The sequence below is a fragment of the Pygocentrus nattereri genome, chromosome 30 (assembly GCF_015220715.1).
Source record: "Pygocentrus nattereri isolate fPygNat1 chromosome 30, fPygNat1.pri, whole genome shotgun sequence".
Classification (NCBI taxonomy): Eukaryota; Metazoa; Chordata; class Actinopteri; order Characiformes; family Serrasalmidae; genus Pygocentrus; species Pygocentrus nattereri.
This window is the reverse complement of record NC_051240.1, coordinates 15,978,633-16,266,990: the sequence shown is the minus strand read 5'-3', so window position 1 is coordinate 16,266,990 and position 288,358 is coordinate 15,978,633. Positions and strand designations below refer to the sequence as shown.

Below are 288,358 nucleotides of genomic sequence, written 5' to 3'. Positions count from 1 at the left end.
ATCATGCAGTTGTCATCAAGTACAGCATGGATTAGTCCATTATAACCACAAACAAGGGGGTGGGGCTGCATTTCCATTCTTGAAAATAATCACCACAATTTTAGTTAAGGCTTGGGTCATGGGAGCAGACCTGAACTGGGAAAATCTGCTCTTAGCTGCACCAGTGAACTGGAATTTATTACAGGAATCTCTAAAACTCCACTTTGCTGGTGTCACTTGGCCACTTTAACCCCTTAAAATCTCAGGCTTATTAGATATAACTTGCTATCCAGTAACTACATGGACTACAGTGCAAACTGGCATAGTGAATAATCCCTAAGTTCTTAAGTCATAGAGGTGTGAGGTAAAGCTTTGGACATGTCGGTGAGTCCTGGCCATTTAAGGGGTTAAACATTTAATCCACCTCCACTCAGAGTGCAACTGTTTCAGGTGAGGCAGTTTCTTTTAGTTTATTTTAGTTGTTTTCTTGATTGATGTAATATTTTGTACACAAAGGTTCATGGCTGGGCAGATGGGCGCACCCCCCCCCCACACACACACACATACAGGTACGCTGAACAAATAGCCCACCCGCAGCTATCAACAGAGCAGTTAACCATGTCCTCGCCCCAGAGAAGTGTCTGCTCACCAATGACGTAGAGAGTATGGTAGAGCTCACCTATGGAGAGTTTGTGACATTGAAAAAACTCTGGACTTTTTCAGGGAAAGATTTGAAAATGTCAGCGGTGGACGAAGAACAGAATCATGCCAAAACATCATTAATTAGTAACGCTGACGTCTATTAAAATGATCAGAAGCACAAAACACTGAAGGTAAACAGTTTCCATCAGGGAGAACCGAGTGGCTCTGAAATCACTTTTTACACACAAGCAAAGTTTCAGTTTCAGATTTATTTACAACTTAGTTCCAAGTTTAAGTTGAATAAAAACTGGCTTTAAACTCAGGATCACAGATGAGCTCCTTCACTATGTTGATCTGTAGGCGTCTGTTCATAAACATAAACCAGCCCAAACTCATTTACTATAAAATGAAATGGTGTTTGTAGAAATTCAGAAAAAAGCCGCGTCAGTCTCGACTGCATATGTGGACATATTTCTATATTGAGCTCTATTTACACAAAGTTAGGTTAGTTCATCATTTATGTTGAACAGACTCTCCCAAAGTTTTACGCTGCTGCGCTGACGTTGAACCGCGTGCTGCACTGGGTCGGTATGACCAACAGGTCAAAACCAGCTCTAAACAAAGTGACCGCTGGGCCCTGATTGGTGCTCTGGCTTTGCGCTTCTTTCGTTTTGACATGTTACGTTTTTATACACACAGAAACCAAAAGGAACGACAGATTTCTCAGAATGTAGGAGGAAAAAGTCGGATATTAGACTCTGAAATGTAGTGGAGTGAAAGGAAAAAGACGCCCAGAACGGAGAAACTTCAGTACAGATACACCAAAAATACTAAAGTACAGAAACTAATTACATTTACTCAGTTACTCAGTTACTGTCCACCACTGGAAAATGGTTAAACTAATACACTAACACACAGTACAGTCACAACTTCATGTCTTTTTGTGTTTGTTTTTCTTTTGACCACCTGTACTGTTACAGCATAATAGTTGTAGTGTTGAGTGTGTTTTATATAGTCATTTATAATAAACATTAACTCAGGGAATCCAGAGACTGCTCAGTCTATTATACACTGTGTGCACAATTATTAGGCAAGTCTTATTTTTGAGGATTATCTTTATTAATCACCAGCTACAGTGCTCTGGGTTAATCCAAAATGTTAATAAACCTCAAACATGAATGTTTAAGAAAAATAAAGTGAAGTTTTGTTTTTCTTAGGAGAATATCCATATGTGCACATTGATTGGGCAACTATAATAGTGCAGAATTATTACGCAACTAAATGAAAAATATGTTTTCCCATCTCACTTTATTTTCATCTGTTCAAGTGAGAATTATAAACAAACTCAAATCTTTACAATGAACATTTCTGAGAAATAAAAAAAAAAAAAATAGTGACCAATACAGCTGCCCTTCTTTTCAATGACAGTGATAAGCCTTCCATTCATGGAGTCGGTCAGTTTCTTGATCTGTTGACGATCAACTTTTTGTGCAGCAGCAGCCGCAGCCTCCCAGATCCTGTTCAGAGAGGTGTCCTGTTTTCCTTCACTGTAAATCTCCCGTTAAAGAACTGCCCACAAGTTCTCAGTTAGGTTCAGGTCAGGTGAGGAAGGGGGCCACGTCATAAGTTGTTCATCTTTAATGCCTTTACTGGCGAGCCATGCAGAGGAGTACCTGGATGCGTGTGATGGAGCATCGTCCTGCATAAAAATCATCGTCTTTTTGAAAGATGCAGATTCTTGCTGGACCACTGCTTAAAGAAAGTGTCTTCTAAAAACTGGCAGTAGGCTTGGGAGTTGATTTTGAGCCCATCTTCAACCCGAAAAGGTCCAACCAGCTCATCTTTAATAATACCAGCCCATACCAGTAGCCCACCTCCACCTTGCTGGCGTCTGACTCGAAGTGGAGCTCTGTCCCGTTACTGATCGAGCCACGGGTCCATCCATCTGGTCCATCAAGAGTCACTCTCGTTTAATCAGTCCATAAAACCTTTGAAAAATCTGTCTTCAGATTCTTCTTGGACCAGTTTAGACGCTTCAGTCTTTGTGTCTTGTTCAGTGGTGGTCATGGCCTTCCTTACCTTGGCCACGTCTCTGAACACTGAACATCTTGTACTTCTTGATACTCCAGCTAGGTTGCAGTTCTGGAATATGACAGAACTGGTAGATAATGGGTTCCTGGTAGCTTCACGCTTGATTCTTTTCAAATCCTGTTGACTATTTGCAACAAAACGTTTGATGGTTCTGTGATCACGCCCCAATATCTTAGCAATTTCAAGAGTTTTTTGGCCCATTTTGCCTGAAGAAAAAAGCTGCCTAATAATTATGCACGCCTTGATATAGGGTGTTGACCTCCTTAGGCCACACCCTCCCTCATTACACAGATACACATCACCTGCTATGTTTAAATCCATTAAGCATTCAAGTTTATCCAGCTTGGAGTTAGAAAATATGCCTAAAAATGATAATATGGTCAAAATACTCACTTGCCTAATAATTGTGCACACAGTGTAAGTGAGAGTAGCAAGTCGTCAGGTTTTGACTTCTTTTTTAAGTACAAGTAAATGTGGAAATTATTGTCGGTGGTAATCAAAGGTAAAATACAGATGCAGGAGGTGCATTTTGGGCCCAAAGTCACCAGGTCATTCTAGTTCCTCTCAGCCTCTGCCCAGACACAGTAATAGGCAGTTGGTGGCTAGAAGTTACTTGATGATTGGGGATGATGACTGTGAGCTGACGCGTGATGCAAATTAAATGTTTTATTCCCCTTTACTGCATGTCTGTACATCTTGTGTTTGTAATCCACACACACACACACATACATATACACACACACACACAGATTTGTTTTTATGCATTTTCAGGGTGTGGGGTCATACACACGTCCCATACACTACAGCAAACCAACAGAATTCTGGATAATTTGGGACATTTTTGTCCTTAAAATGTATGACAACACACACACACACACACACACACACACACACACACACACACACACACACACACAGATAAACAGGTGATTGCAGTCATGTGCTCATCACATGCAACATTATTGAGAGGCATGCTCAGGAAATGCAATTACACTGCAACCATAAATGCCAGTAACACACACACACACACCCACACACACACACACACACACACACACACACAATCACACACGCACACCAGCCCACAGTATTTATGTACAAAGAAGACCACGGAAACACCACACAGACATACACAGTCTTCTGTGTCAGTGTGTGTAAATGCTGCTCTGCTTGCTGCTGTGTATTAGAGTGTGTGTGTGTGTGTGTGTGTGCGTGTGTGAGCTCCACCATACCCAACACTAGTCTGGTAAGCCACACTTCTGCCTATATTCACAGAGTCTGGCGCATTTTGTTGGCTAAGAACCACTTTGGAAAGTTCGTCTGACATTATTGGCCTCGGGGCACAAATTTTGGGCAAGCCTCTGCTGGGCTACCTCTTTTGGTGGTCAGGAATTTTTTATGATATCACAGGAGGTTACATGAGGGCTCAGGACCACAATAGCAGCATACTAACCGCAGTGTTGGACACGTCACCGCTATAAATATTACGCTATAAAATTAGTTTGAATACATTTTTTTGCACAAAGGTTTTTAAATATTCTGTACAAACTGCATTGTCTACGCCTTGCAGTACACAAGCTAAGTAAATGACTCTAAAAGCAAACATTTTGAGTTCTGTATTCCTGATTAGTATGATAGCCTGACATAAAGTTGCCATTCATTACACTTCCACATTCCCTGCTATGGCATGATAGGAGGCATATTCCTCTGCATATTCCGGGACACTAAAGCGGTAATAACAATACAGTAACAAGACCATACACGCATTAACAAGAGCACAGGTGAACATAAACCCAACAGCACGACGGCGTTTAGGGCCGCTGTTATAAAACATTAAAATAGTAGAATAAGGCGAAGAAGCTGTAATATTTCAAGACAAAAAGTCATACATTATGATATATATATATATATATATATATATATATATATATGTGTGTATATATATATATATATATGATATATATAATATTTGTGTGGTTTTATGAGTCAAAACATTTCAAATTCTTAAATAATTCTTACTATGTAAATGACCTCTGTTATGATTGCATGTCCTGGATTGTGCCTTGTTCAAAATCCGTGTATTTTTAAAAGGAATGGGCGGAGCATAACTACTGTAGGCTGAACAGGTAGAACCCACTGAATTCAAAACAGACCTTTTCTGCAGCTTAGTTTCCATGTATAGACTGTATGGACTGGGAAGGTAACAGTGCATTTTAGATTTACATACCACGTCAATATGGGCCGCTTAAATGAAAATGAACTAAAACACATGCATTTTTTTATTTCACAGAAATCATTGGGCCTAGACGGCCTGGTTGGGTTTCCAAAAATTATAGTATTTATCTTGTGGAGAGAAGAGAAATGTCCCACACCCACAAAAGGTTAATGTTTTTTAATCACACTGGAGGGTAAAGTCCTTACAATTGTATAAACACACACACACAGACACACACAAACCGAATGTGTCCTAAATAGTACACACAGACACAGATAATTCACTCTGGATCACATTTCTCTCCGATAATGAGTGTAATGAGCAGTCTTGGTCGTGCTAAATAGTCGTGAGTGTGTGTGAGTGATGATGTTTAGGCCACAGCTGCAGTGGGTTTAGAGAACTGTTTTGCTGTCCTTTTCCCAGCATGCCCTGCTTTCTCAGCTGCTCAGGTTAAACAGCATGTAGCCTCGGCTCTGGCGTGATATCAAGGTTTCACTGTCCCTAAACACAGCTCTGTGTGCTTAGCGGTCACATGGCAACTTCCAGCCTGAGGGAAACTCTCCATTAGCCAGAGTGCGTCTTTAAGCAGCCCAGTGACGTGAAACAACAGAGACAACAACAACTAACAATATCCTTCACTTATCCTTGCTGCCGTGAGAAAACCTTCTCTGAAATGGGACTTTTACAAAGGAATAAGCTTCATTTTAATGTATGTTAATGTAAAAAGACTTTGGGCCGTTTCTATTGATCCGTTTACCATGAAATGTTCATCATGAATGTGCAGGGATGAAAAAAGCTTAAAGGGGAATTTTACAGGTTTTTCTAAATTCCTGCATAATTGAATGGTTACGATGTCTACAAAGCCGTTTCCACTGTTTTGCTGTGAAATGCTTCATTTTAAAGAAACTTAAGAGGCAGAGTTGTTCACAGTGGTGCTGATAGGAACCAGACGTCCACCTGTAAAGGCTCCCTCACTGAAAGTTACTACATGAAATGGTTGCAAATATCCTGTCTGGTGGTTTAGATGGAGTTTTACGATGGTTTTTGGCCTAAAACATATTGTCTGAACATTTATTCATGGCTAAGAGGTTTAAGTGGAGCATTATCAGGCAAAATAGTCCCCAAAGACTTAACACTATTTAGAAAACTGACCCATTCACTCCCAGTTTAGCTCGTCATAACTCAGATATTTTCTTTTCAATACACACGACATTATAGCAAAATAATCCTCAAGGGGTCTCGTCTCACGCCATCTATCCGGTTAAGCGATAGAGTGAACATTTCCCGAGGTATGACTGTTTGTTCAGAGGGTGCAAATTGGACTCAAACAAGGCTTCTCCACTAAGAGCTGCATAATAACAGAGTGATAGTTAATCTGAATGACCCCCCCCAAACACATATATCTTTCCCTCTCACACACACATACACACACACACACTCTTGCTGTTCCTTCAGGAAATGCACATCTAGTTATTAATATTACATATAAAAACTCAAAGTATGACAAAGATGACAAAGTAGTATCGCTGGGGGTTTTGGATGTTGGAAAATTGCTTTATTTGCATTATAGCATCGCAACCCCTGGTTCCTATAACCACTATCGCAAAGAGGTTGAGTTGGTAAATGTTTCTCTACAATTAAACATTTTACATAAAATGTAATGTTTATATAAATCTATATAACAGATTTCAGAGCTCTATATAACAACTTTGGTTACATTTTACTGTGGGGTCCTGTTAATAAGGCTACAAGACACCTACATAAGCTTGTCATTACAACTGACATAACCCTAAATAACTGTTTATTAATGCTTATTACAACAGGTGTCATCTGTCATAAAGGCAACTGTAGCTGACTTTGATCAAAATTGGCAAATGCCCCTTATAACTTCACTGAAACACTCCTCAAAGCACTGTAGGGTGCTGTTCATAAGGCTACAAGACACCTACATAAGCTTGTCATTACAACTCACATAACTCTTTATTAATGCTTATTACAACAGGTGTCATCTGTCATAAAGGCAACTTTAGCTGACTTTGATCAAAATTGTGAAATGTAACCTTTATAAAGAATGATGCTTATTGGAATAAGCATTTATAAACAGTTATGTAAGGTTATGTCAGTTGTCATGACAAGCTTATGTAGGTGTCATTTTGCCTTATGAACAGCTCCCTATAGTAAAGTGTTACCACAAATTTTAACAGATGTTGTGAATTCGGGAAGAAAACCTTGTATCTCCACAATGACACCTTTGAAGGAGAACGAAAAAAAATATATATTTGATATAACTTTAATGTAAGTCAATGGAACCCGATTTATTTCCAAGTCATTTTGGGCCGTTTCTTTTGGTCCTTTCATCATGAAATTTACACAGAATGTACAGAAAAACAGGCATTTTCAAATGATTTCAAAAACTGAAAAATGACAGGAATGGAGAAACAAAGTTTTCTTCCAACAACAATACATGCCACAGAGGTGGCAAATAGAAATAAGGTTGACAAATTCTAAAGTATATAATGACTTTATTTGCCATTGACCAAACCATACCATTAACCTTATTTGAAAAGAAGATGAATATTCTGGTAAAATTCTATTTAAAGGCTATCTGCTTACAGACATTATTACACATACATTACCATGGAACAACATATTATTAAAGCAATACTTGAGCATTTATGAACAGCTGCTCATGTCATGTCTTAAGAGAAATTGTACTTTTGCACCTGCCTAATACGCTGTTGGCACCAGAATACCTCAGCTCCACTAAGGTGTGGACTCTACAAGACCTCTGAAGATGCTCTCTGGGACCTGGCACCAAGACGTTAGCAGTAGATCCCTTTAAGTCCTATAAGTTTTGAGGTGGAGCCACTGTGGATTGGACTTATTGTTCCAGAACATCCGACAGATGCTTGATCGGAGTGAAATCTGGGGAATCTGGAGGCCTGGGCAACATCTTGAACTCTTCATCATGATTTTCAAACCATTCCTGAACAATGTGTGCAGTGTGGCTGGGAATACTGTCTTGACAAAAGATGCCACTGCCATCAGGAAATACTGTTACTATGAAGGGGTGTACAGAGTCCTCAACAACATTTAGGTAGTGGCAGGTTTCAAACTGAGGTCCACATAAATGCACAGACACAGGATTTCCCAGCAAAACATTGCCAAAGCATCACACTCTCTCCACCAGCATGTCACCTTCCCTCAGTGCATCCTAGTGCCATCACCAAGAAAATGGGACTCGTCAGATCGGGAGAGCTTGTTCCACTGCTCCAAGGTCCAATCCTGATGCTCGAATAGATGTTGTAGGTGCTTTTGACAGTGAAAAAGGGGTTTGCATGGGCACTCTGACCACTATACCACCACAGGGTGCGTTGGTGTTGATTTGGAACCAGATTGATAACCTTCATTGCTCTTGCATATCAATGAACCTGGAGTAATCAAAACCCTGTTGCAGGTGTCTTCAGAACACTGTCGGCAGGTCCTCACCAACAATGATGTGGAGCACAAACTATGCCGTGTTGGGGACGCCCTGACCCAGTCATCTGGCCATAACAATGTTTCCAAATCTCTCTGGGCTTCATGCCTGCTTCAGGTCATCCGTGAGTGGTCCTAATGTTTTGGCTCTTTAATGTTGATTTATGGTGTTTTAACTCGGCCTCTACTTTATAAGTTAATTATCATCTCTTGTTTTCTTCAAATGACAGACAAAAGCTGTTCACAAAAGCTAAAGCATGGATTTATAAACATGTTATTCAATTCTTAGGCACGTCTATGAATGTCTGTTGCTGTTATTCCTCAGTTGCCTGAGTGCAATTTCACTGGGATAGTCAGTTACAGGCCGATAAAAATTATATTCTGATAAATATTCAAAAAGAAAAGTGTCTTACAGCACATGAGCTATAGCTGTACATTCTTTGTGTGTTCTGTTTTCATGTTATATATTATATATTATATGTCTTTGTGTATTCTGTTTGTATTCTGTATTGTCTGTAAGCACTAATTTTAGATTTCTCGTAAATGCAAGCGTACTTGTCCAATTAAAAGAAGTGATACTCGATCTCCTGAGCTAAACTAGCATGACAACATCTTCCAGGGTTCAGCCAATCAGCCAATCAAATTTTCAGCAAAAGCTCATATGTTTGACCCATACTAGTTACATAACAGCCAGCCTTCACCCTTCCCCCCCTTCACAGCACAACATACACATTGTCTGGGTATCCCCGCCAGTTGCCATGGTAACCCAGCAACTGCTGCCTTCCCTTAAGCCAACCACCCCCACCCCTATGTTTTCCCACCATGCATTATCTCCTGAAGCCCTCCTTTTCCTGCTCTCAAGATGCTGATGTGCGAGTGTGTGCATGTGTGTTGTTGGGAATCAAAGTGCCGTGTGTTTCTTTGTAATGAAATTGTGTCTTTCTGAGGACACACTCCGGATCAGATGACTGCAGATGACTTCGGCCAGTTGGCAAGCAGAAGAGATGGAAAAGAGGACAGGTGGGAAGAGGGGACACCAGGCATGATCACGATTCAGTAAACACATAACGCACAATAAGCCCCCTCAGAAATAAACCGTCTACTACAAACACACCCACCTCTACACAAACGGCCCTCCTTAGTAAACTCTTTCTTGGTGGTCAGAAGATGAATACAGAGAATTTGAGCCCTGATTCCAAAAAGAAGCACTGAAATGCCCTTTATAATAATACTGATACACTCCTCCAGCACTGAAATGCCCCTTATAATAACACTGATACACTCCTCAAGCACTGAAATGCCCCTTATAATAATACTGATACACTCCTCCAGCACTGAAATGCCCCTTATAATAACACTGATACACTCCTCAAGCACTGAAATGCCCCTTATAACTTCACTGAAACACTCCTCAAGCACTGAAATGCCCCTTATAATAACACTGAAACACTCCTCAAGCAATGAAACGCCCCTTATAACTTCACTGAAACACTCCTCAAGCAATGAAACGCCCCTTATAACTTCACTGAAACACTCCTCAAGCAATGAAACACCCCTTATAACTTCACTGAAACACTCCTCAAGCAATGAAACGCCCCTTATAACTTCACTGAAACACTCCTCAAGCAATGAAACGCCCCTTATAACTTCACTGAAACACTCCTCAAGCAATGAAACGCCCCTTATAACTTCACTGAAACACTCCTCAAGCACTGAAATGCCCCTTATAATAACACTGATACACTCCTCCAGCACTGAAACACTTCTTAGAACTTAGAACTTTAGTAGTGAGGAAATTTCACAACTGGACTTGCTGCACAGGTGGCGTCCGATCACGGTACCACGCTGGAATTCTCTGAGCTCCTGAGAGCGACCCATTCTTTCACTAATGTCTGTAGAAGCAGTCTGCAGGCCTAGGGGCTCGGCTTTACACACCTGTGGCCATGGAATTGAATGGAACACCTGAATTCAGTGATTTGGATGGGGGAGTGAAAACCTTTGGCAATATAATGTATATGCAGTCATTGTGTAACTATATAATAAATAATCTAACATTGTACTTACATTGGACTAAAATAATACAACAATAATAACTCTTCTAAAGGTTTAAATGGCTTACAATCAGAATTATTCAGGTTGTTTATTCTGAAAAGCCTACATGCTCCCCAAACTCAGAAGGTCAGGGGTCAGGTCAGCTTAGAGGGCACTGAAGTATTTATTTAAGGCTACATCACTTTAACTGTACAGGTTGTCAATAAAGCAGAAGAAACGCAATGCACCTGGTTTCTCTCAGAAACCTGCTTTTTAAGAACCCATCGGTGAGACTTTAAACTCCACCTCTGAGGACCCTGTAATTAGCACCTACTTTAACAACACACCCTTTAAAGAAAACAGAACATGTTGTTCCTTGCAACCTCTTGGCTGCAGTCCTCCACGACAGGATGAACAGCCTTTGGACTAAAAAGCTAAAATTAGGACAAACATTTCAGCTCTTTAATTTTTTAAAGCAAATTTTGCAACAAAAAACAAGAATTTTCATTTTTCTACATCACCTTGAACTCGTTGCCCTTTACGCTAAGTGAAGATTTCCTGATAAATCGACCAGTAGAAATGCTCCAAAATTACTATACTACACTGTTAGAAATAAAAGCTCGATTTTTCGTTCATCAAGGTACAAACAGTGTAGATGTTCCCTCAAAGGTTCTACAGTGATTTTAAGGTCTGATTGTGGAGCTTAAATCAGGTTCTCCAGGTGAAAAGTTGGTATTTGTACCTTTTCATAACTGAATGTTTTAAAACAGAGCAGTAGAATAAAAGCCTGGAGGCGAGGCGAGGCAGGGTGTGTGGAGTCAGTCCAGCTTAGAACAGATCATTTCAGTGGATTATGGTTCAGTTATGTTCCCTGAATAAAGGTACTGAGATGAAGCCTTGAGGGGGCCACCCCAGTGACAAGAGAGCCACTGACCCAGTGACAGATTAGTACCTCTTTACATTAACTTGCATTAAAAGTTAGGTAGCTCTGTTACCCTGTTCTTCAGTGGTCAGGACCCCCATGGACCCTCACAGAGCAGGTACTATTTGGGTGGTGGGTCATTCTCAGCACTGCTGTAACACTAACGTGGTGCTGGGGTGTTAGTGTGTGTTGTGCTGGTTTGAGTGGATCAGACACAGCAGTGCTGCTGGAGTTTTTAAACACTGTGTCCACTGACTGTCCACTCTATTAGATGCTCCTACCACGTCAGTCAACCTTGTAGATGTAATGTCAGAGACGACAGCTCATCTGCTGCTGCACAGTTTGTGCTGGTCATCCTCTAGTCCTTCATCAGTGGTCACAGGACGCTGTTGGCTAGATGTTCTCAGTCCAGCAGTGACACTGAGGTGTTTAAAAACTCCAGCAGCACTGCCTTGTCTGATCCACTCAGACCAGCACAACACACACCAACACACCACCACCACATCATGCTGAGAATGACCCACCACCCATATAGTACCTGCTCTGTGAGGGTCCATGGGGGTCCTGACCACTGAAGAACAGGGTAACAGAGCTACCTAACTTTTAATGCAAGTTAATGTAAAGAGGTACTAATCTGTCACTGGGTCAGTGGCTCTCTTGTCACTGGGGTGGCCCCCTCAAGGCTTCATCTCAGTACCGGACCCCCATCGGAGAAACAGATGGACTACAGTCTGTAACTGTAGAACTACAAAGTGCAGCTATACAGTAAGTTATATGTAGTAAGTATGTTATAAATCATTATTAGATGTTTATATCAGTTGTGTGTAGTTCTACATGAATTAAAATACAAAACACCAAGGTCAATACATCAATTACTACTGCTTATGGTGTCTTGTGATTACTGGAATAAGCATCTCTCAAGTATAAATACTCAAGTATTGCTTTATAGATACCTTAATTAATGCATGCTTATGTACGTGTTATGACATCCTTATGTATGTAGCCTTCAAATAAAGTGTTACTGAAGATTCTACACATCACAGCTATTGCAGAATTACACGTTCACCCCATCGACATTGTAATCACAGCTGCTTGGGCCTACAGCCATGCCAGTCTGAGTGCTGTACATGTGCCTCAGCCACGACTGCTTTCATTAGAGAGATTAAAAAAACACACTGTTGCCTTTTAAAGGCAGGCTGTTATATCAAGTCATCTACGAAATCAGGTTTCAAAACAAGTTCCAAGTTTGGGTTGGACTGATTGAGTGCTGGCTCTGTGGCTGCATTGCTGCTGAAAACTGTCTGGCAAGTGCCCATCTGTGTGGTCGGGTGACAGCTTAGCGCGAAAGAAAACAGATGTTGTGAAAAGCGCTCTAAAACAGACGGATCGAATCACGAGCCGAACGTGTGCTCCTCTTACGTACTGCTTGCATCCTAACAAGTCTGTGGAGGACAGAGTGCTCCAAAATAAGCCCTCACGGTTGACGAGTCACCATTCAGAAAAATCCCAGCCAGCACTTCAACCCAATCTCAGTTCTCCCTCTTTTTGCCACATTCCAGAAAGCCAAACCCTGCATATCCTTCCCAGCATAAACTTGTTTCAAACCCCCCCCCCACTCCTCCCCACTCCTACACCATATTTTAATCAGCCTGTTTAGGAATTTTCCACAGAACCCCAAACAAGGCAGAGGAGAGGTTTTACAAAGGCTCTTTTAGCAGGCCCAGGAGGTAAACAATCGGGATTACAGTACACACAGTTCCTCTACGCAACAAAGCTCCTTCAAGACAGTCTGGCTTTCACACAGTGGCCGCCAAAAAAAACTATTGGCTGCGGTGTCCAGACACTGAGATCAACTCTTCTATACACGAATATGCCCTCCATGGAAAAGCCCATATTACTGCAAATGCGGCCGCACTTACTAACTGACTAATGGGTCATTCCCCACCAGCTCACCGTCGTCCTGCCCAGTCACATCACGGATTTCAAACAAATCTTCAATTTAACCCTTGCGTGGTGTTCAGGTCTGTGGGGCCCATTTGTTGTTTCAATCCTCAGATTCTTGGCCTTCATTTTCTGTTAAGAACATATAAAATAACTAATTTTCAGAGCTTCACTCTGTTCACCCCCCACATTTATATGACCGTGTGTGTGTGTGTGTGTGTGAGGGTGGACAACATGGACAGAATGCTGATTGGCTGCTGAAGGAGAACCCTACGCTGGACACTTGTGATATTTTAATCTAGCATATTTACATAAATTGTTATGGTTGCATTGATTTAAAACAACAATAATGCGGTGGGCCCACCAGACCACCGAGTAACACACACACCAGCACCACACACAGGTTAATTCCTGCAATTTAAAATCAGAAAGCTGTGCACCAAATATTTTTTTTTATGAGTGTGTAAATAAGGTTCTAAATGGAATCTTAATCATTGCAATCTTAAATATTGCTTTATTTCTTTCATGGAAATGGATCTGGGCACACAGGACCTAAGGGAGCTGATGATAAGCTTTATCATATTTGATTATAACATATTATCGTATTTGATTACCAGAAATGAAAAAGTGATTACACATTGCTTAAATATGCTTATTTCCACAAATCATAATGCTTAATCTGTGGATGTATTCCTTAATTCCTGGAATTAAGTGGGCCAGAGTTAAGCTCCTGTTTGCCTACATCGTGGAAATCTTTGTCCAGGTGTGTCTGGACCGTCTACCAGATGAATAAAGAGTCGCCGTTCACTGTATAAATGAAACAGACAAAAAGGAAAAAGCAACTTTCCAAGTAAAAACAGCCCATTTGAGAAAATGATTGGTTTCCTATATGAAAGAAATGACACATGAGCAGGTATCAACAAACTTTTGTGTATTTACTTCTTTCTGGAAGATTTTACGCAAGATGTGTATGCAAAAGAACAAAGAGGGAGTGTGTTATCCTGAAATTACATCCGGGCTGTGATTTGGTGGCCGTAGATCATGACAGCCGTGATGTTATTGGTGATAACTCCCTCCTCCAGTGCTCTACTGCTTTAATACAACAGTTAAATAAATACAGTAAGAAATGAATAAACTGGCCGTGAACGCGGCGTTTAATATGTTTTAATGTTCAGTTCCTTCCTTCTAATTATAGCTCCTTAACGAGCAGCTCGTTGCTACGTCAGAGTAAAAAGGCTCCGCCTACTCGCTGCTCAGCCGGCAGTTCGTTCTCCAGCTCCTTACACTAAATTCCCAAAACTGTCGTCTCCACTGAGCAGCTTTTCAGTTTTTTACTGGGTCAGTTTTATGGCTCAGTCTGATTTGGTCCGACTCAGAAGATCAGACACGTCTGGCGAATGGTGTCGGGTTCATTTCTGGCTGATTCCAGGTTGTTCAGCTGTTCTTCTGTCACAGCTGCCGACTGAAAAGCTGCTCAGTGGTGACGACAGTTTGGGAATTTAGTGTTGTCTCATCTTCAGAGTCGGACCAAATCGGCTGTCAGTCAAATGTGATGTTAAAAGTGTCCGTTTTCTGTTTGTGGCAAAGTAAGAAGTAAAAACCTTCTAATGGCTTGAGCGTCTCCTACAGCTGTCAGTGTCGTTGCTTAGCATTTTTTTTCATGATTTAATTGTAGAAAATTTTGCAACATACTCTGAGAAATGAGACACACAGCTGCATCTTCAGAAGGAATGGAAATGTATAGCTGGGTGTCGTCAGCATGGCTATGAAAATGCATACTATGCTTCGTAATGACATTGCCTAAAGGCAGCACGTACAAAGAGAAAAGCAAAGGCCCTAAGACTGAACCCTGATGGACTCCACAAGGAATGGCACATCTTTTTGATGAATGATTTCCAAGTGAAACTATGAACTGCCTATTGCTTAACTATGATTTGAACCATTCTAAATCTGTGTCCTAGAGGGTGACCCAGTATTCAAGATGCTAGATTAAAATCTTGTGGTCAACAGTATCAAAGGCTGCACTAAGGTCTAATAAATTACTTTCAAGATACAGCTTCAAAAACATCTTCACTTTGCATTAAACTGTAGAAAACATCAGCCTAGCCAAACAAAGGCACATATACACAGGTGTGGCCAAAACTATGTGTACATACATTGCACATAATGTTCATAGCTATTGTTGTCTCTGCATTTGCAAAAACCTGTCAACTGGCAGATGGTGAAGCGTGAGTTCAACGGCAGTGTGCTTTATACCACTCCAGCTGACGCTAGGCATTATGCATAGTGATCTTAGGCTTGTGTACCTAGGCTTGTGTACGGCAGCTCGGCTGACGTGGTCACCATGGAAAAACAATCTATGAAGCTTCTGCTGAACACTTGTGCTGAAGTAGCTTCCAGAGTCAGACTAGAACTCTAGTTAGTTAGTGTTGGAACTGAGGACAGTTTTATATGTGATGCATTTCTAAATCCAGCAGTCTTATTCTGTGTTGCTTACACTTTATACCTAAGCTGCTTTTTTCCTTAACAGCAGTTACAGTTGACCTCGTTGGAAGCTCCACAGATCAACCCAGTGCTTGTCTCTGGAAATAGTCTACAAGCTGTATTTTATCCATTTTTCCTTCATCAAGGTACAAACAGTGTAAATGTTCCCTCAAAGGTTCTACGGTGGGTTTAAGGTCTGATTGTGGAGCTGAAATCAGTTTCTCCAGGTGAAAAGTTGGTATTTGTACCTTTTAATAACAGAATGTTTTAAAACAGAGCAGTAGAATAAAAGCCTGGAGGCGAGGCGGGGTGTGTGGAGTCAGTACAGCTCATGTAAAGGAGCACATGTACACTCCAATCTTGGATGTACAGCAAGATGTGCTCTCTATTCACTTCTCAAACCACAATCGGTTCAATTCAGATCCAGTCAGTACCCTGTAAATAATAAGGAACTGGAGTAATATGGGAGCTTCGTTATGAGGAAACCTAAGTTTAACCAGGTCTACAGAAAAGAAAGAAAGCAGCCAGTCCTGTTCCTCCAGCACAAAACTGCACTGCACTGCAGTAACACTGACGTGGTGGTGGTGTGTTAGTGTGTGTTGCGCTGGTCTGAGTGGATCAGACACAGCAGTGCTGCTGGAGTTTTTAAACACCTCAGTGTTGCTGCTGGACTGAGAATAGTCCACCAACCACAGACATCCAGCCAACAGCGTCCTGTGGGCAGCATCCTGTGACCACTGATGAAGGACTAGAGGACGACCAGCACAAACTGTGCAGCAGCAGATGAGCTGTCGTCTCTGACTTTACATCTACAAGGTGGACTGAAAAGGTAGTAGTGTCTAATAAAGTGGACAGTGACTGGACACAGTGTTTAAAAACTCCAGCAGCACTGCTCTGAGCATAGAAATAAGGAGGTGGTCATGATGTTATGCCTGATGGGAGTATAATACACATAGGTACGATGTACTGTCAGAGCAGCTTATCGCTGTTGTCAGAAAAACAAAAACTTGTATCTCCAAAATGGTAAATTTATATCAGAAGCAAAACACCTGCTTTCATTTTAATGTAATTCAATGGAACCAGAATTTTTTCCAAGCCATTTTGGGCATTTTTGTTTTCATCCATTTGAGGTTATGTCAAAAACTGAACGACATAATTGGAGATAGGAGGTTTTGTTCTGACAGCAGTGATGTGTAAAAAGATAAATAAGCAGAGTAAAGAAAATATGCAGCAACTGTCTGTACAAATATGAATAGTGCAGTAAAGGACTGTACAAATACGAATAGTCCAATAGTGCTAGGACATAAAGTACAATAGCAGTGTGGAGTTCAGCAGGGTCTCAGGGCAGGAGCCCTTCCAACAAGACACTTTATTCTTTCCTAATTTAATATGACTTAGTATTAGCTTGATTTATTTCTACACTATATTGACAAAAGTCGCTCGTCTGCCTTCACACGCATATGAACTTGAGTGACATCCCATTCTTAATCCATAGGGTTTAATATGACGTCACAAACCCTTTGCAGCTATAACAGCTTCAACTCTTCTGGGAAGGCTTTCCACAAGGGTTAGGAGTGTTTATGGGAATATTTCACCGTTCTTCCAGAAGCACATTTGTGAGGTCAGACACTGATGTTGGACGAGAAGGCCTGGCTCACAGTCTCCACTCTAATTCATCCCAAAGGTGTTCTATGGGGTTGAGGTCAGGACTCTGTGCAGGCCAGTCAAGTTCTTCCACACCAAACTGGCTCATCCACGTCTTTATGGACCTGCTTTGTGCATTGGAGCGCAGTCATGTTAGAACAGGAAGGGGCCGTCCCCAAACTGTTCCCACAAAGTTGGGAGCATGAAATTGTCCAAAATCTCTTGGTGCTGAAGCTTTAAGAGTTCCTTTCACTGGAACTAAGGGCCCGAGCCCAACTCCTGAAAAACAACCCCACACCATGATCCCCCCTCCACCAAACTTTACACTCGGCACAATGGAGTCAGACAAGTACCGTCTCCTGGCAACCGCCAAACCCAGACTCGTCCATGGGATTTCCAGACGGAGAAGCGTGATTGGTCACTCCAGAGAACACGTCTCCACTGCTCTAGAGTCCAGAGTGGCGTCCGATCAGGGTACCACGCTGGAATTCTCTGAGCTCCTGAGAGTGACCCATTCTTTCACTAATGTCTGTAGAAGCAGTCTGCAGGCCTAGGGGCTCGGCTTTATACACCTGTGGCCATGGAAGTGACTGGAACACCTGAACTCAGTGATTTGGATTGAAACTTTTGGAAATATAGTGTATCTATAGATGAAGAGCATTCAGGTCAGAGCACAAGTAAGTGAGAGGAGTACAGACAAACCTGCTCAATATTACTATCATTTTGGTTGAGCATGAGAACATGTCTATGGCTGATTGTTAAATTGCTCCTCCTTCCCTAAATAGTGTGTTGTTTAGGTATTTAAACCCAAATAGTGCAAGAAACTTTGGCTGGCATCTTATTCCACTTAGACTGAAAATACATGGCTTTCATTTAGACATATAAGGCACTGTTTGTGTGTAGAGGCTGTTATGTAATGACTCATGTCATGCACTCTACTTAAGACTAGGAAGCCATTTGAGACTGAGCCTGTATTTAGCTCAGCTTTGCTCATGCTATTGTTATTGTAGTGCCTATAGAGGCTAACAATGCGGAGGCATAACCAAAGCGAAATCACTCAGGTAGGTAATCACACTTTACAGCTCTGTGTTTTCCTTCAGAAGTAGGATAACTTGCCAGCTGAGCAGGGAAGGCAGCCAAACACACAAATATGTGCTACAGGCCCTATTCACACTCCTGCATTCGGTGCAGTAGACATCATCACAATCGGGAAAACAGGTCCCACTTCATATTGTCTCTCTAATAACTGTGTAGTTACATGTGATCAACATATGCAACAACAATGTAACTACTAATGATTTAGTCACTGTTACAGATGGATTACCAAAGTACCATCCATCCATCCACTTTCTAAGCCGCTTCTCCGTCAGGGTCGCGGATTACCAAAGTACACCGTATGTAATTACACATGTGTATCTTAATAGTTGTAACAGCCAATTCTCTGTCATGTAATTACATAAAGGTAATAACATAAATGTAATTACATCGTTATTACTGGAACAGCATTTTTTTCCAGCAGTAAAAGGAATCATGTAATAACTTAAATTAAGACATTATTTACACTGTATCTGCCAGCTTTCCTAACATTTAGCTGGTGTTTGTTGCCAGTGCTGAGACACTGTAACCAGTTTCAGCTTTAAACCAGTCTGTATGGATATGTGACGGAACAGATAGACGGCCCCTTATATTAATATGTCACTTTAATACCGTTATTTAAATGTGTTGCATAACAGAAGAACAGCTGAACAACCTGGAATCAGCCAGAAATGAACCCAACACCATTCGCCAGACGTGTCTGATCTTCAGAGTCGGACCAAATCAGACTGAGCCATAAAACTGACCCAATATCAGGTTCAGCTCAGTTTGGTCAGTTTCTCCAGATCAGTATTAATGTTGTTTTGTTCCAGCCGGTCTTTAAAGCTTCTTACAGCCCGTTTAGTTTGGCGAATGGTGTTGGGTTCATTTCTGGCTGATTCCAGGTTGTTCAGCTGTTCTTCTGTCACAGCTGCCGACTGAAAAGCTGCTCAGTGGTGACGACAGTTTGGGAATTTAGTGTCGTCTCGTCTTTAGAGTCGGACCAAATCGGCTGTCAGTAAAATGTGATCTTAACAGTGTCCAATTTCTATTTCTGTGTAAAGTAAGAAGTAAACGTGATGTTATGGTGAAATATCATCACGGTTGGAACGCTTCTCAATCGATCAGCTTGCTTTGCTGGAGTTAACTGTTGAATAATGAAAGTTAACAGCTGGGGAAAATAATTGTGATTGGCTTAAATAACTACAATCAATTCAAACTGTTTTGATCAAGCGATTGCGTAATAATTGTTGGAGGACTAAATGTCAACAAGTGCTTAAAATGAAGGTGTCTGGCAGCAAAGATAGCAAAAGCAAAACAAATCAAACCGCCTATGTATTCAGACCTTTGAATAACTATTCAGACGCTTACTGTAAACTGCAGGGCATGACGCAAATAAGGAAGGCGGGTATGTGGAAGAGAATAGAGATAATTATTCCTGCTGGATGTGTCAGTAAATCCTTGTGGAACCAGTCTGACCAGCCTGACCCACAGCTAATAGCTCACATACAGCAAATACTGATTTGGAAAAATAACATTGTAAAAAGATAAACACACTCATTATTGTCTTTTCCCTCCCTCGTTGGCTCCTTTTTGTCCTTGACTCCTACCGTCTACGTTTAAGTATGATTTTTTTTATCATGCCCATATCGACACGTCCAGACCATTCAGACCTGACGTATTACCTTTTTCAAACCTGAAAGTAGGTGGGGGTGTCTACGAACCGGAGCTATAAACTACCTACGTCATATTTCAGAACTATCACTTTGAATTGCTTTGTTCAAACTAGAGCACATTAAAAACAGCACTGAAATGCACGTCTACAATCTACCTATGTTTGTTCTGCAAGGGTGTGGGGGTGGTTTGGCCGTCTAAGTCAGTGATCCATTGTTTTTCAGGTACAACATCAATCACATCTAGTGGATGCATGGCTTTTTATCATTACTGATATTGCCAATCCATTAGATTAATCTCCACTGCAAAGAAACAACATCTTTTTACAGTGAATATCCTGTAAATATTGGGTGGATAGATAGATGGATGGATGGATGGATCTTGAAGGAAACTTAGCAAAAAACTACACAAATAACAGAGCTACTGGAAAGGCTGCCACTCACAGCGGCACTGTGCTTTGTTTTGATCCGTGATGCTGCAGTATGAAACCAACCCAAGACAAACTGTGTCACTGTCGGGTGATTTAAGGACTGCAGGATATGACGCAGAAGCGGAGGTGATCTGTCCTGCTTGATGGCTGTGTAGATCCTTGTGGAACTAGTCTGACCAGCCGCTTGGAAGTCAAACTAATAACACAGCAAAACTCACCTAACACGAAATATTTAGAGAAAACACTCTGTTCTCAGTGAAATAACATAAAACCTTAAAAAGACACTTGAGACGCTGATTCTTAGGCAGAGACAACTCTTCATTTGTTTAATTTCCAGAGTGGCCAAAGTGGCCATGAAATACAAGTTATTCCTTTTTCTGAAGATAGTTCTGAGGAAATAAGATATATGATGATAACATAAGAGAGGAAACAAGAGTGTCCAAAGCTGGAAGCTGGAGTTCAACTGGAACTTAATTACTAAAAGCAATAGAGAAAATTGGGCCTCTAACAACTGTGCAGGGCCTGATAGACACTGATAGTCTCCATCAGATAAACAGTGCTTAAAGCTCTCAGTAGACGATCAAGCTCAATCTTGCTTCATATGTAAAAATACATGAGTTTCTGTCCATCCATCCACTCTGAGAAGACAACGCAACTCTAAGACCCAATCCCATTTCACCCCTCGCCCCTACCACTTAGCCCTTAACGATACCCCTCTGTTTTGCGTGTTCACGTCTGGGGGTGGGGTGTCCCTATTCTTGTTGAGATAGAGGGGTGGGGCGAAGTGTTGGGGCTACATGATCCTCCAAACGGAGGTTTTTCATAGACTCCAAACAGAGAGGTATGAGAGAGAAAGAAAAACCAGCAAGATGGAGAACAAGAGACCAGAAAAACCCACAAATATGAAAATTTTCTCTATTTAAGAATTCCAATAACCATTTTATTACACTGTAAAAAAATAAAGCATTGGGTCAACAAAAAAACTAAGGCAATGTTTTGCATTAGTGTTTTTGAGTTATATTAGTTATATACAGTTATATTGAGTAATATTACACTGATGCAACACAATATTTTAAGTTTGGTGGATTCGTATTTCAGTCACAGTAGAAAGCAGTTTAAGCAACATGTAATTAGTAATTGTCAACATGAACATGATACAATGATATTAAGTTGAATGAATACAAAAAATGAAGTTATGAGTGTAAAAAATATGTCTATTAAAATTATATTTTATTATATGATATAAATAAAATGATAATTCTTTTAAAACACAATTGCAGCTTAATATTACTAAAGATCCATTTAAATGTTTGTTGACTAGATTTAAGTGCATGTATTATCCCTAATCAGTAAAGCACAGGATCTGGTGACATCAAACCCTCCAGGATTTTGGTTCCCTCAACCACAATGACAACAATCTTCATTACATCTTTTGCAGCACAAACATTGCGGGGTAGACAAGACAAGACAGAAAACATCTGTCTTCCCACGCATATGAACTTTATTGACATCCCATTCTTAATCCAGGGTTAGGAGTGTTTATGGGAATTTCTGACCGTTCTTCCAGAAGAGCATTTGTGAGGTCAGACACTGATGTTGGACGAGAAGGCCTGACTCACAGTCTCCACTCTAATTCATCCCAAAGGTGTTCTATGGGGTTGAGGTCAGGACTCTGTGCAGGCCAGTCAAGTTCTTCCACATCAAAATGGCTCATCCACGTCTTTATGGACTGCTTTGTGCACTGGTGTGCAGTCATGTTGGAACAGGAAGGGGCCGTCCCCAAACTGTTCCCACAAAGCTGGGAGCATTAAATTGTCCAAAATCTCTTGGTGCTGAAGCTTTAAGAGTTCCTTTCACTGGAACTAAGGGGCCAAGCCAACTCCTGAAAAACAGCCCCACACCATGATCCCCCCTCCACCAAACTTTACAGCACAATGCAGACAGACAAGTACCGTCTCCTGGTAATCGCCAAACCCAGACTCGTCCGTCGGATTTCTAGACGGAGAAGCGTGATTGGTCACTCCAGAAAACATGTCTCCACTGCTCTATAGTCCAGTGGCGGCACTTTACACCACTGCATTCCACGCTTTGCATTGCGCTTTTTTGATGTAAGGCTTGGATGCAGCTGCTCGGCCATGGAAACCCATTCCATGAAGCTCTCTACGCTGTTCTTTAGCTGATCTGAAGGCCACATGAAGTTTGGAGGTCTGTAGCTCTAGATTGACTCTGCAGAAAGTTGGTGACCTCTGCGCACTATGCCCCTCAGCATCCGCTGACCCCGCTCTGTCGTTTTACGTGGCCGACCACTTCGTGGCTGAGTTGCTGTCGTTCCCAGTCGCTTCCACTTTGTTATAATCCCACTGACAGTTGACTGTGGAATATTTAGTAGTGAGGAAATTTCACGACTGGACTTGCTGCACAGGTGGCGCCCGATCACCACAAGCAGTCTGCAGGCCTAGGGGCTCAGCTTTATACACCTGAGCCATGGAAGTGACTGGAACACCTGAATGATTTGGATGGGTGCCTGAAAACTTTTGACTGTAAAGATATACTGTAGGTTTTGCCTTGACATTAGGTTTAGGGTTAGGGATAGATTTAATAAACTCTGCCAGAATTAACTTAAATTTTATTAGTATACTGAGTATCTGCAAAGGTAGTTAAAATATTTTTAAAATCTATTAATTTGATTATTATATACAATAGAATATTTAAATGTGTAACTATGCAATTAAGTATACATTTTCTTATGTCTTTTTATGTATATTTCCTCCATCCACCCATCCATCCATTATCTTCTGCTTCTCCGGGGTTTGGGTCATGGTGGCAGCATCCTAAGCAATGAGGCCCAGACCTCCCTTTCCCCAGCCACTTCCACTAGCTCCCTGGGGGGGATTCTGAGGCGCTCCCAGGCCAGCTGGGCAATATAGTCACGCCAGCGTGTCCTGGGTCTTCCCCCGGGGTCTCCTCTCGGGTGGACTTGCCTGTGATACCTCCTGAGGGAGGCGTCCAGGAGGCATCCTAACCAGATGCCCGAACCACCTCAGCTGGCTCCTCTCAATGTGGAGAAGCAGCGGCTCTACTCCGAGTCCCTCCCGGATGACCGAACGTCTCACCCTATCTCTAAGGGAGAGTCCAGACACCCTGCGGAGGAAACTCATTTCGGCTGCTTGTATTCGCGATCTCGTTCTTTCGGTCATTACCCAAAGCTCATGACCATAGGTGAGGGTGGGAACGTAGGTCGACCGGTAAATCGAGAGCCTTGCCTTATGGCTCAGCTCTTTCTTTACCACAACAGACCAGTAAAGAGCCCGCATCACTGCTGACCCAGCACCAATCTCCCGCTCCCTTTTACCATCACTCGTGAACAAGACCCCAAGATACTTCAACTCCTCCACTTGAGGCAAGAGCTTTTCCCCGACCCAGAGAGGGCTCTCCACCCTTTTCCGCCTGAGAACCATGGTCTTGGATTTGGAGGTACTGATTCTCATCCCGGCCGCTTCACAATCGGCTGCAAACCGATCCAGCAAAAGCTGAAGTTCACGGCCTGATGTCCCCAATAGGATCACATCATCTGCAAACAGCAGTGATGTGACCTTGAGTTCACCAAACCGGACACTCTCCGTCCCCTGACTGCGCCTAGAAATTCTATCCATGAAAATTATGAATAGAATCGGTGACAAAGTGAGAGTCCAACTCTCACTGGGAACGAGTCTGACTTACTGCCCGCCATGCGAACCAAGCTCCTGCTTTGTTTGTACAGGGCCTGAATGGCTCGTAGCAAAGCTTGTGGCAAATATTTCCCCCATTTGCATTTTAATTCTGTCTTTAATTAAATAAAATACTGTTCATCCTCCATGTGAAAATCCTTGTGCAGCAGTTCTGACCTGTTATGGCTCATCTGTAATGAATCCTGATCCCCAGCAGGGCACATGAAGTGAGCAATTAGAGGCCGAGGCATTTCAGGTATTTACATGTTTCTATGGCACGCATCCACACCTTAAGTAACACTGAATTGCTTAACAATTTAATCAATGCTTGGAATTAGAGTCTCTATTATACAATAGAGTTCCATGTCGTGTGTGTCATTCTCAGCTGGGTGTTTTTGTTTAAGCCAGCCTTCTTGAATCATGTGAGAAATGCAGGTGGTTGGAATAACCCAGTGTCTTCCTTTCAGTCTTATCAGTGGCGTAAAAATGGCAGATAAAAGTTAACAGATGTGGCAGCTTAAACTGGAATGGGGAAACTGAGACGTGCTGCCACTTCACTGTAACACATTTAATTAATGAGATTCAAATGAACAAAAATGAATTAACACCAAAGCTCATAATCACTGACACACAAAGCAGAAACAATATTTGTAAATGAAAACGCCTTATAAATATTCATCAGACCGCATATTTTCCATTGTAGCAGTATCATGAAGAGGACACAGGGTGATTAACATGCATAAGCAAGGCACAAATGGTCTAAAGTTAGTAGACATGTGGACCAGCTTAGCTGTTTCATGTAGTCATATGGGATATCTGTCAGTGATGGAAAGAAACTTTAACCTTTCCCATGCAAACTAATGGTGTTTGTACACGCACAGTAAATCATATACAGGCATAAAAGTGGCCTTTAAGTACAAATCGCAGAGAAAATGAGCCTCCTAATAACCACCTGGAAGAGCTGGTAGACACCAAAACTGCCCCCATTAGATAAACAGAAAGCTCTTGCCTTTGAGAGAGAGGGGGAAATCAAGCTGCTTCAGATCTGAAAACATCCACAGGTGTTTCTGTCTATCCTTCCACTGGGAGAAGACCGCTCAGCACTGTGGGTCTGAAGGGATGTGTAGATGAGCAAGAAGAACCTCACTGAGAAAAGGAGACAAAAAAGGAGAAAATGTACAAAGTAAAGAAGCTGCTGGTGTTTTCAGTAGAAAGGAATAACCACCCACATCAAATGAAGTCACATCATCACATCAAATGAAATCACATCAAATCATGTTTGTCACATCACATTTACTTGTAGTACTTAATTACACAAACATATACAAGAAAAGAAATTCACACACATATATATATATATATATATGTGTGTGTGTGTGTGTGTGTGTGTGTGTGTGTGTGTGTGTGTGAAATCACTCACATATCCAAAATGGTAACTTTACAGGAGAAGGGAAAAACATAATCTATTTTTAATCTAAGTCAATGGAGCCAGAGTTTTTTCCAAGTCATTTTGGAATATTGTGGCCCATTCATCATGAAATTTACACACAGCGTAAAGATTAACAGGTATTTTCAAATTATGTCAAAACTGAGAAATGACCAAAAAAAAAAATACATACATACATATATATATCATTCTGAGTACCACAATTTACTCCATATTATCTCTTATTCTTAAGAGCCTATACACTATATATATTACATATTAGGTGATATAATGTGTATCTTGCATTTTCAGTGATGTGATACATTTAGCAAATAAACAGCCCGTGTGCATTACAATGTGCAGAAGTGTGTGTAAACTGTAGAGGATGTTCACTTATTTTCACTTAAAAAAATCAACAAAACATGTCATTTGGCTGGGCCTCCACACTTTTGACTGCAGGTGTACAATTACAGAGATTTGCTGTGCACATCACCGTGTTACTCATCCTCTACAAGTGCTGCAGTCTAGTCTGAAGTGGAGAGGTTGCGACTATACTGAGACTAAATACTAGCAAGACTTGCCAGGACAGAGCAGCATAACTAAAACAATCAGCTACATAACATACATACGCTTCACCCATCAGCATCGTATTCATGGAGTCAGTCCACTTCAAATATCATCCTGAACCCTCTTTAGATTTAAAGTATTTTCCCACTATTAATCATTATGGCACTGACAGTCAGGAACTCCATGACTCCCTCTTTCAATTGGATTGTGATTGGTTCCTCGGCGCCCCACGGTTGTAAAAATATGGTGCTTTGAAATCGGATGAATATTTTTGAACCACCCTGAATGTCCAGTATCTAGAACCCATATGTCACCCACTACTGCAGGAATACATTTCTAAGAATTCTTTCTCTCTAACAAAATAAAGAATCAATTGAAAATATGATTGATTGGCATATCACATGACATCCATAGCCATTTAGAATCTTTATATCCCCCACTTGACCGCAGCAGTGAGGTCTTAACAATACCCTCATGTTCTCATGCCTGTGTGGTCTATCGTGGATCTTCATGAGCATCTGTTGTATGTGTAGCATTCCTTGTAGTCAAACTCATCCCATGCTGGATTGAGCGTGTCGGGCATCGCTGCACTCACAACACTTTCAGTGGGATTTCGGAGATCATCCAGTGCTGTGGAACCAGCGACGAACGCTCTGAGCTGCTGGAGGTTCACTGCTGATGAAAATCACACCGCACAGTTATGATGGATTCACTCTTATTGACGTGGTGAACGCAGAACACTCTGCTCAGGGGTCTCAGCTCCTCTCAGACTGAAGGAGCCAGTCAGAAACTCTATGACCCCCTCTTACAGTTGGATTGTGATTGGTTCCTCTGTGACTCACAGGTGTAAAAATATGTCGCTTTGAAATCAGATGAATCGTTTTGAATCACCCTGTATACTTAGCAGGCAATTTTTCTCAGTACCTACATGAGATGGAACTAGAAAGCCTGTAATCAAGGTCCCTCGCAACTGAGCTACTGTCCATCATTGATATACATTACTGACACCCAGTTTGGCTCAAGCAAAGTAAACGTTCACAAACTAAACAGTGCAATATCATGCTTTTCTTTCCATGTCTCTAAAAAGATCTGCATCTTCTGTGTGTATCATATGGAAACATGGACTGAATGAGCAACCCAACCTGATACCTCCAGCACTACAATGTTATTTGCCTCATCACATATGGCATTATATATGTACGTATCTCAATATGTATTCTAGTTCTAATGTACTGCCAGCGTAGGCACATTCACCATTAACTCCAGGCCTTTGTGGAAGGCGAAGGTTAAATATTTGACACCTATATGAGCGTCACCAGTCCGGGTCACACCCCACTCGCGTCCTCCAGCTGCGTCACTCATATCACGACTGGATGGTTTTTTCCGCCTTGTTCTTACAGAGACTGGCTTTGTTTACTACTGCAGAGTAAATCTTTTTATCTCCAGCTTTAGTGAACTGATCTGCCTTATATAAGAACTCCTACTCAGACACGTCTGTAACTGTAGAACTGTTATCGACTAGGAGGGGTGATGTTGCATAAGTCGGCCTACAGCCAGTTATTCTCTACATTCTATAACACGCCAGCAGAAAGGAAATTCCAGCATTATGGATGGTCTCAATTAAGCCAGTCACAATGGGTGTAAGAGCACGAGAGATTAGAGGCTAGACTGCACAAAGATAGACTTGTACCACACAGTCCCTGTAACTGCTGAAAGGCAAGGTAATTTAACTTCTATACACACACACACACACACACACACACACACACACAGTTGCCAAAGAAAATTAAGAAGAACCAGATTCGATGCATACAGTGTGACTCACACACAGACACAAGTTTGTTTACATACACTGTAAGGACATTCGTCTGATATTGGTATTATCAGGACCATTCTAAACAAATGAGTTCAAACTATTAGTTCAGACACATTTAAAAGAACAATTAAGTATTCTGATATTTACAGGGAAGGTGTTGTGACCTGTTTAAACCCAAGTCATAATTAGAGGCAGCAATAAGCGAAATACAGTGTATCACTGCTGTCAGACCAAAACCTTGCATCTCCAAACTGGTAACTTTACAGGAGAAGGAAAAAACACACTTTACTTTTAATGTAAGTCAATGGAACCAGACTTTTTTCCATCTAATTTCGGGCCTTTACTTTTGGTCCATTCATTTTCAAATAATGTCAAAAACTGAAAAACTGTTGAGCTACAAGATTTTGGTCCGACAGCAGTGACCTGTAAAATCACCGTTTATAGAGTGCTTTCTATTGGTAGGTGTCTGTTCCAAGCACTAACCCCTAAATCTCACCTTGTGAAAATATTACCGGAAATTTTTCCTTTTAATGTTTTTCTTTAAGGTCTTTTTCATTTCTTTGAAATTGAATTTGAAAGATGTAGATTGATGTAAATTAGTCAGTTTCATTTTTCATTTATATACACAAAAAACTTCTCTCTACTTTCATCTCACTACCAAAACACAAAGACTTCTAGTTCATGGGCGGAGCCTTATTTTAGCCACACCCCTACATTGCAATGCAGGAAGGAGGCTGCATCCATTTCTTATTCATCAAGGTCCAATCAGTGTAAATGTTCCCTCAAAAGTTCTACAGTGGTTCTAAGGTCTGATTGTGGAGCTTAAAACAGGTTCTCCAGGTGAAAAGTTGTTCCTTTTCATAATCAAATGATTTAAAACAGAGCAGTAGAATAAAAGCCTGGAGGCGAGGCAGGGTGTGTGGAGTCAGTCCAGCTTAGAACAGATCATTTCAGTGGATGTTTTATGGTTCAGTTATGTTCCCTGACTAAAGGCACTGAGATGGAGCCTTGAGGGTCCCACCCCAGTGATAAGGGGGGAACTGACCCAGAGACAGTCTAGTACCTTTATTTCTGGGAGTGTAGTAATCAAAAAATGCTTTAAGTTGTAAAATGAAACAGAGATTTTGGAAAACACACACACACACGCACACACACACACACACACACACACACACACACACACACGCACACACACACACGCGCACAGCTGCAGAGGGTAGTGGAAACTTACACAGACATTATAAACTTCAACCATCACAAAACTGCATTCCAGTCACAAGACATCAGACATAGACATACATGAATACAAACACACAGACACTCATATTCCACACAATATCAAAGCAAAGATTATTAAGATTATAAATCATACATCATGCATTTAGTATGCATTCAAATAAAAAAAAACAATGACAACTTTACTTGGAGAAGTCCTTTTAAGATCACATACACACCTGACATTCTCTCAGTAACTTCAACATATTCGCCATTTAGCAGCAGTGAACACATGCAGTAGATTTTCTAGAGACTTTTAATAAACTGTAAATTTTATTTTTACGTTTTATGTTTATAATCTGCTGATTTCAGCTGTTTTTCACTTCATTTGGAGTCCAAATGAAGATGGGCTGAGGTTGAGATTAGGATTAGGGCCAGGCCGAGGGTTAGGATTAGGTTTTGATTTGACTTTAGGATTAGATGTAGGGCCAGGGTGAGGGTTAGGATTAGGTTTTGGATTCAGGTTAAGGTTAGGATTAGGATTAGGGACAGGGTGAGGGTCAGGATTAGGATTAGATTTTGGGTTGAGGTTAAGGTTAGGATTAGGATTAGAGCCAGGGTGAAGGTTAGGATTATGTTTTGGATGGAGGTTAGGGCCATGGTGAGGGTCAGGATTAGGATTCATTTTACTAGTGAACATTAATTTTTTTCAAGTAAAAAAAAAATCATTTTTTACCAGCTGACAATTAATATTTGTTTAATGATTAATTCATATTACATAATTTGGCTGCCAACTTTCAGGCATTGACCCTGGGACTCACACATTTAGGTCTAATCTCATGCTTTCATGCCACACTTGACATTTCTCAGGCCTGTTTACGTTTCTCAAGTCAAGTCGAGTCAAAGTTTATTTATAAAGCGCTTTTTATAGCAGGTGTTGTCGCAAATCAGCTTTACGGAAAAATCCGGGTTCAAGCCCCGATGAGCGTCGTCAAAGGGGACAGGGGCAAGGAAAAACTCCCTAAGAGCAAGAGAGAGAAACCCTGATAGGAACCAAGACACAGAAGAGGAGCTCATCCTCCTCTGGCCGACACTGGACAGCAAACATCGTTAGTATAAAATATTTGAATATAACAGGGGGGAAAAGGCGGAGCCACGGTTAATTAGATCGTTTTGAGTTTATGCAGCAGCAGCAGGAGGGTCAGTTCACGTGGGTGCGATTTGCACAGCGTTGTACAGCAAGAAGCTCAATGATGGTCTAATGGGTCCCGAAGGCTGGTGAGCAAAACGACCTCCCAAAGTACCTGAACATTCATGAAGTTTCTACTCCTGCTCAGCGCTCCAGCTTCAGTGATCAGAAGCACTCAGGACCAGCGGTGGTTCATTTGAATGCCGGCAAAGGAGAACGTGCTGTGACTTTGTTTCATTTGAAAAGTTTCATTTGTATGTAGTATATTTTGCTTAAAAGTAATGGTTTTAGTTTAAATTGATGCATTTAGTGATAATGTGAAAACTATGGTAAAGATCTGACGCTGATACAACATTTGATACAAAATCTGAGACAGAATTTCAGGCTGAAAAATGAATGTAAAATAAATGTCTGTGCTATGGCAACAAAATGTTGCACATAGAACCGACAGTAGTAATCAAAAACATAACGCGATTGTGCAGATATGATCTGCTACTAGGACAAAAATAATGAACTAAATTACTTGATGAAAATAAAATGAATAATTCAATGTAAAAAATTACTAAGAAAACAAAAGAAATACTAAGAAAAAAAAAACCCAACTCAACACTCCCACCCCCCAACACCCACCAAACTCTGGTGAGGTCGAGCCTGCCGGAACCTCACTGTAACAGAAATGTCAGCCCTGCGATACTATGTGGTAAGCACCTGATACTATCAGGTGAGCACCAGATTATATATAAAATATATTTATATTTGGTGCTCACCACATAGTACGTGGTGCTCATCACATAGTATTTAGAGTTCACCTGATAGTATCAGGTGACCGCCACGTAACAACAGGTGCTTAAATGATCATATCAGGTGCTCACCACTTAGTATCTAGTGTTCATTACATTGTATCTGGTGTTCACCTGATAATATTGATCCCTCATCTGAGAGTATCTGGTGCTCCCCCAATAGCACATAGTATATGGTGCTTACCTGGTAGTTTCTGGTGCTCACACCATAGTACTGAGTGATCAGCTAATAGTATTGTGTGCTAATCTAATAGTATAAGGTGCTCACCACATAGTATCAGGTGCTCATCACTTAGTATCTAGTGCTCACTAAATAGTAAAATAACGAGTGCACATCTGAGAGTATCTGGTGCTCGCCTAAAAGCATTGGGTGCTCACCACATAGTACCTGTTGCTCACCTGGTAGTATCTGGTGCTAACAATGTAGTACAGAGTGCTCAGCTAATAGTACTGGGTGCTCAACTAATAGTATCAGGTGCTCACCATATAGTATCAAGTGCTCATCTAATAGTATTCGGTACTTACAAGATTTTTACCTAAAATACACCACATATCCCTTCAAAACAAAAAGCTTGTGACACTCCGACTGCTGTGGACTGCTCAGTTCTCAGGTATGTGTAAGTACCACAATCACATACGCTTAAAATGTTAAATGCTAGCTGCTTTAATCTGGCAACATCATGCAGCAGAGCCTGTTTCGAGTTATCGACTAGGAGGGGTGATGTTGCATAAGTCGGCCTACAGCCAGTTATTCTCTACATTCTATAACACGCCAGCAGAAAGGAAATTCCAGCATTATGGATGGTCTCAATTAAGCCACAGTCTCATTCACCGCAAACTCTTTACAGACTAGTTCTGGAACGACTTTTGCATTTTTGCTGCAGCTCTCGGCGCCAAAGCCCGGCTGCTTCGGGTAAAGGACTTCTGCTTTTCTATCTAGAAGTACCTTTATCGCAAGATCATTTACAGCGGATGTGGAGCAGGTAGCAGAGCAGCACGTCTCAATGTCAACTTTCACACTCAGCAAACGTTAATGCTCTGAAATGAGCTATTCCAGGTCAAAGACTCCGAACTTTATTCACAGCCGTTATGTTAAAGCCACAGTCCTGTGTAGAAGTCTCACACAGCCGTGAAAATGGTTTACAATGATTTATCTCACCAGTAAAATGTGTAGCCATATAGTGTTTTACGTGGCAACTGTAAATGCCTGTGCTTTTGAAGGAAGTTTGGAAGGTTAAGGGGGCAAATGGAAACAAAAAGCAACCATCGCTTCATGTGTTGTAAACATGTCTACTCGCCTCCTACTGTGGTGCTACAACAGACTGTACAGCAAGATTTTCCAGTTTAAAACTTCTGATGAAGTACAATAAAGGTGGGAGGAGCATTGGAAAAACTAATAAATTAATGAAAAAAATGAGACAATACTGTAAATCCTGTCACACCAATGAGGCTCATACATGCAATGCTGCACTAAAGACTATTACCTAATATGACATATGAAATGCTAGTTTTAGGTCAAAAGCCCCTGATTATTTTCATTATTATATCCAGCAATATACATAAATTCTAACATGCTGCTGCTGTGCTGCTCTTAAATGGACCCAATGAAGTGCCAGTGCATTAGAAGAGGCCTAACACTGGACACCTTTTAATCAAGGCTAAAAACATTCCTATTTCAGCAGCTTTCAGCGCAGTTTGAACACTGCCAGCTCTATTTCATGCCTCTCCTGTAATTACACTCTGTAATTCTAATTTCATTTTTATTGTAATTTAAAATTTTGTGGATTTTGCTCACTTAAAATCAGTTGTTTTAATTGTGTTGTAATTATGCTTTTTAATTTTATTTTGCTTTAACGATTAAATTATAATTTGGATTTTGATTGAAAGGTTCTATATACATTGTAACACGGAGCAAGGAGGCGGACGAATTCACTGAGGTAAGCGAGATTTATTAGGGGCAAATCCAGGGTCGTGGTCAAGACGGTCCAGGGTCATAGAACCAATATGTACAAAGCATTTTGCAGACATGACAAGAAACACAAAACCCAAACAGTTCTAACAGACCAACACATCAAACAGAGACCAACACATCAAACAACGACTGATACAAAGACCAGCAAACGCACTGTGCAAACGCAGGGCTTAAGTAACAAAGCATAAATGAGGGACAGGTAGAAAACATGTGGAGACAATCATGGGTGGAGACACGAAACGAGGGGGCTGGACTAGAAAAACCAAAACAAAAACGCACATGGACAAGACTGGGAGGGGCCAATCGTGACATACATAAACTTGCCTTGCCTTTCATACAAATAGTAAGGAACAACAAACATTGATATATATATATATATATATATATATATATATATATATATATATATATATATATATATATATATATATATATATATTTTTTTTTTTTTTTTTTTTTTTTTTTTTTTTTTTGGAGATATGAGGTTTTGTTCAGACAACAGCGATATATATATATATATATATATATATATATATATATATATATATATATATATATATTCCCTTAACCACTTCCAAACTTCTTTAAAAAGTACAGGCATTTACAGTTACCACACAATATGCAATATGGCAAGATTTGAATCCAGTAATCCAGTGTCTCGGCTGGGTATCCAGATTTTAATCCAGCTGGGTTAGTCTCGCTGGCACAGTTTTAGAATGGTTTAAATCATATTTAGGTAAAACGCAGTTTATGGTTTCACTTGGAAATCATTCATCAAAAGATTTGGCATTTCTTCTGAAGTCCCTCAAGGTTCAGTTTTAGGGCCTTTGCTTCTTTTCTCTTCTCTTGTACATGCTCTAGGTGATGTCATTAGGAAATATAATATAATTTTTCATAGCTATGCTGACGACACACCTGTATACATATCCATTCCTTTTGATGATCAAGACTTTGTAGACAGACTAACCAGCTGCGTGTCAGATGTTTCTTAGTGGACGCAAAATTTTCTACAATAAAAAAACTGAAATACTGATCATTGGTACAAGAACTCGGAGAAAAATGTTTTATGAGAAACTTGCTTCTTTAGCTTCATTTACCAAATCTGAAGTAGTAAACCTGGGTGTGATCTTAGACTTAGTTTTATCTGCCTGTAAACACAGTCATTAAAGTAGCTTCAATCATTTGAGAAATATCAATAAAGTCCGGCCTTTTCTCTCTCAGAGCGATGCAGAGAAACGTGTTCATGTATTTGTTACAAGCAGAGTTGATCACTGTAATGGTCTTCTTACTGGACTTCCTAAGAAATCAATACATCCTGCTACTAGTTTTTAAAGCTGTAAAAGACCTTAAAGCACAAAGTGTCTGTGATCTTAGATCTGCAGATACTGCAGATACTGACCTTCTACAAACACCTTCAGTAAAACACAGAAAACAGAGAGACTCATTCAGTTATTCTGCTTCTAAACTGTGGAGCTCAGTTTACCTTCTATTAGACAGTCAAGCTCAGAGCTCACTTTTAAGAAGCATCTAAAAACTCAGCACTTCATTAAAACTCTATGTCTCTTGGTATTTATCTTTTAATCTGGTCTGTCATTTTCTTATGTGGTTCTAAATGGATACTTATAATTTCTTGTATTACTGTTAAGCTTTATCACCTGTCTGAAAAGCACTCTGAGCTGGCACTGGCATGAAAAGTGCTATATAAATAAAAATATTATTATATTATTATAAACAAGTGAACATTTTCATTCCAAAATGCTGTATGTCCATTTGTACCAATGTTGGATATAACATGCTTTTTAAAAGAATATCAGGCTGGTTTCAATGGAAAGCACATTTTTATTTCTCTAATAAAGCAATAAAGGTGGATTTAATCATAGTAAAGCTTTGATATTGTTGTATGTGTAAAGCCATCTCTCATCAATTATGGTCCATAAAGCATTTGGCAAAGAAACCCTTCATATATTCACTTCACATACATGATTTACATGGATTTCACACTGCTTTTTAAATAGTTTAAAATTTTGCAAAGCTGCCTTGTGATACTTGTAAAACACAAAACTGCAATATAAACCGAACCCAGCTGAGTTCAGTCTCCCGCTTTAGGCACCTGTCCCAGTTATCTGGGAGGAGAAATCTGAGAGGCCAACTCTGCAAACCAGTCACAGGGCTGATAGTTTAGGTGGCTCTAAACTAATAAGCATCTATGGGAGATAAACATGAAGGACGATAAACATTAAGGCATCTGATGACCTATCTCAGCCTTGGTGGGAGTGCAGATTGCTGCCCTTTCTGTTGGATCAGCTTGATCAGCTTGCTGAGGCGGACCTGTCCAGCTGAGCGCAGTGGTCAGCCCGTCGAGCTGCTGCATTCTCAGCTTTTCCTGAACACGTCATTGTCCTCAGGATGGAATCATCTGACCTTTTCTGACAAGTTCTGACTCCCAAAGAAAATCTCTCAGAGTCCAAACAAAACAGGAAAAGAGAAAAAGCTCACAGGGTTCACACACAGCTCCAGCTCTTAAGACGAGAAGATATGAATGTGTGTATCAATGTGTGTGTTCTCCACCTGCTCATCCAACATTTATTCTAAAGTCAAAGGTTCCACAGCTCCACAGCCCAGTGCTGGGGGTCTTTATACCCCTCTAGCCAGCACTTTACATTGGTCTTGGTGATCTTAGACATCCTTTTCTATTAGCAATGTTTTTCTATGGGGATTATAAAAGTTTGTCACCTATTAGCACCTTAAAGTAGCTGCATTCACTAATTAGAAGGGGTGTCTGGATACTTTTGGACATATTCTGAATATGTGACCTACTATTGAACATGTAGACATAGTTTGCATAATAAGTTACTCATATTTCAAAGGATATTTCTGAGATATATCTAATCCGAAGCATTCACTCTTACATTAGATCCGAAAAAATCCACAGGTGTTTCTGTCCACCCTTCCACTGTGATATAAATATATATATATATATATATATATATATATATATATATATATATATATATATATTTATATATAGCTGTTGTTGGAAGAAAACCTTGTATCTCCAAAATAGTAACTTTACAGGAGAAGCAAAGAATGACTTTTAGTGTAAGTCAATGGAACCAGAATTTTTTCCAAGTCATTTTGGGTCATTTCTGACATACACATATACACACACACACACACACACACACACACACACACATATATATATATATATATACTTTAACCATGAGGTTGTGTGTGGCTACATATTCTTCCACTTGGATGGGAAACTTTTAGATTCATGTGTTTAAAGGTTATTATTTCTAGAACAAAGTCAACTGGATTCAATCAACTATTTATATATTTTTTATTCAGGATTACAATTTCCATGAAAAGTTCCTGGAAGTGTCTATGGTTCCAGGAAAACTGAATACTGTGTTACGTTGAAGGAAATAGCACAAAGGAAGCTTATAAACAGGCCCAGAACATTAGAAGGGCTCAAAAAACTATCGTGTTATGTAACGCATGTATGTTTTCAATTAGACCGGCACCGTAGCCTACATCCCTACATCTTCACATCGGTTAGACATACACCAAATCAAGTTAGCTATGCATTCTGCATTCAGTATGAGCCATGCTTTCTGCTGCTCACTTTTACACTTGTGACATCTGAGTAAAATACATTGCATTGACACAATTATTGGCTAAAAGTACTTTTCCAGTAATGGTCATGGGCACACTGTCAAGCTGAAAGAGAACAATGCCGTCCGTATCCTGTTGCCATGAAGCTGGAAACACAGAGATCTCAATAATGACATTGTAAACTGTAGTATTAAGATTTACCTTTACAGGAAATAAGGGACTCAAAGCAAATGATGAACAGCTCAAATAATTATTTTATTTGACTATGCACTCATTTTCCAGCATCTGCTGGACCTAGATTCATCCATCAGGTGGCATAGAAAGACTCACTGCTGGGCAGAATGCTTTTCCCCTACACTGCCAGTGAACTTTACACTACTCCAGCTGATGCTTGGCAATGCGTACAGTCATCTTAGGCTTGTACATTGCTGTTTGACTGCTGTGGTAATTCAATCCATGCAGCTCCTGATATTAGTTCTTGTGCTTAAGTTACTCGTAAATGGAATTTTTAACTTCACAGTAAGTGTTACAGTTGAGGCCAGACAATTGTTACATGTCCTGTGCACTTGACACAACAACAGCACTTACAGTTGACCAGGGCAGCTCTAACCAGGCAGAAATTTCACAATCTGATTTATTGAAAAGATGGCACCCTACAGCCACATTTACATGCAGCCTAATAATCCGTTAATAATCCAACTAACAGCTCAATCAGAATATAATATGTTCATGTAAACTCCTCAATCAGGATAGCCTAGTCTGATTAATGCCATTGGGAATACAGTTTCTATCCGATTGAACGAGGAGGGTAATCCGATAAATAATCTGTTAAATAGAATAATATCCATGTAAACGCCTGTAACTGATTACGTTCCCTATCGGAAATTTTCAGTCCGTTCTGCATGTGCGTCGCGTCACAGTGAGAGTTTATACCATTCGACGCAGTGGAGCAGAAACTGGTCTGCAGAAGAGACAAAGTTCATGCTCTGATCTTTAAAAGACGGCGGTGGGACGGACGTCCAGCTTATGCGTCTCGGCCTTCTTTAACAAGAACATGTGAAGGACGTTTTCCTGAGTCTGACAAAGTTTTAAAGAGATTACAAACAGAAGCACTGCTCACTGCTGCTCATCTCACTCTGACTGGACTCATGTGATGCTGGTTGTCATGGTAACGTCTACACCAAGTGGTACTCCACACGTGTGTAATTTTGGACCTGATTACTTGGAGTGAGCATATAAACTGAGATTTTCCATCAGATTGTTGAGTAGAGTGAGATAAACACCTCAGTCTTAATCTGTAATTGGAATGTATTAAATTGCAAAAATCTTTGAATGTAAACACAGCCTGTGACAGTGAACCTTTTACCGTCCAGTGAAAAGTATGCGGTCTAATAAACACGGATATATATGTGTCCCCTTTTGGACTGTTGAATATGAGGTCACCCTACTGAAGGCCTCAAGGTAGAGTCCTCTAGAGCTGCTAGATTACATCACAGGCTTTGAGCACTGTGATTACATGCATGTGTGCAGCGATATGGTTTCTTTAGATTAGATTAGAGTACAAAAGGGGCTCTAATCTAAATAGACGGAGTGAGGACATTAAGGCGTTTTGCATACAAAGGGCCTGCACAGCAGTTCAGCTTGTTCCCAATTAAATTGATGCAGAAACACTATAGCACTGCATGAAAAGTGTGCACTTGAGAGCCTTGAGGCCACCTTTGGAAACGCCTTTCATATCTTCTGATTTAATAAGCACTGGCATTATTGCGCTTTTCTAACTGTTTTTCAGTCTAAAGTCTTTTTGTCATTTTGCGTAATGTTCAATTTACATTACATAATTATTTAGATGTAATTACATAATCGCATTACTAGTTGTGTAGTTGCATAAGAACTGACATCTACATTCACTTTACATTCGGTAAAGACAGATTTGAGTCACATGCAGAGACCACCCTTCATATATTTAACCTTTGAGTGGTATTCAGGTCTGTGGGACCCGTTTTCAATGTTTACCAAAAGAAAAAATGAAGAGATTTATTATTATTTCATCCTCAGATTCTCATTTTCTGTGAAGAAAATATAAAATAATCCATTTTCAGTGCTTTCACTCTGATCGACCCCCACACATTTATAATACACTCTGTTATCCTCCTGTGTCTCCTGTCTATGTGTGTATGTGTTTGTGTGTGTGTGTGTGTGTGTGTGTGTGTGTGTGTGTGTGTGTGTGTGTGTGTGTGTGTGTGTGTGAGAGAGAGAGAGAGAGAGAGTGGATAACATGGACAGGCTGCTGACTGGCTACAGCTGCTAAAGGAGAACTCTACACTGGACACTCGTGATATTTTAAACATCTGGTGTTTTTAGATAAACAGTTATGGCTGTATTGATTTAAAACACCAATAATGTGGTGGGTCCACCAGACCACTGAGTAACAAACACACCAACAACACACACACGTTAATTTATCAGATACAAGTTATTTATTTTCTGTGAGATTTTTCAGAGGACATTACATATAATGGGGAAAGGGACTACACTGAGTAAGGGGCAAGTCAAAGGCAGATATGTGGGGAAAAAAAAAGAATTTCCAAAACTTCAGTTTAAAAAATTATTTAAAAATATACAAAATACAGCTCTCATAACAACTTTATTATTTTATAAATGTAATTTAAAAACAGGAGTTTACAAAACTGAAGTACAAAATATAACTGTAATAAGATTTTTAGTCTCACAGCGGGGAAATTTCACCTCCGCATTTGACCCATCTGTGCAGTGAAACACCACATACACACTAGTGAACACACACTAGGGGGCGGTGAGCAAACTTGCCTGGAGAGGTGGGCAGCCCTCTCCACAGCGCCCGGGGAGCAGTTAGGGGTTAGGTGTCTTGCTCAAGGGCACTTCAGTCACGTACTGTCAGCTCAGGGAATCGAACCAGCGACCTTCCGGTCGCAAGGCTGGTTCCCTGACCTCCAGGTGAATCTTGCAGAAAAACCACAACCCTATAAATATAAGTTGGTCTACAAAAGTGTGTCAGCTGTGAAACATGGTGGTGGCAGTATAACGGTTTGGGGCTGTTTTGCTGCTATTGGACCAGGTCCGGTCAAAGGGCCGGTTCTCTAACCTGCAGCCCATGACTGCCCCAGACAGAGGGCTTCCCTAACCGGGAATCGAACCCAGGCCATGGTGGTGAGAGCGCCGAATCCTCTAAAGCAAGAAAATCAAGCTACGTCAGATCTGAAAACATCCACAGGTGTTTCTGTCCATCCTTCCACTGTGAGAAGACCAATCAGTGCTAAGGGTCTGAAAGGATGTGTTGCTGTCAAGAAGCCTTTACTTAGAAAAGAAGCCGGACAAAAAACAAGTAAACCTACAAATCAAAGAAGCTGCTTGCATTCTCAGAACAATGGACTGACCACCCCAGAGTCCAGACCTCAACATCACTGAATAAGAATGGAAGCTGTTCCAAAGAGTTATGAATAAAATGAATAAATATAATCTAAGAAGAAGGTTTGATGGTAAACAGGCAGGGGGCGAGGGCAAAACAGGACAACGGGAAAGAGTGAAAGTGTGAGAGGCAAGAAAACAACAGCCTATTGTCTCATCATGTACTTTCCCAGTGGTTAGATAACTCTTCTTGGAGCAGCTTGTCTAGAAAGAGTAACCCGAGCCTGTGTACAGCAAAAGCTGCTTTGCTCTATAGGAGCAATCAGATTGCGTGACTGGACAAGTTCCTACACTTAAAAGGGATTTAGACATCAGAGCCGTAAGCACAGACGGTTTAGGGGAATAGGCGGTGGCGAATGAGGTTCATCAAGTTTAGAGTGCACTTTCTGAACCAGGAACATTTAAAGGATCAGCGTAAATAGACCTTAACATTAAAATGAATTTGACTGTTTGGACAGCTCACTCCTCCTCTGACTAGACGTCAGTACAGCAAAGAAACTGAAATGTGAAGCATTGAGGAGGTGTGTTTTTATCACTTATAAATAGAGACAGAGAGAAATCAAACATCTGTGTTTGTCCAAAGCCTCAAAGTCCATAATTTGACTCAAAGTCTAGAGTTTCTTTCATTATTTTTTTTTCACCCAGAGGAATAACGCGAGGAGGAGAAGAGTGGACATGTAAAGTGAAAGTGAAACAGCTTTCTATGTGCTGAAAACTGTGAAATACTGTCAAAGCAAGACTGCAATGATGCACACAGCATAAGATAACTGCGGATATACACTCTATTTCCAAAAGTCTTCACTCACCCATCCAAATCATTGAATTCAGGTGTTCCAATCACTTCCATGGCCACAGGTGTATAAAGCCGAGCCCATAGGCCTGCAGACTGCTTCTACAGACATTAGTGAAAGAATGGGTCGCTCTCAGGAGCTCAGCAACTTTCTGCAGAGTCAATCGCTACAGACCTCCAAACTTCATGTGGCCTTCAGATCAGCTCAAGAACAGCGTAGAGAGCTTCATGGAATGGGTTTCCATGGCCGAGCAGCTGCATCCAAGCCTTACATCACCAAGCGCAATGCAAAGCATGGAATGCAGTGGAGTAAAGCGCCGCCACTGGACTCTAGAGCAGTGGAGACGTGTTCTCTGGAGTGACCAATCACGGTTGTTTCAACATGACTGCGCTCCAGTGCATAAAGCGGGTCCATAAAGACACGGATGAGCCAGTTTGGTGTGGAAGAACTTGACTGGCCTGCACAGAGTCCTGACCTCAACCCAGTAGATCACCTTTGGGATGAATTAGAGTGGAGACTGTGAGCCAGGCCTTCTCATCCAACATCAGTGTCTGACCTCACAAATGCGCTTCTGGACAAATGGTCAAAAATTCCCATAAACACTCCTAACCCTTGTGGAAAGCCTTCCCAGAAGAGCCGAAGCTGTTATAGCTGCAAAGGGTGGGCCTACATCATATTAAACCCCATGGATTAAGAATGGGATGTCACTCAAGTTCATATGCGTGTGAAGACAAGCGACCGAATACTTTTGGCTATATAGTTTATGTCATATTTAGACATACTGCACCTTAATCGTGGCAGGCTGTATATTATCATCTTGTTTCTTCTACAAGAAATGAACAAGCACTACCAGAGGAAACATTGCTACTACAAGATCTCATTGTCCTCCACGGACCTGGATGGTGAAGTCAGTGGGATCCTGTCTGAGCCAGTTGTGCCCGTCTCCGTCAGTCTCAGTCTGAGCCCCCTCTGGCTGTGTTAGATAACACTGCGACAGGCTCGGCGTAGCTGTTCCCACTCATCCTGTCACTGCAACTCATCTCCCCACAAACTATAGGAATAATATTTACTTATTAACCTTTAAATGATGCCTTGGTTAAGTTTACACTTTTTTCTCCCCACTTAACCTGCCTGACTGGCTCTGGTTGAGGTTTCTCCTTTCTGTTTGCACTGGAGCTATGAGAGTAATGTAGATAGCAAAGGCGTATAGTTTAACTTATAAGTTGTCTGACCAGTGGTAGGATGGTCCCCCCTTTAGATGTGAGTCTTGGTCCTCCCGAGGTTTCTTCCTCCTCCAGCTCTGAGGGAGTTTTTCCTTGCCTCAGCGCTCACGGGGGTTCTGTATATTCTGTATATTATGTTCAGTGTTTTGTCTGATTCTCTGTGCTGTGATTCCCATTTTTGTAAAGCTGCTTTGTGACAACATCAGTTGTAAAAAGCGCTATATAAATAAATTTGATTTGAAGTATAATGTACCAACTAGCACTGATGCTTCATTCAGACCTCTACTGTTTTTAGCAATGTGATGTTTTTTCACACTTTTACAGACAACCATATGTCATAAAGTGTCAGAGACCACATGAGCAAGTCCGTTTGAGATTATTTAACGCAGTTTGCAGGAGCTGTGTGACAATTTAGACATGCAGCTTGCACAGTGGGAAGTGATGACTGAGCTTCCAGTACTTACTGCATTAGCCTCGCAGCTCCAAAAATGCCTATGTGGACATCTGATATATGGCAATATATGGATTTTAAATATGTGACATATATTGACATACATGGAGTTCCCTTATATCCACCTTGCCATTTCAAATATGGGACATACTCTATATTTTAGTCATATATCAACATTTTTACACATATATGTGATATTTTTAACAATATATGATAGAAAGCATTAACCATATATGGATGGCATATATTACTACTCCCTTTAGGGGTCACCACAGCGGATCATCTGCCTCCATCTTGCCCTATCCACTGCCTCCTCTACTTTCACACCAACCTTCTCCATGTCCACCTTCACTACATCCATAAACCTTCTCTGAGGTCTACCTCTTCTCCTTCTACCCAGCAGCTCCATCTCCAACATTCTTTGACCAATATATCCACTATTCCTCCTCAACACATGTCCAAACCATCTTAACCTGGCCTCTCTGGCTTTATCTCCAAACTGCTCCACCTTCACCGTCCCTCTGATCTGCTCATTTCTAATCTTGTCCATCCTTGTCACTCCCAACGAAAATCTCAGCATCTTCATCTCCACCACCTCCAGCTCAGCCTCCTGTCTTTTAGACAGAGCCACAGTCTCCAAACCAAACATCATAGCAGGATGCACTACTGTCTTGTAAACCTTCCCTTTCACTCTTGCTGCTATCCTTCTGTCACACATCAGCCCTGACATCCGTCTCCACCCACTAAAAATACAATATACACATATGTACACAGTTTTAAATCAGTTACCACTAACCACTGGCACAACAGTCTGCACTGCAAACACTGATATACTTTAGCAAGTGAACTCATTGAGATTACTTTATCAAGAAAGTAATATGTAATTTAACCCCATTACATTTAATGAGAAGTAATTAGTGACTTGAATGGATTACTTTCTCGAGTAACTACCCCAACACTGGAGCCATCTAGACTAACATTAATGCTAACATTGTGACGAGGCTGAGCAGCAACCTGTCTTGACTAAAAAACCATTAGCTTTGGGACTGTAACAGCAAACGTTTTGCTTTCCTGTGTCTTTTTGAGATTTTCTGCCACATTTGGATAAATTTATTTGATTTTTCCTCCTCCAAACCTAGAAAATCACACCAACCTCCTGTCTGCAATGTAGGTCAGTTATCATAATAATATAGATATATAACCATGACCGAGGATTTGGAGCTGCACTGAAATTAGTCAAAATAATTTTGACAGCTATTTTTATACTGGATATATATTTCAGGATTGGTTATTTAACTTGAGCATATCGCCGTTGTCAGGACAAAACCTTGTATCTCTAAAATGGTAACTTTACAGGAGAAGGAAAAAGCCTACTTTATGTTTAGTGTAAGTCAATGGAACAAGTGTATCTGTACTGAAGTTTCTCCGTTCTGGGCGACTTTTTCCTTTCACTCCACTACATTTCAGAGTCTAATATCCGACTTTTTCCTCCTACATTTTGAGAAATCTGTCGTTCCTTTTGGTTTCTGTGTGTATAAAAACGTAACGTCAAAGCGAAAGAAGCGCAAAGCCAGAGCACCAATCAGGGCCCAGCGGTCACTTTGTTTAGAGCTGGTTTTGACCTGTTGGTCATACCGACCCAGTGCAGCACACGGTTCAACGTCAGCGCAGCAGCGTAAAACTTTGGGAGAGTCTGTTCAACATAAATGATGAACTAACCTAACTTTGTGTAAATAGAGCACAATATAGAAATATGTCCACATATGCAGTCGAGACTGACGCGGCTTTTTTCTGAATTTCTACAAACACCATTTCATTTTATAGTAAATGAGTTTGGGCTGGTTTATGTTTATGAACAGACGCCTACAGATCAACATAGTAAAGGAGCTCATCTGTGATCCTGAGTTTAAAGCCAGTTTTTATTCAACTTAAACTTGGAACTAAGTTGTAAATAAATCTGAAACTGAAACTTTGCTTGTGTGTAAAAAGTGATTTCAGAGCCACTCGGTTCTCCCTGATGGAAACTGTTTACCTTCAGTGTTTTGTGCTTCTGATCATTTTAATAGACGTCAGCGTCACTAATTAATGACGTTCTATTAAAAGACTGGTTTACCAAGAGAGACGCTGGAGGACTTTCACCTGAAATGAGTTCATGAAGCCAGTCTGGTTATAAAAATGATAACAGGACATCAGAGCCAGAATTACTCTTTTAGTACTTTTACTTTATACTTAAGTACATTTGAAGGGAAATACTTCAGTACTTTTACTCAAGTGGAGGTCTAAAGGGAGGAACTTTTACTGGAGGAATATTTTACCTTGGGGGTCTCGACTTTAACTCAAGTACCTGGTTTGTCTACTTCATCCACCACTGCTTCTACATGATCAACTGATTTAGGACAAGAAACTTCACTTTCAGCCGTACTTTTACCTTTTAACCTTGACCCCAACCTAACCTTAACCTCTCTCTTTCGCTCTTTAATCAGATCATTTAATACAAATTCCGGCTTTAAAAAAAAAAAAAAAAAAGAACACAAACAAATCACACCTTCTTTTTTCTTCCTTGTGGCTGAGTTGCTCCACATCCTTCAGCGCTGCCAATGAATTGCATCAGCCAGGCCTCAGAGCGGAAGTGGCAGTGCCACAGGGCTTGTCCTGATTCAGAGCCTCTTTCCTAACCACAAGAGCTCTCAAAACACACCAGCGCATTCACACAGGAGAGAAACCGTATCACTGTTCAGAGTGTGGACAGAGTTTCAAACATTTTAATACTGTAAAGACCCACAAGTGTACTAAGGGCAGTTTTAGAAATGACCAGTAATGGCCAGTAACCATAACACAACACCATTATCATAGCACATCTCAAGAATTAGTGGTAGTGGTTGGTGTAGTGTAGTGGTTAACACCTCTTAAGCACCCTATACTATACCAATAAGAGTCCTTGGGCAAGACTCCTAACACCACCTTCGCCTACCTGTGTAAAATGATCAAATTGTAAGTCGCTCTGGATAAGAGCGTCAGCCAAATGTTGTAAATGTAAAGTCACAGGACAGCCTGGTACGCCCTGTAATACAAACACCATAAGGTAAAAGACGCTCAAAACCTGGCTCTGAGTCAAGCACTGACTTTGCCCAAGGCTCCAAACTGACTGCTTTCAGTTCTAAAGGGGAGAAATTGAAGCAGAATAAAAGACACGTGTTCATCTGAATTTGCATTTCCATTAAATCTAGATGATGTAAAGATATTGAGGCCCGCGAGATCATTCACAGCAGGCTAAAATCCTCCTCTTGCACTGGAAGTGGCTGTGGGTTCTGATCTCACAGCGGGCACGGGCTCTATGGGATTCCTATGGAGCTGAAGTGTAACACATAACTGGAATTACATGTCCACCGTATGATGTAATCTGCTTCCCGTATTTCTCGCTTACAGCAGCACAAGTCATTTCAAAACCTCCAGCCTTTAGGAAATGAAGTAAACTTTCCAGTGTGTTATAACATCACCATTTTAATCATACTGAGAAACTGCGGTGAGGGGAAGGACGTTGAACTCTCCTCCTCCTCCTCCTCCTCCTCCTCCTCCTCCTCTTCCTCCTCCTCCTCATCCTCCACAAAGAGAACACGGTAAGCATTTCCACTGCCAGAGGACTGAGAAATATGAGGAAACACCGCCCCCAGCGGGCCACAAGTAGTACTGCATGTTGTTTACGGCCCCTTGGCCACATGGTGATTCAGACAAAAGGTCCAACGATGGCTGAGAGGAGGAGAACGAACAGAATGTTCTGATCCACTGAGGAAGCACACAGGCACACTTCGGAGAACTGCAGCTACTACAGACAGGGACTTTACTCAAAAACTTCCCCCGTTTCAGCCAAACAGACGTGCAGTCCTAAAGCTAGGTTCACCCAAAACACACATAAATAACAAAAGGTCATATATGTATATATGTATATACCCATATATATATATATATATATATATGCGTGTGCTGCTATAGGACCATGGTCATCATTTGATGGAGCTATAAATTCTGGATTGTATCAGGAACTTTTACAAGAGGACATCAGGGCTTCCATCTGTGAACTAAACGTTAACAGAAGATTAAGTGATCCTTAATAGTCCCTCAAGGGGGAGATTTCACCTCCGCATTTTAACCCATACATGCATGAATCACCACATACACACTAGTGAACACACACACACACTAGGGGGCAGTGAGCACACTTGCCCGGAGCGGTGGGCAGCCCAATCCGCAGCACCCAGGGAGCAGTTGGGGGGTTAGGTGTCTTGCTCAATGACGCCTCAGTCACGTACTGTCGGCTCAGAGGATTGAACCAGGGACCTTCCGGTCGCAAGGTTGTTTCCCTGACCTCCAGGTGAATCTTGCAGAAAAACCACAACCCTATAAACATAAGTTGGTCTACAAAAGTGTGCCAGCTGTGAAACATGGTGGTGGCAGTATAACAGTTTGGGGCTGTTTTGCTGCTATTGGACCAGGACAGCCTGTCGTCATTTTGATGGAGCTATTAATTCTGGATCGTATCATTAAAAGAGAACGTTAGGGCTTCCATCTGGACTAACGACCCTATAAAATGACTGAATACCCTACAAAAATGGCTGAAGCAGAATAAAATGTTAGATTTTGAAGTGGCTCAGTCAAAGTCCAGACGTTAATCAAGTAGAAGCATTGAGGCAAATCCTAAGGCGTGGCATTTGTGCAAGAATGCCAACCAACATGAGACAGTTGAAGCAGAACTGTAAGGAGAAATGGGCCAAGATTCCTCCAAGTAAGTGTGCAGGGCTGATCAACAGTGACAGCAACCATTTGACTGAAGTCAATGCTGCTCATGGGGGTTACACCAGTTCCTGAGAGCAGAGCTTCACGTACTTTTGCCAACAAAGACATTTAACATTAGACCGCTTTGTTCAAATCAAAGAAAATGTATGTAGTTGTTTGCGTTATTTGTTTTAGTTGGGTGTATTTATTTATGATTATTATGAGCTAAATGAAGATCTGTTGACATTTTAGGTCACATTTATGTAGAAATTCACAAAGTGGTTTACAAACCTTCAAGCTGGACTGTATGTATTAAAGACATATTTCATATTAATGTTGTGTGACAAAAAGCACGGCGAGTTTAGGGACAAACTTACTTTGTGCTCTTATAAAAATGAATTGAGCTTTATTTTTGTTCAGTTCTTACGTAGCCTACAAAAGAATGGTGTGGGTGGGTGGGCTGTGGGGTCCTGCAAGTAAGATGTCGCTCAGTGACCTCAAAATTTCACAAAGAGCCCTGTGTATGATTATATAGGACGTGGTTGAAAAGTGGAAGTTTGTGCACATTTTAATGTATCGAAAATGAACCTGACCCAAAGAAAATAAATCCTAAATGCAAAACTTGATCCTTTTGACTTAAATGAGAGATGTTATATTGCAAAAATGCAAAAACGAACACTGCATTTTAACATAAGAACCAACTGTGAAACATAGTGGTGGTAGTATCAGGAAGTCCCAGCAGCGACTGTACTTTCTGAGAAGACTGAGGAAATTTGGCATGCCAGCCAAAATTCTCTGCACCTTCTACAGGAGTACGATCGAGAGTGTTCTTTCCAGCTCCATCAAGGTCTGGTATGGAAACTGCACTGCTCAGGACAGGAAGGCTCTCCAGCTTGTGATCAAAACTGCACAATCCATCTCAGGAGCAGCCTTCCCCTCACTACAGGACATTTATCACGCCAGGGTCATCAGAAGGGCACAAAACATCATAAGGGACAGTGCACACCCCCAGCACAGACTCTTCACACTCCTACCTTCAGGCAGATGCTACAGGAGTGTGAAGTCCAGGACGACAAGACTGACCAACAGTTTCTATTCACAGGCCATCAGGCTGGTGAACACCTCACTCACTGCCTCTTCCCCTCTGCCATTCTGAACTGGTTTAACCTCACACTCCATAACTGCACCTTACTTACACTGTACTGCTGCTGTTAGAACAACACTGTTTACATCTATTACTGCACAGAACAACATTGTTTACTGTTTACATCTATTACTGCACAGAACAACATTGTTTACTGTTTACATCTATTACTGCACAGAACAACATTGTTTACTGTTTACTGTTTACATCTATTACTGCAAAGAACAGTATTGTTTACTGTTTACTGTTTACATCTATTACTGCACAGAACAATATCATTTACTGTTTACATCTGTTAATTGATGCACTTTATGAACAGCTGCTCTACATATTTGCACATACACACATGTAACTTTAATTTTATTTCAACTTTGCACATACTGTACATTTTTACTTTTACTTTTTACTACTGTTTTTAGAGTTATACTTATATATACTTATATTTTCTTTTTTATTCTCTTAAGATTATATTTGGTGAATGGAGGAACAGCAGCAAAGTAAGAATTTCATTGTACAGTGTAACTGCCTGTTCTGCTGTGCACATGACAATAAAACTCTTGAATCTTGAATCTTGAATGGTCTGGGGCTGTTGTGCTATGAATTCTGGATTGTATGAGTAACATCTACAGGAGAATGTTAGAGCATCCATCTGTGAACTAAACCTCAACAGAAGGTGAATCTTGCAGGAAAAAAAACACCAGTTGGTCTACAAAAAATTGTTGAAGCACAAGAAAATGTTACATTTTGAAATGGCTCAAAGTCCAGGTGTTAACCCAATAGAATTTTTTTATTTAAGCAGTAGAACCCAAAAGGGAGCGTGTTAATGTGAAATACCTGTGATCTGGTGGCCGTAGATCATCACAGCCGTGATGTCATTGTTGATAACTCCTCGAGTGTTCTGCTGCTTTAATACAGCAGTTAAATAAATACAGTAAGAAATGAATAAACTGGCCGTGAACGCGGCGGTTAATATGTTTTAATGTTCAGTTCCTTCCTCCTAATTATAGCTCCTTAACAAGCAGCTCGTTGCTACGTCAGAGTAACGAGCTGAACCATAAAACTGACCCAATATCAGGTTCAGCTCAGTGTGGTCAGATTTTCCAGATCAGTATTAATGTTGTTTTGTTCCAGCCGGTCTGTAAAGCTTCTTACAGCCCGTTTAGTTTGGCGAATGGTGTTGAGTTCATTTCTGGCTGATTCCAGGTTGTTCAGCTGTTCTTCTGTCACAGCTGCCGACTGAAAAGCTGCTCAGTGGTGACGACAGTTTGGGAATTTAGTGTCGTCTCGTCTTCAGAGTCGGACCAAATCGGCTGTCAGTCAGATGTGATTGTTGCTTATCAACAGCATCTCAGCGGAGTGAGAGTGTTCATGAAAAAGCTGTGATGTTATGGCGAAAGAACAGCACAGTTAGAACATTTCTCAGCCAATCAGCTCGCTTGGCTGGAACAAACTCTTGTATAATTGAAAATAACCCTGACTTTTAAAAAGTACAATGAGCATCAAAGTAAATATACTTTCTTATATTAAAGCTGGTAACGTCATACAGATAATACAGAAAGGGCATGTATGTTTTCGTGTCTACAGGTAATCACGTTTTTTCACGTGTTTCACATGAATGTTTTCACATTCCTTCATTGTCACCAGGAAGCCAACTCTGGTGAACTGAAGTTCCTGGCTAAATTCAAACAGACCTGACAGTAAATCACCTGTTGTAAACCCCTGTGGACGCTGTTCTTGATGCCCGACAGCTCCATCCCTGCTGACCCTGGAGGCCTGGAGCAGAATGTAACGCTGCCATCTGGTGGGAATGGTTGGCAATGTTAGTAATAATTACAGAAGAGGAACCAGAGAGCAGTGGTTTCCACTGGTGGACTAAATATGTTACACTAATTTCACTTAAACTTCCCCTTCCAGGAATTTGTGATGAAAAAACTTGACCTGCTTGATGTTTTTATCACCAGAATATAATCATTCTATTTGATTTAGATAACCAGATTTCAAAACTGTGCTCCGAATACTTTTTCGATTGTTTAGTACGGATTTTAAAAAGATGGTTCTTCAAGGGTTCTTCAGTAAAGGCAATGGCCTATTTCGAACAATGAGTTCTGTAAAGGGCCAATGACTCTCTACATGGTGAAATGGCTCTTGATCGATGGAGAATGTGTTGTATTTGGTTCTATATAGCACCAAAAAGGGTTATTCTGTTGTCACAAGGTTGACATGGTAACATTCAGAGAACCCTTTTTGGTGCGATAAAGAACTATTTTCAAAAATGTTCTATACAGAACCATATACAACACATCCTCCGTGAACCTGAAGAACCATTTCACCATGCAAAGAACCCTTTAATATGGAGTCAGTCCCCCTTTGTAGCTCTAACAGCTTCTACTCATCTGGGAAGCTTCTACAAGATTTTGGAGAGAGAAATTCCTGATGCTGGACGAGAGGGTCGGGCTCACAACCTCTGTTCTAGGTCATCCCAAAGGTGTTGATGGGGTTGAGGTCAGGACTCTGTAAAGGCCAGTCCAGTTCTTCCACACAAAAACTCCCAGCCAGGCCTTTATGGAGCTGCTCTGTGAACTGGGGCTCAGTCATGCTGGAACAGAAACGGTACTTCCCCAGTGTTCCCACAAACTTGGAAGTGTACAGTTTTCCAAAATGTCTTGGTGCTGAAGCATTAAGATTTTCCTTCACTGGAACTAAGGGTTCTAAACCAATTCCAATCCCCATGTCATTATCCCTCCTCCACCAAACTTTACAGCTGGCACAGTGCAATATATAAATAGCAACGATATGTGTGTGTACAGGCTGTTTTGCCTTCATATCAACATTTGGTGCTTTTGATATTCTCTTAAGCAGCTTCATGAGGAGCCAACTACAATGCCTTTCCAACAACACTGAAGACCGAATATCTTCTTGGCTGCATCTTAGAAATAAAACTCATTTAAACCGTCATATGCAAAAGCTGTTTTGTATTTTCTGCATGTCATCTTACGGGATGGCAGGGAGGCTGACCCAAGTGCACAGAGTAAAACCCGTGAGAAAGGGTCTTAAATGAAACCTCAGAATTCAACCAGATAACAAAAGACACTTCCTCTGTAATTATGAGAGGACGATCAGCTTTATGTTCCACCTGTTCAAACACCTTTTTGTTTGGCTTGGAGCCGTTTCTTGTTTAAGCCTTCTTTTTGCCTATTAAGTAGTTTTGGGGCAATTTCTTCTTTTTTCACCCTCGTTTTCTTCTTTCTGTTGTTTTGGGGCAATTTCTTTTTACAGCCCTCTTTCTTTTCTTTTCTTTTCTTAAATGACACTAAGCACTGTACCGGTCACCCCCCTACAAAGGTGAACACTGAATATGAAAAAATGATACTGAAAACATTTTTTTCCAAGCATTTGTTGTGTGTTTGTATCTCAGAACAACTGAAAATCTATAACAAAAAGGAATAAATATTTTAAAATATATATATATATATATATATATATATATATATTTTTTTTTTTTTATTTTTTATTTTTTATTTTTTTTTTTTTATATTTTTTAAAAAGACTGAATTATTTATTTCAACTGAGGTTGCAGTCTAAAATGCATTATATATATATATATATATATATATATATATATATATATATATATATATATATATATATGTGTGTGTGTGTGTGTGTGTGTGTGTGTGTGTGTGTGTGCTATAACTACTGGCTTTGTAGTAAACCTTACATCTCCATTTTTGTGGTTTCTCTGTTTTGAGCTAATATGAAACAACCTGCTCTTCTTTACATTGTGTGTAAATTTCATGAAGAATGGACCAAAGAAACGGCCCAAAAAATTCTGGTTCCAGGTTGACTTCCATTAAAAGTGAAGTAGGTTTTTTCCTTCTCCTGGTAAAGTTATGATTTTAGATTTGTTCCGACAGCAGTGATATGCAAAATCTGATTTAGGTGAATAGGTTCTATACATAAGTTATAATAAAAGTTTCTTCCATTGCCAAGGAGCTCATGAGAAACGCAGTTGAATCACACAGTAAGCACCAGGCTCACAGGGCAAACTGCATTGTTGGGCCTGAAATAGCTTAGTAAACCTCAGCACTCTCCACGGCCTGATGCAGACTTGTGCAGTAATTGGACATGTTAACAGGTGTGTGAGCTGCTACAGCTCGTCCTCCACTCTGTTCTCCGGTTCTCATATTTCCTCTGCCACCTATTTTCCTGATCTATATGTACTCTTCTTAGGGGCTATCAGGTGGTCGTGAACGCATGGTATCAGCATATGTTATTCCTGTCCCTGCGCCCTTCACTCAATTGATGAATTAGGCACAGCGTTTAGATGCTAATTGTATTAGTCCTGGAATGCAAAGCATTGATGCCTGAAGCTCGTAATATTTCTAACAGAGATATTTTAATGTTTTAGGAACTAAGTGTCTGAGTAGACTCAGTGAGTAGACCAGTCAAATAAGTCAAATGAGTGTAACAGATTTGGGGAAAAATTGGAAAAATAAATATATTCTACTATATACATTTTCTTGTTTTGATAAATAGTGGCAGCAGATTTTATTCTTAGGTGTCTTACAAAGAAGTGAGTGTGAATCCTTGTAAAGCCAGAAGCTCCATAGACATGATACAGACTGTGTTCCAAACGGAATATGTAGGGCACTTGGAAGGGAGCCACTCATAGCTCTTTTATAGTTGTAGTGTTCCAACAATAAAGGCAACAGCAACCGGGAAATTTGGAGTTTGCCTTTAAAGCAGCCAACCTTTATTTAGGCATAATATTAACATGACATTTGGTTATATTTTCAAAATGGGATTTATTTCTGTCATATATGCTGTGAATCATAGCTAACAACATAAACCCATCAGGCATAATATCCTGACCACCATCCTGAGTATGGAGGATGAAGTAGGTAGTATGGAGTAGGGACTATGGAGCAGGGAGTATGACGTAGGGAATATGGACTATGAAGTAGTGACTATGGAGAAGAGAGTAGGGACTATGGAGTATGGAGTATGGAGGAGGGAGTAAGGACTATGAAGTAGGGAGTTGGGAGTATGGAGCAGGGACTATGGAGTAGGGAGTGTGGAGTATGACATAGGGAATATGGAGTAGGGACTATGGAGTAGGGAGAAAGGAGTATGGAGTAGGGACTGTGAAGTAGCGACTATGGAGAAGAGAGTAGGGACTATGGAGTATGGAGTAGGGAGTATGGAGTAGGGACTATGGAGTAGGGAGTAAGGACTATGGAGTAGGGAGTTGGGAGTGTGGAGTAGGGAGTATGAAGTAGGAACCATGGAGTACGGAGTATGGAGTAGGGACTATGGAGTATGGAGTAGGGAGTATGACACAGGGAGTATAGAGTAGGTACTATGGAGTAGGGAGTATGAAGTAGGGACCATGGAGCAGGGAGCAGGGAGTAGGGAAGATCGCTTCTGAATGAAACCCCACCCCGTCGTGCTGCTGACTCCGTGTCTCAGCGATACTGAACTCCTCCTCCAGCATCTTCAGCTCCCTCTGAACTCGGGATAAAAATGACCTGTTCACAGCGGAATCTCCCTCAGCGGACTGGACTGTTTCAAGGTAAGACACTTTATCCCGTATACGGCCTGGAAACTGCTGGGAGAGTCACATACAGCATGTGTGTTCAGAGTGACCACTGAGATTTAGTCCGTTCCAGTGCAGTCGACTGATATGAGTGTGTTATCGCTGCTGTGAGCTTCGCTTATCGGGTCGTAGGAGTTTCCACTTCCAGCGTCATTCCTGAGCTGTGAACATTTCCAGCACACAGGCGACTGGAGTCTCACACGTGTCTGTAATACCTGTTAAAGGCCTGCAGTGAATCTGAACACGTGATTTATGCTGTAGTAAAATGACCGGAATGAATAACACGCGGGGTTTATTAACTACATAACCACCTTTTGCCGTTTATGAGGAATATATATCGCTATTGTTGGAACAAAAGATCTCCAATCTCCAAGACGGTAACTTTACAGGAGAAGGAAAAAACCTACTTCACTTTTAATGTAAGTCAATGGAACCAGACGTCTTTCCCAGTCATTTTGGGTCATTTCTTTTAGTCCATTCGTCATGAAATTTACACACAGTGTAAAAGACAACAGGCTGTTTCAAATAATGTTAAAAAGTCAAAAACTTCACAGGAGAAGGAAAAATGTCTTAACTTGTTATAGACATTAATGGAAACAGATTTTTTTTCGAGCAATTTTGAAATATTTGTGTTAGTCAGTTAATCATAAAATTTTCCTGTCGTCTTTCATTTTTATTGCATAATTCAAAAAATCCACCTGCCCCTTACTTAGCTTGGACATTTCATGACAAATGGACCAACAGACAAAATCCAGAATGACTTTGAATAAAATATTGTTACACAAAACATTTTTTCTTCTACAAAGCTGCTTTTTGGAGACACAAAAATACCTTGTATGGTCAATGTTGGAACAAAATCTTGTGTCTGCATTATTTCTTTAGTTTTTTTTTTCATTTTTTTGACATGATTTGGGAAAAAAATACTCTTTACATTGTGAAGAAATGGTACAAAAACAGCTTGAAAGAAATCTCTTTTCTTTCTTTACATTGAATTACACCCAGTGGTATGAAGTTCAACAGCAAGCATACATAATATATGTATATATAAAACTTTGTATCTCCAAAATTGTAACTTTACAGGAGAAGGAAAAAACACACATTACTTTTAATGTAAGTCAATGGAACCAGAATTTTTTCCAAGTCATTTTGGGCTGTTTCTTTTGATCCCTTCTTCGTGAAATTTACACACAAAATAAAGGACGACAGTTGGTTTCAAATTATGTCAAAAACTGAAAAACATAAAAAATGCGAGGTTTTCTTCCCAAAGCAGCGAGCTATATATATATATAGCGAGGAGGGCCTGGGTTAAATTCCCCGGCCAGGTGACCGGGGTCCTCTCTGTGTGGAGTTTGCATGTTCTCCCTGTGTCTGTGTGGGTTTCCTCCGGGTTCTCTGGTTTCCAAAGACATGCAGTCAGGTCGATTGGACATGCTAAATTGCCCCTGGTTGTGAGTGTCTGTCTGCCCTGCGATGGACTGGCGACCTGTCCAGGGTACATCCTGCCTTCCGCCCGATGACTGCTGGGATGGGCTCCAGCACCCCCCCATGACCCTGACGGAGAAGCGGCTTAGAAAATGGATGGATGGATATATATATGAACTAAAAAAATAGCAGTGATGATGATCTTTTTATCCCACACAGGTGCACCAGACAGGTCCACATTTCCATGAACGTTCTGCGAGCTGCGCACCAAACCCAGTGCTCTCTACCCAAAACGCTCCTAACCAGAAATGAATATGGCAGAAAACTGTAACCACTTGACGGCAGATGTCATCAGCGACAGAGCTTACATGTCAAAAAGAAGCATCAGGAAGACCTTCGTCAATAAGAGGCGGTATATACCAGCAGAGAGTGAAGTGGTTGCCGATTCTAAGTTCAGTGGAGGGGCTTTTTCTTTACACTGTGTTGAGGAAACACTGCCCTCTGCTGCTTATGCCGATGAAATGAATCCAGTTCATGTGAATCCAGCCACGTCTGTGTACAAGAGGTTTGCTGCGCTTCCCTATGCTGACAAGCCTGAAGTTGTGAGCCAAAAAGCTGGATTAGAGCGCGATTTAACAACTTCAGCCAATCACACGGAGGAAGTGCCCAGTTCTGCCGACATCAAAGTGAAACTGGAGGAGGACTTTGAGCCGGCTCCAGAAACACAGCAAGATGCCCCAGTTGTTTCAGACAAAGATGCAGCGAAGGCAGCCGGGGAACATGGACCAAGCAGAGTGGAACCATCCAGCAGGCCGCTTTTCAGGTTCGCTGCTATGAAGAAGCGGCGCGGCGTAGAAGGGGATGCTGAAAACCGTCCGTACAAGTGCAGCTACTGCCCCTGGGCCTTCAAGAAGTACAGCAACTTGCTGAGCCACATTGACACCCACAATGGCCTGAAGCCGTACGTCTGCGACCTGTGTGGAAAGGCTTATTCTCACCAGGGCACGCTGCAGCAGCACAAGCGACTGCACACCGGCGAGAGGCCCTACAGCTGCCCGTTCTGCGACAAAACCTACACCTGGTCGTCTGACTACCGCAAGCACATTCGCACGCACACGGGCGAGAAGCCGTACGCTTGCGAGGCGTGCGGGAAGGAGTTTGTTCGCTCCTCTGACCTACGGAAGCACGAGCGCAACATGCATGCTAACGACAAACCCTTCCCCTGCAAAAAGTGCGGAAAAACCTTCAACAAGCCGCTATCGCTAATGCGCCACGAGCGCACCCACCTAGGAGAAAGGCCTTTCCTTTGCCCCGAATGCGGCAAGGCCTTTGCTGTGGCCAGCCGCATGGCCGAACACCGGAAGATCCACACTGGCCTGCGGCCCTACACCTGCCACATTTGCTCCAAATCCTTCACCAAATCCTCCAACTTGGCCGAACACCTTAGCATACACACGGGACTCCGCCCGCACATGTGCTCCGAGTGTGGTTTGGCCTTCGCCATGCCGTCCCGCCTGCTGCGCCATCAACGGACGCATGCTGGCATAAGGCCCTACGAATGCCGGAGTTGCGGAAAGTCCTTCAGCCGCCCAAAAGCCCTGCAGCGCCACCTGCTGCAGCAGCAGTGTGATAGCAGAGGTTTCATGTGCTCTCAGTGCGATGCATCTTTCTCCTGCAACGCTCAGCTAGCTGACCACATGCTGAGCCATGGTGCCACTGTTTGAGCATGTGTCTCTGCTGTTCTATTAGCTCATAGATAACCCCTTAACCCAGGGCCCAGGGTTGTTGGACTGCACATTTTCGCTGAATAATAATAAGATATTGATGCCATTCAATCCCTGCTGAATGTAGCGCGTTTTCTAATTTTACACACCAGAATCAACTCCTCAGGTAATACAAAGGGCTTCATTTGTTGAACCAGGAATATTACAGCTACTCTACAGGGCTGTGGCCTGACAGGAGCTGAGCCATGCCCTGACCCAGAGGTCAAATTGGGTTCCTTATGGGCCACAGCACAGCATTCCTCCTCATTAAACTCACTCGATTCAGCTCATCAACGAATCAGCAGAGCCTTTGTGAGCTGAACTCAAAGGTGGAAAATGCGAATCTCTTAACACCCTTTGAATTAAACCGCTGGCTTATTGTTCAGGTGATCTCAAGACTAGTAACAGCCATAAATTATTACTATAAACTTATATAGTTATGAGAGTAAGAAATAGAGGGACCCATATGGGCACAACTTTTAATGGTAGACATATACTTGACCCTTGTGTGGTGTTCAGGTCACACATTTTTAATGTTTACCAGAAAAAAATATGATGTGATTTATTATTATTTCAACCCCAGATTCTATAAGATATAAAATAACCCATTTTCAGTGCCTTCCCTCTGTTCACCCCCCACACATTTATATTACACGTGTTGTTGGGCTGAACCCACGGGGAGTAAAAGTGTGGAGGTGCTGTGTTTCACTCTGTTCTCCTCCTACATAGCCTGCTGTTTGTGTGTGTGTGTGTGGACAACATGGACAGGCTGCTGACTGGCTACAGCTGCTACATGAGCACCCATCCATCTGGCCACTTATGATATTTTAATCTGGTATTTGTAGATAAACTGTGATGGCTGTACTGATTTAAAACACCAATAATTTGGTGGGTCCACCAGACCACTGAGTAACAAACACACCAACACCACACAAGGGTTGAAACAAGCACACAAACTCTTCACAAACCTGATTTCACTCATTGCTGCATTCTGTATTAGCAAGTTATAGCAAGTATTAACGCATGCAAACAGTGCAATAATAATTGCTGCAAGTTTATTATTGACTGGATTTATCAGAGCAGTGACAAAAGGCACCTGGCATGTGACTTATGTTCCTAGCCACGTTTGCCTATTAAAATCTAGACTGTGAGGCGACAAAAATCACATTACAGCCACGTTTTTGCTTCAACCTAAAGGGTCAATGTGGCAGAGCGCTGGAGTCTGCAGTGCTGCGACCGTCGAGGACAGAAGTCTGGCTCTTGTATTAGAGTAACAGCAGGTTCCATTTACAGATGCTTTAATTTATACTTTACAACAAACTTCAATACTGAAGTTTATATCTGCCGCAATGACATAAGAACACATGCTAAGCTTGTACAACAGAGAGTGGGTATGTCTAGGGTATTTTTCTAGTCTAAGGGTTTAATCCCGTTTTAAGCCTCTACTTACTTTGCACTATGCCACAATTGCACAATCAGGACCGTGTCTGTAGTCTGAGCGTTCAGAGGAGGCCGCTCTAGTGTTTATGTGCTGCTGACACATTTACATGAATGCTGTCTATAAAAATACCGTTGGACAACTGGACCACGATGCCAGCGTCAGATTACTGTAACGTTCTGACTGGATCTCGCTCAGTGTCACGCACTCATGTGAAGAAACGCACAAGATCAAAGCACCTCAGCCGTTACACTCCGCAGGGATCTACGTCTGTATCTACAGGGACTGTTTATTTATTTTTTATTCTAGTGTGTTTGGTGTTTGAGTATATGCAGTCTTTGTCTCTCAGCTGTTAAAATACAAAGTGATAACATCTACTAGGAAATGTGAAGATTATATCAGATGACTTCCCTGAATGTGAAGAGATCAGTACAGATCCATCACATCTGCTGCGCTGGACCACTGCCTACTATACAGACAGACAAAGACAAAGACAAAGAGCCGCTCTCTCTCTCACCCTTCTTTCTGAGAGTATGTGGTGTTTACAGGCATCTCTGAATGTGTAGTTCTACAGTTACAGACTGTAGTCCATCTGTTTCTCTGCATACTTTGTTAGCCCCCTTTTACCCTGTTCTTCAGGGGTCAGGACCCCCATGGACCCTCACAGAGCAGGTGCTATTTTGGGTGGTGGATTTGGGTAAAATGGACAAGTGTAGAAACAAGGAGCTGGTCACAATGTTATGCCTGATTGGTGCATATATATATATATATATATACACACACACATACATATACATGTACACACACACACACACACACACACACACACACACACACCAGACACTTTATTAGGTACCTGTTCAGTTGCTTGTTAACACAAATAGCTAATCAGCCAATCACACGGCCGCAACTCACTGCATTTAGGCGTGTAGAGGTGGTCAAGACAACTTGCTGAAGTGCAGGCCGAGCATCAGAACGGGGAAGAAAGGGGATTTAAGGGACTTTGAACGTGGCTTGGTTGTTGGTGCCAGACGGGCTGGTCTGAGTATTTCAGAAACTGCTGATCTACTGGGATTTTCACACACAACCATCTCTAGGGTTTACAGAGAACGGTCCGAAAAAGAGGAAATATCCAGTGAGCGGTCAGTTGTGTGAACGAAAACGCCTTGTTGATGTGAGAGGTCAGAGGAGAATGGGCAGACTGGTTCCAGATGATAGAAAGGCAGCAGGAACTCAAATAACCAACCAGAATCTCTGAGGAACGTTTCCAACACCTTGTTGAAAGTCTGCCATGAAGAATTAAGACAGTTCTGAAGGCAAAAGGGGGTCCAGCCTTTTACTAGCAAGGTGTACCTAATAAAGTGGCTGGTGTGTGTGTGTGTGTGTGTGTGTGTGTATGTTTTGCTGTTTCAGATGAAAACCTGATATCTCCAAAATAGTGACTTTACAGGAGAAGAAAAAAACCTACTTTACTTTTAACGTAAGTCAGTGGAACCAGAATTCTTTCCAAGTCATTTTGGGTCGTTTCTTTTGGTCCATTCTTCATGACATTTACACACAATGTAAAGATCAACAGGTATATTCAAAAAGGTATATGTAAAAAAAAACCCCTGAAAACCTTGTATCTCCATTTTTGTCGTTTTTCAGTTTTTGACAAAATTTTTAAATGCCTGTTGTTCTTTACATTGTATGTAAATTTCATGAAGAGTTACGTTAAAAGTAAAGTATGTTTTTTCCTTCTCCTGTAAAATGAGCATTTTGCCGATAGAAGGTTTTCTTCTGAGAACAGCGATTATATATATATATATATATATATATATATATATATATATATATATATATATATATATATACACACAATAAAGGGAACACTCAAATAACACATCCTAGATCTGAATGAATGAAATATTCTCATTGAATACTTTGTTCTGTACAAAGTTGAATGTGCTGACAACAAAATCACACAAAAATCATCAATGGAAATCAAATTTATTAACCAATGGAGGCCTGGATTTGGAGTCACACACAAAATTAAAGTGGAAAAACACACGACAGGCTGATCCAACTTTGATGTAATGTCCTTAAAACAAGTCAAAATGAGGCTCAGTATTGTGTGTGGCCTCCACGTGCCTGTATGACCTCCCTACAACGCCTGGGCATGCTCCTGATGAGGTGGCGGATGGTCTCCTGAGGGATCTAACTCCCAGACCTGGACTAAAGCATCCGCCAACTCCTGGACAGTCTGTGGTGCAACGTGGTGTTGGTGGATGGAGCGAGACATGATGTCCCAGATGTGCTCAATCGGATTCAGGTCTGGGGAACGGGCGGGCCGGTCCATAGCTTCAATGCCTTCATCTTGCAGGAACTGCTGACACACTCCAGCCACATGAGGTCTAGCATTGTCCTGCATTAGGAGGAACCCAGGGCCAACCGCACCAGCATATGGTCTCACAAGGGATCTGAGGATCTCATCTTGGTACCTAATGGCAGTCAGGCTACCTCTGGCGAGCACATGGAGGGCTGTGCGGCCCTCCAAAGAAATGCCACCCCACACCATTACTGACCCACTGCCAAACCGGTCATGCTGAAGGATGTTGCAGGCAGCAGATCGCTCTCCACAGCGTCTCCAGACTCTGTCACGTCTGTCACATGTGCTCAGTGTGAACCTGCTTTCATCTGTGAAGATCACAGGGCGCCAGTGGCGAATTTGCCAATCCTGGTGTTCTCTGGCAAATGCCAAGCGTCCTGCACGGTGTTGGGCTGTGAGCACAACCCCCATCTGTGGACGTCGGGCCCTCATACCATCCGCATGGAGTCGGTTTCTAACCGTTTGTGCAGACACATGCACATTTGTGGCCTGCTGGAGGTCATTCTGCAGGGCTCTGGCAGTGCTCCTCCTGTTCCTCCTTGCACAAAGGTGGAGGTAGCGGTCCTGCTGCTGGGTTGTTGCCCACCTACGGCCTCCTCCACGTCTCCTGGTGTACTAGCCTGTCTCCTGGTAGCGCCTCCAGGCTCTGGACAATTCGCTGACAGACACAGCAAACCTTCTTGCCACAGCTCGCGTTGATGTGCCATCCTGGATGAGCTGCACTACCTGAGCCACTTGTGTGGGTTGTAGAGTCCATCTCATGCTACCACAAGTGTGAAAGCACCACCAACATTCAAAAGTGACCAAAACATCAGCCAGAAAGCAGAAAGGTACTGAGAAGTGGTCTGTGGTCCCCACCTGCAGAACCACTCCTTTATTGAGTGTGTCTTGCTAATTGCCAATAATTTCCACCTGTTGTCTGTTCCATTTGCACAAGAGCTGTGAAATTGATTGTCAATCAGTGTTGCTTCCTAAGTGGACAGTTTGATTTCACAGAAGTTTGATTTACTTGGAGTTATATTGTGTCGTTTAAGTGTTCCCTTTATTTTTTTGAGCAGTGTATATATATGACATAAATAATTGTCTTTTTTGAATTAAATATTTATTCCTTTTTGTTATAGATTTTCAGTTGTTCTGAGATACAAACGCACAAGAAATGCTTGTAATGAAATGTTTTCAATATCATTTTTTCATATTCAGTGTAACATTTTATGACCTTGACATTGTAATTTCCTCCATTTTCAGGAGGCTGTAAATGGAGAATTCCACCGATTGTTCATCACATGATCGGGATGTAAACAAAGCGCTTCATGCTAAAATGCATTTTTTCTATTTTACTAAAATCTACAAGAAAACATGTTTAGGTTTATTGGTTTAAAGGCTAAAGTTGTTTTAAAAGTACATATCATTTTTTTATTATTGTTATACACAACTAAATTATATATACACAACTGCACAAATATCTAAAAACCTGAATTCTTGAGTTTCTATTCAAAGAATTTCACATCAAACCATTTTGAAAGGCTTTGTTTACATCTCAACCACCAAATTACGCAGCAATTTTGAAAATCGATGGAATTCCCCTTTAACACACAGGGTTATTTTATGCAGTTCATCTTAAACATGCATTATACAATTTATAAATTACTGCTTGAGTTACAGCGTCATTCATGAACTTGTGAACTTGTGTTCTAGCAGGCTCTGCCAAGGACACTGTGTACATTACAGGACACCCCAACCCCTCTAGGAAACACACAATTATACATAAAGCACACACACACACATATATATATATATATATATATATATATATATATATATATATATATATATATATATATATATATATATATATATCACTGCTGTCCTCTTATCTAAATAAAAAAAACAACTAATCTCCAAAATGGTAACTTTACAGAAGCAAAAAATCTGCTTTACTTATAATGTAAGTCAATGGAACCAGACATTTTTCCACGTAAATTTGTCCCATTTCTTTTGGTCCATCCATGTTAAAATTTACGCACAATATAAAGGACGGTACTTTTTTTCAAAATATGTCAAAAACTGAAAAACCACAAAAACGGAGAGGTTTTGTTCAGACAGCAGCTCTCTCTCTGTCTCTCTCTCTGTTTATATATATATATATCTATCATGTACATGATGCACTGAACTTACCTGATTCAAACATGTACATCATTTCTATATTAATAAAATAAATTATGTGTCACAAAATGTTCTGTTTACTTACTTTTGGCAATTATTGTGTTGATGTTATTAATACATTTTAACTTTTTTTTTCCGTGAAAAAGCCATCCGCAGGACGTTAGACGGACTCATTCTGCATTCCTCTCTTACTCGTTCTCAAAATAATGCCCTGGCATAGTCCAGTGTGCCACATTCTTTCTAAAAACTGACCCCAGCAGAAACAAGCCGTGCAGACTCATGGTAAAAGGAGCTGGCATCCATCTTCTGCTTAAATTCTGCTGTCCTAATTGGAAAGCAGCCCGAGACATTCCGATTATCCTCTAGGTTACGGCACCTGTGCTGGTAGCTGGCAGTAATTATACAACAGGGCACAAACGTTGCAGTGAAGTCTTTTCCCTTTATTCATTTCTTTGGCAGACGGCTGCGAGTGGACGCTGCTAAATCAGCGGTACGTTAAATGTTCTTGTGCAAATAAGGCTGATATACAACACTGTCGTATTACATAATCTATTACATGAGTTCGCATCGTGAGCAGTTTACAAATTCATACCAATATTTACAAAATACAAAAACCTTCCACACTCAAATAATCTAGCGTGTAATAAAGCAGCTGATTAACTGCATAGAAGGGAAATAGCATGTTTATAAAATCCTGCTTACAAAGCTATCAAAATAATGACAACCTGAATAGCTGACATTCTGACACGCTGTCTGCCAGGCATTCATTTGAGGCTGCCCCATCAATGACAGCTGCCACCCCCTCCGTTTCTCTAGTGTCTCTATGCTTTTACTGGCAGAATGATCTTCCTCGGGTCCACACTCTCTCTCAGGAGAATTAGCTGACCACCCTGACCATTTCCTCAATTCCTACAGAGCATGAGTCACTTTCTTGTCCCCTCCAAGTTTTAAAAATCCATATATGTATATAGAACTTACTTGGAATTTACTCATTTACAGTCATTTGCTCTTGAAAGTAAAGGTGCCCAAAAACACTTAACGGATGAGTCCCAGCGGCTCCCAGTCATAGGGTCATTAGATAGAATACAAATTCTTAGGATAACGCTTCCTGCTGGACAATTCAGAATACTGGGAAAACTGGAAATTTTGGAAAATTTTAGCTTTCCAGAATTAAAGATGGAGCATACACAACAAACCCCCCACCCCCCCCGGTTCAACCTCACTGGAATCCCGGATAATCAGGACTGCAGCTGATGGAACGAAACCAAGGATGTTGTGACATATCAGGTCTCCCTGAGGCCCCGTGCCCCCTCTGCCAGACCCCCTCTCTCACTTCCTGACTTCGTGTGTTCATGTTTCATGTGTACTTCATGTGTTCCCGATGCAAATCTCCACAGTCAGCTCCAGCTGGCACATCGCAGCTGTTCTGTTTCTTCAGCGAAAGACGGGGAAGCCCAAGTCCTTAAATGCTCAGGCCTACAGTGTCCCAGATGAACTCCTGCAGCACCTCACATAATACATCAAAAATACATAATTTTTGTTTCTCAAAAAAGAAATTAATAAAAAACAAACAAACAAAAAAGCACGATGTGGGTGATGAATTGTCTCCTTGGTCTGGTGTTCAATCCTGAGATTCTTCTGTCCAGCTGTTGATCTCTCACCCAGAGGTCTTAATTGCCGAACTGCGCTAAGGACCCTGGAAACAGAACAGAGTCTAAGGCCCAGTCCCATTTCACCCCTCGCCCCACCACTGAGCCCTTAGCACATTCTCGTCTAGGGGTAGGGTGTCCCCATTCTTACTGAGATAGAGGGGTGGGGTGAAGTGTTGGGGCTACATGGCCCTCCAAACGGAGGTTTCTCAGAGAATCCAAACAGAGAGATATGAGAAAAAAAAGAAAAACCAGCAAGACGGAGAGCAAGAGACCAGAGAAACCCACAAATGTGAGAATTTTCTCCATAAAAAATAGTGATAACCACTGTTTTATCTTAGTTTAATGTCGTTTCAGTGGATTATGGTCTTTTTCTTCATAACAATCATAAAAAATGATTGTTACTACTAGTGGTGATGTCACAGGAGCTAGCTAAATTTCCCATTCCGCCTTAAATAGTCCAGCAGTTCTGATACTTGAAGCACCAGAATGTAACAGCTGCTCCATTTAAGGTGGAACGGAAAAATTCGAACAAGAATCTGGAGAATATCTGACTTCAGCTTCACATCACTGGGGGGGTGATAATAAATAACTGCCCCCCTCTTTGAAGGCGTATAATCCCTAAATGTAACTAAAGCCCAGCAGTGAGGCGTTGAACTTTCCCCTCCTCTGCTGTCCCTGCAGACGGGCAGGGTCGCCTACAGAGCAGCGCTAGTAGCTGTTAATGAAGTGATGCTCTTTTTATTAGAGGGTCTCATTTCAGAGGGAAGATCTCAACCACTGCCCTGTAGCTCAGGAACAAGGGGTGACACTTAAAAAACAAGGGGTAGGGGTAAAATAAGAAATGGGACTGGGCCCAAATACAACCCCTGGCAAAAAGTATGGAATCACCAGTCTGGGATGAGCACTCATTCAGACATTTTATTCTGTAGAACAAACTCAGATCAAAAACATGATGCAATAATAAGGTCATTCCAAAGTGCAACTTGTTGGCTTTCAGAAACACTAAAAGAAATTAAAAAAAACATTGTGGAAACAAAGTAAATGTTACTTTTATTGAGCAAGCATGGGGAAAAAAATATGGAATCACTCAATTCTGAGGAAAAAAATATGGAATCATGAAAAACAGATAAACAAAAGAACATTTAAAATACATCACTAGTATTTAGTTGCACCACCTTTGGCTTTTAGAAGGGCTTGCAGTCTCTGAGGCCTGGACTTGATGAGTGACAAACAGTATTCTTCATCAATTTGGTGCCAACTCTCTTTGATAGCAGTTGCCAGATCAGCTTTGCAGGTCGGAGCCTTCTTGTGGACCATTTTTTTTCAATTGGGTTGAGATCTGGACTATTTGCAGGCCATGACATCGATTGAATGTGTCGTTCTCCAAGGAATGCCTTCACTGTTTTTCGATGCATTGTCATCTTGGAAAATTATTTCATCATCTCCAAACATCTGTTCAATTGAAGCGATGAGAAAACTGTCCAAAATGTCAATGTAAACTTGTGCATTGATAGAAGAATTAACCACAGTCATCTCCCCAGTGCCTTTGCCTGACATGCAGCCCCATATCATCAAGGACTGTGGAAATTTGGTTGTTTTCTTCAGGCAGTCCTCTTCATAAATCTCACTGGAATGGCACCAAACAAAAGTTCCAGCATCATCACCTTGTCCAATGCAGATTCTTGACTCATCACTGAAGATAACTTTCATCCAGTCATCCACAGTCCATGATTGCCTCTCCTTAGCCCATTGCAGTCTTGTTCTTTTCTGTTTAGGTGTCAATGGTGGTTTTCTTTAAGCTTTCCTGTATTGAAATCCCATTTCCTTTAGGCGATTTCTTACGGTTCAGTCACATACATTGGCTCCAGCTTCCTCCCATTTATGCTTCATCTGTTTAGTTGTACTTTTTCGGTTTTCAAGACAAATGGCCTTAAGTTCTTTGTCTTGACGCTTTGAGGTCTTTCTTGGTCTACCAGTATGCTTGGCTTTAACAACCATTCCATGATGTTTGTATTTGGTCCATATCTTGGATACAGCTGACTGTGAACAGCCCACATCTTTAGCAACCATGCGTGAAGAGTTGCCTTCTTCAAGAAGTTTCACAATCCTCTCTTTTGTTTCAAGAGACATTTCTCTTGTTGGAGCCATGGTTCTTGCCACTCCACTTCGTCCAGCAGCCCTCCAAGGTGTCATGACTGCAGGTGTTTTTAACTGCAGACTAACGAGCAGATCTAATCTGAGGCAGGTGTCCATTTAGGGAAAGGAAATTGACTGGGTGTGTCCTTATTTTCTATCTCCAATTTGAGTGATTCCATATTTTTTTCCTCAGAATTGAGTGATTCCATATTTTTTTCCCCGTGGTTGCTCAATAAAAGTAACGTTTACTTTGTTTCCACAATGTTTTTTTTTATTTCTTTTAGTGTTTCTGAAAGCCAACAAGTTGCACTTTGGAATGACCTTATTATTGCATCATGTTTTTGATCTGAGTTTGTTCTACAGAATAAAATGTCTGAATGAGTGCTCATCCCAGACTGGTGATTCCATACTTTTTGCCAGGGGTTGTATGCATGCTGGGAAAATAGGTTGCAGGTATGCAGTACTGTGCAAAATGCATGTACTTCATTTCCATAATCGCCAATGTTCAGTATCAGGAAAACAGCAGAAAACATGTATTTCCATATTAATAACTTTACAGCAGAAGACAAAACTTTCTTAACTTTGTTAACATAAAGAGGCCTTCAAAGGGATTTTGGAGCATTTCTACTGGCCCATTCATCATGAAATTTTCACACACTTAAGTGCAGCTGCTGTCTTCAAATTATACAATAATAATGTACAAAAGCAAAGATAGAGTTTTTTTTGGACAATGACTATATATGAAACAAAAAAATGACTCAGAAGCCTCAGTAACTACATAGAATTTTTCTGTATATAGTGTGTCCATTCCTTGCCTTTATTACAGGTTCATTCTTTTCAGAAGACTTGCTTTCAGTTGTTCCAAGATACTCTATATGGCCAAAACTATTCACTCACTCAGGATCACCCAAATCATTGAATTCAGGTGTTCCAATCACTTCCATGGCTACAGGTGTTTAAAACCAAGCACCTAATGTCAGTGGGATTATAACAAAGTGGAAGCGATTGGGAACGACAGCAACTCAGCTACGAAGTGGTCGGCCACGTAAAATGACAGAGCGGTCAGCGGATGCTGAGGGGCATAGTGCGCAGAGGTCACCAACTTTCTGCAGAGTCCATCACTACAGACCTCCAAACTACATGTGGCCTTCAGATCAGCTCAAGAACAGAGTAGAGAGCTTCATGGAATGGGTTTCCATGGCCGAGCAGCTGCATCCAAGCCTTACATCACCAAGCACAGTGCAAAGCGTGGAATGCAGTGGTGTAAAGCGCCACCACTGGACTCTAGAGCAGTGGAGACGTGTTCTCTGGAGTGACCAATCCCGCTTCTCTGTCTGGAAATCCGATGGACGAGTCTGGGTTTGGCAGTTGCCAGGAGACGGTACTTGTCTGACTGCATTGTGCCGAGTGTAAAGTTTGGAGGAGGAGGGATTATGGTGTGGGGGTGTATTTCAGGAGTTGGGCTCGGCCTCTTAGTTCCAGTGAAAGGAACTCTTAAAGCTTCAGCACCAAGAGATTTCGGACAATTTCACACTCCCAACTTTGTGGGAACAGTTTGGGGACGGCCCCTTCCTGTTCCAACATGACTGCACACCAGTGCACAAAGCAGGTCCATAAAGACGTGGATGAGCGAGTTTGGTGTGGAAGAACTTGACTGGCCTGCACAGAGTCCTGACCTCAACCCCATAGAGCACCTTTGGGATGAATTAGAGCGGAGACTGTGAGCCAGGCCTTCTCGTCCAACATCAGTGTCTGACCTCACAAATGTGCTTCTGGAAGAACGGTCAAAAATTCCCATAAACACACCTTTCCTAACCCTTGTGGAAAGCCTTCCCAGAAGAGTTGAAGCTGTTGTAGCTACAAAGGGTGGGCCGATATCATATTAAACCCTATGAATTAAGAATGGGATGTCACTCAAGTTCAAATGTGTGTGAAGGCAGACGAACGAATACTAATAGCAATATAGTGTATCTGCATGGATATTTCTCCACCCCTCCAAATTTTGGTCTTAGAAGGTGATTGCATTTTTCTTTGTTTTGCAATCCAAGTAACCCCAGAAATGAAGCTGAAATATTACTGTTTGTTCATGCTGGTACTGTTTTTTGAGAAATTCAAGTCTCATTCATTTCTGCTGGACTTGGTGTTAAAAAAAGTATTTGTGGTATTTTAATCCTTCAGATATTAAGACGTGACTCAGACCCCCATGAATGTCCAAATGGAAACAGGTTCTCAGTAACAGTTTCTTGACAGCTACACATTATTTCAGACTCATAGTGTTGAGTTGTCTTCTGACGTTTCTCAGGATGTTTCTGTCCATCCTTCATAGCAGTAAACCTGTGGATTTTTTCAGACCCGAATTAAAAGCGGAGCTTGATTTACTCCTCTGTCTCAATGAAACATCTCCTGAAAAATGAATAACTTGTACTTACGCACCATTTGGATTGGAAATTACATAAATTGAAGGGTGGTCTCTGACTTTTGCACAGTAATGTATGTTTTGGGCTTCATAACATACTGAAAAATTAACTAAAACTCTGTTAACTAGAAATAAACTGCATTTTATGTTGACATAACAGTCTGCTCACTTTGTTTTAACCCGGTACAAAGGTGTGACGTAATTAAATTATGTTCATACAACTACTTTTGTTCAGTGTGGGGTGCAGAAGTATTCGGTCGTCTGCCTTCACATGCATATGAACTTGAGTGACATCCCATTCTTAATCCATAGGGTTTAATATGATGTCGGCCCACGCTTTGCAGCTATAACAGCTTCAGCTCTTCTGGGAAGGCTTTCCACAAGGGTTAGGAGTGTTTATGGGAATTTTTGACCGTTCTTCCAGAAGCACGTTTGTGAGGTCAGGTCTCCCCTCTAATTCATCCCAAAGGTGTTCTGTCGGGTTGAGGTCAGGACTCTGACCCATTCCATGAAGCTCTCTACGCTGTTCTTCAGCTGATCTGAAGACCACATGAAGTTTGGAGGTCTGTAGTGACTGACTCTGCAGAAAGTTGGTGACCTCTGTGCACTATGCCCCTCAGCGTCCGCTGACCCCCTCTGTCATTTTACGTGGCCGACCACTTCGTGGCTGAGTTGCTGTCGTTCCCAATCGCTTCCACTGTGTTATAATCCCACTGACAGTTGACTGTGGAATATTTAGTAGTGAGGAAATTTCACGACTGGACTTGTTCCACAGGTGGCGTCCGATCACGGTACCATGCTGGAATTCTCTGAGCTCCTGAGAGCGACCCATTCTTTCACTAATGTCTGTAGAAGCAGTCTGCAGGCCTAGGGGCTCGGCTTTATACACCTGTGGCCATGGAAGTGATTGGATCACCTGAATTCAATGATTTGGATGAGTGAGTGAAAACATTTGGAAATATAGTGTAGTTTACATTTTGAGAAAAAAATTACCTGTGTCATGGACCCAGAAGTAAGACCTGGCTTTTGTCCTGAAGTAAAACAAAAAGAAGATTATGTAAACATCGATGGTAAATGTATTACAGTACTAATAAGCGGGGAGTTTGCTGTCTCAGCGCTCTACAGGCTTATGAAACATAAATGACATGTTTAAATTAAGACTGATGGCTGAGTAGCGTCACGTGTGATATTTACAACGCATGTGATTGGTCTGTGAGTCTCCCGGGCCGCTAAAGCTACTGTAAAAGCTAGAAAAGCTATGCTTTAAAATAGGACCACTCTGTTGAAATTACATAATTCTCCATAATTTATTGGTCATAGGTTCAGGTCCACATAGGACAGCATCTGAGTCCGGACTTGGACCGTGTTCTGCCTTATAGTGACCTCTGCACTATACTATAAACATAGTTCTTTCACTATTAGTAGAAAAGTAATTCCAGCAATTTAAAATGACTATTGTTGTGACCAGTTATCAGATATAACAACATGTGTAGTGCTCTTTTCATTCAGAGTGTGTATGAAATAGCTGTATAATTGTGATAAGGCACATACATTATATTGCCAAACATATTCGTTCGTCTGGCTTCAGATGCATATGAACTTGAGTGACATCCCATTCTTAATCCATAGGGTTTAATGTGATGTCGGCCCACCCTTTGCAGCTACAACAGCTTCAACTCTTCTGGGAAGGCTTTCCACAAGGGTTAGGAAAGGTGTGTTTATGGGAATTTTTGACCGTTCTTCCAGAAGCACATTTGTGAGGTCAGACACTGATGTTGGATGAGAAGGCCTGGCTCAGTCTCCGCTCTAATTCATCCCAAAGGTGCTCTATGGGGTTGAGGTCAGGACTCTGTGCAGGCCAGTCAAGTTCTTCCACACCAAACTGGCTCATCCACGTCTTTATGGACCTGCTTTGTTGGAACAGGAAGGGTCCGTCCCCAAACTATTCCCACAAAGTTGGGAGTGTGAAATTGTCCAAAATCTCTTGGTGCTGAAGCTTTAAGAGCTCCTTTCACTGGAACTAAGGGGCCGAGCCCAACTCCTGAAAAACAACCCCACACCATGATCCCCCCTCCACCAAACATTACACTCGGCACAATGCTGTCAGACAAGTACTGTCTCCTGGCAACCGCCAAACCTAGACTCATCCATTAGGATTTCCAGACAGAGAAGCGTGATTGGTCACTCCAGAGAACACGTCTCCACTGCTCTAGAGTCCAGTGGCGGCGCTTTACACCACTGCATTCCACGCTTTGCATTGCGCTTGGTGATGTAAGGCTTGGATGCAGCTGCTCGGCCATGGAAACCCATTCCATGAAGCTCTCTATGCTGTTCTTGAGCTGATCTGTAGGCCACATGAAGTTTGGAATTCTGTAGTGATTGACTCTGCAGAAAGTTGGTGACGTCTGCGCACTATGCCCCTCATAATCCTCTGTCATTTTACGTGGCCGAACACTTTGTGGCTGAGTTGCTGTCGTTCCCAATCACTTCCACTTTGTTATAATCCCACTGACAGTTGACTGTGGAATATTTAGTAGTGAGGAAATTTCACGACTGGACTTGTTGAGTGAATACTTTTGGCAAAATAGTGTATATGCCACAGGTCACAGTCCCTCACTTGTTGCAAAAATCACAGACAGAGTAGAGCTGAACTTACCAGCTCTCCTAGAGAAAGGGTTGATGCCAGCTGCTTGAGGCTGCGATGCTAGAATGGGTGATGCCATTGGTATAGGCGGCATTAAGGGTGGGGAAGCAGGAGCAGGTGCTGGCTCCTAAGAAAATGAAGATAGTTTTACATGGCCTTCAACACAGGGCAGTAAAAAAACAAGGTACTTCATTCTAAATATTCCAAAACTCATCTGTGGCCTTACACCAATACCAATACAGAGCATGCAGTACTAAGAATGCTGGCAGCACACTGTCAGCATTGAGTGCTAAAGGTAAGATAATAGATATTAATATAATAAATGATAACATGATTTACAATATTCCATAACAGGGTATTACTTTCCGAGTGAAAACAAAATTGTAAAAATTAGATCGACTGCAGATCAAAATCAGTCACAGTATCTATCCTTAGAATCCTTTTCAACTCCTCTGGACCACCGGTGGTTCCTAAACACGCTTCATGTTCTTCATAACGTTCATATTCCATAAGCTCCATTCAGAAGCTGGGCGTCGTGTGAGGCTGTAGCTCTTCTCTCCAATCTAATAGACAGTGATGTCATTTTAAACCCCTTATAATAAAAGAAGCTGAACTCAGTTTGTTTTTCTACTGAAAGTCGACCCGTTTTTCCCCAAATCTGGGCTCTAAACTATAAACAGACGGCGTCTCTTCAGTGATCTGCTCTGGAAACATCACTTTTATAGAATAACACAAAGAGCGCCGGAGATTTTCGTCTTTCAGCAGTAAATTGTGAGCGTGTAGTGATATGTGGAGATCATAGCACATGTTCTGTTCATTTGAGGGGCTTTTACAATAAATAAATACATAAAATAAAAATTTACATTTATTTCATGCAGTTACTGAATAATTTGCCTTACGATTTGGTCACGAAAATTCAGACAAAGCAAAATAAACCGTGGAGAATAAGAGGTTAACAGCCTTGGTGCTCACAGCATGACTGCACAGTCCATAGGTCAGATAACACTAAACAGACTTGTCATAGATTTAGTCTGCTGCATTAGTCGATACTTGCATCCTTCTCCATTATAAAACATCTGTCAAAGTCAAAACATTAAGCTTTAGGTTGCCAGGCTGGTTACCATGTGAGCAGGTTTGTCTTGCGTGATTTCCTCTTGAGGTGATTCTCTGGGCTTAGACCTGAACCATCCACTAAACCATCCTGACTTGGAGCTCTGTTTAAAATAAAAAAGGGACACAAAATCGGTCGATTTGAACAAATAATAATTGTCCAAATGTTTGTAGACAACTGCTCAACTGTTTCTTCTTCTGAAATCAAGGGTATTAATAGGGAGCTTGTTCTGTTCTTTGCAGCAGTAACAGCTTCTACTTTACTTTACACTAGATCTTGGAACCTGGCTGTGAGAATTTGATTGCATTCAGCCACAAGAGCGTTAGTGCGGTCAGGTACTGATGTTGGATGATCAGTTCTGGAACATCACTCCAACTCATCTCAAAGCTACCACTCCAGAGAACACAGTTCACAGTTCTCCGGAAAGCCACTAGCATTGTGGAACCCATCCGTCCCTCACACTGACTTTTTTCACTACTGCCGTCGGGAAGAAGGTACCGGAGCATCCGTGCCACCACTGCCAGACTCTGCAACAGCTTTATTCCTCAAGCAATCAGGTTCTTAAACTCACAAGGACTGAGCTAACCTCCGCCCCCAACTTCACACACACACACACACACACCCACACACACACACACACACACACACACACAGCTCTTTTGATGCTCCACCTGCACTACCTGGCACATTGCAGCTACACTGTGTTTTCACTGTTTTACTCAGGTCTTTTTTCTACCACAGTAACTGCTGTGTTTATGTCTGTCATCTGACTGCGTGACTCACAGATCACAGCGTGTTAAATATCTCTGTAGCTTATTCCACGACCTCGTGTCCAGAACGAGTGCTGTGTCAGTGCTGCACTGTCCTGTCTGTTTACTGTGTCTAGTGTCTGTTTAATTTATCGTATTTATTGTTTCTAGTTAAATTTTTTGTTTGCACACAATGTCTGCACGTTCACACTTTGTACTTTGTGTTCCTTGTACCGTGATGTTCCTGGATGAACGTAATTTCACTCCACCAGAGATGGAATGACAATAAAAGCCTCTTGACTTGACTTGACTTCTACTGCTTCACAGCCCAATTCTGGGGGCTTTATACACTTTTAGTCGACGGATGGTGACCTTAGGTAAGGCACATCTGCTGCAAAGCCCCCAATTATATTGACAAAGCTTTTCTATGGAGATGTGTCTGTGTAAGTGGAGTCTGACCTTTTCTGATTTCTGGCTGGTTGTTTCTTTTGTATTAGCCTCTGTTTCCAGATCCTCACCACCAAATCTGGTTCCATTTTCAGGGGTCTGCATCATGAAAATAGAGATATATATTGTGATTTTTTTTACTACTGTATGAAAAATGCTGCAAAACACACTATAGTTCATTTCAGCTTCTGTCTTGTTGAATGTCCAACTAAACAGGTTTGAATTTAAAATGTATTGGGATTGTATGAGTACGTGTTACAGCCAGATCCAGCTAAGGAAGCAAAATATAATTAAATACGATGAAAATGTCATTCTTACCATGTTTGTATCAGTGGAGAATTCAACACCTAGAAGCACAAATATCCATGAAAACAACACAGCAATTACACATCACAATGTACAGCTGGAGTGTCCAGACTTTTAAAGAGGGCCAGATCAGACCATATCATAACCCTGAGGGCTGAAATATTACTCACAAATTTTCAATAAACAAAAAGTACAACCACAATCAGCAAGACTGCCTCATCCTGGTCCTGGAGATCTTTTACCCTAGAGAGGTCATATCTATCACACCCGACTCTAATATTCAGATGCCCTGAGGGCAGCGGTGGACGAAGTACACAAATCATGTACTTGAGTTAAAATATATACCCAATGTAAAAGTAGAAGTTCGTCCCTTTAGACCTCCACTTGAGTAAAAGTACTAAAGTATTTGCCTTCAAATGTACTTAAGTACAGTTACCAATTGCATTTACTTAGTCATTTACTGTCCACCGCTGCCTGAAGGTCTTCATTACCTGGATCAGGTGTGCTGCATTATGACTGGAGCTAAGCACTGGAGGGTGGATCTCCAAGGCCAGGCCTGAACATGTCTTATGAACCAAACCAAGCGTCTTGCTGGCAGTGCGTTTTGAAGATTTGCCCTACATGTGTACAAAGTTGCCACCAGCGGAGTTACGGTGCTTGCATGTCCACACTGGTCAGAGTGAAATGTATCAGTGCCTAGAATTTGGCTTTGTTCAATTTAAGGTTTTGGCAACATCTCCATCCACAGTGTTAGTCTGAGCTTTACGGCTGCAGTCTGGACTACATGTGGTCAGTAAATTAAGCTGCAGGTTGGTCAGAGAAAAAAAGAGTTATAACTTATAACACACTCTAAAACAGAAACCAGGGTCTGGTTAAAATCTATCTGAGGGCCACATTTGGCACATTTGACACCCCTGGTGTTCAGCAATGCTGTCATTTGGATCAGTATCTCAACACATCATACATGAATTGTGATGAACCCAATGCACAACTCAACAAACACCATTTGGCTTTAGAAGACAAATATATCGTTGCTGTCGGAAGAAAACCTTGTATCTCCATTTTTGGCATTTTTCAGTTTTTGACATAATTTGAAGGTATCTGTTACTCTTTACATTGTTTGTAAATTTTGTGATGAGTGGCCTAAAAGAAATGACCCAAAATGACATGGGAAAAATTCTGGTTCCATTGACTTACATTGAAAGTGAAGTATGTTTTTCCTTCTCCTGTAAAATTGCTATTTTGGAGATACAAGATTTTCTTCTGACAGCAACAATATATTTGGACGGTCTCTGTGGGTTACCTACAAGTGCTCAAACTGTACCAACCATCTCATGAACACACAAGGTGACAGTATTTAACAGCAAGAAAATGTTGCCTAAGGTGACATATAAGTCAGGGCAACCTCTGTTTAACTGATTGACACTTAAAAACAAAGTAAGCACCTACAAAGCGACTATAAATGACTATCAAAATAGTGTTACTGAACATTCTGTAGATAGTACCAACACCAACATACAAGCACACATTTACAGTGATCAGCTCCACCACTGTTCTGACCTGTATTACTGTGGCTCCTTGGAATCAGACCAGCAGCAGTGTGATGGTATGAAGACTGATTAGCACCATCCTGGCCAGCAGGCACTGGAGGAAGCCCAGGCATGCCCAAAGGCTGACTTGGAGGTGCTGCCAAAGTATTCTGCCAGGAGTACATGGGAACTGGAGCATAGGTCTGGGGAAGCTGCTCTTCAGGAGCATATGGTTGGGCTTCTGGTGGGTAAGAGCATTCTTCTGAAGTGTAAGAGGGGTAAGACTGCTCTTCTGAAGGGACGAAGGAATGAGGTTGTTGAGCTGCAGACTCATGGTGCTCACAGTGCTCCTGTACTGCACCACTGTGACTGGTGTCTGGATGGAAACACTGGATCATCTCCTCACTGTTGCTCAAGTCGTCTGGGTTAAAATCTACAAAAAAGCAAGACTTGTAAAGAGAACCATAAGTACACTAAAGGAACCTGCTTGGTGAAAAGTCAAAAACACTTAATTTTCCCCTTATTCCAAATGTCAATCAACCAAGGCATGTTTAGTGTTAGAAGTTTGGGTAACACTTTACTGTAGGGTGCTGTTCATAAGGCAACATGACACCTATATAAGCTTGTTATGACAACTGACATGACCCTACATAAATGTCTATAAACGCTTGTTCCAATAAGCATCACTCGCTATAAAGGTTTCATTTGCCGATTTTGATCAGTCAGCTAAAGTAGCCTTTATGACAGATGTTGTAATAAGCATTTATCATGTAGGGTTATGTCAGTTTCACTGACAACCTTATGTAGGTGTCATGTAGCCTTATGCACAGCACCCTACAGTAAAGTGTTATCGAAGTTTGCTCTTTTTTACTGGAGTCCATGAAGCTTACAAGTAAACCACTGTACAGTGCTAACTGGTGGAGTATAAGCTTCCATTAATTGTTAAAATTAGGTCGTTTTATTTTTTGATTAGACATTCCTTTTAAGCTTTTCTCTACGTTAGTGCTGGCCCAAGTTTTATGTTACATTACTTCGCTCAAAAAAGGAATTCCACAGTAACCGCCCTTGTGCTCTAATGTTACTAAACGTGTATGTAATAGGGCCCTTGTGTCAAACACAAGGCCCGCGGGCCGAGCCAAGCCCGTGGCATAGTCCTACTCAGCCTGCGAAATGATTTTAGTTCTCTATTATTATTAGCCCATTTCACCCTGAGATGCACTACTGTCCCCCGTACGCACTGCAACGTAGTGTACCCTTTTGACCCCCAACAACAATCTCTGGGCCAGAGGTTACACGAAATGAAAAAAATGCCTGGTGTCGACTTCAAGCAAATAGGCAGTTTTAAAAAACTACCTAAAACAATTCACTTTTATTTAGAATTATGTTTTAGTAAGTATTTTACGCCTGAGGTGGCGCAGTGGGTAGCGCTGTCATCTTACAACAAGAAGGGCCTGGGTTCAATTCCCCGTTTGCATGTTCTCTCAAAAAATCCTGGCAACCGTCAAACCCAGACTCATCCGTCGGATTTCCAGATGGAGAAGAGTGATTGGTCACTCCAGAGAACACGTCTCCACTGCTCTAGAGTCCAGTGGCGGCGCTTTACACCACTGCATTCCACGCTTTGCATTGACCTTGGTGATGTAAGGCTTGGATGCAGCTGCTCGGCCATGGAAACCCATTCCATGAAGCTCTCTACGCTGTTCTTGAGCTGATCTGAAGGCCACATGAAGTTTGGAGGTCTGTAGTGATTGACTCTGCAGAAAGTCGGTGACCTCTGCGCACTATGCCCCTCAGCATCCGCTGACCCGCTCTGTCATTTTACTTGGCCGACCACTTCGTGGCTGAGTTGCTGTCGTTCCCAATTGCTTCCACTTTGTTATAATCCCACTGACAGTTGACTGTGGAATATTTAGTAGTGAGGAAATCAGTGGGTAGCGCTGTTGCTTTACAGCAAGACTGGCTTGGGCTTGATTCCCCAGCTGGGTGGCCAGCATCCTGTCTGTGTGGAGTTTGCATGTTCTCCCTGTGTCTGTGTGGGTTTCCTCCGGTTTCCTCCCGCAGTCTAGAGACATGCAGTCCGGCCAATTGGTCACACTAAATTGCCCCTAGATGTGAGTGAATGTGTCTGTCTGCCCTGCGAAGGACAGGTGACCTGTCCAGGGTGTATCCTGCCTTCCATCCAATGGCTGCTGGGATAGGCTCCAAATTCCCCGTGACCCAGAAGGATAAGCGGCTTAGAAGATGTGTGTGTATTTAATGCCTATTTTGCTGTTGCAGTTTTTGCATATTTTGAACTAACAATAGCCTGAGGAGGTCTTGGCGAAATGTTAAGTAAAAATGATGATCAGGATTTGCTGAGATTTTTTAATATGGCCCTCTTAGTGGTTGAGTTTGACACCCCTGTTATGGGGGGTGTGCAGCTGTTTGCAAACTTCTTATTTTTTTTGTACTCAAAAGTAATCAGGGGTTGTGATGTGCACAATGCAAATACAGTTTTTTTTACTATCCAAAACAATTAGTGGACCTGCATGTGTCTTTAAGTGTTTATATGTATTGTTGATAACGGTAAAACAGCGTTAAATCCGAAGGAATAAGTTACAAGGCCCTGCACGTATTTTAGGAAATATGTTTTAGTTCAAAACCTTCATCTCACAGCTGTCATAAAACAGTGCAGGGAGTGTATTCATAACTTTTCAGTGAGGCATTTAAAGGCATTAAACACTTCAGACGTCTGGTTCCTATCACCACCACTGTAAACGATTCAAGTCAGTAAGTTTCTCTAGAACTTAATTTTGAACAAAAGTTTCCCTTTCAAGTGTATAAGGAAAAGAAATACCAGTACGACTGTGTATAACTACGTTAATAAAGGTGTCTACTTCAGGCTGCTCAGCGATCAGTGTCCAACCATTTCCCCAAGATTAGAATAATGAATTTCACTTAAGACCTACTGCCTCCTAGTGGGTGATACGGAAACATAGTGTGTAGCAGGGGTAATCCGGACATGAATTTACCTGCATGCTCTCTGCTCTCCTCATGAGTCCATGCACTGTCTTCTGCTGCTGACACATACGCACCACTATGGCCAGAGCTCCCCATCTGCAGACGCACATGCTTTATTAGGAATGTCAAAGCTTTACAAACACAGACACATACTTTACTCACACTACACAAGTCAGCTTGCTTTTAATGTGTTTAAAATGAACCCCAAGATGAAATGAAAGCTACCTTTAAAGATAAAACAAAAACTTTGTTTAGTAGAATCTGAGATGGAATTTCAGTGACTCTATAAGGACATAAGATATGTAAAAATGTTCATATTCCTAAAAACATATCAATAAGAACATGCTTTTTTCACTTGCATTAAAACGTTTTTCATGCACTATGTTTATGATAACATTTTTAATAATATATGAAGGGTTTTGTTCCAAAATGCCTTACAGATGATAGGATATGGTCCTCGAGTTAAAGTCGAGACCCCCAAGGTAAAATATTCCTCCAGTAAAAGTAGAAGTTCCTCCCTTTAGACCTCCACTTGAGTAAAAGTACTAAAGTATTTACCTTCAAATGTACTTAAGTATAAAATAAAAGTACTAAAAGAGTAATTCTGGCTCTGATGTCCTGTTATCATTTTTATAACCAGACTGGCTTCATGAACTCATTTCAGGTGAAAGTCCTCCAGCGTCTCTCTTGGTAAACCAGTCTTTTAATAGAACGTCATTAATTAGTGACGCTGACGTCTATTAAAATGATCAGAAGCACAAAACACTGAAGGTAAACAGTTTCCATCAGGGAGAACCGAGTGGCTCTGAAATCACTTTTTACACACAAGCAAAGTTTCAGTTTCAGATTTATTTACAACTTAGTTCCAAGTTTAAGTTGAATAAAAACTGGCTTTAAACTCAGGATCACAGATGAGCTCCTTTACTATGTTGATCTGTAGGCGTCTGTTCATAAACATAAACCAGCCCAAACTCATTTACTATAAAATGAAATGGTGTTTGTAGAAATTCAGAAAAAAGCCGCGTCAGTCTCGACTGCATATGTGGACATATTTCTATATTGAGCTCTATTTACACAAAGTTAGGTTAGTTCATCATTTATGTTGAACAGACTCTCCCAAAGTTTTACGCTGCTGCGCTGACGTTGAACCGCGTGCTGCACTGGGTCGGTATGACCAACAGGTCAAAACCAGCTCTAAACAAAGTGACCGCTGGGCCCTGATAGGTGCTCTGGCTTTGCGCTTCTTTCCTTTTGACATGTTACGTTTTTATACACACAGAAACCAAAAGGAGCGACAGATTTCTCAAAATGTAGGAGGAAAAAGTCGGATATTAGACTCTGAAATGTAGTGGAGTGAAAGGAAAAAGACGCCCAGAACGGAGAAACTTCAGTACAGATACACCAAAAATACTAAAGTACAGAAACTAATTACATTTACTCAGTTACTCAGTTACTGTCCACCACTGCATACAAGAACTATCAATGCTATATTATGATTAATATTGTCTTTATTAGAGAAATAAAAATAAGTGGATATACAACATTTTGGAATGAAACCCTCCATATATTAGTTTGAAAGGCACATTGCAGACTTTTATCACTCATACACTGCACTAAATGCCACTCATTCATGGAATGATTGGGTGAGCCAAAGTGAGGGGGGCGGGGGGCATAGTTGCTCTTAAATTTCCAAATGACTTAAGTCTCAGTGTGTCTGGCAGTCACAAACCTATTAAACATGGCCATAAATATTTATTTGAGTGTTTTGGATGTTTCTGGTGTGGATTGATTCCCATAAATATGACTTTGAATTCAGTCTGTCAGTAAATTCTGATCATCCTGTCACAACAACAGGGAACAACAGGGATCACCAACTCAGTAAACCTCAGAATCATTTTCCTGTGATGGCTGAGGTGAAGTGTGTCTCAGAGTTATTATAGTTTACTAAAATTATTAAAACAAAAACTAGCACTGAAAAATGTGCAGGTTAATTGCAATAAAAACTAAAAAAATTAACAGTTTTTATTCAGTTTTAAGTAATTCTATGTAAACGTCCATTTTTGTGTATATTAGGGTTGAAAAACATGTTGGGGTTACAATTTATTCATATTTTAAAATTAAACAATAAGCCTCAATGTAGCAGCATTGGTTTATAAATCAATCATATAGAATTCCAAGCACCACAGAAGAGCTCATGTGTGAAGTCTGAGGCCAATTTTTCAGGTAAAAAAGGTTTTTCTGCTATTTTAACTGCAATAATCTCTACATGACTAAGAACTGTATGATATAAATGACATAAAGAAAACAAATGGCAAATAAATATTATAAAATATATAATCAGTACATCAGGGGTCATGGCTCTAGTGTTACTGCTATAACTGATTTTTATGACTAAAATTCTCTTTTGAGATTAAAAAAGAACTATTTTGAAGTAAAAGTCACGCCGATGACGTCACTCGACCTCCTTTGACCCGTTTTCTGAGGATCTATGAAGAAAAGCTCATGGTGAGTCCACTGTGTCTCTCAGTTCTCAGAGATCTTCTCATTCAGCTCATGATCTCATATGAAGCTTCTAGCTGACGTCACTGGTGTGACCGACTTTATTCTGAGGTCATTGTGAAAAAATAGAAACACGAATGGATTAAATTCCATATTTTAGTGGACGTTCCCTGATGGACAGCGTGTGGTTTGATGTTCTGTAAAACGCATTGATCATTAAAACGTCTCAGGTGTTTCCTTTATTATGTGGAACACCGATGACGGTCAGTAACACCAGTGAACACCATTCTGTAGAATGACCCTGAATCAAAACTATAATGTCCATTGCAAAACAAAGTAAAACAAAATAGAAATTCTAGGACAAAAGTTTTAGTTTTTTCAGTGCGTGAACAAAAGCTGGAGTGAAGCTGAGCTCAGTCTACTGTTTATTCTGTGTTTATTCTGCCCTTATCAAATACCTAATCTCACAGTGTTTATTACAACACTAATGAATAAAACTATAAAATAAAAACTATACTAAAAAAAAACTTTTCAGAAAATAAAAACAGAAACTATTAACCCTTAAAAAAATAAACTAAACTAAAATCAAAAACTAAATGAAAATAAAAAATAATGAAAATGCAAAAACCATAACAACCCTGATGTGTGTTCACCTGTATGTCCTGTAGCCGCCGTCGCAGCAGGTCTAGCCAGGTCAGATCAGCTCCTGTCTCACTGAACTGAGCTTCTGAGTGTTTAAGCCTGTCTACTAACTGTCACAGAGCACACACACACACACACACACACAAACACACACACACACACACACACACAAACACATTTCAAACAAATGCAGTAAGCAGGTCATGTGTCACACAAACACCGATCAGGCATAACTCTATGACCACCTCGTTTCTACGCTCATTGTCCACTTTATCAGCCCCATGGACCCTCACAGAGCAGGTACTATTTGAGTGGTGGGTCATTCTCAACACTGTAGTAACACTGACGTGGTGGTGGTGTGTTAGTGTGTTGTGCTGATACAAGTGGATCAGACACAGCAGTGCTGCTGGAGATTTTAAACACCTACGTTTCGCTGCTGGACTGAGAATAGTCCACCAACCAAAAACATCCAGCTAACAGCGTCCTGTGACCACTGATGAAGGACTAGAGGATGACCAACACAAACTGTGCAGCAGCAGATGAGCTGTCGTCTCTGACTTTACATCTACAAGGTGGACTGACAAGGTAGGAGTGTCTAATAGAGTGGACAGTGAGTGGACACAGTGTTTAAAAACTCCAGCAGCACTGCTGTGTCTGATCCACTCAAACCAGCACAACAAACACTAACACACCACCACCACATCAGTGTTACTGCAGTGCTGAGAATGACCCACCACCCAAATAGTACCTGCTCTGTGAGGGTCCATGGGGGTCCTGACCACTGAAGAACAGGGTAACAGAGTATCAGAGAAACGGATGGACTACAGTCTGTAACTGTAGAACTACAGAGTGCAGCTATACAGTAAGTGGAAATAAGGAGGTGGTCATAATGTTATGCCTGATCTGTGTATGTTTTCATAGTTTGGATATGGTTGTTAATATAGTTTTTGTGGATAAGTAGTGTTTAAGGAGAGAGTATGTGTGTGTGTGTGTGTGTGTGTGTGTGTGTGTGTGTGTGTGTGTGTGTGTGTGTGTGTGTGTGTGTTACCTTTATAACTTCCCCTAGCAGTATTATATGTGGCTCCTGTATCCTGAGCAGAGATTTTGCTACGACCTCACAGTAATGAAAGGCCTGTGAGGCTAAACCACAGTCCAGCAGCCGGCAGGCATACAGGAACTTATACACCTGCACAGTAAAACCCAAACAGCTGCATTACCACAAATCACAGTTTAGCAAGATAAGGTTAACAGCAAACAACTTACTGACAGCACTAGAAATCCAACCAAAAGCTAGATCTTACAGTATAAAACTGACGCAATTACAAAAGCTAGATGTTAGATATCCAAATATAATATAACACCACAGAGTCTGGACTTTACTCCCATATAAATCAAAATTATAAAATCATTTTTGGAATTTGCCTGGCAAATCGGTTCAGGAATCCCAAAGATACCTAAAACTGAAAGATCATAGCCCAGATGTATAATCAATAACAATAACAACACGGTTGTGTCTGTTAGCAGCTTTGATTATTCGGTTAGTGTGAGGTGGGTTGGAATGGGACTACGTTCACATTACCAGGCTGAAGTGGCACAAATCTGATTTTTTGCCCTGATGTGACTCAGATCTGATGTTTTCAGGGCGGTGTGGACACAAATCTGATCTTTTCAAATCCGACCTAAGCCACTTTCATAAGTGGTCCTAGATCGGATACGTATCCGATTCGTGGCCATGTGACCTTAATGTGACGCTCAGATCGGAATTCATCTGCTTTTTCTCCATCATTCAGCGTTACCATGGCAACAGCGCCGAGCAGACGTTAAAGCCTGTAAACGGTGGAAAAGCAGCTCATCTCACCTTTTTCTCCTTCGTCTGGCTCTAATAATGAAGCTGAGAGCTGATCAGAGTTAATGATCTTCTCAGCGAAGCTCGTTCTGCTCGTTAGTTTGTGCTGATGATGCACTGATTCAGTCACGTGACGTTACCGAGTAGGAGGAGCTCATGAGGACCGATTTGAGTCACTTACCTAAACGAGTGTAAACCATAGAGTCAGAGAGATCGGACTTGAGAAACGAGGCTTGTAACGTGGACGTAGCCTGATGGAGCTCCGTATTCAGCCAATTACACAAGACCGTTCACTCCACACTTATTACTGTCTGGCTGTAAAAGCTACACACACTTACTTCATGTTTTAATTTCCCTGGTAAAAATAATCCAGCTTGAATAAGGTTTAACACTGTGAACACACAGAGGTTCTTGAAAACTCTTTGCACTGATTTGTTTGTGAACTGATGCAATAATGCGTGAAAGAAGCATAACTGAACCATAATCCACTGAAATGATCTGTTCTAAGCTGGACTGACTCCACACACCCCGCCTCGCCTCCAGGCTTTTACTCTACTGCTCTGTTTTAAAACATTCGGTTATGAAAAGGAACAAATACTGACTTTTCACCTGGAGGACCTGATTTAAGCTCCACAATCAGACCTTAAACCCACTGCTGGAGCTTTGAGGGAACATCTACACTGTTTGTACCTCGATGAACGAGAAATGTTCCTGAACAGAACCTTCATTTCAGTCCAGATGGCATATTTTTCAGAGAAGTGCATGTTTATTTCCACACAACAACGTTAACCCATATTTTGCACATGTATGTCTGTGTATTCAGAGATTGCAGGTGCTGGACTGACCTGCCTGCAGTCCAGACCCGTCCCACTAAAAACATGTGGTGCATTTTTAAGTTAAAACCATGACAACTTGAATATAACTTGAAGATTTGTATAACCCTTTCAAAACTGGATCAGTTTGTGTCTTCAGACACATGATTGTTTAATTGCTCTGTAAAGGAAAGGTGATGTAACACACCAGTAACCATGTTCCTCTCACAACTTTCTGCAATATTAAGTTCGGAATGAATGTATAGTTACAAAAACTCTAGTTTATGGTTTATAAGCTAAACCATATAATAGTTGGTTAAATAATGTTGGTTAAATAATGGTTTTCTACTGTTTTCAGTTTCATACAGATCAAAAAGAATTTACTCATCACTGCTTTCTGTTTTTATTAGCACACCACACACAGTGGCAACGTTTCTGGAATCAGGTTTGTCGAAATTTAGAATTGTAAAAGGTTCACAAACTTCCTAGCATAATACACTATACTGCCCAAAGTTTTCACTCCCCCATCCAAATCACTGAATTCAGGTGTTTCAGTCACTTCCATGGCCACAGGTGTATAAAGCCGAGCCCCTAGGCCTGCAGACTGCTTCTACAGACATTAGTGAAAGAATGGGTCGCTCTCAGGAGCTCAGTGGATTCCAGCGTGGTGCCGTGATCGGACGCCACCTGTGCAGCAAGTCCAGTCGTGAAATTTCCTCACTACTAAATATTCCACAGTCAACTGTCAGTGGGATTATAACAAAGTGGATGCGATTGGGAACGACAGCAACTCAGCCACGAAGTGGTCGGCCACGTAAAATGACAGAGCGGGGTCAGCGGATGCTGAGGGGCATAGTGCACAGAGGTCACTGACTTTCTGCAGAGAGTCAATCACTACAGACCTCTAAACTTCATGTGGCCTTCAGATCAGCTCAAGAACAGCGTAGAGAGCTTCATGGAATGGGTTTCCATGGCCGAGCAGCTGCATCCAAGCCTTTCATCACCAAGCGCAATGCAAAGCGTGGAATGCAGTGGTGTAAAGCGCCGCCACTGAACTCTAGAGCAGTGGAGACATGTTCTCTGGAGTGACCAGTCACGCTTCTCCGTCTGGAAATCCGATGGACGATTCTGGGTTTGGTGGTGGTCAGGAGAACGGTACTTGTCTGACTGCATTGTGCTGAGTGTAAAGTTTGGTGGAGGGGGGATCATGGTGTGGGGTTGTGTTTCAGGAGTTGGGCTCGGCCCCTTAGTTCCAGTTAGTGAAAGGAGCTCTTAAAGCTTCAGCACCAAGAGATTTTGGACAATTTCATGCTCCCAACTTTGTGGGAACAGTTTGGGGACGGCCCCTTCCTGTTCCAACATGACTGCGCACCAGTGCACAAAGCAAGTCCATAAAGATGTGGATGAGCCAGTTTGGTGTGGAAGAACTTGACTGGCCTGCACAAAGTCCTGACCTCAACCCAGTAGAACACCTTTGGGATGAATTAGAGGGGAGACTGTGAGCCAGGCCTTCTCGTCCAACATCAGTGTCTGACCTCACAAATGCGCTTCTGGAAGAACGGTCAAAAATTCCCATAAACACACTCCTAACCCTTGTGGAAAGTCTTTCCTGAAGAGTTGAAGCTGTTATAGCTGCAAAGGGTGGGCCGACATCATATTAAACCCTATGGATTATGAATGGGATCTCACTCAAGTTCATGTGTGTGAAGACAGACGACCAAATACTTTTGGCAGTTTAGTGCACTTTGAGGGTTTAGAGTGAACACATTACTAAGATTGCCAAACTGGGAAAAAAGACATAGAAAGTTTCACCTGAAAAGAGGGGATCGTGAAAGACGGTTCTCCAAGCCTCTGGCAGTATTCAAACACTTCAGTGCAGCGGATCACCGAATTCTGGCAGAACTTCGGAAAGGAAACGCTGAAATTAATCGGGAAAACAAGAAAAGCATCACTGTTAAATTTCAAATAAATGACCTTCCAGTGTTTCTTGAGCCTGGTATAAACATTTAATTCGGTTCAATTTCATTTGTACAGCACTTTTTAGGAAACATGTTGGCCCAAAGCGTCTTTTCTGGAAATGTGGGTGCCACCATCTAATGAACTTCTTTGAGGGAGCATAGAAACGAAACACAAGACTCAAAAAGGGAAAACATCTTTCTTCAAGCACGACAAGGTTTATCTTCAATAATGCTGCCTGTCTTTACTTTTGACCTCAACTCAATAAATACTCAATACACAAATGCTGCCTATGTTTCTCATTTGCTACTCTTACCCATGACTGCTGCCCAGAAGCACCAGACGTTGGGCTTTGTTTGTGTACCAGCCAAAAGGGGAGTGAGCTGTGAGGTAGCAGATATGAGCAGCATGCAGCAGGCCTCTGGAGGCTGGCAGGGAAAACACAAACACAACTGAAGCACGAGCCAAAAGTGCAGCATGGTTCAGCAAAAAAAAGCATGATTTCTCTTTCACCGCTTGATGTTTGCTTCTTTAGTTCATCACATAGACCCCAAGCAATTATTGTGCAATCTCAAGTCTACTCACTAATGTGGTTTCTGTCACTGTATGACATTCTGTTATCTAGTAATTTCAACAGTAATATGTTGCACAGTCAAACAATTATATTTTATACAGATAGTTTTCCACTGAACTATTCCTTTATGTCCTAAAGTGTTCCGGCTCTTCAGTATTCAACTTTGAGAGCTCCATCCTGAATGTGGAAGTGAGCAGAAGGACATAAAGTGTCCTTTGGTCTGTGAAAAAGATACATTTGTATTTCATACCTAACAAATCACCCATACAAACGATGGACTTGCAGTGCATATCAGAGTCTTCAGTCTCATTGGACAGCATGACAGCAAGATGAGGCCTCCAGTCTCCCCACTTCTCTGTACTATAACACTGCAGAGAAGAGAAGAGAATAAAGATGAAGGGGAAGAGAAGAGAGAAGGAGAGAAGAGAAGAAAGATGAAGTTGAAGAGAAAAGAAGAGAAGAGAAGAAAGGAGAAAGGGAAGAGAAGAAAGGAGAAGGGGAAGAGAAGAGTGGAGGAGAGGAGAGAAGAGAAGAGAGGAGAAGAGAGGAGAAGAGAAGAGAAGAGAAGAAAGATAAAAGAGAAGACAAGAAAGATAAAAGATAAGAGAAGAGAGAAGAGAAGAGAAGAGAAGAGAGGAGAAGAGAAGTGAAGAGAAGAGAGGAGAAGAAAAGAAAGATAAAAGACAAGAGAAAAGAGATGAAGAGAAGAGAAGAGAGGAGAAGAGAAAAGAAGAGAAGAGAAGAAAGATAAAAGAGAAGAGAAGAGAAGAAAGATAAAAGAGAAGAGAAGAGAAGAGAAGAGAAGAGAAAAGAAGAGAAGAAAGATGAAGTTGGAGAGGAGAGGAGGAGAGAAGAGGAGAAGAGAAGAAAGATAAAAGAGAAGAGAAGAGAAGAAAGATAAAAGAGAAGAGAAGAGAAGAAAGATAAAAGAGAAGAGAAGAGAGGAGGAGAGAAGAGAAGAAAGATAAAAGAGAAGAGAAGAGAAGAGAAGAGAAGAGAAGAGAAGAGAAAAAGATGGTGTTAGGTTAGGTTGTAGGCCTCTGCTGCTACATCACTGTAGAGTAAACTCAAAGCGAGTGTGGTACGTTACCGTGGCAACAGTTGGGATCCTGCCGGAGAGCAAGTGGAAGAGTGTCTGTAGCGGATCACTGGACGCCAGACTGCCTGTAAACCTGTCCATCACACATTCAAACATATGTAGCTCAACGTTTTGCACACGTTTCAGTGGGTTTGTGTGAGCAAAGCCTGAACATCCCCAGTTAAGTTACATGTTTATTGGTTTCCTAGGTGAAAATAATCTTTGCAGGGAAAAAACGTCAATATGGTTTTTAATATATTTTTCTACAAATCACAGTGTATATTTTCTATTTGCTGAGTTTGTCATCTATCTATCTATCTATCTATCTATCTATCTATCTATCTATCTATCTATCTATCTATCTATCTATCTATCTATCTATCTATCTATCTATCTGTCTCTCTGTCTGTCTATCAGTTCTCAAAGCAGACAGCTTAAGAGCCATGAAGAACAATAAAAGAACAGATGAGTCAGTTCAGAATCTCTATGATCTGCGATGTTTTCCAGAGCTGCATTCTTAGAGGCCTACAGAGCCAGCACTGCGTGGGAAGCCCTGGAGTCCTTACAGAGGTTGGCACTGGCATAATACCACAGACAGAGAGACACCAAGACACTAAACAAAAAAAAACTACTGCTGACTCAGTATCGGGAAGCACACACAATCTGGAACACATGCAAGCAGTATACGCTTCCACGCTACGTCCAAAAATAAGCTCAGCCCCTAGACTCAGGTTCCCCGGTCACGTGTTACTCTGACCCACACGGAGTAACACCCAGTACTGCACTTGGCAGATCGAGATTCTGTGCATATCGGGTTACGGTGTGCTGTGTTGATCACAGGGAAGGCTGCCCCATAATGCTGAGTTTCCCAGCTGGGTCACTTTAAACAAGGTCCAGCTTTGATAAGTGAGATGTACAGCAGGACATAGATAGAGAGGATCAAATATATATCAGACTCTGTATATATACATATATATATATATATAAAACACAGCCCTAGTTCCATTGTACATGCATTGCCTGGATACTAGGACAACAGGGTCAAAGCACTAGTTCATACATACAGTGACTGTGACTTTTAATACATTAAACACATTATCCTGTAATGTTTTGACCAAAACTGACTTTTGTCCAAAAAACACAGAAAGGCTCATTTGGAACTGTGACTAGTGAAGATATTCACAACAAATAGTAAGAAACACTGTGACAGGTGACCACAACTAGGATATAAAATGGTATAAATATTCAAAAAAAAGTGTCGATTCAGGTTTTAGTGTTTTAAATAATTAAAATATTTATGCTGGAATGTTTTTTGTTTTTTTTATTGTTTAACTTGTATTATTGGTACTGCCAGATGTGAGTTTCTGACGTGTAAAATGTATATTTGCACTTTAAAACGTGAGATATTGTGCACATGCAGTGAAAAATGTTAAAAATATGTCCCCTGATTCTCAAGTAACAATATAAAGCTGCTACCTTGCTGCTATTTTCTGTTAATATGGTGCGGTAGATTACTGTGAAAGGAATGCAGAAGCCAGAAATTTACTGTTAATGCAGTAAAATGTTTTACAGTGTACTGATATGTATATCAAACAACCTCCAGGTAGAGCGGTGGTAGTTCTGTAGGTTATTTTTTGTTGATTTTTGACTTTCAGTTTGGGAAATATCTGATTGATCTGACTATGTTCCTTTAAATAGTCGGTGGGAATTTAGTGCTGTCAATCAGACAGTTTTGGATCCTACTGACCAGGCAGGGAAGCCAAAACCAATCCGTTTCCATTCGAGTTGGTTCAGCAGCAGATGCAGATGTCTGTGCGGAAATGGAGAAGGCTGGAAAAGAGACTGATTTAGCTCTGACCTACGAATGGTTCACCCAGTTCAGACACTGGACATCTGATCTCCTCCACTGCTGCGGTGTTAACAGTCTGCGAAATGTGGCACCACACATGAAACTCTCCTGTTACCAAAACAGGCTCTATTTACATGACACGATGCATTTCATTTTCTATTCTTATTAGCCTGTTTCAGTGGTTTCAACTGAGTAACTGAGTAAATGTAATTAGTGTCTGTACTTTAGTATTTTTGGTGTATCTGTACTGAAGTTTCTCCGTTCTGGGCGTCTTTTTCCTTTCACTCCACTACATTTCAGAGTCTAATATCCGACTTTTTCCTCCTACATTTTGAGAAATCTGTCGTTCCTTTTGGTTTCTGTCTGTATAAAAACGTAACATGTCAAAACGAAAGAAGCGCAAAGCCAGAGCACCAATCAGGGCCCAGCGGTCACTTTGTTTAGAGCTGGTTTTGACCTGTTGGTCATACCGACCCAGTGCAGCACGCGGTTCAACGTCAGCGCAGCAGCGTAAAACTTTGGGAGAGTCTGTTCAACATAAATGATGAACTAACCTAACTTTGTGTAAATAGAGCTCAATATAGAAATATGTCCACATATGCAGTCGAGACTGACGCGGCTTTTTTCTGAATTTCTACAAACACCATTTCATTTTATAGTAAATGAGTTTGGGCTGGTTTATGTTTATGAACAGACGCCTACAGATCAACATAGTAAAGGAGCTCATCTGTGATCCTGAGTTTAAAGCCAGTTTTTATTCAACTTAAACTTGGAACTAAGTTGTAAATAAATCTGAAACTGAAACTTTGCTTGTGTGTAAAAAGTGATTTCAGAGCCACTCGGTTCTCCCTGATGGAAACTGTTTACCTTCAGTGTTTTGTGCTTCTGATCATTTTAATAGACGTCAGCGTCACTAATTAATGACGTTCTATTAAAAGACTGGTTTACCAAGAGAGACGCTGGAGGACTTTCACCTGAAATGAGTTCATGAAGCCAGTCTGGTTATAAAAATGATAACAGGACATCAGAGCCAGAATTCCTCTTTTAGTACTTTTACTTTATACTTAAGTACATTTGAAGGGAAATACTTTAGTACTTTTACTCAAGTGGAGGTCTAAAGGGAGGAACGTCTACTTTTACTGGAGGAATATTTATTACAAAAATATAATAAAAATGCTGGCTACGGATTTGCTAAGATTTTTTAACATGGCCCTGTTAGTGGTTGAGTTTGACACCCCTGAATTAAAGGATATTGTACCCTTAGACAGCTGCACAGGCTAGTTTAAGTGACTGCCATGAAACAAAAGAATTAAGTGCTGTTAAACAATCACCAATTTCTTCAAATCAATGCAAGCTGAAGGCAAGTTATTGTATGTCTTATGTCAATAAGCATTGTGTACCAGTATTTTTCCACACACCTGCTCAGAACTGTGGTATAGGCCCTGCCGTCCATCTTGCTGGCCAGAAAGAGAGCATGACCCCACAGGCCGCTCCGCATGGCCGACTCCAAGGCTTCCTACCAAGTGAAAGGCGGTTTGGGGAGAGAACAGTTAGTCCAAGAATCAGACTGTGCTTCTGCAGGCTGGCTTTACATGGTGAAACTTACATGCAACTTTACTTGCTTTAAAACCTGCACTGTGTAAAGGGCCCCACAACTCAGCTGCAACAGTTGCACTTGACTCAACTTTGTGGAAAAAGTTTAATGAAACAGCCAATCAAAATGCAGACCATGCCAAAGAATGGGGGTCCTCTCTGTGTGGAGTTTGCATGTTCTCCCCGTGTCTGCGTGGGTTTCCTCCGGGTTCTCCGGTTTCCTCCCACAGTCCAAAGACATGCAGTCAGGCCAAGTGGACATGCTGCATTGCCCCTGGGTGTGAGTGTGTGAGTGACTGTCTGTGTCTGTCTGTCTGCCCTGTGATGGACTGGCGGTCTCTCCAGGGTGCATCCTGCCTTCCGCCCATTGTTGGGATAGGCTCCAGCACCCCCCCACCCCGCGACCTTGAGGGAGAAGCGGCTATGAAAATGTGTGTCTGTGTGTGTGCGTCTCAGTTGAGCCACAACAAACAAACATCAGTTTCTCTGAGCTAATGTTTCTGTAACCAGCCGATTTAACTAGATACTTAGGCCTAACAACTGTTCAAATGGCTGCTTTGCCAATTACGTTCCTAATTTTACACAGAAAGCAGATACTTTTGAGAAGAACAGGGCAAAAGTTGCTCCTCAGGGTATCTAGGACATGATGAGAGAAGCAACAGGTCCCATAATGGCTACATAAACATTAGTTTTCAAAGGCTTAACAAGGTCCAGTTAAAAACAATCAAGACAATCAATTTCCTCAAGCGAAGGTCCAGAACATCATAATGTCTAACTTGCAATATGATTTCATGCCACATACTGTTTACTGAAGTAGCCGAGTGGGAATATCAACATCTTATACAGTGGACAACTGAATATCAGACCAACTAAAGATTTCAACAACATTTACTGTCAGTTTTCTCTTTTTAGATCACGTCATGTGGAATAACTTCCCTCTCTGACTCACTTTCTTCTCTGACTGCTGTTTCTCGCCTCGTGTGTGAGTCACTCAGTCCAGTCTCAGTGCTCATCGTAATGCACAGATCTGACTGGCTGAGCATGACATGTGATATTTACAGCGCATGTGATTGTTCTGTGAGTTTCCCGGGCCGCTAAACCAGCACCATAATGACTAGAAATCATACACCGATTAAAATAGGACCACCCGGTTGAAATAAAATAAGTATCCTTAGTTTATTAATCATAGGTCCAGGTCCACATAGGACAGCGCCTGGGTCTCGACTGGGACCGCGGTCCACCTATTAGTGACCTCTGATAGAGTTAAACAATAATAGAGAGATATATAGATAGAAGGTATATACAGATAAAGAGCAAGGTATGGCAACAACAGGAGAAATTACGCAAAGACAATAATAGAAATAATAATAGTGCAAATATGCAAATGTAAAATACATGTCGCAGATGATTTTATATAGGAGCTGCTAATTTGGGTGACTACTGGAGGGATGGGATGTGTTGTGTCCAACTTTGCGTCTGAGTTGCGCAATGTAACTGTCAAGTAGCACAGGAAACTAATTGCATGAAAGTTTCACGTCATAAAGCCCAGCTAGCATTCACTCAGTCTGAGTTAAGTATTTAAAGGAATATCAGCAAAAATACATCGGACGTCCAAGTTCCCGTATTAACTTTGGCTACACGGCTAATGTGTCTACATTGTTAGAAAAGTTTATAACATCTCGACACTGTATGACGTTCTGTTATCTACAAAAACAGACATCGGTATGGACAAATATCAGGCCTCAAGATGGCAGTTATTACTGCTTTTAGCTCCACTACTATGTACTTTCACCTATTTCTACAGATAACAGTTCATCATACAGTGTCTGAAACCACATAAGCAAGTCAATTTGAGCTCACTTAGCAAATAAATGCAGTTTAATGCAAGTGTGTGGTGACCTAGACATGCATGTGACACCGTGCCTATTGGTGGACTATCAGTTTCATTTAGTTGCATTAGCCTCATAGCTCCAAACTTCAGTGATTCTATAACAGGCAGCCCATACATGATAAAGACAAGAGAGATACAAATATTCAGAGAATAATGAATAATAAAAGATTTTAACAGCAATAAAACAGCAACAAGAAAGTGATGAGAAGAATCACACAACTAATAGAAAGGCAGAGATAGATGATGCAGAGAGAGCGACAGGACAGAGACAGATACGGTACAGAGAGAGAGAGACAGGACAGAGAGAGATACGGTAGAGAGAGAGACAGGACAGAGAGAGAGACAGTACAGAGAGAGACAGGACAGAGAGAGAGAGAGAGAGAGAGAGAGAGAGAGAGATGGTACAGAGAGAGAGAGACAGGACAGAGAGATGATGCAGAGAGAGAGAGAGACGGTACAGAGGGAGACGGTACAGAGAGAGACGGTACAGAGAGAGAGAGACGGTACAGACAGAGACGGTACAGAGAGAGAGAGACAGGACAAAGAGAGACGGAACAGAGAGAGAGACAGTACAGACAGAGATGGTACAGACAGAGAGAGACGGTACAGAGAGAGACGGTACAGACAGAGACGGTACAGACAGAGACGGTACAGAGAGAGAGAGACAGGACAAAGAGAGACGGAACAGAGAGAGAGACGGTACAGACAGAGATGGTACAGACAGAGAGACGGTACAGACAGAGATGGTACAGACAGAGAGAGACGGCACAGAGAGAGATGGTACAGAGAGAGAGACGGTACAGACAGAGATGGTACAGACAGAGAGACAGTACAGAGAGAGATGGTACAGAGAGAGAGACGGTACAGACAGAGATGGTACAGACAGAGATGGTACAGAGAGCGAGACAGTACAGAGAGAGATGGTACAGAGAGAGAGACGGTACAGACAGAGATGGTACAGAGAGAGATGGTACAGAGAGAGAGACGGTACAGACAGAGATGGTACAGACAGAGATGGTACAGAGAGCGAGACAGTACAGAGAGAGATGGTACAGAGAGAGAGACGGTACAGACAGAGATGGTACAGACAGAGATGGTACAGAGAGCGAGACAGGACAGAGAGAGACGGTACAGACAGAGATGGTACAGACAGAGATGGTACAGAGAGAGACAGTACACAGAGAGAGACGGTACAGACAGAGCAGTCACCTTTTTCCTGCCAGCCAGCAGGAGTTTGGTGTAGTTCTGAAGGTTTTGTTCAGAGGTCTGCTCCTCAGTGAGGGGGTTTCCCGTCAGCAGGTCTGAATTGTTCAGGTTTGCCATTTCTGGACTCGGAGTTTCGCTCAGATCAATCAGGCTCCCAATGTCTGACCGCTCACTGTCCCCTTCACACACTCCACGTGAAGACTGGCTGCCCCGCACCAGCAGCTCAGCAATGTCCGAACCCACGATTCTCTGTGCAACAAACACAAAAACACACACGTATTTGTTTTCATTCTTTGTCAGGATGTCAGGATTGTAAGTAACTTGTAAGTATTGATGTGTAACAAGAATTTTCTAAATCTAACTGTAATCATAACATCAAATAGCCAAAAAACACTTTTCACTTTTCAGAAATGAAACATGGAGCTTTTCTAAAAAGCAGTTTCTCCTGTCAGGACCATTTTTGCTACTCCTGACAGAGTTAGATTGCCGGTAGTGTTTTCCATCAGGACATTTAATCAAACAAACACATCACAGTGTCTAAATTGGATTTGCATGCACGTGTGTAGAATCCAGATATGGAGAGTCATAAAGCTGCACGGTTGCTTTCTTCCCTGTATTGAACAGAACCAGAAAGTATTTGAGCAATTCTACTTTATCACTAATTTTTATAGATTATACATTATTTGAATGATCTGTGCCTTACTTGAATACTTCTACCTGGTTACATTTCCAGGGGAAACACTTACATTTAACTTCTTTCATTTCCATTTAGACCTTCAAAATACTCCACAAACCAGGGAGATTTCTCTTTTTCTCTTGCCAGTCACATTCCTGTGCATTTAAACTGTGTTACTTAGAACATATGACTGTAAAATTAAACTGCCTACAACTAACGTCATATGTCTGTGTGAGGAGCAGTATCGCTGATACACTATAGTGCCAAAAGTATTCACTCACCCATCCAAATTCAGGTGTTTCCAGATGTGCTCAATATCAGACATGCTGATCATTTCCAACACCACTCATTATAAACCATCTGTGAAGTCTTCTGTAGATGGAAAGATAGATACACTATACTGCCAAAAGTATTTACTCACCCATCCAAATCACTGAATTCAGGTGTTCCAGTCACTTCCATGGCCACAGGTGTATAAAGCCGAGCCCCTAGGCCTGCAGACTGCTTCTACAGACATTAGTGAAAGAATGGGTCGCTCTCAGGAGCTCAGTGAATTCCAGCGTGGTGCCGTGATCGGACGCCACCTGTGCAGCAAGTCCAGTCGTGAAATTTCCTCACTACTAAATATTCCACAGTCAACTGTCAGTGGGATTCTAACAAAGTGGAAGCGATTGGGAACAACAGCAACTCAGCCACGAAGTGGTCAGCCACGTAAAATGACAGAGCGGGGTCAGCGGATGCTGAGGGGCATAGTGCACAGAGGTCACCGACTTTCTGCAGAGTCAATCACTACAGACCTCCAAACTTCATGTGGCCTTCAGATCAGCTCAAGAACAGCGTAGAGAGCTTCATGGAATGGGTTTCCATGGCCGAGCAGCTGCATCCAAGCCTTACATCACCAAGCGCAATGCAAAGCGTGGAATGCAGTGGTGTAAAGCGCCGCCACTGGACTCTAGAGCAGTGGAGACGTGTTCTCTGGAGTGACCAATCACGCTTCTCTGTCTGGGAATCCGATGTCTGGGTTTGGCGGTTGCCAGGAGACGGTACTTGTCTGACTGCATTGTGCCGAGTGTAAAGTTTGGTGGAGGGGGGATCATGGTGTGGGGTTGTTTTTCAGGAGTTGGTCTCGGCCCCTTAGTTCCAGTGAAAGGAACTCTTAAAGCTTCAGCACCAAGAGATTTTGGACAATTTCACACTCCCAACTTTGTGGGAACAGTCTGGGGACGGCCCCTTCCTGTTCCAACATGACCAGTGCACAAAGCAAGTCCATAAAGACGTGGATGAGCCAGTTTGGCGTGGAAGAACTTGACTGGCCTGCACAGAGTCCTGACCTCAACCCCATAGAACACCTTTGGGATGAATTAGAGTGGAGACTGTGAGCCAGGCCTTCTCGTCCAACATCAGTGTCTGACCTCACAAATGCGCTTCTGGAAGAACGGTCAAAAATTCCCATAAACACTCCTAACCCTTGTGGAAAGCCTTCCCAGAAGAGCTGAAGCTGTTATAGCTGCAAAGGGTGGGCCGACATCATATTAAACCCTATGGATTAAGAATGGGATGTCACTCAAGTTCATATGCGTGTGAAGCCAGACGACCGAATACTTTTGGCAATACAGAGTATTTCATCGCAGGACTTTTTTTTAACTTTCACTTAAGTATACATAATTGAGTAGGAATTCAGTAGAAAAGTACTCATACTTTTATTTTAGTACAGTTTCTCTGTACTTTTTACACTTTTGTGCCCACCTGTTCAGAAAACGGTACTTTACTCATATATTTGGAATAAAGGAGTTTGATGTACTACTGATGTAACTCTCCAGAAAATACAGTCAAACCGCAAAAACAAACTGCTTTTAATTCATTCTGGTTGCGATGCATACAAAAGGTAAGAAAACATGCATCTCAATTTTTTTTTCTGTTTTTGGTTAAAAAAAACTTGTAAATTGACAGAAAAAAGCTAAAAATGCATAGGATGGCTCCTCTATTGACACTGTCTGATCCCCCCTAAGCACTTACCCCATTCTGTCTGCACAGTAATACCAGCAGATGCCACAGGAGGGCAGCAGTGGAAGCATCAGACAGCGCGCTGTCCTTCAGACAAGCATCAGCCATCTGCAGGGCGAAGTTAATGACATCTACCTTATGCAAATCCTCCCTTAATGAAAGAATAAAAACTGAGATGAGGCGAAGACAAACATCCGGAAACCAGAAAAACAGACACACCCAGAGCAGAAGTACTTTGATATACTCTTGAATTTGAAGGTTTTACAGTAGATAATAAAACTAGGACTTAAAGAACAGCCCTCTAACCCGGTAACTTGTCTCACCTCGCCAGCGGCCCAGGAAAGTCTCTCATATCATGCTGTTCACGTGTGTCACTCAGAATAACCTGTTCACATGGATGAGTACAATTAATCACGTCTCACACTCAACACTACTTTCCACACAAATGAAAAACAGTAGATGTGTCACTGACTACATTCACAAAAATCTACTGAAATATGACAGATTTCTTCACATCAATTTCCCAAAGAAATGAGAGCAAAAACAATCTTCCCTCACTTCTGCTCAGCCAGATTACTCACAGACGAGCATTAGCAGAGAACTCAGGGTTGTACGGTACCTCCAGACTGTGAAGCTCCACCTGAGCAGGTTCACCATGAGAGGGCAGGGCTGGACTGACCCTGACCAGCTGCCCCGCAGGCCCGAAACTCACAGCCACGTGAGGAACACAAAACTTCAGCGGGGCAAAAGCTTTAGTCTCGACCTCAGGTTCTAAAGAGAAGAGAGTGCGCAAATATCAAACTGAGAAAAGATGGATAGACGGATAAATAGATGCTATACTACTATAATATATAATACAACCCCAATTCCAAAAACGTTGGGACGCTGTGTAAATTGCAGTGGTGGACAGTAACTGAGTATCTGAGTAAATGTAATGAGTTTCTGTACTTTAGTATTTTTGGTGTATCTGTACTGAAGTTTCTCCGTTCTGGGCGACTTTCTCCTTTCACTCCACTACATTTCAGAGTCTAATATCCGACTTTTTCCTCCTACATTTTGAGAAATCTGTCGTTCCTTTTGGTTTCTGTGTGTATAAAAACGTAACATGTCAAAACGAAAGAAGCGCAAAGCCAGAGCACCAATCAGGGCCCAGCGGTCACTTTGTTTAGAGCTGGTTTTGACCTGTTGGTCATACCGACCCAGTGCAGCACGTGGTTCAACGTCAGCGCAGCAGCGTAAAACTTTGGGAGAGTCTGTTCAACATAAATGATGAACTAACCTAACTTTGTGTAAATAGAGCTCAATATAGAAATATGTCCACATATGCAGTCGAGACTGACGCGGCTTTTTCTGAATTTCTACAAACACCATTTCATTTTATAGTAAATGAGTTTGGGCTGGTTTATGTTTATGAACAGACGCCTACAGATCAACATAGTAAAGGAGCTCATCTGTGATCCTGAGTTTAAAGCCAGTTTTTATTCAACATAAACTTGGAACTAAGTTGTAAATAAATCTGAAACTGAAACTTTGCTTGTGTGTAAAAAGTGATTTCAGAGCCACTCGGTTCTCCCTGATGGAAACTGTTTACCTTCAGTGTTTTGTGCTTCTGATCATTTTAATAGACGTCAGCGTCACTAATTAATGACGTTCTATTAAAAGACTGGTTTACCAAGAGAGACGCTGGAGGACTTTCACCTGAAATGAGTTCATGAAGCCAGTCTGGTTATAAAAATGATAACAGGACATCAGAGCCAGAATTACTCTTTTAGTACTTTTACTTTATACTTAAGTACATTTGAAGGGAAATACTTTAGTACTTTCACTCAAGTGGAGGTCTAAAGGGAGGAACTTCTACTTTTACTGGAGTAATATTTTACCTTGGGGGTCTCGACTTTAACTCGAGTACATGGTTTGTGTACTTCATCCACCGCTGTCTAGCTGTGATAACCAGGTGAGTAAGAATATTCTGTCAATGCACAGAGGCAGCTGAGGGTGTGTTTGCTGTGTTGTGCTCTACCTGAGAGAGGTGGAGGTGCAGCGTCTGACTGCTCCACTCCATTCATGTACTGACTGAGTTCGTAGCTGCTGGACGAAAGGCCGGAGGTTTTGGAACTGGCCAGAGCTCCAGGTTCACACGTCTGGAGGGGAAAAGCAGGATACGAGCAGAAATGCAGGGAGCTTTGGGTTGACTTACCAGACACTGCATGAACAATTAAACACACCCATGCTAGCATCCACTGACCATTTAAATGGAGATGATAAGTGCACTCTCAGGAATAAAGGTACTTAACTGGGTCACTGGGTCAGTCCCCCTCTTGTCACTGGGGTTGGCTGTTCTGTTTTAAAACATTCGGTTATGAAAAGGAACAAATACCAACTTTTCACCTGGAGAACCTGATTTAAGCTCCACAATCAGACCTTAGAACCACTGCTGGAGCTTTGAGGGAACATTTACATTGAGTGTGTTTACATGCACTTAATAATCTGATAACTGCAGAGAATCAGATTTTGTCAGTTATCCGATCAACACGTTTACATGTGGACACAGTGTTTAAAAACTCCAGCAGCACTGCTGTGTCTGATCCACTCAAACCAGCACAACACACACTAACACACCACCACTACATCAGTGTTACTGCAGTGCTGAGAATGACCCATCACCCAAATAGTACCTGCTTTGTGAGGGTCCATGGGGGTCCTGACCACTGAAGAACAGGGTAACAGAGTATCAGAGAAACAGATGGACTACAGTCTGTAACTGTAGAACTACAGAGAGCAGCTATACAGTAAGTGGAGCTGATAAAATGGACAATGAGGGTAGAAACAAGGAGGTGGTCATGATGTTATGCCTGATCAGTGCTTATGGGTTTATTGGATGTTTCTTACTTTTGGAGGCCGTGTGTTATAACTAACCCCCTCCTGTACTTTAGCCTGACAAGCTCAGTCATTTGACTGTTTGCTTTAAAATGGTGCTTTATTACAGCGACAATAAGAGCGATTAAAATAATACAGGAGTGAAAAAGCTACTTTCACTGTACATAAATAGTGAGATTCCCATTGTATCTGCTCAATATCTGTGAATAAATGAGACACAGGAACAAGACCAAGAGCATGTTCTACTCAAACCTGTTCTCCTACACAAAAAAAAAATCCACGTTGTATTTCATGCTGTGTTCCTCTCACTCTTATAGCAGCAGGAGCTTCACACCATTAGAAATGAAGGTTCTGTTCAGGTACAAACAGTGTACATGTTCCCTCAAAGGTTCTACAGTGGTTTAAAGGTCTGAATGTGAAGCTTAACCCAGTTTCTCCAGGTGAAAAGTTGGTTTGTTCCTTTTCATAACCCGAATGTTTTAAAACAGAGCAGTAGAGTAAAAGCCTGGAGGCGAGGCGGGGCGTGTGGAGTCAGTCCAGCTTAGAACAGGTTATTTCTGTGGATTATGGTTCAGTTATGTTCCCTCACTAACGGTACCAAGATGTACCATTGAGGGTTCCACTCCAGTGACACGAGTACCTTTATTTCTGAGAGTGCACATTCATGCAAGAAGGCATCCCTAAGCAGAACCCTGTGCTGTAAAAGGAAAGGCAGCAAACCTCTCCAGCTCCATTTCCATTCTCCATGCTTTTCCTGCGCTCCATCCCAGAAACACCACCGTCATACGGGACACTGTGTCTTCTGTGGCCGTACCTGAGAGTCACGTTAGAAATGTTGGTAACACTTTACTATAGGGTGCTGTTCATAAGGCTACATGACACCTACATAAGGTTGTCATTACAACTGACATAACCCTACATAACTGTTTATAAATGCTTATTAGAACAGGCGTCATCTGTCATAAAGGCTACTTTAGCTGACTTTTGTCAAAACTGGCTAATGTAACCTATATAGTGAATGATGCTTATTGGAACAAGAGAGAAAATAGAGAGAAAAAGAGGCTGTGTGGATAAATGAAAGATTGACTGACCCTTGCTGGTCTGGATATGTGGCTCCTGTCCATTCCTGCTCTGCCCCCCTGCCTTGATACACCTCTGACCGCCAGCCATCCTGCGCTGGCCATCCACCAGCCTCTGAGGTGACTCAACAAGGCAGCAACATTAACATCAGCCAGAGTGAAGAGTGAATTCAGTAGGAATTGTGGTGTTTAACCACTGAACTCTGCACTGCGGTGGGCGATATGTCAATGTGTTATCACAGTACATTACATCATGATATGTTTCCTGAGCATGCCGCAGGTTTCGGAAATATAGCAATATGCCTCTAAAGACTGAACAAATGCTTCGAAAAATTAGATTAAGACTAATTATATTCAGCCCCTAAACACAGCGAGTGGTATCACACTGGCAATTTAAACTGCAAACACTTAAAAATGAGAGGTCTACTCAACTGAAAATGATATGGTTATTGATTACATTGCTTTTCTTGGGTTGACTGAAGTTCACACAAGTTCACGATTTTGAATCTCAGTTTGGTAAATAAAATAAACTTCTTTTTTTAAATACTCAGCTTCTCCAATAGCCAGGGCAGTTTCCATCACAAAATCCTGCTAGACATTTTTCCTCTTGGGTACCCACACATCGCTGGGGCTCAAACTCACAACCGCCTGTTGGGGTGACGGCTTAGTCCACTGCACCACTCAGTGGTAATTCATCCCAACATCGGGAGGTTGTGAGTTTGTCACAACAGAACATAGAACACATGTCAGAAAATGAGACATTTTACCATTTTATGAAAATGATTAACTCATTTTAATGATTAACTCGCTTTATTATAGCTATCAGCTATGCGCTCAGCTGCTGATGCATAATCTGGGCCAGGCACATACACCAGAATGAATATAATCTGCCTAAATTCACGAGGGAGATAATGTGGTTGAAACGAAACAGTCATGATCTCGTAGTGAGTAGAACAGTCAGTTTCACGTACCGTGCCCAATTGGTATTAATGAACATTGGATAGAGTGATTGTTGGGAGAGGGAAGCGACTGCCTCTCCTTTTAAGTTGGTTCGGTATTCCCCCTCTGGATCCCTGTTTCTTTCTTTTCCTTTTAAAACCATCAGTTCCTTGAGCAAAACAAACAATTTCGGGATAATTAGTGAGGAATTCTGGTGCAGTTTTATTCATCTGCTGGAGACCTAGCAGATATTCCCGGGTGTAGGTTCCCGGGTCGCATAAAACCAACAAACACATCAAACAAACTAGCCAGATGCCTAGAGCCAACACTTTACGCATGCGCCCCGTTGCAACTTACGCTTTCAGGAACTTTCCATGCTTTTGTTGACCTTGTCCCGACTTTCTTGAGATGCGCTGCAGCCATCAAGTTTTGAATGAGTTAATGTTTTTCATGAAATTGAAAAATGTCTCACTTTACACATTTGATGTGTGTTCTATTGTGAATAAAATATGAGTCTATTGGATTTACAAATTCTTTTTTTTGTTTTTATTTACATTTATTTACATTTTACACAGTCACCGCACCCCGTGGCACTCCCGATCCCGTGGCCGCACCCCGCGGCATTCCCGTTCCCGTGGCCGCACCCCGCGGCACTCCAGCCGCCAGTCACCGCACCCCGCGGCACTCCCGCCCCGTGGCCGCACCCCGCGGCACTCCCAATCCCGTGGCCGCACCCCGCGGCACTCCGGCCGCCAGTCGCCGCACCCCGCGGCACTCCTGCCCCCGTGGCCGCACCCCGAGATGTTATGGTGAAATAGCAGCACAGTTAGAACGCCTCTCAACCAGTCCTCAATCAGCTCGCGTGGCTGGAACTAACTGTTATATAATACTGTTATATAATACTGCCATATTACTCCGAAAAAACTGCAAAATAATGTAAATACCTGGATATCCATATTGTCCTCTGTAATAGCCATGATCATAATAGCCATAGTGGTCCCTGTAGTCCCAATAGCTCTGGGGAGGATAGTCATATGCCTGTCTAAATAGATTAGACCAGTCAGATTCATATTCATTCTGTTCTTTGATTTTTCAATATTTGTACATGTTAAACTCCATAATAAAGTACATTTGAGCCTAAGGGTGTACACAGCATAGCATAGCATAAACTCAAACTGACCACCGATGAAGGATACAGGAGATAGCAGTTTCTTATAAAGTGGCCAGTGAGTGTCCGTTCCCATACTTACCTAGAGAGTGGACGAGCACGGTTTGGTCCATAGCTCTGGTTTGACTGCGAGGCACTGCTGTAGCCAGGCATAAACTCTGGTCTTGGGGGAGGACTGGTCAAATACTGCCTGTATCGAGGGTCTGGAGAGTACCACTGTCTCTCTCTCTCTCTTTCTCTGGGGTCTGGGGAAGGGTAGTGCCCTTGTCCAGGGTGCTGTGGTCTATAATAGTCGTCTCTGTCTCTGTGGCGTGGCGGCTGGGCTGAGGGGTGGTACTGAGGGCCAGGTCCATACCAACCATGCCCTCTGGACTCCATTGGATTAGTGCTGAAGGAGGCTGCTCACACCAGAGGTGCACACTTCTATATGAACAGATGAGAGACGTATGTAAGAGATATTTTACATATACATTACATTTTATTTTACTTCATATGTGCAAGAGACTTTGAACCGCATTCATTTTCTGTTTGTATAGTTTACTGTAGTGCTGGGGTCACCAATAGGCAGGCCACGGTACGAGCCCGGACCCAGACTCTGTCCTATGCAGACCTGGACCTATAACCGATAAACTACAGAGAATTATTTCATTTTAACAGAGTGGTTCTATTTTAATCGGCATAAATTTTCTAGTCATTAAAGTACTGGTATAGCAGCCAGGGACTCACAGACCAATCGCATGCATTGTAAATATCACACGTGACGCTACTCGGCCAATCAGATCTGTGCGTTATGATGTACAATGAGCTCTGAGACCTGAGTGAGTGATGCACACTCAGGCGAGGGACGAGGAGAGAAACAGCAGTCAGAGAAGAAAGTGAGAGGGACGTTATTTCTAAAAAGAGAAAACTGACAGTAAATGTTGGTGAAATCTGACTGAACTGGACTTTATTTGATCTGATATTCAGTTGTTGACCATATGAGATGTTGATATTCCTACTCGGCTACTTCAGTAAACTGATTAATTACGCAAATTAGACATTATGATGTTCTGGACCTTCGCTTGAACAGGCCTCTGTTGTAGGGCCTTCTCACGAAGGATGGACAGAAACACCTGTGGATCAGAAGATAGAGAGGAGCTTGATTTCCTCCTCTCTCTTTCAAAGAGTGCTGTTTATCTGGATTCTCAGCTCTGGTGGTCTGCCTGTGGTTGTTGCTGTTGTTGTTACATTGTTGTCCCATTTTCTTTAAAGCTTTTGAAGACAGTTATTTTTTCATTTACTTTACTTTTCCTCATGCAAGTGGAATATCTTATCAAATCTTCTGAGTTATGAATATCTTGTGCATAATAGCCAGTTTAGCTGGCACTAATTTGGGAAGCAATTTTTGGGATGATGAATGAAGCTGTATAGTAGCAGTAGAATAGTATAGTGATTGTTATAGATTATAGTGGTTGGTTAGTGTAGTGGTTAACACTTCTGCCTTCTACACTGTAGACTGGGGTTCAATCCCCACCAGGGTAAAACACCCTACACTGTACCAATAAGAGTCAAGGGCAAGACTCCTAACACTACCCTTTGCCTCCCTGTGTAAAATGATCAAATTGTAAGTCGCTCTGGATAAGAGCGCAAGCCAAGGGCTGTAATAATCAGCCTTAGGATGTAATAAGTATTTTAATGGGGTTAAATTCCACCACCAGCAGACCTGATTTAACACAATGAATAAGCCCTCATACCATCCTCATGGAGTCGGTTTCTAACCGTTTGTGCAGACACATGCACATCTGTGGCCTGCTGGAGGTCATTTTGCAGGGCTCTGGCAGCTCCTCCTGTTCCTCCTTGCACAAAGGCGGAGGTAGAGGTCCTGCTGCTGGGTTGTTGCCCTCCTACAGCCTCCTCCACATCTCCTGGTGTACTGGCCTGTTTCCTGGTAGCGCCTCCAGCCTCTGGACACTACACTGACAGACACAGCAAACCTTCTTGCCACAGCTCGCATTGATGTGCCATCCTGGATGAGCTGCACTACCTGAGCCACTTGTGTGGGTTGTAGAGTCCGTCTCCTGCTACCACGAGTGTGAAAGACCACCAACATTCAAAAGTGACCAAAACATCAGCCAGAAAGGTACTGAGAAGTGGTCTGTGGTCCCCACCTGCAGAACCACTCCTTTATTGAGTGTGTCTTGCTAATTGCCAATGATTTCCACCTGTTGTCTGTTCCATTTGCACAACAGCTGTGAAATTGATTGTCAGTCAGTGTTGCTTCCTAAGTGGACAGTTTGATTTCACAGAAGTTTGATTTACTTGGAGTTATATTGTGTTGTTTAAGTGTTCCCTTTATATATAGTCCTGTGATTCACTGGCGACCTGTCCAGGGTATATTCTGCCTTCTGCCTGATGACAGCTGGGATAGGCTCCAGCACCCCCGTGACCCAGAAGGATGAGCGGCTTAGAAGATTTGTGTGTGTGTGTGTGTGTGTGTGTGTGTATCTCGCTGTTGTCTGACGAAAACCTCAGATCTATAAAACGGTAACTTTACACGAGAAGGAAAATACCTACTTTACTTTTAATGTAAGTCAATGGAGCCAGAATTCTTTCCATGATATCTTTGAGTCCATTCATCATGAAATTGTTGCTGATTCATCAAGAAAGCAAATTTTAAATATATGTTAAATATTATATTGATATTACTTTAGTCAAGCAAACATATTTAATGAATGAACAGTGACAGAGCTAAAGTCAACATTTTACACCACTGAATATTTACAAACAGTCGTTTTACTGCAAATGACCGGACATTTGTTTTTCCACTTGACCGTCTGTTCTGTGTTGGTTGGTTTACTGTTTATACACTGCACTGTATAATTTACTGTATTTGCTGGATTAATGTTTTTTCTACTGTCATCGCCATCTTCACGGCTGCTGCTCTTTCAGGAACTCAGCACAGCTCTGTGACGAGAGTGACCGTACAGTTTACTTGAGGATCTTCCATCAACTTTGGTCTGTTGCTGAGCTGAGTCATTCCTTATCAGCTATTCCTGATGACACTCATTGTTTATTGACCGGACAGAAGTCCAGAAAGCCAGAAAGAACCTTCTGCTCATACCACTGGGTGTGAGACGCACATCAGCTGCTTTAAAGCACCAGTTCACCTTATATGGCGTCATAGGAATGAAATGAATAAAACAGTATTAAAGGCTCTGAAGGGCATCTGCTTCACAAAAGACCATTAGAGAAAAACAGCCCTACAGGAAGCGAATGAGAAGAGTAAAATATTGACCAAGAGCAGGAACGTGTTCACCTTTCATCTAGAACGGCTCAGTAAAAAAGGCTCAGCTTCAAAAATTCTGTGGTAACAAGTGCTCACATAAGCACGCTGAATACAACAAAGCAACGTTAAATAAAAAAATAGATTTTACATTCATTCAAACTTTTCCCCGCTCCACTTGGTAGATCCAGTCTGCTGGATTTAAATGTGTCCTTATTTCACGTGCAGACAATTTCAGTGTATCACTCTTTCAGCGACACGAGACGAAGACGATGATAAAGGTGCACAGACCTGCTGTAGAGAATCTCCTTCTTGATCAGGAGCTGCAAGCGACACCCAGAGGGACACAGAGCAGCAGCCACACACGCTAAACTACATCAGACTGCATTAACAAACACACACTGGAGCTGAGATCAGATACGACGGAGCCAAAGCCCAACGTCCACAATCACAACTGAGCAAACTCTGCATGTATTTCCTGTCTCAAAGTACACACTGCACACAAACACACACACACACACACACAGCCACATCACTACATCCAAATCACAACACACACACACACACACAGCACTGACAGTGACCTCTGAACCTGCTCATAGAGCAAGAGAGCACACACACTGACACACACACACACACACACACACACACACAGCCACATCACTACATCCAAATCACAACACACACACACAGAGCACTGACAGTGACCTCTGAACCTGCTCATAGAGCAAAAGAGCACACACACTGACACACACACACACACACACACAGCCACATCACTACATCCAAATCACAACACACACACACAGAGCACTGACAGTGACCTCTGAACCTGCTCATAGAGCAAAAGAGCACACACACTGATACACACACACACACACACACACACACACACACAGCACTGACAGTGACCTACACACAAACACATTATACACACACTCTGCCTTCTCTCTGAAGTGTAATTTACAGACTTGTTAAGAGTAAATCAGGGGACCCCGTGATAAAAACACAGCTAAAACAAACTAAAGCCGGTCTGAGCTTTTGCCCCGCGCTCCAGCTGCCAGCGGAAAAGCAGCTGTGCAGCTGTGAAAACCGCTGGAGCACTGAGTTAAGTTCTATTAAGATCTGTTAAGATCTACAAAGTGAACAACTGGGAACGACAAATCTGCAGCTTTCGACCAGCAAAACCAACAAAACCAGCAAAACCAGCTTCGTCTGCAAAGTTAAATTACTTAATGAACTAAATCAGAAAACTTACAGATTCCATTACAACCAGTGCAGGAAGACCGCGGTCTCTCTCTCTCTCTCTCTCTCTCTCTCTCTCTCCTTCTCTCTCTCTCTCTCTCTCTCTCTCTCCCTCCCTCCCTCTCTCTCCCTCTCTCTCTCTCTCTCTCTCTCCTTCTCTCTCTCTCTCTCTCTCTCTCCCTCCCTCTCTCTCTCTCTCTCTCTCTCTCTCTCTCTCTGTGTCTCTCTCTCTCTCTCTGTGTGTGTGTGTGTGTCTCTCTCTCTCTCTCTCTCTCTCTCTCTCTCTCTCTCTCTCTATCCGTTATTGGGACTTTAATGCCACGTTGTGCGGAACCAACGCGCTGTGGAGTGATTACCGTCAGGAACAGTTACAGGAAACACCTGAAAACGTCACGGAGACGCCGAGCGTCCATGTTAGGAAGGGCAATAATATTTTTTATATATATATATATATATATATATATATATATATATATATACATTTTTAAAAAATAATAAATTACTACAGGATTTTTTTCAGTGCTTTCACTGCTTTCACTGCTTTCACTGCTTTCAGTGCTTTCACTGCTTTCAGTGCTTTCAGTGCTTTCACTGCTTTCAGTGCTTTCAGTGCTTTCAGTGCTTTCACTGCTTTCAGTGCTTTCAGTGCTTTCACTGCTTTCAGTGCTTTCAGTGCTTTCAGTGCTTTCACTGCTTTCATTGATCTGTTTTGGTCGTTTTTGGTTGGTCAGAGAACATTTACCCCAGTTTATGTCGATTTTCCGAGTTTAGCAGACTGCGAAAACTATAAAGCATAAAATAAAAATGTGCTACATTAAAATGTGCCACTCCTGCACGGGTCACATTCTATACTTAATTTTTGCCTCAAAATTTTAACAACATACAAATAACCACAAACAGTAGTTGTGTATTAAAATGTGTGGAAGTGTGTTCTCTCCAGAGGATGTGTTCCTTAATCTGATCAGGGGTGCCTAAACTTTCACATGCAGCTGTAGGTTCCTGTACAGGGGGCGCTAAACTCCGGCCCACCCTCACTAAAGCTGTCAATTACCAGAGGAGCTGAATCAGGTGTGTATGATCTATAACAGAGGTCACTAATAGGTCGTCTGCGGTCCAAGTCCAAACCCAGACACTGTCCTATGCGGACCTGGGCCTATAACCGATAAACTATGGAGAATTATGTAATTTCGACTGGGTGGTCCTATTCAATCGGCGTAACTTTTCTAGCCTTTACGGTAGTTTCAGCAGCCGGAGACTCCCAGACCAATCGCATTCGTTGTAAGTATCACACGTGACGCGTTACAATGAGCACAGAGACTCGAGTGAGAGACTCAGACACGAGGCGAGAAACAGCAGTCAGAGAAGAAAGTGAGCCGGATTATTTCATGTGTCGTGCACATAAAAGAGAAAACCGACAGTAGATGTTGTTGAAATCTGACTGAACTGGACTTTATTTGATCTGATATTCAGTTGTTGACTGTATGAGATGCTGATATTCCTACTCGGCTACTTCAGTAAACAGTATAAAGTCATAATACAAGTCAGACATTATGATGTTCCGGACCTTGGCTAGAGGATATTTGCTTGAGGACCTTATTGAATTTTAATTAAAGACCCCTGATCTATAAGATCAAAAACTGTGCTGGACACTGGCCCTCCAGGGCTGAAGCTGCAGTTTTGTGTCTCACCTCTGCACAAGCGTCACCGAAAACAATGGGTTGGTCCAGATGTGGTGATGTGGAGTTTCCTATTTGTGTTTAGTATGTTATGTATATGTATATGTTTAGTATTACTGTAGCACAAGACCACATATCTGTCAGGAATGGGACATACACTGTATTTCCAAAAGTTTTCACTCAGCCATCCAAATCATTGAATTCAGGTGTTCCAGTCACTTCCATGGCCACAGGTGTATAAAGCCGAGCCCCTAGGCCTGCAGACTGCTTCTACAGACATTAGTGAAAGAATGGGTCGCTCTCAGGAGCTCAGTGGATTCCAGCGTGGTGCCGTGATCGGACGCCACCTGTGCAGCAAGTCCAGTCGTGAAATTTCCTCACTACTAAATATTCCACAGTCAACTGTCAGTGGGATTATAACAAAGTGGAAGCGATTGGGAACGACAGCAACTCAGCCACGAAGTGGTCGGCCACGTAAAATGACAGAGCGGGGTCAGCGGATGCTGAGGGGCATAGTGCACAGAGGTCACCAACTTTCTCCAGAGTCAATCACTACAGACCTCCAAACTTCATGTGGCCTTCAGATCAGCTCAAGAACAGCGTAGAGAGCTTCATGGAATGGGTTTCCATGGCCGAGCAGCTGCATCCAAGCCTTACATCACCAAGTGCAATGCAAAGCGTGGAATGCAGTGGTGTAAAGCGCCGCCACTGGACTCTAGAGCAGTGGAGACGTGTTCTCTGGAGTGACCAATCACGCTTCTCTGTCTGGAAATCTGATGGATGTGTCTGGATTTGACGGTTGCCAGGAGACGGTACTTGTCTGACTGCATTGTGAGTGTAAAGTTTGGTGGAGGGGGGATCATGGTGTGGGGTTGTTTTTCAGGAGTTGGGCTCGGCCCCTTAGTTCCAGTGAAAGGAACCCTTAAAGCTTCAGCACCAAAAGAGTTTGGGCAATTTCACGCTCCCAAATTTGTGGGAACAGTTTGGGGACGGACCCTTCCTGTTCCAACATGACTGCTCACCAGTGCACAAAGCAGGTCCATAAAGACATGGATGAGCCAGTTTGGTGTGGAAGAACTTGACTGGCCTGCACAGAGTCCTGACCTCAACCCCATAGAGCACCTTTGGGATGAATTAGAGTGGAGACTGTGAGCCAGACCTTCTCATCCAACATCAGTGTCTGACCTCACAAATGTGCTTCTGGAAGAACGGTCAAAAATTCCCATAAACACTCCTAACCCTTGTGGAAAGCCTTCCCAGAAGAGTGGAAGCTGTTATAGCTGCAAAGGGTGGGCCGACATCATATTAAACCCTAAGGATTAAGAATGGGATGTCACTCAAGTTCATAAGCGTGTGAAGACAGACGAGCGAATACTTTTGGCAGTTTAGTGTATTTTTGAAGGCAGCAATAGACTGTGCACAGGTTTTTTGTGCTAAGGAGACAGTGTGTCAGACATTACGGGACAGTATGTTAGGTGATGGGTCAGTGTGTAATGTATTACGGCACATGTATGTCAAATGACCCGATTATTCTTGCTTTTGCAGCTGGCGACTCTTCCCAGACTCTTTCGTTTTGCTCATGCACGTATTACCCACTATTTCCCACCAGCTGAAACCGGAATAAGACAGGGAATAATTTCAGTGAACCCATCCTGCACATCTCGAATCGGCCACACGATGTCGCTGTAGCTTCATAACAAATCACTTCAGCGCTTTATGTGGAATATTAACTCTTCAAATTCAGTTTTTCATATAAGATCAATCTATCCCCTAAAAGTTGATATATCTAATATATTACCTCGAAACACATGCATACATTTTATTTTTAATCACGTTATTAATATCCTAATTTAATAAAAAAAAACAAGAAAAATATTGTTTCATCTACAAATTACATGCATTTCTACGCCCAGTAGAAACAGGAAAATTGACGTCTATGATGTGCAAAAGTTTAATTTCACATTTAAATTAAAAAATGTATATGAACATGAATACATATTCGTGAAACGCAGCAACAACTTGTTGGAAAACCATCTCAAGTGGCTCCTCTTGAGAGATTGCCAAGAATACGTAAAGGTAAAGCAGCATGGAGACAAAGCGGAGCTCACCCCTATAATTATAATATAATATATAGGGGTGATTATAATTATATTTGTTGAAATATAATTATAGGGGTGAGCTCCGCTAAGATAATCAGGTTTGTTTACCATTGTCTCTTTATAATGCAGTGTGTGCTATTTCCATTTTTTTAATATCTGCGATATGATTTTGCCATAAAAAAACAAGGAAAAGTCGGTTTGAGATAATATTATTTTGATATTTCGCTTAATAATGAACAATTGATCTCGCATGTAATGCGCTTCGCAGCCACAAGCGCCGCTGTAGAGCGACTCGCGGCCAGCCAATAGGAGCGCCGTATGCAAATAGAGTCGCGAGTATAGCCACGCCCCGCGCGGGCTCGCCCTCACACTACGTGCGCGCACACTAGCGGAGTTGGGTCAGTCGGCGGAGCGTCAGCCTGATGGGCAGGATGACCCTGGAGGAGCTCAGCGGGGAAAACGCATCAGAAAGGTAGAGTCGGCTCGTTCACCTGCACAGAAACGCGGCGAGGAAGCTCATCTCATCGTTCTAAGCGGTTCTAGATACTGCCATGGCTAGCTAGCAGGTCTAAAGCGACTTAAACGATGAAGCGCGTGCGTGCTCACGAGTAGCTCGCAGTGAGACACCGGCGTCACGAGGCTTGAGCACCACTAACTTGCATTGCTCCTCACTTTTCTGCACGGATGATCTCCTTTCTCCTGCAGATGGACCGAATGCATGATGCCTTTAATCCGTTTACACGGTATAGTTAGTTTATAGTATATATCGTGCACACTATATAGTTCTAAACTGTAAATGATTCAGTTTTAAGTACCTTTCCCGTCACTCTTGCTGTCAGATGTGTTCTTTCTCACGATGCCACAAAGCTACACTCTTAAATCTGTTTCCTCAAGGGTTCTTTAGTAAACTGAGTCCCATTTAGAGCCGTTTGCATGCTTAAATGTTTGTTTGGCTGCCGAAATTGACGAAAAATGTGCTGTTTAGGGTTCTCTAAAGCACCAATAAAGGGTTCTCCTGTTGTTGCAAGCTTGACACCCTTTTTTGTGCCACATAGAACCGTCTGCAACACGTCCTCCATCAGTCTGAAGAACCATTTCACCATGCAGAGAACCACTTAAGCATGCATTGGTTCTAAATAGAACCGTTCATGGTTGTGAATAGAACCATTCCCTTTGCTGAAAAGCTACTGAAGAACCATCTGTGTAGAACTGGCTTTGAGCTGGGAAATCTGACCTCTCTTTCACTTATTGTTCTGCAGGATGGCCTCAGTGGTCAAGGCTCTGGAAGAGGTGCTGACCGCAGCTCTGCCCCTGGGCTGCATTACTGTGGGGGTCTATGAGGCTGCCAAGTCGCTGAATGTGTGAGTACACGAGGCACCTGTGATCCCTGAAATGCATGTGTTGATATCCAAAATGCTTCTAGTTGTTTCGGCATTTCTTTGTTCGCTGTCTGACCCTTTGCTCTCGTTCTGTCTTTCAGGGATCCAGACAACGTGGTGTTGTGTCTGTTGGCCACAGACGAGGATGACGTCCAGGACGTGGCCCTTCAGATCCATTTCACCCTGATCCAGGCTTTCTGCTGCGAGAACGACATCAATATCTTGCGGGTGAACAACATGAGGCGCCTCGCCGAGATCCTGGAGGGAGTGAAACCTGGAGGAGAGCCCATGGACCTGCACTGTGTGTTAGTCACCGTACGTGTCGTTTTCTGCCTGAGTCATCCGTCCTGCAGTAGCCGCAGGGGAGCTTTAATCAGCATTAACCGTTGAGATGCAGAGGGTTCGGTGCCTTTGCTCACACCTTGCTAAACGTCTGAGACGCTGGGTGTGGATTACCGTGCATGATGTACCTTTGTCACAGCTGCTTGCGGATTGGACACTTTCTTGGAAATTCACGGCACGTTCCGTGGGCCTTTCGCGCTGGCAGAAGACCGACTGGGCTAGCCACAGCCTTTGAAGGCGGCCTGTTTTTAGTAGTTAGGCTCCCTGATCTGCTCGCCCGCCTGTGATGTGGAATTCCAGTCGGTCTGGAGCTGCAGTAATTTGGCAGCCGTACGGAGCGATCTGACTCCAGTTATTGAGCCGCTGCGGCTGCCTTTGGCAGACTTCACAGCGCTTCCTGTGGGGCCACTTGTGCAAGCAGCGTTTCCTGGAAGAAAATCTCTCTGAAGTGACCACTTTTTGCAAATTAGAACGGGATCTTGCGAAAACCGCTTCTTGTAAGTTAGCAAGCAGCGGTTAAAGTCACTCACTTCCAGACTTGCTGTGTGGGCCGAGATGCCGTGCAGCTCTCCTGGTTGCAGTATTCAGGAAATGCAAAATGTGTTACGGTTAATGAATTAACCCGTCCCTCTCTCTCTTTGCAGAAGCCGCCGTCCTCTTCGTGCGAAGACCCAGCCCTGAGCAAGCTGAATCGTTTCTGCAAGGACAGCAGGTATTTGGATCAGTGGGTGCCCGTCATCAACCTGCCCGAACGATGAGACGAAGCAGACCATGCCGCGCCACACATTGCACAAGCTACTGCACCGTATTTGCATACTGCCTCGGCCGAGTCCCCCTGGATAACCTTCACGCCATCGCGAGGAGAGCGACGGAACGGGAGAGTCGACAGAACGTGTAAAGGAACATGGGAATATAGTTTGGATACGAAGAGCAGGGGCTGGATTTTCTTGCAGGCACCGTGGGGGCCAGGAACAGGGAGCATGACTCAGCAGCGTGTAAGCGATACCGCTGCCAAGGAATGACAGCGCCTGCCTTTAGCCGGGAAACAAAAAGACCGTACCGGAAACTGAATCATGTGAGTGCTCGCTGGCACTGGATGCACAGGAACAAACTGAAAAGAATGTGGTGTACCCGACCGGGCTAGATTGGACTGGCCTGAGCACAACTCCGCGTGAGCAGACTCACAGATGGGCTGCTGAACGAGTTCTCAGCCACAGCTTCGGAACACACTTCGGACTTCTGGAGAGGAATTTTAACTTATGACGTTAACATTGTCTTTAATTATTTCAGCTATTTAAAAGGGAACTAGAAGAGTCTTTACTGGTTTTAGACATCTGTTTCATGAATCTTATCTTTTTCTGGAGTTTCTCGTTGTTGTCTCTGTTTGTTTTTAATGTGTTAATTTAATTATTTGTATTTATGTTGAAATGTACATTTTTTTGTACACCATGGCAGGAATTGAATAAAATAATTCTGTGTGATATTTAATGTTTCCTGAGTATTTTGGGCAGCTTTTATGTGTTAAGTAAGGGTGGGAATTTTTGGCTTTGCCTTGCAGGTCACGGTAGCGCGCTGAGGTTAGTCCGTCCTTGGTCGTGCTGTGCATGACGCAGGCCTGAGACAGTAACCCTGACGTAACGTTAGAGGAAGCGATAGCTCTGCACACATCGTGGGGGCACTCGCAGGTCAGACTTTACTCTTGAAAGCAGCCTTGTGAGTGCAGTCGCACTTGAAAAGACACCTAAATGCGGCTTCCTTGGCTTAGAATAGCTTTACAGACGACGAGTCATTGCATACTGATTTAAAACGAGACAAATTCATTACGAACTTAATTTACAGTGAAATACTGTGGTTTTCTCATGCATACTGCAGGTTATACAGATTATGCATGGCTAAACAATTTGGGGAAAAATTTCTTTTCTGACCAATATTGTGATTATTACATTTCCTCACTTAACACTGAAGACCGTGCTGAATAGATAGTTGAAAGATCTAATTACATAATTATATATAATTCAGCTGGGGGCTTTAACAATAGTTTTCATGCACAACATGAGTAATTGTTCAGCTCTGTAAATAAGCATAACTGGAAAAATGACCCATATAAGCTACCCAGGCTCTGCTGGGCACTTTCTGGAATCAAAGCAAAAACAGGACAGGAAGATCAATAATAACGCAGTGCAGTAATCCTGAGTCAGCAGGATTTATGGCTGTAGGGGTTTTTTTAGCTGATGTTAACTCACTGTTGTTATTATGTTGTAAAGAAAAGTAGATCAGCCAACATGAACAACGTAAAGAACAAGATGTGTTGGGACAAAGTGTCCCAATTCCTTTGTGTATGCAAACAGGTATTGTCATGTTGCAATTCCACTGTTTGATAAAAAACATGCACTGTTAGCAAAATGTTCTGTACTATAAGCACATAGTAGTGAGATATGGGGTTGATGATAGTAGCCCAACGCTCGTCCTCCTTTGTTTTGCCAACAGTAAAACATCAAGCCCAGTGAAAACAGCCCACACCCTGGGTTTCCAACCCAGGCCAAAAATAGATGTACTCATGCGCTCTGACAACAGGAGAACTGTTCCGGTTCCTACGGCAGCTGCGCTGTGCTTGACGACTGAGCCTCCGGGGGCTTGTGTCTTTACACAAAACAGGAGATAACAAGGGCCCTCACTGAGCCAAAAATAGCAACGGCTCTGAGAGGGAGAGTGAGCCATAGGCTGGCTAGCGGCGGGACGTTCTCGGCCGACTGCTGGCTGTGCGTAAAACAGGACAAAGCACTGAAAGAAAAGCTGATGGCATGAGTCAAGGCCATTCAGGCCTGCAGCAAGTGGCTAAAAATATCTCCCAGCACAGGCCCAGCGCTTCCTGTCAGACCTGAGAGGGAAACGGTTACCATGCATATATTCCACCAGGTAGCCGACCGTGACCCCCACTGTAAATCGGCGCAAGTGGCCTTTTAAGAGCACAAGTGAGCAAAGGTCATAGCCACTTGACCTCACAAACAAATATTTCTTTCAGAAGGGATCATTAGCCCCCTCCCCTACTTTTCTGTATTTCCACTGCTGACCTTAAGGTGGAATTCAAGCTTCAGATCAGCTCAGGGTCAAGAGGAACTGGGTTATTCGGATGTTAACGGTGAAAGAAGGTTATCAATAAAGTCGGATCAGGTAGTGACAATTTTAGAGATCAACTTTACAGATCAACATAGTAAAGGAGCTCATCTGTGATCCTGAGTTTAAAGCCAGTTTTTATTCAACTTAAACTTGGAACTAAGTTGTAAATAAATCTGAAACTGAAACTTTGCTTGTGTGTAAAAAGTGATTTCAGAGCCACTCGGTTCTCCCTGATGGAAACTGTTTACCTTCAGTGTTTTGTGCTTCTGATCATTTTAATAGACGTCAGCGTCACTAATTAATGACGTTCTATTAAAAGACTGGTTTACCAAGAGAGACGCTGGAGGACTTTCACCTGAAATGAGTTCATGAAGCCAGTCTGGTTATAAAAATGATAACAGGACATCAGAGCCAGAATTACTCTTTTAGTACTTTTACTTTATACTTAAGTACATTTGAAGGGAAATACTTTAGTACTTTTTTTGCCCATGTGATTTTTTTTCAGACTACATTCAGTTCGACACAGAATTTGTCAGGCTGAGGAGAGACAGAGAGATTTTTTTCCAGAATAAAGTTGAAATTATTCTTTTGTCAGGCTACAATCTGATACAGAATTTTGTCAGGCTACTCTCAAACTGGGATGTGAACTACAGTCAGGCTGGGACACAATTCTGTCTGAACCCACTACAGGTAGGTTCAGGCAGAAGTTTGTAGGGCTACACTGCAGTTCAGGTGCTAGACTTGCTGTGTCAGGGGGCTCTCTGGTTGTGTTCAATCCTTTAGGCCCAATTAAACCTTTGCATAACTTCAGCTGCCCAAGACCTGGTCCTAAAAGATCCAGAGGCTCATCCAGGGTCTGAACCAGGACTCCTCTTTCCAGCACAATGTGAGAGAGAAGAGACCTAGACTTGTTGTCTGGGAGTAGGGGTGGAGGTGTTTCTGTACCAGGTCGGCACTGGAGCACAACACTGCCCACATTATCTACCTCGTGCTGTGCACTGTGGAGTTTCCTGGGCCAGGCCAGCCGTTACTGTCGCCCTGCAGACGGCAGGAATGCAGTCCTGAGAAAAGGAGGGGGCAGCTCGATTTTGGACAGAGCGAGGCTTTATTTCCAGAGCTTTGCTGCAATGTGCGTGCATTTAGATTTACATATTTAGCAGCTGGGAACCTCCAACTCAGATAGTTTGTGGACCACGACTTTCACGACTTTCAGAGTCAAACCAGCTGTTCTCATGGCTGGAGGTCTGCAAATGTTTCAGGGAGGACTAACCACAACTCCGCAGGTCAAACCGTGAAGGGCAAGCTGGGGTCAAAATGTCCCAAAGGCCATTTGTTTAGTAAATATAGTAAATGTAATTAAAATTTACTGCTTGTTTAAAGTTTGGGCCCAGTTTTCAAAATGCTTTTACAAATTAGCATATTTTTTGGGGAATAATGGGAATAAGCAAGCAAACCTTCCATGAATGCAATCCTTTGGGCAACAAAAGGGCTAAATAAGTGCTATTAAGTGTTTTAGAAAGCAAACTTTAGGCAGTATCTACCCTTCATACCAAACATGATGCTTTGTCGAACTTAAGCGTCCACTGTACGCATTATGAGAGCAATTTAAACACTTCACTTTCTTGAATTTGCGTTTCTTGCTTGAAATGGTCCTTGATTATTAAATTACATGATTATAAAATTACAAATAATGATTATTAATAACCGGCCCTGAATATTATATTCCAAAACATTTAAAAAATGTGTGCAGGGGTCCTTTTGGAGTTTGTTGCCTTGAGGCAACGTTGTGCGCCAATGGGAGGAAATGATATAGACCTGGCTTGTATCTGGCCAAATCCATTCCACTGTCGCACAGTGTTGCTTCTAGGCAACAAGCATGTTTTTGCAAACTCTTATAACAGAAAACGTTTAACTGAATGTTAAAAATAGGTTTACATGTGCCAACTTAGAGATGTTATGACCAAGTACATGCTTTTTTTTTATTGACTCACTCAAACTCCTCCCTTTATCATTAACCCTATCACTGTCTTTAAATATGTATAATGCTACTGTAAAGTGTGGGGAATGAGTTTGTTGCCCTGAGGCAACATCGTGCAATAGAGGTTTAAAGCTGAGTGTTGAAGCTAGATGCACAAAGTATTTGCAGGTATTTTTTCTTACTTACTTTAAAAGTAACAGAGAAAAAGCAAAGTGGGCAGTGTAGCTCAAAGCTCAGAGCTGCTGGAGAGGGAGGAAGTGTAATTTTATTCGTCCCTGGAGGACGGTAACAGTAGACAAAAAGCTTAGCTGGAACATCAGGACAAACTTTAAGGTGCCTGGCCCATCATTAGCAGCCATTTATGCCTGTGGACTGACAAAAGGCCTTCCTGTGACAGTTCACAGCACATCAGGCAGTGTAATGCTCTGAGAAATGGGTGAGATATTGAATTGAACCTGGAGACTAGATTACAGGTGGGGTGGGGGGGGCGGTTATCTTTCAGCTTTTCCTGCCAAGCATACGAGTAACTCAATCAGCGAAGGCAGCGAGGCCACAAAGCCTTGCCCATCACTCACTGGTAGAAGTCGGTGCTGATTACATCAATGTGGGCCAACAAATATGGCCTGACCTGATTGTGGTGGTGAGTGCTCGATAGCCTCCAGAGATGCTAGTCTGTGCATTGCATAAGAGCCGGTCTGACCTGAAGCCCTAAGCAAAACAATCTCTGGGAAGTAGTGCTTATGGAAACATTTACCTGACCCAGTAAGACTCAGGTGGGTGGAACACCTGTGGACTGCTACTGTAGTGAGTATGAAGTGTTTTGCACACACAGCAATACTATCAGCATTATGTGAACGCTTATAGTGTTTATATGGTGTGGAGAGTATTTAAGAAGAGTTATTTCACCATGCAGTATGCATAAACTACAGATACGCCTTAGTACAAAATATACACAAATCAGGCAGAACATTCTGACCACCTCCTTGTTTCTACGCTCATTGTCCATTTTTTCAGCTCCTGACTGTAGTCCATCTGTTTCTCTGATACTCTGTTACCCTGTTCTTCAGTGGTCAGGACCCCCATGGACCCTCACAGAGCAGGTGCTATTTGGGTGGTGGATCATTCTCAGCACTGATGTGGTGGTGGTGTGTTAGTGTGTGTTGTGCTGGTCTGAGTGGATCAGACACGGCCGTGCTGCTGGAGTTTTTAAACGCCTCAGTGTCGCGGCTGGACTGAGAATAGTCCACCAACCAAAAATATCCAGCCAACAGCGTCCTGTGACCACTGATGAAGGACTAGAGGATGACCAACACAAACTGTGCAGCAGCAGATGAGCTGTCGTCTCTGACTTTACATCTACAAGGTGGACTGGCAAGGTAGGAGTGTCTAGTAGAGTGGACAGTGAGTGGACACAGTGTTTAAAACACACCACCACCACATCAGTGTTACTGCAGTGCTGAGAATGACCCACCACCCAAATAGTACCTGCTCTGTGAGGGTCCATGGGGGTCCTGACCACTGAAGAACAGGGTAACAGAGTATCAGAGAAACAGATGGACTACAGTCTGTAACTGTAGAACTACAGAGTGCAGCTATACAGTAAGTGGAGCTGGTAAAGTGGACAGTGAGTGCAGAAACAAGGAGGTGGTCCTGATGTTATGCCCGATCTGTGTAGTCATATTATTCAGCAGTTATGTAGGACAGCGTCACATCCCGCAGCCTATCAAATGGGCAGAACTCACAATATTACTTTTTTCCCCCACTCACTACAACACAGAGCATGCTCACAACCACTGGCTCCTTCCCGTATTGATAAAGACAACCTGACGGTTACCACAGCGACTGTATAGGCTAATAAATACAGCCGTGATATCCGGCTTCCTAGAGGTATCCACCCCGGAATGCCTGTAGACTTTCAAAAGATCCTCCCACCTTCAAGATACATCATTACAGGGGTGTTTTACTAGTGTTTACACAGGAAAATCTCTCTATAGACAACTGCAGCACCACTGTAGGAGGAGAACAGGCATGTTTACTACATGGTTTGCGATGGTTGCTTTTCATTTTGGCCAGAGCACCTCTTTAAGTTGTATTCCAGTAATAGTCAACAAGGCAAACATGTGACAGACGAAAGCTTCTCATACGATGTGTGTGCAGAAAATAAGACACAAAATCAGAGAAATTCAAAAAATAAATCACCATGAGCCGCGAGTGTTGAGAATAAAATTATATTTCACTTTAGCTGGAAAATAAAGACATTTACAACACCAGACTTTGGGTTCAAGCCCTGGCGTGTGTTTCTTTTTCACAGGTAGAAGTTTCTTTCTAGAAGAACAATCCACACAATGGTAAGAACGAGTGCACTTCATATTAAAACAATCGTTTTCTTTCAAAGGCAAAAAGGATGAGAGCTGGAGACGATACAGAGGAGGAAAGAAAGACAGAAGAGCTTAAGCGAATCCATGGCAAGGCCGATACAAGGTCACCTTCAGGACCGATCACGTTATAGAGGAAAAAACATGCTGCCACGAGAACAGAAGGGATCGGGATCGAATACTCATCAGAGGGGAACACCATAAAAGGCTACTCAGTAGACAGCATGTAAAGCAAGGCTGCTTAGTGATTAAAATACTCAAATTCAGTAATACAGCCGCAACACACTGCCTTCAGGTGTCGTTAAATACGTCTGTGACTGCAGTCCGGATCTAAAAGCTTTCATGAACCTGTTATTATTATTATTATTATTATTATTATTGTTATTATTGAGTCAGATTTCAAAAGCATGATGAGTGATTGTTCAGTAAGAAAATAACTAATGTAATGACAGCTAGATTTACTGGCATTGCGTGGGTTAACGCTTAAGCGCATGCCGAAGGCTTCTCTACGTCCATCCTGAGGCTTAGTCAGTATAAGGCCGCAGCACCGGCAGAGACGCGGATGGCCGTGCACAGTGAGCTGGACTGCAGGCTGCTTGTTCACAGTAGACGAACCCGTGAGAGAGTAATAGTGTTTAAGACCAGGCGCTTAGTAGAGTCGAAGCAGGAATACTGGATTAAGGCCTTTGCTGGTTCAGCTGGTCAGCGGGCTGGGTCGGTTTCTGCCAGCCGTGTGGTGAGCAGTAGGGGTGCACGATCAGAATCAGACCGGATCGGAATAGATTTTTTTGGCGTAATGAAAAAATATAACATTGTCTAATTTTACACGGTCTGAATTCATGACTAGGGGCCAAACAAGTTACTCGACACAAACTGACTTCAACTTCAACTTTAGTGGTTACTAAGTATTTATATTTCCCCCTCAGGAGGTGTAAGTGTTGGGAAAATGAACGGAAACCACATAAAAAGCACCAATTTTTACAAACTTCAATCATCGGCCTGGTTTTAACTTCAAGCAGCTGCTGCACTGATGCTGCTGTTACGTTGTTTGAAAAAGCTGCTCATTCTGATTAAAGAATAAACAGACAGACAGCTTCAGGTGTTCTGCTTCATTCTGAACCTGTTCTCTTCTGTAATGGGTATTTTCCATGGAATGCAAAAAGGTTAGTGTAAGATTCCATGGCATTCCCAAGGAGCTGGGTTCGGTGACTGGTTCTAACATATTATCGTGATGTTAAAGCGACGTGTGCATTGGACAGTAGTCACTAAGTAAGGCTTTACTTGTTGACTGGTTGTTCAACTGAGCTTAATTGAAGGATTGTCTAGTGCTAATTAAGGAATTTAGTTAAGACACAAATACCAGTGCAGCTCAGCGCTGGGGTGGGAATCTCTGGGCACCTCACGATCCGATTCGATTTCTGTTCAGGGTGCCAAGACGTGATTATAAAACAATTCCTTGTGCATCTTGATGCAGCTCAGCTGTTGATTTCTACAGACTACATTATATATTTTTCCCTGGGTCATTAACAAGCAAGCTAGTGTCATCTTGGGCTGCGTTCACATTACCAGGCTGAAGTGGCACAAATCTGATTTTTTGCCCTGATGTGACTCAGATCTGGTGTTTTCAAGGCTGTGTGGACACAAATCTGATCTTTTCAAATCCGACCTGAGACACTTTCATATGTGGTCCTGGATCGGATACGTATCCGATTTGTGGCCATGTGACCTTAATGTGAAGCTCAGATCGGAATTCATGTGCCTTTTCTCCATCATTCAGCGTTACCATGGCAACATCACCTAACAGACGTTAAAGCCTGTAAACGGTGGAAAAGCAGATCATCTCACTTTTTCCTCCTCCGTCTGGCTCTAATAATGAAGCTGAGAGCTGATCAGAGTTAATGATCTTCTCAGCGAAGCTCGTTCAGCTCGTTAGTTTGTGCTGATGATGCAGTGATTCAGTCACGTGACGTCACTGAGTAGGAGGAGCTCATGAGGGTCATTTCAGGCCGGATCATCACATTAATGACCGTTCTGAATCACTGACCTAAATGAGTCTGAACCATCGAGTCAGAGATCGGATTTGAGCAAAAAATCTGATTACACCACCTAATAGATCTTAACGAAAATAGTTCATATTGTTCATTTTTCATCAGAAATGTTGAGAATAGGTGTCCAAACTAAGCAAAACATCACGTATTCCAGTCATTATAGTAATAAATAGTAAACGTGCATTTATAGCAGCATTTAATGTAGAAACTTAATTTAGTAATTTATGCGAAGCCTTTTTATCCAAATAATGCTGCTATGCTATTGCTCAGTTTAGTTAGTGCTTTAATGAGGTTTTCAGCATTTATCAAAAAATCTGATTATGATTTGTGAATCGATTTTAAAAGAATCGCAACGCATCTAATAAATGATCTTTTTCGTCACCCGTAATTATATGTCAGCCATACACACAAACACATTTTTATTTTATGTGTGTGTGTGTATGTATATATATATATATATATATATATATATATATACACACATATACATACACACACACACACACGCGCGCTGCTTTTGAATGCTGTGCACGCACGCTTGTGCATATAGTTGGGCTTCCCTGGACGTGTTACTGTCTTTGTTTAAAATAACAGGCCAATTAAAAAAGCCACTGGCCAATTGCCAGTTTGGCTGAAAAGCAGGGGGAGACATTTCTGGTTCTGGAGGGCTGGATTCATTTTTCCATTTTTCCGGGGAATTTCCTGCTGTGATCCAACTCTACCAGGTTTAGTTGCTGTGCAACAGCAGGAAACTCAGCACACTGTGCTGCTCCCTGGTCCTCCGTTTTTCCAGCCCTGTGGTGGAGAAACCGAAACCGGAAAAAAATAAAAAGCTCATGATCGGTGCACCCCTAACGTTAAGCGCTCTTTAAAAAAAAAAAAAAAAACATCAATAACAAAATTTAAAAAGTCACTCACGTACACATACATACATGCACATAAAAAAACTGCACGGCATCATGAAGAGCATAAAAAATAAACAGCAGTTTTTGTAAACATGGAATGTCAAAATTCACAATAACAGTCACCACAATAGTTTAAAGAGACGCTCTAGTTTGGTAAGTCACTCATCTGCTTGGAGTTAGAAGAGGAGCTGCGCAGAAGCACTGGCAGTGACCCTACAGGACTTGGCTATTGCTGGTCAGATCAGACACGATGGCATGGCACAGATACGTTATAAACTGTTCATCATTCAGAAGAAGATCCTATAATTATCATTACAAATAATAAAAAAAACAATCAAAACCATCTTTCACATGAAAATAAGGCATATAATCATTAAAGGGTTACAATATATTACTTATAGTACCATGATCTGCAATGAAATATATTGCTACTGTATCTACCATAAACAAGAACAAGAAATCCAAGGTTTATTCTCTAAGGCAAAGGCAATAACTATGCAGGCAGGGGAATCTGGGTCATATTCTGTTTATCAAAAAGGTTTTTGGCAAGGCTTATGAAATATAATCCAGGTAGGTCCTGTTACTGTTGCTGATGGGAAACGAATGCTGTGAAAACAGCAATGGAATAAAAGTTCGCTGAGCTCATTAAGGGGCGCAAAACACTGATTCAACTGCCGTCGACTCAATATTAACAGTACTCACTCACTTTTGGCCAACATGAACTTTACAGGCTATTTTAGAAGAAAAAATGAAGAGTGTAGTTTTGATACAGTATTTAAAAAGAATGTTATTGTATGAGAATTTTAATAGTGTTATCAATGTGAACGTCGCTCTCTGAGAGTCTCATAAAATATCATAAATCAGTGATGAAACCACGATACCTGGTTTAACTTTACATTACTTATAGTTATTCAGCAAGATCACTATTTTGCACAAGGTTGTGCTGCTCTGGGGTCTTTTATTTTGAAATACAGTGTCTGTTCTGAGCTAAACCGAATCATGTGATGATCTCAGAACCGCATAATAAGCGCATCGTTACATACTTGAATTAATAATGACAATCATAGGAAGATAACGGAGTCGAATCATTGCGCAGTTTGAGATTTCATGCTGCCAGACTCAAAGGTCAGAGCTTTACACGTAGTAAAAACGTGACGTGACACAAAGAGAGAGAGAGAGAGAGAGAGAGAGAGAGAGAGAGAGAGAGAGAGAGAGAGAGAGAGAGAGAGAGAGATAGAGACAGAGAAAGACAGAGAGAGAGGGCATGGCTGTTTAAATGCTCTGACAGAGGAGGTGACCTTTCGCTGACCCGAGCAAAACCCTCCATTGTTCGGCCACGGTGAGTTAAGGAGGGAGTGCTGGTGCTGATGAGGGCGAAATACGTCAGAGTGACGCCACCGAACGACACCTGCTTCCCCTTCACTGAGCAAGAGGGCCTTTCAGAATCTGGCTGCATACCAAACGGCTCCCTATTGAACATACAGTGCACCACATGGGTGTAAAAGCCTATTGTCTCAGGCTGTGTAGGGACGCACAGTGTAGCTTTGTTAGCAGGTATATAACAATATAATGTGACAATACACTGCTGTGCACTGTGGAGACGATATGGAGGTGAACTCAGCTGCTTCTATTATGCCACCTAATGCAATTACACTGTTTGTATGGCAGAGCTGGACATCAACTTCAGCCAAACAAGCATGTTGAATGTCAATGTCAGCATGTATGACGCTGAACATGCTGCCCCGGTTTCACTGCAATTGCACGGATACAATCATCAATATAAATGTCGTATTGTGATTATAGTATCTTATAGTATCAGGAATCGTGAAATGAATCATAACTGTTATCAATATTCAAATACTCCCATTTAAACTTCTGATTTCCAACATTGTGAGAAAAAAACGTCACTCTAGGCCTTCTGGAAGTTCTAGATATGTGAATACAAGCGTTTGCCTGATCAGTGAGCCGCCTGCAATGGATAACATGGGCGGCAGCTTCATACCAAAACGCTCTATTCAAAGAGTCACGGCTACAACTGCTAAAATAGATGGTAATATGTCTGTCAGGAGCTTTACGTAAGACATGGAGTGTCTTTAGAAGCTCCAAATCTGCCAAAAATGTTAACACCATTAGTTTAACACTAACAAACAACCAGAGTCCCATAGGGGTGCTAGCAGAAATGATTATAATTGAGTTTTTCCTTCATCAGGTTTTCACATTTATGTCCTGAAACTGAAGGCCCAGCTTTAATAGTCGATCTTTTCCAATACCAGCAATGCAGGAGGCTGCAAATTGAAAACGAGCCCTCTAACCAACCACAACATTATGGTTTCCTGCTATCTCTAGTCACAGCTTCAGATGAGTTTCAGTGGGTTTTGTTGAATCAAGCTATTTTGGTTTAAACCGTGCAGATCAGTTTTTATACACTCACCGGCCACTTTATTAGGTACCTTGCTAGTAAAAGGTTGGACCCTCTTTTGTCTTCAGAGCTGCTTTAATTCTTCGTGGCAGACTTTCAGCAAGGTGTTTTGAAACATTCCTCAGAGATGTTGGTTGGTTATTTGAGTTCCTGCTGCCTTTCTATCATCTGGAACCAGTCTGTCCGTTCTCCTCTGACCTCTCACATCAAGGCATTTTCGTCCACACAACTGTCTGGCACCAACAACCACGCCACGTTCAAAGCCACTGAAATCCCCTTTCTTCCCCGTTCTGATGCTCGGTCTGCACTTCAGCAAGTTGTCTTGACCACCTCTACATGCCTAAATGCAGTGAGTTTTGGCCGTGTGATTGGCTGATTAGCTATTTGTGTCAACAAGCAACTGTACCTAATAAAGTGGCCGGTGAGTGTGTGTCATACTGATTCACCAATGTAGTTTTAATCATTTGAAAGATGTATCACAACTGCAATAATCACAAGATGGTTTTGGATGGATGGATGGATGGATGGTTTTTTATCTACGTCATGCAGCAAGGCCATCATGTAGTGCACTATATGGACGGTCGGGAGCAATTTGAGATTCACGCTCTCTCACCTCTTCCCTCAACACGGCTGACTGACTCTAGAGATCCAGTTAACAGTGTCACCACACAGGGTCGAAGCGCTACTGTTGAGCTTATCTACAGCCACCAGTCAGAGCAGAGTTTAAAAGACATTAGGAGAACATGATGATCAAAGGGAACCACTGGGGCTTGATGAGACCAGCACCTGTCTGGGATCTTCCCTACTGAGGCCTCAGCCTTTATTTGCTGATGAGGCAGGTCTAGACCACATCAGATAACACAATCACTGAATTAAAGGGGGGGAAAAAAGAAAATGCATATTTTATATATATATATATATATTGTTTTGTCTCTGCATTGCAAATCTTGAGAGCTCAAGAGCTTTTTGGTCTCATTTTTAGAGGAACGAAATAACAAGGGAATGCGTTTCAGGCGAAGAGTTCTGCTTCAGGAGCATTAAAGGGAGAGTGAAGATGGGGGTTAGCTGACTTTTTTTTAAGGCGACTAGTGTATGAATGCTTTAAGGTAAAATATTCTCTCTATAAAAAAGGAGGCATTAAGGAGCTCATGTCTGGGGGCGTCCCACTACAATATAATGCAGGGCTTCTTGTCCTTAAACGGGTTTTCTGAGGCTGGAATCCCCATCAGGAGTGGATCGTACTTAGCATGCTCGCCACAGTAATGCATGAGGTCCGCAGAGGCTTTAGAAACCTGTAGACAGATAGACAGATGGAGAGAGAGAAGGAGAGAGAGATGCAATAATTACTGACCGTAATAATCTATAATAATTAAAGTTAACCAAGTATAACTTGCATGCACTACTATACAGTGTATGGTTATTGTTATCATAATAATAGCCTTTGCAATAGTGATGTCGCCAAGGCTTGTAATATGTGAGTAAGCCCTTGAACAAATCTCTGATTGTTTTATTGTGCACATAAAAATCACAAGAGCAGCATAATCACAACATAGTTTTTGTCCATTTCATGCAGCTCTAACACACAAATGCACCCCTTAAAGATCCTTTACCCCACAAACAGACTGTAAAGAACACAAATCAGATGAAACCATTTAAAATACTTTGTTTGATGGTAGTAAAGAGGTTTTGACTTGTATGGTAACTAATTTGTTTACTAATGGCCAAACAGGGATGTGCATTCCACCTAATTTTGATATTAGAGTTCTGTTGGATTTAACTCGAGAAGACAGCAATAAACAAGTCAGTAAAAATACTGCAGAATGCATTGGAATACATATTTTATAACTCAAAAACAGCAGAAGGAAACAAAACAAAACAAGCTCCATGCTGAATGCTGAAACAACTCGCTAACAATAAACTAAAAGCTAAAGTGGCAAAAAGCTGAACACCCGCACGTCCCGGAAACTGTCAAACACTACAATTCACGAGACTTCAAAATTCAGATTTTTCCCCGTTCCACCTTAAATGGCGCTGCAGTTACATACTGGAGGCTCAGGCACCATTTAAGGTGGAACCACCAACACCAGTGAACCTACTCTCCGCTGAGCACCCGCTCTTTCAGTCGCTGATCAGCTCTGAGGGAGAAAATGGAAACTGTTCCTCTGAAAGCGGCTGTAGCAGCAACTTTAAAGCACGAACTACATTCAGTGTAACGTCCCCTTGTTAGTGAGCAGCGCTGAATGCAGACACAGGGCATCTTTTACTCCCTATGACAAAGTTTATTCCCTCATTAATGGCACAAACTCGTTTTCCTCTGCTCATCGTCAACTGACAAACCACTGAAACCGAGATGAGGCTGCTTTCGCTTCAAGCTCCAACGCTTGAGTGAGCTGTACACGCTCCACTCGTCATCGTTGCTGTTGTGATCACTTAAGCAGAAGCTGTGTTACGCTGCAACGAGAACTTCCAACAGAGAAAAATGTGGAAATATGAAAAGGGCCGATCGCTTCCGATCGAGCTGATGACCTGGAAAATCACTTCAGATTATGAAATTTTGGCAAATCGGAATTAAAATAAGGCTAAAACTCTTGTAGCGTAGGCCCAGCTTTTAGTGACAGAGCTGGGATGTCTCTGCCTTCTTAGCCACATCCCGGGGCAGTCGTGGGCTGGAGGTTAGGGATCCAGCCTCATGACCGGAAGGTCGCCGGTTCGATCCCCAGAGCCGACAGCACGTGACTGAGGTGTCCTTGAGCAAGACACCTAAGCCCCAACTGCTCCCCGGGCGATGCGGATTGAGATGCCCACCGCTCCGGGCAAGTGTGCTCCCTAGTGTGTGTGTGCTCACTAGTGTGTATGTGGTGTTTCACTTCAAGGATGGGTTAAATGCGGAGGTGAAATTTCCCCATTGTGGGACTAATAAGGGTCACTTAATCTTAATGTGGTCCCGTTGTTTGGAGTCATGTTTCGGAGTAGCGAAGTGCAACATAACATTCTTACACACAAATATGACCAAAACTATCATGTTGCACTGAATTATTAGCATGTGTTTAAATCACGTGTACAAATATCCTAAAAGTATTCTTCAGATTTTAAGTACTGGCGCCTTGAACGTTAAACAGAGTACTCCAGTACCCAGGCACATCCCTATTTACAGCATTACATCCATGGGCTTCCACTGGATGATGCGGATGATCCCACCTACTCAAGCCCTCGGACTGAGTAATTTCACACTCCCTGTGATTCCCGAGAGGTTCTGTTATGAGATCACATCTGAAGTACATTTATTATCGAACAACTTTAACACTCAATGGTAAAAAAGATCCATAGTCTTTACCTTTATCCTCTCAATGTTGGCCTCTATCCGTAGCTGCTGTACGATTCTCCGTGCCTGCGCTATGTTATTTGAACTCTGCTTCTTCGACGACATTCTTGGCAGTGATCTTCACGCACCTGCAAAAAGACAAAACCTTGTTAAAGCCATTAACATCACTACAGGGGTCGTTTGTCCCTCAAGCCATCAGGCTCTTCAGCTCTTCCCAGGGGGGCCAGAAGGGAAGAGGGAAGAGGAGAGATGAAGACTGAGCCTGAATCTCATGTTAAAACCATAGGTTTATTTTATCCACCTGCACATATTGCCCTTTCTGTAGCCACTATCACGCATCCAGGCACTTCACACTAGATGCTTGATTTTGGTACCAATATCTGCACATATTTACTCAGTACTGTCATTATATGCCATTACCTGTCACTCCTTGTACAGTCATTACTGCACTGCTTATTCCAGAGTTTTGTATTTTTCTATTTGTATATATGCCTGAAGACAGGATTTGTTATATTTATTCTTCCTGTTATATTGTTTACACCCTTATTAATATGATTCTCCTGTGTTGTGTGACTGATACTGGCTGCTAAATTTCCTTCGGGATCAATAAAGGCCCACCATTTGCAGCTATAACAGCTTCAACTCTTCTGGGAAGGCTTTCCACAGGGTTAGGAGTGTGTTTATGGGAATTTTTGCCCGTTCTTCCAGAAGCACATTTGTGAGGTCAGACACTGATGTTGGACGAGAAGGCCTGGCTCACAGTCTCCACACTAATTCATCCCAAAGGTGCTCTATGGGGTTGAGGTCAGGACTCTGTGCAGGCCAGTCAAGTTCTTCCACACCAAACTGGCTCATCCGTGTCTTTATGGACCTGCTTTGTGCACTGGTGTGCAGTCATGTTGGAACAGGAAGGGGCCGTCCCCAAAGTTGGGAGTGTGAAATTGTCCAAAATCTCTTGGCGCTGAAGCTTTAAGAGTTCCTTTCACTGAAACTAAGGGGCCGAACCCAACTCCTGAAACACAACCCCACACCATGATCCCCCCTCCACCAAACTTTACACTCGGCACAATGCAGTCAGAGAAGTAGCGTCTCCTGGCAACCGCCAAACCCAGACTCGTCCATTGGATTCCCAGACGGAGAAGAGTGATTGGTCACTCCAGAGAACACATCTCCACTGCTCTAGAGTCCAGTGGTGGTGCTTTACACCACTGCACTCCACGCTTTGCATTGTGCTTGGTGAAGTAAGGCTTGGATGCAGCTGCTCGGCCATGGAAACCCATTCCATGAAGCTCTCTACGCTGTTCTTGAGCTGATCTGAAGGACACATGAAGTTTGGAGGTCTGTAGTGAGTGACTCTGCATAAAGTTGGTGACCTCTGCGCACTATGCCCCTCAGCATCCGCTGACCCTGCTCTGTCATTTTACGTGGCCGACCACTTTGTGGCTGAGTTGCTGTCGTTCCCAATCGCTTCCACTTTGTTATAATCCCACTGACAGTGGACTGTGGAATATTTATTAGTGAGGAAACTTCACGACTGGACTTGCTGCACAGGTGGCGTCCGATCACGGTACCACGCTGGAATTCACTGAGCTCCTGAGAGCGACCCATTCTTTCACTAATGTCTGTAGAAGCAGTCTGCAGGCCTAGGGGCTCGGCTTTATACACCTGTGACCATGGAAGTGACTGGAACACCTGGATTCAGTGATTTGGATGGGGGAGTGAATACTTTTGGCAATATAGTGTATCTATCTTTCGATCTACAGAAGACTTTGATGGTTTAAAACGAGTGGTGTTGGAAATGATCAGCATGTCTGATATTGAGCACATCTGGAAACACCGTTAGCTGAAATCACATAAAAATACTGCAGAAATGTGTGTAAAACAGGAAGCACCACATTGTAGTCCGCTCTATAAAACACACACCAATCGCTTACTCACACACCCCCACCCAGACATACACAAGGGGCATGACTTTTACAGAGGCGGGGGGCCCCCTTGTTTCCACAACTGTGGGTGGGGATGCATCGTGCGTCAACATGGGCCCAGCAGGGGGGTTTCTGACTGGCCTACTGTCTCCTTTCTGCCTTCAAGAGATAGTTTGGCACACAATGCAATTTCCCTCTTGGCTTAAACGTAGTCAACCAGCCAAGACGCTTGGTGGTCAGTTTTATAATGGAGCTACGGGACTAATGTTGCTAACAGGTACTGAAACTGATACCCCACCAATAATAGCACCATTCAAACTGCATATCATTACCCATTTTCTCAAACCTTGTGACTCACTTATGTGGTTTCTGGTACTTTATAATCCTCTACTTCATGAATTATTACTTAAACATGATCAACTGTTTTAACCTCTTATTCTACAGGGAGTATTTTGGTTTGTCCATCTGAGTGTATGTGACCAAATCATCTACAAATCATCTCAAAGATCTCCACATATCACTACATGCTTACAATTTACGCTGAAAGCCAAAAATCTCCGCCTCTCTTTGTGTTGTTTTCTAAAAGTGATGTTTCCAGAGCAGATCACTGAAGAGACGCCGTCTGTTTATAGTTTAGAGCCCAGATTTGGGGAAAAACGGGTCGACTTTCAGTAGAAAAACAAACTGAGTTCAGCTTCTTTTATTATAAGGGTTTAAAATGACATCACCGTCTATTAGACTGGAGAGAAGAGCTACAGCCTCACACGACGCCCAGCTTCTGAATGGAGCTTATGGAATATGAACGTTATGAAGAATATGACCGAGTGCGGTTTGGACCCACCGGTGGTCTCGAGGAGTTTTTAATGCGTTTTTGTTTTTTGAAATGTAATTTCAGGAATTTTTCTCTAAAAACATCCTTTTATCCTTTTATTTAAAAAAAACCAACAAATCCAACTTATACACACCCGGCATTTACAAATATTGGGAATTAATAAAATTTCAGTATTTGGAATGTATGTTTATAACAACATCATCATAAAAATTCCTGGTCATGTGAGGTCATGAAGTATTTGACCCTTCAAGGTAAAAGAACCTTTTTCCACAATTGAATAAGAAAACACAGATTTTATATCACGGCTTTTTAATAAAATTAAGATCAAGTAATCGTTGCCATGTGGCAACAAATCATCAAATCAAATCAAAGTTACTTGTAGCGCTTTTTACAGCTGATGTTGTCACAAAGCAGCTTTACAGAATTCCAGTAAAGACGAAGTTTTAACATGAATGTAAAACCCCAGGTGAGCAAGCCAGGGGTGCCAGGGGCAAGGAAAACCTCCCTCAGAGCTGAGGAAGAAGCCTTGGGAGGAACCGAGGCCAACACTGTGCAGTAGAGGCATAACATACATTTATGAATAAAAATGGACTTAAGTACACTGCATAGCTAAAAACAAGTGTAGCAGCTACACTGAAGCCTGAATTCTGTCCATACAGTGATTTTGAGGTGGCTTAAGAAACTGTGTGATGATTTAGACCTGCAGTTTACACAGTGCTAACTGGTGGCTATAAGCCTCCATTACTTGTTAGCTACATTAGCCTCCAGTGTAAAAATGAAAAGTCAAGCTAACCAATTCTGTAAGGGGGGGGGGGGGGGGTGTTTAGGTGCGTGTGAATAGGAATAGAGAGCGTGGTCCGGAGCAGCCTGGGTGGGTCTGAACAGAAGCCAAGCTGCTCCCTGCAGCTACTGCCTGACCTTGCTGTGCGTCTTCCCGTAAACCTTAGTTACATACAAACCTGCCGACTCATGTTGAGCACTGGATACACACAGGGGTTTGTTTTCATATATTTTCAGGACACTGGGTCAAGCATATGTCCAATGTGGATTATATATCAACAAAATTCACTTCTGCAGTCTGGCCCAATGTCCTACCTACAGATTCTGTATCAGTATCTGCACCAATACTGGCACATTAATGCCAGTAGACAGAACTTAGCAACACGCTGGCAATGTGAGATGACAAAGGGCAAAAAAAACACTCATGGCAGAATCTTTTTGTTACTGAGAGAGTGGAAGGAACCACCAGACACTTGCTGTAATCATAGCCTTTAGTCTTGATTTAACCTTTAGCGTAGCAGCCGATAGGCAGGCCGGTGTGTCACTTGCTGATACTGACAGCGACGTATATGAAACTTATATCCAACTATACAGGAAAATTCACTCGAAAGAGGCCCTGAATATTCTGTTGTAACTCCCATTGGGATGAAGCAGCTTGAACCAAAAAAAAAAATGGACTACATACCTTGATGTGTGTGTAAATGATTGCATTACACGTGATGCTGGAAGTGATCTCCATAATCTGCCAGACACATTAAGCGGTATGGGAAGTTGCAGTTGGAGATTAAACGTTGCGACGGGTTCCGGCAATCTCAGCCACTCTTTGTGTTATTTTCTAAAAGTGATGTTTCCAGAGCAGATCACTGAAGAGACGCCATCTGTTTATAGTTTAGAGCCCAGATTTGGGGAAAAACGGGTCGACTTTCAGTAGAAAACAAACTGAGTTCTGCTTCTTTTATTATAAGGGTTTAAAATGACATCACCGTCTATTAGACTGGAGAGAAGCAAGAGCTATTACAGAATATTTGAGGCCTCTTTCAAGTGAATCTCAGTGTATAAGAGTAATTACTAAATACATACAGTACATAAACAAACGTTTTCTTAAGCATCTAATAAATACAATCCAACAAGTAAATGTTGTCTGAGTGTTTTCTTTGTGATTCAGGACAAAGATTTTGAATGTGCTACATTTTGAATGGGGTATAAAACAGGACAGCCAATCAGAGGCAGTGGTACATGACGGTATTTTTGCCCTGAAAATGTTTAAAATCAAATGCACACGCACACACCGACTCCAGCAGATCCAGTATTGCAACTACTTCAACAGAATTCTTTGCACAAGAATTAAAAACACAGTACCCTGGTTTGGCAAGCCAAGTTGAAGTGACTACAACAGCAAGCGGAGACAGACGAGAACGCTCAGAGCTCACAGCAGAAGATTTTGTGATATTTTGCTTTAGACAAGCTAATTTACATACTGCTGTCCTCTAGGATATCAGGTACAGGCCATGCACAAAAAGAAGTGTTACTTTCAGTATCATGTATGGTGTTTAAGTGCAACGGCACATGAGGTTCAGAAGTCCAGGCAAGCCTCTAAAGTACAAAACATGCAGTCTTTCCACTTCCTGAGAAACGCAGCACTGTGTTATCAACAATTCTGAAGGAAAGCACTAATAGCCTCCCTCCACTATTTCTGCAGAAAGGAACGCCCTGAAACGAACAGGAAACAGAGAGCAGGAGCAGAGGGCGAGCAGAGATAAAGCTGATTGGAAGGCCTTATAAATCCTCCTGTCTGATTAATTTGCATCTGTAACACCGGATACACACAGTCAGAGGGGTGAAGAGGGGCCCCGACACATTGGGGCGCAGTCCAGAGCTGTGGGAGAGGATGAGCTCTGAGTATGGGGAAAATCATGCATTGCATACGGATTAAGGCTGCGCAATACATCTGTTTTTAATCATTATTGTGATACTGGCTTTTTTCCTAAACTGATACTGCAGAAGGCTGCAAGCCCTCCTACTAGATTTTCAAAAGCCACGCCGTGAGCATGTGATACATAAGCATATTCTTTCATTATTTCATGAGAGCACAGCACCCTGAGGCGTCTGATGCAACACAATCTTGCATTTGCTCTAATCAGTACCTCCCGATCACTCACAGTTCGAGATGAGCGTTTCTGTGTTTGATGAATGAAGATATTCAAGTTAATGGTAAAGGGGCAGTCGTGAGCTGGAGGTCAGGGAACCAGCCCTGTGACCAGAAGGTTTCTGGTTCGATGCCCTGAGCCAACATTACGTGACTGAAGTGCCCTTGAGCAAGGCACCTAACCCCCAACTGCTCCCCGGGCGCCGTGGATAGGGCTGCCCACTGCTCCGGGCAAGTGTGCTCACTGTGTGTGTTCACTAGTGTGTATGTATGTGGTGGTGTTTCACTGCACGGATGGGTTAAACGCGGACGTCTAATTCCTCTCTGTGCAAAATACAGTTGGCTGACCGTTCTGAATTCTATTCTAATTCTATTCCATTCTAATCCAACAAAAATAAATCATATTGGTAAAAATAATGCAGGCCAGTCTTTGAACCATGACACCCTAACTCACTAATGCATACTGCAAGGTACAACTATAGTGATAATATGCAGTAGCAACAAAATCACTATCACAATAAGATCCTGACTGCAGACCTTCGACAACAGCACGCATTCCATTCAGCTCATCAGGAACAGTGAAGTTTCATGTAAAGGCCATAGAAGTTCAGTTACACTGGAAGCAGCTTGTGCTTCGCTGCAGGAATTTAAACAAAACAAAAAGTGCTTGTCGCAGACTTCAACTTAATTACCTGCAAAAACAACATGCAAGAGGCTTCTTCAGAGCTGAATGTGAACGAGCAATGAAAAAAATGATGCCATAATCTTTTTTACTGGAGCGCTGGCAATGCAAACTTTACACAGCATCATTAGGAGGTTACAGACGACAATCAAGGCCGTCGCCGTGAATAAAGGATTATATTTAGCTTATCAAACATGAGCAGCACATGTTTAGTGGATTGTGTAACCAGATCAGGGAACAGGAGGAGATGACCATTGCTCTCTCGTGGTGTGAAACAGTGATGATGCCCAGGCGGAGTCTGCGCTGAGGTTGAGGTGTTTTTGAGCACATTCAGGGAAGAAAATGTGACAGACCCTTACGAGGGGCAGCAAAGTGCAGCCAAAGGGCAGGATAGGGCAAGCACGGGGCCAGAATAGGGCTGGAACAGAGCAGCTGGACAGGGCAAGCACAGGAAAAACTTATTAATATGCAATATTAAATGCAGATTTTTTGGACCAAGTAAAATTCTGTACTTGCTATTTTCAAACATTATAAAATCCTGGTGTACTGTTTTATGGTCTGTATTGGAGGTCACTAACAGGCAATTGCATACATTGTAAATATCATGTAATGCTACTCAGCCAATCAGACCTGTGGATTAAGATGAGCACGGAGACTTGAGTGAGTGACGCACACACGAGGAGAGAAACAGCAGTCAGAGAAGAAAGTGAGCCCGATTAGTTTACGTGGTGATCTAAAAAGAGAAAATGGACAATAAATGTTGTTGAAATCTGACTGAACTGGACTTTATTTGATTTGATATTCAGTTGTCGACTGTATAAGATGTTGATATTCCTACTCGGCTACTTCAGTAAACAGTATATGGCACTGAGGCACAATGCAGGCTAGACATTATGATGTTCTGGACCTTTTCTTAAGGATATTTTCTTTAACCTGACCTTACTGAATTTTAATTAAAGACCCCTGGTGTACATGTTGTCAATAGTTCCAGTCACGTTAAAAAATTATATTTATGAATCACACGAAAACAACGGAATCAAACCTTAGCAGTACTTGAAATTTCATGATTTGAATCATAAAGAACTGCAATCGTATAGAATCACTGCAAGGTCAGAGTTTCCAACTCCAGCCAGCGTCGGCCAGAACAGCAGCATTAGTAACTCTCTCTCTCCCGCACGTTCACTCGGAGGCCCCTCCGACCCGCTCCGTGAGGTCAATCCCTCTCCACTTCCCCTCCACCCGGCCCGCTGGACGCTCAAATGTACCGAGACGGAAGCGGCGTGACAGCATGAGTAACTGCCAGAGTCTGTGCGCTCAGAGAACCTGCCAGATGCCCACATCCGTTTCATTAACCCACTCACTCCTCTCCCCTCTCTCTCTCTCTCTCTCTCTCTCTCTCTGCAGGAAGCTATATCCCTTTCTTCTCCAGCCCCGGACAGTATTAAATGATTAAAAGATGTGTCTGAGTGTAAAAATAGAGGGTAACAGGATGAAGGGGGAGTTAGTAAGAGCAGGAAACTCACCACACACCACGACAGCCAAAATCTGAGCCAGCCAGAGACGAAGCACTGCTGGCTGGAGGAGTGCATGAACTAAGCATGTTGTGAACTTGGAGAGGCGTTTGTGATCTAGAACTAATCATCCAACATCAGTTCCTGACCTCAGTAACGGTCTTGTGGCTGAATGCAATCAAATCCTCACAGCAATGTTCCAACATCTAGTGTAAAGTCTTCTCAGAAGAGTAGAGGCTGTTATATATTTCATTTACACCGATCAAGCATAACATCATAACCGCCTCCTCGTTTCTACACTCACTGTCCATCTTATCAGCTCCACTTACTGTCCGGGTTCTCCGGTTTCCTTCCACAGTCCAAAAGACATGCAGTCAGGTCAATTGTGTAAAATGATCAAATTGTAAGTCGCTCTGGATAAGAGCGTCAGCCAAATGCTAATGTAATGTAATGTAATGTAATGTAATGTAATGTAATGTATAGCTGCACTTTGTAGTTCTACAGTTACAGACTGTAGTCCATCTGTTTCTCTGATACTCTGTTACCCTGTTCTTCAGTGCTCAGGACCCCCATGGACCCTCACAGAGCAGGTACTATTTGGGTGGTGGGTCATTCTCAGCACTGCAGTAACAATGACGTGGTGGTGGTGTGTTAATGTGTGTTGTGCTGGTGCAAGTGGATCAGACACAGCAGTGCTGCTGGAGTTTTTAAACGCCTCAGTGTCGCTGCTGGACTGAGAACAGTCCACCAACCAAAAATATCCAGCCAGCATCCTGTCGGCATCGGTGACCACTGATGAAGGACTAGAGGATGACCAACACAAACTGTGCAGCAGCAGATGAGCTGTCGTCTCTGACTTTACATCTACAAGGTGGACCGACAAGGTAGGAGTGTCTAATAGAGTGGACAGTGAGTGGACACAGTGTTTAAAAACTCCAGCAGCAGTGTCTGATCCACTCATACCAGCACAACACACACTAACACACCACCACGACGTCAGTGTTATTGCAGGGCTGAGAATGACCCACCACCCAAATAGTACCTGCTCTGTGAGGGTCCATGGGGGTCCTGACCACTGAAGAACAGGGTAACAGAGTATCAGAGAAACAGATGGACTACAGTCTGTCACTGTAGAACTACAGAGTGCAGCTATACAGTAAGTGGAGCTGATAAAGTGGACAGTGAGCGTAGAAACAAGGAGGCGGTCATGCTGTTACGCCTGATCGGTGTGTGTATATAATTAATGTACAATTGCTACTTCCATGCATGCGTATTGCTGTATTTTCCAATGGCTGCCATACGATGCTTACTTTCACACTGGGATCTGACTAAACGTACAGTAGTCTTTGTCCTTTACAGGCTCAGATGCATCACTTGCTCTCTTTTCAGTCATCTGTACCGTAGCACTATGATTCATCTGCATTTGCACGGTCCACTGCAGTCACTGAAGCACCTCTGGTGACATATAGCCACTGCTTGTTACGCAGCAGTGAAGCACAGAGTAGACTGACCGCTGCAAAGCATAAGGACGCCAACCGTAACCTGGCAGTCACAGGGACTGGATCGGGGCTGGCGTCCAGCGTCCTCAGACGACACGGCGTGAGAGCAGCAGGCCCTCGAGCCTCTTTATGCTGTAATTACAACTTTAAACACAGCCTGGAAGTCCAGGCACTCGAGCCCACTGAACCGATGCCGCCTGCTTACATGCCTCTTATCCTAGACTTCAACCTTCAGCATGAATCAACCGCATAAGCCGGTTTTAGGGGTCAGGCGAGCTCAGCAGACAATGGAGAAGATCTCTGATAAACAGGAATGAAAGCGAAAGGCGGTGACTTTGCTCTTCATGGAGATACGCGTGGCTCTTTGAAGAGAGGGAAAGGAATAGAAACACAGGCTTCATAGCATATGACTCAGACTAAATCTCATAAACAATCTCAGAAAAAAGGGAAAATGCACAGGACCACCTAAGGGCAGGAGCCGGACCACCTCAGGGCTAGTGCTATCATCCAAAAGCAATACGGGTTTTTCATTGTAGCAGCGCTGACAGACAAGAATGGCACAGTATGTAATTTGCCGGAGGCTTCAGATTATAATAATAATCTATAGAGCTTTCTGATTTGTCTGTTTACATCACTGTATAAGGTTCCCTTTGGTGTAATTGTAATAGAACAAGAAATCTGACCTGAGCCACTTTCATATGTGGTCCTAGATCGGATACGTATCCGATTCATGGCCGTGTGACCTTAATGTGACGCTCGGATCGGAATTGATGTGCTTTTTCTCCACTGCGCTGTGCCGTCATTAAGCGTTACCATGGCAACAGCGCCAAACAGACATTAAAGCCTGTAAACGGTGGAAAAGCAGCTCATCTCACCTTTTTCTCCTTCGTCTGGCTCTAATAATGAAGCTGAGAGCTGATCAGACTTACTTTGCTGCTGGTTAGTTTGTGCTGATGATGCAGTGATTCAGTCACGTGACGTTACTGAGTAGGAGGAGCTCATGAGGGTCAGTTCAGGCCGGTTCATCACATGAATGACAGATTTGAGTCTCTTACCTAAACGAGTATTTACCATCGAGTCAGAGATCGGACTTGAGCAATAAATGGGATTTGAGCAGCGAGGCTTGTAATGTGCACGTAGCCCAAGACATTCTTTTTGCACAGAACAGCAGAATTTTAGTGACTCAAACACAAGCCGCCTCTCCCAGTGCCTGCAAAGCTTAAGTGCCCTGATCCTGCACCTTCTCCATCCCCCTAGGCTTGGCTCTCATCCAGGAACAGCCCGATCAACTGGTCCCTCATGCCTCCAGGAATAACAGCATTCATATGCAGGAAAAGCCACACAGACCACCATGCCTGCAGAATGCACCTGGAAAAGACTTTCAGCACAAAACTCTGCAAACATGCACCCATGCTGTCCAGCATATCCACATTTAATTCAACACTATCATCCAAAACTGACCTTTGTGCAGACATTTCAGGACGTCTACAGCATCTACTCACCACACTGCACCATTCATAGCCACACTAAATGCATTCATAGGCTGTGCCAGGAAGCACCGGGCTTAGTGGGACACACACAGTAGTATATACACAGCTGAGTTTCCAACATTTGGGCCAGCAGAGGCTGGAGACAGAGGGGTCAGACAGGCCTGTCTCACTTGAAGGTTTCAGACCATAACAGTTTCCCACTGAAAATGAGCACTGAGAAGTACACTATATGGCCAAAGGTTTTCACTCGCCCATCCAGATCATTGAATTCAGGTGTTCCAGTCACTTCCATGGCCACAGGTGTATAAAGCCGAGCCCCTAGGCCTGCAGACTGCTTCTACAGACATTAGTGAAAGAATGGGTCACTCTCAGGAGCTCAGTGAATTCCAGCGTGGTACCGTGATCGGACGCCACCTGTGCAGCAAGTCCAGTCGTGAAATTTCCTCACTACTAAATATTCCACAGTCCACTGTCAGTGGGATTATAACAAAGTGGAAGCGATTGGGAATGACAGCAACTCGGCTATGAAGTGGTTGGCCACGTAAAATGACAGAGCGGGGTCAGCGGATGCTGAGGGGCATAGTGCACAGAGGTCACCAACTTTCTCCAGAGTCAATCACTACAGACCTCCAAACTTCATGTGGACCCCATAGACCCCATAGAACACCTTTGGGCTGAATTAGAGTGTGGACTGTGAGCCAGGCCTTCTCGTCCAACATCAGTGTCTGACCTCACAAATGTGCTTCTGGAAGAACGGTCAAAAATTCCCATAAACAGTCCTAACCCTTGTGGAAAGCCTTCCCAGAAGAGTTGAAGCTGTTGTAGCTGCAAAGGGTGGGCCGACATCATATCAAACCCTATGGATTAAGAATGGGATGTCACTCAAGTTCATATGCGTGTGAAGCAGATGAGCGAATACTTTTGACAATATAGTGCATATTCAGTCAGTTGACTTTTCAAACTACTATGCTTTAGTTTCAGTCACGCTGTTGCAGCCATTACTAAAAGTTTAAGGCGCAATACAACAACAGAAGCAACATTCCTCACTACGCTTCCTGTAGGGATTGCTGTGTTGTATCCGTGTGAATCATATTAGCCTTACTGAGGGCACGAGCAGCGTTCATGAGGCTACACAACTCCCACACAAGCCTTTCATAACATCTGACATAAACAGAGATTAATTAAACGATTAACCACTTTAATGATACACACAGAAGTCACACATATTGCTTCTATTGTTGTAGAAATCGCTTGCTGCACTGTTGCATGCAACCTTATGATACTGCCCTTCAGTAAACTACCACCACTTTTTAAGCGCCGTCCAAAAAATTGCATTTTTAAAAAAAATAATAATTTTGCAAATTAAAATTACATTGTCTATAATTGAGATAAGCTGATAAATGTAAGAGTGTCTACAGAGTCACCGACGTGGAGCCACTTGTTTTATTTTGGACAGTGACAATATATTAAGATTAAGAGGAGAAATTTCACCTCCAGCATTGAACCCATCCATGCAGTGAAGCACCACATGCACACTAGTGAGCACACACACACACACACACACTAGGGGACAGTGAGCACACTTGCCCGGAGCGGTGGGCAGCCCAATCTGCAGCACCCGGGGAGCAGTTGGGGGTTAGGTGTCTTGCTCAAGGACACCTCAGTCACGTGCTGTTGGATCGAACTGGAGACCGTCCAGTCACAAGGCTGTGTCCCTAAACTCCTGCCCACGACTGCCCACCATATAACTGAGATTACCACCATCGCTGACCTAAACATGCACTACATTTTGCATTAAAATTCCTAGAATGCCTTGCTGACAAGCTATGGTAAGAAATCAAGTGTGGGGACCTGAGCTGGTCTTTTACGAGAAGTTTTTTTTTTTTTACTGCTCCCCCGGGCCTCTCTCTCGCCTGCTGAAGAACGAGCAGTTATAATTCCCCCTCATTTGCACCAGCAAACTGCTTAGCAACAAGGCTGACGGGACCTGAAAACTGCGCCTCGTGGTGTGAAAACACAATAGGCTTGTTCAGGACGCGCGATGCGTTGGGAGGACAAAGAGGACTGTGCTATCAGCAGGGTGACACTCTGCAGCTTGCTGGCCGAGAGATAGGGCAGCCCAAAAACGGCAGGGCCGGCGAGTGTGAGGTGAACGGGGTGAGCGTAAGTGCACCCTCATGAGAGCTAATCTCACGCAGCCTGATGTTATCAGACAGACGGAGTGTACAGAGCCGTGGGGAGGAGACGAGACGGCCTCTCTCGCGCAGGAACAGGACTGTGTGGGGGGGGAGGTGGTAGAGCAGGAGCAGAGCAAAGGAGGGTTGGAGGAGGATCTGAAAATGAGTCAGAGAAAGATTATGATTATCACAGCTATTACAAAGCGCTTATTGTTGTTGCTGTTGTTAAGAGTTAAATCTAAATTCTACCACTAGCTGTTAATTCTATTCTACCTTGTACATAAAGCTAACACTTAACCTCTTATTCTCCACGGTTTATTTCGGTCTGAATTCAAATCGTAAGGCAAATTATTCAGTAACTGCATGAAATGAATGTAAATTTTTAAAAAATGAACAGAACGTGTGTTTTATGATCTCCACATATCAATACATGCTTATAATTCACTGCTGAAAGCCAAAAATCTGCGACGCTCTTTGTGTTGTTTTCTAAAAGTGATGTTTCCAGAGCAGATCACTGAAGAGACGCCGTCTGTTTATAGTTTAGAGCCCAGATTTGGGGAAAAACGGGTCGACTTTCAGTAGAAAAACAAACTGAGTTCAGCTTCTTTTATTATAAGGGTTTAAAATGACATCACCGTCTATTAGACTGGAGAGAAGAGCTACAGCCTCACACGACGCCCAGCTTCTGAATGGAGCTTATGGAATATGAACGTTATGGAGAACATGACCAGGTGCGTTTTGGACCCACCGGTGGTCCCGAGGAGTTTAAGAGCTGCAATGTTCTACATTTGGCAACATAGTCATGCCAAAGAAATGCATCAGATTCACTGGATTGAAGAGAAAGAGACATGAGAAACTGGAGGCTAACAGAGCCAGACAGACAAACAGAGAGGAACTCTTATTATCATGCAGATCAAAAACTTCTGGACCTCTATAAAAGCTGACTGTATGAGTAATTTGTAGATATCAGCAGCTCAGAATGCTGGTGATGATTACCAGGGACAGTCAAAAGAAAGCTGATGGATTGGTGCACAAACAGCCTGGAGGCGTCAGGTACAGGGGCTGGGCACAGGCTGCTTTGTTCACCGTCTGTGGCAAGTGTGATTAGCCACTGAGTCACAGCCTGCTAGTCTCTCTCATGTCACTGGCCGGAGCGAGAAGCCGAGACGCACTGTGGGAGAGAGAGGAGACGTAAACGCATGGCTACATCCCTCCATTTCTCACACATCTGCCAGTATAGCGGCTGAAAGAGAGGAGGAGAGGGTCACACGCAGGGCAACGTCATCGTCTTTCTGTCGGCATTCGTGTTTTTTTCCAGTGTTTTCATGTTTGCAGAGACAAGTGAGCACACGCTCTTTTGCACTCGGTCTTTACTACGGTGTACAAGTGCTTTTCAGGGCATAAGCATTATGCGTACAGTATCCACTTTTTATCAACAACTACTGCGCAAGTTATACTGTCAGTATTCACACTAGTTTCCTGTATGCATCGTATAAGTTCTGTCATATTTATGGCTCCTTCCTAATGTGTATGTGCTTTGCTCAGCTCTTTTATTATGACTCTGCAATTTCCTTCTGGACTTACAAAGTTTCCCTCTCTGGGTCTGTCCACACACTGTATGTCCAAAAGCATTAAGACACCATTTCCAAACAGTGGATTTGGCATTACCGGACGCTCTTAATCAGAGCAACTTACAAGAAGAGCTTTGTCTGTCTAGAGAAAGTATCTATGCTAGTAACCAGTAGGTTAGAGAAAGACGGTCCTGAGCTCAGATACTGCTAGAAACACAGTCACTGTAGATACAGAGAGAGAAGGAACAGAGTTGAACACAGAGCAGTGCAGTACACTACAATACACTATAATACACTACAATAGAATACAATACACTACACTACAATACAATAGACTACAATACACAGTGCAATAGAATAAAATACAATATATAAATGGAGCACAATAAAATGCAATCAATACTGAACTCAGTGCTGATTTAAGTGCTGTATAAAGAGTCTTCAGTCTGCGTTTGAAGGCCACGAGAGACTCTGCTGTACAGACAGCCAGTGGGAGTTCATTCCCCCACCTGGGCTCCAGTACAGAGAACATTCTCGACGCTTGTCTTCCACGCGCCTTGAAGGATGGCGGGTCAAGCCGAGCTGCACTCGAAGCTCGAAGGGCTCGGAGGTTCAGTTCCAGATTTCACCATTGCCATCAAGTCGGAGGGGCAGGTCCATTTCTGGCTTTGTAGGCAGCATTAGGGTTTAAATCTGATGCAGCTACAGGAAGCCAGTGAAGGGAGCGCAGCAGTGGGGTGACGTGGCTGAACTTGGGCAGATTGAAGACGAGCCGAGCTGCTGCATTCTGGATGAGCTGCAGAGGCTTGATGGTCTGCATGGGAAGACCAGCCAAGAGCGAGTTGCAGTAGTCAAGCATTGAGATGACCAGGGACTGCACGAGCACCTGGGTGGCCTCTCGACTGAGAAAGGCTTGGATCCTCCGGATGTTGTACAGGAGAAACCTGCATGAATGAGTTAGGTTCATGATGTGAGTCGAGAACGATAACTGGCCATCCATCCAGAATTGGGGTGATTGAAGCTCTATAGAACACCTCTGGCATCGGTTGGGGTGATTGAAGCTCTATAGAACACCTCTGGCATGGGTTGGAGTGATTGAAGCTCTATAGAACACCTCTGGCATCGGTTGGGGTGATTGAAGCTCCATGGAACACCTCTGGCATGAGCCACAACAAAAGACATGTGAAGCGGTTACTTAGAAAAAGGAGTCACAAATATTGACTGCAGCTGCTCAGCCACTCACAGCTACTACAAGATAATGAGTGGCCTTGGAGTGGACCTCGAGCAGCTCTCTCCTATCTGCTGGCCAACACAGGAAACAGACGGGAGGCTGGCAGATCTTCTGAGACAGCACAGACGCTTGTTTGATGTGAAGTCAATAGCCTACATTTTCAGCATTCTCGTCTTTTTTGTTTCTGCACAACTGAGTGACCATTAATACAAACCGAAAGCCAGGGGTGTTTTTTTCATGGACAATGCATGCTTTGCTGTGGATCCCTCAGCTGTGTAGTGTGTGCATTGATTTCTCCTCTCGTTGCATGGCTCTGTGAAGTGCAAGGCTCTGGACAGCAACATCGACTGGTTGCCCTCCCCAAGCAACGGCACTGGCCTCTGGGATGAGTTGAAAACCTTGGGATGAGCAGGAATGACGAAGCACCATTGAACAGCCTCTGAAGAGTTGAGTCTATGGATGAATGGAATTAAACTGGAGCAGCAAAGTTCTAACATCTTGTGGAAAGTTTTACCAGTATGTGCTGTTAAAGCAGCAAAGAGGACATAAAAAGCACCTCACTAACTCTGACCCCTGCTGTGCCTCTTGCTGTCCTCTTCAGTTGCCAGTTACAGTCAGTAATCGCATGAGTAAGCGGAGCATGGTGGGCCGAATGTGTTTGATCTTCTCGGATTCGGCAGCTGAACCGCCAGACATCAGAGCTTACACACTGCACATTCCTCCAAGTGGCCCATACTCGCATTCTGCCACTTCTCTTTTTGGGCCAGGTGAGTGAGATCAGAGAGTTTAGCATTGCGTTTGAAGTGCCCGAGCTTCTCTGGCTGTTGCGGCACATCTGCAGAGCAGTGCAAGAAGAGAGGGAGAAGAAAGGGTGGGGGTGGCAGGACAGAAAGGATGGTGGAGCAGCTGAGTGAGGAGGCGGGATGTTTGCTTTCCGGAAGGGTGGCTGAGGCCAGGCGAGGCATGGAGGGACAGGAAGCCGGGCGGCACGAGAGAGGAGCGGCCGGCCCGTCTGGAGCACGCTTACCAACGGCCAGATGTAACATCAATGAGACAACAAGCCATCTGTTTCTATTAATATCCAGAGCCCGGCAGAGAGAGAGAGAGAGAGAGAGAGAGAGAGAGAGAGAGAGAGAGAGAGAGAGAGAGAGAGAGAGAGAGAGAGAGAGAGAGAGAGAGAGAGAGAGGGAGGGAGAGGGAGGGAGAGAGAGAGAGAGAGAGAGAGAGAGAGAGAGAGAGAGAGAGAGAGAGAGAAAGAGAGAAAGAGAGAAAGAGAGAGAGAGAGAGGGAGGGAGAGGGAGGGAGAGAGAGAAATAGAGAGAGAGAGAGAGAGAGAGAGAGAGAGAGAGAGAGAGAGAGAGAGAGAGAGAGAGAGAGAAAGAGAGAGGGAGAGAGGGGGGTGGAGGCAGGCATGCAAAACCTGCCGCTTGAAGTCCATTTGCTTTGAAGCTGCTGGGCAACGAAAAAGACTTGTCTTGCACGCAAAGCTGTTGAAGGCCATTAGGGGAGTCTGGGACTGGTGCCCGGGATTTGATCATAACCTTACTGAGTGTCTGAAGGTTAAAACTTTCGAAGTATAGCTCAACAAAACATCACTAAAAGTAGTCGATCACACAAAATATGTTTATTTTATACAACAGCTGGTTCCGGCCACGCAAGCTGATTGGTTGAGAAGCGTTCTAACTGTGCTAAGCAACGACTCTGACAGCTGTAGGAGAAAACGGACACTGTTAAGATCACATCTGACCGACAGCCGATTTGGTCCGACTCTGAAGATGAGACTCCGCTAAATTCCCACACTGTCGTCACCACTGAGCAGCTTTTCAGTCGGCAGCTGTGACAGAAGAACAGCTGAACAACCTGGAATCAGCCAGAAATGAACCCAACACCATTCGCCAAACTGCACCAAGCTGTTAGGTCATTTTAAATAGACTCCTCTCAGGCAACACTGGGCTGCTGTGCTGAAACATCTGAACTGTATTCGTTTTACTGCTTTCGTGTATAGAAAACCCTACAGAGAAAAGTGTTAAACATCTCCACAGTGCTAACTCAGGTGGATCTAGTCCTAGTGTCTACATTCGATAAACTACTATGTATTGGCATCAGCAGATGAGTACATGAAAAATATCAGACACTGACTTCTGTCCACAATTTGCCACTGCATCCCTACTGATATCTATAAAAATCGACATAGTTCTACAAAAATCTACAAAATTCAGGATGGATGCTGTTTTTAACTGCATTAGCCTCATAGCCACACTGCCCAAAAAACTAAAAAAACAAAAGATCAGACGCCAAAAAATCCGGGTTAATCGACTAAACTTGGACTAAAAGCTAGACTATTCTTTTAACTGACAACATGATTGCCTTTCCTCTGATCTGCAGTGTACAAGCACCAAATAAGGTGGATGAAGGCCACGATCTTCAGCTCTGCACTTGACATTCTCAGCCGTCACACTCCAAAGTTCACCCCGCCATCCGCTGAGCTCTAACAGTAAAATCAACTCTAATCCAGCCTCTCCACTCTGCTCAGTGACACCTTCTTTCATCCCTGCCGTCAGCCCCTCCGCTGACAGACCAAAGAGACGCGCTCTTGTTAAATCACCCTCTCTTCCTAAGAGCCGCCGGTGGCCTCTGGGCCCCATTGTTCGCTTTCCTGTCTTGTTATTTCTCGCTGCGTCTTTGTAAAGATGAAAGCCTGTGAGTCAGATGGTGGTGGAGAGCACTCCACATCTTCATCTTTACCTCGGTGATGAGCCGGAATGGGAAGTCCAGGATGAAACGTGTACAAAGGCGGGCTTTGTTTTGCTATTTGTCGAGGTGGTTTCTCACTGAGCGGAGCTGGATAGGGGCTTCATGTGTGGCGGGGCTGCGTTTGGCTAAGTGTAGCGCGATCGGTGACCCCTTATATCATCTGCAGCTGCATGCCAAGATGCCTACTAGGCCTGGACAGCGGACAGCAGACGAGCACATACGTCCACTTTCACATGGTCACAATACATTCAGTACATTCCAGAATCACATTACTAGAAAACATTTCCACCACTTTCTAACCCAGAATTTTCCATCTGAATTTGTGATCAAATGGTGAGGGAAATTAGGCAGTAACTGCATGAAATCAACGCAGATTTTATTTTATTTTTTAGAAACGTTCACTCAAAAGTCACTGCTGAAAGCCAAAAATCTCAGACGCTCTTTGTGTTATTTTATAAAAGTAATGTTTACACAGCAGATCACTGAAGAGATGCCGTCTGTTTATAGTTTATAGCCCAGATCTGATTATAGCCCTTAAATGGTGCAGCAGTTACATGCTGGCTCTTCAGGTACCAGAAGTGCTGGATTATTTAAGGTGGAACGGGAAAGTTAGCTAGCTACCTAGACGTCAGCATGTTATGAGCGATTTTGTATGCTTGTTATGAAGAAAATGACCATAATGCACTGAAACAGCATTAAAGATAAAACTGTGGTTATGGTAATTTTTTAACTTCTCACATTTGTGAGTTTCTTTGATCTCTTGTGCTCCATCTTTCCATTTTTTTTTTTGTTCTCAAAACACTCCGTTTGGTGTCTCTGGAAAACCTCCGTTTGGAGGATCATGTAGCCCCAACACTTCGCCCCACCCCTCTATCTCAACAAGAATCAGGACACCTGACCCCTAGACGAGAACGTGCAAAACAGAGGGCTGAGGGCTCAGTGGTGGGGCGAGGGGTGAAATGGGACTGGGCCTACTTTTGCCTACCTGTGCAAAATGATCAAACTGAAAGGTGCTCTAAATAAGCGCGTCTGCCAAAAGACATGGTGGCATGTGCCCACCCACCCAGGCCCCGACGATGGAGGGGGCAGAGCACAAAGCTGCCCGGTCCCCGCCCCCGTTAAGCAGCAAGGCTGCTATGTTCGACCCAGGCGGCCGAGTTGCCAGCTTGGGGCGGTAACAGGGAGGCGGAGCTCGGGACTCGCTCCTTCCTCTGGTGCCTCTAGTGGACAGCACCAGCGTCGTCCTCCTCCTCCCGCCGTCACTCCTGTGACCCGCATCCGTTGGGAGAGCTCCGCCCCCTCCACACACGTGGCTCTCTGCCCGGCGTCCTCGCCAAGGTGCGTCGCCTCTGAGTGCTCGGGGGGCTGGCGCACGCCACAGACGTAAATGTACTGTAATGTACTGCATCAGTCGTCATCAACTGATCTGCCACAGCGCTTCATCCGAACAAGTTCACTGTCCCACTGGAGGGTAATCTGCGAGAGTGCTACCAGACTGGATCTGCAGAGGAAGTAAAAGTGAAAGCGAGAGCTTCCCAGTAGCCATCAAATCAAGAGTCAAGTGTACAGAAGAAACAGCTCTTATCATAAACCACATGACTTAAAGGCATCTTCAGCTTAAACAGGAATGCAGCAGAGGTTTCTGCAGTGAAAGGAATCCATTCGGCTGGTTTGTCCGGTAAACCAACCCAGCGTTTTCGATGGGTGTGAATGAGTGTTTAACTGCTGTCACGAATGAATACAGATCACTCAAAACTGACATATTTGTAGCCCACTAAACTCCGGAGCCTGAGAGCCCGTGTAGAGTAACTCGGAAGGCCTCAGTGACGCATGCAAGACACCTGATACCGTCTGTGTCACTTTATATTAGCTTTGGAAGCAACACTAAACCACTAAAGGATAGTGGAGGAACTTGGGTTTATAGATGGCCCTTAACTTCCCAATTCAGCATGAGGTTTCACGTCAGGCGTGACGGAACCAGCCATGTCACTTCACCACAGAGATGTTCCACGGGTTCATTCGTTAACAGGGAGGAAAAAAAAAAAAAAAAAAAAAACACAACAGCATAGCTCTGTGGCGGAATGGAAAGCCTTCATGTTTTTTCTTGAGGACATTAAGCGCTCAGCAACGCTGCATGGCAGGTACTTTCAAAAACGCTGCAGTTGTATCTCCAAAATAGTAACTTTACAGGAGAAGGAAAAAACATACTCTACTTTTAATGTAAGTCAATGGAACCAGACGTCTTTCCAAGCCATTCAGGGCCGTTTCGTTTGGCCCATTCATCATGAAATTTACACACAATGTAAAGAGTAACATGTATTTTCACAATATGTCAAAAAATTTAAAAATGTCAAAAACAGAGATACGAGGTTTTATCCCGACAACAGCGATATATTTAATACGTGATTGCATGCTTGGGGCAAATGATGATAACTGGGTACTGAAAATGACTACTGGTCTTCAGGAATGAGAAATGAAGTTTAAATGACTAGAAAATAAGTTTTTATATGTTTTTAAAAAGTCACTGCTTTTCCCTGCAGCATGCACGACTGGTAAGAGGAACAAGTTACAGGAAAGTTGCCCAGTGGCAGAGGGAAGGGAAGGGAAGGGAAGGGCCAGACTGTAACCAAGCTGTGTGCTTAACTGCCAGGTTTAAAGGCCTCCAGCCCAAAGCCTCAAGAGCACATACTCCACTTCTCTGAAGCCAGTCGGTCCTGCAGAGTCCCAAACACTTGGGCAAAGTACAGCTGCTTCTTGGCAGTAGAAAAATAAAGCATAGACAGTCCTGCTGTCGGGAGAGCGCCCCCATATGGAACAGCAGTGACTGGAATGATGTGCAGTTTCTCTCGGAATAACAAGCTGTAATGCTTTTCTGAGCAAAAGGTGGATATTGTCGCTATTTAAAGAACTCTGCCTAACAGTACGCTCCATTACAACGGAGCACAGTTAGACCTATTTAATGGGATTTAGTGCAGTGCAACACATGCCTTGGTACACAAAATAGCTGCACCCAGATTTCTTGATAGCACTGTTCAAATGTGGCACTATATGTAAACTGTGTGTGTCCAAATATTGTGATATGCACCATGTATCACGAAAATGTCATATGACATTTTTTGCCATACTGTCATCTGTAACTAACAGTCATACCAGCCATTAAAGCACAGACTGCAGAAAAAAAATTCTACGAATATAAATATAAAATCATATCAAACATTATTAGCAGTTATCAGAATCTTTAGCCCCTTTTTGGTCATTTTTGTGACCAAATCGTAAGGAACATTATTCAGTAACTGTGTGAAATAAATGTACATTTTATTTATTTATTTATTTGTAAAAGCCCATCAATTGAACAGAATGTTTATAGTTTAGAGCCCAGATTTGGGGAAAAACGGGTCGACTTTCAGTAGAAAAACAAAGTTCAGCTTCTTTTATTATAAGGGTTTAAAATGACATCACCGTCTATTAGACTGGAGAGAAGAGCTACAGCCTCACACGACGCCCAGCTTCTGAATGGAGCTTATGGAATATGAACGTTATGAAGAACACGACCGAGTGCGGTTTGGACCCACCGGTGGTCCTGAGGAGTTGAAGAAGTTCAATCAGTAATGTCCTCGGCGTCACCTGAGCATTGCTTCTTACTGGCCTGCCTTACTGACCTCACTTATTAAAAAAACTATAATAGCTGGGCCTTAGTCCAAGGTGGGAGCCAAGCTATGAGCAACCTGAACGAGAAATCCGACCTATTCTCAACACACATATCCAGAAATGATGCCTGAATCCCATCAAAACTGGCACGAATAGTCAGATCCTACTGGGCTCGGAGGAATATTCCAAGCTGACGGTGGAGGAACAGACGGAAGAGGAGGGGAGTCAGGAGATCTATCCCTGTCTTCCCACACGCTCACTTCCTGGAGTCCTGATCTGCGGGGCTGGGGTATTTTTGTACTGCAAGAGTGATCGCATTTAGGCCCCGCCAATGTGTCCGCGTCTAGACAGCAGGGCTAGACTGAGCTCATTTCAGAGGAATCTGCCAAACCCACAGCCCCTCAAAGCTGCACTAAAGTAAAGACCCCCCCCCCCCCCACCCCCCACCACCCCTCCACACACCACACACCCCACAGCCACAACTCAAACCCTGCACTTACTACCGCTCCTCAAAAGATCACTGCGCGCCTTATTTCACAAAACCTCCTCAGGCGGCTCGAGATACAAACTGCATGCAAAATCCTGCCCACCTGGGCATGAGAGCCGTTCCTGGGTTCAGCATCTCCTCACAAACATTAAAGATCTCTTTGCAAACACTTGTGAAGGAATTTTTTCCATGGGTGCGTCGCTGCAGGCTGCGTGCGTCGCTGCAGGCTGCGTGCGCAGGTATGAATGTTTAACCGAATGCAACGTAAGAGCAGGTTAGCGCAGCAGCAAATGTGCGTAATAGGGCTTTGGGTGTGCACAGAGAACTGCCTAAAACTGCGCTCCCGAGGACGTGGGAGTGGGTCGGTCACTTTTCTTCTTTTTTCCGTTCAGCATTCCTCCTCTTACAAGTCAAGAATAGCAGGAATTAGTCTAGCTATTACACAAAGGGCCACTTCGGATTGCGCTGCAGCGCTTTCACTGTAAAAACAATGGCTATAAATAATCATCCGGTAGTTAAATCAGTCACTTTTCAGGCCCCTGCTGGCCTTTATATGATATAATGTTATAATAAAACTGTGTTAACTTCTGAAAAAGATTTAAAGATTGGCCTGCATGATGGACAAAAGGTGGACGTGCACATATAATTAGCCGGCACTGTAAACCAAGGCTGAGACTGCAGCTGTAATAGTGTATTACTGTCACTGTAACAGGGAAACAACAACTAAAAGTAAAGCACACAGTCTAACAGAGGTGTAACGATAGGAGATGACACATATTGTACTGTTCCATTTTAAATGTGGAGTTAGAAAAATATTCACATTATTATTTTCTAAATTTATGTTTTGGTCACTCCTACTGTTTCTTCGTAAACTGGCACAGGTCACTTTATACACCGATCAGGCATAACATTCAGACCACCTCCTCGTTTCTACACTCACTGTCCACTTTATCAGCTCCACTTACTGTATAGCTGCACTCTGTAGTTCTACAGTTACAGACGGTAGTCCATCTGTTTCTCTGATACTCTGTTACCCTGTTCTTCAGTGGTCAGGACCCCCATGGACCCTCACAGAGCAGGTACTATTTGGGTGGTTGGTCATTCTCAGCACTGCAGTAACGCTGACGTGGTGGTGGTGGTGGTGCGTTAGTGTGTGTTGTGCTGGTCTGAGTGGATCAGACACAGCAGATATCATCAGAAAAAAGCTGCGTCAGTCTCGACTGCATATGTGGACATATTTCTATATTGAGCTCTATTTACACAAAGTTAGGTTAGTTCATCATTTATGTTGAACAGACTCTCCCAAAGTTTTACGCTGCTGCGCTGACGTTGAACCGCGTGCTGCACTGGGTCGGTATGACCAACAGGTCAAAACCAGCTCTAAACAAAGTGACCGCTGGGCCCTGATTGGTGCTCTGGCTTTGCGCTTCTTTCGTTTTGACATGTTACGTTTTTATACACACAGAAACCAAAAGGAACGACAGATTTCTCAAAATGTAGGAGGAAAAAGTCGGATATTAGACTCTGAAATGTAGTGGAGTGAAAGGAAAAAGTCCAGAACGGAGAAACTTCAGTACTGATACACCAAAAATACTAAAGTACAGAAACTAATTACATTTACTCAGTTACTCAGTTACTCAGTTACGGTCCACCACCATAGGAATGTCACTGATTGTGTTAAATGGAACTACAGAAATCATTCCTGGTGTCACACATTTCAAAGCATCAAACCTTGCATATCACGACAGCCCACTACCCAGGTTTGAAATACATTGAACGACTATACTCCGATTAAAAAGCCCACTTTTAAAAAATCTTCCGGCATAATGAAACTATAAACACCGGTATCAGTTTCACTCCACGGTTCACCTCATAAACACCACCCAACTATCAAAACACGTCCTTATGCTGCTATTCCAGCAATGAATGAACAATTCAGCTGTAAAAAGGCCCCAGACAAGCTTTTAAAATGCAGCCTGTATGAGCCTGTTCTGCAGCAAAGTGCTGCATAAAGACCTCACACTGACATGCTAATCTCCACTTCAGCACCTGTTAACAGCGCGATTAGCATCCAGTCCAGACAACAGAGCACGGAACCCGAGCCAGGAGGCACAATACTGGCAAAACACTGTTGTTGATTGGCCTAATAACACACTACGTTCTACTATTCCTTTATTATATGTGTCTGTACAAGTTACTGTTTCGTTCCAAGCAGGTTCAGGGTGACGGATGATCTGACCGACTTGACGAAGCATTTAAAACCTCAGCATTCTTGTGCCAATCAAGTGAAGAGGTGATAGATAAAGAGATAAAGAAAGACAAACAGGTGAAAACAAACTCATTTTCTGGTAGCATCTTCTGGTCAGGAGGGAGACGAGGGAATGCCAAGCATCCCAAACATGATGCATTTCATAAAAACCGAGGCGGAAATACGGCGTCACGTCCACATGCCTACATACAACACGCTGCTCTCGAAAGGAAACCTCACATCTACATTTTTGTCATTTTTCAGTTTTTGACTACACTATTTGCCAAAAGTATTCGGTCGTCTGGCTTCACATACATGAAATTGAGTGACATCCCATTCTTAATCCACTGGGTTTAATATGATGTTGGCCCACCCTTTGCAGCTATAACAGCTTCAACTCTTCTGGGAAGGCTTTCCACAAGGGTTAGGAGTGTTTATGGGAATTTTTGACCGTTCTTCCAGAAGCGCATTTATGAGGTCAGACACTGATGTTGGATGAGAAGGCCTGGCTCACAGTCTCCGCTCTAATTCATCCCAAAGGGGCTCTATGGGGTTGAGATCAGGACTCTGTGCAGGCCATTCAAGTTCTTCCACACCAAACTGGCTCATCCACGTCTTTATGGATCTGCTTTGTGCACTGGTGCGCAGTCATGTTGGAGCAGGAAGGGGCCGTCCCCAAACTGTTCCCACAAAGTTGGGAGCATGAAATTGTCCGAAATCTCTTGGTGCTGAAGCTTTAAGAGTTCCTTTCACTGGAACTAAGGGGCCGAGCCCAACTCCTGAAAAACACCCCCACACCATGATCCCCCCTCCACCAAACTTTACACTCGGCACAATGCAGTCAGACAAGTACCGTCTCCTGGCCACCGCCAAACCCAGATTTGTCCGTTGGATTTCCAGATGGAGAAGCATGATTGGTCACTCCAGAGAACAAGTCTCTACTACTCTAGCATCCAGTGGCGGCGCTTTACACCACTGTATTCTACGCTTTGCATTGCGCTTGGTGATGTAAGGCTTGGATGCAGCTGCTCGGCCATGGAAACTCATTCCATGAAGCTCTCTGCGCTGTTCTTGAGCTGAGCTGAAGGCCACATGAAGTTTGGAGGTCTGTAGTGATTGACTCTGCAGAAAGTCGGTGACTTCTTCGCACTATGCCCCTCAGCATCCGCTGACCCCGCTCTGTCATTTTACTGGGCTGGACTTGCTGCACAGGTGGCGTCCGATCACGGTACCACACTGGAGTTCACTGAGCTCCTGAGAGTCTGTCTGTAGAAGCAGTCTGCAGGCCTAGGGGCTCGGCTTTATACACCTATGGCCATGGAAGTGACTGGAACACCTGAATTCAGTGATTTGGATGAGTGAGTGAAAACTTTTGGCAATACAGTGTAGTTTGAAAATGACTGTTGTCCCTTTCATGACAAATGGATCAAAACAAACGGCCCAAAATGACTTTTTCTGGTTCCACTGACTTACATTAAAAAATAAAGCATATTTTTTCCTTCTCCTGTAAAATTACGATTTTGGAGATACGAGGTTTTCTTCCAACAGCAGCGAATGACTCCACACTCAAAGAATTTGAGACCTGAGCCTAAACAGCATTTGACATGCAAATGACTACAAAGATGAAAGACATTCAAAAGAGATGAGTAGAGAGAGAAAGAGAGAGATGTAAAGCAAAAAGCTGACACATGGGATGACACACAGCTATCACTATGCACAGGGGGACGAAAGTGATGACGCATCAAACAGGCATGAGTGTGGAATGTGGAGGGCAGATTACACCGCCGCTGCCGTGGGTAACACCAATCGCCCCACAGCACATGGGCAGCTTTCTCTTACCTATAATTAACAATGAAACAGCATCACCTGCATTCTGCGGCTCCGTGTTCCCTTCCTTAACTCCATGCTAAAGGCCACTTGTGTTAGAAAAGGGAGGCAAATATCAGAACTACAAACAGGGTGACTGCATTTAGGTGTATGTTCAGATGAAAAAAAGCCTTGCAGACTCTGTAAGAGCTGGATTGAAAACAATTTCAAGGGCTGGAAAAAGTCAATAAGCAGCTATTCTTTGGTTTCTTGGTCATTTTCTTACAACAGGCATGCAAACTCAAAGTTTAGAAACCACCTGACTCAGCCCTGCCTCCATCACCCCCTCCGACCATAATTGGGTGTGGAATCATCTGCCCCCCAGGAGAACCAAGGTCAGAAGGCCAACACAAAATCCTTGTTGGACCAAGGTCAGAAGGCCAATACAAAATCCCCCCCCCCCTTTTATCCCCAATTTTCTCAACTCCAATTCCACCTCCTAGTTAGGACTCCCCCAATAATCTGATACCACCAGTGCACATGCTTCCTCTGAGACGTGTGAAGCACCATCGCAGACACTTTTGAAGACCCATCAAAATCATTCTAAACTGAAGTCGTTCTAAAATTCTCCCATCATGACTGCCCGTCATTTGTGTTCTATCTGGCTGTAATGGCTCACACCTTCTCCATATTGTTTCATTTAAGCGCCATGCTTGGGCCCCCACGATTGCCGCTTACAGTTCTAATACTGTGTAAATTGTTGATGGTCCCTTAGCAGTGGTTATGTTGGGCTCTATTAAATGCAGCATCAATTTCAGACAAAAGCTACGCTGTGGCTGTCTTGGCTGCAAAAAAATGATACATTATTTTTTCCACCTACTGGTTACAGAAGAAAGAAATCTGAATATGCAAACATAAAACCAACTTTATCGCTCATTACATCTGCGTGAACTGTTTACGAATGTTAACAACAGCTCATTTCACTGCCGATTTGGTTGAATTAGCCCATTTAGTTATTCCACAGCATTTGTTGCAGCATCTGAGAAAAACCAGAGTAAATGAGAACCTACTTTAAATCTATGGAAATATGTCATAGATGTTCTGTCTGGCTTATAAAAATAAAATATACGGATTGGCTGAGTGATGACTGAACTGCTGCTGCTAAAAACTGCAAATCTACAGGATTCCTATTGATTTTCGCTAAAATGAGTGATACGTTCTTTAAATAAAGGAGCCTAATAATGCTCCATAACGTTTGCATGATAATTCAATCACTGACAGACTGCAATACAGCACAGGAACTGTAGGGGGTGAAGAAATAATAATTACAAAAATTTTTTGAAATACTTGGTAGTTGCAACCCTAAAGACCACTGTGGAGTAGAGGGAGTCTTACTGGCTGTACGATGCAATAAGGCCCACCTCACTAATTCAACTTTGGTGGGAAATGAAGGACTTTTGGAAATGACAGACTTGCACAGCTGCGTTCACCAGTATAAGTCAGGAGATTCTTCTACTTCCACTGTTTCACATTCAGGCAACACTGTTCCTGGAAATCAGACTGACGGGAATCCACTGCCGGTCCAAGAATCCACCATACAGCCCTGAATGGAATGTGTCATGTGCAGCCTACGTCTAAGTCAAAGCGTCTAAGTCAGTCTGTCCACAAAGAAATCGATGACACACCAGAAGAAAAACCACATGATCACTGCTCTTAACAATTTACTTACAAAGAGCTTCCACATATCCACACTGACAAGCTGGGCCTCCGGCTATCACAGAGTCTGGCGGGTTTCAGCCATAGATAATACAGATTTAGATGCCACGTTGGGTCCAGCCAGGCACGTCAACGGAGCCACCGTTTGGGGGCAGTCAACGTCGCTGCTGGACTGCATTCAGTACCATTACAGAGTGGCAGTTTAATAAAGATACTGTCCAGAATTCCACTATTTCAGGAATATTACTCAGAAAGTGGGATAGGATTATACAACAGGGGGAATGCAGTGATCCACACTCATGTCTGAGATGTTTATGTGGTTGGTGGACCTGTTGATGTGATTGTTTTTCCTCTGGTTTTATATTAAGCTTATTTCATTTAATCGTCTATTCAGGGGATCTTAAATTTATGTGGTAGTTATTTATTTACGGTGATGGTTAAAGCTTTGTAGCAATAAGTTATAGCATTCCTTAATCCGTGTAGATATTCATAATAGTTTAATGTTAGCACCTTCTTACATGAACCAAAGTCAACAAGCTTCTTGTTCGAATTTTCACATTCCTTAAATGATTTAGCGGTCACTTTCTGGTCCCTGAGGCTGCACCATTTAAGTGGAATGGGAAAACTCAAACAAGAAGCTGGCAAATGGGAAGCTTCAGCTTCATCCTTCTCACCGTGTTTTGGGGGTTTACATTATTGTTATGTGCATTAATATTAGAAGCGATTCACGCATTGATGGATTTGCTGATGTGTGATTGTGTTTCTCGTGCTAAACTCGGTTTTTACCGTCAGGATCAGACTAAATACTTTCCTGCTGGTCCGGACGGGTAATTATCACGATCAGTTATTGAAGATATAAAAGCTACTGAGAGCAGATCCGTGCAGCGTAGATTAATCTGAGTCGGGCCGAGTAATAAGGAAGTTGTGGGTGATTTAATCCTGAGACTCATCGTCTCTCAATACAAGTGAATCTGTTCACAAGTGGATCTTGACCTCTCCAATATGGCGGACGTGCAGACGTATTGGCTCAGAGAACAACAGATAATCTCGGTATGGATATCTACGGTATAAGTGCTCAGCATGGTCAAGAATCTATTACTTTGACAGGACGTGGCCATTGGTTCCTGATATGCAAACTGACCAATCACAGATTGTTTTTTTTTGCATGAAAGGTAGAAGCTGTGACGAAGAACAGAACCGTGAGAAAGTGCTTTCAATGCCTCAGGGGCTAAAACGTGTAAAGATGGGAGGCCATCAACTTCATAAACATTTCAGTATGCAGAGGAGGAATTGTTGTACTACTGTTGAACAGATAGCATTTAACTTAAAAAAAAAAAAAAAAAAAAAAAAAAAAAACAAGCTTATTTCCTGGTGGACTGATAAAACCCAGAGCACATGGAAGCAAAATATGCATTGTATGTTAAGTTTGCCACAGCCATCCTAACATACAATATACACTATATAACCAAAAGTTTTCACTCCCCCATCCAAATCATTGAATTCAGGTGTTCCAGTCACTTCCATGGCCACAGGTGTATAAAGCCGAGCCCCTAGGCCTGCAGACTGCTTCTACAGACATTAGTGAAAGAATGGGTCGCTCTCAGGAGCTCAGTGAATTTCAGCGTGGTACCGTGATCGGACGCCACCTGTGCAGCAAATCCAGTCGTGAAATTTCCTCACGACTAAATATTCCACAGTCAACTGTCAGTGGGATTCTAACAAAGTGGAAGCGATTGGGAACGACAGCAACTCAGCCACGAAGTGGTCGGCCACGTAAAATGACAGAGCGGGGTCAGCGGATGCTGAGGGGCATAGTGCACAGAGGTCACCAACTTTCTGCAGAGTCAATCACTACAGACCTCCAAACTTCATGTGGCCTTCAGATCAGCTCAAGAACAGCGTAGAGAGCTTCATGGAATGGGTTTCCATGGCCGAGCAGCTGCATCCAAGCCTTACATCACCAAGCGCAATGCAAAGCGTTGAATGCAGTGGAGTAAAGCGCCGCCACTGGACTCTAGAGCAGTGGAGGCTCGGCCCCTTAGTTCCAGTGAAAGGAACTCTTAAAGCTTCAGCACCAAGAGACTTTGGACAGTTTCATGCTCCCAACTTTGTGGGAACAGTTTGGGGACGGCCCCTTCCTGCTCCAACATGACTGCACACCAGTGCACATAGCAGGTCCATAAAGACGTGGATGAGCCAGTTTGGTGTGGAAGAACTTGACTGGTCTGCACAGAGTCCTGACCTCAACCCAGTAGAACACCTTTGGGATGAGTTAGAGCGGAGACTGTGAGCCAGGCCTTCGCGTCCAACATCAGTGTCTGACCTCACAAATGCGCTTCTGGAAGAACGGTCAAAAATTCCCATAAACACTCCTAAACCTTGTGGAAAGCCTTCCCAGAAGAGCTGAAGCTGTTATAGCTGCAAAGGGTGGGCTGACATCATATTAAACCCAGTGGCTTAAGAATGGGACGTCACTCAAGTTCATATGCGTGTGAAGCCAGACGACCGAATACTTTTGCCAATATTTATTATACAGCGTAAATCTGTGGGCGGCACTTCTGAAGCTACGCTGCTGAGACTAAACTGTGAAAAAGAGGAATGATGCTCAGAGTGAAAAGGTGATGATGCAGTGAAAATGGCTCACGTGAGGCCAGTGCTTCAGATCTTAGACAGCAACAATAAGTGCATTGATAACAGTGGAGTAAACTGTGCACAGAACATGAGTCACTGCAGTGAGTATGCAGAAAATATTCGGCCGAATGTGGGGGGGGGGGGGGAGTCCCCTGAGGCAGGTGAAAAATGCAGGCTTTTGTTTTTGAGAGTATGTGAGAGAGAGAGAGAGAGAGAGAGAGAGAGAGAGAGACATTGAGAATGATCTAATCATGGCATCATCAGGGGCATTCTGGCCACTCCACCATTAAAAGGGGAAGGGAAGTGGTGTGATATCACCACAGCAGCCGTTTGTATCCATAAAAGGCATGCTGGGTAAGTCTTCAGTGGGAGTGTGTGTATGCACGAAAGAGAGAGAGAGAGAGAGAGAGAGAGAGAGAAAGAAAGAAAGAAAGAGAGAGAAAGAAAGAGAGAGAGACAGACAGAGAGACAGAGAGAGAGAGAGAGAGAGAGAGAGAGAGAGACAGAGAGAGAGAGAGAGAGAGAGAGACAGAGAGAGAGAGAGACAGAGAGAGAGACAGAGACAGACAGAGAGAGAGAGACAGAGAGAGAGACAGAGAGAGAGACAGACAGAGGGAGAGACAGAGGGAGAGACAGAGAGCGAGAGAGAGAGACAGAGAGACAGAGACAGAGAGAGACAGAGAGAGAGAGAGAGAGACAGAGAGACAGAGACAGAGAGAGAGAGACAGAGAGAGAGACAGAGGGAGAGAGTAGGTAGGAGTGGTAAAAGGAGACTGAAACTGCACTCTTTCTGTGATACACTGGCAGATAAAACTCTATGCAAAAGTTTAAACATCCCTGTTCAAATTGTGTTCTGTTCATTTTCCAAATGAAAATAAGATATAAGAACATATCCTCTAAACCAGGCGTGTCAAACTCAGCCACTAAAAGGGCCAATTAAAAAAATCTCAACAAATCTGTGCGTCAGCTGCTTTTATTTTATTTATCATTTTCAAAAACAGTTTTATATAAAACAATAAACCACATTAGAAAAACCTCTTTAGACCTTTTTAAACGTCCTCAATGTGCAGTAGGTTTTTAAAACTGCCCATTTGCCTTAACTGGACACTTGCTATCTTTTTTTGTTTTTGCGGTGCTGTCCTATAGATCGCTGCTGGGGAGGTGGTGGGCACACATTACACTGCAGTGCATGCTGGGAACTGTAGTGCAGCTCACTGTGAAACGGGCTGATATTAATAGAAAATAAAAATAGCCGGGCCGAGTAGGATTGTGCCACGGGCCTGACTCAGTCTGTGGGCACTGTGTTTGACACTTGGGCTCTAAACAAACTAACATGTGGCATTTCTTTGCAAACAGTGCATTTCAAATTTTAAAATAAAATATTAAATAAAAAATTTCTTAACTTTTGCACAGGACGAATATGCATACATATACACTCACCGGCCACTTTATTAGGTACAGTTGCTTGTTAACACAAATAGCTGATCAGCCAATCACACGGCCTCAACTCAGTGCATTTAGGCGTGTAGAGGTGGTCAAGACAACTTGCTGAAGTGCAGACTGAGCATCAGAACGGGGAAGAAAGGGGATTTAAGGGGCTTTGAACGTGGCGTGGTTGTTGGTGCCAGACGGGCTGGTCTGAGTATTTCAGAAACTGCTGATCTGCTGGGATTTTCACACACAACCATCTCTAGGGTTTACAGAGAACGGTCCGAAAAAGAGGAAATATCCAACGAGCGGTCAGTTGCGTGGACGAAAACGCCTTGTTGATGTGAGAGGTCAGAGGAGAATGGACAGACTGGTTCCAGATGATAGAAAGGCAGCAGGAACTCAAATAACCAACCAGAATCTCTGAGGAACGTTTCCAACACCTTGTTGAAAGTGTGGCACGAAGAATTAAGTCAGTTCTGAAGGCAAAAGGGGGTCCAACCTTTTACTAGCACCTAATAAAGTGGCCAGTGAGTGTAAATATGTACACACACACACACACACATATTTTTTTACCAGTAATTGTCTATTAATTGAGGTTGTGTACTCATTTTCCAGTATGCATGTAAGCAAGTAGGACTGGGTAAGTCTGTAAAAGCATGACTAAAGGCATTGTTTGAAAACTGCACTCTGCCCTGTTGGCAAGATTACTGCTAAGGGAGGGAAAAAAAAAAAAAGAAAGAAAATGAGACACAGACTATGAGAGCATGCAGTAGAGTGTTTGTGTGTGTGTGTGTGTGTAGGGACATGCTGACCTAAGTAAGAGGAAGTCAGTGCTGGATTCTCTGAACTTCTCTGAGGCCTGATCAGAAGCCACCTGACCAACCGTTGCACATTCTCTCACACTCGTTCATCGCCGTCTTCACCCAGCGTGCAAACACACAAACACAGCACAAACACTGCAGCTCAGCTGCATCACACACAGAGCTACGACAGTAGCTGTACATTAAAGTAACCCCACTCCTGACACATGCACACGATCTGTGGTGCAGCCCTTGCATGTTGTAATGAACAGTGCAATGCCAAGCCCCTCATTCCTGTGACAAAACCATTAACAGAGGACCTCAAATGGATTATTAGTACGTCAATTTTATTTATACGGCACGTTTAAAACCAAAGTGCTTTACAAGCAAACACAAAAATGATTCCCGCCTTACCACCACCACCGTGCATGAACACAACGCTGCACGGACTACGGCTGAGCGATTCATCGCTTTTATATCGAAATCGCAATTTAAGCGCACATTTTAAATTGCAAGAGCTGCAATTTACTTTAATTATAGCCCACACTCTTAAAAATATAGTCTTAAAAAATGGTTCGTTAGAAAAGACATCCTATATAGAACCACAAACACTCAGATCCATTTGCACGCATAAAAAGTTATTTGCCTGGTGAAAAGGTTCTTCAGACTGGAACGTGTGTTGGATGTGGTTCTGTAGAGGATCAAAAAGGGTTGGTACTGTTACTTTGTTGCATTTTCATGTCAATCGTATAACAAACACAAGAACATTTCGGTCCTGTAGAGAACTCTTTTCTAAAAGGTTGTATACAGAACCATATACAAAAAGGACAGGGCCTAAAACGGACCCTTGTGGAACCCCAGATGTCATGGTCACAGACAGTATTGCCCAGCATTGTTAACGGAAAATGTTTAATATAGGAGGTAAGCCAATTAGGAGCCAAACTCTTGACCCCCAAACGCCCACAAAGAATGTTCAAGGTTCTGCACTGTGTCTGGGTCACTATTCAAATTCGAGCTGATTAGTGAGGGTGAAGGAGGCTTTGGTCCAGATTTTTTCTTTTTCAGAATTAAAGCCGGTGTTCAGACGACTCGGGGGTACATTTGATCTACTCTTCAGAGGCTTCTGCAAGCCAGCTCGAGTGCACATGGTCACTAGAGCGAAAGAGGGTCACACCAAATAGAAAGAAATCACAAAATTCATGTTGCAATTTCTAAGATTCTACTTTTCACACATGCTGACCACATCATGACACATCATGTGTAATGAAAAATGTGTTAAATTAGCAAGAAATGCAAAACTGAAGCACTTCAAAACTAAAAGCACGACAAAACAGGAGCACTAAATTAGAAACGTGCAAAGTAGTAACACAGAAGCCCTACATTTTTATACTTATTGCACAAACACTGTGTTTTTTACTAAGTTGGTGAACTATTTAACAGATCGTGTGGTTATGTGTGCACACTGAGCTTTCTGCAGCAGCTCTGAATGTGAAGAAGCAGAACTTTGTTTTATAAACAGCACTTGCAGCATGCCTGTGTGTGTGTGTGTGTGAGTGTGAGAGAGAGAGAGAGAGAGAGAGAGAGAGAGAGAGAGAGAGACACTAAGACGCTGTGTGAGTCCATGCATCTGCAGTTTCAGCCATAGCAGCTACAGTTAATCTTTAATAGGAAGTTACAGCCAAGTGGCCGAGCCTGTTTAGCTGCTCAGTTCCTCCTCTGCTTCTTGGAAGTCCCGGCTTCGCTTCCCTGAACAGGTGGAGGCACTTGGCCTACCTGCAGTAACCCCCCGCCTGCTGGGGCCCACAAGGGGGCAGTTGTTGTGCAATGTGCTGGCGGCTAAAAGAAATCCCAGAAAACCGAAAGGGTTCGCGGAGGAGCGTTTCTGTGAACGGGTGTGTTTTATCCTCTTTAGAAGACTGATAGCGGTTTATTTTAGCTGACATGCACACTCACAGCCTGCTGTTTGGATGGCCTGGAGAAACTTCTGACTCTGTACTGGAAAAGAGAGAGGACAGCAGGGTGCTGCAGAACATGGATTTAGAGTGGAAGAGAATTTACAGTTCAAATTATCGCTCCTTAACGAGCAGCTCGTTGCTACGTCCCAAACCATCATCAGCTTTGTTTTTGGTTTTTTTTAATGGCAATTTTATGGCTGATTTGGTCAGGCCCTGAAGATCAGACACGTCTGGCGATTGGTGTTGGTTTCATCACATTTGGTCATTTAGCTGTTCTTCTGTCACAGCTGGAGACTGAAAAGCTGCTCAGGGGTGACGACAGTTTGGGAATTTAGCTTCGTCTCGTCTTCAGAGTCGGACCAAAATCACCAAATGTGATTTTAACAATGTCCGTTTTCTGTTTGTGGCAAAGCAAGAAGCAAAAACGTTCAAATGGCTTCAGCGTCTCCTACAGCTGCCAGAGTTGTTGCTTAGCAACAGCGTCTCAGCGGAGTGATACAGCGTTTGTGAAAAACCTGTGATGTTACGTTGAAATAACAGCACAGTTAGAACGCCTCTCAACCAATCAGCTCGCCTGGCCGGAACTCACTGTTGTATAAACTTTTAGTTAATATTGTGCCGGCGCCCCCTGCTGTTTATCAGAGCGCCCCCTGCTGTTTATCAGAGCGCCCCCTGCTGTTTATCAGTGTCGCCGCTCCCCAGTTTCAGTCTCCATTTCCCAAACGCTTTAGCCGAGCGCGCGAACATTACTCCTCCTAATAAACAGACGCATGTTCAACTCCACCTCCTCATTATTCACCACTATCACTGTAATATTTCATCATCAACATTAACGCAGGAAGGTGATCAGAGCAGTGGAGTTCGAGTCGACAGCGTCTGAGATTTTTAAAACGCAGTGTTAGAAAAGAAAAACTTCTCCCAGTGAAAGCCGCGTTTCACAGTAGAAATAAATGGAGCTCATTATGCTGGCAGTGAACCACGCTGCCTCTCACTGCATAGAACAATAGAAACAGGCGATTAAAACAGAAGTTAAGATGCTTTGGAGTTTTAGGACGGTATTTAGGAGATTTAGTCTAGTTAGGATGTCAGTGTGATACTGTTTTCTTATCTGCATTTAATGGATAAGCCTCTGAACTTAAGAACTATAACAGCCTCCGTCCTAAAATCAGTCCTGACTGAAGTCGTCATGGTGACTAACCAGGAGTGGAAAGTCATATCAAATACACCCGGATTCTCTCCTTGGCCCAAATGTAGTTGACCATGTTTGGTGTCTGAAGTTTGTTTTTTCGGTTTTCCACTGGAGTTTCGAGGCTGATTTGGCTATAAAGTAATGGAAGCTTCTGTACAACAGAATCCTGCAAACTCAGACTTCCCACTCTTTCTAGGAAATCACTGTCCAGGACTTTTCCAGGAGAAATTCCACAACTGACGCACAGCTGTTGCTCACAAAAGGTCATCTTAGAAGGACGCATAATAAAATCCATACAGCCTTAACAGTGAGGTTTACCATACAAACACTATCACTCCAACCATTTGATAATAAGTTCTACCAAAATACTGGCCGTACATGTTACATGCTGCAAGAAATGGTGTGTAATGTAGCCTTGCTAAAGGTATCCCAAACACCGGCGTCCACATGTATGTCCACACCGCTGCATCCTCAAACTGGGCATTAACGCCTAATACATCATCACTGTCCAAACAAAAACATCTCCAAGACAGAAACTTCACCGAAGAGGGAAAAAACGTTCTTTCTTTCCAATGCAAGTTAATGAAAAGAGGTTTTACTCAAATAATTTCTGATTGATTCCTATTAGTGCATTAATTATGAATGAATTGAATTGCTTGAATGTAGAAAAAAATCTCTGCAGTTTGATGTCCATTTCTGTGCCACCTCACGCCTTTCCAAGACTTCCAAGACTAGAAAACTAGCCTTCAGATTTCCTAGGTTTTTCCAGGAACTGTGGCAACCCTGAAACTGCATGCCTAAATCATCACATGCTTATCTCAAACAAACATGCTCGTGCGATTTCTGCCACTGTTATCTTAAAAAAATAGACAAAAGAAGAACAAACAGCATCTATAGTCACCTTGAAGCCTGAATTATGTGCACGCTTTTGTCCATTTCTACAGAGAGCAGGATGTCAGTGATGTAGTGTCAGAAATCACACTAGCAAGCATATTTAAGATTATTAATAAACTCAGTTTAAGGAAACTGCATGATTATTCAGGTATGCAGTTCAGTTTGCATGATGCTAATTGGTGGAATACACACCGATCAGGAATAACATCCTGACCACCTCCTTGTTTCTGCGGTCATTGTCCATCTTATCAGCTCCACTTACTGCATAGCTGCACTTTGTAGTTCTACAGTTACAGACTGTAGTCCATCTGTTTCTCTGTTACCCTGTTCTTCAGTGGTCAGGACCCCCATGGACCCTCACAGAGCAGGTACTATGTTAGTGTGTTGCGCTGGTATGAGTGGATCAAACACAGCTGTGCTGGTGGAGTTTTTAAACACTGTGTCCACTCACTGTCCACTCTATTAGACACTCATACCTGGATATTTGGCTGGATATTTTTGGTTGGTGGACTATTCTCAGTCCAGCAGCGACATCGAGGTGTTTAAAAACTCCAGCAGCACTGCTGTGTCTGATCCACCCAGACCAGCACAACACACACTAACACACCACCACCACGTCAGTGTTACTGCAGTGCTGAGAATGACCCACCACCCAAATAGTACCTGCTCTGTGAGGGTCCATGGGGGTCCTGACCACTGAAGAACAGGGGAACAGAGTATCAGAGAAACAGATGGACTACAGTCTGTAACTGTAGAACTACAGAGTGCAGCTATACAGTAAGTGGAGCTGAAAAAAGTTGCACTTGCAAAGTGCAAGAAAGGTAAACTTTATTTTGTTTATTTTTTGTGAAATTATCACTTCCATATAAATAAAGCTTATTACTATTACTAAGTTCTCTCAAGTTTTTGGTGGGACAGTTGGGCTGAAATGAGGAGGCTGTGTTCGTGACCTGTTTCTGGAATGTGTATAGCAAGCAGTCTCTATAGGGGGGGCAGTTAAAAGGGCAGTTAAGGGGGGGGTGGGTGGTGGCGGCAATTAGCAGCTCTGAATGGGATCTGCCTCAGCACTGATAAAACCTTCACCTTAATAGCAGAGATGGACCAGGCGTGGGAAGGTTCCTCCTTTCTCTCGGTCTTTGATGCTATCGAGGACAAGTACGAAGCCTTGAGTGAGAGAAAAAAACATTTCCTCTTGTTTTCTCAGCAATAATAATGATAAATAATCCAAAGCGCTGATGAGGCGCTCTGAATGAGTGAGGAAAGATAAACACACAACACGGGCACACACAAAATATTGGCTCATCGCTCTCGCGTCCACAGTCTTTATTAAACCAACCCGATATTGCGATTCCTCTCGTAATTGCCGCGGTAACCATGCAGCCTGAGGGCTCACAGCAAGATATCAGCGCCATAAAGCAGAAACAGCACACAAGCAACATCAGAACAGTCACATGCCCACGTGGCATGGCACCTGGCACAGGAAGCGCAGGCTGGCAGCCGGAACTCACCAGCAACACACTCAGACATGAAAAAGTGTGTGTTTGTTTGTGTGTGTGTGTGTGTGTTCACAATCCAATAACCTAGACCTGCTGGTGACCCCTCTAACCCCCACAACCCTGACAGAAACAGAGCTGACTCAGCTCTGGTGGCTTGACCGTTTGTAATTAGCACCTGCTTTTGGACTTACTGCAGTTTTGTCGCAATATACTGACGATGTTTAAAAAGTACTATGAAATTTTTTATTTACTTTTATCTTTTATTCACTTATTTTAAATTTTCTTTTCATTTAAAATGATTAAATGTAGTTATTATTTTCTTTGTCATGTCAATCCCTGTTTTTGTAAATGCTCGGCTACACTGAAAATGAGGGTTGCCCTCAATGTACTTCCGAGTCGAAATAAAGGTTGATTGATTGATTGATTGAAACCCTATTTGAGCTGGATTAGTTTTACGTGGGGAGGTGATGCAATTGGAGTGATTATAGACTAGACCTGTGATTTCAATCCAGTATGAATCTGCCATGTTTATAGTTTTTTTATTCTGCTAAGTAAAAATACCAGAGAGAATTACCTTTATCATTCACAAAACTCTGAGCTCCATCAGGCAGAGAGGAAGACGTCGTGCTCTGAGACACATAAGCTGGACGTCCGTCCCACAGCCGTCTTTTAAAGATCAGAGCATGAACTTCGTCTCCTCTGCAGACCAGTTTCTGCTCCGCCGTGTTGAACGGTATAAACTCTCACTGTGACGCGACGCACATGCAGAACGGACTGAAACTTTCCGACAGGGAATGTAATCGGATACAGGCGTTTACACAGATATTATTCTTCTATTTAACAGATCATTGCCCACCTCGTTCAATCGGATAGAAACTGTATTCTGAATGGCTTCAATCGGACTAGCCTATTCGTTTTTACATGTTTTCCAATTGAGCTATTAACCGGGTAATTAACAGTTCATTAGGCTGTATGTAAACATGGCAAGAGTAATGTAACAACAAAACGGGGCAAAAAGAAAAAAGTGCTTGCGTTGTTTTTCTAGAAGAAGAAGAGACCTGAAGACAAGGCTGACGCAGATAAAACGGACCTTAATTTGACCTGGTTCTTTAACTCTTAAGTTACTGAAACCCACAACATCTTTGGTGATAGTTGAATTACAAAGAAAAAGAAAGAGTAAATATCTCCATTTGCCCTTAACCACAAAGCCTGTTGGTATTGTTAGGCAGAGTGGCACCTGCTGCATAATTCTGATATAAATGTTCGAATGATGATGCTTCAATCTGGGCTATTAGAATTTAGAAATTAGAAATTCGATCCTTTATCTCACACACAAACCGCCAGACCTTCACCGGTACAACTAATCCAGCTAGAATAGTGCTTCATACAATAAGGGTAATTCTGATGACACTGTATCATTCCACTAAGCACTGGCTGCTAAGTACCCACTCATTTTAAGCTGCAGCTAACCATCACCAGAAACATTATAAAGGAGGAGACAGTTCAATGGCTGAAAAGTGAAAAGGAAAGCTCATAACGGTCAACATGGTGTCTTGTCATTAAGAGAAAGTTCCGCCCTTCAATAAGAGCCGGTTGTCTTGCACATTAAGCCATAAGTGGGAAGTTGTTGTGGAGACATGTAGAGGCACAGTAGCCAGACCAAGCTGGAAAAACATGTTTCTGTGTGTTACTGAGCCAAACTGTACAAAGTGTTTATGATGTGTTCGTCAGATTTTGGCAGTGATTTAAAATTTGTTTTTGGAATAATAATTTGGCTTTTAGTTTGAGCTGCATCTGTCTCTTTACATTCTAAGAGATAGGAGCCTGGTCATGGCCATCGAGTGGACAGACTTTCCTTTCGGACTTTGTCATGACCAGGTTTCTACTAACATTCACAAAAACAGAAAAGTACTTTTAAGACAGTATTTGTCCTCCAGCCCATTTGGTCAGACTCTGAAGAGTGTGAGACCAGGACCATCAGATTCCCAACCTGATGTTTCAAAAACAACTGAAATTAGCCAGAAACAAACACGTTTTATAGATTTGCTGGAACATTTTTGTTTATCTGGCAAATGCTGTAAAAAGTGAGCTGAACCTGATATTGCACCGGTCAGGCGGTAAAACTAAAGGCTGCTACTTTCCTTTTTGTTAATTAAGGAATATTTGACAAAGCATTGAGATTCTTTGCTTAATTCTTCTTTATTTTTTTAAGAACTTTTATATAAAAGCAATACAGCACCCAAAGCTGTGTGCAGTTATTCACGATAACACGCTCCACCTCACGTTCTATTGCTTACATATATTAATATATCGCTGCTGTCAGAAGAAAACCTTGTATCTCCCTTTTTGTTGTTTTTCGGTTTTTGACAAAACTTTTTGGAAAAAACTCTGGTTCCACTGACTTATATTAAAAGTAAACTACGTTTTTTTTTTCTCTCCTGTAAAGTTACCATTTTGGAGATAATGAGGTTTTCTTCTGAAGACAGCGATTGTGCTGAGAAAACAACTACAATATAAAATGTATCTACTTATCTACTTATTCCATGGGGACCCGTCCTCCTCTGGTCAGACTACCTACAGAATTATTATACTACTAATATTAATAGCAGTAGTATTAGTAGTAGTAATAGCCAGGAGTCCATGAGAACTTCAATGTAGTTTTGCAAACTCAGCAATTCTTCCTCTTTCCCTGGGCTGCTGTTAAAAGCGTGCAGGGTTTAGATCAATGGTTGCATCACTGCTGGTGCAGCTGGGTTTCAGTGCCTTGTCCTTGCAGGAGGGCACAGTGGCAGCGATCAGAGAAAGGTCATTTCAGTCAAATGTCCTCCACCACTAGGTCAGCACCCCCTGCCTGTCAACCTGGGACAAACCTTGAACTTTGACTCCTCTAGCGTTTTAGTTTGCTGTGATGCCCTGACCTTCGATACAGCCAGGAGTCTCATATTTTGATTTTAACTGCATTTTATTTATTTCTATGCACATCGAAGTCGTTTTAATGTTCTTCTTCTTCAGTATATTGTTATTAACTGTTCAATTGCCTTCTTGTGGCCACTTAGGCTCCCCAGATGTCCAGAAAAGACTCTTATCCCCACTGAGCCTCTACTACATCTCTCATTACCTTGACCCTTGGAGGACAAACACACGCCAACATCAATGAAAACAGCATTTCTTGCAGATTACTGGCATAAAACAATGAGCAAAATATCTGGAAACATTGTGAAACAGCTACTTGAGAAATTACACAAGTTACACACAGCAAACATTTCAAAATTAGGAAATTGTTTGGTGGCCACTCAGGGTGTGGTCACTCAGTAATGTGATATCTAGCTTGTGAAACATGACAGTACAGTGCCCATATACGCACTAACAGGAGTACAGTTTATCTGGGTTAAAGCACGCTTAGCTTTTTTTTCCCTTTCTCAGACCGGTAGCATTAAAATAGCCGATTCACTGTCTGAATCAACAACTAGCCTTTCCTGGATCACACAGACTCACAGGCTGTGGTGGGCTGTGTTCAGTCTGGGTCCTTTGTCTCAGCAGGATTTGCATGGCTGGGTGCAGAGGTTCATTTTAGCAGGAAGCCAAGAGCTTCTAAACGGCCCATTTCCCACTGAGAGACAGACACACACACACACACACACACACACACCCCAGCAAGACCCTGGTAGAGCTCCCTCTGTGCTGAATGAGCTTTCTCTGGTTGTCTTTTGGAAATGTGTGATAGGAAAGTCCATATTTCATTGTCCACTTTATCAGCTCCACTTACTGTATAGCTGCACTCTGTAGTTCTACAGTTACAGACTGTAGTCCATCTGTTTCTCTGATACTCTGTTACCCTGTTCTTCAGTGGTCAGGACCCACCCCCATGGACCCTCACAGAGCAGGTACTATTTGGGTGGTGGGTGGAGTGTTAGTGTGTGTTGCGCTGGTATGAGTGGATCAGACACAGAAGTGCACATTTGGCAATCGCTTTTAATTTGCAATTAAATCACGTTACAGAGTGAATGTCTCGTCCAAGCATGGTGTGTTTGCCTGGGTAGAGAACCAACACCCAGTGGTATTATTCACTATTTGATACCAACCCATGTGGTTTCAATTTCATTGTGCGTCCCTAATTGTCAACCTGTACAGTGAATGCTAGTGCAGTCAATTATCTCTGCAATCACTTTTATCCTTATTTATATCAAACACATCCTTTGCGATGAGGCTGAATTATCATGACACTTGAAGACTTTTCCAGATATCACAATATTTAATTTTTCTCAAGTTTGATGAACTGAATCAGTCAAAAAAGCAGCAATACGGCCATATTTAAGCACTTCATCTCCTTTTTCTTTTCTTATACAGAAATGCAGCTTAAAAACCATGAAAGACTTCGATCACTGAGGATAAAAGGGGGTCAGTGATCAGTCAGAACACTTTTTTGGTAATCTTCGATGACGTTCCCATCACAGTGGCCCATAATCTTGAAGTTTCCCATAGTAAGAGCGCTGATCTAGGATCAGATTCCTCTTTTATTCATTCATTGACGTTACCAACAGGAACCGATTAGATTAGCAAACCTACTGTGAGAAGGTTCCTGAAACCAACTAGCTTCTGCTAAAACTGATGAGCCCGTCTTTAAGACTAGGGTTAGGCAAAGCATAGCTCAAGCACTGTATTACAAAAGTCAATGTAGGTTCCCAAAAGAAGGTTTTGCAGGGCATCGGCCATGTTTACACGCAGCCTAATAATCCATAAATAATCTGACTAATAATTCAATTTGAATACGCCAATGTAAACAGTTGGAATAGACTAGTCCAGTTAAGACCATTCAATATACAACTTCTATCTGAATGAATGAGGTGGGTAATCCTGAAACTAATCCATTAAATAAAAGAATAATATCCGTGTAAGCGCCTGTATCTGATTACATTCCCTATCGGAAAGTTTAAGTCCATTCTGCACGTGCATCGCGTCATAGTGAGAGTTTATGTCGATCTTTTTTCCCCTGTTTTGTTGTTACATTACTCGTCATGTTTACATGCAGCCTAATGAACTGTTAATTATCCGACTGATAGCTCAGTTAGAAGACATGTAGAAACAAATAGGCTAGTCCAATTGAGGCCATTCAGAATACAGTTTCTATCCAGTTAAACGAGGTGGGCAATAATCTGTTAAATAGAAGAATAATATCCGTGTAAGCGCCCGTATCCGATTACGTTCCCTATCGGAAAGTTTAAGTCCGTTCTGCATGTGCGTCGCGTCACAGTGAGAGTTTATACCGTTCAACACGGCGGAGCAGAAACTGGTCTGCAGAGGAGACGAAGTTCATGCTCTGATCTTTAAAAGACGGCGGTGGGACGGACGTCCAGCTTATGTGTCTCAGAACACGACGTCTTCCTCTCGGCCTTCTTTAATAAGGACACGTGAAGGACGTTTTCCTGAGTCTGACGTCATTTTAAAGCAGTTAAAAACACAAGCACTGCTCACTGCTGCTCATCTCACTCTGACTGGACTCATGTGATGTTCGCTGTCATGGTAACGTTTACTCTACGTGGCTTTCTCTGCATGTGCATAATTTTGGATCTGATTTCTAGTTGTGAGCATGTAAACTGAGATTTTCCATCAGATGTTTGAGTAGAGTGAGAGTAAACACCTCAGTCTTAATCTGTAATCTGAATGAACTGAATTGGATTGGCAAAAATCTTTGTATGTAAACACAGCTGGTGTGTGTGTTTGTGTTTGAGGGATCAAACAAACAAAGCAGAGTTAAATATAAGCAAAGAGAGCCGTGGGTGCACAAGCTGTGAGTACCGGGGACCGGCAATTTTTAAGGATTTAAGGAAATGACACATGAATTAATATGCAGTAGGGAGAGCACACAGGGAAAGTATGCATGGACGAGTGGTGTGGTGGTCGGGGGGGGGGGCTACACATCAATCACTTCTCCTCATCAAAGGGCAAACTGCTGCTGGCCTTGCAATTAAAGCCCACTTATTTCAGGCTGGGCAAATATTTCCTTTTCCTCTGTCTGCTGTGAGGCACGGCTTCAAACACACTTCAAAACCCTGTGCGGAGCTGCGAGAGGAATTCCAGGCATGCCATGGAAGTGGATGGGAAGTATTTTTCCAGTCAAGCCACATTGGGACTGGCCCTGTGTCCCTCTGTCCCACACCCTTTAACATTCAAACGGCTTGGCACCGCCAGGCTGAGCTCCGTGGTCAGCTATGCTAATGGAGAAGTCCCAGAGAGGCCCAAGGAAGGAACATCACATTCCAGTCGACTTACAGAGGCATTATGGGAAGGGGAGGCATGGTGCAGACACAGGGACACGCGTTCGGAAAGAGCACATGGTACAGAAGTGTGTCAAGTATGTCCTAGTATCCTTAGCCACACCACAGGCCAGACAGCGCCCTCACATGGTAAGAAAGACACTGCATTTCTGAGGGTTTAGAGTAAGTCAGTTAACTGACCACGCAGGCATTCATTGTGAAAACAGGGTGAAAAGAAGCAAAGAAGGGGCTCATTGTAGCTTGGAGGCTGGAAGAGAAGCCACTGTACACATGATGGCTGTGTAATCAAATTCTGACTCTGGTTGAGCAGGAAAGTGCAGGGGGATCCCAAAAGATTCATCCCATTTCAAAATGATTTATTTATCATGTAAATCGTTCCAGATCAGTGCAGTGAACTGTAAACGGTTTAAATGAGCATAAAGTTTATTATGTAGTTCTACAAGGTCTCAGTCTGAACTTCCTCCAGCTGGACGGACGACGTCAAGACCACAGTCAAACTCATCCCAGACTGGACTGAGCGTGTCGGGCGTCGCTGCTCTCACGGCTCTTTCAGTGGGATTTCGGAGATCATCCAGTGCTGTGGAACCAGCGCCGAACGCTCTGAGCTGCTGGAGCTTCACTGCTGATGAAAATCCCGCTGCTCAGTTCTGACGGATTCACTCTTATTGACGTGGAGAACACAGAACGCTCTGCTCAGGGGTCTCAGCTCCTCTCAGACTGAAGGGGGAGCCCTCTTCCACTGACAGTCAGAAACTCTATGACTCCCTCTTTCAACTGGACTGTGATTGGTTCCTAAGCACCTCAGGCTGCTGTTCAGACAACTAAATTCTTTATATATACTGTACTACTTCTATCCATTCTCTCTTTACTGCAATGCATCAGGGATTTTTACCAAGGTTGTAATTAGAATCACTGTAAAGCTCCCTAAATCTTCCCGATTTTACTTCGGCAGAGTTAGTAAGTTTGCACGCTTTGATCATCATGCAAGCCATTATAATTAACTGCAAAACTTGTCATCAACTCAAAAAGTTACGTTCACATTATAAGCCTCATCACTAAAATCCAAAATACACATTTTTGCTAAGATCCTTTCTCTCCGACACGATGGTTCACGTTTATTTAGATAAGTGACTCAAACCTGTCATTAATGTGATGAACCGGCCTGAAATGACCCTCATGAGCTCCTCCTATTCAGTAACGTCACGTGACTGAATCACTGCATCATCAGCACAAACTAACGAGCAGAATGAGCTTCTCTGAGAAGATCATTAACTCTGATCAGCTCTCAGCTTCATTATTAGAGCCAGACGGAGGAGAAAAAGGTGAGATGAGCTGCTTTTCCACCATTTACAGGCTTTAACGTCTGGTTGTAGCCATGGTAACGCTGAATAATGGAGAAAAAGCGCATGAATTCTGATCTGAGCATCACATTAAGGTCACATGGCCACAAACCGGATACGTATCCGTTCTAGGAGCACATATGAAAGTGCCTCAGGTCGGATTTGAACAGATCAGATTTGCGTCCACACGGCCCTGAAAACACCAGATCTGAGTCGCATCAGGGCAGAAAATTTTGCGCCACTTGAGCCTGGTAATGTGAACGTAGCCAAAAAGTCTGGCACTTGCATGTCCACCAATGCCTTTTGAGGTTTGTCCCAGTGTTGTGGATTGATGGCTCTGATATGCATCATAATCAAAGTCAAAGCGAGTTTTATTGTCTGTTTTTCTCATCATGTTGTGTTGAGAGACGAAATGTAGGTTTTCCAGGACTCGGTGCCACATTTCACACAGGACAGCAGCAGACAGCAATGCATGATTCATCCACTGGCCTTGAGCAAATCACGGCCAGAAGGGAAGTAAGATCAGGACAGGGACTCCATACAGTCTCATCTTTGCCTACTTTGTCCTTGTATTCTGTAATAAATAACCTGTGGTAAATGGAACGCTGGATTACTCTCAATGTGAAGATGAGTCAGATAAACGTCTGTAATGTTGCACTTCTTCTAAAAGCCAATCCTCAAACTGCTCCTTTTGATTCTGCAATATGTCTGGTTGGGGTCATGTACTGTTTGAGCACTGCTTGGCTCAAATGTACAGCACTGCAGATTTGCATCTCTTCAGATGTGCTTAAAAGTGGCACATTGGATGCTGATGGGGACTCGCAGTCTTAAATTCAGGGGCTGTGTCCCTCCTAGGCTTCATTTGAGGGTCGACTGCATCACAGGTGCGCGACTAGGCCGTCCCATTTCGAAGACTCCTTCATATGTGGCCAAGAAACATGCCCTTTTCCAACTTGGATCGAATGGGTGGATCCTTCACCAGCCAACATATCCTGAGGTTCGTTGCGTGGCGGCATCAGAAGAGGAGCGAACGGCGGCTGAGGAGAGACTTTAAACCTAAGTACTGGGTTTAAACTGAGTCAGATAGCTAATGATACAAATAAGAAAAAAGGAAAAAAAAAAAAAAAGTTTCTGGCCCCATCTTTAAAGAACTTCAAAAGAACTTGACGAGCAGAGTTTCATGACGGTAAGAGCAGGAACAGCGGTGCTGTGACACAAACAGGAAATCTGCCGGAGAGCAGACCATCTCATTTCGGGTTCGGAATGTGCGGGTCTACGCAGCCTTCGAAAGATGTAGCCCCTGAGCTGGGACAGGTTGTTTATGGACCTGCAGCGGCACAGCGTCGTGGTGGGTAGCGCTGCTGCCTCACAGCAAGAAGGGCCCGGGTTCAATTCCCTAGTCAGCTAGGATGACAGCTAGGATGGGCTCCAGCTCCCCAGACGACCCTGAGGGAGAAGCGGCTTAGAAGATATTTGGGTGTGTGGACCTAGATTACATCAGCTAGACTAGCTAGCCCACCCAGTGATCTGAGCTGAACCTGATATTGGGTCAGTTTTATGGCTCAGTCTGATTTGGTCCGACTCTGAAGATCAGACACGTCTGGCGAATGGTGTTGGGTTCATTTCTGGCTGATTCCAGGTTGTTCAGCTGATCTTCTGTCACAGCTGCCGACTGAAAAGCTGCTCAGTGGTGACGACAGTTTGGGAATTTAGTGTAAGGAGCTGGAGAACGAACTGCCGGCTGAGCAGCGAGTGGGCGGAGCTCGTTACTCTGACGTAGCAACAAGCTGCTCGTTAAGGAGCTATAATTAGGAGGAAGGAACTGAACATTAAAACATATTAAACGCCGCGTTCACGGCCAGTTTATTCATTTCTTACTGTATTTATTTAACTGCTGTATTAAAGCAGTAGAGCACTCGAGGAGGGAGTTATCACCAATGACAACACAGCTGTGATGATCTACAGACACCAGATCACAGCCGGGATGTTATTCCACGATAACTCAGTCCCTCTTGGGTTCTACTGCTTAAGTATATTGTCTTTGTCTTCCCGTGATTAAATGTAACAGATGCCCAAATACAATATGCTGCACTTATTCATGAACTCCAAGTTCACATGCATCTTCTCAGAAGAATAAATCGGCCTTTATGCTGAGGGCCTGGCACACAATGCCTGCATGTGTTCAAAGATTTGCAGATGCAGAAGTTCAGTTTGGCCCTCAGACACACGTGGATACACAACAGTCTGGCTGTATGTGTGGATACACACATAGACCCTGCTAGCTTTCATTGTTGATAGAATGCGTCTGCCCTGCTTTCACACGACGCTGACAAACAACTGCTTAAAACCCTGAGATCCCGCTGACCCACTTTTGGCGGTAGGCGAATCAGGCCATGCTGAGTGGAAACCACGAGGAAACGCTACACCCAGCCAGGTGCGAGGGAAAAAACGCCAACCACAGAGGGGCTAAACAGCAGACAGCGCACACAGCCTTACCGAAAGACTGGACAATAAACTTCCAGCGCATTTCCCCCCACGACTCGTTGCTCACTGGTAACTGTAAAAGTTGAATCATCTTTTATTACAGGAGTCGACGTCTTTACCCTGAAGCACAGACTCAAACAGTCGTACTGCACTTCTGTAGTGTGATTAGCGATTAGTCATGCCAAGTCATGTGGCAGGAGAGCACGATGCAAGACAAAGACAAAGAACGGCAAAAGATCCAGCCACGAGGTTCTGCACAATAAGGAGTCACATTCTGGATTCGGTGATAAGGGTAAAAGGTCGGGAACCTCACCATGTTGAATCACAGAAATGTTGAATCATGACAGCTTCAGGAAGCACCAGGTGATATTCAGATGTCTGCATTTCTGTTTTGTTTCAAATACCTAATCTTCTGCAGCATCTGTTTAAAAATAAAATCTTCTGTAAATGATAATGAACCATTACTTCAGATTTGACTGCCTACAAAAAAATAGAATAAGTATATAAAAAAAAAAAGAAGTGTGGCAACTATTCTAGTTCTCAGAACGAAATTGATTAGGCTTTAATTGACTGATTACAACGATCAGGCAGGTCAAAAACCTTAAACAGTCCAGCTGTTCTGACACCTGAAGCGTCAGAATGTAACTGCTGCTCCATTTAAGGTGGAATGGGAACATTTTCAAGAATCTGGAGAACATCTGACTTCAGCTTCATATCACTGAAGAATTAGGGAGGGTGATAATAAATAACTGCCCCCCTCTTTGAAGGTGTATGATCCCTAAATGTAACTAAAGCCCAGCAGTGAGGAGCTGAACTTTCCCCTCCTCTGCTGACCCTGCAGACGGGCAGGGTCGCCTACAGAGCGGCGCTGGTAGCTGTTAATGAAGTGATGCTCTTTTTATTAGAGGGTCTCATTTCAGAGGGAAGATCTCAACCACTGCCCTGTAGCTCAGTAACAAGGGGTGAGGGTGACACTCGAAAACAAGGGGTAGGGGTAAAAAGAGGAAATGGGATTGGGTGCAAACTTCTGCCATGCTCTTCCTCATATAGTCCTACAAATGTTTGCCACACACACACACACACACACACACACACAGGAACCAGGAAGCTCATAATGAGCCACAAAGCAGTCTGTGACCAGGGGCCGACAAAACAAAGCAAGAGACAGAGAGAAACAGAATAACAGACTCAAATGAAGGACTTCCTCTTTCCACTGCAGCGCAGCGTCCTGCGCTGGTCTCAATCGCACTGGATCAAAAAGAGGAATACTGCAAAGTGGTGTGACATCACCTCCTGCAAGGCTACGCCTGTCTGAAGTGTGTGTGAGATGGTGCTTGTTTTCATATATCTTTGGGACCAAAAAGTCCTGCACTGTTAACACTTCTGGTCAATTTGGTTGATTCGCCACATGTGAGGGAACATTTACACTCAATGCAGGAAAAATGGACCTGAACAGAACCATCATTTCTAACAGTGCACTGCTGGGTCCAAAAGAGACCGCTAGGAAAACTGCATCTGCTTTTTTGCTTTGTTTTCTGATTTAACACAAAAACTTTAATTACATATGAAATTATCAGCACAGAGATGAGAGATTCACATGCGTTCGCTGCGTTAAGGACAGCCGCCCCCGAGCTGGAATGAACTCCAGAAGCATGCACAAAAAAGCCTCTGATGAGATCAAACCCACGTAAGAATTGTTGGAACACATGCTTCACTTTACGTTTTACTCCCTTTCCTAATTCTTCAGCTTTCTGTTCATTTCCAGGATTAAATGAAATCATAAAGAAACCAGATTTTCAAAGTGGTCTGAATTACATACAAGACACATGCGTGACTCCGCATCCCGATAAGCTATAAAAACAAGTGAGGGTGTGTGTGTGTGTGCGCATGTGTATGTACTTATGCGTGTGTATATGTGCGCATATATTTGTTTGTGTGTGTGTGTGTGCGGCACGTGTGTGCATGTGTGTGTATGTGCGTGCATGTGCGTGTGTATGTGTGTGTGTGTGTGTGTGTATGTGCGTGCATGTGTATGTGTGTGTGTGTGTGTGTGCTTGTGTGTGTGTCTAAGAGAAAGAAAAAGAGGATGTTTGAGAGTGTGGGTGAGAAAGGAAGTAGATCGGATGTAAGTCATCCTGATCCGAGGAAAATGCCCAAATATGTACAAGGGATAATTAACAGGAAGGTGCAAATGCCTGCAGTGGGTTGGGCGACGGCCGCAGCGCAGTAAGCAGACGGCGTGAGATCTGCAGCTCGTATCTCACTGATAATCCTGAGAACACACACCTACACTACAGGCCACAGGACTGGAAGCGACTTTAGAAAGCCAAGTTTTATGAGATCACAGGCAGAATTTGTTAACTCAAACCACGTGTTCGGTGCTGAATGCACGGAGGAACTGCTAATGAGTTCAGCTCTAAATCAGATCCACGCGATCCTTCACTCCTTAACGTTCTTACACCTTAAAATCAAAACCAGGCATTTTTAACCTGTTTATTCACGTCTTTGGTCACATTATGCACAATCCGCTGCGTCACATCATTCAAAAGACAAAAATTTGTGTTTCTCTCTAATCTTTGACTGAAACGTGGCGACTTCTGCCACCTCTAAACGTCGTATGACGTTCGGTGTCGTCACTGTGATCCAGCAGCAGGAACAAATACATTAACCAATATCTTAGCATGTCCCCCCCCCCGACCAATCATGGAGCAAGACCACCCATCATCATTTCCACTCCAAACTGCATGAACAAGCCCACTGCAGACAAAAGGCCGTCTACGTCTTAAAAAGTAAAAATATACACAATGAAATAAAGTTTTCAATAAATTACAAAGGACCTGCCCCAGTGGAGGAGTTTCAGTATCTGGGGTCTTGTTGGCGAGTGATGGGAAGAGGGATGGTGAGATCGGCCGCAGGCTGGGTCAGGCGGCAGCAGCAATGCGGTCACTGTACCGGACTCTAGTGGTGAAGAGGGAGCTGAGCCATAAGGCAAAGCTCTCTGTTTACCAGTCAGTCTACATCCCCACCCTCACCTCTGGTCAGGAGCTGTGGGTGATGACCGGAAGAATGAGATCGCGAATCCAAGCGGCGGAAATGAGCCTCTTCGCAGGGTGGCGGGCTACACTCTACTGACAGGGTGAGGAGCTCGGCCATCCGGGAGGAGCTGGGAGCAGAGCCGCTACTCCTCCGCATTGAGAGGAGCCAGCTGGGGTGGTTCGGGCATCTGATCTGATGCCCCCTTGACGCCTCCCGTTGGGGGTGTACCAGGCACGGCCTACCGGGACAAGACCCCGGGGTCGCCCTAGGACCCGCTGGAGGGATTATATCTACAAGTTGGCCTGGGAACGGCTTGGGGTCCCTGGGAATGAGCTGGAGGAAGTTTCGTCTGGACTAAGCGGTTGATGATGATGATCAGCAAATACCATGTCTTGCCCACCCGAGTATCCTGAAAACTCCTCCAGCCTGCTGACAACACTGCTCTTGTTTTTAAACAGTGGGTTATGTTAAAAAAACCACTGGAGAACCATTTCTACCACAGCTGGGCCTTCAATTCAAGCCATAATTGTCAAAAATACAGTCAGAACATACTGTAAAGCTAACTTCTGCTAGCATCCCTATGGGATTCTAGTAGTTTGTTAGCACTAAGCTAACCAGTCAGCATGCACATTTTTGGTGGCTCTACTTTCAACACAGACATTTAAAGCTCATTAAAGATATTCAGTGTTTTACTTTGAGCTTGTGGCAGATATATTAGTGCAGACATACACAGCCGTCGCACTGTGACTCCCTCAGTTCTACAGAGCCGCCGCCGCCGCTTTTCATTTCTGACAACAGACCGATCGGACCGCCACTCGTATGAACAGTCAGTGACGTATCTAGCACTTCCAGAAGGCTTAGCGATGTTCCTTTCTCACAAAAACGGTCCCATCTATTAGAAACAGATTTAACGCTGACTGGCCGACTTTCTGCTGGGTGTTTAAGACTTTAACCATTTTATTTCCAAATAAAATGTAACACTGAATGAAAATAGGACTGTAACACTCGCCGTGTTCAATTCGGTGCTAAAAATTCCAGATATTTCTTTGGGTCCTAGGAATCATCTGGGCTTCTCTGAAGGCCTAGAAGGCCCCGAGCGCTCCTCTCCGACTATCTGTTATTATCTGTCAATTTCCAGATGTTTTATTTTATTTATTGTCCCTTATATTCTCTCAAATCGCTGTCTTGCGTTTACCTACATGTCAATCAAATGCAGTGACCCCTCCCCTTAGAAGAGCATCCTGCTTCTTTTCTAGCAGAAGACACGGCACGCCTTGAGCTTTAAACGGCATCTTTAATTACGCTGGATGTCAACAAGCAGGTGTGATGATCGTTCACCCAATTGTATAACATAATAATTCACCGCTTGCCTCCAGATTTCTGGCCTGCAGTTTACAAGCACCCACTCACACACCACCCCCTCCACCTCTCTCCAGGTTAAAGGCAATCCCAATGACGGATGTTCACATCCGCCTTGGCTTCTAGTATTACGCAAGAGCAGTGGCGAAGCCCGATCTGAGCTCCACACTGAAAAGCTGCAGTGAAACTAAAAGCTGCTGCTTTGGTCATTCAGCAAAGGCTGTGAGGGGCGGGGTGGGGTGGTGTGGGGTTCGTGGCAGGGGAGCATTGTTTCCCACACTTCCTGCAGCAGAGATGAAGACACAGCTCCTCTCAGCCAAGAGCTTTCCTCCACAACCCCAGCAGAGACTGGCACACCTCAGAGAGGATCACGTTACAGGTCATGCACTCGCACTCGGCCTCCGTCGCCTCGGCTCCCCGAGGACAAGCGCCGACACTCGGCTCAGCTCCCTGAGGGAAACGCATTCCTCCGTGGAGAGAACAAGTGGAGAGGGTGTAGGCGAGAGGGTCCGCTGCATGAGCCACTGCGCTCTCCCTCTCACGCCCACACAGCTTGTGAAAAGCGTTGGGAAACTTTGTTTTCTTTCAAATGCTTCACTATCACTGTTACTTTTTATGTAAAACCGTTTCTGTTAGAGGAGAAAAAGAGTCCTAAAAGTTTCCTCCTTCTCTTCCGGCAGTGAAATGTCTCTTGATGATTAATCCGGATTTCTGCAGTTATCCGATTATCCAAATGGTGATGTAAACACCGTATTCCAGTCCGATTCAGAAATCTGATAAAGGGGCTGGGTTTGAGCTCAGTAATCAGATTCCTCAGCGCTGTGAACTCTGACTCGGATTTCTTTCGGATTCCTCAGTCTGAGCATGTGCGGAACAGACGGTGGTACCGGAGCAGCGTCGGCACGGGACACAGCAAAACAATTTTGGAGCGACAAAAGCCGTTTACATGCAGCCTGATAATCAATCAGACACTCTTAGAGTTCAGCTTCTTTTATTATAAGGGTTTAAAATGACATCACCGTCTATTAGACTGGAGAGAAGAGCTACAGCCTCACACGACGCCCAGCTTCTGAATGGAGCTTATGGAGTATGAACGTTATGAAGAACAAGACCGAGTGCGGTTTGGACCCACCGGTGGTCTCCAGCTGAAAATGTTACTGCACTCTTTATTTGCTGAGTTTAACACACTGAGGGGAAAAAGATGAAATGTGGCATGTGCAAAAGTTATGGCACACTTTGTATTTTATTCTCCAAACATTTCTCTCCAAATTATAGAGCACAGTTTCTACTTAATTGCCAAGTTTGTTCTCTGACTTATTTTCACTTAGAAAGTCAAGAAATAAAATAAAAAGTTAGACGACACTGCTGTGTAGCATTTACACGTTTTCTTCAAAATAAAGGTGCTTGTTTTTGACGGCGCTGGGCTACTGGGTGTCTACACCCTTGGTGTGACGCCTATAAAACAGCAGCTTATTTAGTTCTACTTCACTCGTGGTCTCCAGGACGGAACAGTTAACAGGAACGCATGTCATTTACTGTGTGTGTCTGAGGGTTTTCGGCTGTTTAAAAGCCTTAAAAAAACTAAATACGTAAATAAATAAATAAAGAAATAAAGAAGGAAAAACAGGTTCCTTTCAGGAAACGCTGCTGCTGTCTGGCCTGCAGCGCTAACCAGTTCTTCTTCATCTTCTTCAGAAAACAGTCCAGTCAAAGCGTATATGCACTCTACAGCTACACTTAGGAAGACCGGCTCTATTCATGTTCTTAATACAAAAATATAAATACGTAAAATAAAAAATTAAATAAATAAATATGCACCCTGTGTTTTTTATTTCCATGAAAAAACTATTAAATTGGAGACGGACACAAATTAGAAGGATTTTCACCAGCAGTCCCAGACTTTTGGACCCAGCTGTATATTCTGAAAAAATGTCCTATTCAATTTTACCAATGTAGTCCAGCACTAGTCGTCATGAATGTGTTAAGTTACAGTATTAATAACATTTCTGAATAGCCACACACACACACACACACACACACACACACACACAGAGTCTTGTTATAAATGGACGTCCTCAAATAGGTTTCTACTGATTTTTGTGTTACTCTAGCTAAATTATACTACACCTAAACCTAACCTCAGTATCCAAAAGGCAACTTTTCTGCTCTTTTAGATTTCAAATAATAAAAAAAAAAGTCATTGAGGTGAAAACAACAGTCAGGACCAGCAAAATGTCCTCACTTGAGCAAAAATTTCATAAAGTAATGTGGACATGGGGTACAGCTCACAAGTATAGCACTACAAGAACACACACACACACACACACCTGTCTGAAGACAGAAAGAAGCTTTGTCCAAACACCTGTAGAGATGCGTCTCTGGCACATTCCTATACAAACACACAGAAACACACTGACTCAGAGCACGAAGGGGGGGGGGTGGCAGGGGGTTGGGTTGGGGGGGGGGGTTGGGGAGCGGAGTAGGTACCTTTAATAGCTTTTAAACTGCGTTGGTTCATTTCAAGGACGTAATAATTTCAGTGCATTACTGAAAAAAGGACAGTGAACATTTCCTCCTCAAAGCATCTCTGATTTATTCATCTTTCATTCAGACATTTGGGCGCATCATAGCGGGGTAACAGGATCTCTATGGGCGGTGACTTCTGTGGTTTATTTTGTTCGAGAGGCAGTGAAGAGGTTCTGTTACTATTTATTGGGCCAGCATCTCTCCATAGGAGTCACTGGTGTTACCGGTCGTCATCGGTGTTACTCATAATGAAGGAAACGCCAGAGACGTTTTTAATGATCAGTGCATTTTACAGAACATCAAACCACACGCTGACCATCAGGGAACGTCCACTAAAATAGGGAATTTAATCCATTTGTGTTTCTATTTTTTCACAGTGACCTCAGAATAAAGTCGGTCACACCAGTGACGTCAGCTAGAAGCTTCATATGAGATCATGAGCTGAATGAGAGAATCTCTGAGAACTGAGAGACACAGTGGACTCACCATGAGCTTTTCTTCATAGATCCTCAGAAAACAGGCCGAAGGAGGTCGAGTGACGTCATCGGCGTGACTTTTATTTCAAAATAAGAGTTTTTGTTATGTTAACTTAAGTATGCAGTACTTACGCAGTAACACCAGTGACACGACTCCTGGGAACCACAACCTTCATTATATATATTATATATATATATATATATATATATATATATATATATATATATATATATATATATATATATTTACTTGTCACTTGTCATTTAATTTATATATTTCTTAGTCATGTAGAAATTATTACAGTTAAAACTGCATAAAATTGTTTTTTACCTCAAAATTTGGCCTCAAGAAGGTGAAATTGTTAAAATAACTTTTACTTTAAAACGTAAATTGTAAGCCATGCTTTTAATGTTTATATAACTTTTAATAATATATAACAAAACTTTCCATTGAATGACTCGTTAATCTGAGGTGAACTGGTCTGTATAATATAATTACAGTTCTGCAGAATCAGGACCAATCCTGACAGCAGCGCTGCTACATCCCTCGTTCATTTCCGAATGCACTGACTATAAGACTGCCAGAACTTGCGCAGCTGTGTTTAAAGCACGGCTGAATTTCATGCAGGAAGCACCTAGAACTGACAGCATGGAAGAGTCCCACCCTTCACTTCTTTGTTTGTGGAAAACGGCCGTGATGCATGTCGTGATTTTACTGAACCCGACATGCAGCGTCAAGCCAAAAGATGGTTACACAGCACCCTCTGGTGGATATAGTGTGTAATGGATCAAAACATTTTTGTCCCAAATAATTGATTGGAAAATTAAGATTGTGACCCTTATTAGTCCGACAACGGGGAATTTCCATCTCTGCATTTAACCCATCCGTGCAGTGAAACACCACATACACACTAGTGAGCACACACATACACACACACACACACACACACACACACACACAATAGGGGGCAGTGAGCAGCCCTATCTGCAGCGCCCGGGAGCAGTTGGGGGTTAGGCGTCTTGCTCAAGGGCACCTCAGGTCATGTGCTGTCAGCTTGAATCGGCGACCTTCCCTAACCTCCAGCCCACGACTGCCCATAAAAACAGTGTGAATTAAGTAATAATCCTACCAAGGCTACAGGTTCTATTCATAATCCAGAACACATAAAACCTCGCACAGAAGAAGAAGGAAGAAGGATTTCAATACTGAGACGTTTGGTTGAAACTGGCTGACCAATGTCCATCATACAAGACAAGCTGGCTGAAACATCAAATAAGATGACTCAGCGCTTTTTCTGCATGTCACTTCCTTCTCACAACTCCTCTCCTTAGAAGTTGCCCACAGAATCTTTTCATTCACTGATCAGAGAAAAATGCGGAAAGTCCCCGAGTTTTTCACTGACTGGCCTTGCATAAGTCAAAAATGTTTGCTTTTGATCCAGACAGAAAGCTGAGACACACTGGCTGGACAGATTCTGGGACAAAGGTCAGACGTTACCTCACTCTGACTCGAGCGTTGACTCTGTAGCGCATATTAAGAACAAAGCCATACTACAGAAACGGAGTCAGACTATCTGAGAAAGAGATTTAAAATGTTTATTTGGTTCATTTTACTCAAAAAAGTCCTTCCATGAGGTCCTGCAGTGCTGCCCGTCCCCCACTAGAGGGCAGTGCTCCATTACAGGAGATTGCACAAGAGGACAGGTGGAGAGAAAAGCTGGCTAACAGACAGAGGAACAGGTCATGGAGCCGTCACTCAATGTGTTTATTAAACCCATCACCAGCGTAGGACTGGGCGATGTGATGATACCATCATCACAACATGCTGTTTTTAATACAACGGTGCTTCAAAGTTTGTGAACCCTTTAGAATTTTCTATATTTCTGCATAAACATCAGATTTTCACACCTAAAAGTCCTAAAAGTAGATAAAGAGAGCCCAGTTAAACAAACGACACGGAAATATTACACTTGGTCATTTGTTTATTGAGGAAAACGATCCAATATTACGTATTTGTGAGTGGCAAAGGGATTAGCAGTTAATTTGAAGGTGAAATTAGAGTCAGGTGTGTTCAATCAATGGGAAGACAATCAGGTGTGAGTGGGCACCCTGTTTTATTTAAAGAACAGGGATCTTCCAAAGTCTGCTCTTCACAACACGCTTATGGAAGTGTATCACGGCCCGAACAAAGGAGATTTCTGAGGACCTCAGAGATTCTGGTTGGTTATTTGAGTTCCTGCTGCCTTTCTATCATCTGGAACCAGTCTGCCCATTCTCCTCTGACCTCTCACATCAACAAGGCATTTTCGTCCACACAACTGACCGCTCACTGGATGTTTCCTCTTTTTCTGACCGTTCTCTGTAAACCCTAGAGATGCTTGAGCGTGAAAATTCCAGTAGATCAGCAGTTTCTGAAATACTCAGACCAGCCCGTCTGGCACCAACAACCACGCCACGTTCAAATTCCCTTAAATCCCCTTTCTTCCCCGTTCTGATGCTCGGTCTGCACTTCAGCAAGTCGTCTTGACCACCTCTACAGGCCTAAATGCAGTGAGTTGCGGCCGTGTGATTGGCTGATCAGCTATTTGTGTTAACACTCTGCAATGTCTTCCGGGTGTCTCAAACGCTAGAGGGCGCTCCCGAGCGAGTCCAAAATTAATGGGTTGCTATTGAGCATTTGAGCAAAATCGTAGTTTATAAATGCTTAAATTTGAACACCGCTGTTATGTCTTTAAGAGCTTTTAAACTCGTGCTATAGGAGATTAAAACGGCGCCTCATGTTCGTTCATGACGTCACTGAGCGCGAACAGCCAATGAGCTGCTCCGCTCGCCCATCAATCATCCCGCTCTAGCAGTAAAGCCCCGCCTCCTGCTGCCCGAAACCCGTTTAGTGTAGATATAAAGGAAACGTACAGTCGAGATTTCTTTGTTTTTTGGTGAAACTCATCCTCCTGCTGTCTAAAATGAAGGGAAAGTTCTGGTTCAGTGATTAGAAACTATTTTAAATTCGTCTTTAGCCGTTGGGCTCCATTCACTCCCGTTCATTGAGGACTCGCCCGTGGGCGCCCTCTGCTGTTCAGCAGGCCTGTTGTTGTTGATATAATGGGGGAAATAGGAAGCAGCCATAAACCGGCTCAGCCTCACAGCTGACTTCACTAGCGTTTACGTGTAGAAACGTTATGCGATTGTTGGTCTACACTAAAACCATCCACTATGGAAAGTTAGCTTCTGCTGCTGAAGCAACCTTCACACCAAATGCGAGAGCTTTTCTGTCAGTACTAGTATTCAGTTTATTGAAATTAGGGCTGAACAGTTTTGTCAAAATTTGTGACCAATATTGCGATTATGATTTAAACTGCTAACGTTGTCTATAAACTGATCGACAGGCCAAGAAGACCAGCGCACTTTCTTTTGGATCCAGCCTGCATGTTATTTGGAGTTGTGATGTCACAACACACAGATATTTGGCTGCTTCCGTGTGATTATGGTCAGAAGATGGTTCTTCAAGTTAAGAAGATGGTTCTAACACACAACCATGAACACTCAAAGAACCGCTTCCATGATTAAATGATTTTTTGCATTGTGAAATGTTTTGTTTAGACTGATACAGAATGTGTAAAATAGATCTAGCACCAAAAGGGTTCTTGAACTGTCACAAGGTTGACATTGAAAATAAAGGGTTCTGCTACTTTTTATAAACAGTTTCTACGCAGCACCATATGCAACATTCTCCATCAGCCTGAAGAACCATTTCACTATGCAAAGGGTTCTTTGAGTATTCGTGGTTCTATACAGAAATCCGATGGATGACTCTGGGTTTGGCGGTGGTCAGGAGACGGTACTTGTCTGACTGCATTGTGCCGAGTGTAATGTTTGGTGGAGGGGGGATCATGGTGTGGGGTTGTTTTTCAGGAGTTGGGCTCGGCCCCTTAGTTCCAGTGAAAGGAACTCTTAAAGCTTCAGCACCAAGAGAGTTTGGACAATTTCACGCTCCCAACTTTGTGGGAACAGTTTGGGGGCGGCTCCTTCCTGTTCCAACATGACTGCACACCAGTGCACAAAGCAGGTCCATAAAGACACGGATGAGCCAGTTTGGTGTGGAAGAACTTGACTGTCCTGCACAGAGTCCTGACCTCAACCCCACAGAACACCTTTGGGATGAATTAGAGTGGAGACTGTGAGCCAGGCCTTCTCGTCCATCATCAGTGTCTGACCTCACAAATGTGCTTCTGGAAGAACAGCCAAAAATTCCCATAAACACTCCTAACCCTTGTGGAAAGCCTTCCCAGAAAAGCTGAAGCTGTTATAGCTGCAAAGGGTGGGCCAACATCATATTAAACCCTATGGATTAAGAATGGGATGTCACTCAAGTTCATATGCGTGAAGGCAGACGAGCGACTTCTGTCAATATAGTGCATGTTGGCTGTAGTTTCCTGCAGCTGATCTCCCAAACTTGACAGACCAAATGTGCCCTCAAATACTCAAATAGTCTCCAATAGACTTGTTTATGGTGTTTCTGATACTGCATGACATACTGTAATCTTTAAAATGGACATTTCACAGCTAAAAATAGTAGTAGCCTGAACTTTATCTGCACTTTTGTCTATTTTTATTGATAAGTGTGTCAAAGTTTGAGAAGCCACATAAACAAGTCTATTCCAGCGCCGATTGCACAACACATTTCCACAACTTGTCAGGTACGTTACTCACAGCTCCAGTGCAAGAAGCAAAGTTCAGGCGCCAAACACGGCTTAGTTAATCAACTACATTTGGGAGGAACCCTGGAGGAACATGGGAGGAACCCTGGAGGAACACGGGAGGAACACTGAATAAATAAGATTTATTTGCTGAAACATTCACACTTTCTCTACTTGTATAACAGACCAGATCATGCGTGTGAAGGGTGTCCAAACTTTATTTATTTATTTATTTAATTTTTAAAGAGGGCCAGATTGTACTGTGTCAAAATAACTGCGGGCTGAGCTGTTATTCACAAATGATTCAAAATATTTCCGTTTTCAAAACACCAGCGCATAGAAACTGAGCTGAAGCTGCAGTTCTGGTCAGCTGCCACACTCAGGTAAGAGGAAGAACTGCAACTTACTGTCTGGTGGGCTTCTTAAAAAAGACTGTAAAACAGAAGCCGGGGGCCAATTAAAATCTGTCTGTGGGCCGCATTTGGCCCTGGGGCCGGACTCTGGACACCCCCCAAGTTATGTGATAGGGCTAAAACAGAATTAGAGCGTCTCTGGTTCCCGTCCAGATCTTCATTCATCTGCTCTTGAAATGAAAGACTGCTTAGTCTGGACGTTTGGCGCAGGACCACTTATCTGTACGAGATGTAAAAATTCATTGGAATGGCTCGGAAGCGGAGCGAGGTGCCGGGGGTCCGGGTTTAGATGTTGCTAGGCAACAGGCAGGAAGCTTCCCAGAGCTTTGCTTATGTAAGAGTGGAGCGGCTGTACAGTAAAGGAGCAGCGCCGGATACAATGCAGACGTTATCCAAGACTGGCTGGAAGAGCCGACATGCATCATAGATGAATGTGTTGCACAGAGGGGAAACTAACGGAGCCTCATTCAGCGTAGACCACCATTCAGAACCTGTGTTTTATGATCTGCACATATCACTACACGCTTAAAATTTACCGCTGAAAGTCAAAAATCTGCGACGCTCTTTGTGTTATTTTCTAAAAGTGATGTTTCCAGAGCAGATCACTGAAGAGACGCCGTCTGTTTATAGTTTAGAGCCCAGATTTGGGGAAAAACGGGTCGACTTTCAGTAGAAAAACAAACTGAGTTCAGCTTCTTTTATTATAAGGGTTTAAAATGACGTCACCGTCTATTAGACTGGAGAGAAGAGCTACAGCCTCACACGACGCCCAGCTTCTGAATGGAGCTTATGGAATATGAACGTTATGAAGAACATGACCGAGTGCGGTTTGGACCCACCGGTGGTCTCGAGGAGTTGAAGAGGTTAAAGCTGTAATGTCTTTGAACACCTCAGAAGGCTTAAATGCAGACTGTGAGGGGATCTGTTAAAGGTGGTCTGAAGCTGTGATGTAAGTTGGACATTAACCCAGCATCGATCAGTCCAGCTACATTTTCCATTCAAGAAAAGCACAATGTCCATATACACTCACCGGCCACTTTATTAGGTACACCTTGCTAGTAAAACGCTGGACCCCCTTTTGCCTTCAGAACTGTCTTAATTCTTTGTGGCAGACTTTCAACAAGGTGTTGGAAACGTTCCTCAGAGATTCTGGTTGGTTATTTGAGTTCCTGTTGCCTTTCTATCATCTGGAACCAGGCTGCCCAGGTTTTAAATAATATATTTTGCCCAATATGTAAAATTCAACAAATAAACAGTGAAGGTGCATTAAAATGTGCAGAGGTATGTTCCTGCAGAGGAAATTAACTTATTTTCACTTAGAAAATTAACATGCAACCTTACCAGGTGTGCCCAGACTTCTGCAGATGACCATATTAATTTCTGTCACAACTGTTTTAAGTGCAGTTAAGACAGTCCTTCAAAACTAAATCGAGTCCAGAGGCACACGCAATGAACAGCCCTGCTATGAGCTTGACAACCCGCCCACGACAATTACTACTATAAAAAGCAGCAAGTTAGTACACAAACCATGTACTGGAGTTAAAGTCGAGACCCCCAAGGTAAAATATTCCTCCAGTAAAAGTAGAAGTTCCTCCCTTTAGACCTCCACTTGAGTAAAAGTACTAAAGTATTTCCCTCAAATGTACTTAAGTATAAAGTAAAAGTACTAAAAGAGTAATTCTGGCTCTGATGTCCTGTTATCATTTTTATAACCAGACTGGCTTCATGAACTCATTTCAGGTGAAAGTCCTCCAGCGTCTCTCTTGGTAAACCAGTCTTTTAATAGAACGTCATTAATTAGTGACGCTGACGTCTATTAAAATGATCAGAAGCACAAAACACTGAAGGTAAACAGTTTCCATCAGGGAGAACCGAGTGGCTCTGAAATCACTTTTTACACACAAGCAAAGTTTCAGTTTCAGATTTATTTACAACTTAGTTCCAAGTTTAAGTTGAATAAAAACTGGCTTTAAACTCAGGATCACAGATGAGCTCCTTTACTATGTTGATCTGTAGGCGTCTGTTCATAAACATAAACCAGCCCAAACTCATTTACTATAAAATGAACTGGTGTTTGTAGAAATTCAGAAAAAAGCCGCGTCAGTCTCGACTGCATATGTGGACATATTTCTATATTGTGCTCTATTTACACAAAGTTAGGTTAGTTCATCATTTATGTTGAACAGACTCTCCCAAAGTTTTACGCTGCTGCGCTGACGTTGAACCGCGTGCTGCACTGGGTCGGTATGACCAACAGGTCAAAACCAGCTCTAAACAAAGTGACCGCTGGGCCCTGATTGGTGCTCTGGCTTTGCGCTTCTTTCGTTTTGACATGTTACATTTTTATACACACAGAAACCAAAAGGAACGACAGATTTCTCAGAATGTAGGAGGAAAAAGTCGGATATTAGACTCTGAAATGTAGTGGAGTGAAAGGAAAAAGTCGCCCAGATCGGAGAAACTTCAGTACAGATACACGATAAAAATACTAAAGTACAGAAACTAATTACATTTACTCAGATACTGTCCACCACTGAACGTGTGCTTCAGACATGAGGAAAGGGCACAAACAAAACTCTGATCCTGCTCTTTGCTCTCCTTTCAGTGACTCAGTTCACTTCAATGTCCCATGCATTAACAACTTTAAACATATGAATGAAAAATTTTACTTTGTGGTGCTGAAAAACAGACACACCTCAGTCTAAGGCCCAATCCTACTTCACTCCTGGAGTGAAGTGTTGGGGCTACATGATCCTCCAAACGGAGATTTTTCAGAGACTCCAAACAGAGAGATATGAGAAAAAAAGTAAAACCAGCAAGACGGAGAACAAGAGACCAGAGAAACCCACAAATGTGAGAATTTTCTCTGTTTAAAAAATTACAATAAACACTGTTTTATCTTTGTTTAGTGTGGATTCAGTGGATTTTGGTCATTTTTCTTCATAACAAGCAAAACAATCACTAACAGCATGCTGATGTCTCAATAGCCAGCTAGCTAACTTTCCCGCTCCACCTTAAATAGTCCAGCTGTTCTGACACCTGAAGCTCCAGAATGTAACTGCTGCTCCATTTAAGGTGGAACAGGAAAATTCTCAAGAATCTGGAGAATATCTGACTTCAGCTTCACATCACTGAAGAATTAGAGGGGGGTGATAATAAATAATTGCCCCCCTCTTTGAAGGCGTATGATCCCTAAATGTAACTAAAGCCCAGCAGTGAGGAGCTGAACTTTCCCCTCCTCTGCTGTCCCTGCAGACGGGCAGGGTCGCCTACAGAGCGGCGCTAGTAGCTGTTAATGAAGTGATGCTCTTTTATTAGAGGGTCTCATTTCAGAGGGAAGATCTCAACCACTTCCAAATGGGCAAAGAGACACTTAAAAAAACAAGGGGTAGGGGAAACAACATGAAATGGGATTTGGCCCAAATCTCTTGCATTTAGACAGAAGGCAGGCAGGCAAATGATCTCATTACTGATATTTAAACCTCTTCCTGGTGCAACAGTAAACAGCGTCAGTGTTCCCGTCAGCCTTTTCAGTCATTTAACGTTACCTAGAGCTCCGTTCATCATTTTGGTCACATCTTTGGTTTTACAGCTACAGGTTATTTGAACCGTATTAAACTAGCACTATAATGCAAACAGTTTAGAGGTTAAAAGGTTTCATATTGGCTGAAGACGGTGATTTCAAACAGTGGAACAGTGTATGAGAAGCAGCCCAAAGTGACCAAGTGGACAGCGTTGGTAATACACAGGCTTGATGAAGTGGAGCTGTGAGAGTAAAGGAGCTTTGTTTTAGGTGACAGCAGAAAACAGTGTTTATTTGTGTGTGTGTTCTTGTAGTGCTACACTTGTGAGGACCTCATGTCCTCACCATGATAGGACTATATGAAATTTCTTTCCATTTTGCTGGTCCTCACTTGAGCACGTGTTGTTTTCTGTGCTGTGTGGTTGGACAGTGTAGTGGGTAGCACCTTCTACGCTGTAGACTGTGGTTCAATCCCCCACCTGGGCAACCTATATCAATAGGAGTCCTTGGGAAAGACTCCTAACATCGCCATCGGCCTCCTCTGTAAAAAAAAATTGTAAGTCGATCTGGATAAGAGCATCTGCCAAATGGCATAAACGCAGAAGCAGTTATTTAGCTACAGTAACACAAAAATAAATCGAAAACTATGAATGTCCTCATATGTATCGCAAGACAAGTGTGTGTGTGTGTGTGTGTGTGTGTGTGTGTGTGTGTGTGTGTGTGTGTGTATATATGCGCGCGCGTCTTACTGACCAAACCAAGCAACCCCAGACAGGAACTAGAGCCAAATCTGGGTTTATGGATCACTAGGCAACAAAGCAGGAAACTCGTCATGGACAGACACAGAGAGAGAGAGAGAGAGAGAGAGAGAGAGAGAGAGAGAGAAAGAAAGAAAGGAAGGGAGAGAGAGAGAAAGAAAGAAAGAAAGGAAGAGAGAGAGAGAGAGAGAGAGAGAGAGAGAGAGAGAGAGAGAGAGAGAGAGAGAGAGAGAGAGAGGGGGGGGGGGGGGGGGGAGAGCGCGAGAGTGAGAGAGAAAGAAAGAAAAAAGAAAGAGAGAGAGAAAGAAAGAAAGAGAGAGAGCGCGAGAGAGAGAGCGCAAAAGACACTGTCCAGATGAAACACTTTCATAAAACAACAGGTCATAAAATACAGGCAAAGTCCAAATCCTAAACCTCAGTGTGGTCCTAGCGCTCAGCGCTGCCGCTGTAGACTTCTGCGCTCCCTCACAACAGCAGGCTGCGTTACTTCGGTGGATATATGGCTGTGGTGATGATGATTTACATTTATAGATATAATTGACATAAATAACTAATTAATGGCTTAATTGTCTTTTCGGTCCTACTTTATATGAAGTGTCTAATAACTATGTAGTTACACATGAAAAACACATGCAACACTAACTACTGATGACTTAATGCTACAGGTGGATTACAGCCTGTGTAATTACTCATGTGTATCACCTTCAGCGTTGCCTTACATAATTACACAAGTGTGTCTTCATCACAGGACCTTTCCTGTAGCACAGGGTTAGAGTTCCTGTGTAATTGGTATGTAGTTACTGTGTAATAAAGGAGTGGTAATATAAACACTGCTTTAGGGGAAATGCAGCACATTTAATTAATAAAAGCTACATATTAATATAAGGGGCCGTCTATCTGTTCCATCACATAAACATACAGACTGGTTTAAAGCTGAAACCGGTTACAGTGTCTCAGCACTGGCAACATAAACACCAGCTAAATGGTAGGAAAGAAAGAGAGAGAGAAAGAAAATAGACTGTTACAACCATTAATACACACGTGTAATTACATGAGGTTTATGTCTGCAATCCATTTGTAACAGCGACCAAATCATTAGTAGTTACTGTTGTTGCATTTGTTGTTCACATGTAACTACATAGTTATTAGAGCCTCTTAATATAAAGTGGGGCCGTCTTTTCTAGTCCTTTCCATGCCTAACATTACGTGGCCTACTACGTTTACTACGCAGCCAACACTTGTAGTATTGTCTAATTGGTACACTGCACTGTTGGGTGCACACACACACACACACACACACACACACACACACACACACACTCCACAGTTACACAGAATTATGGGTAACCAAACAAAGCTTATACTTATTCTTGAGAGTAAAAGTCAAAAATCACAACTAGTTCACATTTTGTTCGTTAATATTGCGAAACAAAGATAAATATTAGGTAAATCCGCTAAATAATCACAAACTCGCTGTGAACCACTGTCCAGCTAAACGGCTCCCACAGGGCAGGAACAGGGTGGTGCCACTCGGCAATGCCCAACATGCTGAATGCTACAGATCATGTTTTGGGCCAAATCCCATTTCTTCTTTTTACTCCTACCCCTTGTTTTCGAGCATCACCCCTTGGAACTGCTTTAAATGTTCCCTCTGAAGTGAGATCCTCTAATAAAAAGAGCTTCACTTCATTAACAGTTACTAGTGCTGCTCTGTAGGCGACCCTGCCCGTCTGCAGGGACAGCAGAGGAGGGGAAAGTTCAGCTCCTCACTGCTGGGCTTTAGTTACATTTAGGGATCATACACCTTCAAAGAGGGGGGCAGTTATTTATTATCACCCCCCCTAATTCTTCAGTGATATGAAGCTGAAGTCGGAGATTCTCCAGATTCTTGTTTGAATTTTCCCGTTCCACCTTAAATGGAGCAGCAGTTACATCCTGGCTCTTCAGGTGTCAGAACTGCTGGACTATTTAAGGCGGAATGGGAAAGTCAGCCAGCTAGCTACCGAGATGTCAGCATGCTGTTAGTGATTTTTAATGCTTTGAAGGCGTCTGATCCCAAAATGTATCTAAAGCCCAGCAGTGAGGAGCTGAACTTTCCCCTCCTCTGCTGTCCCTGCAGACGGGCAGGGTCGCCTACAGAGCGGCGCTGGTAGCTGTTAATGAAGTGATGCTCTTTTATTAGAGGGTCTCATTTCAGAGGAAGATCTCAACCACTGCCCTGTAGCTCAGTAACAAGGGGTTAGAGTGGCACTCAAAAACAAGGGGTAGGGGTAAGAAAAGAAGAAATGGGATCAGGCCTAAGACTGTAGCTGGTAGACTGAAGCCTCAGAGTTTTCACAACACGGACGTGACAGGAGATAAGGGTGAGCGGCCGATGGTGAGAAACATCCGCGTCCAACACATTTACACTAAACAAAAGCCTGGATTATCCGCGCACAATCAAAGGGGAAGGCCTATATGTCAGCATCGCCTCAATATTCAAGCCCAACAAAGGCTCAAGGTTTATTAATAGCCAGAACAGAGAGGGCGAGCAGGGTGTGTATCCCACACACACACACACACACACACACACACACACACACACCCCCGTCTGAACACGGCCAGTCCCCCATGATCCAATTAGCTGGCGCATATTTACATCCACACTGGCCAGAACACGTCCTCCACCCAAAGACCATGACGTCTCTCCTAATGGTTTAGGTGTTGATCTTTTATTACCTACTGTGTGCTGCAGTTGCTAGGCAACACATTACTGCCCTGGCCAGCATGTATTTGCCCAGGCTCCCGCACAACACGCCACTATAGGCGGTATGACCACGGCTCTTGTGTGGAGACGCCCAATTAACCAGCCGTCAATAGGTGGCCATACGAACAATTGGCTGTTTGTGGACACTCTGCACTACCTCGGTTACGCAACACTGTCAATAGGCTTTCTCTCCTCCTCTGAGAGGATTTGATGTGAATCACTGGCTTCTCAAATAACACAAACAGCTGCTGCCGCGTTTCAGGTCTGTGGATTCACGACAGACCACAATGCGAAACTCCTGAAGACGGTGGAGGATGCATGGAGGTGTAGAACATGGTGCAGTTAAAGCGACAGTCTGGTAAAAAACCATATTCACGCAGTTTTTCACCAAACCCTAAAATACACAATCAGGCCAGACGTGTTTGGTGTCTGAAGTTTTATTTTTCGGTTTTGTCTCATTAGTGTTGGTGCTAACTTCTACTGAAAGCTTAGGACGGTCAATTACCACAGCGCAAACGGACTCAAAAGCCTCCAAAGCAGGTAAAAGAGGCCGAAATCTGATCTTTCTCTCCACATGTGACACAGATGTGCGTCAGTATGAACGGATGAATGCACTCAAGCTGACATTTTCAACTCCGAGTCGAGGTGGTTGTGGTACTGAAATCCGATACGTAACCGATCTGCGGCGAAGCGACTCAGACTGAACAGTCAGATCGGAATTCATGCGACTTTTCCGTCAATCCAACTCAACGTTCATCATAATTTCCCGCTGCTGAGACTCAAACATTTCGGCTGTTGTTTCTCTACCAAAAAATGAGAAGAGACTCATCACAGCTGCTCCACTTTCGAAAGGAATTTTGAAAGAAACGTCCGAATGCAGTCGTAGGAGAACGAGGCTGCAGCGTCAAAGAACAGCTAAAAGCCTGAAAAGTACATTTACGGCTTTTTACGCCTCAAACACGTTCTGGGTGATGAGCCCAGCTGTCAGTCAGTGAAGCTTCACGGTGGCTCCTGTGATGCTGGTGAAGATTGAAGCTGATCCTCCGGGAGCAACTGGCATTCATTGGCAGTCGTGATTGTTTACCTCTGGATGAGCCGCGTGACGCTCTGTTCTTTTGTGAATGTGGGTCAGTTTAGGAGCCGATCTGTTCAGATTGTCGCATACAGATCACATTTAAAAGGTAATCCAAACAGACAGATTTGGGCCACTTTTAACCGCTGGGTAGATGTAGCCTAAGATAATGTTTTATTTGCAATTTGACAAAAACTCAGTCAAAACTGAGATACATATATGTGTGTGTGTGTGTGTGTGTGTGTGTGTGTGTGTGTGTGTGTGTGTGTGTGTGTGTGTTTATCGCTGCTGTCACATCAAAACCTCATAATGTCCAAAATAGTAACTTTACAAGAGAAAGAAAAAACATGCCTTGCTTTTAATGCAAGTCAAAGGAACCGGATTTGTTTCCAAGTCATTTTAGGGCATTTCCGTTGGTCTGTTCCTCAAGAAATGTACATACAATGCAAATAAGTATTTAATATAAATTAGTATATTAGTATAAAACAGTCCAAAAAAAAAAAAAAACACACAAAAATGAAAACACAAGGTTTTGTCCCAACAACAGCGACATACATACATACATACATACACATACTATATTCATACATAAATAAAAGAAGGATGAATAATGTGCTGTGGTTCACGCTGCGGTAACTTCATGTACAGAACAGCAGACCATCAGTGCACATGTGAACGTGTGACATGGAGGAGGAACCACCAAGTGCTAAACCCTGATCAGAGCCTGCTCGCCACAAGGACGCTGTAAATGCCACACCATCCCCGTTTCATCCGTCCCACTCGCGCCTACACCGTGCGCAAAATGAAGAAAGCGAAAGTAAAAGTTTATGTCCATACAGCTACTGCTGCCTCGCCGTGTTACACTTCAGCACACACGAGGTCAGAAAGTCATGGACAGAAGTCCATGTGGCGCAACCCCGTCTTAGGCCGAGCTAGCCGAGCTCAGACAGACTCCTTCAAAAGCCAACGGCGCAGCGTCTCCCACAGCCCGGGCTCAGAAAGGCCCTGTGGGAGGCGGGGTCTGAGATAAATGAACAAATAATTAATTCAGTGAACTCACCGGTGGGTTCAGCTAATGAGTCCCGAGTCCCCGGGTAATATCTTCCACTCGGCTGGTGCTGCATGGGGGAGATCAGACAGAACAAGAGAGCAATCAGAGAGCGGGATCTTTAGAGAGTCCCAGCAGGGCTGCACGACATGTACAGCACTGGGGTTACACCGAAACGCTGAACAGCTGACGACACGATCGAAGTTTTGTCTTCGATTAATCAAAACATCCCTAGAAGCTTTCATCTTAGATTTTTCAGAAAAAACTAAAATATCAACATTGCACAGGCCAAAATCACAACGTTGTAAACATGGTAAAATCCCTCATGCATTGCAGTAAAGAGGGAATGGATAGAAGTGGCACAACATAATACAGTAAAGCATTTAGTTTAGTTGTGCAAACAGCAGCGATAAGATGGGGGCGGTGGTGGGCGGGGATCGAACCGGCCCTGTGACCGGAAGGTCGCCGGTTCGATCCCCAGCACCGACAGTCCATGACTGAGGTGTCCTTGAGCAAGACACCTAACCCCCAACTGCTCCCTGGGCGCCGTGGATAGGGCTGCCCACCGCTCCGGGCAAGTGTGCTCACTGCCCCCTAGTGTGTATGTGGTGTTTCACTTCACGGTTGGGTTAAATGTGGAGGTGGAATTTCCCCGTTTGTGGGATTATACAAGCATCACTTATAATCCGTTGTTAGTCCCACAGCAGGGAAATTCACAGTGCAGTAACAGGAAGAGGATTAACAAGCAGCTAATTAACTTTAAGTACTTTAAGGTTTTTATGGTTTGTTACTCGCTACTATATACGCAATATATATTAAAACTAAACATAAAAAATAAGATAGAATTTGTATTGTTTGTCCTTCACAAAAAAAATAAATAAATAAAGAATGATTATAAATAAATAAAAAAAGCTAAGATATTTACACTGTAAGGATATTTTGCCTGAAATCCACATGGAGTTTTGCTCATGAGGTGCTGGTTTATACCACACATGGGACGGAGAGGAGTTACAGTATAAACCATTATAAACAGAAAGCTCAGAGTTTACACTGTAGAGATATTTAACACTATACTGCACATGGAGTGCTGGCTATACTGAACACAGGAAAAGGTGAGGAATTCCACCGTTTGTGTTCTGTAGGTGTTCTGTAGGTGTGCGGGGTCCAGTGGGGGGTGGAGGAGGTTCTACTGGGAGAACCTGGTTGTGCAGTCTAACAGCAGGAAGGAAGGACCTGCGATGGCCTCCATCACAACATGGGGTGAAGCAGCCGGTCACTGAAGGAGCTGCCCAGTGCTGCCGGAGTCTCAGGCATGGGGTGGGAGCTGCTCTCCAGCACGGATTATAGTCTGACTGAAATCTCCCGTCTCCCACCACCTGCACTGGGTCTAGGGGGCTTCCCAGGACAGAGCTGGTTTGACAGGGGTCAAAGAGTTTCTGACAGTCACCGGAAGATGGCTCCCTTCAGTCTGTGAGATGGTTGACTGGTTACAGCTGCTAAAGGAGAACCCTACGCTGGCCACTTGTGATACACAAGGTTATTAAAATATATATATAGAACATAAAGAACGCAAAATTCCCAAATTTCACATTGCTTTTGAGGTTTGCTATATAATTAGCCTCTTAGTCCAAACAGTATATTTTGTTTTTTTCCATCTAAATTTCCATTTTTTTCCATTAATTCAGAGAATTGCATCTTTTAAAAGGATCTGGGGCAGTCGTGGGCTGGAGGTCAGGGAACTGGCCCTGTGACCAGAAGGTTGCCGGTTCAATCCCCAGTGCTGAGAGTCCATGACTGAAGTGTCCTTGAGCAAGACACCTAACCCCCAACTGCTCCCTGGGCGCCGTGGATAGGGCTGCCCCCCGCTCCGGGCAAGTGTGTTCAATGCCCCCTAGTGTGTGTGTATTCACTAGTGTGTATGTGGTGTTTCACTTTCATGGATGGGTTAAAATGTGGAGGTGGATTTTCCCCCGTTTGTGGGATTAAAAAAAAAGTAGCACTTAACAACAACAAACATGAATTTACTATCCAGAGCATACAAGGACACATCACATTAAACATGTTTAATATGTTTTGCAATAATTTTGTAGACATTTTGTACAATCTCACTCCCAAAAAAATGTGAAAAATCTAAATAAAAACAGGGTGCAATTATTTTTTTTTACATAAATAATGCGGTTTGGCATTATTTCTGCAAGACAATGAAAAAGACATCCCAGAAAAAGACGTTGTTTGGATGGCAAGCCTACGTTGCTCCAAACCCTGTAAATATTGTTCCCGAACAATGGTGCCTTCACAGATGTGCATGTCACCCATGTGCACCAATAATAAGCCAGATGCTCCCTCTCCTTTTTTAGCCGGGAGGATGCAGCGTTCATGATTTACAAATGTTGATTAGTCGGACCACAGGACACTTTTCCACTTGCCCTCAGTCCATGTTAAATGAGCTGAGGCCCAGAGAAGGTGGCAGCGTTTCTAGATCCTGTTTATGTACAGTTTCTTCTTTGTGTTTTAGAGTTTAACAGCATTTGTGGATGTAGTGATGAACTGTGTTCACAGACAGTGGTTTTCAGAAGTGTTTCTGAGCCCATGCAGTGATTTCCACTACAGAATCATGTCTGTTTTTAATGCAGTGCTGCCTGAGGGCCCAAAGATCACAGCCAGCAGATACTGATTTTTGGCCTCGTCCCTCACAGACAGAGATTTCTCCAGATTCTCTGGATCTTTTAATGATATTCTGTACCGTAGACGATGAAAAACATTGGTCCTGAATTGTTGCTCTATTGCTCGATGGTGCAGTCTTTCACAGAGTGATAAACCCCTCCCCATCTATACTTCTGAAAGACTCAGAATCTCTGAGATGCTCTTTATACCCAACCACGTTACTAAACGATGCTCCTGCAGATGTTTTGTACTTACCTTTTTGAAACATGTTGCTGGCAGCAAATTTAAAATGTGCATGTATTTACAAGAAAAAACTATTTCTTAGCTAAAATTTCACCATTTGATATGTTGTCTTTGTACTATTGTCAGTTAAATTCAGGGTGTGGCAGCAGGGGCGTGGTCTGTGGAGCGGAGAACTCGTTTTGGCAGGAGGGCGGACTGATCAGTCATGACGTCCACTTGTGTTGTGTGATTCATGTTCATAAATAAACAACATTACTCTTCGTCTCCACCGCTGCCTCCGCCGTTCTCCTATTTTTGGAAGTGGGGTTGTAAAAATCTCTCTCAGTCTCCCAGTTTCAGGCATTTCTGTGTTCAGATCTGAAGTCTACTTTTATGCAGTCCCGCCAGTTTCTCCACATCATGGAAATCACTGAGCTTTTCTAATACAGTCTAAAAATGAACGAGGGACTGAGTGAAGTATAATAAGACTGGGTCCCAAAGGGAAAGAATCACTGTGTGGCAAGCAGAGACTTGAGTGGAGCCACCACTGAGACCTGCTTCCAAAAATAACATCCTCCTCTACACCCCCACCTCCTCCAGCCCACTCCCGAGACGCTCCCCAAGGAACAGCTCTTTCAGATACTATACAGGGGAACAGGATGCAATTTTCAGCTGCATTTGCCCACCAAGGCTGTGTGACACACCAGCACACAGGGACTCGAATCTGAGCTTGTGGAAATGGATAATCACCCAGAGAGGTGCTGCGAAATCTTAACTGAGACGACATATTTAGCAATGACTGCTCCGCATCCCAGGGTTTCAGTCGTGGTCGTCATGTTTGGGACCAAATTTCTGGCTTCGCTGCTCTGCATGAACTTAACTTGAGGTGAAATATGGCTTAAATTACTCTCCTTACTTCGGAAGAGAAAAACATTTCTTCAACAGAGTCGATAAAATAGGCTGAGATCCTTATACAGTTCCCCCCTGAACTCCTGGTCCCACTTAAACTGGAAGAAAAGCTGGCAAATTTGTGTTTTCCTGATATATTTATCTCATACTCAGCCCCTCCCCCTGTTCTGGAGACTCTCTCACAGCATTTAAAAGCACAGCAGCCCACCGGCTCTTCACGTCAGGGTGGGTAAAGGATCCTGTGGTGGTGCAAAAGGGGAGAAAAATCTCTGACCATAGGAGGGAAACGACGTCAGCTCATTAACACAGATGTGATCAATGCTGGACTTCAGAGAACTTTAGCTGATGTTATCAGAGAGATGAACAGTCGCCCCCCTAACGGAGCTGCAGACCGCCGGGATAACTTTACTCTCTGTCTCTGATTTAAATGACGTTTGAACAGAGAAACATAAACGTTAAATATCAGACTGAATGTCGCGGGACGGAAAACGACGTCGTGTCTCGACAGACATGGTTCTGTAAGTTTGCTGGTGCAGTTAGTTCAGAGTTCAGCTCCAGTCCTGAAACCCCTGAACTGCACAACTGTGGCTTCCCTGATTAAAATACCTGATATTATTATCTAATTAATCCCTTCTGGAGCTGAACGAGGTGTGAACAGCAGAGAGAAACACTGAACTGTACAGTGCAGCGGCTCCAAACCTGGAGTCTGAAACATCGATGGTCTGTGTGTCTCTCGTCTCTCGGCTTCTGTCGCGTCTTGCAGGCGAATCATTCACAAAGCACCGCTAATTGAAGGCGCTGCACAGCTCAGCCGCTCCCTGACTCGGTCCTAACGTTGGTGGCAACTATACAGTGTGACGATGGAAGTGATTAGAACACCTGAATTAAGTTGTTTGGATGGGTGAGTGAATACTTTTGGAAATACAGTGTATTTAAGGATCAGGTATCTATATCGAATGGGGAAGCACTGGTGTGTGCCTCCCTAGCTTAAGCCACTTCTTATTTTTTCTGTATCAGAACATGCATTGAATCGAGACGGCACTGTAGAGCTTCAACCTGATTTATGAATCTCGTGAATCATTACACCCCCATTAACTTCACTACCTTCTAATAATCACAGCAAGACTTTATTAGCCAACTACTCCAAAGAACCTCTACTGTATCTACTACAAAGTCTGATGATACTGAATTAAAATCAGTAAAGACGGTTGAATTATGATCAGCGATGTGACGTGGTTCACAGATCTCTCATTCTGCATTTCCTGCATCGTTTGCATTCATGTCCAAGCTTGTGAGCGCTGCCCGAGCCACTCATCGAAGACACGCAAGTCAGAGAAGAATGGATCACAGTGCTGGCAGGAACGTGAAACTTACTTGTCGTTGTTTGTTTGTTAGAAACTTTGATGTTTTTTAGCTTTTAACAATGCAGAAGATTCAGCTTTCTTCGTTTCATGAAAACCGTATCAGGGCGGATTCTAATCAATGCAAAACGATAAACAAGGATGGATTTAAAATGCACATAAATGGGTAAATAAACAGGTATGAATTATCACACATCTGACAACTAAATCACTGTTTCAGGAGAACAGATAAGGAGCAGGACACAACAACACTGTGCAGCCCTAAGTCGGTCAATAAAACCTCCAAGTAGATTCATCTCCAACTGTTTATCGGCATAAATAAGATGCTGGAATCTCTGGAATCTCAATGGTGTGAAATGTGAAACCTGCGCGCTTCACACAAAAGGGCTGATATTGTTTTCAGTGCATGAGGGTGAGAAGTCACGACTCATGGTTAACAGAACATGCCATCAGGAACCGGCTCTAGCCAATGAAGTGGAACGCCAGAGATGCAGGCTGTACGAGGCGTCATTGCTGTATCTCTGCTTTCAGTGCAACTACTTCCTTTAATCTGCAGAGGGAATTTCCAGAGTCAAAACAGAAGCAGCTCGGAGGGCAATTCCACTAGGGCTGAACGATCTGTGGAAAATTTCTAATTGCGATTTTTCCGACTAATATTGCGGCTGAAATTTAAATTGCGATATTAGTTTATAATTGAGATTCTGAGACTCGACCCCTAAACGCAGTGCATCAGGTAGAACATCCTGACCACCTCCTCGTTTCTACGCTCTCTGTCCACTTTATCAGCTCCACTTACTGTATAGCTGCACTCTGTAGTTCTACAGTTACAGACTGTAGTCCATTTGTTTCTCTGATACTCTGTTACCCTGTTCTTCAGTGGTCAGGACCCCCATGGACCCTCACAGAGCAGGTACTGTTTGGGTGGTGGGTCATTCTCAGAAGTAACACTGACGTGGTGGTGGTGTGTTAGTGTGTGTTGTGCTGGTATGAGTGGATCAGACACAGCAGTGCTGCTAAACGTCGGCCGATGAAGCTGAAATTCGGTCCGATCGTGAAATTCAGTCGGCTCAGACCAAATCGGGCTTAAAATCAAACCAAAACCGATGCGAGAAACGCGGCTACAGCTGAGCTAAAGCTCAAATCAGAGCAAAGTAGGTCGGAGTTTTTGTTTACATTAGATTTTTAACCTATTCTACCACATTAGCGCGTACTGAGACATACAGCCAACACGGTAACATAGACGTAAAAAATTTCGGCTCCAAAGGTGGTTTGATGTTTACCGAAAGGACAACGGTGACCGTTTTCTTCTTTACGTCGACTCTGAATTGACCTATAGACGTTTTTCTTATGACTCTGATAAAATACTTCATACACGATTATTAACAATAACACATTCGCTCACTGGCTGACGGACGGACGGATGGACGGACTAACAGGAAATCATTTGTTTTCTGGATTATGATCTAAATTTGAACTCGTATGATCCACCCATAAGACATAACCGCCACCTACTGGTTAAGTGTTGGTGGCGTTTCAGCAGCCGCTGACCACACGAGTGGCCATGTGCGGCAGTGGTTTCATCCCTCCAGCAGCCCAGCGAACCGAATCAAACCAAATCCCTCTCACTGGGCTGCCGTTCCAGTGATTCAGGGTTTTACCTCGTCTTGTACGTAATCACGCGTGAGTCACTGGCGTGGAGTAGGTTTAAATATGTTTAATAACATGGTGAGCAGCTCTGCGTCACATCTCAGCTATACCAGCAGAGAAGCTGCTAAACTCACACACACACACACACACACACACACACACACACACACACACACACACACACACACACACACACGTTCAGCCTCACACTTCGCTTGGGGGAAAAACAGCCTGGTCAAACAGCTCACAAACAAAGTAATTACACTGAGGAGTCAGGCACAGTTATTAAGACAAACCAAAAACCCGTCTTCACACACAATCCCTCATTTAGACTCGCTTACAAAACCAGGGCCCACCCAGAGCCTGCTTCAAATCACAAAGCAGGGCCTGTACCTTTAAATATCAGCAGGTTTCACAAACACTCCGAGAGAGAAGTGAGGAGATGAGAGACAAACGTGCAGCGATTGTGCACAACCATTACAGAAAACACAGGACTGGAGCAGAGCAATAGAACACAGAGCTGACCAGAATAAAACACCACAGCAGAATTTCCATCCGGGAAAACCAGTGCACGGATCGAAAAGGCAGGGCACGACCGCGTACGTCAGCCTTTTTCATACAACGGAATTTCAGAGTGATTTGAGAGCACAATATAATCCAACAACGCAGCGGTGGACACCACAGGTCGCTACGTCGGCGAAGCGTTTACCAAAGCGAGCTGCGCGTCCTTCACTTCACGCCTCCAACACAGGAACGTTACGTCATTGGTTGTCGCTGAACCACCGAAAACAAAACTTATCAGACTTTTGTTTTGACGTTTTTACTGCAATTTAGTGAACTGAACAGTCCCCCCTGCACAGCACAAATGAGGTGCCATAGGATATTATGGAGTTCAGAACACAGCAGCTTTTCATTACTACACCCATCAGGCGTAACATCATGACCACCTCCTCGTTTCTGCGCTCACTGTCCACCTTATCAGCTCCACTTACTGTATAGCTGGTCTCTGTAGTTCTACAGTTACAGACTGTAGTCCATCTGTTTCTCTGATACTCTGTTACCCTGTTCTTCAGTGGTCAGGACCCCCATGGACCCTCACAGAGCAGGTACTATTTGGGTGGTGGGTCATTCTCAGCACTGCAGTAACACTGACGTGGTGGTGGTGGTGTTAGTGTGTGTTGTGCTGGTGTGCGTGGATTTACAGGACACCTTGGTTTCCCTGCTGGACTGAGAATAGTCCACCAATCAAAAACATCCAGCCAACAGCGTCCTGTGGGCAGCGTCCTGTGGGCAGCGTCCTGTGGGCAGCGTCCTGTGGGCAGCGTCCTGTCACCACTGATGAAGGACTACCAACTGTGCAGCAGCAGATGAGCTGTCGCCTCTGACTTTACATCTACAAGGTGGACCGATGGTAGGAGTGTCTACTAGAGTGGACAGTGAGTGGACACAGTGTTTAAAAACTCCAGCAGCACTGCTGTCTGATCCACTCAGACCAGCACAACACACCATCCCCACGTCAGTGTTGAATAAACTCATTTGAAGAGCCTACCTTAAATAACCTGACGTCACCCTCATCACCTTAAATGGTGCAGCTATTACACTCTGATGTCTAAACAGGCTGAGCGTCCCAGTGACAACAGCCGTGTTTACATGCAGCCTAATAATCCGTTAATAATCCGACTAATAGCTCAATCGGAATAGAATACATCCATGTAAAAACTCCTCAATCAGGATAGTCTAGTTCGATTGAGGCCACTCGAATACAGTGTCTATCCGACTGAATAAATAATCCGTTAAATAGAAGAATAATATCCATGTGAACGCCTGTATCCGATTACGTTCCCTATCGGAAAGTTTAAGTCCGTTCTGCATGTGCGTCGCGTCACAGTGAGAGTTTATACCGTTCAACACGGCGGAGCAGAAACTGGTCTGCAGAGGAGACGAAGTTCATGCTCTGATCTTTAAAAGACGGCGGTGGGACGGACGTCCAGCTTATGTGTCTCAGAGCACGACGTCTTCCTCTCGGCCGTCTTTAACAAGGACATGTGAAGGATGTTTTCCTGAATCTGACGTCAGTTTAAAGCGGTTAAAAACACAAGCACTGCTCACTGCTGCTCATCTCACTCTGACTGGACGGAACGCTCAGCGTCATGGTAACGTCTAAAGTAACTGGTTCTACGCATGCACGTCTTTTTGATCCGATTACTTGTATTGAGCATGTAAACGAAGATTTTCATCACAGTGTTTATTAAAGTGCGGCCGCCGTGTGGATCTGCGACTGAGCCAAACTGGTAAAACTACATTCATCAGCTAAATGCCATTCATTCCTCAGATGATTCTGGGCTGATAGCTACTGGTAATCAGGCTCCGTTTCAACAGACTTCCCTTAAGCAAAAGGCCAGAAACAGGAGTTATGTACTGGCTTCAGTATTCATTTTAAAATCAATCATTAACAACCAGATTTATACATTTTAAATGATTAAACAAAGACAGAATCTATAAATAAGTGCTCACAAACCTCAATAATAAGCCAATGCCTGGGAAATAAGGAACTGTGTTGTATATTAATAAGTGACAAAAATATTACTATTAAGGCGTTTGTAGGCATTTTCACAATATACAATATGTATTGTTATCAATCTCAAAAAGCTCCATGTATCGTCAAATTATAATCAAGATACAAACTAATATAAACAGAGAGAATCCATCAATGACCTCAATACTCAGACCATTTAGCCAGAAGCGATAAAAAAATCAATTGAAAACATTTTCGAATAACATATTGACAAGATATCATGCACTCAATAATCCGATCATAACCAGGTTCCTGCAGTCATATGATTATCCAGACGGTCCTGTGACCTGTTTACTAAATCCAATAAAGAGGCTGGACTTGAGCTCAGTGATCAGATTTCTCAGTGCTGTGAACTCTGATTTCTTTCACATTTCTCAGGCTGAGCATGCGTGAGATCAGACGGCGGACGCCGCGAGCGCTAAAACCAAGCATGAAATAAAGGAGTTCAACATTTTTAATCTTCTAGATGATGTACATTCATATTTTCAGGTAAAGTGGCACGATGGTGGAACGTCGTCCCCCAACATGCTTTATACCACGTAATAGACACCATGCTACGGCCAACAGCAGTGAACCACAAACAGCTTCACACCAAGACACATTAACCACGACCTCGGATTAACTAATATTTAGTAAATTTAAAAAAAGCATAATCAGACTTGCACTATTAATTGACTTTTGATGGGTTTAGATAATAATAATAATAATAATAATAATAATAATAATAATACTTCATTTTGGGCATATCATACTGTTACCATAAACATAAACAAAGCGATAAATAAAATAAATTCATATCTTACGCTCTCCTACTGCCTCACCTCATTAGACTACCATATCCAGTTAGGAGACAAAGTCCCAACCGATATATTGGTAGCCCGATAATGGACTCAGCTGGACTGAGAATAGTCCACCAACTATCCACCAAAAATATCCAGCCAACAGCGTCCTGTGGACAGCGTTCTGTAACCACTGATGAAGGACTAGAGGATGACCAACACAAACTGTGCAGCAGCAGATGAGCTGTCGTCTCTGACTTTACATCTACAAGGAGGACTGACCAGGTAGGAGTGTCTAATATAGTGGACAGTGAGTGGACAACTCCAGCAGCACTGCTGTGTCTGATCTACTCGCACCAGCACAACACACACTAACACACCACCACCATGTCAGAGTTACTGCAGTGCTGAGAATGACCCACCACCCAAATAGTACCTGCTCTGTGAGGGTCCATGGGGGTCCTGACCACTGAAGAACAGGGTAACAGAGTATCAGAGAAACAGATGGACTACAGTCTGTAACTGTAGAACTACAGAGTGCAGCTATACAGTAAGTGGAGCTGATAAAGTGGACAGTGAGCGTAGAAACGAGGAGGTTCAGCTCTACCTCCACTTTACAGTTAAAGTCCCCCTTTTACCCCCTTTTAAGTTTACTCCATTAGTTAATGTTATCAAAACATAATCATAAACTGAGATCTTACCCACTCATCACCTCATTAGACTACTGTCTCCTAATTGGATACTAAGGCCAAACCGATGTATCGGTTGTCTGATAATAATGACCGATACTGCCAACCCGTTTTTTTTCCTCCAATGAATTTGGTACATTTCAACTTAAAAAAAAAAAAAAAAAAAAAAAAACCATCCTGGTGAAATTTGTGATAACTGTAGTTTTTTTTTCACAATAAAAGTTGGCAAAAAAAATTTTAAATTCGCTTTTCGTGCATCCAACATTACATATCCGATTTGTGGCCATGTGACCTTCATGTGACGCCCAGATCGGAATTCATGTGCTTTTTCTCCACTGCGCTGTATAATCATTCAGCGTTACCATGGCAACAGCGCCGAACAGACGTTAAAGCCTGTAAACGGTGGAAAAGCAGCTCATCTCACCTTTTTCTCCTCCGTCTGGCTCTAATAATGAAGCTGAGAGCTGATCAGAGGTAATGATTTTCTCAGCGAAGCTCGTTCTGCTCGTTAGTTTGTGCTGATGATGCAGTGATTCAGTCACGTGACGTTACTGAGTAGGAGGAGCTCATGAGGGTCAGTTCAGGCCGGTTCATCACATTAATGACAGATTTGAGTCACTGACCTAAACCAGTCTGAACCATCGAGTCAGAGATCGGATTTGAGCAACGAGGCTTGTAATGTGAACGCAGCCTTTAGTCAGGGAACATAACTGAACCATCATCCACTGAAATGACCTGTTCTAAGCTGGACTGACTCCACACGCCCCGCCTCGCCTCCAGGCTTTTACTCTACTGTTCTGTTTTAAAACATTCGGTTATGAAAAGGAACAAATACCAACTTTTCACCTGGAGAACCTGATTTAAGCTCCACAATCAGACCTTAGAACCACTGTAGAACCTTTGAGGGAACATCTACACTGTTTGTAGCTTGATGTATGAAGAATGAACCTGAACAGAACCTTCATTTCTCAGTGTAAGATGAAAAATGTGACCAAGATCAGTTTCCCCAGTGCAGCTGAACACATGCATGACATGGCAGAGCGGTCACTGTGATCTACCGCATCACAGAACGCGTCGTGGCCGTTCCTGGAGGCGCTTGGGTTCCTCCGAACAGTTTAAAAGCCCCTTACATGGACACACAAATGAAATGAAGGCAAATAATTTGTCCTGCTGTTACTTCTCTGTCTGTCTTGAAGGGGCTTTGCTTACTTTTTCTATTTAACCTCTTATAAATCACAAAAACTGAGATGTGAGGTTTTCTTACCATTTTATGAATTATGCCCAAAAGAAGGCCTCACTTCACTGTTCCGTGAGTTTATTTCACGGAGAACGCATTTGCATGAACCACAGTACAGCGTTCTCTGACCCTGAAAACGCGGCAAAACCGGTTGCCTCCCTTTGGTGGATCACACGGTGCAGATGCATGAATGATAATGATAAATTACTTCATGAAACACAGAGACTCAAGTTTTGAGTCAAAACCACAACATTCACACATTCCATCATAACCTGACCGGTAAAGGTGAGAATTACGGCTGTGAGGTTTGGACAGCATACACTATATTTCCAAAAGTATTCGGTCGCTTGTCTTCACACGCATACGAACTCGAGTGACATCCCATTCTTAATCCTTAGGGTTTAATATGATGTCGGCCCACCCTTTGCAGCTATAACAGCTTCAACTCTTCTGGGAAGGCTTTCAACAAGGGTTAGGAGTGTTTATGGGAATTTTTGACCGTTCTTCCAGAAGCGCATTTGTGAGGTCAGACACTGATGTTGGACGAGAAGGCCTGGCTCACAGTCTCCACTCTAATTCATCCCAAAGGTGTTCTATAGAGTTGAGGCCGTCCCCAAACTGTTCCCACAAAGTTGGGAGCATGAAATTGTCCAGAATCTCTTGGTGCTGAAGCTTTAAGAGTTCCTTTCACTGGAACTAAGGGGCCGAGCCCAACTCCTGAAAAACAGCGTGATTGGTCACTCCAGAGAACACGTGTCCACTGCTCTAGAGTCCAGTGGCGGCGCTTTACACCACTGCATTCCACGCTTTGCATTGCGCTTGGTGATGTAAGGCTTTGATGCAGCTGCTCGGCCATGGAAACCCATTCCATGAAGCTCTCTACGCTGTTCTTGAGCTGATCTGAAGGCCACATGAAGTTTGGAGGTCTGTAGTGATTGACTCTGGAGAAAGTTGGTGACCTCTGCGCACTATGCCCCTCAGCATCCGCTGACCCGTCATTTTACTTGGCCGACCACTTCGTGGCTGAGTTGCTGTCGTTCCCAATCGCTTCCACTTTGTTAGAATCCCACTGACAGTGGACTGCGGAATATTTAGTAGTGAGGAAATTTCACGACTGGACTTGCTGCACAGGTGGCGTCCGATCACGGTACCACGCTGGAATTCACTGAGCTCCTGAGAGCGACCCATTCTTTCACTAATGTCTGTAGAAGCAGTCTGCAGGCCTAGGGGCTCGGCTTTATACACCTGTGGCCATGGAAGTGACTGGAACACCTTAATTCAATGATTTGGATGGGGGAGTGAAAACTTTTGGAAATACAGTGTAGATACACCGTGAGAAATGAAGGTTCTGTTCAGGTACATTTTTCATTCATCGAGGTACAAACAGTGTAAATGTTCCCTCAAAGGTTCTACAGTGGTTCTAAGGTCTGATTGTGGAGCTTAAATCAGGTTCTCCAGGTGAAAAGTTGGCATTTCTTCCTTTTCATAACCGAATGTTTTAAAACAGAGCAGTAGAATAAAAGCCTGGAGGCGAGGCGGGGTGTGTGGAGTCAGTACAGCCCAGAGGGGCACTGACCCAGGGGCAGTTTAGGGGCTTTATTTCTGAGTGTGTGTGTGTTGTGTGTGTGTGTGTTATTCAGCCTCTGCTCTGATAGCCCGTGTTATTCAGTAACTGCCTCGTTAAAGTCAAACACTCAGACAAACAACACGCCCAGCTGTTAAAGCCTGACAGCCACAGTGAAGCGAGATCAGAGTCAGACTCGAGTAAAATCACTGCAGAAAACAAAAGAAAAGAAAAGCTGGATCTGAAGAAAGAGAATCTTAACACTGGTAAGAGTCATATGTGATTTTAACAGTTTAAAAATATTTAAATTAATAGAAAATAAACATAAAAACACCATCGGCCAGCAGCCAATCTGTCCCAACACTTAAACCCCAAATGCGCCCAGACTAACCAGATTCAGCCCTTTTCCCAGAGCCTGGCTCTGGAACAGGACTACGGGGGAATCTCCCCTGCGAGCCTCACCTGGAGGAGGAGACCCACTCCGCGCCGTCGACCCTCCGGCTGCGCTCCCGCACTTCCAGCTGAAATCCTCTCCGGGAGACTTCAAACGCCTCCACACCTGCTGTCTTGAGCCTGGGTTTAGGTTTAGACCTGAGGTGGAACAGATTAAACAGCAGACGCGACCTTTCACTGCTCTCAAACCGAGCACACGGAATGCCGGGAACGCTGGAGGACTGACTGGGATGTGTAGTTTTTTTTAATGGCACAGTCGCCCCCTACCGGCCGAACTACACACACACACACACACACACACACACAGAGGGCTCAGCACGTCAGGTTTCCCTACAGGGCTGTTTCTTCATGCCACTATAATGGAGAGAATGATGTCTGAAGATGGTTCCTCAAGGGTTCTTTAGTAAAGGAGATGGTTCTGTATAGAACCATGAGCACCCAAAGAATCTTTGCATGTGATGGTTCTATAACGGTTCTTAAGTGATGGAGAAGGTGTTGTATATTTTAATCGAACGATGCCGAATTAGGGCAGACGACACGCTTAAAGAGGGTTCTTTAGCAAAGGAGATGGTTCCGTATAGACCCGAAGAACCCTCTGCATGGTGAAGTGTGAACCTTTTTGAAAAGGGTTCTACTGATCTTTAGGTGCTATGAGGGACCATACACAACACGTTCTGCTTCAACCTGAAGAACCACACGATCGCATCTTCCTCCCTTTATACAGACAACAAATGGTTCTATTTTTTTACAAGAACCCTTTCTGGAGCTACACAGGACTATTTACACGTTCTCCATCAGTCTGAAAACAATTCACAATGTCAAGAACCATTTACTCATGGAAAGGGTTCTTTGAGTGGTCATGGTTGTGTACAGAACCATTTTCTTTACTAAAGAACCCTTGAAGAACCGTCTTTTAGCATCAACGTTGAGTCGTTGCACGTTTTAAGTGGGGAAACTGAACATAATCACAGGGAGCTTTTAGACCAGTCTGACGAATCAGACGCAGCCAGACATCTGAGTTTTGTGACATCACAACCACGAATAACAGGCAGGGTGGAGCACTTTAAGCCAAATAAAGCCAGAAAAGGGTCTGTGCATCAGTTTATAGACAATAGCAGTTTAACCTCTTATTCACAATATTGGTTAGATCTTCTGCCAAAATGACAAATAATGAAGTTCAATTAACTTACATGAATTGTTAATGAAGTACAAGACACACACACACACACACACACCACTATATCTACACTCATTGTCCTTATCAGCTCCACTTACTGTATAGCTGCACTCTGTAGTTCTACAGTTACAGACTGTAGTCCATCTGTTTCTCTGATACTCTGTTACCCTGTTCTTCAGTGGTCAGGACCCCCATGGACCCTCACAGAGCAGGTACTATTTGGGTGGTGGATCATTCTCAGCACTGCAGTAACACTGACGTGGTGGCGGTGTGTTAGTGTGTGTTGCGCTGGTGCGAGTGGATCAGACACAGCAGTGCTGCTGGAGTTCTTAAACACTGTGTCCACTCACTGTCCACTCTATTAGACACTCCTACCTTGCCAGTCCACCTTGTAGATGTAAAGTCAGAGACGACAGCTCATCTGCTGCTGCACAGTTTGTGCTGGTCATCATCTAGTCCTTCATCAGTGGTCACAGGACGCTCTTGGCTGGATAGTTTTGGTTGGTGGACTATTCAGTCCAGCAGTGACACTGAGGTGTTTAAAACCTCCAGCAGCACTGCTGTGTCTGATCCGCTCAGACCAGCACAACACACACTAACACACCACCACCACGTCAGTGTTACTGCAGTGCTGAGAATGATCCACCACCCACATAGTACCTGCTCTGTGAGGGTCCATGGGGGTCCTGACCACTGAAGAACAGGGTAACAGAGTATCAGAGAAACAGATGGACTACAGTCTGTAACTGTAGAACTACAGAGTGCAGCTATACGGTCAGTGGAGCGTAGAAACAAGGAGGCGGTCATTATGTGACGCCTGATTGGTGACAGTTATTGGTTGCCATACACTTTTTTGAGAATACAGGTAGGTAAAAAAACAAACACACAGGTGGTGCTGACTATAAAACATGTTGACTTTTATTGCTTAGAGAATACAGCTTACAGCTTCTGCAAAGGCATGAACACGCACCTCAACTAAAACTGACCAGTCATCACGAGATAAGAGTGAACCACGCATTCACAACGCAACTCCTAAACATTGCACCAGAAAAACAAATCTGCTCATACATCAGAACCCTTTACGACACGGGAGCCACCACTAATACGTCGGCACGGTTCGCACCAGAGCAGGTCGTCCAGTAGAGGGTAAAACTGCCGGGAGACTTCTTTAAGACGATCTGGTGACCGATCCGGTTTCAACTCCATCTTTGGTACTAAAGAGACAGATATTATTCTGTAATTCAACACTGTTCTGAACACAGGCCAGAGAAAAGCTGCATCCTACATGGGTTGTATTCTTAACCTCACTTGAACTAAAACGAAAAAGAAACGTCCTACATTACAACTCCCCCCCCCCCAATCAGAGCTCTGCCCGACGCAGAGCGAGACAGAAGAGGAACAATCACTGTAAAAATCACCATTTTGCCAAAATGAGGAGAAAAAAGAGGAAAACATGAATTTATCGTTGAACTATTTTACAAAAAAAACAAAACAAAAACAGAGCAAGAAATCCGAAAGTCAACTAAAACAGGAGGCCCTTGAGCTGAAACACTCACTCCTGCACTGATCCAACAACGATTTAACGTAATGCATCTCATGCCACTAACACATCATAACGACTCGGTGTACCAAAATTACAATGCACATACATTATGGCGCTTTAAAAAAACGGTCTTCAACTGTCTGAAAGAAGGGGCGGGAAAACGGAGTGGAAAAACCGAAACGAGTCTTTGAAAAAGAAGAAAAAAAAAATATCTAACCCTAGACACATCGAGGGACCTCCCAGAGTATAATCTAAAAAGTCAATATGAATTTATACAGAAGGAGGAGAGAAAGAAAAAAGGAGAAATAAAGAGGGGGGGGGTGACGGTGGGATCACATGTCGTCCTCTTCGTCTTCATCCTGCGAGGATCCGGCTTGTTGAGCTGCACTGGCTGAAGCTGCTGCCGCTGCGGCCAACTGGGCCTGCTGCGCCGCCTGCTGCATCTGCAGCCACTCCTGCTGCGCCAGCTCGGCCTGCTGCTGTCGAGCCTGCAACACAAGCACAGCACGCCGCTGAGTACAGGTGGCAGGTACGGGTGGGTGAGGGGACAATGCAATAGGCCTGGGCCTGGCGACGGTTAACCGGCTCACCAGCACCCAGTTACAGTAATGGCTCACACTGCCGCTCCGCCGTTTCAGAAACCCGCAGCTCATTTATTGATTTATTTCATGCAAACCACAACAAGACACAGAAACTCCCGTACAAGGGCACAACTGACCTTCACAGCATCCCGAGAACCTCCATCAACACCACATCCACTGTCCTCACCATAGAGATTACTAGGTAAATCTGGCTTTTGAGCTGGTTGAACACACACTGTGCTGAATTGTTTGATGTATGTTGGTGGTTTTTTTGTGACATCACAAAAAACAATGAGTGAACCCCCCTGTATATGCAGCAAGTTAACTTTATGCACCTCTTCAGCTCCTTGAGACCACCGGTGGTTCCTAAACGCACCTGGTCATGTTCTTCATAACGTTCATATTTCATAAGCTCCATTCAGAAGCTGGGCGTCGTGTGAGGCTGTAGCTCTTCTCTCCAGTCTAATAGACGGTGATGTCATTTTAAACCCTTATAATAAAAGAAGCTGAACTCAGTTTGTTTTTCTACTGAAAGTCGACCCGTTTTTCCCCAAATCTGGGCTCTAAACTATAAACAGACGGCGTCTCTTCAGTGATCTGCTCTGGAAACATCACTTTTAGAAAATAACACAAAGAGCGCCGCAGATTTTTGGCTTTCAGCAGTGAATTGTGAGCATGTAGTGATATGTGGAGATAATAGAACACACGTTCTGCTCATTTGAGGGGCTTTTACAAAATAAATAAATACATAAAATAAAAATTTACATTTATTTCATGCAGTTACTGAATAATCTGCCTTACGATTTGGTCCAAAAATTCAGACAAACCAAAATAAACCCTGGAGAATAAGAGGTTAAATAGAAAAAGTAAGCAAAGCCCCTTCAAGACAGACAGAGAAGTAACAGCAGGACAAATTATTTGCCTTCATTTCATTCGTGTGTCCATGTAAGGGGCTTTTAAACTGTTCGGAGGAACCCAAGCGGTTCTGTCAGTGATCAAGCGCCTCCAGGAACGGCCACGACGCGTTCTGTGATGCGGTAGATCACAGTGACCGCTCTGCCATGTCATGTATGTGTTCAGCTGCACTGGGGAAACTGATCTTGGTCACATTTTGCATCTTACACTGAGAAATGAAGGTTCTGTTCAGGTTCATTCTTCATACATCAAGCTACAAACAGTGTAGATGTTCCCTCAAAGGTTCTACAGTGGTTCTAAGGTCTGATTGTGGAGCTTAAATCAGGTTCTCCAGGTGAAAAGTTGGTATTTGTTCCTTTTCATAACCGAATGTTTTAAAACAGAACAGTAGAGTAAAAGCCTGGAGGCGAGGCGGGATGTGTGGAGTCAGACCAGCTTAGAACAGGTCATTTCAGTGGATGATGGTTCAGTTATGTTCCCTGACTAAAGGCTGCGTTCACATTACAAGCCTCGTTGCTCAAATCCGATCTCTGACTCGATGGTTCAGACTGGTTTAGGTCAGTGACTCAAATCTGTCATTAATGTGATGAACCGGCCTGAACTGACCCTCATGAGCTCCTCCTACTCAGTGACGTCACGTGACTGAATCACTGCATCATCAGCACAAACTAACGAGCAGAACGAGCTTCGCTGAGAAGATCATTAACTCTGATCAGCTCTCAGCTTCGTTATTAGAGCCAGACGGAGGAGAAGAAGGTGAGATGAGCTGCTTTTCCACCGTTTACAGGCTTTAACGTCTGTTTGGCGCTGTTGCCATGGTAACGCTGAATGATGCCGCAGCGATCTGAGGGTCACATTATGGTCGCAAGGCCACAAATTGGATACGTATCCGATCTAGGACCACGTATGAAAGCGGCTCAGCTCAGATTTGTGTCCACACAGCCCTGAAAACATCAGATCTGAGTCACATCAGGGCAAAAAAAAAAATCAGATTTGCGCCACTTCAGCCTGGTAATGTGAACATAGACTAAAGGTACCGAGATGTACATTTGAGGGTTCCACCCCAGTGACGAGACGGGCACTGCTCCAGTGTCAGTTTAGCACGTTTATTTCTGAGGGCATACTACTTCTGAGCACAGTCAGTACACGAGCAGTGTGCTCTGGGCCGTTGCGAACACAGGCATGGATTCATTCTGTTAGACCGCAATACACTACAGGGGGCGTAGGGGCTGATGTGGCAACGCACTAAGCATGATGGCTTGATCAGTCAGTTAACTGAACACCGAAGGACACACCTTCACCGCGCCGGACCCAAGTTTACACCACTGTCCACATCTGAGGTTCTCAGCTACGGCTCAGAAAGACTAGAAGCTGCTTATTTTCTTGTTCCAACACATCCGACATACGCTGCCTTCAAATCACGTCAGAAAGTTGATATTACGATAACGGCACACACTAATTACTAGTGGGAGACTCAGAGTTATCAGTGAGCCTTGGCTGAGTTGGGGGCATCAACCAAAAAGTAACGGCAGCTGCCGACAGCTGTATGTAAACTGGGTGTATATTCAGCAGCTACACATGAGCAGCACAGACTAAAGACTGTCATCCACATGCCAAAATAATCAACATCAGCAACGCTGCTTTAGTGCAACACTGAAAACTCTGGTGACTTTACACCGAGTGTAATTCATGATGAACGGACCAACAGAAATGGCCCAAAGTGACTTCACATATTAACGTCAATTATACGTTCAGTAGGTTTTTCTTCCTCCTGTAAAGCTCCCATTTTGGAGATACGAGGTTTCGTTCTGAAAACGATGCGACGCTTCTAATCGTATAAAACCTTTATAAAAACTTTCTTACGTCGCCGTGATACAAACTGAACGTCCTCTTTGAAGACAGAAAAACTAAAGTAAGCAAAAAAAGCAAGTTCATCTGGTTTCTGACCAAAACAACTAGAACATGGCGCATTTTTGACCTCGTAAGCTGTAAAGTGGAACTTCTGAGGGGGCTCTTCAGAGGCAGCGCCGAATTAGGCCAGGCGTGCGCTGTGGTTTTAGCCCGATTTCAAGCCTGATGTGGTCAGAGACTGAATGTCACGATCGGACCGAATTTCAGGTGCGTCGGCCGGCCGAACGAGCTCAGACTGAGCAGCTGGCGTTTGGTCGCCTGTCTCTCAGTGTGATCAGCCTCAGACACGATTTCTCACAGTCGCACCCAAAACCATACCGGCACAACCACAGCTCCGACACGGAGGCAAAGAAGTCCGCGTGTATGACGACTTTGCTCCGACCGAGTTGGAGTTGAATTGCAGTAAATAAATACGGTGATGTTTTGTCTTCGTAGAGCCGCCTGCTCTTCAGCTTCAGTGCACAGTCTGGCACAAGTAAGCGAAGCTGCTGTAGCCGTTTGTCAGTGGCTGAGTCTCAAACGGCCCTCTACTTCATACATAGTGCACAAAGTTTTGGCTTCTACACCAAAATAGCGCCCTGTTAGTCCAGTATGGATCTACACACACGGCTGAATCTCAGGAGGCTGTTTAGTAGACATGTGATGGTCTTTATGGGAGGAGGAGCGATATTTAATAAGTGGTGCACTATGTAGGGAGCAGGGAGCCGTTTGAGATTCAGCCAGTGTTTTGATCAGGACTCGGAGGCGCAGTGTGTTGTTTTGAATGAAACAGCTGTATTGTGGACAGAGCGTCTGCAGGGGCTGCGGGTCGGTGCGGCGTGAGCACCCATGTCGCGTCATGTCAGTGGGACCGAGCGTTTCCGTACGGCGTGAGTACATAAACCGCAGGCTTTGTCCGAACACGAGGGGCGATTCAAACGTACAACGTGAGTCACCAAAGAACAAGATCTCTAAAATCAGACAGTGTCCGTCTGGCTCTAGACGTTCTTCCTCATCACCTGGTGGAGCTGGCGTTCAGCTGAGTTAAGTCAGGTGTGTTAGTGCAGGGAAAGCAGGACTGGAACTGGGAATAACTGGCCTACATATGGTGCATTATTACAGACAATATCAGCAGTTTGAATAGAGAAGACTCCCAAAAATATGGTTGGTAATGCTGCCAAGACCTTTTCCAAGTCTGGAACAGCAAAAAGTTGATTACTGCATTTGACAGCGTGATCCAGGCCAACAGACGCAGCGACACTTGTGATCTTTACCTTGGCGAACAATTCTTGCTGCTGACGGAGCAGCTCCTCTTCAGGGATGCCGAGGTTTTCCAGGCGTGAGCTGGCCTTCCTCCGCTTCAGTGCGACTGTTTTACATTCCTGTAAAACGTCCTTCACTTCCGCTATGTATGACCCAAAGCCGAGGCTTTCAAGTGCTGGGGGGGAAAAAAAAAAAGAAAAACTATTTAATAAGATTTATAAGTTTTCTCTCTAATTTGCTCTGCATCATTACCCATCAGAATTTCTTGGTGCCCTTCGATATTATTCATTCATCATGATCTTTTGTTGGGACCAGGGCTGAAAGGTTCATCGTTTTTATACTGAACTTTATTTAAGATCTCAAGAGATGTTCTTTAATTACAGCCCACACTCTTAAAAAAAAAATAGTCCAAGGGTTTTTATTTGATTACTTTCCTTACAGCAGCCACGTTTACATGCAGCCTAATAATCCGTTAATGATCTGACTAATAGCTCGATCGGAATAGAATATGTTCATGTAAACACCTCAATCGGAATAGTCCAGTCCGATTGAGGCCATTTGGAACACAGTTCTTATCCGACTGAACAAGGTGGGTAAATAATCAGTTCAATAGAGGAATAATATCCGTGTAAACGTCTGTATCCGATTACGTTCCCTATCGGAAAGTTTAAGTCCGTTCTGCATGAGCGTCGCATCACAGTGAGAGTTTATACCGTTCAACACGGTGGAGCAGAAACTGGTCTGCAGAGGAGACGAAGTTCTTGCTCTGATCTTTAAAAGACGGCGGAGGGACGGACGTCCAGCTTATGTGTCTCAGAGCACGACGTCTTCCTCTCCACTGCTCACTGCTGCTCATCTCACTCTGACTGGACGGGATGCTCACCGTCATGGTAACGTTTACTCCATGGTTCTCCACGCATGTGCATAATTTTGCATTTAAACGGAGATTTTCCATCTAATTGTTGAACAAAGTGAGAATAAAACACCTCAGTCTAAAATGGGAATGAACTCGGTCTGACTGGCAAAACCGTTTGCATGTAAACACAGACAATGACGGCTACAGCAGGTGGAGCTCAGCAGTTGTGTCTTTCCAGGGGAAGCATCTTAAGTTTCATATCACTGTTGTCAGAAGAAAACCTCATATCTCCAAAACGGTGAATTTACAGGAGGAGGAAAAACCTACTTTACTTTTAATGCAAGTCAATGGAACCAGACGTCTCTCCAAGTCATTTTGGGTCGTTTCTTTTGGTCCATTCTTCATGAAATTTACACACAATGCAAAGATCAACAGGCATTTTCAAATCATGTTCAAAAAACTGAAAAACGACCAAAACGGAGATACGAGGTTTCCTTCCGACAGCAGTGAGATTTATCCTCCTCCTGCACGTGTTAACTTCTAACACACGGCACAGAGATTCATAAGGACTAAAACACACCACAACGAGTGGCTTCATAATCCTCGTCATAGGCGCTGAGATTATATAAAGCTGAAAACACTCCGCTCGTCGGTGGTTATTTCGGCTGCAGAGAATCGCACCGGGTGAGGTGAGGAAGAGAGCTGGAACTCCCTTAAATTTTCCAGACTGTAAAGGTTCCAAAAATATACTAGATAAAATATTAATTCCAACACTTTCTGCTAAATCGTCACAAACCTGCCTTGGAACTACCTGCCCAGCAAAGAGCATGCCTCTCAATTTACACCAATCAGGCATAACATTGACACAGCAGGGCTGCTGGAGTTTTTAAACATGGTGTCCACTCACTGTCCACTCTATTAGACACTCCCACCTTGTCAGTCCACCTTGTAGATGTAAAGTCAGAGACGACAGCTCATCTGCTGCTGCACAGTTTGTGTTGGTCATCCTCTAGTCCTTCATCAGTGGCCACAGGACGCTGCCCACAGGACGCTGCCCACAGGACGCTGCCCACAGGACGCTGCCCACAGGACGCTGCCCACAGGACGCTGCTGGCTGGATGTTTTTGGTTGGTGGACTATTCTCAGTCCAGCAGTGACACTGAGGTGTTTAAAAACTCCAGCACAACACTCACTAACACAGGGTCACTGCAGTGCTGAGAATGATCCACCACCCAAATAGTACCTGCTCTGTGAGGGTCCATGGGGGTCCTGACCACTGAAGAACAGGGTAACAGAGTATCAGAGAAACAGATGGACTACAGTCTGTAACTGTAGAACTACAGAGTGCAGCTATACAGTAAGCGGAGCTGATAAAGAGGACAGTGAGTGTAGAAACGAGGAGGTGGTCAGGATGTTACGCCTGACCGGTGTACTGCTAGATTTCGCGATAGTGACGTGCCTTACGCCTGAAGTATTCCGACCACAACGCCTTTGAAAATAAGGCTTGCGCGTCTTGTGTAACAGCAGTACTGCAAGACTGTGCAGCCTTACAAGTCACCTCGTTTCGTTTGCCACAGGAAGAAGCGAAGACCACAAAACACCTGTGAAAGACACTTTAAGGGAAAGCGCTCTTCTCTTCTTTCGCTGCGCAAGAGGACAACTGCAAATGCAGACCGTTTGCAGCAGATCCTGATGATTGTTTACGCTGGAATCGCTCATTTACTGGGTCTAATTAATGCACTGGTTCAGTTAAACCTCCACAGAGACTCTGCAATACGAACACCAAACACTCAAATCAAGACGTGAGATCGTGCAGCCTTAGTAGTCAAGACCACAAAACATCCGCCAAAGCAGCCACGGGGAAGAGCTCTCCCTTCCAGTCTACTGCAAAGTCCGGAACGTTACCCTAACTCCGAGATCCGAGTACGGGGTTTATTGCTCTGTTGCAGCTCCACAGCAAAACCAGCTTTTTAAAAAATAAATAAACCATCCTTTGCCGTTAAATAAGACTCGGCTGATCCGTTTTAACTCGGTTTTAGTACTAAATGGCCTTTTGGTAATATAGTGCAGCGGTTTATGGAAGAATGGAGGGATGGGGAAGGATCAAATGAAAGGAAAGATGAATAGCAGTTATGGATGGGTTTAAAAATTAAGGAGCAATGGTTTGGCAAAAAAAGAGGAACATACGGCTGGAGTGAGACTCACTCGGCAGCTTATTCACCGTGAGGTCAGGTCCCAAAGTAGACCCACCCACAGTGAAACCACTCTGCCGTAGGCTAGTGGTCCTGGAGATCTACCTGCCTGCAGACTTCCGCTCCGAGCCGAACAAACCCCACCTGATCCGTCTGATTACCGCTTCACCACAAGCTCGACGCAACAAGAGAAGAACCGTTTTTCAGACTGGTTCCATGTAGAACCACGACCACCACATTATCCATTTCCAGGGGTGGGAATCGCTACAGTGCCGGTCGGATTTCTCGCTCATCCAGTTGCGTTATGTGCCGCCACTTCCAGGTTCCGCACTTCCAGGTCCCGCCTTCTGTGTTCCGTCAACATTACGTTATAAATTAAAATTTGGAAAATCGATTTTTGGCGTTCAGAATCGTTCACGTCGGCATCGCGATGCATCTAAGAATCGATTTTTTCACGCACCCCTATTATCCATCAACCTGAGGCATGAAATGGTTCTAAACTCAACGACTGTCTTAGTAAAGAACCGAGGAAGAACCGTCTCTAAATGCACAGATTAGCTGGGATTGTTGGATTTGGGTTGGGGGTGAAACCTGCAGTAAGGCAGATCACCAGGTGGTGACCACTGGCTGTGACCATCTGTTGAGGGTCGCGCGCCACTAGAGCTGAAAGATCAAACGTCTTTATATCGCAGTTTGAAAGAAAATCATTTCCAAAGTTCTTATAATGCCTTTATAGTCTACAACCAACAACGCTCTAAAAGATGGTTCTTCAAGGGTTCTTTAGTAACAGAGATGGTTCTGTATAGAACCATGAGCACCCAAAGAACCCTTTGCGTGGTGAAACGGCTCTTCAGAGTGATGGAGAAGGTGTTGTATATTTTAATCAAGTGAATGATGCTGAATTAGGGCTGACGACGCTCCTAAAGATGGTTCTTCAGTAAAGAAGATGGTTCTGTATAGAACCATGCGCACCCAAAGAACCCTTTGCGTGGTAAAACGGTTCTTCAGAGTGATGGAGAATGTGTTTTATATGATTCTGTAAAGAACCTTTTAGAAAAGGGTTCTATAGATCTACAACCTTGTCCTCAGAAACAATTGCAGAACCCATTAGGTCCTATGAGGGACCATACACAACATGTTCTGCTTCAACCTGAAGAACCACACGATCGCATCTTCCTCCCTTTATACAGACAACTATTTTTACAAGAACCCTTTCTGGAGCTACACAGAACTATTTACACGTTCTCCATCAGTCTGAAAACAATTCACAATGTCAAGAACCATTTACTCATGGAAAGGGTTCTTTGAGTGGTCATGGTTGTGTACAGAACCATTTTCTTTACTAAAGAACCCTTGAAGAACCGTCTTTTAGCATCAACGTTGAGTCGTTGCACGTTTTAAGTGGGGAAACTGAACATAATCACACGGAGCTTTTAGACCAGTCTGACGAATCAGACGCAGCCAGACATCTGAGTTCTGTGACATCACAACCACGAATAACAGGCAGGGTGGAGCACTTTAAGCCAAATAAAGCCAGAAAAGGGTCTGTGCATCAGTTTATAGACAATAGCAGTTTAACCTCTTATTCTCCAGGGCTTATTTTGGTTTGTATGAATTTTTGGACCAAATTGTGAGGCAAATTATTCAGTAACTGCATGAAATAAATGTAAATTTTTATTTTATGTATTTATTTATTGTAAAAGCTTCTCAGATGAACAGAACATGTGTTTTATGATCTCCACATATCACTACATGCTTATAATTTACCGCTGAAAGCCAAAAATCTCCGGCGCTCTTTGTGTTGTTCTCTAAAAGTGATGTTTCCAGAGCAGATCACTGAAGAGACGCCGTCTGTTTATAGTTTAGAGCCCAGATTTGGGGGAAAACGGGTCGACTTTCAGTAGAAAAACAAACTGAGCTCAGCTTCTTTTATTATAAGGGTTTAAAATGACATCACCGTCTATTAGACTGGAGAGAAGAGCTACAGCCTCACACGACGCCCAGCTTCTGAATGGAGCTTATGAAATATGAACGTTATGAAGAACAAGACCGAGTGCGGTTTGGAGCCACCGGTGGTCTCGAGGAGCTGAAAGGGTTAAATCGTAATCGCAATATCGGTGAGAAATATCGCGATTAGACACAGCGCCGAAATCGCCCAGCCCTACGCGCAGCACCAGCGCCCTCAGTGAAGGTCCCAACACCCACAACGCGCGCGAGTCTCGGGCACAGGGGCATCAATTCGACCGCGACCCTCACCGTTAATGACATGCTCCGGGGAGATGGTCTTCTTCTCGGACTTGTTGCAGATCTCGTTGGCCTCGGAGGAGATGAGGTGGATGAACTCGGTGCAGCAGTTGACCACCAGCTCCCTGGCGTCGTTGGCCACCCGCACGTTGGGCAGCGTCTCTTTGATCATCTTATTGATCGCGGCCCTCGGGATGGTCAGGTCGTCGTCGTTGCCGGACGAGGAGGCCATCATATAGGTTCTTAGACCACCGCTCAAGGCGAGAGGGAAGGAGCCCGAAGGAGCCAGTAAAGTGGGGCAGCCGGCTGTACCAGCGCGACCACCAGCGCCCGCCGCTCGAGTGGCAGCGCAAACTAACCAGAGGCGTCTACTAAAGCCAGGCGCGCTGTAGGAGAGAAGGGGGTATTTTAGGGTGTGAGCAAACGAGACGAGTTCGCCAGCTTTTGTCTGAGGCTGTGCGAGCGAGGCTCGGGGCTCAGTGAGCCGCATGAGCGCAGCACCAACCCAGCACAACCGCGGCCATCGCTCAGCGCAGCGCAGCGCAGTGCCCTCACCCCGCGCTCCAGGTCCTCGCAGCTCCACTAAACAGCGCGTCGAAGCGTTTAATTCATCACAGCCATGATTTTAATCCCCCCCGCGGTCAGCCAACTCCCGGACTCGGTCCCACAATGAAGGCTAAAGGATATCCGACCACCGCGCTGTCTCTTTTTCCTCCACTGAGGGCGCCCCCTAACGCGCCGGCGTTAGAAAGGCACGGGCTGTGTTCCCAATCTGTAGTAGTGCACTTGCGTTAGAGCCCTTGTTCCTCAGACATGTGGCACACTAGTTTTGGAATTTACTTAGTGTGTGTTAACGCAGTCTCTTGATGTGTGTTGCTGAATTACCAGTTGGACAGTATCTGAGTAACTGAGTAAATGTAATTAGTTTCTGTACTTTAGTATTTTTGGTGTATCTGTACTGAAGTTTCTCCGTTCTGGGCGACTTTTTCCTTTCACTCCACTACATTTCAGAGTCTAATATCCGACTTTTTCCTCCTACATTTTGAGAAATCTGTCGTTCCTTTTTCATATTCAAGTTCATATAAACTTCCACATTGTCCGTTTGTCTCACATATAAACTTTATGTAGAAGACATGAGGAGATCAGAGGTGTTTTAGCGCCGCTGTTAATAAAAAATTAAATAGTAGACTTCGAGAATAAAGTCATAATATTTCGATAAAAAAGGTCATATTTTGATGAAAAGTCGTAATATTTCCAGAAAAAGTCACAATATTAAAAAAAACTGATGTTTTGAGAAAAAACTAATATTTTGATAAAATGCTGTAATATTTCCAGAAAAAAAGTGGTAATATTTTGAGAAAAAAGTCGAAATATTTTAAGAAAAAATCGTAATATTTTGAGAAAAATTTGTAATTTTACCGGAAAAAGTCATAATATTAAAAAAAAAACAGATTTTTCAGAAAAATGTCGTAATATTTCGAAAAAAGTCGTAATATTTACAGAAAAAAGTAATATTTTGAGAAAAAGTCGTAATATAAAAAAATGATGTTTTGAGAAAAAACTATATTTATAGAAAAAAGTAATTTTTCATACGACTTTTTTCTCAAAATATTGTCTTTTTTTCTCGAAATATTCAGATTTTATTCTCTAACTCTACCATTTCTATTTTTATTAACAGTGGCTCTGGGCTAAAAGCAATGCATGCCGGTTAGAAGCTATGGCTGTGTCCCAAACAACAAACTCCGTCACCAAATAATGTGTCAGAAAGAGTTTAAGCTTCAAACCTCAGATCTATTATCTCCTGTGGTTTTCTCTCCCAAAGGGGCTGACATTTATTTCATTTTCCTCCTTCTGGCAGCTCATTTTTCACATATGACCATGAAACACTGTAGTTTTTATTTCCAGGAAAAAGTTCAGGAGTTTGTTATTTTAGAATATATAATACTCATAAAGGCCTAAAAAACGAAAACCCTCATATTAGTTTAGTTTAGTGTGGTTTCAGTGGATTATGGCCGTTTTCAACAAGCATTAAAAATCACTAACAGCATGCTGATGTCTCGATAGCCAGCTAGCTAACATTCCCGTTCCACCTTAAATAGTCCAGCAGTTCTGATGCCTGAGGCGTCTGAATGTAACTGCTGCTCCATTTAAGGTGGAATGGGAAAATTCTCAAGAATCTGGAGAATATCTGACTTCAGCTTCACATCACTGAAGAATTAGGGGGGGTGATAATAAATAACTGCCCCCCTCTTTGAAGGCGTATGATCCCTAAATGTAACTAAAGCCCAGCAGTGAGGAGCTGAACTTTCCCCTCCTCTGCTGTCCCTGCAGACGGGCAGGGTCGCCTACAGAGCGGCGCTAGTAGCTGTTAATGAAGTGAAGCTCTTTTATTAGAGGGTCTCATTTCAGAGGAGGATCTCAACCACTGCCCTGGCTCCTCTCAATGCGGAGGAGTAGCGGTTCTACTCCGAACTCCTCCCGGATGACCGAGCTCCTCCCCCTATTAAGTAGAGTGGGCTCATTTCCACCACTTGTATCCTCAGTCTCACTCTTTCGGTCATTGCCCACAGCTCATGACCACAGGTGAGGGTCAAGATGTAGACCGGCCTTATGGCTCAGCTCCCTCTTCGCCTGGGGCAAGGCCTTTCCCCTTACCTGGAGTGGGCATGCCGTCCTTTTCCGGGCTAGGACCACAGACTCAGACCTGGAGGTGCTGATAGGGGTTAAATGAGGGAGTAAACCAGCCATTCTGAGACAGTTGTTGCTAAAATAATAAGATGTTGAGGTAAATCTTATATTCTCAGCTGGAAACGTATGTGCATGTCATTAAAAATGCATTTTTATTTATTCTGATTAAGGCTTTGCCTTTCAGTTAAACATCCACACGTTCTAAAGCCTGATGGTAAATGTGTTATCCACCATTTGCCGTCTTAATACACTTTTATATGTATTTTATGCACATATAATTTTTTCTTACACATATACGCGCACCGGCAAAGCAGCAGGTATAATCCAATTATCTTCTGTAGGAAATCATTTTACTTTAACCTCTTATTCTCCAGGGTTTATTTTGGTTTGTCTGAATTTTTGGACCAAATCATAAGGCAAATTATTCAGTAACTGCATGAAATAAATGTAAATTATTATTTTATGTATTTATTTATTTTGTAAAAGCCCCTCAAATGATCAGAACGTGTGTTTTATGATCTCCACATATCACTACATGCTAACAATTTACTGCTGAAAGCCAAAAATCTCCGCCGCTCTTTGTGTTCAGCCTCACACGACGCCCAGCTTCTGAATGGAGCTTATGGAGTATGAACGTTATGAAGAACATGACCGAGTGCGGTTTGGACCCACCGGTGGTCTCGAGGAGTTGAAGAGGTTAAAGCTGTAATGTCTTTGAACTCCTCAGAAGGCTTAAATGCAGACTGTGAGGGGATCTGTTAGAGGTGGTCTGAAGCTGTGATGTAAGTTGGACATTAACCCAGCATCGATCAGTCCAGCTACATTTTCCATTCAAGAAAAGCACAAATGCAGTCATTTGGATTGTAATAAGCCTTTATCACAGTTTCACACAAGCCAAGCAGAAATAATGTCCACATACGCTCACCAGCCACTTTATTAGGTCCACCCTGCTAGTGAAAGACTGGACCCCCTTTTGCCTTCAGAACTGTCTTAATTTTTCGTGCCACACTTTCAACAAGGTGTTGGAAACGTTCCTCAGAGATTTTGGTTGGTTATTTGAGTTACTGTTGTCTTTCTATCATCTGGAACCAGTCTGCCCATTCTCCTCTGACCTCTCACATCAACAAGGCATTTTCGTCCACACAACTGACCGCTCACTGGATATTTCCTCTTTTTCGGACCGTTCTCTGTGAACCCTAGAGATGGTTGTGTGTGAAAATCCCAGTAGATCAGCAGTTTCTGAAATACTCAGACCAGCCCGTCTGGCATCAACAACCACGCCATGTTCAAAGCCCCTTAAATCCCCTTTCTTCCCCGTTCTGATGCTCGGTCTGCACTTCAGCAAGTCGTCTTGACCACCTCTACATGCCTAAATGCAGTGAGTTGCTGCCGTGTGATTGGCTGATGAGCTATTTGTGTTAACATGCCGGTGTGGCCGGTGAGCGTACAGTGGACAATGTCAGATTACAGATATGAAAGCTATCGTTTGTGACTTTTACGTGTTGCGTGCTAAGAGTAACAGAGGGATAGGATTAGTGGAGAAAGAGCAGATGGTCTTTCTTAAGACATTAAGACTTGTCTTTGTCTAGACTGAAGCTCTTGCGGCTTCTCCAGCGGAGGAGCTTGAGGAAGTTGAGGCTGGCACTAAAGACCTTATCATGCTGAAACACCGCCTTGTAGAAGGTGTCAATGGGCAGGTCACCGGTGGGGTCAGCGTACTTCAGGGTGGTGAACGGAGTGTACAGAGTGTTGGTCTGATGGCGGAAGGGTGGGTTGTCCATCGTGATGATTTTGAGCGTATGCTGGTGACGGGAAAGTGTGATTATTAATCAGACAGTTATTCTATGACAGGCTGAAGAAACATAAACTCTATACAAGATGTTCAAATCACTGACCACATATCAGAAATGAAGGCCCCTCTCATATTTACCATTCATCCTTAAATCTGATCCACAAATCTGTCTGTATATTCACATCTGAAGGTAGATTTGCCCCACCTACCAAACAATGTGGCTTGTTATATAATATGATCTATATAAAATATAGTGGTGGACAGTAACTGAGTAACTGAGTAAATGTAATTAGTTTCTGTACTTTAGTATTTTTTGGTGTATCTGTACTGAAGTTTCTCCGTTCTGGGCGACTTTCTCCTTTCACTCCACTACATTTCAGAGTCTAATATCCGACTTTTTCCTCCTACATTTTGAGAAATCTGTCGTTCCTTTTGGTTTCTGTGTGTATAAAAACGTAACATGTCAAAACGAAAGAAGCGCAAAGCCAGAGCACCAATCAGGGCCCAGCGGTCACTTTGTTTAGAGCTGGTTTTGACCTGTTGGTCATACCGACCCAGTGCAGCATGCGGTTCAACGTCAGCGCAGCAGCGTAAAACTTTGGGAGAGTCTGTTCAACATAAATGATGAACTAACCTAACTTTGTGTAAATAGAGCTCAATATAGAAATATGTCCACATATGCAGTCGAGACTGACGCGGCTTTTTTCTGAATTTCTACAAACACCATTTCATTTTATAGTAAATGAGTTTGGGCTGGTTTATGTTTATGAACAGACGCCTACAGATCAACATAGTAAAGGAGCTCATCTGTGATCCTGAGTTTAAAGCCAGTTTTTATTCAACTTAAACTTGGAACTAAGTTGTAAATAAATCTGAAACTGAAACTTTGCTTGTGTGTAAAAAGTGATTTCAGAGCCACTCGGTTCTCCCTGATGGAAACTGTTTACCTTCAGTGTTTTGTGCTTCTGATCATTTTAATAGACGTCAGCGTCACTAATTAATGACGTTCTATTAAAAGACTGGTTTACCAAGAGAGACGCTGGAGGACTTTCACCTGAAATGAGTTCATGAAGCCAGTCTGGTTATAAAAATGATAACAGGACATCAGAGCCAGAATTACTCTTTTAGTACTTTTACTTTATACTTAAGTACATTTGAAGGGAAATACTTTAGTACTTTTACTCAAGTGGAGGTCTAAAGGGAGGAACTTCTACTTTTACTGGAGTAACATGGATTGTGTACTTTGTCCACCGCTGGTAAAATCAGCTAAAACTAAATGTGTAGATTATTAAAAGCAAAAATAGAGCGACATGAATGATGTGCACTGTGCAGGCATGACTGTAATTTAGCTATTATTCTAATTTCAAGGTCAGTTAAATCTGCCTTTCTGATTTAATTCCTAATATAAAAGTAGACACAGCATCATAATTATGAAATGATGCATTATGAAGTTAGTTATTCAATAACAACATTAATTATAAAGAATTAATTATAATAATTTCTATGGGGAGGTTCTGAAAATAATCCCTACATCTGCAAAAAGCAGCCACATTTAAAATGTATAGATATTTCAGATTAGCTTATTTAACATCAACACATGGAGTATATCTATTTGTGTTCTCATGGGCTTGGTGGCCCATGGGGACCCTAGGCAGCTATTTGCTTTCACCGAATGCAAAAACTGCCTTCAAGGGTTCTTTAGTAAAGAGAATGGTTCTACTCAGAACCACGAGTTCTATGTAGAACCATTTCATGCTTAAATGATCCTTTGCAAGAGGTTCGTCAGATTGATGGAGAATGACCTGTGTATGGTTCTAAATAGCACCAGACAGGATTCTTCTAATGTTGTAGTGTCAAGCTTGACGCAATAGAAGAACACTTTTTGGTGCTAAATAGAGCCATTCTCAAAAAGGTTCTATGTAGAACCATATAAAGCGCATTTTCCATCGATCTGAAGAACCATTTCATTTAAGCATGAAATGGCTCTAGAACTCATGGTTCTAAATAGAACCAATAGCTTTACTAAAGACCCCCCCCCACACATTTATATTACACATGTGGTGTTGGGCTGAAGCCGCGGGGAGTAAAAGTGAGGAGGTGCTGTGCCCTTCACTCTGTTCTCCTCCTACATGGCCTGCTGTTAGTGTACGTGTGTGTGTGTGTGTGAGGGTGAACAACACGGACAGGCTGCTGACTGGCTATAGCTGCTAAACGAGAACTCTACACTGGACCCTTGTGAGACTTTAAACACCTGGTATTTTTACATAAATTGTTATGAATGTCATGATTTAAAAACAATGATGTGGAGTAACACACATACCAACACCACACACAGCTTAAGAGTGAACAGTAGCAAAAATCCCATTCAACCTAGAAAGAAACTAATACATCTTGTTTAGATCTTCTACATAGTTTGGAGTTGGACTGTGCGGCTAACTCCAATTAGGCAAGTTTAAAACAACAACGAAAACTGGCAACCAAGCTAACATTAGCTCAGCCACCCTGCTGAACTACACCGGATCTATCCTAACAGGATGCCCTGTCGCAATACTAGGCTAAATGGGACTTTTGTCAATGTTCCGTAAAGTCTTTCCAAACTAGCAACAGCTACTAACGAACACGTTTGTGGGCGGAGCTTGGAAAGACCCAGTGGAGCCTTTAGTATTTGTCTGTACCTCTGCAATGACCTCTGGCGACTGCCCGAGGCTTTCAAATATCTGGCTCCAGTGCTTCATGTAGACGTTGATGAATATGTCTGCAGTGACTTGGTCTGCTTTTGAGAGGTCAGTCTTCATGCCCTCTTCGTACACTTTACGCTCAAACTCTGTGACGACTGGTCCCGGTTCGATGAGGCTTATGCTTTGAAAGAAAATAGAAGGAATTAAAAGCAATACATGCGAAATCTTAGTCAGACAGGCAGACTAGCCTGGCTACATGGATGGAACACATCAGTATTTACATTTACTCTGCAGTCCTGGGCGGTTCATTTTTACCCGAGAGAAATGCAATTCGACTGGGGCTCTTTAAGCAACCCTATTCCCAAAAAAGTTGGAACGCTGCGCAGAACGTAAAAGGAAAAATAGGACGCAATGACGTGCAAATCATGTAAAGCATATTTTAAAAAGAAAATACTACAAAGACAACATGTCAAATGTTGAAACTGAGAAATTTTATTGCTTTTTGAAGAATATATGACCTTTTTGAATTTGAATTTTAAATTTCAGCAATACGTTCCAAAAAAGAGGAGACAGACTGCTGTAGTTTTGAAAGTGAAATTCTTTCCTATTCTAGTTAATACAGGATTTCAGCTGCTCAACAGGTCAGGGTCTCCTTTGTTGTATTTTGTCTGGACTGCAGGCGGGTCAGTTTAGCTCCCGGACTCTTTTAATACAGAGTCATGCTGTTGTAATATATACAGAATGTGGTTTGGCGTTGTAAACAAGGCCTTCCCTGAAAAAGACGTCATCTAGATGGCAGCATATGTTGCCAAAACATGTATATATTGTTCAGCATTAATGGTGCCTCCACAGATGTGCATGTCACCAATACCACATGCATTAATGCCCCCTTACAGCATGAATACTGGCTTTTGAACTGTGTGCTGATAACAAGCTGACTCGTCTCTAGCCTGGAGGACACAGTGTCCTGATTCGTCGGACCACAGGACACTTTCCCACCTCCCCTCAGTCCATTTTAAATGAGCTCAGGCCCAGAGAAGGTGGCAGCGTTTCTGGATCCTGCTTATATTTGGTTTCTTCTCTGTGTTTTAGAGTTTAACAGCATTTGTGGATGCAGTGATGAACTGTGTTCACAGACAGTGGTTTTCAGAAGTGTTTCTGAGCCCATGCAGTGATTTCCACTACAGAATCATGTCTGTTTTTAATGCAGTGCTGCCTGAGGGCCCAAAGATCACGGCCAGCTAATACTGGTTTTCAGCCTCGTCCCTCACAGACAGAGATTTCTCCAGATTCTCTGGATCTTTTAATGATATTTTGTACTGTAGACGATGGACAGCAAAAGTTCTTTGCTATTTTTTGTTGAGAAATGTTCTTCTTGAACTGTTGCTCTATTTGATGGTGCAGTCTTTCACAGATAAACCCCTCCTCATCTTTACTTCTGAAAGACTGAGAATTTTTGGGTTACTTTTTTATACCCAATCTTATTACTGACCTGTTGCCAATTAACCACCAGGTGTTTTTTTTCTAGCATTACACAACTTCACCAGCCTTTTGTTGTTGGCATCAAATTCAAAATGGGCAAACATTTTATATTTTTCAAAAAACAATAAAACAGTTTCCCCATTTGATATGTGGTGTTTGTACTATTTTCAATGAAATATAGGGTCTAAATGATCTGCACATCATTGTATTTTGCTTTTATTTACATTTTGCACAGTGTCCCAACTTTTTTGGAGATGGGGTTGTATCTGTTTGTGAGGAAATGTGTCATAAATCTGCAAGTATGCCCAAATTCATGAGCCAAGTCGGAAGATAAAACCCAAGAATCCTCTGTAGATGAAAGCAAGTCATGGCTGCTCCAGCCAGCACCCAGCTGTGGTTATATAATATGGAGCAGGGCTGGTAGGATATTGCCATTGAAGTCCACAGATGTTCCACATACAAGTGTGTGACCCAGGTGTGTATTTGCATGCACAGTCTGAATGACCTCTCATGTCAGGTTAGCAAACCGCAGAGGCCTTTTCCATCTCCAAATATGACAAGCTAAGAAAACCAACATGTCCACTTCAAGGTAAATAATAGTGTGGGCACTATTACTATTAGGGCCATTCAAACACACTATTGCTGGGAGTCATTTAGTTCTGTGAACCATAGTTTTTACATTAGTTCTCCAGCGTGAGCATAAAAACAAAATCAAGCAAAGATTATATAACATTACTTACTTCAGTTTGAATCGCATAGCTTGCACTGCCAGACTTTCACAGAATCCTTCCACCGCAAACTTAGAGGCAGCGTAGATGTCGTTGAACAATATACCTGTGATGAAGTTACAACTTCAAGATTAGTTTACTGTTTTTGCAAAACATCTCAGAAATACTGAATTTGTCGGAATTTGATTAGCCATTTCTCACACGATAAAGCATCTGAGTAATATTTCCATAGATTTGAAAGTTGCAGATTCATTCATATTACTGTCAAACTGTAAAACTACACACTGCAGATTCATACTGGATTAAAATCACTCCACAATTATTACTGTCAAACTGTAAATCTACACACTGCAGATTCATACTGGATTAAAATCGCTCCACAATTATTACAGTCAGACTGTAAAACTACACACACTGCAGATTCATACTGGATTAAAATCGCTCCCCAATTATTACAGTCAGACTGTAAAACTACACACACTGCAGATTAATACTGGATTAAAATCACTCCACAATTATTACAGTCAGACTGTAAAACTACACACGCTGCAGATTCATACTGGATTAAAATCACTCCACAATTATTACCGTCAGACTGTAAAACTACACACTGCAGATTCATACTGGATTAAAATCACTCCACAATTATTACAGTCAGACTGTAAAACTACACACGCTGCAGATTCATACTGGATAAAAATCACTCCACAATTATTACAGTCAGACTGTAAAACTACACACTGCAGATTCATACTGGATTAAAATCACTCCACAATTATTACAGTCAGACTGTAAAACTACACACACTGCAGATTCATACTGGATTAAAATCACTCCACAATTATTACAGTCAGACTGTAAAACTACACACTGCAGATTCATACTGGATTAAAATCACTCCACAATTATTACAGTCAGACTGTAAAACTACACACGCTGCAGATTCATACTGGATTAAAATCGCTCCCCAATTATTACAGTCAGACTGTAAAACTACACGCTGCAGATTCATACTGGATTAAAATCACTCCACAATTATTACAGTCAGACTGTAAAACTACACACACTGCAGATTCATACTGGATTAAAATCACTCCACAATTATTACAGTCAGACTGTAAAACTACACACTGCAGATTCATACTGGATTAAAATCACTCCACAATTATTACCGTCAGACTGTAAAACTACACACACTGCAGATTCATACTGGATTAAAATCGCTCCACAATTATTACAGTCAGACTGTAAAACTACACACACTGCAGATTCATACTGGATTAAAATCGCTCCCCAATTATTACCGTCAGACTGTAAAACTACACACTGCAGATTCATACTGGATTAAAATCACTCCACAATTATTACAGTCAGACTGTAAAACTACACACACTGCAGATTCATACTGGATTAAAATCACTCCACAATTATTACAGTCAGACTGTAAAACTACACACTGCAGATTCATACTGGATTAAAATCACTCCACAATTATTACAGTCAGACTGTAAAACTACACACACTGCAGATTCATACTGGATTAAAATCACTCCACAATTATTACAGTCAGACTGTAAAACTACACACTGCAGATTCATACTGGATTAAAATCACTCCACAATTATTACAGTCAGACTGTAAAACTACACACTGCAGATTCATACTGGATTAAAATCACTCCACAATTATTACAGTCAGACTGTAAAACTACACACACTGCAGATTCATACTGGATTAAAATCGCTCCACAATTATTACCGTCAGACTGTAAAACTACACACTGCAGATTCATACTGGATTAAAATCACTCCACAATTATTACAGTCAGACTGTAAAACTACACACACTGCAGATTCATACTGGATTAAAATCACTCCACAATTATTACCGTCAGACTGTAAAACTACACACTGCAGATTCATACTGGATTAAAATCACTCCACAATTATTACAGTCAGACTGTAAAACTATGCACACTGCAGATTCATACTGGATTAAAATCACTCCACAATTATTACAGTCAGACTGTAAAACTACACACACTGCAGATTCATACTGGATTAAAATCACTCCACAATTATTACAGTCAGACTGTAAATCTACACACTGCAGATTCATACTGGATTAAAATCACTCCACAATTATTACAGTCAGACTGTAAATCTACACACTGCAGATTCACACTGGATTAAAATCACTCCACAATTATTACAGTCAGACTGTAAAACTACACACACTGCAGATTCATACTGGATTAAAATCACTCCACAATTATTACAGTCAGCCTGTAAATCTACACACACTGCAGATTCATACTGGATTAAAATCACTCCACAATTATTACAGTCAGACTGTAAAACTACACACACTGCAGATTCATACTGGATTAAAATCACTCCACAATTATTACAGTCAGACTGTAAATCTACACACTGCAGATTCATACTGGATTAAAATCACTCCACAATTATTACAGTCAGACTGTAAATCTACACACTGCAGATTCATACTGGATTAAAATCACTCCACAATTATTACAGTCAGACTGTAAAACTACACACTGCAGATTCATACTGGATTAAAATCACTCCACAATTATTACAGTCAGACTGTAAAACTACACACTGCAGATTCATACTGGATTAAAATCACTCCACAATTATTACAGTCAGACTGTAAAACTACACACACTGCAGATTCATACTGGATTAAAATCACTCCACAATTATTACAGTCAGACTGTAAAACTACACACTGCAGATTCATACTGGATTAAAATCACTCACATACAGTCACATCCATGACATATTGTATCATTATAATTCATGGTATTTCGACTACCTTGAATCCCCATTACACTGCTGATAACCACGATATGGCCACTCTTCCGTCTCTTCATGTCTGGCAGGACCTCCTTCAGGAGGCGCACAAGACCGAAGAAATTTGTGTCCATGATGCTCTTCATCTCCTCAATGTCCTGGCACTCGATGGGTCCAACCAAGCCCAGTCCTGCATTACTGACTGAGAGAGCGAGCGAGAGACTCTACATCAGGGAGACTTTTTAAGGGACGACTTCAAACACAACACAGTTAATTCTTCAACTGTAACTGTTTTATTCATTAATCACGTTGGTCCTACTCAGAGTCCTTTTGAGAGATTTTCAGAGATTTGTGACTGTCTAGTAAAATCAATTCATAAAATCTTTTCAAATTTTTCAAAATTTCTGTATAATCAAATGGTTTTGTTGTAAACAAAGTCATTCAGAGTGGTTTGATATAGAATGCACTGTTCTAAAGTTGTTAAATGAAATGGTTACAAATGCAAAGCCTGATGCCAGAGAGATTGATTAAAAATGTAAAACGTAAAATAAAAATAAAATTTTGACTTAATCCTCTACTGCGCACATTATCAGAGCAATTAAAATTACATTTGATTCACTTTTCTTGCATAAAATTGACCTGATTATTAAAGTCAAAATCGTTTTTAAATAATAATGTTTGCAGGGTCCTTTCTGGGGCATGTTGCCCTGAGGCAACGTTGTGCATCACTTTGAAGAAATGATTGTTCCCTGAGGTGGAATCCATCCGTTTGCATACTTCTGCAAATTCTCATAACAAAAAATGATACTGAAATGCTAAAAAAGAGGTTTAACCGTGTCCACTCAGAGATCGTATGGCCAGATACATACATTTTATTGACTCACTTGTACTTGTAAGTGAGGAAAATGGGTTTGTTGCCTAGAGGCAACATTGTGCAATAGAGGGTGATTTTTAAAAAAAAATCCATTTATTAGTATTGATCAGATTTACCACTGTTTTACCATCATCCGTATTACATATAAAAAGACACACGTAGGTGTTTTTAAATAGTAATATAATGGCTATATATGCATTGTAAACACTGAACTCTGGTTCCTTTGACCGCCACTGTAAAGAAATCTGAGTCAGTAAGTTACGCACTCATCACTTTACCTGCTCTAAGCCCAGTCTAACTGCACGACTGTCTATAATAGCACAATTTATACCCACAGACCTTAATCTCCCTGTGCCTTATGACACTTTAGTGTTCATTTCAGGACCTTCTTATATTTGTATTATTATTTATTATTCTATTTTTCTACAATTAATGTTCATTTTTACGATGAGTTTTTTTAATGTCTATTTAAATTCCCACTTTTCCTGTTTAGCGTCTGTTTAATGTTATTGTTACACCACGGGGGTCTGAGAGTAACGCAGTTTCAGTTCACTGTATGTCCTGTACGTGCTGTAGTACTGACAGTAAAGCTGACTTGACCTGACTTGACTTTGCTTACGTCTCAAAAACGGAATTATACAGAAATTTTGAAAAATCTGTGGAATTTGCCTTTAATTTTAAGACGCGTTATTCACAAAGTATATAAATTATTCTGTAACTGTTGTGGAATTAAAAGTAATGTTGTTTAGAGAGTGACATACAGGCCCTTGCAGTTTAGGGGGTTTATGTGAATCCAATTAAGAGATGAATCAACTCGTGGTGGTTTTGCAGCGTGTGATTATGAGCAAGGTCTCCTTTTAAAGTTTAATTGCTCTTAATTTGTAGCTATAAGGGTGTATAATTCTTGCACAATTCTTATATGCAGGTTTGAGAGCTGTAGAAAGATTATAAAACATAACACAGGTAACATTAGGCAGCATAGCTATAGTAGACAGTTATAGAAGGTTATAGTAGGTGACTACTGTAAATGAAATTACATATACATCTATATATATATATATATATATATATATATATATATTCAAATATACATTCGTATGTATACATTATATGCACTATGGATTAATAAATGAGTAAATTCTTACTGAGAATGTCCACTCTGCGGTCAGGTAGGCCGTCCACACAGTCTTTGATTGATTTCTCATCGCACACGTCCAGTGGTCTGATCTCCAGGGTCTGGCCCAGAGTGCGTCCTGCTGCCTCCACTAGAGGCTCCTGTTTAGCCAGGTTCCTCATGGTGGCGTAGACTAGCGTTCATAATAAACATGTTAGATGGGCTGTCTGTCTGTGTGACCTCTACAGATCCACTATACACTAAAACACATCATGCATTCAGTGTACAGTGAGTCAAATGTCGGCACCAACGTATTTCATCAACACAGCTAATGCCAAAGGAAGTAAACTGGAAGACAGAACTGATAATAATGTTATTGCATTATATGCCTTTCAGTGTACTGTCCCACAAAGCCAGGCAGCAACAGTGAAACGTGCCTCACAGTGCTACTAGAACTCCTAAGGCTGCAGCTGGGGGAAGAGCTTTTTCTTATAAAGCCCCCAAACTCTGGAATGATCTTCCAGAAACTGTTCAGGATTTATTTACAACTTAGATCCAAGTTTAAGTTGAATAAAAACTGGCTTTAAACTCAGGATCACAGATGAGCTCCTTTACTATGTTGATCTGTAGGCGTCTGTTCATAAACATAAACCAGCCCAAACTCATTTACTATAAAATGAAACGGTGTTTGTAGAAATTCAGAAAAAAGCCGCGTCAGTCTCGACTGCATATGTGGACATATTTCTATATTGAGCTCTATTTACACAAAGTTAGGTTAGTTCATCATTTATGTTGAACAGACTCTCCCAAAGTTTTACGCTGCTGCGCTGACGTTGAACCGCGTGCTGCACTGGGTCGGTATGACCAACAGGTCAAAACCAGCTCTAAACAAAGTGACCGCTGGGCCCTGATTGGTGCTCTGGCTTTGTGCTTCTTTCGTTTTGACATGTTACGTTTTTATACACACAGAAACCAAAAGGAACCACAGATTTCTCAGAATGTAGGAGGAAAAAGTCGGATATTAGACTCTGAAATGTAGTGGAGTGAAAGGAAAAAGTCGCCCAGAACGGAGAAACTTCAGTACAGATACACCAAAAATACTAAAGTACAGAAAATAATTACATTTACTCAGTTACTCAGTTACTGTCCACCACAGGCGGACAGTGAGTAGCGGTACGTATAGAGGTTTTTAGCATTTTGCATAATACTTTCAGAAACACTGTCAAAATGACAAGAATTTATCATTTTACACTCTGGAGGCCTTTTGCATAAAACATCAGTGAAGTTTTCCATTTCATTATTATGCAGCTGCATAAAATCTCTTTTTTGTTTAAAAGCGAATTCCACCGGTTTTTCGACGTGTCTGCATCAATCAGTGGTGTAGATGTAAACACAGTCATACAGAGAGGTTTGATGTAAAGTAGTGCATCCTAGGGAAATATATATTTACATATATTATATATATATGTATATGTATGTATGTATATATATATATATAATATTTATATACTTTATAGTGTAGACATTTTATTTACTATCCAAAATGTTGTATATGTACTTTTGATGAAGGTACCGTAGTCGTAAATAAAAAATGAAGTCCTCTTTTATAGACGAGTGTCCCCAGAACAGACTGCATGAAGGATTAAAACGCATTTTAGAGTATCGTAAAACAGCGTTTCAGGCAACAGGCAGCATGATCATTTTCATAACCACTGCATGTAATAACTCTCTGTGGAGGAGCATCAAACTCTGTCTGGCTCCTTTCACCCCCACTGTGAGCAGTTCTGCCTTGGTCATTTTATCTAGAACAGGGCGTTTCACACCAAACCACTCTGAGCAACTTTGTTTACATCTGAACCGTTTCTTATGCGAGAATTATGAAATATTGGTGGAATTCTCCCTTAAGGGGAAAGTGGAAAAGCAAACATAATTGCAAATTGAGTTGCAGCACTTCCCTTTTTGACAGATGCAACTACAGCTTTAAAAATAACTTCACTTAAATATTTCACCCTCTATGGCATGAATTATTACTTAAACATAATAAAAATATTTTCATGTGTTTTGAGAATTTGAAATTGCTTAAATAATGAAAATATTTGAAAAACGATATATATCTATATTTATTTATTTATTTATTTATTTATTTTGGTGGTGGGGGGGGGTATTTGGTAAATTCTTTCCATATGGCAACAACGTACAATGGGCAATTGTACCACTGCACCATAAAATCAAAAATTTCTCTAAAAACATCATTTTTTTAAAATCCAACTTATACTCAGTGAAACGTTCAACCCAGTATTCACAAATATTGTAAGTGACTACATTTTCAGATGGTATTTGGAATATATCGCTGCTGTCGGAACAAAACCTCGTATCTCCATTTTTGTCATTTTTCAGTTTTTGACATAATTTGAAAATACCCATGGTCCTAGATATTGTGTGTAAATTCCATGATGACTGGACCAAAAGAAATGACCTAAAATGACTTGGGAAAACTGTCTGGTTCCATTGACTTACATTAAAAGTAAGGTATGTTTTTACCTTCTCCTGTAAAGTTACCACTTTGGAGGTTTTGATCCGACAACAGCGATATGGTAAAAACAACATCGTAATAAGAACCCCTCGTCATGCCATGTCGAGCATCTTAAAAGCATCTGTCCTTTTAAGTAAAAGACCCTTTTTCCAAAACACAGATTTTATACCACTGCTTTCTAGTAAAATTGAACTAAATTAGTTGTGGCCATGTGGCAACACCCTGCAGTAGAGGGGTTAGCCTGGCGTTTCTTCTGCTCCAACTCTCAAAACTCAACTAACCAGCTAGTCCAGCCCTTCATTTCCAGGGGTCTGTATGTGGACCCAGTGGTCAGTCACTAATGAGTAACAGTTTCTGAATAATAAGTCCAATTGTCTAATAATAATGGAACAATTTGTTGAAAACTCCAGGAAACACTGCGTTTACAGGTTTTAAATGTGAACGTTTCCACACTAATAAAACGTATTACATCATTAGCAGCAGTTGGTGATGTAATACATTGAATTCATGCCACACATTTGGATCATGTACCTTTAATTTCTGTTGTTTTCAGTTTGACACCTAATCAGCAGCCTTACCCATAAACCTCTTCTTCTCATCTTTGGCCAGAAGAACGGCGATGGCCAGTCCGATGCCGGACGAGCAGCCAGTGATGAGGACGACTTTCTGGCTCATGCCGGTGGTCCTGGAGACGCTTTTCCTGAGGAGGGAAAGGAAGAATGAGGCAGACGGACCAAGAGCTGGAGACACAGGCAGTAATCCACTGGGCATAGACTCAGCAGAACGACCCATGTGCGTGCATTACTGCACGATTAGTCCTCGCTCAGTTCACGTGGAGCAGACATGGGCTGCAGGCTTAGCCACTCTAATAAAATAAGACTGATAAATAGGTGGGGTGTCTCTTATGGTGGGTGGGCTTTGTAATATGCATAAGTATGAGGTCATCGATTATTAGATAACTACATATCTCTCATCCATATGATATACAGTGCTCAGTGGTGGACAGTACCTGAGTATCTGAGTAACTGAGTAAATGTAATTAGTTTCTGTACTTTAGTATTTTTGGTGTATCTGTACTGAAGTTTCTCCGTTCTGGGCGACTTTTTCCTTTCACTCCACTACATTTCAGAGTCTAATATCCGACTTTTTCCTCCTACATTTTGAGAAATCTGTCGTTCCTTTTGGTTTCTGTGTGTATAAAAACGTAGCATGTCAAAACAAAAGAAGCGCAAAGCCAGAGCACCAATCAGGGCCCAGCGGTCACTTTGTTTAGAGCTGGTTTTGACCTGTTGGTCATACCGACCCAGTGATACCTTCAGTGTTTTGTGCTTATGATCATTTTAATAGACCTTTAATTACCTTTTAAAAGGTAAAATATTCCTCCAGTAAAAGTAGAAGTTCCTCCCTTTAGACCTCCACTTGAGTAAAAGTACTAAAGTATTTACCTTCAAATGTACTTAAGTATAAAGTAAAAGTACTAAAAGAGTAATTCTGGCTCTGATGTCCTGTTATCATTTTTATAACCAGACTGGCTTCATGAACTCATTTCAGGTGAAAGTCCTCCAGCGTCTCTCTTGGTAAACCAGTCTTTTAATAGAACGTCATTAATTAGTGACGCTGACGTCTATTAAAATGATCAGAAGCACAAAACACTGAAGGTAAACAGTTTCCATCAGGGAGAACCGAGTGGCTCTGAAATCACTTTTTACACACAAGCAAAGTTTCAGTTTCAGATTTATTTACAACTTAGTTCCAAGTTTAAGTTGAATAAAAACTGGCTTTAAACTCAGGATCACAGATGAGCTCCTTTACTATGTTGATCTGTAGGCGTCTGTTCATAAACATAAACCAGCCCAAACTCATTTACTATAAAATGAAATGGTGTTTGTAGAAATTCAGAAAAAAGCCGCGTCAGTCTCGACTGCATATGTGGACATATTTCTATATTGAGCTCTATTTACACAAAGTTAGGTTAGTTCATCATTTATGTTGAACAGACTCTCCCAAAGTTTTACGCTGCTGCGCTGACGTTGAACCGCGTGCTGCACTGGGTCGGTATGACCAACAGGTGCCTGGTGAAAGTAAAAAGTCTTCCTGTACTTAAGTACAGAAACTAATTACATTTACTCAGTTACTGTCCACCGACAACAACATATGCTCCCATCCAGGGAAGGCCTTGCATATTTCAGCAAGTCAATGAGAAAGACTAGATTAATAGTGGTGGATTTGAAAGTATGCTTAGTGCTGGAGGCTTAATAGTAATAATAATAATAATAGTAATAAATGACTGTAATAAATCAATAATAAATAACTTATTCTAAATAGCAGTTTTGAATGGAAAATAAATGAAAGGGAGGTGTGTCTCCAAACCTTTGAGACAGCGGCGTATATGCATTCACACACTGACAGCATGAGACGTTGTTTCAAAAAAGCATATTTTATTATGAACCAGCACACTTCTAATACTTCATTATTCGATATGTGTGTGAACGCATGTTCGTAAGGCATGGTCAGGAGAGGCTTCTGAGCATTTTGCGGAGCACGCTGACGCGGAGTCCGAAGATATTTGAACATTTCTGAATTTTTGGATTTGTGCACTCAAACACCCTTTACTATAAAGGTCACATTCACATGTCAGATGAGTGAGGGAACACATCATCGAAGTTCCTGTCTTTGGTTTCTCATAAAAAGGAATCAGCTAAAAGATTTATTAGATGTAACAATGTATTACAAAGCTAGTGTATATAAAGGGAAGGCAAAGCAATACATCTCTTTCCCCAAAATGTTATTATCGGTACTGTAACACAGTGCATACAGTGGCTAAAGCACAGTATTGCTTTGTACTGTCCATCTACGGCCCTCTCAGGCGGTACCAGACTCAGCCTATGGCAGAAAGGAGCACTTGGGTGTATTCTGGAAGCCATGCAAGAAGGGGAGTGGGCTGTTTAGAAACGAGCGCGGATGCGTTCCAGAGGATCTGTGTCCCACATTTTGGCATCCCATGCCTGGAACCAGCCGGTGAAGGTGGGCGGCTCAAAGCCCTGTTTGATGGTGGTGATCGGGGTGCCACGCCGTCCAGCTGGGTCCGAGTCCACGTATTCTTTGGCTGGAAAGAGGAATGCAAGAATAATTACACAACAATAACGACGCGATGTGTTGATGTGTTTGTTACTCAGTGGTCTTGTGGACCCACCGCATTATTTTCAAATCAATACAGCGATCACAGTTTCTGTGAAAGTACCAGATGCTTAGCCTCTTATTCTCCAGGGTATATTTCGGTTTGTCCATCTGAATTTTCGTGACCAAATCGTAAGACAAATTATTTAGTAACTGCATGAAATAAATGTAAATTTATTTATTTTATAAGTAACAGTAAATGTGTTTTATGATCTCCACATTTCACTACACGCTTACAATTTACCGCTGAAAGCCAAAAATCTCCGACGCTCTTTGTGTTATTCTATAAAAGTGATGTTTCCAGAGCAGATCACTGAAGAGACGCCGTCTGTTTATAGTTTAGAGCCCAGATTTGGGGAAAAACGGGTCGACTTTCAGTAGAAAAACAAACTGAGTTCAGCTTCTTTTATTATAAGGGTTTAAAATGACATCACCGTCTATTAGACTGGAGAGAAGAGCTACAGCCTCACACGACGCCCAGCTTCTGAATGGAGCTTATGGAATATGAACGTTATGAAGAACGTGACCGAGTGCGGTTTTGACCCACCGGTGGTCCCGAGGAGTTTATGAGGCTACAATATCACAAGTATACAGCATAGGGTTCTCTTTTAGTAGCTGTAGCCAGTCAGCAGCCTGTCCATGTTGTCCACAGTGATGTCACTGAAAATGTGTTATTTTACATGTTCTTCACAGAAAATGAGCAAAGGCAGGAATCTGAGGTTGAAATAATAATAAATCGCATTTTTTTTCTTTGGTCAACACTGAAAATGGGTCCCACAGACCGAAACACCACACGGGGTTAAAAGGTTCAGTTGATAAAAAAATCTAATTTACATTGGAAAACTAAAAAAGCTGCAGTCACGTGCAAAAATCTGAGCAAAGTTAGTTCTCAACCCTGGTCAAACTACATTTCTGGTTAATTTGCTAAGTGAAACGTTCACATCCTCCACAGAGAACACACTTCTGCACGTCTATGTCAACAAACTGAAAAAATAATGCCACATTTTATGGTTTATTTTTCCAATATGTTAAACTCAGCCAGTAAACAGAAGCTGTGCCCTAAAATTGGCAGGGAAATATCATATTTAGTACTCTGACCAGAGGTATTCAAACTTTTACATGCGAGTACAAATTCAGAGACCCGACCTGTCTGACCGACTACATTTGGGGTAGCTATTCTTTTAAAGGCTGCTCAGTGTGGCAGGTACTGACCATACCGTACATGTTGGGTTACACAGGGCATGTTTTTGCTAGTGAAAAAAGTTGAACTGTTCTATCAGCACCTATTTTAGCGGATCCACTCTTCTCCACCTCGTTGGCCTCGTTGCCAACCCAGACGAAAATCTACGGAGACAAAGACGTCACATTAAACACTGGCACTGTCACACACAGGAAGCTTTATTGAGCAAACAGGATGCGTCTGGCAGGGTGGGAGTGGCAGCGTTTCCTCTGCAGCTCTGAGGCTGAGGAGGAGAGACGTGATAGAATGTGCAGACGTACCTGGTTCCAGGTGTCCAGAAGCATGATATCGTCGGTGGCTAAATCAGCCTGAGTGAAGTCTCCCGGCACTTCTTCCACCTGGGAGGAGGAGCAAGGTGAAAGAGAGAGGTTTAGGGGACGGTGTCACTGCGGTTATTGCACAGTCGGGTCAGCAAGTCAGGTCACTATTTCAAAGAAACTGTTGGGTTCAGTTTTCGAAGAAACTGATAAGCGTCAAAAGGCAAAATGACACACCTCAAAATTAGTCGATCAAATCACTGAAGGAAAACATAGTTATGAGCAAAGGTTTGAACAGCCCCAGTCAAGATATATGTTTTGTTGATTTTCTAGCTAAAAATAAACAAACACATTCTCAGCAAGAAGCTAAACTAAAAACGGCATTTTTAGTTTGTTTATTTAAAAACCATAAAAATACAAAGTGAAATTACTTTGCCCAGCCACATTTTATATTTTATATACAGCACTGTGTGAAAGTTTTAGGCATCTAAACAAGTTTTTAAACAGTTGACCTCAGCAGTGAGTTTATCACAATATCCATTAGAATAAAGTCGTATTCAAAATTCAAATATACAGAAAAACAATAAAAAGTAACAAGAATTTCTTGGGTCCATATTTTTCCTGGACACCTTCACAGCCGCCACAGAGACTCGTTAATATCATCAAGTACATCATGAGCTCAATTTACTGAGCACTGATTGGTCAAACCAGGAGCTGCTTTTTAACTACATGTTATACTGGGCTTCCTCCAGGAGAGGCATGGAGATGGATTATATATATATATAATATATCTCATTATTCATTAATATTCTATACATTTTGTTTATTCAAATATTAACACTTTTCTCAGCAAATAAACACAAACTACACAAATAAACAGATTTTGAAAATGTGTCTTGGGTGCCTAAGACTTTCGTTCAGTACTGTATATATTTTTCTAATATGTAAATGTGCATTAAAAGGTCTTCTGTGCAGTGAACGTGTCCTTATTTTCGCTTAGAAAACCACCAGCATGCATACGTTGACCGGGGCGCCCAAACTTTTGCATACGTCTATAGCAGTAGCAGTTATTTTCAGTGCCCAAATTGTGTCTGCACTTTTTATCAAGGCTGCTTTGTCCGGTCATCACATCCAATTTTACAGACAAAATTCTGTTCATGTGAAAGTCGGTAAGCTGGCAAGCAAAACAGCTTTTAATGCTCTTGTCACGATTGGCTCCTCCCACTCCATGTGCGTTTGTTTTGGTTTAAGTCCTGCCCCCTGTTTGGTTACTCCGCCCCTGATTGTGTTCACCTGTCCCTCGTTACCCTTTGTTATTTAAGCCCTGTGTTTGCCCTCAGTGTTTGCCGGTCTTTGTATGACTGTATCGGTCTTTGTTTTATGTCCTTGCCCTGTTTGAATCCGTTTATAGTTTGTCATGTCTGAACCCTGATCTGTCTGTATTGGCTCTTTGACCCTGGACCGTTGACCACGACCCTGGATTTGCCCCTAATAAATCTCGCTTATCTCAGCACATGCGTCCGCCTCCTCGCTCCGCATTACAGCTCTTCACACAGTGAAATCAGATATATGTGAAAAGTCAACATTTACAGTGCAAAACTAAAAAAGCTGCAGTCGTATGATCTCGTTGAACCATCTGTTTCGTTTGATTTTTCCTGCAATTAAATCAAATTATATCCTCTTAAACAGAAATAGCACACTGTATATTTCACTATACAGGGTGATCCAAAAAGATTAATCTGATTCCAAAGTGATTTATTTCACTTGTAAATCATCACAGATCAGTGCAGTGAGCTGTAAACGGTTTAAATGAGCATAAAGTTTATTATGTAGTTCTACAAGGTCTCAGTCTGAACCTCCTCCAGCTGTACGGACGACATCAACACCACAGTCAAACTCATCCCAGACTGGACTGAGCGTGTCGGGCGTCGCTGCTCTCATGGCTCTTTCAGTGGGATTTCGGAGATCATCCAGTGCTGTGGAACCAGCGCCGAACGCTCTGAGCTGCTGGAGCTTCACTGCTGATGAAAATCCCGCTGCACAGTTCTGACGGATTCACTCTTATTGACGTGGAGAACGCAGAACGCTCTGCTCAGGGGTCTCAGCTCCTCTCAGACTGAAGGAGCCGGTCAGAAACTCTATGACCCCCTCTTACAGTTGGATTGTGATTGGTTCCTAGGCGCCCCACGACTGTAATAACATGGATCTTTGAAATCGGATGAATGTACCTTTACTGGCCTTTTTACCAATATGTAGAATATACGCCCCAACCAGCGTATCAATGTCTCGTTCACTGCATAAAACTAAACAAAAAGCAAACCTGGAAAACGATACATGTGTTGGCTGATCTGGGCTGAGGGTGAAACCATGCAACCCAGGGGGTGTTATATGTTACCCACGAAGGGCTGGATGTGGCTGGCACGAAAACTCGCTGGCACACCGGCCCTTTGCAGACAACACTGGACATCCCTTATCGTCTTAATTAAGCTCATGCACTGAAACCTGCTCCATTCACTTACTATGAGGCGTCCAGTCTTGTTGGAGCAGCCGAACAGACGAGGAGGCTTAACGGTCTTTTGCAGACTGCTGGACGTCTGATACTCCTTTTTTCCACCAAGAGCAGACCAGAAGCCGGCTGAAAGAGGTAGAATAAGAAAATATTACGACAACTTCAGTAATGTTACTATAGACGTCTTTAGCAGTCCTGCATGTTAAAGTGGTAAAATGCCACGGTAACCAAATCCAGCCTGTACATCACAGTCGTCAACCTGGAAATCTACTGTCATACAAACCTTTTTCCAACCTTCATCTAACAGACTGCCTGCCCTCATCCCCCTCCAACACCAATGCACCTGATCCAGCCAGTGGAGAACTTCAGAAGAAGTTAACCCTCTACTGCACAGTGTTGCCATATGGGAGCAATTACTTTATCTCCATTGTGCTAAAAATCCACATTTTCCTATTTAATTGTGGCAAAAGGGTCTTTTACTTTGAAAGGACAAATAATTAATGATGTCACATGACCAGGAATTCTTAGTATGATGTTGTTTTTACGATATATTCCAAATACCAGTTGAAAATGTATTTTTTTATATTTGTTGCATGTTTTTAGTATAAGTTGGATTTGTTTGGTCTTGTTCTTTAATAAAAAAGACGTTTTTAGAGAAAAATGAGATTTTATGGTGTTTTGTTTGAGATTTTATAGTGCTATGGTACGATGACATATCACAATTTACCAGATACCTCACTTTAAAAAAATAAATACATATATTTTTCACATGTTTCTGTCGTTTAAGCAATTTTAAATGAGAAAAACACATTAAAACATTTTTATCATGTTTAAGTAATAATTTATGCAGTAGCGGGTTTATTTAGCTGCCGCAGGAACGGCAGACTGTGACTGGAACCAGACTCTGCATGACCCTAATCTAACTGACCACTGATGGAGAGCTCAGTTCTGACCCTAATCTAACTGACCACTGACGCAGAGCTCAGTTCTGACCCTAATCTAACTGACCACTGATGCAGAGCTCAGTTCTAACCCTAATCTAACTGACCACTGACGCAGAGCTCAGTTCTAAACCTAATCTAACTGACCACTGACACAGAGCTCAGTTCTTACCCTAATCTAACTGACCACTGATGCAGAGCTCAGTTCTAACCCTAATCTAACTGACCACTGACACAGAGCTCAGTTCTAAACCTAATCTAACTGACCACTGACACAGAGCTCAGTTCTTACCCTAATCTAACTGACCACTGACGCAGAGCTCAGTTCTTACCCTAATCTAACTGACCACTGACACAGAGCTCAGTTCTAACCCTAATCTAACTGACCACTGACGCAGAGCTCAGTTCAAGCCCTAATCTAACTGACCACTGACACAGAGCTCAGTTCTTACCCTAATCTAACTGACCACTGACGCAGGGCTCAGTTCTAACCCTAATCTAACTGACCACTGACGCAGAGCTCAGTTCTAGCCCTAATCTAACTGACCACCGACGCAGAGCTCAGTTCTAACCCTAATCTAACTGACCACTGATGCAGAGCTCAGTTCTAGCCCTAATCTAACTGACCACTGATGCAGAGCTCAATTCTAGCCCTAATCTAACTGACCACTGATGCAGAGCTCAGTTCTAGCCCTAATCTAACTGACCACTGACGCAGAGCTCAGTTCTTACCCTAATCTAACTGACCACTGACACAGAGCTCAGTTCTAACCCTAATCTAACTGACCACTGACGCAGAGCTCAGTTCTTACCCTAATCTAACTGACCACTGACACAGAGCTCAGTTCTAACCCTAATCTAACTGACCACTGACGCAGAGCTCAGTTCTAACCCTAATCTAACTGACACAGAGCTCAGTTCTGACCCTAATCTAACTGACCACTGACGCAGAGCTCAGTTCTAGCCCTAATCTAAGTGCCCTGATTAACTTAGTCAAAGCCCAAGCATCTGAGTATTAGAGCTCGGTGTGGGACCTAACTCTGCAGGATGCTAGGTGTCCAGCTGACCACCCTTTCTCTGAATGTACTTCTGCTAAAAACGAAATCTCTAAGCCTTCAGGTGTGTTTCGTTGTGCACAAAGATTGTGTGTGCACCAGATACCTTTGCATGCTCACAAGAAAGTATGTTCCAGAAACTGCATTCTAAAGTTCTGGTGATGACATGAAAGTTTCAAGTTGGCAACTCCCCTCAGGGGTTCAGTACAAATCCAAAGCTATTCACACGGACAGTGACCCACCCGGCTCCTTCCCCTCGGCCACCTCAGTGACGCTGCCTCCCAGGAAGCTGCAGACGAATTTGGCAGCAGCCAGCTCCTCCTCCGTCGCCCCAACTCCTTTCCACAGGAACAAGGAGTCAGGGCTCTTCAGCACAAACACATCATTGGTGTTCAGATTCGAAGCGGTGGGCTCCACCTGAGGGGCAGTAGGAGGAAGAAGAAGGAGACAGGAGACGTCTAAGTGGTTGTGCTTCTTCTTAGAGATTCAGTGGATTTTTTCAGATTCTGTGCACTGTAAAAAGTACAACAATGCTAAATAATCAATTCACAACTTATCGTTGAATTGCAAATCTATTTATAATGATATCAAATCATGGCATGTGTACAGTGTCCGGTTTCGCAGTCTGACGTAGACAGTAACCAGCCCTATAAAATATTTATGAGATAAAATAAAACAAAGTGAAGCACTTAAGAAAACCTAAATAAAAAATAGGGATGATAAAAATGATGAATTAATTCCTAGTGCTGTGGCTGCGAGTTGGTTGTGGGTGTGGCTGACCTCCACAGCACGTGTAGCACGGGTGGAGCTCTGGCGAATGTGGAAGAGGCGCGTGCTGCCCGTCCTGCTCTGCCCACCTTTCCGTGACGTCCCGCCCAAGAAAACGATCATCGGCTTGCCCTTAAAGAGACTCATCAGATGGGGGGGCTCCTGGCCTTGAGTGACACGCACCTGCCAATCATCACAAAGCATCATTGTGAAATTTAACAACTCAAAGGTCAAGAGGACTTGAGAACTGATTATCTAACGTTACGGAGAAGTTCAAAGGACGTCTTAAGCAGTTTAAGACAGTGATTCTCATTTAAGTGTATTAAATGTGTGTATTAAGTGTTTCCTGTATTCTGTCACACTTGACTCATGAGCCAAGTCACATGTTTGGAAGGCAAAAGATATAAATGCAAATATATATTTTTAAAGCCAGCACACTGTGAACACTGCTTTAAACTGTTTAAAAGAGTCTGAATTTCCCCAGGACTAGGAATGAGAGCCACACTGTATGTGGTTAGTTTAACCTGGACAGGCGCTCCCCCCATGGAGTCATCCAGTTTAACAGTCAAAAAGGCTGAAGCAGCCAACTCATCCTGGGTGCACTTCAGGCCCTGCCTGCAGTGGTCAAACAACAACAGCGATCAATCAATAACGTCAATTACTGAGAACACATACAAGCCATGTAGGTCCTGACCGGAGGGTCTCACCAAGTGTAGATGATATGCTGCTCTCTGCCCCCCTGGTGGTAGCTGTAGAGGATCAGGTAACAGTCTCCTCCGTAGAACTGCCCGTAACTGGAGGGGTCCACAAGAACCTTATCCCCACCTTCAACACGCCACACCTGTCCAGGTAAGCCAAGATCAAAAACTCTTCAACCAATACGAAACACCTGAACGATTTTTGGCCAAACCGTGACTTTAATTAACGGATAATCTCACCTGAACTTTCCCCGATCCATCGTCCACCATGCCGTGCTGTGCAGCCATGGCTTTGTTGGAGTGCAGGCTGGAGGCATTGAAGGGGATTTTCTCCACCTGGGCGATGCGGCCGATGGTGTAAGCTTTCCCAGGGCCTGTGGTCTGATCCTTATCTCTCCAGTTACTGAAGAACTGCTTAAACAGGGTGGTCTCCCCTCCAGCAGGCATCACTTGGATCTAATCAGACATAAGCAGCTCAGGTGAGTGGTAAGTCGTTTTTATTTTCTGTGATTATTTTCTCATTTCCCCAGCCTCACTTTGGAGCGTTAACATTTTATTTTCGACCAAAAGCTTCCCAAAAAGAGAAGAATAGAGTCAAACATGCTTCAGTTTCGGTACTAATGCATGACACATGTGCTAAGAAGTTCCACTGCGGTTCTACAGGACACCTGGGTCAAGAGGACAGCAGATTAGATTCTTACCTGGGTGTTTTTAGGATAGTTCTTTTCTTTGACAAACTGCTCTGCTGCTTTCATGGCAGCCTTGCGCTCTGCTGCATTGGCGGTTGGACCTGAAAGTCAAACAAAGACTAGTGGGTCAGAAACAGGTTTTCTCAGCCTGATTTCATTCAGTCAGAGTTTCATTCAGTCATTCGGTCCAGACCAACCGATTAGCTGGCTTGAAGTAACAGGTGAGAATTTTGCCTTTTACCCCAAAACAGTTGGCCAAGGTCAGCCAAAACCTCTCGTGTCCGAAGTTTGCTTCTCTGGTTTTGCTCTGGAGCTACAGGGCTCATGTACCTAATAAGTACTGGAAGCTTATATCCCACCAGTTTGCATCAAGTTAACTACATGACTAAATATGATGTAAAGGGGCAACTGAGCATTTGATTTTTCAACAAATTGTTCCACTAAGCAGTTTGGGAGTGGAACAGAACCAAACTGTGGACTGGACTGGGTTGGGAAATTCTCTGTGTATGTAACCAATGACCAAAACAAAAAACGGACCCACCTTTCCACACGAAGATTTTGCCATCAATGCCATTGTCGAGGATGTAGCACTCACTGGGGGATAGCATCTCCTGCTTGAAGGGGCTGCTCTGAGCCACCACTGATGCCTTCATGGAGCCTGCAGCATCAGAAACCTAGCACACATACATGAAGATATTAATAGTTAGTCCTGTTCGCGCTTCTAGGTCCTTCATGATGTTTATACCCCAGATGTCATCTTATTACCGTCTGAAAAAAGGTCTGTCAAAAGCAGCGATGGATGAAGTTCACAAACCATGTACTGGAGTTGAAGTCAAGACCCCCAAGGTAAAATATTCCTCCAGTAAAAGTAGAAGTTCCTCCCTTTAGACCTCCACTTGAGTAAAAGTACTAAAGTATTTACCTTCAAATGTACTTAAGTATAAAGTAAAAGTACTAAAACATTTATTAACTTAATTCAACTTAGTTCCGAGTTTAAGTTGAATAAAAACTGGCTTTAAACTCAGGATCACAGATGAGCTCCTTTACTATGTTGATCTGTAGGCGTCTGTTCATAAACATAAACCAGCCCAAACTCATTTACTATAAAATGAAATGGTGTTTGTAGAAATTCAGAAAAAAGCCGCGTCAGTCTCGACTGCATATGTGGACATATTTCTATATTGTGCTCTATTTACACAAAGTTAGGTTAGTTCATCATTTATGTTGAACAGACTCTCCCAAAGTTTTACGCTGCTGCGCTGACGTTGAACCGCGTGCTGCACTGGGTCGGTATGACCAACAGGTCAAAACCAGCTCTAAACAAAGTGACCGCTGGGCCCTGATTGGTGCTCTGGCTTTGCGCTTCTTTCGTTTTGACATGTTACGTTTTTATACACACAGAAACCAAAAGGAACCACAGATTTCTCAAAATGTAGGAGGAAAAAGTCGGATATTAGACTCTGAAATGTAGTGGAGTGAAAGGAAAAAGACGCCCAGAACGGAGAAACTTCAGTACAGATACACCAAAAATACTAAAGTACAGAAAATAATTACATTTACTCAGATACTCAGTTACTCAGTTACTGTCCACCACTGGTCAAAAGTATGGAACATATTTGTGTTTGTACGTAGACTCTTGTGCAAAAAAATGGACCAAGCCCAAAGTAGTAATACTTTTTCTTGATGGTGAAAGTCTAGATTTAAACTCAGCTTTAAATGCAGACTCTATGTTGAATCTTCATTTATACAAGTATGTAATGCTTATTAATTACATATAAATAATTATGTTATGTAAGTCAAAAGTGCAAAATGACTATATTATTACAAGACGTTTCAATGTTTTAAAACTACTAACAAAATGATAAACAAAGCGAAACAGGAAACCCATCAGTCTATGAGACATAAACAACTTTCTCACACATACAAACATACGCAGATTGTTTACCATGTACAGGGTCCCCTTCTTATTGGCCCGCTCTACAGCGTCGTCATCGGGACTTCCTGGAGGAATGTTGGGTCTTGGGCCAAGAACCTAAAAATAAACACACGAACAAAACCTTTCCTGTCATAAAGCCTGGTCGGGCATCACTAAGCATTTCCTGCAGTTAAACTGCACCCAAGAACTATACGAGGAGAATGTGGTCAGCTGAGGTCACTGTCTAGTTAGATGTATAGCACGTTTCTATGAACCCAGAGTTCATCACAAATCCAAATAATTTCATTTTCAACTGTGTAACCTACATAACTAAATGCATAAACAAACCCCTTTTGAATATAGAGATGAGAATATTTATCATAACTGTGATAAATTCCATTTATGGGCATACTGTCATACTGTGGTTAACATTCACCAACTGAACGTTTGACAGCAAACAGAGAATCATTAGTCCTGTTTAATCCTGTTTTCCTCTGTGAAAATTAAACATTTTAAACAGTCGATCTCAGCAGTGAGTTCATCACTATATACATTAGAATAAAGTCGTATTCATAATTCAAATAAACAGAAAAACAATAAAAAGTAACAAGAATTTCTTGGGTCCATGTTTTTCCTGGACACCTTCACAGCCGCCACAGAGACTCGTTAATATCATCAATTACATCATGAGCTCAATTTACTGAGCACTGATTGGTCAAACCAGGAGCTGCTTTATAACTACATATAATACTGGGCTTCCTCCAGGAGAGGCTTGGAGATGGGTAAACACACCAACATCCAGAAAATCACTATTTATTTTATATATATATATATATATATATATATGGCTGCTGTCGGAAGAAAACCTTGTATCTCCATTTTTTCATTTTTCAGTTTCTGGCACAATTTCAAAGGACATGTTGCTCTTTACATTTTCTGTAAATTTCAGAATGAATGAACCAAAAGAAACGGCCCAAAATGACTTGGAAAGACGTTTGGTTCCACTGACTTCCATTAAAACTACTGTATGTTTTTCCCTTCTCCTGTAAAGTTACCATTTTAGAGATGCAAGGTTTTGTTCCAACAACAGCAGTATATAAAATCATTATCAATTAATATTCTATAAATTTTGTTTATTCAAACTTTAACACTTTTCTCAGCAAATAAGCACAAACTACACAAATAAACAGATTTTGAAAATGTGTCTTGGGTGCCTAAGACTTTCGCACAGTGCTGTAATTTGCTAGTAATTTCATAAAAGTGGCTGTACTTTCCAAATTTCAGACAAATCATCACTTATCATGTATTGTGACGTATTCTTGAAGTATCGCGATATTAGGTTTTTCCACATCGCGCACCTCTATTTGAACATCTGTTGTGTTTCTGCTTTCCTGTGTTCGTGTCCAGTGTTTAATAGCCTTACGTCAGTGACAGCCTGCGGCTCAGAGCCGTCCTCCACCATCTGCAGCCTGGCCCGTCCGTTCCGTTCATTATCGCGGATGTCGATGGCCACCTGAGAGGCTTTCAGGCGCTCAAAGCGGTTACACTCACTGCCACACCACTGGCAGATATCCTGGAGGTAAAATGTGCATTTTTAATATAACATCAATTACAGTGAGCGACATCTGCATTGTTTTAAAGCCAATAGATCATTAGAGACATTAACACCTGAATACCAACCCTCTAAACTCTAAGGGGTCCATATGTGTGTCCACACTTTAATTCCTCACTCTAATAACTGCAAACATTATGTATTTAAATTATGAGTTAAATATCCCATATCTCAGAACTATAAACCAGGGGTGCTCAGTCCTGGTCCTGGACATCTACCAACCCAAATCCAACACACCTGATCCAGGTAATGAGGGCCTTTGTGGGGGGCATCTGAACATTAGAGCCAGATGTGAGGGATCTGAACCTTTCAGGGTGGTAGATCTCCAGGATCACAGCTGAGCACCCTTCTACACACCACAACTATACTACATAATTTACATTTTAATTTTCATAACTTTAATTCAACTTTAATTCCCTACATAAGGGACTTGTGTGTTACTCTCGCGGCTGCATAACATACACATTAGTCCCGTAGGAGTTACTGACTGACTCGTAGCAGTTACTTAATAACAGATTATTATTAACATACTTCAGATACTTAATAACAGAGTAGTGAATGATAAGTCTGTAGTCACAACATGAGCCATGAGGCCACACTTAAGTGTTCCTTCAGTCTTTCTGACCTTGCCCAGGTCAATAATGAAGCAGTCCCCGCGGTTGAAGCTGCACCAGGATAGAGGCACCTCCGTGGCCCGGATCACCCTCCGCCCCTTAACATGGAGCAAACGCTTCACATTCATGTCGTTGGTCACCACATGCTGGAAGCCAGACGCCACTCCGCCTTGCTGCGTGGGAGAGAGGAAACTATCAATGGGTGTTTATGTTTAAGACAAACTTGACTGTCATGCCTAAACAAGTATTACCTGAGCTGTCATTATGAGGTTCTCCCACCTCCTACGCCTACAACTACTAGATGCTCTTTGTAGGTTTAACCCTTGTGTGGTGTTGATGTTGTTGCTACTCACTGGTCTGCTGGATCCACCGCATTATTGTTTTTTAAAATCAATACAGCTACAACAAGTTATGTAAAAATACCAGATCATAAGCGGCCAGTGTAGGGTTCTACTGCAGCAGCTGTAGCCAATCAGCAGCCTGTCCATATTGTCCACCCTCACACACACTAACAGCAGGCCATATAGGAGGAGAACAGAGTGAAGGACACACCTCCTCACTTTTACTCCCTGTGGGTTCAGCCCAACACCACATGTGTAATATATATAATATATAAATAATAAATTAAATAAATATATATAATAGTGTGAAGATAGTGAAGACTCTGAAAACGAGTTATTTTATACGTTTGTCACAGAAAATGAGCATAAATAAATATAATAATATAAAATAGTAATAAATCACTAAATCATCATTTTTTCTTTTGGTAAACATTGAAAATGAGTCCCACAGATCTGAACACCACACAAGGGTTAAGGCTAAGGTTTAAGACTGTACTAAATTACAGTATAATACCACCCAATTTTTTTCATTAAAGATGTTTTGTCTCTAAATAATTTAAAGACCCAGGGAACCTTAATTTTCATCAGGTTAATCTTGTTCTAGTAGGCAAACAGTACTCATGTACGATATGTACCATTTTGATAATGTTCCAATAAATAGCCAGTGTATTTCACCATCTTCTCAATGTAAACTGACCGGTCCTAATTTTGGGTAATGCTTTTGTAAGCATTTCCCTGACCAATCAAAAGGAGACGTGTCTTGCCCCACCCACACAAAGCAGTTTCAGAGTCCGAGAAACTTAACGAGCTAAATCTAACTCAGCATAACCAAACTGTAGCAAGCTAAACCACCTGTACCCGTCCCTGTTCATTCACCCGCTGCTTCGTCTGGCCGTCTGTTTGCCCTTCCGTCCAGTTACCGTCACATAAAAGCTGGACAATGATTTTAGTTCTGTATGAGGGACAGAGCAGGGTGGAGTTTTGAACGGGGAGCTGTCAATCAAGCTGCTCATTAGCCACGCCCACACAGGCCTCAGATTGATCCGTGTTTTTAAGCCGTGTTTTATCATATTTTTCATTCAAGCTTTAATGGATGTTCAATATAACACACACAGTTAATATCATACAACTATTGTTAATGTTTTACACTGTGTTCATTGGGATTTTAACCCCTATGAAAGGCCAGGAGCCACAGGCAGGTCCCAACTTTTAGGTCCCAACTGTGCTTTGTCCGTGCATTAGTCCATGTATTCACAATAAGCCTTAGTGTCTGTTCTATTCATGTTCATGCCTGTAAAGTTTTCAGCATAAAGAGGAAAATACACACTCAAGAGCTGGAACTGGAGCAGCACAGTAACATCCACACACACACACACACTTTCCACAAGGCTTCCTGTCTGTGTGTGTGTGTGTGTGTGTGTGTGTGTGTGTGAGTGTGTTTTCCAAACCAGAAGTCCTCCCCTGCCATTCCTGGAGCCCAATTAGCTCAGAGAAACCGAAAGCAGATGTGACCCGATGATCTGATGATCTGCGGCCACAAAATCACCACGGAAACGGTTGCCATGGAGAAGAAACCAAGCAAAGGATGACGCGACAGTGCATATTCACTCCAGCGACAAAATGGAGGAGCTTCCAAAACAAAAACCATAGTCTTGGGCTATAAATCACAGAGTTGCCTGCAGTTTAAAAACACTATTTCCATCACAGGGAAAGTCTCCACAACAAAAAGCACTGGTCTCTGCTCCGTGACACACTTTGGAATTTTTAGCACGAAGTATGGAAAGTTAATCTGTAATTCGTAATCTGTAATTCTTTTAAATGAAAAAATTAAAAAGTGACGTGCCTGTTTAATACTTTCAGTCCTGTAGAGCTTCACGATACGCTGATGTCATATTCGTGACTTTATTTCTTATGACTTAATTCATTCCTATAAGCCAGGGGTCTTTAATTAAAATTCAATAAGGTCCAGTTAGAGAATTTCATGTCTAACCTGCATTAGGAATCAGGGCCATATACTGTTTACTGAGTAGGAATATCAACATCTCATACAGTCGACGTCCAGTTCAGTCAGATTTCAACAACATTTACTGAACATCAGATCAAATAAAGTCCAGTTTGGTCAGATTTCAACAACATTTACTGAACATCAGATCAAATAAAGTGCAGTTCGGTCAGATTTCAACAACATTTACTGAACATCAGATCAAATAAAGTCCAGTTCGGTCAGATTTCAACAACATTTACTGAACATCAGATCAAATAAAGTCCAGTTAGGTCAGATTTCAACAACATTTACTGAACATCAGATCAAATAAAGTCCAGTTCGGTCAGATTTCAACAACATTTACTGAACATCAGATCAAATAAAGTGCAGTTCGGTCAGATTTCAACAACATTTACTGAACATCAGATCAAATAAAGTCCAGTTAGGTCAGATTTCAACAACATTTACTGAACATCAGATCAAATAAAGTCCAGTTCGGTCAGATTTCACCAACATTTACTGAACATCAGATCAAATAAAGTCCAGTTCGGTCAGATTTCAACAACATTTACTGAACATCAGATCAAATAAAGTCCAGTTCGGTCAGATTTCACCAACATTTACTGAACATCAGATCAAATAAAGTCCAGTTTGGTCAGATTTCAACACCATTTACTGAACATCAGATCAAATAAAGTCCAGTTCGGTCAGATTTCACCAACATTTACTGAACATCAGATCAAATAAAGTCCAGTTCGGTCAGATTTCAACACCATTTACTGAACATCAGATCAAATAAAGTCCAGTTCGGTCAGATTTCAACAACATTTACTGAACATCAGATCAAATAAAGTCCAGTTCGGTCAGATTTCACCAACATTTACTGAACATCAGATCAAATAAAGTCCAGTTCGGTCAGATTTCACCAACATTTACTGAACATCAGATCAAATAAAGTCCAGTTCGGTCAGATTTCACCAACATTTACTGAACATCAGATCAAATAAAGTCCAGTTCGGTCAGATTTCACCAACATTTACTGAACATCAGATCAAATAAAGTCCAGTTCGGTCAGATTTCACCAACATTTACTGAATATCAGATCAAATGAAGTCCAGTCAGTTGTGTGGACGAAAATGCCTTGTTGATGTGAGAGGTCAGAGGAGAACGGGCAGACTGGTTCCAGATGATAGAAAGGCAACAGGAACTCAAATAACCAACCAAAATCTCTGAGGAACATTTCCAACACCTTGTTGAAAGTCTGCCATGAAGAATTAAAGCAGTTCTGAAGGCAAAAGGGGGTCCAGCCTTTTACTAGCAAGGTGTACCTAATAAAGTGGCTGGTGAGTGTATGTTTGTGTGTGCATTATAAATCAGATGTAATGCAGTAACGGCACCTTATACTTGACGCCGGATTTGAAGTAGCCGAGGAAAGTGAGGGACTCGTTATTTTGAACTTCGCGGAACTGGACTGGCCCACCGCCCAGGAAGTCGTCCAGCTGTGTGGCGAAGATAGCTGCAGCTCCGCTCTCATCCTGAGAACACTCGCTCCCTACAACACCGACCACACAGCACATAACAAGAGAATGAAAATGTACTGTGCTGCAGCTTCATCGATCTGAAGGTAACGATTCAACTATGCTAACAGAGGAATGTCAGAATCAGTGAGAACTGAATATTATAATACTCAGGAAAGCATAAGCTCGTTTTCTGGCCACCGTTCTCAACTTGAGAGGTACTTTACACATTAAAACAATAATCAAGACACCGTCTATATTCCACTACTATATTCCACTACCTTTCAAATAATTCTTAACCGCATCTTTATGAGTTATAAATCAGAATTTTATCTGTGTGGTGACAGATAATGTGGCTTAGCTATAGTGGAATTTGCAATTTTATGTAAATTCTACAGATGATAATATCAGCATTGTGATTTTGACAGACATATTTATCGCTTTTATTGGAAGAAATTAGTAAGGTGGAAGTGAGGGCAGCTTTAAAAAGGATGAAGAATGGAAAGGCAGTTGGTCCAGATGACATACCTGTGGAGGTATGGAGATGTTTAGGAGAGAAGGCAGTGGACTTTTTAACCAGGTTGTTTAACAAAATCCTGGAGAGTGAGAGGATGCCTGATGAGTGGAGAAGCAGTGTACTGGTCCCCATTTTTAACAAGAAGGGTGATGTGCAGATCTGCAGTAACTACAGAGGTATAAAGTTGATGAGCCACACCATGAAGGTATGGGAAAGAGTTGTTGAAGCAAGGCTAAGGCGAGAGGTCCAGATCAGTGAGCAGCAGTTTGGTTTCATGCCCATAAAAAGCACCACAGATCTAATTTTTGCGTTGAGAGTGTTGGTAGAGAAGTACAGAGAAGGTCAGAAGGAGCTACATTGTGTCTTTGTGGATCTAGAGAAAGCAGATGATAGGGTGTCAAGACAGGAACTGTGGTACTGTATGAGGAAGTCAGGTGTAGCTGAAAAGTATGTTAGGGTGGTGCAGGACATGTATGAGGATAGTGAGACAGTGGTGAGGTGTGCAGTTGGAGTGACAAATGGTTTCAAGGTGAAGGTGGGGTTACATCAGGGATCAGCTTTGAGCCCCTTCTTGTTTGCAATGGTGATGGACAGGTTGACAGATGAGGTCAGACAGGAGGCTCCATGGACCATGATGTTTGCAGATGACATTGTAATCTGTGGTGAGAGTAGAGAGCAGGTGGAAGAGAATCTGGAGAGGTGGAGGTTTGCACTGGAGAGGAGAGGAATGAAGGTCAGTAGAGACAAGACGGAATACATGTGTGTGAATGAGAGGGAGGCAGGTGGACAGGTGAAGATGCAAGGAGTAGAGGTCGTAAAGGTGGATGACTTCAAATATCTTGGGTCAACCATCCAGAGCAATGGACAGTGTAGAAAAGAGATGAGGAAGAGGGTGCAGGCAGGATGGAGTGGGTGGAGACGGATGTCAGGGCTGATGTGTGACAGAAGGATAGCAGCAAGAGTGAAAGGGAAGGTTTACAAGACAGTAGTGCGTCCTGCTATGATGTCTGGTTTGGAGACTGTGGCTCTGTCTAAAAGACAGGAGGCTGAGCTGGAGGTGGCGGAGATGAAGATGCTGAGATTTTCGTTGGGAGTGACAAGGATGGACAAGATTAGAAATGAGCAGATCAGAGGGACAGTGAAGGTAGAGCAGGTTGGAGATAAAGCCAGAGAGGCCAGGTTGAGATGGTTTGGACATGTGTTGAGGAGGAATAGTGGATATATTGGACAAAGAATGTTGGGGATGGAGCTGCCGGGTAGAAGGAGAAGAGGTAGACCTCAGAGAAGGTTTATGGATGTAGTGAAGGTGGACATGGAGATGGTTGGTGTGAAAGTAGAGGAGGCAGTGGATAGGGCAAGATGGAGGCATTTGATCTGCTGTGGTGACCCCTAAAGGGAGCAGCCGAAAGAAGAAGAAGAAGAAGTTGGAAGAAAACCTTACGTCTCTATTTTTGACGTTTTTCAGTTTTTTACATAATCTGAAAATACCCTTGACCCTTTACATTGTGCTTAAATTTCATGATAAAAGGTCCAAAACAAACGACCTAAAATGACTTGGAAAAAAATCTGTTTCCTTTGACTCACATTAAAAATAAAGTAGGTTTTTTCCTTCTCCTGTAAAGTCACTAATTTTGGAGATTATATATGAAATATATTGCTCCATGGTCAGTACTTTCCAGCATGTACAAAAAATACGGCAACAATTTTTCAATATCTGACTTAAGTGTGAACTGACCGAGCCACATATGAATGGCGTAGGACGGGGCGGGGGTGGTGTAGAGCAGGATGTAGGCATCTCCGGTATAGAAGTTTCCATACAGCTGCTTGGGAACAGGCTTCAGGTCCATCTTCTCCACTCTCCACACTTGCAGGCCGGGCTCTTTCCCGGCTGTCTGGAACTCCTTATGGTACACCATGATTCTGCAAACACAAACGCGTTACAGCACCTGATCATTCTGAGCTAATCAGACGCTCGTCTGTGGCGCCGGAGCGCATTTCCCAAAGGGTCACTTCACGACCCGCTGGGAGGACAGGAGTGAGACAAACACACGTGCACCTGCCCAGGTAATGACAGTTAATTATATTCTCAGTCACACTGAAAAAGCAGCAGGTGTGAGCACGTTTGGAGAACATATTAACAGATATTTGGGTAGTTGTAACAGCATGAAAAGAGCTGTGAAAGAAAATGGGACGACTGTAAACGTGGATGAGCCCAGACGAGCCTGAAATGGGCCATAATGTACAGGAATAGTTATTGTATATGAATATAAACAAGCAATATTACAGTGTACAAAAAACAGGTTTCACTGCAGTCAAACTAAGTCATAATGACTGATCTAAGACAGCTGGGAACATCCTGCACCGCTCACTCACGGGATCAGGCAACGAGGCCTGCTCGGTAGGCGTGGTTCATGGAACAGAGCTACTATGGGCAGACTAGAAAAGGCAAAATAGCTCATGTTTGAGTGTGAAAAAGCACCCTGCACACTAATTTATTCACGATTTAGCATTAATAATCCCCTAATAGTGCCATTGGACTGTACTGACTAAGAAAAAACATGAAAAAGACTATCCAGAGAAATCATACATGATCCAAATGAGTACATCTGACTGAAGAACGCACCAAAACATCTTCACTGCAGCGCTGAGCCTATAAAATGGGACATATTTAATTATGGATCAGTCACGAATAATGCAATAAGAAGGACGATAACAAGCAGTACCGGCTATGAATCCTGGGCACATATTAAATCCGCTAGACAGCTTCTTTACCACCTAATCTCATAACTCCACACTAATCCAATCAACAGCAGAACTCCACCCTCAACCTTATAATCTCATGTCTGGTCTGGCCAATTAAACCACACCTTTGCCTGGACATTTACCTTCTTTTTCTGTTTAAGCCGGGGGCGGATGAAGTACATAAACCATGTACTGGAGTTAACACCCAAGGTAAAATATTCCTCCAGTAAAAGTAGAAGTTCCTCCCTTTAGACCTCCACTTGAGTAAAAGTACTAAAGTATTTACCTTCAAATGTACTTAAGTATAAAGTAAAAGTACTAAAAGAGTAATTCTGGCTCTGATCTGGTCCTGTTATCATTTTTATAACCAGACTGGCTTCATGAACTCATTTCAGGTGAAAGTCCTCCAGCGTCTCTCTTGGTAAACCAGTCTTTTAATAGAACGTCATTAATTAGTGACGCTGACGTCTATTAAAATGATCAGAAGCACAAAACACTGAAGGTAAACAGTTTCCATCAGGGAGAACCGAGTGGCTCTGAAATCACTTTTTACACACAAGCAAAGTTTCAGTTTCAGATTTATTTACAACTTAGTTCCAAGTTTAAGTTGAATAAAAACTGGCTTTAAACTCAGGATCACAGATGAGCTCCTTTACTATGTTGATCTGTAGGCGTCTGTTCATAAACATAAACCAGCCCAAACTCATTTACTATAAAATGAAATGGTGTTTGTAGAAATTCAGAAAAAAGCCGCGTCAGTCTCGACTGCAAATGTGGACATATTTCTATATTGAGCTCTATTTACACAAAGTTAGGTTAGTTCATCATTTATGTTGAACAGACTCTCCCAAAGTTTTACGCTGCTGCGCTGACGTTGAACCGCGTGCTGCACTGGGTCGGTATGACCAACAGGTCAAAACCCTTAGACTCTGAAATGTAGTGAAGTGAAAGGAAAAAGTCGCAGTGTGATGCCCAAGGGGGGGCTACAGTTTAGAGACCACCTCACCAGTGAGTCATACAGGCTCACAGCACACTGGGTGTGTGCAAAGCCGTGCTAACAGAGCTGAACTCAAAACAGAGCAGAGCAAATTCAGCTTAACTTCCACTGCACTTCTGAGAAAAACACCTCCGCTTTAAATCTCTCTTCCTTCCCTGCTCACTACTATTTTCACACGACTTGCAGCATCAAACGCGTTAAAGCTGCAGCTGCGCTGTCTTAGTGACGTAGTGGTGCGCTGTTTGCGTTCGCTTCAAAGCCAAAAACGCCGCTTCAGTCGTTAAATGCGCTAAAAGTTCCCTCATCCCGAGCAGAACCCACCCCTGTGAGACTCACCCGCCTGTGTTCCTGGTGAAGGTGAGCTTCTGGAGAGATTTCCACTCAGAGATGAGGCTCTAGCTGCTGCTGTCTGCTGGGCTGGATGGATAGTCCAGATTCTGCAAGCAGACGACTGAGCTCAGGCCTGCTTTATAGGATGTGTGGTTTTCAGGAGGAGGAGCATCAAAAGTGCCAGAGACTTATGCAACAGCACTGGGCTGGAGAGAGGAGGGCACTAAAACCACCCTAAAACCTAAAGTAGTCTTATTTTAATATAGCAGAAGCATAAAAAAAAAGCATGAGGGCCAAAATAACTAGTGCACCCCTGAGTCTCCTGTAGAACTGGAGACGAAACTTCTCAGCACATTCAGCATCAAGCAGCATAGGAAGTGATGTTCTTCAGATTCTGTGCTTCTCTTCTCAGGACTGTTTTGGTCTAATACAATAAATCAAAGATTTGTGGAATTCACAGGGCGGGAAGACATCAGCGGATCCGTTCTCGGCTCTGTTATATGGAAAACTGTGACAAGCTGTTGTCGGAACAAAACCTTGCATCTCCAAAACGGTAACTTTACAGGAGAAGGGAAAAACCTGCTTTACTTTTAATGGAAGTCAATGGAACCAGACGTCTTTCCAAGTCATTCTGGTGTCTTTTCTTTTGGTCCATTCATCATGAAATGCACTCAGAATGTAAAGGATAACAGGCACTTTCAAATGAGGCGAAAAGCTGGAAAACTCAAAATGGATATAGAGTTTTGTTCCGACAGCAGCGAGGTCTATAATAATGTTGTCTGAGAGTGTGTTGACATGAAGACTCTACCTAAACTATAACAGCATGATGCTTTTTCATTTTAATATTACGTTAAAATGCATGCAAGTATCTGGATCTGAGAAGAATCTGAGTTCTCGGTTTTCATGTTGATGACAGGAGAATAAGGTTCTCATCTATTTCTCTGTTTCTGTTCCTTCAGCTCTTTCCATTTCCTCATTTCACGTTCAGCTTCGTATGACTTCTCTACTTCAGAACCCATCAATTACCATGTTCCCTCTTTCTCTATTCGCCCTTGTAAGAACAGCAGACCACGCTGAAAAAAAGCGGTGTTGAACTTACTTGATTCACATATGTACGTAATTTCCACACGATTAAATTAGATCTGCACATTTCTGCCTTTGAGCTTACATACTTTTGGCAATAATTGTGTGGTTATAAATTATTCAATTCATGTAGAAATTATGCACATATATCATACTACCGCTGCTGTTTGTACAACTACAGCTACTACTATTGATTGAGTTTCCTACTAAAACGCTGTATATCCATTTATAACCATTTTGATACAAGGTTTTGAAAAGAACAACATAAAAGAATGTATGATAAGGAAAAAACACATTTTTATCTCCCCTATAAAAGTAGTTTTAATCATAATAAGGCAAAGATAGACTATTTCCAAAAGTATTCGCTCGTCTGGCTTCACACGCATATGAACTTGAGTGACGTCCCGTTCTTAATCCATAGGTTTTAATATGATGTCGGCCCACCCTTTGCAGCTCTTCTGGGAAGGCTTTCCACAAGGGTTAGGAGTGTTTATGGGAATTTTTGAAGCACATTTGTGAGGTCAGACACTGATGTTGGACGAGATCCCATCATCCCAGAGGTGTTCTATGGGGTTGAGGTCAGGACAGTGTGCAGTGTGCAGGCCAGTCAAGTTCTTCCACACCAAACTGGCTCATTCACGTCTTTATGGACCTGCTTTGTGCACTGGTGTGCAGTCATGTTGGAACAGGAAGGGGCCGTCCCCAAACTGTTCCCACAAAGTTGGGATCATGAAATTGTCCAAAATCTCTTGGTGCTGAAGCTTTAAGAGTTCCTTCCACTGGAACTAAGGGGCCGAGCCCAACTCCTGAAAAACAACCCCACACCATGATCCCCCCTCCACCAAACTTTACACTCAGCACAGTGCAGTCAGACAAGTACCGTCTCCTGGCAACCGCCAAACCCAGACTCGTCCATCGGATTTCCAGTCGGAGAAGCGTGATTGGTCACTCCAGAGAACACGTCTCCACTGCTCTAGAGTCCAGTGGCAGCGCTTTACACCACTGCATTCCACGCTTTGCACTGCGCTTGGTGATGTAATGCTTGGATGCAGCTGCTCAGCCATGGAAACCCATTTCATGAAAAATCCTCAAAAGTGGGAGAAAGAACTTTTTAAACATTAAAAATTGCATTTTACACCATTTCCACATAAATGAAAGGGGCAGTCGTGGGCTGGAGGTTAGGGAACCAGCCTTGAGACCGGAAGGTCGCTGGTTCACTCCCCAGAGCTGACAGGTGCCCTTGAGCAAGATACCTAACACTGGGCTCTGTGGGTAGGGCTGCCCACCGCTCCAGGCAAGTGTGCTCACTGCCCCCTAGTGTGTGTCTTCATTAGTGAGTATGTGGTGTTTCACTGCACGGATGGGGTAAAATGCAGAGGTGAAACTTCCCTCTCATGGGACTAATAAGGGTCACTTAATCTTAGTGCCTACATCATCCCAACATGTAATAAAATATATTCCTCATGCAAAAATGATGCACATATTTGATTAAAGTGAATTCAATGCATTACTTCTCCAGCGTAGAGGTAAAAGCGTACAGCTGGCCCAAAGCTGCAGCAGGTCACCACAGAGCCAGCAAGCTTTTCTTTCAATATCCCAACACCACAGCAGGCCAGAGAGCAGGCAGGCTTTGCTTTTAATATTCAGCCCAGATCCACCCGCAGTCCTGTATCGCACTAAGCGCACAGCTTAGCTTCCATACACCCACCACTTCTTATGAAACTGGATCATCATCTCTCAGGCATTCTACAAAGAGAGGGCTCTCCAACCTTGCAGACTCAACCTTTGTGGTAGTTCATGACTGCATTTACATTGACTTGGCAGTTTATAAGAAACATCTGCCTTGAACCTGCGACTCACTGGCCCTTTTATCAGAAACGCCTGCCATATAAGTGCACTACAGTTGTAGGGTTACTGAGGAACAACTGCTGCTGCATAATTTATATCTACACCACTCATCAGTGGGTAGTGGGCCAGCCTCAGCACAGCGGTGCACTGACATGGTAGTGCGAGTGTACCAGACACAGTGGAGCTTTTACACATACCAGTGTCAGATCATGCAGCAGCAGATGGGCTACAGTCAATTATATGGTGTTTCTGATACCATGGCCGATGATTGTAGTTACAAGCCCCTGCTTCAGGTACACAGATCTTCCTTTGTTCACGTCTCCTGAAGAAGAGAAGCACTGGCATAAACAGTAACAGAGAGACTGAGTCATAACCACAGTGTGAGTCAGACGTGGAGGGCCTTCATGCAGGGTTTCCCCAGCCTGTCCACTTCTTCCATCACAACATGTCACTAAAACAAACACTAAACTGATCTAAATGCTTCCTCTACGCCGAGTTATTCCTTGACAAAACCGCTGTCCTGCAATTTTAATACACAGTGAAGAAACAGAACAAAGCTCACACTCGAAGGCTGCATCTGGGTAAACTTTGGCCAGACTCCATTTACTGTTTTCACCAAAAAATCCTGCACAGGGCCCTGCACCACTGTTTCAGGGCACCCACAAAGGCATTTCACACATAATGTGCTTGGCTACAGACTAAAGTTAAAGTCTTCCCTATAGGAGAAAGAATTAAGGCAAATTAGGGCCATGGTCCCAACAGATTTGAGCCATTAGATCGGGGTAAGTGTCTCATAATTCAGTCATAATCGTAAGGCATGATATCCACTACAACAAATGATTCAGTAACTATGTGACAGTGCTTCGCTGAACCCTGAGGAGACACGAAGTCACCAGGTAGGTTGTGACCGAATGGGTAAGTGGACTGCAGGTGCAGGCTGAAGATGGGACGCCTCCCAATAGTTCTTCGCAAACGGTTGTAAGGAAGACTCTCCAGAATGAGTAGAATCCATAATCCCGTTTAATCCAAAACACAAAAAGCAGAATCAGAGTCAAAAAAAAGGGTGCAATGAGGGAGAATGTCAGTATTCGGGTGAGGCTGACCTCTGGTGGCGAGGACGGGGGTTACACCTGACAACGGTGTGATTTACCTACAAAGTGAAGACGTATAAAAGAAAATCTGTGCAAACACAAAATAAACGGTGGTTAAAACTTTGGCCCGACTGGATAGCAGTGCAGGTAAGTTTAATTGGTCTTAGGCCGACTTTACTCTTAGCTTAGCTCTACTCCCTACTTCTCAGTTTTCTCGCAATCTGAAGTGAGTATCCTTGAGCTCGCCCCCCATACAGGACTTTTCCCCTACCTCGTATAGGCTTAGTGTCACTATTGGCCCATCTCAGTCGTTCATGTGCTTCCTTGTTTTGTTTTTTCCCGGGCCTGCCCCCTTGTTTCCAGATCCTGTCCTTGATTGTAACCACCTGTGTCTTGTTAACCCTCATTGTCTCTGCATTAAGCCCTGTGTTCTGCTGGCCTCCGTTGTTTGTTTAGCCTGTTTTCCTTTTTTGTAATGTCTGTCCCTCATTCTATCCATGTTGACTCTCTGACCCTGGACCGTCTAGACCCTGAGAATGGATTTGCCCCTAATGAATCTCTCTTCTCTCAGCGCATGCGTCCGCCTCATCATCGCACCCCGCCGTTACGCTTAGCCCCTCACCTGAGTGGAACCATTCCACTCTGCAGGGGTGTTGCTGTCCTATAAGAGTGGATTAAAAACAAGGGTAAATTAAATCATAATTCCATATCACAAGGCCTTAATTTATCATATTACTGGTAAGATGTTTCATTCAGTGCGCATATTTGTTAACATGTCTCTAGCTGTGGGCCCTCCGGCACACTCATGAGTGAGCTCCATCTAATCTGCCTCCCTTTTGCTGAGTCTACTAGGACAGAGGCAACAGGTAAGTATTGCAGGCAGGTATTCAGGTAAGTACTACACACACATCCACACATACACAGTCTCCGGTGATGAGTAACACGTTTGCCTCATCACAAACTACCATAAAACTATCCAGGTATACAGAGACAGAAAGAGTTTAAGCAGTTACCTGTGTAATAAGTGAAATATGAAATACTGAAATATGAAGTGCTGTGTATTTTTATGCTCTGTGGTCATTACATAAGGCAAAGCCACGATTCCATTCGACTGGAGGGTGTGTTCCCATTGTTATTGTGCTGGGACCATGAGATTTGGGTGTTTTGGCACTTCGTGGCCTCCACGTGGCAGCTTGGCAGAGGGATGATCCATCTGCATTGACTGCATCAATGACTGAGTAATGGCCCGTAGTCTGAGGAGAGGGCTAGAGCCTAAACCCCACACAGCAAGCTCAGCACTTTCAGCTATTGTCTCTCTGCCTCACTCACTCACACACTCACACACACACACACACACACATTCAGAGTCATACAAAACACACACGCACTTAAACCCCCTGACTACACACACTCATTCACTTGCTTAGAGGGAGCTACAGCACACACACACACACACACACACACACACACACACACACACACACACACACACACACACACACACACACACACAAACGTGTTTTAATACAGTATAAGGACATGGGATCATACATATACACTGTATGTATTATATATCTGAAAGTAATACGTAGTAACTCCAGCAGCACTGCTGTGTCTGATCCGCTCGTACCAGCACAACACACACTAACACACCACCTTGTCAGTGTTATTGCAGTGCTGAGAATGACCCACCACCCAAATAGTACCTGCTCTGTGAGGGTCTATGGGGGTCTTGACCACTGAAGAACAGGGAGAAACAAGGAGGTGGTCAGTTATGCCTGTTTGCTGTGTGTGTGTGTGTGTGTGTGTATGTGTGTGTATGTGTGTGTGTGTTTGTGTTTTATGCATTAATTATAAGGGTAAAAAATTGCAGACCTTAGATCAAAATCCTTTTGCCCTTTGTTACCTATACCTTAATTATGTTTATTATTATGTTTATATTATTATTAAAAGATTAATCATAACATTTTGACACTATCAAAACAATCATAACTATCAAAGGTTTCAGTAGTGACTTACGCACGTGTAAGTATCTATAAGGGGAGTGTTCATAAGGCCACATAAGCTTCTCATAAAACTGACATAAACCTACATAAGCATTAAGGCTTGTTCTAAGGGTTGTCTGTCGTAAAACCTTCTGTTACCTCCGTCAGGTCAACACTGCATTATGTTATGACATGTTTGCTTGAAATGACATTGCTTGCTATAGCAAGGGGCTTTCAAGCTTGGTGTATATCAGTGACATAATGCTGACCATGTGACATAGCCTTATAAACGGACAGTGCAATGTGTCACTGTCACATACACTGAGCAACAACATCCAAGTCATTTCACAAGGTGTTATGACAGCCTAATGTCATATCAGTGGCTCTTGATAGTAGGACGGTCACAATCACAACTTTACAAGTTTGACAATTGTCGAGTAATTTCAATTAACCATTTAATTAGCTTGTCTTGTTTACATGTTTACTAGGTAGCTAACTACACTACACTGTTGTGGACCGTTACACATACAATCACACAAATGCCCAAGACACATTTTCAATCTATTTATCTATTTAATATATACACAATAAATCTATTTATTTGTGTAGTTTGTGTTTATTTACTCATTTACTGAGAAAAGTGTTAATATTGGAATAAACAAAATGTATAGAATGTTAATTAATAAGTAATTAAACCAGCAACTCCTGGTTTGACCAATCAGTGCTCAGTAAATTGAGCTCATGATGTAATTGATGATATTAACGAGTCTCTCTGGCTGCTGTGAAAGTGTCCAGGAAAAATATGGACCAGAGAAATTCTTGTTACTTTTTATTGTTTTTCTGTTTATTTGAATTATGAATACGACTTTATTCTAATCTATATTGTGATAAACTCACTGCTGAGGTCAACTGGTTAAAAATTTGCCCAAAACTCTCACACAGTGCTGTATGTGTACTCATTCAAAGCTTTTTCATGGGAGAGAAAAGAGAAGAAAATAAAACCCATTTGCTACATATTGAGTAAACAAACATTGTTTGTGCTGTAAAACCTTTTTGTTTTCATGAGCCCCATGATAATAAACCCAATTCATATTCTGGTTGTTGGAGCATAAAACGACAATCAAATGGCTGCAATTAGCTTAAGTAATTTTGATCATCTCAAATAGTTGTGACTGGGCAATTATGTAATATTTGTAGTGTCAACCTGTCATCAAACATGACAATTATGTCTATTAGAATATGTAGTACCTAACGTTTACATAGGTCTATGTATGTCCTGTGTTGCCGTGAGGGGCTTACAATATATTTCCAAAAGTCTTCACTCCCCCATCCAGATCATTGAATCCAGGTGTTCCAGTCACTTCCATGGCCACAGGTGTATAAAGCCGAGCCCCTAGGCCTGCAGACTGCTTCTACAGACATTAGTGAAAGAATGGGTCGCTCTCAGGAGCTCAGTGAATTCCAGCGTGGTACCGTGATCGGACGCCACCTGTGCAGCAAGTCCAGTCGTGAAATTTCCTCACTACTAAATATTCCACAGTCGACTGTCAGTGGGATTCTAACAAAGTGGAAGAGATTGGGAACGACAGCAACTCAGCCACGAAGTGGTCGGCCACGTAAAATGACAGAGCGGGGTCAGCGGATGCTGAGGGGCATAGTGCGCAGAGGTCACCGACTTTCTGCAGAGTCAATCACTACAGACCTCCAAACTTCATGTGGCCTTCAGATCAGCTGAAGAACAGTGTAGAGAGCTTCATGGAATGGGTTTCCATGGCCGAGCAGCTGCATCCAAGCCTTACATCACCAAGCGCAATGCAAAGCGTGGAATGCAGTGGAGTAAAGCGCCGCTACTGGACTCTAGAGCAGTGGTGACGTGTTCTCTGGAGTGACCAATCACGCTTCTCCGTCTGGGAATCTGATGGACGAGTCTGGGTTTGGCGGTTGCCAGGAGACGGTACTTGTCTGACTGCATTGTGCTGAGTGTAAAGTTTGGTGGAGGGGGGATCATGGTGTGGGGTTGTTTTTCAGGAGTTGGGCTCGGCCCCTTAGTTCCAGTGAAAGGAGCTCTTAAAGCTTCAGCTCCAAGTGATTTTGGACAATTTCACGCTCCCACATTTGTGGGAACAGTTTGGGGACGGACCCTTCCTGTTCCAACATGACTGCACACCAGTGTAGAAAGCAGGTCCATAAAGACGTGGATGAGCCAGTTTGGTGTGGAAGAACTTGACTGGCCTGCACAGAGTCCTGACCTCAACCCGATAGAACACCTTTGGGATGAATTAGAGCAGAGACTGTGAGCCAGGCCTTCTCGTCCAACATCAGGGTCTGACCTCACAAATGTGCTTCTGGAAGAACGGTCAGAAATTCCCATAAACACTCCTAACCCTTGTGGAAAGCCTTCCCAGAAGAGTTGAAGCTGTTATAGCTGCAAATGGTGGGCCTGCATCATATTAAACCCTAAGAAATAATAAGGAAGTATTATTTAAAATAATAAGTAATAAATAAATGTCTTTTTCCTTTAAGCTTTAAAAAGTTGTGGTAAAAAGCACTTAACAAAAACCGTTTTGTAGCTCCTGCATTGCAGTAGTGATGTACACACACACACACACACACACACACACACACACACACACACACACACACACACACACACACAAGGACCAGCATGCACACACTGTCTGCACTGTCCACTGAAAGTTCAATATGGTCTTGTGACTGCTAAAGCAGACAAGTCCTCCACAAACACTGTTATGCGTACATGCACAAACAGAAAGGCCAGCTCTGCCAGCCACAAGCTGTAAAACTCACACGCACAGTGCCATTGTCTTTAGAGTGAGAGCAAAGCGTGCCATGTTGAACGAGGCTCACTGGCTCAACACCGTAGGCTTTATAAACTGGCGGTGATTTTTTAAATCTCCAAAATCTACAGAAAGTCTGAATATCTGAGTGTTTCTGTCAAAACCTGGCTGATATATCTCTGAATAGGCTCTCGGCAGGCGTAACAGCCGACTGATGTAGCTATCTCATTGCAAACTGGCCTGAAGAAGCGATTTCATGCGTGATTTGACATGAGCCTTTGCAAGAGAGGAGATGTGAACCTGCGCAGACGTAGTTTGTCCTCTGGATTTCTCCTTGGAGCAATGGAAATTTACTGTGGCTTTCTGTCCAAACCCAGCTCCATTCCAACTGCTTACTAGCACATACCAGCAACTCTTCCAGTCCAGAGCGCGCACACACATGCTGCTGTTCGGACCCACTATTCTCACCCATGCAGTCACGACGGAACTCTAACGGTCTCTGACCCGGGTCCAAACACCAGGCGTAGACTTTGGTGAAGGTGCATTGTTGTTTTATCTTTTACTGCTTTGTTTTCATGTGCTTTTGATTTGCTCCTTCTTTTTGGAGCACTTTGCATTGGAATGAAAGGTGTTAAAAGTGAATGAAAAGGGGATGAATTTACTCCCACTGTTCCACCATGAATGGGAAATACTGCATCATCACCATTACTGCCAAAAGTAGGTAAAACTAAAAGACAAAACGGTGATATACAACACTGTGAATGTAAATAAAAACAAAACTCAGTGATGTGCAAATCATTTAAACCATCTATTTCATTGAAAATACTACAAAGACAACAAATCATTGAAAAACATTGAAAGAAATTTTATCGTTTTTGGAAAAAATATACACCCATTTTGAATTTGATGCCAGCAACATGTTCCAAAAAAGTTGGGACGGGGGCCTGTTTACCGCCGTGCTTCATCACCTCTTCCTTTAACTACTCTCTGTAAGTGTTTGGGAACTGAGGAGAACCAGTTGCTGTAGTTTTGAAAGTGAAATGTTTTCCCATCTTTGCTTAACATGTGGTTTCAGCTGCTCATCAGTTCAGGGTCTCCTTTGTCATATTTTTCATTTTATAATGTGCCAAATGTTGTCAGCGGTGACAGTTCTGGACTGCAAACAGGTCAGTTCAGCACCCGGACTCTTTTAATACGGAGGACTGCTGCTGTAATACGTGCAGAGTGTGGCTTTACATCGTCTTGCTGAAAGAAACAAGGCTGTCCCTGAAAAAAATGGAAACTGTAATAAAGACAAAAGTTGGACATATTAAATTCTAAAAGTTTGATATTATACACAGACACATGTTACCTAATCCCTCTGGGTCAGCCAATCCCAGCAGTCATGGGGCACAAGGCAGGAAACACCCTGGACAGGTCACACGGCAGACAAGGTTTGCTATTATATTTAGTTGTTAAAGCTTCTGTGTAATTTTATCTTAAATACTTGTTTTTTTTTTTTTTTTGCTTAATTTGTTGTTGTAAATTCAATAAATGAAGTGCAGCCTCCAACATTTGCACAGTGTGGTGCTACTGATATGACATACAGTATAATGTTAATATAATGTTTACTATAGTAGTCGTTATGGGTTTCATTAGGCGTGGCAGTGACCCGTGCCACATGCTCTGACCATGTGGGCTCGGTAGAGGATCTGGAAGCAGCATTAGGACGGAATGGCCTGCAGATGCTCCTCCACTCTAATTTCCTGTTCATGACTTTTCAGCTCGTACGGCAGAGCCACATTAATACCAGCGGCTGTCATGCCAGGAGAGCAGGGTGTATGCCACGTCTCACTCGGGATGGACTGCTTCATTTCACTTTCACAGCGAGGTCAGCGGAAGGCTGTTCTGATGAAATCATGAATAGAACTTTGATTCAGTCAATCTCTGAAAAATACCGATGCTTGAGCTTATAAGATTCAAACGTGTGCATCATTTCCTCATGAATGAGGAGGAGGTGGATGGATGGATGAATGAATGAATGTGTGATGGATGGATGGATGAATGGGTGATGGATGGATGGATGAATGGGTGATGGATAGATGGATAGATGGATGAATGGGTGATGGATGGATGGATGGATGAATGGGTGATGGATGGAGGGATGGATGGATGAATGTGTGACGGATGGATGGATGGATGGGTGATGGATGGATGGATGGATGAATGGGTGATGGATGGAGGGATGGATGGATGAATGGGTGACGGATGGATGGATGGATGGATGGGTGATGGATGGATGGATGGATGAATGGGTGATGGATGTAAATTACTGATCTCCAACAGATTTGGGTGCCATAGTACCAATAATAGTATTAATGTAATATATCACTGTTGGAGGAAAACCTCATATCTCCAAAATGGTAACTTTACAAAAGAAGGAAAAAAAAGGACTTTAGATTTAATGTAAGTCAATGGAACCGGAATTTTCTGTCATTTTTAGCCATTTTTAGCCATTTTTAGCCATTTCTTTCAGTACATTCATCATGAAATTTAGACACAATGCAAAGGGCATCATGTATTTTTATACAGGGTGATTAAAAAGATTCTTCCGATTTCAAAGTGATTAATTTCATCATCACAGATCAGTGCAGTGCAGGGGTCTCAGCTCCTCTCAGACTGAAGGAGCCAGTCAGAAACTCTATGACCCCCTCTTACAGTTGGATTGTGATTGGTTCCTCGGCGCCTCACAGTTGAAATAATATGACGCTTTGAAGTCGGATGAATCTTTTTGATTCACCCTGTATTTTTTCATGTGTATGACAGACACATATGAATCCACTGCATTACTTTAGTCAACGTAGAGTATATATGCGATGTAACATGCTGTGCTCACTTCATGCCGAGTCAAAGAATCAAAGCATCGTCCAAGAATCTTTCCTGTGTAACTATGCAAACCAACACTGTGCACACAAACGTGTGTGGGAAAACACTCACGAAAATGTCGGATGGATTCTGCGGCATAGCTCTACTGGGAGTCGGAATGGGAAATGTGAGAACTGTAATGTTCTCAGGGGTCCAACCACCACTTTTCTGTCAGTGGTCTATAAAAGAATGCACTTACAAACCCAGTCACCACTGATTGGAGGAAAGCATTGTCAAAACAGCAGGAAAGTTATCATTTAAAGGTTTCATAACTGTGAGATGCCTTATGTCTGAGATTTACAGCCTGTTTAATATATTAGTAGTCAGAACACATGGAAATAAACATGTTCCCTGAGGAAATGTAAGATTTACTGTGTATTATTTGTAAACACATATTCATCCCTGCTGTGACAGTACCTGAAATAACTAGAGGAGTAAACACTTCTTCCTTTCCTGGGAATTTATATGTGTATTGTCCTGCCCTGAAACATAAAGTCGTCATACATGATGAACAAAAATATGAGTGATTACAAAATAGAATAATTAGTCCATAAAATCAGAGGTGGACGAAGTACACAAACCATGTACCTGAGTTGAAGTCAAGACCCCCAAGGTAAAATATTCCTCCAGTAAAAGTAGAAGTTCCTCCCTTTAGACCTCCACTTGAGTAAAAGTACTAAAGTATTTCCCTTCAAATGTACTTAAGTATAAAGTAAAAGTACTAAAAGAGTAATTCTGGCTCTGATGTCCTGTTATCATTTTTATAACCAGACTGGCTTCATGAACTCATTTCAGGTGAAAGTCCTCCAGCGTCTCTCTTGGTAAACCAGTCTTTTAATAGAACGTCATTAATTAGTGACGCTGACGTCTATTAAAATGATCAGAAGCACAAAACACTGAAGGTAAACAGTTTCCATCAGGGAGAACCGAGTGGCTCTGAAATCACTTTTTACACACAAGCAAAGTTTCAGTTTCAGATTTATTTACAACTTAGTTCCAAGTTTAAGTTGAATAAAAACTGGCTTTAAACTCAGGATCACAGATGAGCTCCTTTACTATGTTGATCTGTAGGCGTCTGTTCATAAACATAAACCAGCCCAAACTCATTTACTATAAAATGAACTGGTGTTTGTAGAAATTCAGAAAAAAGCCGCGTCAGTCTCGACTGCATATGTGGACATATTTCTATATTGAGCTCTATTTACACAAAGTTAGGTTAGTTCATCATTTATGTTGAACAGACTCTCCCAAAGTTTTACGCTGCTGCGCTGACGTTGAACCGCGTGCTGCACTGGGTCGGTATGACCAACAGGTCAAAACCAGCTCTAAAAAAAGTGACTGCTGGGCCCTGATTGGTGCTCTGGCTTTGCGCTTCTTTCGTTTTGACATGTTACGTTTTTATACACACAGAAACCAAAAGGAACCACAGATTTCTCAAAATGTAGGAGGAAAAAGTCGGATATTAGACTCTGAAATGTAGTGGAGTGAAAGGAAAAAGTCGCCCAGAACGGAGAAACTTCAGTACAGATACACCAAAAATACTAAAGTACAGAAACTAATTACATTTACTCAGTTACTCAGTTACTGTCCACCGCTGGAAACAACAAGCACTGTTTGATGGAGAAATGTTTTTTCACCATAAATGTATCATTGAGCACCATTTGCTAAGAATATTTGTAGCTATCTGTTGTTTAGCACACACAGAAAAGAAAATGGATACGCTAGACAACGTCTATAAGATAAATATTTGACCTGCAGTCTGTTTGTTCAGACTCTGAAGAAGAGTGAAGAGAACAGGACAACATTGTACTCCCAACCTGTTATTGCTCAATGCAAGCTTTACAGTTAGCAGCTGAACTGAACAAACTGGAAATGAACAGAAGACAATTGGGCAAATAAGACGAGGCTGTTTGCTTTTCAGACTGGCTGGACCACAATAACATTTAATTACTCTGGCAAATATTGAAAATGCTGAGCTGAATGTGCTATTGTGACCGTTTTGACTGCTTTTTATTGTGACCCAGAAAAATTGATCCATGCCTTTATTTCTAGCTGGATTGATCACTGTAATGGTCTCCTAACTGGCCTCTCAAAAAAGACCATCAAACAGGTTCAGATGATTCAGAATGCAGCTAAAAGAGTCTCACTAGGCGTAAAAGAAGGAAACACATCACACCCCCATTCTTAAATCCTTAAACTGGATGCCAGTTATAGAATAGACTTTATATACTATACGATACTATATAAGATACTATTACTGGTCTATAAATGTGTTGATGGTGCAGGAGCAGCACATCTGATCTGCAGCAGTATGAGCTGAGCAGAACTCTCAGATCATTAGGATCTGGTCAGTTCGTCCTGCCGAAGGTGAAGACTAAGCATGGTGAAGCAGCGTTTAGCTACTATGCATTAGAAGAGCCCTGACACTGGACACTTTAAACCAGCCTGAAAATGTTCCTGTCTAGCAGGTTTCAACTGAGTTTCAACACTGTTAACATTTCCAGACCCTTTTTCCTCACTAACGACACTTTTCCCAATCCTAATCTAACTTTTAACGTTTGCTTTGCTTATTTAACTATGCTAATTGAATTTAACTATGCTAATTTAATTTAACTATGCTAATTCGCCTCACAGCAAGAAGGGCCTGGATTAAATTCCTGGTTACGCTAAATTGTGTGTGAATGTATTGGACTGTCTGCCTGTTCAGGGTGTTTCCTGCCTTCCACCCAATGACTACTGGAATAGGCTAGACCCAGAAGGATAAGCGGCTGAGAAAATGTGTGCATGTATTTGTCCTTACTTTACTTTTTTTTAACCAACTCAGACTCTGAATTTTCTCATTTGTAAAGCACATTGAATCTCTGTCTGTAACGGGGAGCGAGGAGGTGGACGCATATGTGGCGACTTTTATTCAGGGCAAATCCAGGGTCATAGTTTAAACGGTCCAGGGTCATAGAGCCAACACGGATTGATCGGGGTGCAGACATGACAGAAACCAGAATCAAGCAGGACAAACAGCACAACCAGAACAAACAACATTTCAGACAACGATACACAGACCAGTACAAAGACCAGCAAAGACAAAAGGGCAAACACAGGGCTTAAATACAACAGGGCCAATAAGGGATCACAAGACACTGCTAGCTAGTCTAGACTGTTATCTGCATTGCTGTGTGACCAACAGTCACTGTGCTGATCTTCAGGGTTAAAGGGTGAATTAGAAGTTGTATATTAACGCCAGCATTTAAGACCATTTGTTGTGAAAACTGTGTCAGAACTGTGACCAGCAGAGCTTTATTTTACAGGAAAGGAGGATTATGTTATTGCACCTAAAATCTTTCTCTGCTGTGGAGCCACAACAAGTGTTGCCAACAACTGGAAAAACCATTTCGTAATAGATTATTACAGATAGTGCTGTGCAGAGCCAGGACTGATGAGAGTTTTGAGGCTAAAGTGTTGCTAAAGTTTAATAAAGGACTCTGAATGTCATGTCTGTACACATCTTGCTGAAATGTTTAAATTGGAGCATGTTTATTTCAACAGCTGACAACAAAATATGAAGTTGTTTTTGTTGATGTTTGTTAGGAAAAACCCGGAATGATTGACTTTGTCTTTACTTAGTGTAAATTTTTGTTGGATATCACACCTTTGGTTGTGTAAGTTTGATTGTTGGTTACACTTAAAATCACTTTTTGGTGGTCTTATTTGTATATTTTCAGTGTTCAGTTGTACATTTCTTTCTGGCATGTGATTAAATGCAGTGTCTCATTCACATTTTCAGTTTGGCTTGTTTGGTGTGTCAGGTAGAGGCAAACATTCTGACAATTGTGCTTTGGAAGTAGCTAAAAAGTAGTGCACTACTTTTCAAAAAGTAGCTAAAAAGTAATGAACTATGTTTCAGAAAGTAGCTAAAAAGTAGTGCATTAGTATTCAAAAAGCATCTAAAAACAATGCATTACTTTTCAGAAAGTAGCTAAAAAGTAATGCACTGCTTTTCAAAAAGTAGCTAAAAAATGATGCATTATATTATCTACAGAGGAGCATGCTACTAATTTTTCAGTATCTATCCCAACCCTGCATATAATAACCTCATATAGTCATATATCATATATCTGGGATGGCTTGCCAGCCCAGCAAATTCATAGATCTATAATTCATAAGAATATAAGATCTTTAAAAAGATCCTGAGTGTTTTCCTGAGTGTGTAGCAGTGCTCTGCGGTCTGGACGACTCCTGGGCTGTTCCCTCCTGTAGCTTCTCCATCTCCGCCTCTACATGCCTCACTTCACCCTCCTACAACACAGACTGACACAAGACAGGTATAGCAACCACTGTTACAACACTTTAGCCCTAGGTAACATAAATCTGCTTTAAATTAATGTTGGCACATAATACGCATCAGAATTTCCCACCTTTGGATGTAAACTGTGCAGCCCTAATACTGAGAACCTGTGCAAGCTTTACTCTCACCAGTGGTGGGCAAAGTACACAAACCATGTACTTGAGTTAAATTAGAGACACCCAAGGGAAAATATAACTCCAGTAAAAGTAGAAGTTCCTCCCTTTAGTACAAAAGTATTTGCCTTCAAATGTACTTAAGTATCAAAAGTAAAAGTACTAAAAGATTGTACCCAGTTGTGTATTTGTTCTGCTTGAGTGGTAAGTAGAAAACCCTGGCCAGGAATGTCAATAAAGTGTGCTCATTTGCATATTAGGGCCTTGCTCAGAGCTTCTCAGGTAAGTGTGAGCAACTTCAGCTTTATTCAGACTTCACTGGATGTTTAATGTAACGCTGGTAACATCTTGGTACCACACAAATAATGTAATATTTCACACTATATTCTCTGGGATTTTAAAGATTTGTTCACCAACAGCCACTGACGTTAACCTCCACGGTTACATGTGGCTTGAAGGCAGGCAGTTCTGCATCTGTACTCCACCCATGAGCTGGCATTACACGTGAGCTGTTGTGGTATTCGCTATATGCTCTGACGCACCTTCAGCCTGTCTGGCTGCAAATATGTGCAAACCTTTGATTGTTCACTGACTTTTCTGCACAACTCACTGCTATTGTGTCAAAATATGCAGATATGAAATTTCTCCTGAAAACTGGACTTTTTCACTTAATGTACTTCTGTACTTAATGACCATACAATGTCTTGTAATCACAGGGTGGTCTCTAACAGCACTATATACACACACCAATCAGGCGTCACATTCTGACCACCTCCTTGTTTCTACACTCACTGTCCAGTTTATCAGCTCCACTTACTGTATAGCTGCACTCTGTAGTTCTACAGTTACAGACTGTAGTCCATCTGTTTCTCTGATGCTCTGTTACCCTGTTCTTCAGTGGTCAGGACCCCCATGGACCCCCACAGAGCAGGTACTATTTGGGTGGTGGGTCATTCTCAGCACTGACGTAACGCTGACGTGGTGGTGGTGTGTTTGTGTGTGTTGTGCTGGTCTGAGCGGATCAGACACACCTCAGTGTCACTGCTGGACTGAGAATAGTATGCAGTAGAGTTTAAGGGATTAGGGACAACAAACAACTGAATCTGCATATTCATACAGGATACATGTGAATCTCGTCTGAATAGCAGAGTTATCTGTGAATGTGGGCCTGAATCCACAGTGACTCGCGGATGACTTCTCCAAAATCCTCCTATCAGGTTTCCTGAGATTCCATAAGTGACAGCAGTGTATCTGTCTAATCCCACAGCAAACCGTCTGCCCAATCCCACAAGGGCCAGTTTTAGACTTTGTTCATGGAGATTATGATTAACACGCTGGAGACGGTTGATGTGGCTGGTGTTTTTGGCTGATACGGCTGTGCTGGTCATACCTTCACTTTGCCTGGTTGGATGCTCTTCTGCAGCTGTAGAGTGAGATTCTCACAGTCATCACGCATTTCCTGCAGTGTTGCAGACACATGCCGAAGCTCCTGCCTGCAAAGGTGCAGCTGCAGCTCTGATCCACGGAATCCTGAAATCCTGAAATCCACCACAAGGCTCCATCTCAGCACCTTTAGTCAGGGAACATAACTGAACCATAATCCACTGAGATGATCTGTTCTAAGCTGTACTGACTCCACACACCCGCCTCGCCTCGCCCCGCCTCGCCTCCAGGCTTTTATTCTACTGTTCTGTTTTAAATCATTCGGTTATGAAAAGATACGAATACCAACTTTTCACCTGGAGGAACTGATTTAAGCTCCACAATCAGACCTTAGAACCACTGCTGGAGCTTTGAGGGAACGTTTACACTGTTTGTACCTTGATGAATGAAAAATGTACCTGAACAGAACCTTCATTTCTCACAGATGTAGGACTAGCAATAATTCTAATAAGCCTTGAGCTCATTCAGCTATCAGTCTATCCTGAAAAATGAAGGAAAATAATTATATATTTCAAGTTATTTCAACAATAAATTGATTATTTAGTGGTATTTAGTTTGAGGAGGTTGTGCTCCACCTTGTGACTTGCCTAACAATATCATACAGACGTCATGAAATCATTATAACACAGGTTTCCACCACTTTACAATAAGACTACCCTTATAAGCATTTATAAACGGTTTAAAATGAGTTTATTAAAGGTTATTAATGCGTTATTAATCATTAGTAAACAGTTATACCAGATTATTAAAGGGGAAAAATCTGAGCTGTTCTATCTGATGAAGCTGACAGCTTTAATGCTGACTGAAGAAGAAGAAGACAACGTACGCTAAGCAACCAGCAAGAACTGTGGTTTAACTGCATACTTACAATGATGGTCCTTTACAGGTTCTTTAGTACAGAAAATGGTTCTAAATAGAACCCACGAACGCTCAAAGAACCTTTGGATGACGGAAGGGGTCTTTGCATCATGAAAAGGTTCTTCAGACTGATGGAGAACAGAACCTTTTTGAAAATGGTTCTATATAGGGTTCAAGCCTGACATTGTCACAATAGAAGAACCCTGTTTAATGCTATATAGAACCCTCTTCAGTAAAGGTTGTATAAAGAGCCATCTATGGCACATTCTCCATTAATCTGAAGAACCCTTTCATGGTGCAAAGAACCCGTCAGTCATGCAAAGGGTACTTTGAGTGTTCATGGTTCTATATAGAAGCATTTTCTTTACTAAAGAACCCTGAAGAACCATCTTTTTTAAGAGTGTGAATGTCGGTGCAATGTAGGCGAATAACAGATCACTGTTGCCCTTTAATGTATGTGTTATGAATGCTTATTGATGCATTTTAAGGTGTTTGTGACCTAATTAGTCATTAATAAACTGATTTTAAACCGAATATAAAAGCTTTATAAGGGTGGTTTTACTCTAACGTGGTACTGATTATTGCTTTAATTAGAAAACACATTTAGCAATTAGTAAGAAAGTAATGTGTAAGTTATAAAAGTGAAGGACTTGAAGCATGGACATACGCATGGATTCTTACAGTTTAAGGGCTTAAGGGTTATTGTATAAGCTCTATATTCTCTGGTTAGGAAACATAAGGGAACCACCCATTCAGCCTTTTGGAATAAAATAGTTTTTTTCTTATCATTGCGGCACAATCAGCAAGTCACTTCACACATTCTTTGCAAGTTAATGCAAAAGCAGAGCTCCTTGTGACGGGAAGTGGGTGAGCAAAGGGCAAGACTGGACATGCAAACAAGGCCTTTGAAACGTGTGCAGGTTTAAGTCTTGAGTGATTCACCTGAACGACTCTTTTACTCGATACCCTGCACTTGTTGATTGGCTCATTCCTCCTCACTCATTACATGGTCCAGATGTGAGGTTGACAACACCATCTTGCCAAAAGTGTTCGCTCGTCTGGCTTCACATGCATATGAACTTGAGTGACATCCCATTCTTAACCCATAGGGTTTAATATGATGCAGGCCCACCCTTTGCAGCTACAACAGCTTCAACTCTTCTGGGAAGGCTTTCCACAAGGGTTAGGAGTGTGTTGATGGGAATTTCTAACCGTTCTTCCAGAAGAGCATTTGTGAGGTCAGACACTGATGTTGGATGAGAAGGTCTGGCTCACAGTCTCCGCTCTAATTCATCCCAAAGGTGTTCTACTGGGTTGAGGTCAGGACTCTGTGCAGGCCAGTCAAGTTCTTCCACACCAAACTGGCTCATCCACGTCTTTATGGACCTGCTTTGTGCACTGGTGCTCAGTCATGTTGGAGCAGGAAGGGGCCGTCCCCAAACTGTTCCCACAAAGTTGGGAGCATGAAATTGTCCAAAATCTCTTGGTGCTGAAGCTTTAAGAGTTCCTTTTACTGGAACTAAGGGGCCGAGCCCA

At 42.7% G+C, this 288,358-nt stretch overlaps 7 protein-coding genes across 11 annotated transcripts; 2 read left to right on the top strand and 5 right to left on the bottom strand.

The window, feature by feature from the left end:
• Positions 1 to 54,213: 54,213 nt before the first annotated feature.
• On the top strand, positions 54,214 to 57,533 carry znf648 (zinc finger protein 648). Its single transcript, XM_037536607.1, has 2 exons — positions 54,214 to 54,309; positions 55,975 to 57,533. Exon 2 carries the CDS (start codon positions 56,064 to 56,066, stop codon positions 57,477 to 57,479), a length of 1,416 nt encoding a protein of 471 aa, XP_037392504.1. The 5' UTR covers positions 54,214 to 54,309; positions 55,975 to 56,063; the 3' UTR covers positions 57,480 to 57,533.
• Positions 57,534 to 63,906: 6,373 nt separating this feature from the next.
• Positions 63,907 to 108,788, bottom strand: sec16b (SEC16 homolog B, endoplasmic reticulum export factor). 3 transcript variants are annotated; one of them, XM_017714955.2, is made up of 25 exons: positions 107,720 to 108,014; positions 104,249 to 104,589; positions 103,943 to 104,040; positions 102,072 to 102,183; positions 101,701 to 101,794; positions 100,124 to 100,244; positions 98,723 to 98,874; positions 98,427 to 98,488; positions 98,116 to 98,254; positions 95,427 to 95,672; positions 92,152 to 92,249; positions 88,897 to 88,978; positions 88,057 to 88,174; positions 87,549 to 87,660; positions 87,089 to 87,194; positions 83,667 to 83,804; positions 82,630 to 82,728; positions 79,489 to 79,573; positions 76,509 to 76,910; positions 74,961 to 74,989; positions 74,655 to 74,741; positions 73,457 to 73,549; positions 72,348 to 72,462; positions 70,685 to 70,722; positions 63,907 to 65,183 (listed from the first exon to the last, which is right to left on the bottom strand). In XM_017714955.2, the coding sequence occupies exons 2-25, from the start codon at positions 104,542 to 104,544 to the stop codon at positions 65,175 to 65,177; spliced, it is 2,931 nt and encodes a 976-aa protein (XP_017570444.2). In that variant the 5' UTR covers positions 104,545 to 104,589; positions 107,720 to 108,014; the 3' UTR covers positions 63,907 to 65,174. The 3 variants fall into 3 exon arrangements, with proteins under 3 accessions (XP_017570444.2, XP_017570445.2, XP_017570446.2); XM_017714956.2 differs by lacking the exon at positions 107,720 to 108,014 and adding an exon at positions 108,687 to 108,788 and having other exon boundaries at positions 65,079 to 65,183; XM_017714957.2 differs by having other exon boundaries at positions 65,079 to 65,183; positions 102,072 to 102,174.
• A 4,020-nt stretch (positions 108,789 to 112,808) lies between these two features.
• On the top strand, positions 112,809 to 115,645 carry gadd45ab (growth arrest and DNA-damage-inducible, alpha, b). The gene is made up of 4 exons (XM_017714958.2): positions 112,809 to 112,920; positions 113,708 to 113,809; positions 113,929 to 114,142; positions 114,814 to 115,645. The coding sequence occupies exons 1-4, from the start codon at positions 112,871 to 112,873 to the stop codon at positions 114,925 to 114,927; spliced, it is 480 nt and encodes a 159-aa protein (XP_017570447.1). The 5' UTR covers positions 112,809 to 112,870; the 3' UTR covers positions 114,928 to 115,645.
• Positions 115,646 to 127,321: 11,676 nt separating this feature from the next.
• On the bottom strand, positions 127,322 to 215,281 carry si:dkey-44g17.6 (guanine nucleotide-binding protein G(I)/G(S)/G(O) subunit gamma-12). 2 transcript variants are annotated; one of them, XM_017714964.2, is made up of 4 exons: positions 215,095 to 215,281; positions 200,998 to 201,055; positions 130,346 to 130,461; positions 127,322 to 128,303 (listed from the first exon to the last, which is right to left on the bottom strand). In XM_017714964.2, the coding sequence occupies exons 3-4, from the start codon at positions 130,436 to 130,438 to the stop codon at positions 128,178 to 128,180; spliced, it is 219 nt and encodes a 72-aa protein (XP_017570453.1). In that variant the 5' UTR covers positions 130,439 to 130,461; positions 200,998 to 201,055; positions 215,095 to 215,281; the 3' UTR covers positions 127,322 to 128,177. The 2 variants fall into 2 exon arrangements, with proteins under 2 accessions (XP_017570453.1, XP_017570454.1); XM_017714965.2 differs by lacking the exon at positions 200,998 to 201,055.
• A 1,874-nt stretch (positions 215,282 to 217,155) lies between these two features.
• dr1 (down-regulator of transcription 1) lies at positions 217,156 to 228,458 on the bottom strand. Of its 2 annotated transcripts, XM_017714961.2 has the most exons (4): positions 228,302 to 228,458; positions 227,759 to 228,132; positions 222,466 to 222,629; positions 217,156 to 218,293 (listed from the first exon to the last, which is right to left on the bottom strand). In XM_017714961.2, exons 2-4 carry the CDS (start codon positions 227,979 to 227,981, stop codon positions 218,138 to 218,140), a joined length of 543 nt encoding a protein of 180 aa, XP_017570450.1. In that variant the 5' UTR covers positions 227,982 to 228,132; positions 228,302 to 228,458; the 3' UTR covers positions 217,156 to 218,137. The 2 variants fall into 2 exon arrangements, with proteins under 2 accessions (XP_017570450.1, XP_017570449.1); XM_017714960.2 differs by having other exon boundaries at positions 227,759 to 228,458.
• Positions 228,459 to 231,743: 3,285 nt separating this feature from the next.
• On the bottom strand, positions 231,744 to 245,265 carry zgc:109982 (uncharacterized protein LOC553564 homolog). Its single transcript, XM_037536575.1, has 6 exons — positions 245,033 to 245,265; positions 241,953 to 242,114; positions 239,956 to 240,135; positions 237,127 to 237,220; positions 234,902 to 235,085; positions 231,744 to 232,236 (listed from the first exon to the last, which is right to left on the bottom strand). Exons 1-6 carry the CDS (start codon positions 245,244 to 245,246, stop codon positions 232,003 to 232,005), a joined length of 1,068 nt encoding a protein of 355 aa, XP_037392472.1. The 5' UTR covers positions 245,247 to 245,265; the 3' UTR covers positions 231,744 to 232,002.
• A 1,607-nt stretch (positions 245,266 to 246,872) lies between these two features.
• scinla (scinderin like a) lies at positions 246,873 to 268,512 on the bottom strand. The gene is made up of 17 exons (XM_017714962.2): positions 268,364 to 268,512; positions 266,024 to 266,208; positions 263,652 to 263,806; positions 259,941 to 260,102; positions 259,127 to 259,276; positions 257,734 to 257,820; positions 256,330 to 256,462; positions 255,801 to 255,889; positions 255,340 to 255,555; positions 255,109 to 255,242; positions 254,926 to 255,016; positions 254,414 to 254,584; positions 253,876 to 254,050; positions 251,648 to 251,763; positions 249,132 to 249,209; positions 248,915 to 248,975; positions 246,873 to 247,560 (listed from the first exon to the last, which is right to left on the bottom strand). Exons 2-17 carry the CDS (start codon positions 266,202 to 266,204, stop codon positions 247,400 to 247,402), a joined length of 2,160 nt encoding a protein of 719 aa, XP_017570451.1. The 5' UTR covers positions 266,205 to 266,208; positions 268,364 to 268,512; the 3' UTR covers positions 246,873 to 247,399.
• Positions 268,513 to 288,358: the final 19,846 nt, after the last annotated feature.

Excerpts from the sequence above, each read along its gene's own strand:
- znf648 (XM_037536607.1), top strand. The coding sequence starts at position 56,064 with ATGAATATGGCAGAAAACTGTAACCACTTGACGGCAGATGTCATCAGC.
- sec16b (XM_017714956.2), bottom strand. The coding sequence starts at position 104,544 with ATGGAGTCCAGAGGGCATGGTTGGTATGGACCTGGCCCTCAGTACCAC. Across the intron at positions 92,250-95,426 it reads TGCTGGCTGGCAGGAAAAAG|GAAGCCTTGGAGTCGGCCAT; the intron begins GTGACTGCTCTG and ends TTCACTTGGTAG. Across the intron at positions 88,979-92,151 it reads TATACCACAGTTCTGAGCAG|GTTTACAGGCAGTCTGGCGT; the intron begins GTGTGTGGAAAA and ends TGTGATGGACAG.
- gadd45ab (XM_017714958.2), top strand. The coding sequence starts at position 112,871 with ATGGGCAGGATGACCCTGGAGGAGCTCAGCGGGGAAAACGCATCAGAA. Across the intron at positions 113,810-113,928 it reads GCTGCCAAGTCGCTGAATGT|GGATCCAGACAACGTGGTGT; the intron begins GTGAGTACACGA and ends TCTGTCTTTCAG. Across the intron at positions 114,143-114,813 it reads TGCACTGTGTGTTAGTCACC|AAGCCGCCGTCCTCTTCGTG; the intron begins GTACGTGTCGTT and ends CTCTCTTTGCAG.
- si:dkey-44g17.6 (XM_017714964.2), bottom strand. The coding sequence starts at position 130,438 with ATGTCGTCGAAGAAGCAGAGTTCAAATAACATAGCGCAGGCACGGAGA. Across the intron at positions 128,304-130,345 it reads CCAACATTGAGAGGATAAAG|GTTTCTAAAGCCTCTGCGGA; the intron begins GTAAAGACTATG and ends ATCTGTCTACAG.
- dr1 (XM_017714960.2), bottom strand. The coding sequence starts at position 228,236 with ATGCGGCTCACTGAGCCCCGAGCCTCGCTCGCACAGCCTCAGACAAAA. Across the intron at positions 222,630-227,758 it reads CCCGGAGCATGTCATTAACG|CACTTGAAAGCCTCGGCTTT; the intron begins GTGAGGGTCGCG and ends TTTCCCCCCCAG. Across the intron at positions 218,294-222,465 it reads AGCAAGAATTGTTCGCCAAG|GCTCGACAGCAGCAGGCCGA; the intron begins GTAAAGATCACA and ends CTTGTGTTGCAG.
- zgc:109982 (XM_037536575.1), bottom strand. The coding sequence starts at position 245,246 with ATGGGTCGTTCTGCTGAGTCTATGCCCAGTGGATTACTGCCTGTGTCT. Across the intron at positions 240,136-241,952 it reads CCGCAGAGTGGACATTCTCA|TCAGTAATGCAGGACTGGGC; the intron begins GTAAGAATTTAC and ends TCGCTCTCTCAG. Across the intron at positions 235,086-237,126 it reads GCTATGCGATTCAAACTGAA|CATAAGCCTCATCGAACCGG; the intron begins GTAAGTAATGTT and ends TTTCTTTCAAAG.
- scinla (XM_017714962.2), bottom strand. The coding sequence starts at position 266,204 with ATGGTGTACCATAAGGAGTTCCAGACAGCCGGGAAAGAGCCCGGCCTG. Across the intron at positions 256,463-257,733 it reads AGAAGGGGACCCTGTACATG|GTTTCTGATGCTGCAGGCTC; the intron begins GTAAACAATCTG and ends TATGTGTGCTAG. Across the intron at positions 255,243-255,339 it reads ATGGATCGGGGAAAGTTCAG|GTGTGGCGTGTTGAAGGTGG; the intron begins GTGAGATTATCC and ends TTACCTGGACAG.